Genomic DNA, 288358 nt, shown 5'->3' on the forward strand with positions numbered 1-288358 from the left:
ATTTTTACTGCCCTGAATTAAGTACTTGCAGTACAAATCTTAATTCAGGGGTTTTTGGAAAACTAATTTTTGAAAATACTTTTTGGCAAAATTATTTTTGTAAGAAAAATACTATATTGCTCTATACACATGGCATGATCATTGGTTCAAGAGTTTGGAGCAAGGAGATGAATTATAGGACTTGGAGGACTTATTTGATTTTTAGAGCACTTGCAAACAACAGACAAAATCCAAACAAGGCAAGGTCCAAAACACTCAAAAGTTTTTGTCAAACCACATTTTATCATGATTTATTAGCTTAAGTGTCGTGGCATGAAAATCAGGGTGTGACAGACCTACCCCCCTTACAAGAATCTTGTCCCCGAGATTTCGAGACTAGGCGCGGAAAGGAATACAGAAACTTGGGTTTGGGGTAGTCTTCACGTCCTCATACTGCTTCTGCTTCCGTCTGGTGCTCCATTAAACCTTGAAGTACTCGATGGAATGGCTTCGTGTTTGTCGTCCTGCTTGATCCAGATTGCAATTGGGATCTCTCGCGTAGGTCATATTGGGCTGGAGGTCGATGTCCTTGTAGAGACCGGGCTAGTTAGGAAGTTGGAAACGTTTCCGGAGTTGTGTCATGTGGAAATATTATGCACAGTGGGTAACTCAAGTGGTAACTCTAGCTGGTAGCCCTCTACTTTTTGTCTCGCAGTGATCTCGAAGAGGGCCGATGAATCTTGGTGTGAAAATGCTTGGTCCCATAGAGAGAAGTGGGCACGGCTAAGCATGTCTGGTAGAAGAGTGAGGAGGGAGGTGAGGAAGAGGGGTGCAAGGGCTGTCTAGAGGGGTAAAAGAGGTGGTTTCACCCCTCAATTATTGATCTGAGATGCAACCATTGCTACTGGAGGTAGAAGAGGTCTAGGAGGGGCTGTGGTAAAAAGTGGAGGCCATGGAGAAGAGTGGAATAGGTCAAAATAGGGGTTTCAGTAAAATGGCAGAAGGTGTTTGATGCTGGTTTGGGCAAGAGAATTAATTCCACTTGACATGAGAATTAACAGGATGGAATGGCACATAGAAGTAGGATGTTCCACCATGTTTGAGCTCATTTGGGCAAAGTAGCCAATGTAACTTTGGTAAACCCTAGAAATCAACAGAAATGGCTTTACCAAGATTTAGTCATGCAAATCTATTCTCCTTGATGCACCACTTGGTGTAGTGTCATCATTTGAGGTTATGAACATGTCCACAAAAGTTGAGATCAAAAGGAGAAAGTTGCCAATGTAGAGTTGTTCAAATTTGGTTCTGAATAGGAAGGGTTTTGGGGCACTTTGAGCAAGATAACATTCTCTCCAACTTGTGCCATTTGGTCTAGATGAATAATTAGACCATTTGAGCATGTTCACAAGGTTTGAGAACATTTGGACATGTTTGGCAATGTAAAGTTGCTCAAACTTCAAAATGGACAGAAATGGTTTTGGGGAGATTTCATGGGGTTATACTATTCTCCATGACATGATACTTGGCAAGATCATCAAAAATGTCATATGTGACATGCTAGAATTTTCTTGGAATTTTTGGGGAATATTTCCTTTGTAAATATTTCAAAAGCTTGAAATATCCAAAAAGGGTTTTTGAGGGATTTGACCAATATTTTGAACATGACCATGTGTTGAAACTCTTATATATGGGAAATATATGCCCCCTGAGTTTCCCTAATTTTTCTCAAATATCTTTGAAACAATAAAATAATTTTTCCCTATTAAAGACAATTTCTGGCCTTAAGAAAAAGCTTTTAAATGAAATAGGAAAATAACTTTTAAAATTATATTTTTGTGGTTTCTTGGTATCCTATATCTAATACGAGTCAAACATATTTTTGGAAAGATTTTTACTGCCCTGAATTAAGTACTTGCAGTACAAATCTTAATTCAGGGGTTTTTGGAAAACTAATTTTTGAAAATACTTTTTGGCCAAATTATTTTTGTAAGAAAATACTATATTGCTCTATACACATGGCATGATCATTGGTTCAAGAGTTTGGAGCAAGCAGATGAAGTATAGGTGTTGTAGGATTTATTTGATTTTTAGAGCACTTGCAAACAACAGACAAAATCCAAACAAGGCAAGGTCCAAAACACTCAAAAGTTTTTGTCAAACCACATTTTATCATGATTTATTAGCTTAAGTGTTGTGGCATGAAAATCAGGGTGTGACAGCCACGCGGCGGATGGACCTCGTACTGGGGGAGGAACGATGCCGCGAAGCTGCACTGAGGATGGCAAGGTACCAGCAGGTGCTGCAGCGATACCACTGCCGCAACATCCTCTCCAGGACGCTCGAGGCAGGCGACCTCGTCCTGAGTTGGGTCCTCTCCAAGGAAGGGTTGCACAAGCTCTCACCATGTGGGAGGGCCCGTTCAGGGTTGTCCATATCTCCAGGCCTGGCGCCGCGCGCCTGGAGACGCCGGACGGGGTGCCCATCCAGAACGCCTGGAACATCCAGCACCTTTGGAAGTTCTACCCATGAAGCAAGGCCCAGTGCCTGTGAAGCAAGGCCCGGTGCCTGTGAAGAAAGGCCGAGCGCCTGTGAAACAAGGCCCAGTGCCTGTGAAGAAAGGCCCAGTGCTTGTGAAGAAGGCCCGGTGCCTGTGAAGAATCGTCGCCTGTGACACTCTCACGTAATAATGATTGGGTCTATACACGCCCCAGAGTCTCCGGAGAGCCTCCCTCGGGCCTCGGGGGCTCCCTCCCATGCCTAGTGGCAGCACTTAGCTCCGCGCTGGTGAGAAGACGTCGAAGACTAGACTAGGTGCCGGACGCGGCTTTTCATTTGCTTTCTGTAGTTGGCTCATCTTCTCTCAATCGAAGTTTGCTTCTGGTGTTCCTTGCTGATTTGGTTTCGTGGCCTTTTGCTACCTTTTCCAAATCCAGTTCGCTTGTGTTCTCTCTCTCGCATACCTCGCGAGGGGGCTAGGCAGGTGCCTTCGTGAGGGTTTCTTCCTCCTGCGTTGGTCCTTCTCTCTGCCTTCGGTCAGCTTTTTCGCGAGGCACCCCCGTTCGAGCCCAACTGGCACATCTCTCCTAATCCGTGCCCCTCGGGTACCACGATATGAAGCGCTGGGTCAAGGCTCGGGTGAACAATAAGTCTCCTAGCGAGCTTCCTAACAATTTTTTTGCAGTTCCTGAGTAACCACTAAGCCAAGACGGGCACGAGGAGACAAGTGCGTCATGAAGAAGAGGCTGCCCCGAACGCGCCAGGCTAAGATATCTCCGCACGAAATAACGACAGAACACCGAAATAACAAGCATAGCGTAATGATTGAGGAATCATAGTTTGATACGCGCCCCTCCGGGCCCATACCGGTTTCATTTTGATGCAGGAAACAAAAGGGGAACAAAACAAAACCAACATTGCAGTGAACCACGGGGGTAGGCCTCCAGCGACCTCCCAATCTTAGCCGGATCCCTCCTCGCGCTTCAAGGAGGCACGACAGTGAGACGACCCACTACCACCTTTGAAGCGGGCGCGGCGGTGGGGCGGCTGGTCGTAGCCGCCACTGCTGGAACTTTCGCAAAGAGAAGAGCCACCGTAGCTAGACGAGGCGCGGGCGGTGGGCTCACCCTCGTCGCGGCCATCGCCAAGACTGAGCACCTCCTTGCCGTTGTTCGTCTCGGGGCAGCACCCGGCGCGACGACCATCTTCCCCAAACACCCTCACGTAGAGATTCGCATCACCGTCATACTTGAAGTGGAGTGTGCACCGCCTGCCCAGGCCAGAGCTATGTTGCCCACAGCGGAGACTTCAACCGTGACCCAGCAAGCCCGGCAGCAGCAACCGTCTGCCTGCAGCCAGAGCCCGCTAGGACCAGAGGCCGACAGCTCGTCGACGAAGAAGCGCGGAAGCCGAAGCCAGTTGCCAGCTGGAGCCACCGACCAGACAACAAACTCCGGCAGCACCTCCGCCGAGTGGAAGCGTGGCCGGGGATGCCGCGCAACCACGGCGCGTCTCACCTCATCAATGGGGCTGCCGCGGCCAGAGCGACCTCCACCACGCGGAGCGGCGCCACCCCGGGAGCGGGGGGCCACGGCGGGAGTCGTGGTGTGCTTGCGGGGATGGCCGCGTCCGCACTTGGGCGCCGGGGAGCCGGGCCCCTCACGAGGGGCCTTTCCTTTCTCCGCGGTGGAGAACCTCTTCGACGGCGCCATTGGAGTCGGTGGTGGAGCAGAGGAAGAAGAAGCAGACGGAATGGGAAGAAGTGGGGGACGGGGTTCCGCCCCCTTCCTCATTTATAACAGGAGAAGGCCAACCAACGCCCCCACGATCACAGGTAATGATGGTTTTCCCTTGCATGTCACAGGGACTTGTCAAGTCGTGCAGTTGCCGAGGTAGTGTGGGGAAGCGGAGACGCCCACGTCCAACAAATAGCCACGCGGCAACCGAGGTCGCAGTCTTTTGGGGCCTGCGGTGTTCCGCGCTTCATCTTTTTGGCTTCGCCTCGAAGCCAAGCCCGAGCGCACCTTGGGCCCGGGGGCTACTATCGGTGTTCTGCGAAAGAGGGTCCCCAGACTTGCCTGCCTACGGCCTGCGGCGTGGCTGGGCTGGCAGGTCTGTATGGCCCATCTTCATCGGCAAGGCATTCAAGACCCTCGCAAGGGGCTAAGCCTCACGAGGCGGATGACGCAAGACCTCCTCAGGAACGGCCTCGCCAGGCAGGCTCACGAGGGGCGGAGAGATCAAGGCAGGGCAAACCTCGCGAGGTCCTCGTGACATGAGCCATGACGATCGAGACCAGGTGGGCGCCAGGCGGGCGCTAGCGCGCAGTGTCCTTGCTTCCTCTTTGGTGCCAAGGGGGCAAGCGCATGCGCGGAGTACCGAGGCATCAAGCAAAGGTTTCCATATTGGTGCAACGAGACCAAGACCAGAAGGACGGCAGGACGGAGGTCGCCATGGAGCCCAAGACGGTGTCATCACCAGAACCTTTGGCAGGCGAAGACCACCTTTTGTCACGATAACTTGTACTAGTTGTCCCCTTTCGAATTTTCCGTTGTTGTCTCCCTTCCCGCTCAATATTTGGGGAGAGGACTAGGGCCTATATAAGTAGAACTAGCCACCACGATAGGTGGGTCGGATCGAGATCAGATCGAAAGGCATCCCACCAACACAAGTTCAGCAAGCACAAGAACACCTCAACCTCAGGAGGTTGTTCTTCCCCTTGTACTGCTCATCATCAGCCCAAGAGGCAATCCACCACCACCACACTGGAGTAGGGTATTACACCACAATAGTGGCCTGAACCAGTATAAATCTTGTGTCTTTTTGTGTTGTGAGTTCGTCGAGTTTGTCCATGAGATCTTAGCGAGCTAGGGCGTGGATCGATAGGGAGAAAACCTTCACACGCACCCAAGTGTTCGAACCTCAAGGGTTTTACCGAAACCCGTGATCCGACAGTCTCATTGAAACCGCCCTCAGGAACTGAGTTCTGTGTTTGTGATCCTTGAATAGCTACTACCACACATTGGGATCCTTAATTGACTCTCTCAACTTATTAATTGCCCATGTCTTCTGTCCAGGAGTTGCAAGTAGTTTCTGGTGTTTGTAGTATGCTGGAGGTCGTGCGCAACACTGACCCGAGGGGTGGGCTGTGATGTGGTAGGCACGTGGCACGGTGTACCGGGCTGCCCGTTTGGTGCCTCGGGAACCCTGCACAAAACGTTCGGGGTCATATGTGGAAACTTCCGCCGGACACCTTGCTGATGGAACCTGAATAGGTGATAAACCTGGACTAGGTACTTGTGTGGTTAGTCAGGTCATGGTCTACAGCCATGTCAGCTTTTGCTTGAAGTCTGCCGAGCACATGTCGTGGAAACATGTGTGAAGAAGTACACCCCTACAGGGTTATAAATGATCTATTCGAATAGCCGCGTCCGCGATAAAGGATATCTGGGTTGCCTGTACAGTTCATAGACAAGTGAAAGTGGATACTCTAAAATACGCAAGATAAGCGTGAGTGCTATTGATGGCGTTCTCGTAGGGAGATTGGAGCGGATCCATAGTGGTGTATTGATTGGTGAATATGTGGACTCGTGTGCGCTACCCCAAAAGAGTTATAGCAGTCGTAGCTCAGGATAACCACCCAGTCAAAGCTGGATTGCTGCAGTTAAACTCCACCACCCCTTTGTTGCTACTGATGCATATGTAGCTAGCGTTGGTGTTCTCGGAACGGGGGTCCCCGGACTTGCCTGCCTGCGGCCCACGGCGTGTCGGAGCTAGCGGGCCGTACGGCCCATCTTCACCAACAAAGCATCCAAGACTATTGCGAGGGGCCAAGCCTCACGAGGCGGATGACGCAAGACCTCCTCTGGAGTGGCCTAGCTAGGCATGCTCACGAGGCTCTCGTGACGTGAGCCATGACGATCGACACCAGGTGGGCGCCAAAGCGCGCAGCGTCCTTCTTTCCCCTTTGGTGCAAAAGGGGCAAGCTCGGCCGCGGAGTACCGAGGCATCAGGCAAAGGTTGCCATTATGGTGCAACAAGACCAAGACCATGGACTGCAAGATGGAGGTCATCGTGGAGCCCAAGACGGCATCACCACCAGAGCTTTGTGCAGGCGAAGACCGCTTTTGTCAGGATAGCTTGTACTAGTTGTCCCCCTTCAAATTAGCCCGCCATTGTTGGCTCCCTTCCCGCTCGATATTTTGGAAGAGGACCAGGGCCTCTATAAATAGGACTAGCCACCACCTTAGAGGGGACGGATCATTCATACCACCCCCACACTCCACAAGCTCACACATGCAAGAACACCTCAACCTCAGGAGGCTGTTCTTCCCTTGTATTGTTCATCATCAGCCCGAGAGGCAATCCACCACCACCACACTGGAGTAGGGTATTACACCACAACGGTGGCCCTAACCAGTATAAACCCCATGTCTTTCTAGGTTGTGAGTTCGTCGAGTTCGTCCGCGAGATCTAGTGAGCTAGAGCATTGATCGGTAGGAGGGAAAGACTTGGTGCACACCCTAGTGTTCGAACCTTAAGGGTTAGCCGGAGCCCCACACCCGACACTTGGCGCACCAGGTAGGGGTGTGCCGTAGCTTCCTTTCTGTCGCTCCGTCATCTCCATGGCAGACGGTCGCCGTGCTCGAGCTGAGCATCGGGCTTCCCTCGCCGCCCGCGTCGCTCAGACTGCTCCCGTCGGCGGGCCACCTTGTCGTTCTCCTTCCCCTGCTGCAGGACGGCCGCACCGCTACTCCACCACTCACCCCTACTGGTTCTTCGTCTCACATGCACCACGCTCCAATGGAGGCATGGGCCGCGCTCATCGCGGCGAACGAGCTCCTGCGTTACCGCCCCGTCGACGAGCTCTATGAGGAGTGGCTCGACCGCGTCACCGAGCTCGTCTGTGCCGCAGGGGGCTCTCCGGCGCCGTCCCACTCTCTGCCTCCCCCTCAACCAGCCGCGGGCGACGGGGCTCATGGCGTGCCTCCACCGCCTCCACCCCCAAGACGGTGCCTTGGCACCAAGGCGCGTGCCTCCGCGGCGTGATCCACCGCGCCCGGCGCCCGCGCGTGAAGAAAGGAGCTGCCAAGAAATCCCGCGGCCACGAGAAGCTACACCGGCGCTCCCCACGCCACCTCGTCAAGACCGCATGCCGCCTGCAGTGGCGCAGCATGGACCTCGCCAAGACCAAGCTGCACCTCTGAAGTGGGCCCCAACGACCACGGCGGGCTGCCATGCCTTCACCCCCGAGCTGCGTAGCGTTGCCTGGCCAGGCAAGTTCAAGCCAGATCTGCCTCGTCGATACAACGACACTGCAGACCTCGCAAAGTTCCTACAGCTCTATGAGCTGAGCATCGAAGCGGCCAACTGCGACGAAAAAGTTATGGTGAACAGGTTTCCCATGGCTCACAAGGATGGGCCCTCTCCTGGCTCCTGAACCTGCAACATGGCTCGATCTCCTCTTGGGACGAGATGCGCGACCGCTTCGTCGCCAACTTCCAGGGCACTCGTGACCACCCACCGGCCGCGAGCGATCTACGCCGCACCAAGCAACAGGCAGGAGAGACCCTCCAGAAGTACATCCAGCGCTTCAACAGTACCCGCCTCAAGATTCCCAAGGTCATGGACGAGGCCATCATCTCCGTGTTTTCCAACGGCATTTGCGACGTCAAGATGAAGGAAGAGTTGGCTATCCATGAGGAGCTTTGCACATCTCAAGAGCTGTTAAACCTGGCGACCAAGTGCACAAGAGCTGAGGAGGGGCGCCTCTCTCTCCTTGAGCTGCCAGCTGCAGGAGTGGAGGAGAAGAAGGCCAAGGCCAAGGACGTGAAACACAAAGAGGTAGTGGTGCTCGCAGCGGAGCCCAACACCAAGCGAAGCAGAGATCAGCCTGAGTCGTCCAAGAACGGTGGTCCATTCTGCGCCTTCCACAAACTGAACACCACAACACCAGCGACTGTCAAGAGCTCAGAGCCATACGGGAAGGACACTTCGGTCGACGCCTCGAGCGCAACGACCGGGGCTACAGCCACGGAGGAGGACGCGGAGGCGGACGCTGGGACGACCGTGGCCCGCGCCAGGAGTGGCGCGACTGGCCTTGTGAGGACCGCTGGCAGGACCAACCTCGCGAGGGCGGCTGGAGGGACCCGCCTCGTGAGGATTGCCCCCAGGGCAACGCCGGTCTTCCCCCGTTGCTGGGGGCTTCCAGGAGCCGCGTGCGGTCGATTGCATCTTGGGCAGTGCTCAGGCCCCAGCCTCTCAGCGCATCTTCAAACAGTTCGCTCACGAGGTAAATGCGGCGCTCCCCAAGCTCGAGGCCACGTGCCCGCTCAGGTGGTCCCAGTGTGCCATCACCTTCAACTCGGCCGACCAGCTAAAGTGTGCAGCCACCGCTAGCACACTCCCTATGTTGTGCTCCCGAATCATCAGCAATGTGCAAGTCACGAAGACTCTCATCGACGGTGGCGCAGGGCTCAACGTCCTATCCGTCGACAACCTCCAAGTGCCCTATGAGTAGCTCCACCCAACCAAGCCTTTCTCAGGAGTGACTGACGGTTCCACCACACCGATAGGGCAAGTCCGCCTACCTGTCACCTTCGGGGAGCGCAAGAACTACCGCACCGAGCTCATCGACTTCAACGCCGCGCACATCCGCCTACCGTACAATGCCATCCTCGGGTATCCAGCCCTGGCCAAGTTCATGGCAGTCACTCACCATGGCTACAACGTTCTCAAGATGCCATGAAGCGGGGGAATCATCACGATCCCATGTGAAGAAAGGGATGCGGTGTGCTCCCTTGAGCGCGCCTTCCAAGCCGCAGCAACCAACAACCCTGATAGCAGAAGTGAAGGCCCTCCGGAGACCATCCCCAAGAACAAGCTACCGCGCCGTGCAGGACCCCAAGAAGATGGCGTCGCTCAGGAGCCTCGTCAGGATACGCTCCCACTCCAAGGGCTCCTCCCTCCACCGCATAGGAAAGCGCGCCCGGGCAGGGCTCGGGGGCTCCCTTATGGAGAGCCTCAGACCTTGCCAATCTCACGAGGGAGGCGCTTGGGCACCACTTGGAAGCGTGCTTCACGACACACTTTCCTTAGGAGAGCACAGGGCAAGGAGTGCCCACCACCCAGGAGTTCATCACCAAGACCACCCAAGAGCTACAAGACGCAAGAGCCATGCATGGCGACAGCCGCTCACCGAGCGTGGCTCACCATGCAGGCGAGGGTGCTGAACTGCGAGTCTGCATTGACATCCCAGGGCTCAACAGGGCCGCATCTCAGGAACGCTTCTGGCCATCACGTGCGGGCCGCTATGAGGGTCCACCACACAGCTACGTTCGCATGCCCTTCGGCTTGCCGAGCGTAGCGTCGGCCTATCAGCGCAACGTGCGGTGAGTCCTAGCGGCTCAGGAGGCCAGGTTTCATGCCGTCCTGGAGGAGATGGCGATGGTCTTCAGGGAAACTCCTGAGCTCCCAGAGCCTCCCGAGGCTCAGGGTCCTGGTGGCTCATGAGGAGCCGTTCCTTTAACGCGTGGCTTCAGCTGCACCAACTATACTTCGTCTATAGAACCAGGTGACATCTTCCAAGTTCTTTTAAGTTGGGAGTGCCACTCGGGCTGCACTACCCAGAGGCCAAGTGGGTCCGTCCCTGTGGCATGTATCCCTTCTACTTATGTCTCTAGCTTACCTTGTTGGGGGCACCCCTTGGGCTGCATCATCCCCACGCCGCTCGGGCCAGACCCAGTGGCATTTATCTTCCTGCATTTATCCAAGTCGACCTTCTCTTCATGCTTAACCTGCCAACTGCTATCACCTGCTCGATAACCACCCGCCACGGGTCCGTTCGCCCTATGCAATTTGCTTGCACGTTAAAAGGGGGCTCCTGAGCATCGCGACTCAGGATCTCTTACTAGCTCTCCAGCCCTCACCCCCTGGCCTTGACCATGGCATCATGACCTGGCATCCCAGCGGCGGCTGAGCTCCCTCAAGGGCCGGGACCTGAGGACGTAGAGTGCTTGCATCTAACCGCCATGCAGGGACATACAGTCACCAAGACTCAAGACCAGGCGCAACCCACCTTGAGGTAGGGCCTCATGAGTCCCGCGCTGGCTCACGAGTGCCCAGATACACCTCGCAGCCCTGCCGTGGAAGCCACGTGTCAGTGCGGGGCTGTACATGCCCCGGGGGCTCCTCCCGGAGGGGGCCCCCCGTTCCACGCCCAAGTGGAAGCTCCGTGCTTCGCGCTGGCTGTCGACACTGCCGAGGAGCGGCTATGCCCGTGCACAAGCGGAAGCACTATGCTCCGCGCTGGTGATAAACAACTGAGGGTGACCCCATGGTCGTGTCAACCTCAGGGAGCCCAGAGCTCAGCGCCCAGCCTCACCAGGACGCCTTCCCTCGGGAGAGTCGCACTAGGGGGCTAGGAATGGGGGCTGCGCTCGGGTCACGCCCAAGCGCACGCCACCCAACCAGGCCCCCCGGACCTGGGTGTCACGCGCCCCTCCCGAGGCCTCGGCGAGGGCAGGTATGGAAATTGTTTGAATGTCAAGGGGGACTCCTGAGCATCGCGACTCAGGAGCCTAACTGGTCACGTAGCCCCTCACTCCTTGGTCCGTCCTGGTCTCCGGTCGGCCCAATGGCGGTAGAGGTATGCGCGGGGCCGAGGTCTGCCGACGTAGAACATTAATCTATCCTCACGAACTCTCCCTATATGTTGTTCGCACGTTAAGGGGGACTCCTGAGCATAGCGACTCAGGAGCCTAACTGGTCACGTAGCCCCTCACTCCTTGGACCGTCCTGGTCTCCGGTCGGCCCAATGGCGGTTGAGGTATGCACGGGGCCAGGCTCTGCCGACGCAGAACAAAGCAAATAGGAAGGAAGACGTAAAATCTCGAAGCAAAAATTACAAGCATATTGTTTTCACAATACCAAATGAAAAGTCTAAACACCTCCAGGAGGCCTGATGTATGTCGCAGGAATGAAACAAGAAAAATAGCCGCAGGTCACCCCTGGATGTCGCTGTCGCCTGCGGAATGTGCTCCCCCATGGGCAACGATGTGCTCACCTTCACCACCAGCCGCAGGATTCGCGGCATCGCCAGACAGAGGATCAGAGACAAAGCCACAGAACTTCCCCAGCAAAGCCTCCACTTGACCTTGAACAGCTGCGGTGGCGGCTTCGTAGATATCTTCAGCCACAGGCTCCAGCAGCTCGTCAAGCTGGGCGTTGGGGTCACGGAGGTGCAGATGGCTGAGGACGCGAGTCAGTGCGGCTGAAGACAGAACGTGAGCTTCTGCCTCCGCCATGGGATCGAGGCCCTCAATGACCTCCTCAAGCGCCTTCACCTCCAGAGGAAGCAGCTGGGCGGGGCCGTCCTCATCATTGTCCAGCGGCTTCTCCAGGCCATGCTCGTAGAGCATCCTCAGCGCCTTGCGAGATATCTTCTCAAGATCTGCGAAGGCCACACGGTCTTCGGCCAGGACTCGCGCCTTGGCGGCAGGATCGGCCTCCCTCGCCCCCATCTTCTGCTCTAGCTCTTCCAACCGGTTGCGCTCGACAGCCTGCTCCTTCCCCAGCTCTGCCAGCTCAGCATCATGGTTCTTGACGGCTTCCTCCCGGGCCTTCATCTCCTTCTCCTCTGCTTGGCGGCGGCATACCTCTTCAGCGTGCTTGTCACGCAGGCTCTGAAAGTCGCCCTCCAGCGCTTGGCAATGGTCACGGGCGGCCTTGGCTTCTTTCAGCGCCGCCTCATGATCGGCTGCAGCACTGACGGCTCCTTGCTTTTCCTTCTCGGAAGCCGCAGCAGCCTGGCCCAGCGCCGCGCGTATCGCCAGGTCAGAATGAAGCCAGCTGGAGGCCAACTCCATACGCCCGACCACCAGGCGCGGGTCAGCGCTCAGGACATCCGCCTGAAGTTGGATCATCTCTGAAAAGGCATGCTCCAAGACAGCAGCAGCAGCGGAAGAGCCAAGGAGTGGAGGTGCAGTAGTAGGAGGAAGTGACACCATCACCAGGGCTTGGGAGACAGCGGGCCCCGGAGCAGCTGGGACCTCGTCAGCCGCACCAAGCACCGGCACTTCCGGAGCCAACGGGGATATGGGGGCTAATTCCACGTGGCGATGTTCCTCCTAGCCCCGCAAGGGCGACCGGGCTGGGGAGACACGGACGATGTTGCCTCCTTGCTCTGCGGAGGGAGGCACATCCGCCGTACCCTCCTTCTTCCTCTTCGCCGAAGATGTCGGCCTGGTCAACCAAAGGTGAGCGTCAGGAAATAACAAGTACCAGCAGGGATAAAGCGAAGCTCGAGACACCTACCGGTCCATCGTGAGGTACTCCACCCTCCGCTTGTGAAGCTTGAGGCTTGACAACATTGGGGCCTGAGGGGCAGGCGCTCGGGCTCTGGTGGCGCCCTGCGGTGCGGAGGCAGAACCAGATCCAGGTGTTGGGGTGGAGGCGGCACCACAGTCCACCAGCGACAACCTACCCTTCGTCAGGACGAGGGGTTGCTCCTTCCATCCTTGGTAGGCGTCGGCCTCGGCATCATCAGGAAGGGCGCGGAGAATCTCTGCCTTGCTCGGAGGAGAGGTCTCCCCCACCTCTTCCGGGGTCTCCTCCGAGTCCGCCTCCTCTTCCCCCTCTCCGCGCGACTCGCCAGAAGACACCTCCACCGGTTTCTGTGTCAAAGGAGCTCCCGAGAACACTGGCGGCACCAGCCCGCGTGCATCAAAAGTCGACCTGGAGGCGACGAATTCCTCCTGGTCCCTGCTTTGGAGCAGGGGAATGAAGGCGCTAGGCGGGTAGTCTTGGTTGTCTCCGACTATGAGATGCAGGACGACGTCCAGTTCGTCGTCAGGCAGGTCCCCCGGCCTTAGGCGGGCCTTGTTTTCCCCTCCTTCAAGCTTCCAGTAGGGGCGCGCGCGCGCCTGTAGTAGGGCGACCCGCGGCGTCAAGAACTCCCTCAAGAGCATCGCTCCCATTATTTTGGCCGCCCTCGCATTGCCCGGCTTCAGGTCAGTCATCATCTGCTCCAACACTGATGATGCCCGCTCGTCGACAAGCTCCGCCCTGGGCCACTCCTTGCCTTGCCGGGGCGCCTCCGTCGGCAGCACCAGGCGTGGATGGGTGAGCTTGGCGTCCACCATGACCCATTTGGATCGAATGTTGTCGGCCCTCCTCCCGGTGCTCGAGATCAAGTTGGCCTTGCCGGACGCAATGAAGTTGGCGCATCCAGAGTTGTGACCCTCGCTGACACGGAGGAAGAAGAAATGGCGCAGGAGCGCCACGGACGGCATCATGCCCAAGTACGCCTCACAATAGTAGGCAAAGATGGACAAGGGGAGGACAGAGTTGGGATGGAGATGCAACGCTTGCAGCCCATAGTGGTCAAGGACTTCATAGAAGAAATCAGAGAAGGGAGGAACCAACCCGACGGCAATGTTGCTCGAAAAGAAGGGAAATAAGGTGCTCCCCTCAGGCTCCGGCTCGTCGGAAGCAAGCCGGAGCTCTGTCTTCCCCCACTCGTTGCTCTCCCCCGCCGTTAATAGGCGCACGGAGGCAACACTCTTCTCCGTGACAGTGGGCGCCTCAAGAGCAGGCTCGTACCAAGACGGGGCCGAGGAAGTCTTGACCTTGTGTGGCGCCATGGGCGGCAGATGCAGAGCGATGCTGGAGCAGATCTGTAGGTAGTGGCGGTGAAGAGCTAGAAAGGGGATCTGGAGCGAGGCAAGGAAGAAGCAATGAAGGCAAGTGCCACCTGCGCTAGCCTTTTGTCAGGTCAACCAGTTGCCGAAACAACGTGGGAAAGAATAGATGCCATCGTCCAATCAACCGCCACGCGTCAACCGAGGCTACAGGCTTTTGGGGCCCGCGGTGCTCCGAACTTGACCCTTGACTTCACCGCGAAGCCAAGCCCGCGCGCACCTTGGGCCCGGGGGCTACTGTCAGTGTTCTGGGAATGGGGGTCCCCAGACTTGCCTGCCTGCGGCCCGCGGCATGGCGGAGCCAGCGGGCCGTACGGCCCAAATTCACCAACAAAGCATCGAAGACCCTCGCGAGGGGCCATGCCTCGCGAGGGGCCAAGCCTCGCGATGCGGACGATGCAAGACCTCCTCTGGAGTATCCTAGCAAGGCAGGCTCACGAGGAGCGGAGATATCAAGGCAAGGCAAACCTCACGAGGCTCTCGTGACGTGAGCCATGACGATCGACACCAGGCGGGCGCCAGCGCATGCAGCGTCCTTGTTTCTTCTTTGGTGCAAAGGGGGCAAGCGCAGCCGCAGAGTACCGAGGCATCAAGAAAAGGTTTCCATTCCGGTGCAACAAGACCAAGACCATGGACTGCAAGACGGAGGTCATCATGGAGCCCAAGACGGCGTCACCACTAGAGCTTTGTGCAGGCGAAGACCGCTTTTGTCAGGATAGCTTGTACTAGTTGTCCCCCTTCAAATTAGCCCGCCATTGTTGGCTCCCTTCCCGTTCGATATTTGGGAAGAGGACCAAGGCCTCTATAAATAGGACTAGCCACCACCTTAGTGGGGACGAATCATTCAGACCACCCCCACACACCACAAGCTCACACACGCAAGAACACCTCAACCTCAGGAGGCTGTTCTTCCCTTGTATTGTTCATCATTAGCCCGAGAGGCAATCCACCACCACCAACTGGAGTAGGGTATTACACCACAACGGTGGCCCGAACCAGTATAAACCCCGTGTCTTTCTGTGTTGTGAGTTCGTCAAGTTTGTCTACGAGATCTAGTGAGCTAGAGCGTTGATCGGTAGGAGGGAAAGACTTCGTGCGCACCCAAGTGTTCGAACCTTAAGGGTTAGCCGGAGCCCCACATCCGACAGCTAGTTGTAGGATCTAGAAGTAGATGTGTCTAGAGGGGGGTGATTAGACACTTCATGCAAAAGTTGCAATTTTTAAGCTTTTTCAGTTTAAGTGGAGTTTAGGCACAATTACAATCACACACAATACATATCAAGCAAGTAAATAAAGAGTATATGAGCAGCGAATGTAAAGCATGCAACTTGCAAGAATGTAAAGGGAAGGGTTTGGAGAAATCAAATGCAATTGGAGACACGGATGTTTTTCCCGTGGTTCGGATAGGTGGTGCTATCCTACATCCACGTTGATGGAGACTTCAACCCACAAAGGGTAACGGTTGCGAGAGTCCACACAGGGCTCCACCCACGAAGGATAATGGTTGCGCGAGTCCGCATAGGGCTCCACCCACAAAGGGTCCACGAAGAAGCAACCACCCACAAAGGGTCCACGAAGAAGCAACCTTGTCTATCCACCATGGTCATCGCCCACACAGGACTTGCCTCACTAGCGGTAGATCTTCACGAAGTAGGCGATCTCCTTGCCCTTACAAACTCCTTGGTTCAACTCCACAATCTTGTCGGAGGCTCCCAAGTGACACCTAGCCAATCTAGGAGACACCACTCTCCAAGAAGTAACAAATGGTGTGTAGGTAATGAACTCCTTGCTCTTGTGCTTCAAATGATAGTCTCCCCAACACTCAACTCTCTCTCATAGGATTTGGATTTGGTGGAAAGAAGATTTGAGAGGAAAGCAACTTGGGAAGGCTAGAGATCAAGATTCATATGGTAGGAATGGAATGTCTTGGTCTCAACACATGAGTAGGTGGTTCTCTCTCAGAACATATGAGTTGGAATGGTGTATGTGTTCTGATGGCTCTCTCCTCGAATGAGAAGGAGGTGGAGGGGTATATATAGCCTCCACACAACATCCAACCACACAAAATCAATAAGCTCGGTCGGACCAAAAATGTAAACCTAGTGACTGTTAGAGATTTTTGGTGGGACTGACATGCAACTCGGTAGGACCGATATGGTTAGGGTTTGGGCATAACGTAATCTCGATGAGACCGATTACACAAACTCGGTGAGACCGAATTTGGTAATTAGCTAACCAGAGAGTTGGTCAGGCAAACTCGGTGGGACCGATTTGCTCTTTCGGTGAGACCGAGTGGAACTCGGTGAGACCGAAAAGTTACAAAGGGGAAACACTGAGTTTACATTGCAATCTCAGTGGGACCGATTCGCTCTTTCGGTGAGACCGAAAAGTTACGAAAGGGAAACAGAGAGTTTGCAATCCCATCTCGATGAGACCGAGATCCTTATTGGTAGGACCGAATTGCTAGGGTTTGGTAGTGGCTTAGGACAAATGAAAACTCGGTGGCGCCGGATAGGAAGAATCGGTAGGACCGAGTTTGGCTTAGGGTTTAGGTCATATGTGGAAGTGGGAAAGTAGCTGAGGATTTTGGAGCATATCATTAAGCACATGAAGCAAGAGGCTCATTAAGCAACACCTCATCCCTCCTTGATAGTATTGGCTTTTCCTAAAGACTCAATGTGATCTTGGATCACTAAAATATAAAATGAAGAGTCTTGAACTTGAAGCTTTAGCCAATCCTTTGTCCTTAGCATCTTGAAGGAGTTCCCACAACCTTTAATCCATGCCACTCCATTGTTGAACTTATCTGAAACATGCTAGATCGAAATGTTAGTCCAACAAGAGATATGTTATCATCAATTATCAAAACCACCTAGGGAGCACTTGTGCTTTCAATCTCCCCCTTTTTGGTAATTGATGGCAACATACATCAAAGCTTTAGATAAAGATATAAAGTACAGCAAGTAAAGCTTTGGAAGGACGTGTAACAAGCATAGGCTCCCCCTACATGTATGCACTCATGTAAATATGAAATATAGAGATATGTGAGAGCATAACCATGACAGAGTAGGCAATGTGTTACATGCATCTTGGCCATATGCATCAGAGCAAAAGATTATCAAGGAAAATACCTTCATGCTCATGAGTCCTTCTTGCAAACAGTATGTACATAAGCAGGAACTCCTCATACTCATGATTTTGATGCATATACTTACCTTGTGGTCTTGAGTTGGCTTAGGATGGAATGAACCTGCACAAACAAGGTTAGATAACACAGGTACGTTCACTAGCCAGAGCAAACAAAAGAAACCACAAGAATACCAAGACTGGGATGACATGTAGAGAGTGAGTAGAAGGTACCACATTGAATTCAACATGTCCCCAAGAATAAAGGTATGCAATGAATTTGACTGATTTCTTTTCCTTAGGTGTCTTGCTCCCCCTGAATCGTACATGGGATATTCGGATAAGATAGGAAACAGAAAATCAGAGCTGAAAGATATGAATAGAACTTAATTCAAAGAGTTCATATGAACATGTCTTTCCCCCAAAAAGACATGTGGCATCTCTCCTCTTGAACATCAAGCATCTGGGATCCTTGAGTATTCTCTCCCCCTTGGAGATTTCTATCTCCCCCTTTAATATATGGGATCCTTGAGTATTCTCTCCCCTTAGTACTTTCTCTCCTTTGTAGGTGATAAGCTTTTGATGTGATCTCTCTCTCCCTGATGATAAGCTTTGATGTGATCTCTCTCTCCACCTTTGACATCAATTTCCAAGAAGGTTTTTCTTGGAATCCGTCGAATAGGTTTGTTCCTTGAGATTCAGTACAAAGCAGGGAATAAAACTATGATGCTTGTAGAGGACAAGATTCATTGAGTGGAGCTGGATCAGAAGAAATATAGAATTTGTGGCAAACTGTTTTTCCTGTTGCGAAATCGGTGGCACCGAGTGGCATGTTTCGGTAGTACCGAAGGGATTCGGTTGGACCGAAAATGGCAATTCGGTGAAACCGAGTTCATCACAGAGAAAAACACTTGTCACCTCAGCTCACTAGTCAAGTAAGATCTCACAAGGATTTGCAATGAATTAGCTGAAAGATTTGCAAGGAATTTGATGCAGAAATATGCAGAACAAAAACCAAAAAGAAAAGAGTGAAAGTTTCTAGATGAAGTTTTTTTTGATTGAAAAAGAAAGAAACAAATATGCAAGGGACAAATGCAATAACTCAGAAAAGAACACAAGAGAACTTCATCTAGAATTGGGCGGTGACAGTCACCTATATTAGAGTATATTGACTTAGGAGTCAAGTGAGAACACTTGATCATAGGTCATACTCATCGTTTAAGCTCAAATGGGGTTACCATTTTTCGTTTAAGCATCTTGATGTATTCACATCTTGTTGAGTTGCTTTGACTCATGTCTTGGAGTAAAGCTTCTCTAAGACGGAATAACATACCTTGGGTGGTGGTGTGGTTCTTGCTCATGTAGTTGAACTTGTGTGGGTGCTCAAGGTTGATGTAGCTTATCAAGAGTTGGGAGCACCACTTGGAGTTTGAGTTCATCTACCTACATGGGTTAGTTCTTGCAAGGAAGAGCACTTGTGTATCCAAAAATGACAATCATGAAGCTCAACATAGAATTTGTCAAAGGATATGTCTGAGTGGTTTTGTGCTTCCTTGTCTTCAACCACTATTGTGTAGAGTCTTGGTCTTGTAGAGATTGCTCAAGATGTGAGTGAGTCGCAATCTCATGGAATTAGATTCAACCAAGCACCTACATGGGTTAGGCAACATGCAAGGTGAAAATATATCCAAGACATAAGATAGTTATCATAAGAGATATATCATGGATTAGTCATAAGCTCATGTCTTGCATGTATCCAATGGAGTTTCTACTCCAAGTTTGAAGCATCAATGATGTTCAATTCTCCTCTCAACCTGCAAAACACTTTCTCATCAAGTGGTTTAGTAAATATATCCGCTAATTGCTTGTCGGTGCGAACATGCTTAAGATTGATGTCACCCTTAGCAACATGATCTCGAATGAAATGATGACGAACTTCAATATGCTTAGTTCGAGAATGTTGTACAGGATTATGACCAATTTTCATAGCACTTCCATTGTCACAAAGCAGTGGAACATGTTTCACATAAATCCCATAATCATTAAGAGTTTGGGTCATCCAAAGTAATTGAGCACAACATGAACCAGCGGCAATGTATTCCGCTTCGGCGGTGGATAAGGATACCGAGTTTTGTTTCTTGGAAGACCAAGACACAAGAGATCTACCAAGAAATTGACAAGTACCCGAGGTGGACTTTCTATCAACCTTGTCTCCGGCATAATCCAAGTCAGAATAGCCAACAAGATCAAAAGAAGACCCCTTAGGATACCAAATGCCAAAATTTGGTGTATGGATTAAATATCTCACTATCCTTTTCACAGCCTTAAGATGACAATCTTTAGGAGCAGCTTGATATCGTGCACACATGCACACACTTAGCATAATATCGGGACGTGAAGCACATAGGTATAACAATGAACCAATCATAGAGCAATAAACCTTTTGATCAACCGGTTCACCATCTTTGGTTAAATCATTATGTCCACTAGTAGGCATGGGTGTAGACATACCTTTGCATTCTTGCATATTGAACTTCTTGAATAAGTCCTTGGTGTACTTTGTTTGAGAGACAAATGTACCTTCCTTAGTTTGCTTGATTTGCAATCCGAGAAAGAATTTGAGTTCACTCATCATAGACATCTCAAACTTCTCTGACATTAGCTTTCCAAACTTTTCACTAAAGAGAGGGTTAGTTGAACCAAATATGATATCATCAACATAAATTTGGCATACAAATAGTTCTCCATTAACCCTTTTAGTAAAAAGAGTAGAATCAATTTTACCAATTTCAAAACCACTTGTAGTAAGGAACTTGGTCAAGCATTTATACCATGCTCTAGGAGCTTGTTTAAGACCATAAAGATCTTTGTGAAGTTTGTAAACATGATTTGGTTTCTTAGGATTGATAAAGCCGGGAGGTTGTTTGACATAAACTTCCTCCTCTATTTCACCATTTAGAAAAGCACTTTTAATGTCCATTTGGTACAAGGTGATATTATGGTGATTAGCATAGGCAAGTAAGATACGAATGGACTCAAGTCTAGAAACGGGAGCATACGTCTCACCATAGTCCATACCTTTGACTTGTGTGTACCCTTGGGCGACGAGACGTGCTTTGTTGCGAACCACTTGTCGATCTTCATCTTGCTTGTTGCGAAACACCCATTTGGTACCAATGATGTTGTGGTTGTTGTCCAGCTTCTCAACCAATGTCCAAACTTGGTTTCTCTCAAAATTATGTAGCTCTTCATGCATAGCGTTTATCCAATCCGGATCTTCCAATGCTTCTTCAACCTTCATTGGTTCAATGCTAGAGATGAATGAATAGTTTTCACAAAAGTTAGCTAAACGAGTTTTTGAGCGAGTGATTCTCCCGGTTTGTATATCATTGAGGATTTTCTTGACGGGATGATCTTTGGCAATTCTTGCTCGAACTCGTGAGAGCTTTTGCTTGGGTCTTCGTTGAACATCTTCTTCATCTTGTTCTTCTTCTTGGCCTTCTTCATTGTTGACGTCGTCGTTCTCTTGTCGTGGTGGAGAAGGAGGTTGTTGATGTTCATCTTGACGTACTTCCTCGTTTTCTTCATCTTGGTGTTTCCCACTTGTGGATGCTTCCGTGTCGATTCTTGGTTCACCTTGTCGTGAAGTAGAAGCTTCCACTTGGACGGATGAAGTACTCTCCTTCACCTCCTTTGGATGAATTTTTCCAATGGACAAGTCTTGAATTGCTTCTGAAGGGTCTTTGTCTCCTACATCAATTGGCAATTGCTCTACTTGCGAGCCATTAGATTCATCAAACTTCACATCTACCGTCTCTTCAACCTTTCGGGTGAAATTGTTGTAGACACGGTAAGTGTGAGAGTTTGAGCCATAACCAAGTAGAAAACCTTCATGAGATTTAGGAGCGAACTTTGAACGACGATGCTTATCAAGAATGTAGCACTTTGAGCCGAATACTCGAAAGTATCCAACTTGGGGTTTGTTACCGGTGAGAAGCTCGTATGCCGTCTTGCCGAGTAGCTTGTGAAGGTATAAGCGATTTGTTGCGTGACAAGCTGTCTCAACCGCTTCTGCCCAAAAGTGCTTTGGCGTCTTGTATTCATCAAGCATCATTCTTGCCATTTCGATGAGCGTCCGGTTCTTCCTCTCAACAACTCCATTTTGTTGAGGTGTATACGTAGCCAAGAACTCGTGTGAAATCCCTTCTTCGTCATGAAAGGTGTCCACATTTGCGTTCTTAAACTCCGTTCCGTTGTCACTCCGGACCTTCTTGATCTTCACATCAAACTGATTTTGGGCCTCCCTAGCGAAGTTTCTGAAGATCTTCTGGACCTGCGACTTGTCATTAAGAAAGAACACCCACGTAAATCTTGAAAAATCATCAACTATAACTAGACCAAAAGAATTTCCACCGAGACTCTTGTAGGCGTTGGGACCAAAAAGATCCATGTGAAGTAGCTCGAGTGGCCTCCTTGTGGTCATGATGTTCGTCACGGGATGTCTTCCTCCAACCTGTTTACCTGCTTGACAAGCACTGCAAAGTCTATCCTTATCAAATATGACATCGTTAACTCCAAGGATATGATTTCCTTTAATAAGCTTGTCAAGGTTTCTCATGCCAACGTGACCTAGTCGTCTATGCCACAACCAACCTTTTGAGGATTTAGCAACAAAGCAAGTTTTAGGTTGTGCCTTTTTAGAGAAATCGACAATGTAAAGATCACCTCTACGCATACCCATAAAGACCATTTTATGATTGTCTCGATGAAATACTTGGCAATCTACCTCAGTAAATAGGACATTCAAACCGAAATCAGCAAGTCTAGATACTGAAAGTAAGTTGTAGCCAAGAGATTCAACGAGCATGACATTTTGAATGGAACTATCATGTGAGATGGACACCTTACCAAGGCCAACCACTTTACCCTTTGAATTATCACCAAAGGTGACATATTTTCGAGGGCCGTCATTTTCAGCAAGCTCACGAAACATCTCTTCATCTTCGGTCATATGATCAGTACATCCACTATCAAGAACCCATTCCTTTCCTCCTGATTCATATCCCCGAAGATTTGCCATAAGACCAAAATGTCTCATTGCATCATCAAGATCGAAGTCACTATCATCATCATCATAATATTCATGTTCATCATGATCTTGTGACTCATCATTTCCTAGAGAGGGTAATTCATCAGATAAATGATCATCAAAGTGGTCACTTTTATGAATTCTTATAGCTTTGAGTATGATATCATTAATGATTCCAACATCTCCTTTAGCATGCTTAAGATTGGCAAGTTCAAGAAGACATTTACCAAAACTAGGATCACTAGAGTTCATCTTACTCAAGGCAATAGATTTATGGAGAATTTCATCCAAAGTTTTCAAGGAATGATTGGGAAACCGTTCCTCAAGAAATTTCCATATAGTATAGGCGCAATTTTGAGTAGGCAAACTAGCAATCAAATTTTTGGACAATCCTCTAATGATGAGCTCAATAGTTCTAAGATTGCGAATCATGTCAATATCTTCATCTAGGGTAGGATGCAAGGGATCAATATGTGGTGCACAAGGGCTAGCAATATACTTGTTCAAATGATATTGATTGAAGATTACAAGCATCTCATTTTTCCATTCATGAAAGTACTTTCCATCAAGAATAGGCACTCTATGTCTAAGACTCCCTAGAGTAGACACATCCATCTTCCTCCAATGGTGATTAAACCAAAGCAATGGAGACCAAGGCTCTGATACCACTTGTAGGATCTAGAAGTAGATGTGTCTAGAGGGGGGTGATTAGACACATAATGCTCAAGTTGCAATTTTTAAGCTTTTTCGGTTCAAGTGGAGTTTTAGGCACAATTTCAACACACACGATACATATCAAGCAAGCATGCAAAGAGTATATGAGCAGCGGAATGTAAAGCATGCAACTTGCAAGAATGTAACAGGAAGGGTTTGGAGAGATCAAACGCAATTGGAGACACGGATGTTTTTCCCCTGGTTCGGATAGGTGGTGCTATCCTACGTCCACGTTGATGGAGACTTCAACCCACAAAGGGTAACGGTTGCGAGAGTCCACACAGGGCTCCACCCACGAAGGGTAACGGTTGCGCGAGTCCACACAGGGCTCCACCCACAAAGGGTCCACGAAGAAGCAACCACCCACAAAGGGTCCACGAAGAAGCAACCTTGTCTATCCCACCATGGCCATCGCCCACACAGGACTTGCCTCACTAGCGGTAGATCTTCACGAAGTAGGCGATCTCCTTGCCCTTACAAACTCCTTGGTTCAACTCCACAATCTTGTCGGAGGCTCCCAAGTGACACCTAGCCAATCTAGGAGACACCACTCTCCAAGAAGTAACAAATGGTGTGTAGGTAATGAACTCCTTGCTCTTGTGCTTCAAATGATAGTCTCCCCAACACTCAACTCTCTCTCATAGGATTTGGATTTGGTGGAAAGAAGATTTGAGTGGAAAGCAACTTGGGAAGGCTAGAGATCAAGATTCATATGGTAGGAATGGAATGTCTTGGTCTCAACACATGAGTAGGTGGTTCTCTCTCAGAACATATGAGTTGGAATGGTGTATGTGTTATGAGGGCTCTCTCCTCGAATGAGAAGGAGGTGGAGGGGTATATATAGCCTCCACACAAAATCCAACCGTTACACAGTTTTCCAATCTCGGTGGGACCAAATCAATAAGCTCGGTCGGACCAAAAATGTAAACCTAGTGACCGTTAGAGATTTTCGGTGGGACTGACATGCAACTCGGTAGGACCGATATTGTTAGGGTTTGGGCATAACGTAATCTCGGTGAGACCGATTACACAAACTCGGTGAGACCGAATTTGGTATTTAGCTAACTAGAGAGTTGGTCAAGTCAACTCGGTGGGACCGATTTGCTCTTTCGGTTAGACCGAGTGGAACTCGGTGAGACCGAAAAGTTACAAAGGGGAAACACTGAGTTTACATTGCAATCTCGGTGGGACCGATTCGCTCTTTCGGTGAGACCGAGAAGTTACGAAAGGGAAACAGAGAGTTTGCAATCCCATCTCGGTGAGACCGAGATCCTTATTGGTAGTACCGAATTGCTAGGGTTTGGCAGTGGCTTATGACAAATGAAAACTCGGTGGCGCCGGATAGGAAGAATCGGTAGGACCGAGTTTGGCTTAGGGTTTAGGTCATATGTGGAAGTGGGAAAGTAGCTGAGGATTTTGGAGCATATCATTAAGCACATGAAGCAAGAGGCTCATTAAGCAACCCCTCATCCCTCCTTGATATTATTGGCTTTTCCTAAAGACTCAATGTGATCTTGGATCACTAAAATATAAAATGAAGAGTCTTGAGCTTGAAGCTTTAGCCAATCCTTTGTCCTTAGCATCTTGAAGGAGTTACCACAACCTTTAATCCATGCCACTCCATTGTTGAACTTATCTGAAACATGCTAGATCGAAATGTTAGTCCAACAAGAGATATGTTGTCATCAATTATCAAAACCACCTAGGGAGCACTTGTGCTTTCATTAGTTCTGATGTAAGTCTTGGTGGGTACATTTGTAGTCATGTTTGCTTAATTTATGTTTTTGCAGAGAGACTTCAGTCTCACTAGTAGTTCCGCATGAACCTCAGTTTAGTTTGTAACCTCAGCTACGTTCTTGTAGCCTTTGGAGGATCTTGTAGATAGATAGTCTTACTAGCCTTCTCTCTTTTCAGATGTCTGTATTCAGACATGTTTATGCTTCCACCTGTGCTTGTTGCTTGTATGACTTGAATGCTGGGTCATCAGACCCATGTTTGTAATATCTGGCTCTTCACAGCCTAATGAATTAATACTTTGAGTCATAGAGTTTTGTTGTGATGCCATGTTGTATTTGCACATATCGAGCATATTGTGTGTATGTTATTGAAATGCTTGGTATGTGTGGGATCTGACAACCTAGTTGTTTATTCTTGGTAGCCTCTCTTATGGGGAAATGTCTCCTAGTGCTTCCACTGAGCCATGGTAGCTTGCTACTACTCCGGAACACTTAGGGTGGCCGGCATGTGTCCTTCTTCGTTCCCGTGTCTGTCCCTTCGGGGAAATGTCACACATTGTTCCTTTAAGTCCTTCTAGCTTGATACGACTTGGGTTCATACGTTGATGACCGACACGTTCGTCGCTGGGTCATGTATGCATGTCCCTGTAAGTTAGTGCCACATTGAGTTTATGACTAGTCATGTCGGGCCAGGTTCTCTGTCATATGGATGCTAGCGACACTATCATATACGTGAGCCAAAAGGCACAAATGGTCCCGGGCCAGGTAAGGTGGCACCCGTGGGAATACCGTGCGTGAGGCCGCAAAGTGACATGATGTGTTACATGCTAGATCGGTGTGACTTAGGATCGGGGTCCTGACAGCAGACTCGGAGGCGACCCGGGAGGGGGCGGGGGAGACCTCTCCCCCGCGCCAGACCGACCTCCTCCACACCCTCTCTGACGATGATGATGCCGGCGAGCACCCTGTCAGGGAGTCACCACACTCTGTCGGGGTCTCCACGAGGTCCAAGGGCACCTCGTCGAAGGATCTGATGTAGGGGGTACCAAAGAAGAGTAGGTCGGCGGTGATCCCTCGAGGCGGTGCCCATGCCTCACCGCCCGCCGAGGCCGCCATGGACCTGGTCAACGCGCCCTTATCCGCCGCTGGGGCTTGCACGCCGATGCCATGGTCCACGAAGCCCGTGGGCATGGTGTTTTAGAAGAGGGTGAGGGACTACGCCGCCATGGACCAGTAAGTGCGCGGTCTTGGTCTCGGTTCCTTGTTCTTGCCGTAGTGTCTTGATGCCTCCCTCTTGTACGGCCAGGACAATGCTGGTGACGACGAAGAAGAAGGAGGCGACCGGGACCAACACGGCCCTGGGGCCTATTGTGGTTGCGCCACCTCCACCACAGAAGGACGGGGTCGGCCTGCGTGCCCCTGCGACTGGCTCGTCCTCCCGAGGTCCGGAGGCCCGTCCTCATGAGGAGGTGATCCCCGCGGCCGATCCAGCTCCGGAGGCGCTCTCCCTTACCTCGCCTGCTGAAGTCCCAAAGGCTCCAGAGCCCACGGTCCCTTCTGCTGCGCCTGATGGTCTGGAGGAGGCTCTTTCTGTGTTGAACCAGCTTTGCAGCGATCTTCAAGGCGCCGATCGGCGCCGGGTGTCGGGGCGCCTGGAGCTGATCTCGGGGTGTATCGAGCTGATGCGTCAGTCAGGGCGGCATGGAGCTAGGGCGTGGCGGCCTTAGAGGAGGGGCAAACAGGCTGCTGGTCTAGCCATGGCCGCTTGCGACGCGGCGGTGAAGGGTGCCAAGGCTGCCGAACGGCGGAGGCGGAGCTGAAGACCCTTTGCGACCAACAGGCTGCCGAGCCCATCAGTGCGAGGCGCAGGTGGAGAAGCTGAAGGCTTTGGAAGATGCGGTCGCCGATCATGAAACTGAGCTGGAGGGATCAGCACGGGAGCAGGCCACGGAGCACAGGAGCCTGGAGAAGCTAAAGGACGAGGTGGAGGCGGAGAAGCCCCAGCTAGAGATCAAGGCAAAAGTTCTTGCCAAAGATTGTGCTGCTTTTGATTCTCTCGAGGAGAGGTCCCGCCAGGTGATGCGGGATCTCTACGAGAGGGGGTTGAGGAAGCCACTAATGACTGCTGAGGAGGGCCCCACCGAGCTGCTCCCGCAGCTTGTCGTGGCGCTCGAGGGTGTCGTTCTTGCGCTCGGCCCCATTGTGGAAGGAGAGGCCCGTGCGCTCCCTGCCTCGGTCGCGGCTCGTGACTTCAGCCACCTCCACATTCGTGACCCCAACTTCGACTTCAGGGCTTTGCTTGAGCCTATGGGCCTGGAGCACTGCGCCGCTGCTGCTGAAGCCATCGACCCTGCGCCCACCACCGATGATGCTGCTCAACCTGCGGCCACGGCTGAAGGCACAAGCGACGGTGACGTTGTCGACAACGGGGCACCCCTCATGGGCGACGGCGGTGCTCAAGGTTGAAGAAGAAGCTCGTTGGTGGCGTTCCCCTTCATTTTATCTCCTGCAACATGTATCGTGCCTCGTGGAGGCGTAAGAACTTATGTGCTTGGCGTTTTTAAGAGATAGTACGTATTGTAATAATTTGTTGGGATTTGTGATTTCCTTCCCGCTTGCTTTAATGTTCTGGGTCGGCAGGGCCCAGCCCCGCGCATAACTCCATCACCGTTGGGTCGTCCAGATCACCAGGAGGAGACCAAGGGGTGAGGCCCTACGTGACCAGTTAGGCTCCCGAGTCGCGATGCTCAGGAGTCCCCCTTGACGTACAAACAACCCTCGGGAAGGAGATGCGAGAGTAGGTCTTGGCATTCTGCGTCGGGAGGGCCCGGCCCTGCGCATGCCTCAGCCGCCGTTGGGTCATCCAGATCACCAGGGCGATACCAAGGGGTGAGGTGCTACGTGACCAGTTAGGCTACTGAGTCGTGATGCTGAGGCGTCCCCCTTGATGTACAAACAAGCCTCCATACCTTTCCTCGCCGAGGTCCCTCTCGGGAGGGGCGCGCGACGACCAGGTCCGAGGGACCTGGCAGGATGGCGTACGCTAGGCGAGATCTGAGCGTAGCCCCTCGTGCCTAGCCCCCTCGTGCGACTCTCCCAAAGGGAAAGTGTTGTGATGAGGCTGGCCACTAAGCCTGGCGGCTCCCTGATGTTAATGCGGCCATGGGGCTGCCCCTATTTGTTTATCACCAGCGCGGAGCATGGCGCTTTCTGTAGTTGCACAGGCATAGCTGCTCCTTGACCGTGTCGACTGCCAGCGCGGAGCATGGTGCTTCCACTGGTGTGTGGGTGGGGACTCCCTCTGAGTTGAGCCCCACGGTGTGTACAGCCCCGCCCTGACACGTGGCTTGTACGGCAGGGCTGGAGGAGGTGCGTCTGGGCACTCATGAGCCAGCGTGGGACTCACGAGGCTCTACCTCAAGGCTGGTTGCGCCTGAACTTGATTTGGAATACTTGTGATGGCTCTGCGAGATGGTCAGACAACCTTCTCCGAATGAATCTCCTGAGGCTATCACATCAGAAGGTCGAACACCAACGAACCTATCGGATCCTGGGCTCCGCAGACCCTTGAGAGGTTCAAACACTGGGGTGCATACAAAGAACTCCCTCTCCCCAACATGCTGGCCCAATGATTCCACAACCTAGCTTGATGAACCCAAGGGACAAGTGACACAGCGGTTTATCCTAGTTCGGGCCACCTTGAAGTGTAATACCCTACTCTAGCTTTGTGGTGGATTGCCTCGAGGCGCTGAGGATGAATTAGTACAATGGTTGAACAGCCTCAGGAGGTGATGTGTTCTTGAGCTCGATGAACTAGTGGGTGTCAGGATGGTCTGAATGGTCTGATCCCCCTTCCGGGTGTTGGCTAAGTCCTATTTATAGTGGCCTTGGTCCTCTTACCAAATGTATGCAGGAAGGGATCCCACAATGGCCAAATTTGAAGGGGGACAACTAGTACAAGTTATCCTGATAAAAGTAGTCTTTGCCTGCGAAAGCCTCTGGTGGTGACGCCAAGGTGGGCTCCGCGATGACCTCCGTCCTGCTGTCCTGGCGGTCTTGGTCTTGTTGCACGGATACGGAAACCTTTGCTTCATTCCTCGGGACCCCGTGCCTGTGCTTGCCTCCTTGGCACCAAAGGGGGAACTGGTACACTACGCCCACTGGGCCCGCCTAGCCTTGTCGTCATGGCTCATGTCATGTGAACCTCGCGAGGTGCACCTTGCCTTGATATCTCTGCTCATCGGGAGCTAGCCTGGAGAGGCCGCCCCCAAAGGAGGCCTTGGCGTCGTCCGCCTCGGGAGGCTTGGCCCCTCGCGAGGGTCCTGGGTTGTTGTTGCTGAAGCTGGGCCATACCAGGCCGTCGATGGAGCCACATCGTCGGCCGCAGGCAGGCAAGTCTGGGTAGCCCCATTCCCAGGACGCGACAAATTTCTTCGGTATCGCTAGTGTGAAACTACGAAGGATGTGTGGGACATTGTCGAGAAGATCAATGAAGGAGTTTCAACTCAGAAAGAAGCTCGAATCAATACTCTTCGGTCGAAATTCAATCGCTTTAAGCGCATTGGAAATGAAAGCTGCCAGCAAACCTTTGACCGTCTCAGTGACATTGCAAATGAGCTTCAAGGTATCGGCGCCAAAGACATCACTGGCCATGAAGTTGTTAAGAAACTGCTCCAATCTCTAGACAGCTCATTCGACACTCTTGTCTTGATGATTCGTGAGCGTTTTGATTTCAAATCCCTCAACTCTGCTGATATCATGGATAGACTAAACACTCACGAGGAACAAGAAGACAAAAGAGTTCTCTATGGCTCCAGTCAGTGCAAAAATCATGCTCTCAAGGCTATAGTTGATTCTTCCTCCGATGGAAATGCCGAAGAAGATTTAGGTGACCCAGACAGGCTCAGCAAGGATCTGGCACTAATCACAAAAAGATTCCAGCTTCTCAACAAAATGAGCCAGTTCCATCAGAAAGCTTCAAGCAACTCTGACGATTCAAAGTCTTCATCAAAACCTGCTGGAGAATAATCCCGTTTCAAGTACAAACGGCCTGGACACTTCATTTCGGACTACCGTCTCTATGAAGCTGGAATTCATGCTAGTGGAAGATATGGTTCTGGCAACTATGGAAGCCAAAGAAAGAGAAAGAACTACGACTCCGATGATGAGAAGAAAACAAAGAAATTCTTCAAGAAGAAGGACAGCTCCACCTCAAAGTCTTCGACAAGATCTTCTTCAAGGAATCCTTCCAAGTCCTCCTCCAACCGCAAGAATAACTCTCGCAAGGCCAAGGCGTACATCATCAAGGAAATGGATTCTGAAGAAGAAGAAGAATTGCCAGACTCCGAAGAAGCTATTGATTCCAATGAGGATTCTGACTCTGGCAAGGCGGGCATAGGATATGCTTCGTCTTCTATGACAAACTTCTTCGGGAATCTGTCAAGCAACGATGAATCTCCTGCCTACTACTTCATGGCCAAGGCCTCGAAAGAAAAGGTATCCTCCAAACATCACGAGGTTCACTCCAGCGATCAATATTGTTCTGATGAGGATGACCATGCTAAGTTGATAAAAAATGCCAATATTCAACAAAACTCTCTTGAGAAAATTGAGAAACCCCTCAGGAAATCTGAAGGGTTGTTGGTTGAGGAGATCGAAAGAAATTAGTCGTTGTCCATAGAGTATTCTACTCTATAGTCATGAATGTAGCAACTATCAAATCATCATGATTTTCTCTCGGCCGACCATGAAAGATTGACCTACGATTACCTGAAAAGGAAACAGGAACTCGAGGCACCGAGAGAGACTCATGAGGATTTGATCAGGGAAAATTCTCTTCTCACCCAACAACTTAAAGAGAAACCTAAAGTGTTTGTTTCACCCTGCTTAAAATGCCTTGAACGAACCAATGCTGAATCAAATGTTGAATCATCTATGAATGCTAACCCCTCGATTAAGGAAAATGGTTCTATTTCAGATGAAAATGCTAGGTTGAAGGATCTTCTTCATGCAGGAATGTTCAAATCTCTCAAATGGCACCTAAACCTTTGTGACGTTCTCAAGAAATATATTCTTTACAAAAATCCCAGGAAGGAAGGTATCGGTTTCAAAAGGAAACTAAATGAGAATGGTTCTTACTAGGAACCTCATCAATATCCTTGCATAGTGTGGGTACCTGCTGAGAGAGTCCTGGATTAGGGGGTCCTCAGACAGCCGGACTATATACTTTGGTCAGACTATTGGACTATGAAGATACAAGATTGAAGACTTCGTCCCGTGTCTGGGTGGGACTCTCCTTTGTGTGGAAGGCAAGCTTGGCAATTCGGATATGCAGATTTCCTCCCTTGTAACCGACTCTGTGTAACCCTAGCCCCCCCTGATGTCTATATAAACCGGAGGTTTTAGTCCGTAGGACAACAACAATCAAAATTATAGGATAGCTTCTAGGGTTTAGCCTCTCCGATCTCATGGTAAATCAACTCTTGTAATACTCATATCATGAAGATCAATCAAGCAGGAAGTAGGGTATTACCTCCATCAAGAGGGCCCAAACCTGGGTAAACATTGTGTCCCCCGCCTCCTGTTACCATCAGCCTTAGACGCACAGTTCAGGACCCCCTACCCGAGATCCGCCGGGTTTGACACCGACATTGGTGCTTTCATTGAGATTTCCACTGTGCCGTCACGATAATGGCTTGATGGCTCCTTTGATCATTGGCAACGATGCGATCCAGGGTGAGGTTTTTCTCCCCGGACAGATCTTCGTATTCGGCGGCTTCGTACTGCGGGCCAACTCGCTTGGCCATTTGGAGCAGATCGAGAGCTATGCCCCTGGCCATCAAGTCGGGTTTGGAAGCTTGAACTATACTACCGACATCCGCGGAGACTTGATCTTCGACGGATTCGAGCCCATGTCAGGTGCGCCGCACAGTCACGACGAGCATGACTCAGCTCTGCCGTCGGACGTTATTCGGGAGATCACACCTGTGGCTACTCCGACCCTCAATCCGGAGCAGATCGTGTCGTCCGACGACGGGTGGTTGGACACCGCCACGGAAGCCGCACACTCAGAAGCGATAGAGCCGAATACTGACTTCACCTCCTATGAGACCTGTGTTACCGGACCCTTGGATTCGTCCCCGGCCACAGGCTGCGAACCACCCACGTCCGTGCCTATCCAATCTGATTGGGCACCGATCATGGAGTTTATCTCCGCGGATATTTTTCAGCACTCGCCCTTGGGCGATGTGCTAGATTCATTGAGGTCTCTCTCCTTGTCAAGAGACCCTCGGTCGAACTATGTCCGGCTTGAGTGGGAAGCGGACGACGAAGGAATTCGTTCCCCACCCACCACCCACTTAATAGCCACTGTCGACGACCTAACCGACATGCTTGATTTCGAATCCGAAGACATCGACGGTATGGACGACGATGAAGGAGAGAAACAGGAACCACTGCCCATAGGGCGCTGGATAGCTACTTCATCACACGATATATACATGGTGGATACACCCAAAGAAAACAACGACGAGGAACGGGAGGATACAATGAAGGATAGTCCCCTCGAGAAGCAACCAAAGCACCGACGTAGGCGCCGCTCCAAATCCCGCCTCAGCAAAAACAGCGATAACAATGCAAGAAAGAATAATACCCCGGTCGACTCCAAAGGAAACGACGACAACATGGACGCAGCAATGGAGAAGGATGAGCCAGCGGACGTCGAACATAGTACAGAGCCGCTGTCCGATCACGGCGACGCCGAGGGTAAAGCTCATCAACCTGTCTCCGGAGAGGAGAACAGTCCGGACGACGATGCACACATCATCCCAGAAAGGCACTTGGAACAAGAGAACCTCCATAGAAGGCTTATCGCCACCGCGAGGAGCCTGAAGAAGCAGAAGCAAAGGCTTAAGGCCGCACAGAATACGCTCAACAACAGATGGAACAAAGTGCTTGACACTGAAGCAAAGATCTATCCAAAGCGCAAGCTGCTACCTGAATTCGATGACGAGGCTTTAGAGCCCATTCAGCCAAAAAATACAACGGCCGATCAGCCGGATCGACCACCCCGTGGCCACGACAGGGCAGCTAACGACATCGCACACAAGTCAGCACACGATTTATGTGAGGACCTGAACAAAAAAATCTGATATGGCCAGGTCCATCTACGGATCTAGGAAGCGCGCTCCGACACAGAATCAGGGCCGCCCAAACGACTATACTAACCGAATGGCAGCTCGGAATCAAAACCAAATGCTACAACCGTCCTAAGAATGCCATGACACATCAAAATACAGGGGTGCCGCGCACCCCCTATGCTTCACCGATGAGGTGCTGGACCATGAATTTCCAGAGGGATTCAAACCCGTGAACATAGAGGCATACGACGGAACAACAGACCCTGGGGTCTGGATTGAGGACTTTATCCTTCACATCCACATGGCTCGTGGAGATGATCTCCACGCCATCAAATACCTACCCCTCAAGTTGAAAGGACCAGCTCGGCACTTGCTGAAAAGCCTCCCCAAAAACTCAATTGGATGCTGGGAAGAGCTTGAGGATGCTTTTGGGGCCAATTTTCATGGGACCTATGTTCGACCTCCGGATGCAGATGATTTAAATCACATAATTCAATAGCCCGAAGAATCAAATCGTCGACTGCCCGGATGCCGAAGCCTTAGCGGCCTTCAAGCATAGTGTCCGGGACGAATGGCTCGCCAAACACCTCGGCCAAGAAAAACCGAGGACAATGACATCCCTAACAAGACTTATGACCCTCTTTTGCGAGGGCGAAGACAGTTGGCTGGCTCGTAGCGGCACCAGCAACCTAGGCACATCCAAAGTCAGGGATGGAAACGAAAAACCGCGACACAATAAAAGCAAGCATCTAAACAACGAAGACAGCCCAGACAATATGGCCGTAAACACCGGATTCAGGGGCTCTCGACCCGGTCAATGAAAAAAGCCATTTAAAGGTAGCAGAGATGGACCGTCCAGCCTAAACAAGATTCTAGACAGATTATGTCAGATTCATGGCACCTCTGACAAACTTGTAAATCACACCAACAGAGAATGTTGGGTCTTGAAGCAGGCCGGCAAGCTAAATGTCGAACACAAGGGGGGGGGGAGACACCAAGCGAAGACGAGGATGAGCCTCGCTAGCCGAAGACTGGGGGACAGAAAAAATTCCCACCAGAAGTCAAAACAGTGAACATGATTTACGCAACTCACATACCGAAAAGGAGGCGCCAACATGCACCCTGAGACGTATACGCTATGGAGACCGTCACCCCCAAATTCAACCCTTGTTTGGCCCGCCCGATCACTTTTGATCGCAGTGATCACACGACTAGTATCTGGTACGGAGTATTGGCTGCCTTGGTGCTAGACCCAATAATTGACGGATACCATCTAACCCAAGTCCTTATGGATGGTGGCAGTAGTCTTAATTTGATATATCAGGACACCGTCCGCCAAATGGGGATAGACCCGACAAGAATCAGCCAAAGCAATACTAGCTTTAAAGGAGTAATACTAGGCCCAGAGTCCCATTCCATGGGCTCTCTAGTTTTAGAGGTTGTATTCGGTTCTCTCGACAACTTCCGAAGCGAAGAATTAAACTTCGACATCGCTCCATTCCGAAGAGGCTATCATGCACTACTTGGAAGAACGGCCTTCGCTAGTTTCAACACAGTACCGCATTACGCTTATCTTAAGCTCAAGATGCTCGGTCCGCGCGACATCATCATAGTTAGCAGAAACACAGAGCGTTCCTCACGTATGGAGGAATATGTGGCGGCTCTAGCAGCCAATCACTGAACGGCCTCTCCAACCAGAAGAAATGATCGGTCGTCAAGACCACGAACACAGTTAGACGAGTCTGGTGCAACACTAGCTATAACAGCTCAGATAAACTTGAGATTGGGTCGATAGATATACCCCCATAGGGTGTGCTAGGGGCTTCCCGCACGTAAAACGGGCTACAGTTCGGCCTGACCCTATGTACAATTGCATTTTAATGGTTCATTAAGAATAACCAATTTTTTGCACGAAGACTTTCACCTGGGTTTTTCTCTTTTACAGATGACGATCATGCTACACCCTTCCAGGATACGGCACAACGAAGACACGGGCGCAGACGTGCAGCAGGGCCCCGCTCAAAGGTTTCTTTTTAGATTAAGACCCTGTGTAAACCTTTTTTTTACTGTCTCTTGTTGCTTCACTCCCTCCGGATAATCAACACAACCGAAAGGGATGTTGGCGTTATGGGCATTTCGTCACGTTAGACTAATGGTAGTACCTGGAAATTCAGGGCCCATTATCGAGGGCGTTACTTAGCCCAGTATATGTTGTAAAGTACGAATACCATAGGGAGTATTCGGCGTCGCGAGTTTGGCCTTATATGCATCAGCTCCGAATCATGTCTTTGGTCAATAGTGGGTTTGCCCGGCTCTCGTGGTTTGCTACCTTACGTTCCGCTCTATCGGCTAAGGTGGCACCGGGAGAACTACTGCGATTGTGCCCTGGTTCATCTGGATGAGCACCTCAGTAGAGAAAGCCGAAAACTAACTGTCATGATAAAGCGTGACACTGGTCAACCACTCGATGACTCAGCGGAATCCTCGCGATTCATCCGCATTAACGAAGGGCCGGTTTCCCGGTCATGTATGTACGCGCATCGTGTTCGGATGAGCGCAGAAGTACCAGGGGCTATATCGTAGCCCCACCGTCAAACTCCTATGGCTAAGTGAAAGTGTTAAAGAAATATAGTCTAATTGCCTTGTTCGCCGCGTTGTCACCTCCTTAATGGACTAAGACGTTGGGTCAAGTGTGAATACGGGCTTTTCCAAACACCCCCGCATTATGTGCGTGGGGGCTGAAGCCGACGACTGCAGACTTTCAAGTTATATACATATATAAATAGCCGCACAGGAGGCATCATAATACTTTCAGGCAAAAGTATAAACACAGCCTTTATAATCCAAATAGCATTGCTTTTACAATTGGGATACATGTCACTCGAACATAATACTCTTCGAGCACTGAGCCTCTATTAAACGAGCACCTTCTAGGACTTCTTCAAAATAGTGCTCAGCCGAGGCCTGGCGTACGGCCGGATCCCGGGTTGCAACAGTGGTGGCCTCCATCTCTGCCCAGTATGTCTTAACACGGGCAAGCGCCATCTGCGCACCCTCTATGTACGCTGACCTCTTTACAGCATCGATATGCGGCACAGCACCAAGGAATCGTTGCACTAAACCAAAGTAACTATTCAGCCTTGGTCCCTTTGGCCAAAGATGATCCACGACAGACCTCATGGCAAGTCCGGAGAACCTATAGAGCTCGGCCCACTCGACCATTTGTTCATTCAATAGCAGCAGACGCATTGGAGCGCTGAACGGCGACCAGAACAACCTCTCCACTTCATGATCTTTCTGATCTTTGAAAAACCTCAGTCACATCAGCAGCACTCATTGCCAAGTCCAAATACGTGTTTGCAACACTCCATAATTGATCCAGAGGGGCATATTTCGGATCTCCGAACTTCGACCGCAACAAAAATGGCTTCACAGCCGTGATATCTCCGGCTTGACAGAGCTCCTCCTTCGCCGCTCTAATTTCGGAGTGGCTTTCCTTGGCTGCTTCCATGGCTTTCTTCAGGTCAGCCGCTTTTGCTTGGCTTTCCTTTTCAAGGAGCTCATATCGGCCAGCGGCATCTTTCAGCTCAATAGCCATCTTGGCCATTTTATCTTCGCTCTGGCGATGAGCAGCCTGTTCGGCTCTTAAGTATTTGGCCGCCTTTAGGGTGGCCGCATCACTTCTCCTTTCTTGTTCCTTGGCTCGGGCAAGTTCCGCATGAAGGGTCTCCACGGCCGCAGCTCCATGTGCAGTCACAGTATATTATAGATACTAGCATCATGCTCCTCTTAATATTTGTTGACCACCCGAAAATACATAAGCAGTGCCTTGTCAAGCCATTTGTTCACAAGTGCAATGTCGGCATCTGCCGCGTCAAGTTGCCGCCTCAGTCCGGCAAAATCAGAAGTCCGGCCAGCCACCGGACCCTCAGCCGCCTGCACATGAAAGCAGCGCGATCATTACCTGGGACTATGATCCTCTGTTTGCCGCCTCTGGACAGCAACCAGAGTCTCAGGGGCTACTATCTGTATAGAGCACACCTAGCGTGTGCAGTATCGTCAAAAAATTTATATATTACTTTGCGTACCTCAAAGCCTCTTAGCAGGCTCGTAAAAGCCTCATGCAACCCACTTTTGGTGGATGAAATCCTCTCAGCCACCGTACCCATTGAAGTACAATGCGCCTCTGAGATAGCCGCTTGCTCCAAAAGACCCATCAGTGCATCCGGTTGTGCACCGGACAGTCCTAGACTCTTTCTGTTGCTCCCCTTAGGAGCCGAATACTCCGGACATCGGGTGGCCGAAGGGTCACCTTCTGCCCTTGGCGGATCAGGAGAAATCCTCCGTGATGACACCTCAGGGTCGTCCGCCCCAGGTGGCGGGGAGGCAGGGGGAGGCATTTCGCTCTCCATCATCTCCGGAAGAAGATCCCCCGAAGACGAACTCTGTCGAGAAGGGCTACGAGCCGGACTGCAAGATATATGTCGCGGTTATTGTCGATGGAGATAAAGGAGGATATATTTACCAATAGTACTCTTGTTCGCTTACAGCTCGGTGGGGGGCTAGCCCCCTTACGGGCACTGTGCGGTAAGGACGCCCTCCGGAGTAGGGCCCCCTGGCGAAGGTTTCTTCCCTCGTTTGGAAATCTTCGTTTCCAAGTCTTCAGAGGCGGTTCTTTTCCTTCCTTGGGGAGAGGGGATTCTGGATTCTTCTTCCCGATTATCCTCCTTCACGGAGACACTAATTCCCCCGGTTTGGATGAGTAATGCGTGAAGCCCACTTTCGGCTTCTTTATTCCTCCCTTTATCTTCCCCTAATGGCACTTGATAAGGTGCGCGCTCAAGCATCCTGGCTAGCACGGGATCCGGTGAGCCTTCGGGAAGGGGGCTGAACACCTGATCATCTTCACCTTTCTTATCCAGTCATGGCTGAGAGCGATTTTTTCAGAATGATGTTGTGACAAATAAAAAGACAACATGTTCGGCCGTAGAATTACTTACATGGGTATTTGGACGGTTGCAGTTGAGACCCGCATCATCAGTGGTGTCCGGACACTTTATTCGTGATCCGAAGAACAATCCATACATCTCTTCGAGTGTCATGCCGAGGAATTGCTGAATAGTTCACGGTCCTTCCAGGTTGAACTCCCACATACGGAGAGATCGACGTTGGCATGGCAGGACCCGACGAACTAGCATAACTTGCATTACCTTGACAAGACTGACATCCCTCTTGAGGAGATCTTGGATGCGACTTTGCAATGTTAGTATGTCATTACCTGGCCCCTAGTCCAGCCCCTTGTTGACCCATGACGCTAGTTGTGGCGGGGGCCCCGAGCGGAAGGCAGGGGCAGCGGCCCACTTTTTACTTCGGGGAGCTGTGATGTAAAACCACTCCCGCTGCCATAAATTGGACACCTCCGGGAAGGAGCCCTTAGGCCATGGAGCATCGGCGCCTTTGCTTATTATGGCACCTCCGCATTCCGCGTGTCACCCGTCGATCGTCTTCGGCTTCACATTGAAGGTCTTGAGCCATAAGCCGAAGTGTGGGGTGATGCGGAGGAAGGCCTCGCACACGACGATAAACGACGAGATGTGAAGGATGGAATCTGGAGCTAGATCGTGGAAATCGAGCCCGTAATAGAACATAAGCCCTCTTACGAAGGGATCAAGACTAAAGCCTAGCCCTCGGAGGAAGTGGGAAACAAATACGACACTCTTGTTGGGTTCGGGAGTGGGGATGACCTGCCCTTGAGCAGGCAGCCTGTGCGAGATTTCAGCGGTTAGATACCTGGCTTCCCTTAGCTTCTTAATGTCCTCCTCTGTGATGGAGGAGGCCATCCATCGACCTTGAAGGATGGATCCGAACATGGTTGAAGGTCTGAAGTGCTTAGCCTAAGCTTTGGGTGTTGGAGCTGAAGGTGGGGGAGGGGAAGGATCGGGCGTGAGAAGAAAAGGACATGCCTTGGCCCCTTTATAAAGAGGGTGAATATCAAGCGTCCTCCGTGTGGCTGTTTGGAACTTGCCTAGAATCGAGGAGTCATACTAATAAACACGATTGGGTTACCCACACCCGTATTCATGGGAATCCCGTGATAAGGGGAACACGATCTTTGCTTCGACAAGATGTGCCAATAGAACCGCCTCGCAACACATGCAGTGGCCACGGCAGGACGTGACATTATAAAAAGTTGTCAACAGATTAGATTTGTGGAATAATATACTCTCTACGGTGGTTGTGGAATTTATTTTGCAGAGCTAGACACGATCCTTGTGTTCAAAATGTTCTATGGAGTATTCGGAGAAGGAACCCGCCTTGCAATGTCGAAGACAATCTGCGCGCCGGACTCATCGTCATTGAAGCCTGGTTCAGGGGCTACTGAGGGAGTCCTGGATTAGGGGGTCCTCGGAAAGCCGGGCTATATACTTTGGCTGGATTGTTGGACTATGAAGATACGAGATTGAAGACTTCGTCCCGTGTCCGGGTGGGACTCTCCTTTGCGTGGAAGGCAAGCTTGGCAATTCGGATATGTAGATCTCCTCCCTTGTAACCGACTTTGTGTAACCCTAGCCCCCTCTGGTGTCTATATAAACCGGAGGGTTTAGTCCGTAGGACAACAACAATCAAAATCATAGGCTAGCTCCTAGGGTTTAGACTCTACGATCTCGTGGTAGATCAACTCTTGTAATACTCATATCATCAAGATCAATCAAGCAGGAAGTAGGGTTTTACCTCCATCGAGAGGGCCCGAAGCTGGGTAAACATTGTGTCCCCCGCCTCCTATTGCCATCAGTCTTAGACACACAGTTCGGGACGCCCTACCTGAGATCTGCCGGTTTTTACAACGACACCTCAAAGAGCAAAACGCTCGATCCAGCATTGCTTTCGGGATATAACTCTCCCATACATGAAAATCCCGATGATTATTCTTTGGAAAACTATACGTTGTTCAAAAATTAACATGGTGAGGCTGTTGCTCGCTATGTTGGACCAAATAGTAGAAATGGACCCCCAGAGAAAGCTATTTGGGTGCCTAAGAAAACTATTGATGATTTTCCTATTACTACTCGAGTAACCACGCAGGCAGAAAGAGTTTGACAAAATGAGTATATGCATTCCTCATACAATCACTATGCTCATTCATTTGGAAGGAATTTCAATGCTTATTCTTTCAAGTATGCTCGCACTTCATCGAGCAACAACTATGTTTACCAAAAGAAATCAGATCCCGCTTGTTCATTTGTTTCGAAGCCACCTGCAAAGATGTTAGTTGTTAAGAAAGCCTAATTCTTCTGCAGGACTATGTCTCCAGGTGTATCGAATGGATGATGGATAGTGGATGCACTAGACATATGATCATAGACAAGTCGTTGTTTGTCGACCCCAACTTAACTACTTCTCCTCTGACGTATATCACTTTTGGCGACAACAACAAAGGAAAGGTAATTGGGCTAGGTACAATTTATATACCCAAAGACAAGTCCATTGATGATGTTTTACTTGTTCAATCTCTTCGATTCAATCCCATGTTAGTTGGCAAGCTATATGATTTAGGAATGCTAGTTCTATTCTCTATATCCAAATGCATTGTCTTCATGGCTGTCGGTGTCAAAACCGGCGGATCTCGGGTAGGGGGTCACGAACTGTGCGTCTAGGCGGATGGTAACAGGAGGCAGGGGACACAAAGTTTTACCCACGTTCGGGCCCTCTTGATGGAGGTAAAACCCTACGTCTTGCTTGATTAATATTGATGATATGGGTAGTACAAGAGTAGATCTACCACGAGATCAGAGAGGCTAAACCCTAGAAGCTAGCCTATGGTATGATTGTATGTTGTCCTACGGACTAAAACCCTCCGGTTTATATAGACACCGGAGAGGGCTAGGGTTACACAAGGTCGGTTACAAAGGAGGAGATACGCATATCCGTATTGCCTAGCTTGCCTTCCACGCCAAGTAGAGTCCCATCCAGACACAAGACGAAGTCTTCAATCTTGTATCTTCATAGTCCAACAGTCCGGCCAAAGGATATAGTCCGGCTTTCCGGAGACCCCCTAATCCAGGACTCCCTCAGTAGCCCCTGAACCAGGCTTTCAATGACGATGAGTCCGGCGCGCAGTATTGTCTTCGGCATTGCAAGGCGGGTTCCTCCTTTGAATACATCACGGAAGAATTTGAATACAAGGATAGTGTCCGACCCTACAAAATAAGTTCCACATACCACCGTAGAGAGAATAATACTTCCACAAATCTAATCTGCTGACACGTCTTGGCAACACGACATTATGTCATGGCCCGGTGATTATTCGAACCGTTTCCTTTAACTAGCCCCACACATAACGCGAGGCAGTTTTTTGAGACGTATTGTCAAAGCAGAGATCGTGTCCCCTTATCACGGGATTCACATCAATACGGGCGTGGGTAACCCAACCGCGCCATCGATTATGGTGCTTTGGGGGATAAGCGAGTTTTACCAGGCTAGTGGGTGCGCATAGTTTCGACCGCCCATATAAAGGGACAAGGATTCACCTTTTCATCCATGCCTTCTTCCTCCTTTGCTCATCCATTTTCTCACACTCGAGCTCCAGCGCCCAAGTCCGCACTTCCCACCCCAACCTTCTCCAACCATGTCCGGAGCGGGAGGCAGGTGGATGGTCTCCTCCGTCATGGAGGGACACATCAAGAAGCTGAGGAGAGCCGGATACCTGCCCGGCGACATCGCGCCCCGGCTCCCAGATGAGGGGCAGCTCATCCCCACCCCCAGGCCCCATGAGAGGGTAGTGTTTCTTACCCATTTCCTCCACGGACTGGGATTCCCTCCCCACCCATTCGTCTGGGGGCTCATGTTCTACTACGGCCTGGATTTCCACGATCTGGCCCCGAACTTCATCCTCAACATCTCGGCGTTTATCGTCGTGTGCGAGGCCTTCCTCCGCATCAAGCCCCACTTCGGCTTATGGATGAAGACCTTCAATGTCAAGCCGAAGGTAGTGGGCGGCCGCCAGGCAGAGTGCGGAGGCGCCATGGTGGGCAAGATGCCCAACGTTACATGGCTCGAGGGCTCCTTCGTGGAGACCATAAAGGGTGGCAATCGGGGTAGTTCTACATCACCGAGCCGCGTGACCCTGCATGGGCAGCGACCCCCGAGTTCCGATCTAGCATCCCCGTGCGGGTCACCTCCTGGAAAGAGAAGGGCCTGTCCTAGGGTAGTTCGGGAGAGCTGACCGGACTCCAAACATGTATTCAAAATATGGTGAACAAGAAGCTCAAACTCGTCAACGTACTCCAGGTCATGCTTATCCGCCGGATCCTCCCGTGTCAACAACAGGCCTTCAACTTGTGGGAGTTCGACCCGGCCCAGCACCAAACTCTGAACAAGCTCTTCGATACAACACATGAGGATGCCTGGAAGGTGCTATTGAAGGGCGCCGAGGTTCCTCCTCCTACTACCGAGGATCACGGATTCTACGCGAAGCACCAAGCCAGCGCGGTAAGCTCTTTTACCTCTTACAGGATAGTTGTTTTTCACAGTTTGACTCTATGCGGGATCTAAGCTCCCGTTACTTTGACAGGACTGGCAGGAAACGGCCGGACAGATCGACTGTCCAGCTCCCTTGCCCGAAGGCCCAGCAAACGCTCTCCTGACGGAGATGCTAACTCCGGCTCCTTACAAGGTGCGAGAGAAGACCAAGAAGGCCAGGGGAACCCGAAAGAGTTCCTGACGCCAGGTGTTACCGGACTCATCGTCCGATGACTCTGCAGCACACTCCTCCCCCAAAGACGAGGAGGAAGAAGAAGATGCTCCCCCTTCAGTTGGGGGAGACAAGAAAAGGAAGGCCGACCCAACTGGGGGGGGGGGGGGCGAAGGGTCCAAGAAGGGAAGAACTCTCCTTCCAGACAGCTCCACCGCCGCCGTTGAAGGCGAAGATGAGTGGTCGCCCATGGCCAAGCCCTTGGGGAGGTCGTAAGTATTCGGATACAAGAGTAACTCAAAACATTCCTTTATCGCACTGCTTTCCCTAACGCCGAATATGATTATGCGGGCCGCCATGAGCCCGTATCGATGTATCGTCGGACGGCTCCCTGGGCTCGTCGGATATGGATAGCGATCCACTTCCGACCGCCACCTCCCCTTGCCCTGCAGACGATGTTGAGGTGTTGTCTCAAGAGGCATCGGGTCGAGGGGAGATAGTCCCGGAGGCGCCACAAGGCGACCTTCCAAACTCCGGGAGCCGAGGGGACAAGGCCCCTGAGGGCCCCGAGTTCGGCCCTCAGCCGAACACCGCGCCAAAACCTCTAGCGGTTCTGGACTCGGGCAGGCGGCCTCCTTCTAAGAGGGGCGAGACGCCTGTGCCGGTGACCTGTGTCCATCCAGAGGCGCCGGACAATCAGCTGGAAGCGCTTCGCACTGCTTCCATCGACAAGGAGCACCGTAGTATTATGAGTGCGGTGGTCCAGATGGTTCAGTCCGCCAAGAGCGGATTGACTGAAGCCTGTGCCAGCCTTCTAATAGGCTTTGAGGTAAGTGTTTAGAATATAGGAAAAATATTACCGCATAGACAGTAGCCCCTGATGCTCTGTTCGGTGTTCGGAAAGAAAAGTCGAATAGAGGATCAAATAATACCGCAGGAGTCTAACATAAGTATGTCTATATGCGTATGAAGGCTTCGCTGCTGGCCTCAGCCGCACTAACTGCGGAGGTCGCCACACTGAAGCAAGACCTCGAGGGGTCCAAGCAAGAGCTCGGCCTTGCCAAGAGGCAGCTCGAGAAGAACAAGGGTAAGTAATGCCCTGTCTATAGATATGTATATATAAAAGAAGACGCGATTGCAAAATGACAGGATCATTTTATATTTGCCAGGGGCCACGACCGAGGTGGCGTCCCTGAAGCAAGCACTATCCGAGGCCGAAGGCAAAGCGGCCAAGGAGCACGCCGAGCGGGAAAGGCAAGAGGCACGGGTGGGCGAGGTGCAGCAAGAGCTCCAGGTTCTCGTGACGAAGCACGAGGCGTTGGAGCTTGACTTGAAGACGCGAGAGTCTGAGCTTGCCGCGGCCCTCGAGAGCGCGAAGAGTGCCAAGGCCGAGGCCCAAAAGGCCCTCCAGGAGATTGACGCAATGAATAAAATAGCGGCGGGTAAGGCATTCTATATGCAAAGCAAGCATGTGAAAGTAAATTACCTATTACTTACCCGGATCCGGAGCTCTCCAGGAGCATTCGCAGATTTTCCCCGCAGCGTGTCGGATGCCACACAGTTTTACCAGGCCGAGGAGGGAAGCTCAACGGAGAAGCTGTTCTGGTCTTAGTATACTGGGACCGAACACCCGATGTCTATGAGCGACCAGCTGAAGCAGCTAGTCGAGCTGCACAAGGCGGCCGAACAGGCCATGAAGGGCTTTATAGTCCGGCTGTGGCCTGGCGACACCCTTCCGAACAGCAACTTTGGCTTGGTGAGGCGGCTTGTGGACGCCTGCCCACGACTGGGGGTCGTCAAGCGATCTGTCTGCATCGAAGGTGCACGCCGGGCTTTCGCCCGCGTGAAGGTGCAATGGGCCAAGCTGGACGCCGTGAAGCTGATCAAGGAGGGACCGCCGCAGGGCAAGGAGCATCGCACCCCCGAAATTTATTATGAGGGTGTCCTGAAGGGTGCCCGTGTTGTAGCGGACGAATGTTCAAAGGATGTAATATTTGAGTAAACTTGCTCGTGTGATCCTGTATGATGAAAACTTGTTTCATATGCGCTATGCAACGCTTGTTTGAATTTAAAATATTACCTTCTGTTTGGCTATTTATCCAATCTGAGAGATGGCTAGTCCTCGGCTCCTGCCCCCATGCCGTGAGTGCTAGGGTGTTCGGGATAAACCCGAGAACTCTTGTTCCCATGTTTGGGTCCTTCGAGGGAGGTGCTGAGCACAGCAAACAAGGCAACCGGACTAATAATGCTTTATCACTCTCACTTAGCCATAGAATTCTATAATTTTAAATTTCGGCGAAGCCCCTGGTATTCGGAAGGCCGAATTCGGGGCACGATACACGCCTTTAAGCCGGTTAGGATCGGCTCCTCGCTCTAAGCGGCATAAGTCTTTAGGGACTCGAAACCTCGCCGAACAGCGACCAGTCTCTCGCCTTATCATGACAGTCAGTTTTAGCTTTCTCTACTGAGGAGCTTAGCCCAGAAGAACCGGGGCACAATCGCAGTAGTTCTCCTAGCGCTACCTTAGCCGATAGAGCGGAACATAAGGTACCAAAACATAGGAGCCGGCCAAACCCAACATTTGACCAAAGACATGATTCGGAGCTGATGCATATAATGCTATAAGTTCGAGGTGCCGCACTTGTGAAAGTGTTCGGACTTCTCACACCATATTGTGGGGTACTAAGCCCCTAGTGTGCTGGCCGTACCAAAGTGTACGGTTGCAAGGTGTCATTAATGAACACATATATATAACTAGAATACAATAATAGTCATAATGTTATGCGTTGTTTATTCAAAAAGGTGCATTAAAGCATAATGATACAGATAGTGCGATAAGCAAAAAGTAGGACTATGTCCCTTCCAAGGGCAAGCTGAGGAATAGTATTAAAGCAAATATTTCACTCGTTATCGTAATCCACCTGGGAGTTCCGTGGTGTGACGTAGCTTTCTGCCTCTTTGGTTGCTGCATCATGTGTTCGGCAATGATGCTGCCGAACAGGGTTTCCAGAGATTAAAGTCCTGAAAAAAGAAAAACAACAAAGCGGGAAGCCCCTAGTTCGGTTTAAGGCGCGTATTGGGGCGTGCCGTAGTTGTGCCCCCCTCCCCGCCTGTGCCCATGGTATTTTTAATGCGTAATTATGTACACGTGGCACGAATTTCACCGTTTGGCTGGGACTGGGATGGGGGCCGCATTGCTATGCGAGCTCAGATCGTGCCAAGCGGTCTAGTTGTCGATTACTCCGAGCGCGCTTGAAGGTGTCCGGGTCTTGAAATGCCGAACTGGTGGATTGCCTTGAGAGGCTGCTTTGCGCTTCTGCTGCGAGGGTCGCAGTGTGCTCCTCCGTACGGAGAGAGCGCTCTGTGTTTCCATTGACTGTGATGACCCCCCGAGGTCCTGGCATCTTGAGCTTGAGGTATGCATAATGCGGTACCGCATTGAATCTCGCAAATGCGGTTCGCCCGAGCAGTGCATGATAACCACTGCGGAACGGGACTATATCGAAGATTAATTCTTCGCTTCGGAAGTTATCCGGGGATCTGAAGACCACTTTCAGTGTAACTGAGCCTGTGCAATGGGCCTCTACACCTGGAATGACGCCTTTAAAGGTCGTTTTTGTGGGTTTGATCCTTGAGGGGTCTATACCCATTTTGCGCACTGGGTCCTGATAAAGCAGGTCCAGGCTGCTGCCGCCATCCATAAGGACTCGAGTGAGGTGAAATCCGTCAATGATTGGGTCTAGGACCAGTGCGGCGAATCCGCCACGACGGATACTAGTAAGGTGGTCCCTGCGGTCGAAGGTGATCGGATAGGAGGACCATGGGTTGAACTTTGGGGTGACTGGCTCCAACGCATATATGTCCCAGAGCGCACGCTTCCGCTCCCTCTTGGGGATGTGGGTTGCGTATATCATGTTCACCGTCCGCACTTGTGGGGGGAACCTTTTCTGTCCTCTGGTGTTCGGCTGCCGGGGCTCTTCCTCGTCATCGCTATGTGGCCCCTTATCTTTATCTTCGGCAATTAACTTGCCGGCCTGCTTGAACACCCAAGAATCCCTGTTGGTGTGGTTGGCTGGCTTGTCGGGGGTACCGTGTATTTGACACGAGCGATCGAGTATACGGTCCAAACTGGACGGGCCCAGAGTGCTTCTTTTGAAAGGCTTTTTCCGCTGATCAGGTTTAGAGCCTTTGAATCCGGCATTGACTGCCGTATCCTCACTATTATCTTTGTTAATGCGACGCATATGTTTGTTGCGAAGTGACCTGCTATTGCCGTCTTGGTATCCGAAGTACCATGGTTTTTTGATATGTTGTTACTGCGAGCCAGCCAGCTGTCTTCTCCCGCACAAAAGCGGGTCATGAGTGTCCTGAGGGCTGCCATAGATGTCTGCTTTTCCTGTCCAAGGTGCCGGGCAAGCCACTCATCGCGGATGTAATGCTTGAAGGCTGCTAGGGCCTCTGCATCCGGACAGTCGACGATTTGGTTTTTCTTTGTTAGGAACCATGTCCAGAATTGCCTGGCCGATTCTTTTGGCTGCTGAATTATGTGGCTCAAGTCATCGGCGTCTGGCGGTCGCACATAAGTGCCCTGAAAGTTGTCGAGGAATGTGGCTTCCAGATCTTCCCAATAGCTAATGGACTCTGCTGGCAAGCTGTTAAGCCAATGTCGCGTTGGTCCTTTGAGCTTTAGTGGGAGGTATTTGATGGCGTGTAAGTCATCGTCGCGGGCCATGTGGATGTGGAGGAGGAAATCCTCGATCCATACCGCATGATCTGTTGTGTCGTCGTATGATTCAATATTTATGGGTTTGAAACCCTCTGGGATTTGATGATCCATTACTTCGTCTATGAAGCATAGGGGGTGTGTGACGCCTCTGTATTGGGCTATATCGCGACGTAGCTCGAATGGGTCTTGCCCGCTGTGTTCGGCCCGACCGGATTGACTTTTACTGTATCCGGCGTGACGTTTATCATCTCGCATAGTGGCGCGCCCTCGTGATCCGTAGGTCGATCTTGCATGTTTTGCTTTGTCCTCCGATACGTCTCGCAGGTCTGGCGTGTTTCCCCATGCTTTTTTATTTGAATGGCATCGGGGTGCGGGCTGAGCTTTTGGCTAGAATGCCTCTCTATCACGCCCACGAGGTGGCCGATCAGCCGCGTCATATGCTTCTTCCTCCAGTCGAGGTAGCAACCTGCATTTTAGGTAACTCTTGGAGGGGCGCTCGAGTTTATATTTCTCAGCCACGAGTACTTCAGTCCATCTGTCAGCTAGCAGATCTTGATCACCTTGAAGCTGCTGCTGCTTTTTCTTAAGGCTATTTGTCGTGGCCATAAGCCGGCGCTTGAAGCGCTCTTGTTCAATGGGATCCTCTGGCACGGCGAATTCGTCATCACCGAGGCTTGCCTCGTCTTTGGAGGGGGGGCATGTAATTATCATCCTCCGCTTCTCCATCTGCCGCTCTCTCAAGAGGGCTGGCTCCTCCATCCTCTTGCTCTAAATCTTGCTGGAGGGGATTCTTGTTATCTTCGGCACTATCCGGAGTGTTATTATCTCCTGTGCCGGTATCACCACTTTTGCTTTGGCGGGACTTAGAGCGGCGCCGCTGACGTCGGCGCTTGGGTTGCTTCTTGGAGGGGTCATCCTCCGCTGTCTCGTCGCCATTGCCTTCTTTGGGTGTGTCCACCATGTATATATCGTATGATGAGGTGGCTGTCCAGTGCCCTGTGGGGAGTGGTTCATCTTCATCTGCCGCATCGTCGTCCATACCATCAATGTCTTCGGAGTCAAAATCGAGCATGTCGGTTAAGTCATCGACAGTGGCTACTAAGTGGTTGGTGGGTGGGCCGCGAATTTCTTCATCGTCCGCATCCCTGTCCTGCCGGACATAGTTCGGCTAGGATCCTCCTGACAAGGAGAGAGACCTTAACAAGTTCAGTATGTCGCCAAAGGGCGAGTGCTGAAAAATATCCGCAGAGGTAAACTCCATGATCGGAGCCCAATCGGATTCGCTAGGAACGGGCGCAGGCGGTTCGGAGTCCGTGGCCGGAGAGAGATCCGGCAGTTTGTCAACACGGCTCTTGTGCAGAGTAATGTCGATGTTTGGCTCGATCGCCGATGAGGGTAAGGCCTCCGTGGCGGGGTCCATCCACCCGTCCATGGACGACACAACTGGCTCCAAATTGAGGGTTGGAGCGGCTGCCGGTGCGATCTCCTGAACACTATCGGATGGTAGAGCTAAAGCGTACTCATCATGACCGCGTGACGCACATGGCAGAGGCTGAAATCCATCAAAGATGAAGTCTCCGCGGATATCGGCTGTGTAGTTTAAGCTTCCAAACCTGACCTGATGGCCTGGGGCGTAGCTTTCAATCTGCTCCAGATGGCCAAGCGAATTAGCCCATAGTGCAAAGCCGCCGAATACAGAAATCTGTCCGGAGAGAAAAGCCTCACCCTGGACTTCATCGCTAACGATGATAGAAGGAGCCATCAAGCCTAACGGCGATGACACAGAGGAACTCTCAACGAAAGCACCAATGTCGGTGTCAAAATCGGCGAATCTCGGGTAGGGGGTCCCGAACTACGCGTCTAAGGCGGATGGTAACAGGAGGCAGGGGACACGATGTTTTACCCAGGTTCGGGCCCTCTCGATGGAGGTAAAACCCTACGTCCTGCTTGATTTATTCTTGATGACATGGGTATTACAAGAGTTGATCTACCACGAGATCGTAGAGGCTAAACCCTAGGAGCTAGCCTATGATTTTTATTGTTGTTGTCCTACGGACTAAACCCTCCGATTTATATAGACACCGGAGGGGGCTAGGGTTACACAAAGTCGGTTACAAGGGAGGAGATATACATATCCGAATTGCCAAGCTTGCCTTCGACGCAAAGGAGAGTCCCATCCGGACACGAGACGAAGTCTTCAATCTTGTATCTTCATAGTCCAACAGTCCGGCCAAAGGATATAGTCCGGCTGTCCGGAGACCCCCTAATCCAGGACTCCCTCAATGGCCCCTGACAATTCCTTCATCTTTGAGGGAATTAGAAAAGGTGATCTCTATATTGTGGATTTCTCTAAGGGTCCCTTGGTCCAAACTTGCTTTCTTGCAAAAGCAACCAAAGGTTGGCTGTGGCACCGAAGACTTGGTCATGCAGGTATAAGAAATTTACAGACTCTGGTGAAGAAAAATCATCTTCATGGCATCCCTTATGTAAAATTCAACAAGAATCGTCTCTGTGCTACATGTTAGGCTGGAAAGTTAGGCAATAAGCTTTATACATCACAGACAGATATGCCTACAACTAGACCTCTGGAAATTCTTCATATGGATTTATTCCGTCCTCTAAACTATGCAAGCTACGATGGCAGTCATTATGGCCTGGTTATTGTTGATGATTTCTCTCGATACACTTGGGTATTCTTTCTCGAAGAGAAAACGTGCACCCAAGATATCTTCAGAAGCTTTGCCAAGAAGGCCTAGAATGAATATGATGTGCGAATCAAGCATGTCAGAAGTGACAATGGAACTGAGTTAAAAAATACTCACGTCGATGAATTTCTCGACGAAAATGGTATTACTCATGAGTTCTCTGCTGCATACACTCCGCATCAAAATGGAGTTGTTGAGGGAAAGAATAGAACTCTCATCGAAATGGCAAGAACAATGCTCAGTGGGTACAAAACTCCTATTCGCTTCGGGGTTGATGATATTAACACTGCTTGTCATGTTACCAATAGTGTTTATCTTCACAAGTTCCTTAAAAAAACTTCATATGAGCTTATCACTAGCAAGAAACCGAATGTTTCTTATCTGCTTGTTTTTGGTACACCTTGTTACATTCTTGATATGAATCATTCTTCCAAGTTTGCACCTAAGGCACAGGAAGGTTTTCTTATTGGTTATGGCTCAAACTCGCATACCTAAGTTGTCTACAACTCCCACCACAGGAAAGTTATGGAAATGGTAAATGTGAAGTTTGATGAAACTAACGGCTCCCAAAAGGAGCACCTGCCAAATGTGATAGATGAACCACCAATTTATGATGCTATTCAGAAATGACCATTGGGAGTGTCAAGCCTGTTGAAGGGACTGCCCCTGAATCCTCTGATGGTAATGCCCCCATGACTCGAAGCAGAACTCGTCAAGCCACTTCCGAAGCAAATGCTACTCCGAATGCAAATGGCAATCAAAATCCAAATGGTGGTCAAAGTAGCAAACCCGAAGGGAATGATGATACAAATGCTGATGCTGATGCTGATGAAAATGACAAGGATCATTAGAAAGAAAATGCTCATCCCTGAGTGGCTAATCGAGTTGATCATTCATTAATTCCCGATGAACTTGAGAATCCAGGTTATCGACCCACAACTCGTTCGCGCACTCGTTTTGCTAACTACTGTGGCAGTTTCTCCTTTGTTTCATTGGAAAAACTACCAAATATGAGGAAGCCATGAATGATCTAGATTGGATGAATGCCATGCAAGAGGAGTTAGTGCAAGTCGAACTGAATGATGTTTGGGAACTGGTTGACAAACCGAATCCTAGGAAGCACAATATCATTGGCACAAAATGGATTTTCCGCACTAAGCAAGATGAAAATGGCATTGTGGTGAGAAATGAACCATGTCTTATTGCTCCAGGGTACACACGGGTAGAAGGTACTGATTTCGGTGAAACATATGCTCCTGTTGCACACCTGGAGGCAATTTGTATTCTTCTCGCTTATGCAAAATACAATGATATCTTGTTTTATCAAATGGATGTGAAAAGTGCTTTCCTCAATGGTGAAATTGATGAGGAAGTTTATGTTAGACAGCCACCTGGCTCTGAAAACCCTGAGTTTCCTAAGAAAGTTTTTAGGTTGAAGAAACTTTATATGGGCTGAAGCAACCCCTCCAGCCTCGAGCTTGGTATGACACCTTGAAGAAGTTTTTGCTCGAGAAAGGGTTCAAGTCAGGATCCATTGATCCCACACTTTTCACCCGTGATGTTGATAATGATCTATTCGTATGTCAAATCTATGTGGATGATATTATCTTCGGCTGTACTAACAATGCTTGCAGCTTAGAGTTCGGGAAAATGATGTCCGGTAAATATCAAATGTCTATGATGAGTGAACTCAAGTTCTTTCTCGGACTACAAATTCGTCAACATGAAAATGACATTTTCATTTGATAGGAGAAATATCTGAAAGAATGCCTGAAGAAGTTCAAAATGCAAGATTCCAAAATGTAGGTCTATAAAACTACTATGCCCATGAATGGTAAGCTGGATGCAGATGTGTATGGTAAGGATTACGATCAGAAGGTTTATCGTTCTATGATTGGTTATCTTCTTTATCTATGTGCATCCGGACCTGACATTATGTTGAGTGTTTGCATGTGTGCTTGCTATCAAGCTGCAAAAAAAGAATCGCATCACCAAGCGGTCAAGCGCATTCTGAGATATTTGGCTCACAACCCCACCTTAGGTTTACGGTATCCTATGGGAGCAGAGTTTCATCGCGTTGCATATTGAGACTCGGATTGGGCTAGTGAATTGGCGGACATGAAATCTACTTCGGGGACATGCCAATTCCTCGGTAGATCATTGGTCTGTTGGTCATCAAGGAAGCAGAATTGTGTATCTCTTTCTACGGCTGAGGCCGAATATATAACTGTTCGCGCTTGTTGCACTTAGTTATTGTGGATGAAGCAAACACTAAAGGATGATAGCATCAAGGTCAAGCATATCCCTCTATATTTTGATAATTAGAGTTCCATCAAAATTGCACATAATCCTATGCAACATTCTTGCACGAAGCATATTGCCATCAGACACCATTTCATTCGCCGTCATCATGCTCGAGAGGATATTACCATCTATCAGGTCAAGACCGAAGACAATCTCGCTAATATTTTTGCCAAGCCTCTCGATGAGAAAATATTTTGTGTGTTATGGTGTGAGCTAAATATCTGGACTTCGCAAAAGTGAAGTAAGCTAGACTCGGCACCCGTGCTAACACTTCCACATCTTCGAAGGAATGGGTGCATAACACTTGAAGAGTTTGAAAATTTCTACAAAGTGAAAATTTCTTTCTGAGAGTGAATACATTAACGAAGAACTAGACTAACCGGGTGCCACAATAATTGTGTGATGCTCGGGGTCATACATTTCTTATACGATGGGTTAGGCCACCTGTCGCGGGAAACCACGACCACCTATGGGACCAAGGGTCTATTGCTGGTTCGGCGGGGGGGGGGGGGGGGCGGCACGTTGCACAAAGCGCATAAGAGCGTAAGCCAGCATGGCAGAGTTCACACGGGCAGTTTTTACCCAGGTTTGGGCTGACATGAGGCGTAAAATGCTACTCCTGCTTTGGTGGATTGATGGTGGAAAAATGGTGGTGAGCGCAACACTCTTGCCTGGCAGGGTTGCCTCGGGGCAAAACGGCTATGCGCGTATGAATGTTTGAGGGGGTGGATTCACTAACCCTTTCTACGGTTGCCTTGGGTCTCCTTTTATAGATAAATAGGTCACCATAGTGGAAAATCAGTCATTATCTACAGATTAGATAGCAAACAGTGCTATCGTACCTAACTCTGCAGGCTGACAGAGCGCATTAAATGTGTCGCTCAATGTCACATCATAGCTTGCCCGGCAGGCCCTTCTAGGCTATTTTTGCTAGCTTCATGCCTACTCGCTCGACACGTCGCATGACGAGTGTCGTCTAGAGGTATTTCTTGTAGGAAGTGGCTTCCATGTGGCAAATAGTAGCCACTTAGTCATGTTGGAGCTTGACACCGCACCGATCGACGACGTGCGTTGCAGTGAGGTGGTTTTGCCTCCGCAAGTCCCGGCAGGCCCGTCAGGACAACATGAAAGCTTGATTCCAGGGGTAACCCAATTCTTGCCAGGCTCGCTTGCCTGGCAAGAGAGGGCTCTTACTTAGCAGTATCTTACTGAAGGAAATATGCCCTAGAGGCAATAATAAAGTTATTATTTATTTCCTTATATCATGATAAATGTTTATTATTCATGCTAGAATTGTATTAACCAGAAACATAATACATGTGTGAATACATAGACAAACAAAGTGTCACTAGTATGCCTCTACTTGACTAGCTCGTTAATCAAAGATGGTTATGTTTCCTAACCATGAACAAGGAGTTGTTATTTGATTAACGGGATCACATCATTAGGTAAATGATGCTATTGACATGACCCATTCCATTAGCTTAGCACCCAATCGTTTAGTATGTTGCTATTGCTTTCTTCACAACTTATACATGTTCCTATGACTATGAGATTATGCAACTCCCGTTTGCCGGAGGAACACTTTGTGTGCTACCAAACGTCACAACGTAAATGGGTGATCATAAAGGTGCTCTACAGGTGTCTCCAAAGGTACATGTTGGGTTGGCGTATTTCGAGATTAGGATTTGTCACTCCGATTGTCGGAGAGGTATCTCTGGGCCCCGGTAATGCACATCACATAAGCCTTGCAAGCATTGCAACTAATGAGTTAGTTGCGAGATGATGTATTACGAAACGAGTAAAGAGACTTGCCGGTAACGAGATTGAACTAGGTATTGAGATACCGACGATCGAATCTCGGGCAAGTAACATACCGATGACAAAGGGAATAACGTATGTTGTTATGCGGTCTGACCGATAAAGATCTTCGTAGAATATGTAGGAGCCAATATGAGCATCCAGGTTCCGCTATTGGTTATTGACCGGAGACGTGTCTCGGTCATGTCTACATTGTTCTCGAACCCGTATGGTCCGCACGCTTAAGGTTTTGATGACAGTTATGTTATGAGTTATGAGTTTTGATGTACCGAAGTTAGTTCGGAGTCCCGGATGTGATCACGGACATGACAAGGAGTCTCGAAACGGTCGATACATAAAGATTGATATATTGGACGGCTATATTCGGACACTGGAAGTGTTCCGGGTGATTTCGGAGAAAACCGGAGAGCCGGAGGGTTACCGGAACCCCCCCGGGAGAAATAATGGGCCATATGGGCCTTAGTGGAGAGAGAGAGGGGCAGCCAGGGTGGGCCGCGTGCCTCCTCCCCCCTGGTCCGAATTGGACTAGGAGAGGGGGGGGGGGCGGCGCCCCCCTTTCCCTCTCCCTCCCCACTTCCTTCCCCCTCCTAGTAGGAGTCCTACTCCTACTAGGAGGAGGACTCCTCCTGGCGCGCCTATAGGGGCCGGCCGGCCTCCTCCCCTTGCTCCTTTATATACAGGGGCAGGGGGCACCCCCTAGACACAAGTTGATCCACGTGATCATATTCTTAGCCGTGTGCGGTGCCCCCTTCCACCATAGTCCTCGATAATATTATAGCAGTGCTTAGGCGAAGCCCTGCGACGGTAGTGCATCAAGATCGTCACCACGCCGTCGTGTTGACGGAACTCTTCCCTGACACTTTGCTGGATCGGAGTCCGGGGATCGTCATCGAGCTGAACGTGTGCTAGAACTCGGAGGTGCCGTAGTTTCGGTGCTTGATCGGTCGGGCCGTGGAGACGTACGACTACATCAACCAAACGCTTCCGTTGTCGATCTACAAGGGTACGTAGATCACACTCTCCCCTCTCGTTGCTATGCATCACCATGATCTTGCGTGTGCGTAGGAATTTTTTTGAAATTACTACGAAACCCATCAATAACAACCGGAAGTTCAGTACTACATGGTGTGTATTTCATATAAGAAAAATACAATAAAGTGAAACAGAGTGAAGTTCAAATAGACATGCCCCAAAAGTTCAACTACTTCACGCAGTGCAAAAAACAACACATCAAAAACAGAGTGAGGTTCAAACAAACATGCCCGAGAAGATCAACTACTTCAAACAAACAGAGTGAGGTTCCAACAATACAAACAGAGTGAATTTTTTTGAAATTACTACGAAACCCATCAGTGGCATCCGAGCCTACGTTTTTTATGTTGATGTTATTTGCATGAGTAGAACACAAGTGAGTTGTGGGCGATATAAGTCATACTTCTTACCAGCATGTCATACTTTGGTTCAGCAGTATTGTTGGACGAAGCAGCCCGGACCGACATTACGCGTACGCTTACGCGAGACCGGTTCCACTACTAGGAAAAGGCCTACTAATGGCGCACCTAATTTGGCCATTAATGGCGCATTAGTGGTGCGCCATTAGTGCCACGTCATTAGTATATTTTACTAATGGCGCACCACAGGTGCGCCATTAGTATATACAACAGTGCGCCATTAGCAGCCTCCCAGGGGGCCATGTATACCCAGGTGCTTTGGCATACTAATGGCGCACAACAACAAGATGCGCCATTAGTAACTTCGGCATACTAATGGCGCACTGTTTAATGATGCGCCATTAGTATCCTTTGGCATACTAATGGCGCACTGTGATGTGATGCGCCATTAGTATGAATATTAGGTTTTTTTTTATTTTTTTATTTTCTGTTTTTTGCACAGGTTACAAAATGTATAATTGGACAAAATATAGACAGCACACATCAACAACAGATTCATCGAATACAATAGAAGATTAGTCTCTGAATACAATTCATCATATTAGTCTCCGAATACAATTCATCATATTAATCTCCGAATTGAAAAGACCGAAGAAAGATAGAACATTATATTACAAGTCTCGAGACCGCGAGTAGCGAGTTTGTCTTCACATTACAAGTCGATATCGATCATCTAAACTACCATCACATAGAAGAGAACTGTGGTCATCACGATGAGCATCATCACGATGAAACTCGTCTTCATCCGGTTCCTCCAGCGCTCCCTCCCCTCTCCCGCTAGATAGCGGGCGTATCTAGATTCAGCCTCGACCCTAGTGGTGTACCCTTTGTAACTGTTACCGCTGAATCGGTGAACCTGTCTCCGACACTCCTCCCAGTCGTCGTAGACTCCGGGAACCTTACCCTTGTACACGACATATGACGGCATCGCTATGCAGTAGCCAAACGAAACATTAGTACCAATTCACAGACAATACATAAGCAGTATATAAGTATGCAACAGAACGATCGGAAGAGAAAAGAAAGACATTAATAGCATCGATTACATCTAAGTTGAACGACTCTCGAAACCAAAGAGACATACTACAAGTTCATTAAAGTTTAATTACAACATGAGCCAATCGATGTTTCAGAACTAGACACAGCATCACTGCTTTCGACTCGACTCAAGGGACCGGAGCATGGATGAAGCCACCGTCTATCGTGGGAGTCATGAAATAACGGTCGTTGTCAGCCTGCATTTGTAGCATTGTGTCGATGTCACTGTTGGATGGTTGATTTCTGAGGTAGAATTGCCCCGAGGTACAAAGGACATCTTGATGGATGATTTCCGCAAACTCCGACTGGATGCGAAATAATTCTTGTCCGATGTCCGCGTCCTAGATTGCCGACATGCTCGCGGCCCAATCTTTGAGTTTACTCGGTAGCAGAAGTTGATGATGGTCCCGTACGATCGCCCGCATGTGATGGATGGCGTAGTAGGCACCCTTCTGACCGCCAGGCGGCTGCTTGACGCAGCAGAACGTCGTATTATCGGAGAACACGTGCTTGCCGTACTTACGAATAGGCCTGGTGAAGGTGCCTCCAGATTTGACGTAGCCGGGGAGAACATCATCAAGAACCTTCTTGACATTTGTGTAGTCTACGTTCGACTGATGGTCCGGGTCGAAATACGTGGCCATGGAATATTTGGGGCTTAGGAGGATGAGCGTGCAATGTGTGTCACTGCAGAAAACATGGAATGTTAAAAGAAAAATGATCGAAATCTAAGAATTCATATGTTACGGGGCGGTTGAGGGGAGTACTTACTCGGGAAAGTAAGGCACGAGGAAGTTATCCTTATCTTGGTTTGCCAGAATGACGCCTTCGAGGTAAGAAGTCGTGACTTGCCGGTCCCCAGCGCTGCCCAAGATCTTGGCACGCATGTAGAAGGGGTCGACTATCACGATGTCCGGGGTCTTGTCGCGAATGATCCGCATCTCCATACTCAGCGAAAATAGCCAAACAAAGGTGTAGTGCAGCGGATGAACGTTCAACATAGCGTGGATGTCATCAAACCGCAGGATGATCGTACCCCCGATGGAGTTATCCACAAAGCCCTTGCCCTCTGGCACCTTGGCCGTGAAAACCAGGTATGCCACATCCTTCTCTACGAGACGCCGCTTCTCCAAAGAAAGAACACTGTCATGCAGACTCCGCATAGCACCGGTTGCAGCATCGAGCATATTTCTCGGTAGCATCGGCCTACCCGCCACATGCACCCTCCTCGAGATATCCTTAGGTGAAGGTGGCCCGTCCTGAGCATAGATCGTACTCGGTGCCGGCTGGCCCGCACCCTTGTTAGTCTTTCTTTCATGTGCCTTCTTCTTCTCCTGTAATGGGACCGAGTTCTGCTCACAGACCGCCTTCTTGAGTGTGTTGGGGCTGATAATATTTCGCACCTCGCCTATCTGAGGCTCGGTGAAGTCGGCAGCTGGAGGCGTCTCCTGAGAGCTAAACGGCAGACGATGCCTGTTGCAACTTGGCTTCTTCGCGGTACCAGCTAGATCACGCACGTCTTTTGTTGGGTTGGGTCCTTGAGAAGGAGGCCCCATGAAGTCGCCACCATACCCATGATCGGCAAAGTACTGATCGACGTTGGCAAATGTATCATCGTCGTCGTCGTTCTGATCCTGTGCCATATGCATGTTTGGATCCAGTGGCATAGGGATGTCCGGCACCGTTGCGGCGGTCTTACCATGGGGCTGACTTGGCGCCGGCACGACTGGCGGTGTTGTCTTTGGGGTGGTGTCCCCCGCCCCTAAACGAATCTGGCTCTTCGGCCAAAGCAGGGGCCAGCTCAGGCAGGCGCTGAGGGTCATCACGTCATCATCGCCGGCCCCGACGGGTCGAATCAGAGGTAACAACTCGTCGCAGCCTGGCAGCACCTGAACCAGTTGAACCCTAAACAAGTTGGGTGGCATCTGGGTACCGTGGAACAAGGGGTTGCCCGGTTGAACGATTTTGCCCTTGGCGACATCGACCAACTTGTTGTTCACGAAGTGCAGGAGAGTGCACGGAACGTTGGCGGCGCCCTGCGAAAACATGTAGGGCGTTAGGGATGCCCAGTCAAAGGCAAGGAGATGAAATCCTCGGCCGAGAGAGGCTTAATTAGTTACCGTGATGATGGCATCGAGCTCGGCTAATGTCGAGGCACCGCCAACGGCGGGCGTGCAGTTGACGGAGGGGCTGCTTGCTGCAGAGGTGCCGGCCGGCGTACACCCGAGTGCATTAAGCTCCCGTGCCGGCGTCGGAGACACCAATGCCGCCTCCACCGGAGACACCAATGGCCCCGCCATCGCGTTCTGCGAGTTGCTGGCCATGAAGCTAGGAATCGGGGGCGGCCCCTGTTGGCCGCCCGCAATCCACGCACTAATCCCCTGGATCAAGGTAGGCATAATGGCGGTGATCGTCCCTCCAAGTTGTTGTTGCACTTGCTCTTGGACAATCTCCGGAATCCGCGCCACCTGTGCCCTGAGTTCTTGAACCTCGCGCGCCTGGCTTTCCGAGCTGGTCTTTTTCTCCTTTCGCCCACCAGTGTTATAGTATGACGACCATTTTGTCGACAAGCCTTTGCCGGCCACACGACCAGCTGACGTCGGCTTACTAAGCTTATCCTTGTTCTTCATTACATGCAACGCCCTATTTAGAGTGGTGTCCCAAGGGTTGCTCTTAGTCGACCCCGCGCTACTGCTTTCAGTCGCCTGCGGAAGGAATGTGAACCATTTAGAAAGTTGGCTTCATTAATTAGAATGCAACCATATGGAGCTAATTACGCGGGGGTGTATTCCTTACCAGAACAAGCTCAAGCGCCCTGGTCTTCGGATCCGTGGTAAGCTCCTTTGTTTTTGGGTCCTTCTTGTACCGGGCCCTGACAAAGTTCCTGGTCTGCTTGTCACCGTATTTATCGAAGAGGGGCGGTAGGCCTTGCTCGGCACGGTCCGCCTCCTCCTTGTCCCATATAGGCTCCGCCACTCTGTAACCGCCAGGACCGAGTGTGTGTTCCCCTAAGTTCAGCTCCCGCATTTCTTTCCCCCACTTACTTGATTCGGAGTTTGCGGTGCTCGAGCAATTGATCTTGAAGTCGTTGTAGTCATCTTCGGTGATCGAAGGATTTTTCTCCTTGATCTTATCATAACTCTCACCTTTCTCGATCATTCTCTTCACATTGCTTTTCCAAGTAGACAGGGCCTTGCTCATCTTCGTGAGGGCAGCATTGTTCACTTTATTCCCTTTGAGGCTTGTGTTTTCAAATTCAGCGGGAAACTTGTATTGTTCATGCAGCTTCATGAAGAGGAGGTTGCGCAAATTCCCTCGATCAGGATGCCTCAGGTTCTCGGTGTTGATCGAGACGGTGCCCCGGAGAATGCACCCAAGCTGAAGCGAGTACCCCTTGACTATTCGTTCGGGCGTCGTTGGATTCCCGTCGCAGTCCACTTCAGTAACTTCCTCCTTGAGGGTGCGGAGCACGGTCGGGCGCCGGTCCTTCCGTTGCCTCTTCGGTTGGCTGCCATCTGTGCGTGCGCCGCCATCATCAGTGGTGGCATCCTCGGCGGCACCATTAGTGGTGTCATCAGTGGGGTCATCCTCGGCGGTACCATCAGTGGTCTCAGGATCGGTGGGGAAGGCGGCATCCTCATACAAGTGAGGTTGTTCCTCCATCTCCTGGGATAGCTCCCAGAATGCCTTGCCGCCCGAACCCCCGGCCTCATCGTTGTTGGCCATGTTTCTCTCTAAATAGGAACAAAGTTTGGTCAAAAAGTTGGTTATTGTCAAGGAACAAGATCATGGTCTCATCATTTAGGGTTTGTCGACACCGAGGCATCCTAAAAGCTAAGCTTTTATCATTGAGGGTTTTTCGACGCCGAGGCACCCTAAAAGCCTAAGCTTTCATCATTTCGGTTTTTATCGACACCGAGGCACCCTAAAAGCCATGCATTAGTCACAAGTACGCCGGGGCACTTGATCCTACTTAATTAACTACTAAGATACCCCGGCCCATGCATTAGTCACAAGTACCCCATATGTCCTATTTTTAGCAGTCATGCTAAAATTCACGGAAAATTTCAGCATGACCTTTGCTGAAAATAGGACATATGGAGTACCCGAATTTGCCGGAATGGAAGTTAATCGACATTCTGGCAAACTCAAGGGCCTCTTGGGGTACCTGCAAAATCATTATCCAATGAAGGAATTGTGCTGCACACTGCTGCCAAAATCATTATCGACATGCTGAACTTGTATTTCACTCTGCATAGCTGAACAGTCTAACAACCAGAAATATATAACAAGAACTGCACTGCAACCAGAAAATTTAATCATGGAGATTACACTGAAAATATGGGCTAAATTACACTGTAATTCTAGGGTATATTACACTGACAAATACACTCAAAATATGGGATAAATTGCACTATAATTCTGGGGTATATTACACTGAGAATTCATCAAAAGTTGCTGAGCTTACACTAAAATACATCTGCACTGCAGGGCTTGTACACACAAATTCAGTGAGATGATCTAACACTGACAAAATAAAGGAAACACCTACTGAACCAATACAGGGCTAAAAACACATGGGGACTACACTTAAAAACATCCAGTGAAAGGCACTAGAAAACCATATAGACACAGGAATAAAGTAGAGCTGACTCATTAAATCTGATACGCTGAGAAAACCCTAAACTAGGGAAACTAATCACCTGCATCTAACCTACCAGGAGGTAACTGAACAAATTCAAGAACTACAACAGCAACACGAACCAATACAGAGATATGAAAGCACAAGTTACTAGCATTTGCCTAAAAACTACATAACTAGGATATGAAAGCACAAGTTACTAGCATTTTCCTAAAAACTACATAACTAGTGGACCAACTCTCTGTCTGTAACAAGAACTATAACTAGGAAGCTAGCACCAGATGCACTTGGGGATATACTAGTTATGCACTTCACATCCGGATGGCAATTACCTAGTATTTTAAGCTAAAATTACCTAGTAAGTGCTCAATCAATAAGGTACAAGGTAAACTGAATTGACTTTCCAAATTGACAAGCGCAGACAGAGCATAAGCAAAGAGGTCAACTGCTAATATCTATTCAATGCAAATAGTAGACATCTGAGTTCTGGTGCTCATATTGGAACATCCAGAACACCAAAGGCATTTTCAGAGTGAAAATTCTTACCCCTACACAACTATTCGGCATAATCAGAATTCAAAAGTAACATTCTTCGATATAGATCATGGGTGCTCGGGGGAAAGTAGCACAAACAGACAATGCAAACAACCAATCAACTAGTGAAGCCAATCAAGAACCTAGAGATATAGCTAGCAAACTGAGAAGCACATGCAGAGCAAAAGCGAAAAGGTTACATGTTCACTGCGAAATAATAGATGCGTGAGTTCCAATGCCCATATATGAAAAATCTTGAGCAGCAAAGGGCATCATCATCAAAGTGAAACTCTTAAGCCCTACATAATTATGCAGCCTTGATCACACATGACATTACTGGATTTAGATCTATTGTAGTAAATATAAGTACTTGGATGCTCAGATTTAAAGTAAAGTACATGAGCAGGCAATGCAAACACACAATCAATTGGTGAAAACCATCGACAACCTTGGGACAAATACGGTGCATCAAACCTAGATAATCAGTGGACCAATTCTAAGTATGTATCAAGAACTATAGCTAGGAAGTTAGCAACAGTTGAACTTGGGGATATACTAATCATGAACAATCTCTCCTGGTCGGTCCAACTCAGAAATCATACCATTGTCTAAAACTGCTTAATAGATTCAGATCATCTAATTGTGAATCATGTGATTTGGGGTTTCAATTTCAGATCATCTTTTACTTATCAACAAGATTGCAACAGTTGCAGACACCTCACACTAATAGTTTTAGACTTGAATAGATTCAGATAACTAAGAAGAACATATCCGGAGGAGGGAGAGAGGATGGGGGTGCATTACCCTAATGTGCTAAACGACGTAAGCGCGTGCGCGCGAGGGGGAGAGGGGGAGAGGAGGAGGGGGAGCTCACGGTGGCCGTAGGGATAGGGCAGTGGGGCGCGGGGAGGATGTCGGGGACGACGACGTCGCAGGGGAGGAGGCGACGAGGTCCGGGTGGTGGTGGTGCTCCGGCGACGGTGGTGTGGACGGGGCGGCGTCCGGGCCGCCGGCGACGAGGGCGGCGGGGCGATGGTGTCCAACGAGGTGGGGCGACGGGGAGAGCAGCGCGGACGTCGGGGCCTCGGGCGGCGGTGGTTGGAGACGTCGCGGCGGGGTCGAGGCGGCGTCGGGGCGGCATCGAGGCAGCGGAGGCGGGGCAGCAGCGTCGGGAGAGGAGAGGGGAAGGGGATCGAGGGCGAGGGCGACGGAGAGAGAGGGGATAGGTTTGGGCCGGGGTGGAAATATGGATGGGGGCGGCACAATACTAATGGCGCACCACCCCTCGGTGCGCCATAAGTACATCCATACTAATGGCGCTCCTCACCCTGGTGCACCATTAGTACATCCATACTAATGGCGCACCTCACCCTGGTGCACCATAAGTACATCCATACTAATGGCGCACCTCACCCCGGTGCGCCATTAGTATTTGTGTTTAAATATGTTCAAACTTGTTTTATAAGACAGTAATAATTTTTTTATAAAACAGTAATAATTTTTTATAAGATGGCTACTGCAACAGTAATATTTTTTTATAAGACAGTAATATTTTTTTTTAAAATATCATGAGTAGGGAATCGAGGGTGCGGGGGGTCGGCGGGGGCGGCCGGTGGACCGGGGGGTGCTCGGCGGCGAGGTGGGCCGGATCTGGCGAGGTGGGATAGCGATCGAGATGGAGGGGGATCGAGATCGAGTGTCCATGAAATTTAAAAATATTCATGATAGTTCAAAAAGTGCCCATGAAATACAATCGAGAAATGAAGGCTAAGATTTAAATACAATCGATCTTAGCTAGCTATCTGTTCACAATCTTCTTGCCCTTCTTTTTCGCAAATGGAGTTCTTCTGTGGAACGGACGTCCTTTAGGTAGGGTGGTCCTGCTTCTTCTTGTGGTGTATGCTGCTACTTCATCATCGTCATCATGTTCGATCCTCGGGTCGCCGTACTTGTCGAAGTCTTGCTCATTGGCTACTCCATCCATTCCAATGATCTTCCTTTTCCCTCTCCTCACGACAACACGACTGGGCTTTGACGGGTCGGTAATGAAGAAGCATTGGTCCACTTGGGAAGCCAGTACCCATGGCTCATTTTTCGCGGTGACGTTTGCGCCCGCGGTCTTGGATTTGGCTTCGGGTATAACCATGGTGGTGAAATACCGGTCTTCTTTTAGGACGCTCTTCGCCCATCTGACACGGAACATCGGGACCTTCTCTCCAGCGTAGCTCAGCTCCCAGATCTCCTCGATCCTTCCGTAGTATCTGTCCTTGTCGTTACCGGTGTAGGATTCCATCGTTACCCTGGAGTTTTGATAATCATCGCTCTTCATGTCCTTGACCTTGGTGTAGAATGTGTAGCCGTTGATATCGTACGCCTCATAGGTCATCAGGTTGTGCTCGGCGCCCTGTGACAAGGCGAATATGAGTTGTTCTTCCGCGGAAGAATCCTCATGTAAAGGGTACGACAGAAGCTTCTGCTTGAACCAACGCGTGAAACATGAGTTGTGCTCTTTGAGTATATCTCCGTCTGTCCTCTGTTGGCCTCGGTCATTGTACGTCTTCTTAATAAAGGTTTTGTGCTCTACCACCCAAGGATCGACCACGTCTATGTGTTGTAGTGCGACTAGGTGTGCTCTTTCAAAGTCGGCGAGTCGACCCTCGAAGTCGACATGCATTTCACGGCGACCCTCACGGTGACCCCATCCAGCGAGCCTGCCGAGGTGCCTGTTGACGGGCAGACCAACGGGGTTCTCGATGCCTAGATAATTAGTGCAGTAGGAGATGCACTCTTCGGTCAGGAAGCCCCTGGCTATGCTTCCCTCTGGACGTGACATGTTGCGAACGTATCCTTTAATGACACCATTCATCCTTTCAAACGGCATCATGCTGTGCAGGAACGTCGGCCCGAGTTGGATGATATCGTCCACGATATGGACCAGCAGATGCACCATAACGTCGAAGAATGCGGGCGGGAAGTACATCTCAAGCTCGCATAGTATCACCACGATCTCTTCCTGTAGCCTTCTGAGTTGCCTCACGCCAACAGACTTCCGAGAGATGACGTCGAAAAAGTTGCATAGGCCAAATAGCGTTTCACGGACGTGCGCGTCCATGATCCCACGGATTGCAACTGGAAGTATCTGCGTCATCAGCACGTGACAGTCGTGAGACTTCATCCCGCTGAACTTCTGCTTCGCTGGGTCTAGGTATCTGCTTATCTTCCCCGCGTAACCGTAAGGAAGTTCTACTCCTACGAGGCAGGTGAAAAACTGCTCGATCTCCTCCTGACTTAGAGTGAAGCACGCGGGAGGGTAGTCATTTCCGGTCTTCTTGGCCTTTTTGCCTTTGCGACGACTTCCCGTGTCCTGCTTCGCCTCATCATCATCATCATCATCATCATCATCATCATCATCATCATATATAGCGTGAAGCTCCTTCCTGATGCCCATTGATTTCATGTCTGCCCTTGCTTTCGGCCCATATTTGGTCCTCTCTGGCATGTTGAGCAGGGTACCAAGCAGACTCTCGCACATGTTCTTCGTGATATGCATTACATCTAGGCTGTGAGGCACACGGTGGATCTTCCAGTATGGCAAGTCCCAGAAAACAGACCTCCTTTTCCATACCTTCACTAGCGGCTCTGGCGCCTTTCGCTTCTTTCCCGGCTCTGGCGCCTTTTGCTTCTTTCCCGGTAGTGGGCAATCTTTCCAATTTTTTAACAGCTCGTCTATTTCCTCGCCGCTCCTCGTATGCGGGCGTCCTCGGGGTTCGGTTTCACCATCGAACAGATCCTTGCATTTTCTCCACGGGTCATCGTCGTGAAGCCACCTTCGATGTCCCATGAACACGGTTTTCGAAGACCCGGGATCTCTATCTAGCTGGCGATACGTTGTGTCATCCATGCACCTGACACATCCAGAAAATCCGTGGACCACCTGCCCCGCGACATATCCGTAACCGAGATAGTCGTGCACCGTTGTGAACAGCGCGGCTCTCATAGGGAAATATTCCTTCTCTGCGGCGTCCCACGTATTGGCTGGCGTTTTCCACAGCGTGTCAAGCTCCTCTTTCAGCAGCCCCAGATACAGATTGATGTCGTTCCCTGGTTGTTTCGGTCCTTCAATTAGCATACTCATGTGAATGTACTTCCTCTTCATGCACAACCAGGGGGGAAGGTTGTACATCCACACAAACACAGGCCAGGTGCTATGTGTGCTTCTCTGGCTGCCAAACGGATTGACTCCATCGGTGCTCGCACCCAGCACGATGTTCCTTGGATCGTTCCCAAATTCTAGGTCTTCGAAGTTCAACGCTTGCCACTGGCTCGCATCCTTAGGGTGACTCAGCATCTTGTCTTTTTTATCTATCTCCGGATCATTTGCGTCATCTTCTTGCTTCTTCTCCTCCCTATCCGCGTGCCAACGTAGGAGCTTTGCTACCTTAGGGTCCGCGAAATACCGCTGCAGGCGAGGAGTGATCGGAAAGTACCACACCACTTTTCGAGGAGCTTTCTTCCTCTTCTTGTATCGAGTGACGCCGCACACCGGACATATGGTAGACTCCGCATGCTCGTCCCAATAAATGATGCAATTGTTCATGCACACATGGTATTTCACGTGCGGTAAATCCAGAGGACACACGATTTTCTTCGCCTCCTCCAAACTGGTTGGGCACTTGTTCCCCTTGGGAAGACGTTCGTGCCAGAATGACATGTTCTCGTCGAAGCATGCGTCGGTCATTTTGTGTTTTACCTTCATCTCCAGAGCCATGAGCGTTACTTTCAGGTGGGTATCCTCGGGCCTGCATCCTTCATACAATGGAGTAACCACGTCTAACTCAAGTTGATCCATCTTGGCTTTCTCTTGGGCGGCAGCTCTTGCGTTATCCCTCTGCTTGAGAAGCAGCTCTTGAATATGAGGGTCCTACACCCAGCCCATCGATGGTCCAGCGTCGTCTGCTCCGCCGGCATCATCATCTTCATGATCATGCCCGTCGTCTGCTCCGGCATCTTCCTCATCATGTCCTGCATCTTCTACATGATGACTGTGTACAGCATCACCGTCGTGATCATCTCCTGGGGATTCTTCATCTTCTCGCCCACCCGAGCCACGGTGGTTGTCTTGCTGCCTTTCCTCATTTCTTGCCCGGCCCCCATGGACGACTTCGTAGTCATCTTCATCACCTTGCCACTGATAGCCATCCATGAAACCACGCAAGAGCAGGTGGTCCCGCACCTGCCCGGATTCCGCGTCCGCAATAAGGCTCTTCAGCTTGCATCTTCGACACGGACATCTTATCTCCGTCTCGTTCTTTTGAAGCATCTCGGCCTTCGCGGACCTCAAAAACCTATTCACGATGCCTTCGGTCATCATGCGGACCATGGTCGCCTGCGGGGTAGAGCAAAACGATATTTTAGAACCAAGAAAAAATTTGGCATGACTTTCCCTAAAAATAGGACCAAAAAGAATGCTTAATGCCAAAATTCTCGCCAAAACAGAAATGAATCAACATTCCGGCAAAATATTGGCAACTATCGCATTTCAAATACCGGTACACCTCCAAACACAAACACATATGCAACACCACAAACATATGCAACACCACGAACATACATAGATCTAGATAGGCCATAAAAAGTGCATGTGCACATTGTTGTAGGGAGAACAACATAAATATAGCTTCCCCCCTTACTTACCTATCAAAACAAGGTAATTTAACCACTTAAATTTAATGAATCTATGGTGGAAATGAGGTGAAAAAGAGGAGGCACCCGAGACAAGGAGGAGGTGGAGAGAATGAAGTGGGGAGAAAGTGAGTGTGGGTAGAAGAGGCTGTCCAAAATATCTTGTTGCTGCCCACTTACTAATGGCACACCAACTCTAAATGCGCCATTAGTAATCCAGGTTACTAATGGCGCACCTTCTGGTGGTGCACCATTAGTAGTTTTGCAAAAAAAACATAATAATGGCGCACTATTCCACAGTGCTCCATTACTAGTTTAAACTAGTAATGGCGCACGGTCGAACAGTGTGCCATTAGTAGTTTTTCAAAAAAAGGAATAAAATATAATAAAAAAACAACATTAGTGGTGCACTTTCCGACAGGTGCGCCATTACTAGTTACAACTAGTAATGGCGCACTGTGTCTGGATGCGCCATTAGTATGTTTGGACAGGCGCACTAGTTCAAAAAAAATTGATACTAATGGCGCACCCTGGGCCAGGTGCGCCATTAGTAGTTTCAGCTCTAATGGCGTATCGGAAGGTGGTGCGCCATTAGTATATACTAATGGCGCATCGCTTGTCTGGTGCTCCATTAGTGTCAATCCCATCTATAGCCCTTTTTCTAGTAGTGTTCTCCCGACGTGCTTTGCACATAGGTGGCTTGCGGGTGACAGTTTCTCCAACTTTAGTTGAACCGAGTGTGGCTACGCCCGGTCCTTGCGAAGGCTAAAACAGCACCAACTTGACAAACTATCGTTGTGGTTTCGATGCGTAGGTAAGATTGGTTCTTGCTTAAGCCCTTAGCAGCCATCTAAAACTTGCAACAACAAAGTAGAGGACGTCTAACTTGTTTTTGCAGGGCATGTTGTGATGTGATATGGTCAAGACATGATGCTAAATTTTATTGTATGAGATGATCATGTTTTCTAACCGAGTTATCGGCAACTGGCAGGAGCCATATGGTTGTCGCTTTATTATATGCAATGCAATCGCGCTGTAATGCTTTACTTTATCACTAAGCGGTAGTGATAGTCGTGGAAGCATAAGATTGGCGAGATGACAACGATGCTACGATGGAGATCAAGGTGTCACGCCGGTGACGATGGTGATCACGACGGTGCTTCGAAGATGGAGATCACAAGCACAAGATCATGATGGCCATATCATATCACTTATATTGATTGCATGTGATGTTTATCTTTTATGCATCTTATCTTGCTTTGATTGACGGTAGCATTATAAGATGATCTCTCACTAATTATCAAGCAGTGTTCTCCCTGGGTATGCACCGTTGCGAAAGTTCTTCGTGCTGAGACACCATGTGATGATCGGGTGTGATAGGCTCTACGTGCAAATACAACGGGTGCAAAACAGTTGGACACGCGGAATACTCAGGTTATACTTGACGAGCCAAGCATATACAGATATGGCCTCCGAACACGGAGACCGAAAGGTCGAGCGTGAATCATATAGTAGATATGATCAACATAGTGATGTTCACCAATGAAACTACTCCATCTCACGTGATGATCGGACATGGTTTAGTTGATTTGGATCACGTAATCACTTAGAGGATTTGAGGGATGTCTATCTAAGTGGGAGTTCTTTACGTAAATTAATTGAACCTAAATTTATCATGAAACTTAGTACCTGATAGTATCTTGCTTGTTTATGCTTGATTGTAGATAGATGGCTCGTGTTGTTGTTCCATTCAATTTTAATGTGTTCCTTGAGAAAGCAAAGTTGAAAGATGATGGTAGCAATTACACGGACTGGGTCCATAACTTGAGGATTATCCTCATTGCTGCACAGAAGAATTACGTCCTGGAAGCACCGCTGGGTGCCAGGCCTGCTGCTGGAGCAACACCAGATGTTATGAACGTCTGGCAGAGCAAAGCTGATGACTACTCGATAGTTCAGTGTGCCATGCTTTACGGCTTAGAATCGGGACTTCAACGACGTTTTGAACTTCATGGAGCATATGAGATGTTCCAGGAGTTGAAGTTAATATTTCAAGCAAATGCCCGGATTGAGAGATATGAAGTCTCCAATAAGTTTTATAGCTGCAAGATGGAGGAGAACAGTTCTGTCAGTGAGCATATACTCAAAATGTATGGGTATAATAATCACTTGATTCAATTGGGAGTTAATCTTCCAGATGATTGTGTCATTGACAGAATTCTCCAATCACTGCCACCAAGCTACAAGAGCTTCGTGATGAACTATAATATGCAAGGGATGAATAAGACTATTCCCGAGCTCTTCGCAATGCTGAAAGCTGCGGAGGTAGAAATCAAGAAGGAGCATCAAGTGTTGATGGTCAACAAGACCACTAGTTTCAAGAAAAAGGGCAAAGGGAAGAAGAAGGGGAACTTCAAAAAGAACGGCAAGCAAGTTGCTACTCAAGAGAAGAACCCAAACCTGGACCTAAGCCTGAAACTGAGTGCTTCTACTGCAAGAAGACTGGTCACTGGAAGCGGAACTGCCCCAAGTATTTGGCGGATAAGAAGGATGGCAAGGTGAACAAACGTATATGTGATATACATGTTATTGATGTGTACCTTACTAATGCTCGCAGTAGCACCTGGGTATTTGATACTGGTTCTGTTGCTAATATTTGCAACTCGAAACAGGGACTACGGATTAAGCGAAGATTGGCTAAGGACGAGGTGACGATGCGCGTGGGAAACGGTTCCAAAGTCGATGTGATCGCAGTCGGCACGCTACCTCTACATCTACCTTCGGGATTAATATTAGACCTAAATAATTGTTATTTGGTGCCAGCATTAAGCATGAACATTATATCTGGATCTTGTTTGATGCAAGATGGTTATTCATTTAAATCTGAGAATAATGGTTGTTCTATTTATATGAGTAATATCTTTTATGGTCATGCACCCTTAAAGAGTGGTCTATTTTTATTGAATCTCGATAGTAGTGACACACATATTCATAGTGTTGAAGCCAAAAGATGCAGAGCTGATAATGATAGTGCAACTTATTTGTGGCACTGCCATTTAGGTCATATCAGTGTAAAGCGCATGAAGAAACTCCATACTGATGGACTTTTGGAACCACTTGATTATGAATCACTTGGTACTTGCGAACCGTGCCTCATGGGCAAGATGACTAAAACACCGTTCTCCGGTACTATGGAGAGAGCAACAGATTTATTGGAAATCATACATACAGATGTATGTGGTCCAATGAATATTGAGGCTCGTGGAGGATATCGTTATTTTCTCACCTTCATAGATGACTTAAGCAGATATGGGTATATCTACTTAATGAAACATACGTCTGAAACATTTGAAAAGTTCAAAGAATTTCAGAGTGAAGTTGAAAATCATCGTAACAAGAAAATAAAGTTTCTACGATCTGATCGTGGAGGAGAATATTTGAGTTACGAGTTTGGTGTACATTTGAAAAATTGTGGAATAGTTTCACAACTCACGCCACCCGGAACACCACAGCGTAATGGTGTGTCCAAACGTCGTCATCGTACTTTACTAGATATGGTGCGATCTATGATGTCTCTTACTGATTTACCGCTATCGTTTTGGGGATACGCTCTAGAGACGGCCGCATTCACGTTAAATAGGGCACCATCAAAATCCGTTGAGACGACGCCTTATGAACTGTGGTTTGGCAAGAAACCAAAGTTGTCGTTTCTGAAAGTTTGGGGCTGCGATGCTTATGTGAAAAAGCTTCAACCTGATAAGCTCTAACCCAAATCGGAGAAATGTGTCTTAATAGGATATCCAAAGGAAACTATTGGATACACCTTCTATCACAGATCCGAAGGCAAGACTTTTGTTGCTAAGTTCGGAAACTTTCTGGAGAAGGAGTTTCTCTCGAAAGAAGTGAGTGGGAGGAAAGTAGAACTTGACGAGGTAACTGTACCTGCTCCCTTATTGGAAAGTAGTGCATCACAGAAAACTGTTTTAGTGACACCTACACCAGTTAGTGAGGAAGCTAATGATGATGATCATGAAACTTTAGAACAAGATACTACTGAACCTCGTAGATCAACCAGAGTGAGATCCGCGCCAGAGTGGTACGGTAATCCTGTTCTAGAAGTCGTGCTACTAGATCATGATGAACCTACGAACTATGAAGAAGCGATGGTGAGCCCAGATTCCGCAAAATGGCTTGAAGCCATGAAATCTGAGATGGGATCCATGTATGAGAACAAAGTATGGACTTTGGTTGACTTGCCCGATGATCGGCAAGCAATTGAGAATAAATGGATCTTCAAGAAGAAGACTGACGCTGACGGTAATATTACTGTCTACAAAGCTCGACTTGTCGCAAAAGGTTTTTGGCAAGTTCAAGGGATTGACTACGATGAGACCTTCTCACCCATAGCGATGCTTAAGTCTGTCCGAATCATGTTAGCAATTGCCGCATTTTATGATTATGATATTTGGCAGATGGATGTCAAAACTGCATTCCTGAATGGATTTCTGGAAGAAGAGTTGTATATGATGCAACCATAAGGTTTTGTCGATCCAAAGGGAGCTAACAAAGTGTGCAAGCTCCAGCGATCCATTTATGGACTGGTGCAAGCCTCTCAGAGTTGGAATAAACGCTTTGATAGTGTGATCAAAGCATTTGGTTTTATACAAACTTTTGGAGAAGCCTGTATTTACAAGAAAGTGAGTGGGAGCTCTGTAGCATTTCTGATATTATATGTGGATGACATATTACTAATTGGAAATGATATAGAATTTTTGGATAGCATAAAGGGATACTTGAATAAGAGTTTTTCAATGAAAGACCTCGGTGAAGCTGCTTACATATTAGGCATTAAGATCTATAGAGATAGATCAAGACGCTTAATTGGACTTTCACAAAGCACATACCTTGACAAAGTTTTGAAGAAGTTCAAAATGGATCAAGCAAAGAAAGGGTTCTTGCCTGTGTTACAAGGTGTGAAATTGAGTAAGACTCAATGCCCGACCACTGCAGAAGATAGAGAGAAAATGAAAGATGTTCCCTATGCTTCAGCCATAGGCTCTATCATGTATGCAATGCTGTGTACCAGACCTGATGTGTGCCTTGCCATAAGTCTAGCAGGGAGGTACCAAAGTGATCCAGGAGTGGATCACTGGACAGCGGTCAAGAACATCCTGAAATACTTGAAAAGGACTAAGGGTATCTTTCTCATATATGGAGGTGACAAAGAGCTCATCATAAAAGGTTATGTTGATGCAAGCTTTGACACTGACCCGGACGATTCTAAATCGCAAACCGGACACGTATTTACATTAAACGGTGGAGCTGTCCGTTGGTGCAGTTCTAAACAAAGCGTCGTAGCGGGATCTACATGTGAAGCGGAGTACATAGCTGCTTCGGAAGCAGCAAATGAAGGAGTTCATATCCGATCTAGGTGTCATACCTAGTGCATCGGGTCCAATGAAAATCTTTTGTGACAATACTGGTGCAATTGCCTTGGCAAAGGAATCCAGATTTCACAAGAGAACCAAGCACATCAAGAGACGCTTCAATTCCATCCAGGATCTAGTCTAGGTGGGAGACATAGAGATTTGCAAGATACATACGGATCTGAATGTTGCAGACCCGTTGACTAAGCCTCTTCCACGAGCAAAACATGATCAGCACCAAGGCTCCATGGGTGTTAGAATCATTATTGTGTAATCTAGATTATTGACTCTAGTGCAAGTGGGAGACTGAAGGAAATATGCCCTAGAGGCAATAATAAAGTTATTATTTATTTCCTTATATCATGATAAATGTTTATTATTCATGCTAGAATTGTATTAATTGGAAACATAATACATGTGTGAATACATAGACAAACAAAGTGTCACTAGTATGCCTCTACTTGACTAGCTCGTTAATCAAAGATGGTTATGTTTCCTAACCATGAACAAGGAGTTGTTATTTGATTAACAGGATCACATCATTAGGTAAATGATCTGATTGACATGACCCATTCCATTAGCTTAGCACCCGATCGTTTAGTATGTTGCTATTGCTTTCTTCATGACTTATACATGTTCCTATGACTATGAGATTATGCAACTCCCGTTTTCCGGAGGAACACTTTGTGTGCTACCAAACGTCACAACGTAAATGGGTGATTATAAAGGTGCTCTACAGGTGTCTCCAAAGGTACATGTTGGGTTGGCGTATTTCGAGATTAGGATTTGTCACTCAATTGTCGGAGAGGTATCTCTGGGCCCTCTCGGTAATGCACATCACATAAGCCTTGCAAGCATTGCAACTAATGAGTTAGTTGCGAGATGATGTATTATGAAACGATTAAAGAGACTTGCCGGTAACGAGATTGAACTAGGTATTGAGATACCGACGATCGAATCTCGGGCAAGTAACATACCGATGACAAAGGGAACAACGTATGTTGTTATGCGATCTGACCGATAAAGATCTTCGTAGAATATGTAGGAGCCAATATGAGCATCCAGGTTCCGCTATTGGTTATTGACCGGAGACGTGTCTCGGTCATGTCTACATTGTTCTCGAACCCGTAGGGTCTGCACGCTTAAGGTTTCGATGACAGTTATGTTGTGAGTTTATGAGTTTTGATGTACCGAAGTTAGTTCGGAGTCCCGGATGTGATCATGGACATGACAAGGAGTCTCGAAATGGTCGAGACATAAAGACTGATATATTGGACGGCTATATTCGGACACCGGAAGTGTTCCTGGTGATTTCAGAGAAAACCGGAGAGCTGGAGGGTTACCGGAACCCCCCCGGGAGAAGTAATGGGCCATATGGGACTTAGTGGAGAGAGAGAGGGGCAGCCAGGGTGGGCCGCGCGCCTCCTCCCCCCTGGTCTGAATTGGACTAGGAGAGGGGGGCGGCGCCCCCCTTTCCTTCTCCCTCCCCACTTCCTTCCCCCTCCTAGTAGGAGTCCTACTCCTACTAGGAGGACTCCTCCTGGCGCGCCTATAGGGGCCGGCCGGCCTCCTCCCCTTGGTCCTTTATATACGGGGCAGGGGGCACCCCCTAGACAAATGTTGATCCACGTGATCATATTCTTAGCCGTGTGCGGTGCCCCCTTCCACCATAGTCCTCGATAATATTGTAGCAGTGCTTAGGCGAAGCCCTGCGACGGTAGTGCATCAAGATCGTCACCACGCCGTCGTGCTGACGAAACTCTTCCCTGACACTTTGCTGGATCGGAGTCCGGGGATCGTCATCGAGCTGAACGTGTGCTAGAACTCGGTGGTGCCGTAGTTTCGGTGCTTGATCGGTCGGGCCATGGAGACGTACGACTACATCAACCAAACGCTTCCGTTGTCGATCTACAAGGGTACGTAGATTACACTCTCCCCTCTCGTTGCTATGCATCACCATGATCTTGCATGTGCATAGGAATTTTTTTGAAATTACTACGTTCCCCAACACTTACTTCACTGGTTAGTCTGGTCTTCTTGGGCTGCTTGGTGGTCCTTCGAAGAACTGATCCATTGTGCTCCAATCAGAGCTTGGTGTTGTAATCTTCTTCTCATGCATGTGCATATTCTGGACAACAGACCCAGGGTTTGTTTCACCGACAGAAGCCCCTAGGCCTGCCCCTATCACGCTGTCGAGTGTAGTCAGGGTAGGCCCTAATAAGTGCACAGGCAGGGCATGGAAGAGGCTGGCCCCTGAGATCTTCTTTGCTTCTTCATTAATCTTGAGTCCGGGCCACTTTTCGGTTTTCCCGAGCATCATGTAAAGCCCATCATGGTGGGGCCACTCTTTTAATGGCCTGTGAAGGACTTTAACGCACAGGGGATAAACTGCCAATTCACTCTTCCCAACACGCACTTATCCTCGGCCACGTATGCTGCATGCATCGCGTGGGGTAGATCACTGAGGCACGTGGTGCAGGAGAGCATCAAGGCGGGGGCCCGACCTTCCTGAATTGGTGAAGGAGGGGGGAGGTTACTCATTGAAGGATTAGCTCTCTCCCTCAGCCCGCCTATAAAAGGAGGGACGGAGGAAGAGCAAAGGCATCCGTCCTTGCATCTCTTCTCCTCCATCCTCTGCTTTCTGCTGGTTATGTTGAGAAGGAGAACACGAGGTCAGGCCCCGGGCCCTTTCTTAGAGCTTCGTATGGACTTCACGAGGACGCTTAGATGGCACGGTGATAGCACTGGAGGTGGCGACTCTGGTGCACTCGTCCATAGGTCCAAATCGAGTGAGAGGCGACACGAACGACACCATGCCATGGCCCATAATGTACACGAGGTGTGGTAGTCAGTCGTGGGCCATTCCTCCTTCTCTCGCGGTGTTAGGGAGGCGCAAAATGGGTTCTCCATCAGCAAAGTTGAACCTGACCTCCCCGACGTTGTTCGCTTCATCATGCAGGAGGTCTCTTTGCTCCTATACACGTCTCCCAGATGTGCGGTGATTTATGATGTCAGGGCTGCTGGGGATGACCATGCTCTCTGTGGTATTTCCCAGAGAGCATGGTGTCTGACGTGGCTGTCGTGCGGTGGTCTTCGGATGGCTGTGATATGGAAGGTGGCGGGACGCACCAAGAACGGGGACAGTCATTCCGATGAGTTGTGTTTCTCGGTGACTCCGTTTCTCCCATCTAGGTCACCGGCAGCGTCACCATCTGCACACGCCCTCCGGTTTCTTCCTCCTCGCTGGGAAACGACACCACCCTGATCGCAGGCTGCTGCTCATTAGCAGTAGCGCTTGTTTTGTTCCCGCGCTACTACTAATTAGTAGTAGCGCCTCTTCCTATACCTTGCTGCTGCTAAGATTCTGCGTATAAGGTTTTCACTGGTAGTGTGATCCTGGGAGGTGACGAATCCTAGCCGTGTCTTCCCTTCACCCTCTTCGCATCTTCCTGTAAGAGATGGACAAGGGCAAAAGCATCACAGGGCACTTATATTTTTCCAATCTTAAATCTGTAGGCACTTGACAAATTTTAGTCCAAACAATGTAATCTCTTTAGTCCATGTTTGTGTCCTGTAAGGTCTGTACTTGTTTGATCCGGATATTAATGAAAAAGATGAAAATTGCCGGAGGACTCATGCATGTATATGTCCATGTAGTGTTGGGGTGCCTCTATATTTTAGATAAACGAGTTTCCTCTCGGAAGGCTATCCTCCTGGTACCCTCTTTTTGTTGTTGAGGAACTGAGCCTACCGGGCACAATTGCGAAGGGGGACCAGCCCCCACCAACCTTTTTTCAGCAAAGGGCACTGCGACCTTCCCTAACCGAAGCAACGTTTGAGTCGAGGGGTGGGAGCACCTATGTTTCAAAAAAGTGGCGACATTTTCTTATGCACAAGTTTTTTCTTACGGAACACGTATGGAACAGAGATAGAACTTATCTGTTTGGCTTGCAGGAAAATGCAATGTTGGTTCATCTTTCCATCTTCCCTCAGAGGCCAAGTTCTCGGCAGGAACCTGCAGCTTTATGTAGATGGAAATGATCCAAGATGCGACCTAATCTACCTGAGTATGCAATGCTCATGAAATGCTTATGAAATGCACGTGATATGACCATGCAATGCTCATGATATGCTTATGCATGCATGCAACTTGTCGGGGACCCCAGCGCTTCATTCATTTCTCTGTTGCTCAGGGACTGTGCCCGACTTTGTACAAGGCGTTACATGCAACTGAGGCAAGTCTTGTACAAAAGGGTGGCTACCGGGCAGGGCCCGACAGCCGCAACTTACGGTTAGAACTTGCGGAGATGCTCCATATTCCATGAGTTTGGTAATTGAATGCCATCTCCAGTCTCTGGACGGACTGCGCGAGGTCTGGTGACTCAAACAACCCGGTAAGGGCCTTCCCACTTCGGCGTCAACTTGTTTATATCCTTGGCGAACTGAACACGCATAAGGACAAGGTCACCTTCCTCAGAACATCAGGCACGAACCCTACAGCTATGATAGCGACGCAGGGCTTGGTGATAGCGTGCAGCATGCGTAACAGCCTATAGACGGTTCTCCTCGAGAAGCACAACATCATCACGCCGGTGGTGATCCTGCGCTACTTCATCATAGGCAAGCACTCGAGGCGACCCATATATGAATTCCATGGGGATAACTACTTCTGCCCCGTAAATGAGGGAGAAGGGAGTCTACCCGGTAGCTCGAACTGGTGTCGTTCTGAGGGACCACAGAACTACTGGCAGCTCATTGATCCATCGCTTGTCGCACTTCTGCAGTGTATCAAATGTTCTTGTCTTGAGTCCTCGCAGGACTTCAGCGTTCGCCCTCTCAGCTTGTCGATTGCTTCTGGGATGTGCCACAGAAGCGAATGAGATCTTGCTTCCGAGGGCATGAACATATTGCATGAAGGCACGACTCGTGAACTGGGTGCCGTTCTCAGTGATGATCCATGCAGGGACCCCGAAGCGGCACACCAATCCTTTCAAGAACTTGATAGCTGACTAAGCAGTCACCTTTCTCACGACATATACTTCCGGCCACTTTGTAAACTTGTCAATGGCAACGAAAAAGTATTCAAAGCCCCCGGCAGCTTGGGGGAAAGGACCGAGGATATCAAGCCCCAGACCGAAAACGGACATGAGAAAGGGATTGTCTGAAGCGCTTGTGCGTGCAGGCAGTTGGATGTTCTTGGAATGGAACTGGCAGGCTTCACACTTTGTGACTATCTCAAGCACATCTTGGAGGGCTATGGACCAATAGAATCCTTGCCGGAATGCTTTCCCAACTAATGCCCTTGATCCAATGTGGGAGCCGCACATGCCTTTGTGTATCTCTGCCAGTAGTAACTTTCCTTCTTCCCGGCAGATGCACTTCAATTTCACACCATTGGGCCTTCTTCTGTATAGAGTGTCATCGACAAACTGATACATACTGGCCCTCCAGGCTACTCTTTCAGTGTCTTCTTGCTCATTGGGAAGTTCTCTAGTTTGGAGGAAATGGACTATGTGCCTTGCCCAAGTTGGAGCCTGAGGCTCGGCAACAAGGACTAGTGGCACCTCCTCATGCATGGGAGCATGTTTCTCGACCATGGGACCAGTGACCTATCAGGAGAGCGCAGCCCGATAGTCGATGGGGAGTTGTTTCTGGCAGGTTCCCTACCAGGAGAGGCTTACCGAAGTCCAACTTACTCCTCTTTCTGGCCGTTGTTGTTGGGGATACGGAGGGCTGAGTAAGATTGGGAACAAAAGTTGTTGGTTCCGGAGGAAGTTTTTGCACAGCACACTTTGAAAGATGATCAGCTATGTCGTTTTCCGCACGGGGTACGTGCTCTGTTTGCAATCCATCAAAGTGATCCTCCAATTTGCTCACTTCCTCAAGATATGCCTCCATCAATGGACTTTGGTAATCCTTGTTGACTTGTCTCACCACAAGTTGTGAATCTCCTTGAAAGATCAGCTTCTTAATTCCCAATTCTGTGGCGATCCTGAGCCCGACAAGGAGCCCTTCACACTTCGTTGTATTGTTGGTTGCCTCTTCCGTGGGAAAATGCATCTGGACGACGTACTTCAAATGCTCTGCTGAGGGAGCAACAAGAAGCTCGCCGCCCCCTGCACCTTGCAGGGAGAAGGCACCATCGAAATACATGATCCATTCTTCGGGAGCCTCCTTGCCGGGGGTAACTGTTTCCAGTACTTCCTCATCAGAGGTTGGCATCCATTCTACAATAAACTCTGATAATGCCCTGCCCTGAATCGTTGATGTGCTCTCAAATTTTAGGCCAAAGTTGGACAACTCCAAAGCCCACTCCACTATTCTGCCGGTTGCATCAGGGTTCCAGAGTATCCTTTGCAACGGGAAGCGGGTGACAACCGTGATCTTATTGGCTTGGAAGTAGTGGTGTAGTTTCCTTGAGGCCATGATGAGGCCAAAAATCAACTTTTGCACACTAGAGTACCTCGATCTAGCCCCATGTAACAGGGAACTAATGAAGTACACTGGGCGTTGCACCACTTTATTCCTTGTCGCATCCTTGGGGTTGCCCCTGCTACTATGCTCTTCTCTGTCCTGATCATTATCCGATTTTGCCGGGCCTTGTTGACTCTCTGCTTCCTCTACTTCCTGTTGTGCCACTAGAGCTGCACTAACCACTTGATTAGTTGCCACTAGGTACAACAGCAACGGCTCTTGTGGTATAGGGGCAACCAAAGTGGGCATAGAGGACAAGTAGGCCTTCAAATCTTGTAGAGTTGCGTCTGCTTTCGGGATCCACTTCACAGGTCCTACCTTCTTCTAAATCTTGAAGAACGGCAGGGCACGTTCGACAGACTTGGAGATGAATCTGCTAAGCGCAGCAACGCACCCTGTCAGATGTCTCACATCTTTGACTATCCTTGGTACCTGGATCTGCTCGATCGCCTTGATCTTGTCGGGGTTGGCTTTGATCCCACGATGAGACACAAAGAATCCAAGCAGCTTGCCGGAGGGTACGCAAAACAAACACTTCTCCGGATTTAGCGTCAAGTTGATCTTGCGCAGATTAGCAAATGTCTCCTCCAAATCCTGGAAAATGGTTGATCTGTCCTTGGTCTTGACCACAATATCATCCATATAAGCTTCAATGTTTCTGTGCAACTGTGGTTCAAAACTAATCTGGACTGCTCTTGCAAAAGTGGACCTGGCACTCTTTAACCCGAAAGGCATGTGCACAAAGCAGTACGTACCACAGGGGGTGATGAATGAGGTCTTCTCTTTGTATTCCTTGGATATGAAGATCTGATGATACCCAGAGTATGCATCCAGAAGGGAGAGAAAGTCACAACCTGCAGTGGAGTCCACAATTTGGTCGATGCGCGGCAAGGCAAACAGGTCCTTCGGGCAAGCTTTGTTGAGATTTGTGAAATCAATACAAATCCTTCATTTCCCGTTAGCCTTGCGCACGACCACTGGGTTTGGTAACCATGTCAGATGCAGTACTCCTCTGACCAGACCAGCTGCCTCAAGCTTCCTAATCTCCTCGGCAATGAACTGTTGCCTCTCCAAGGCCTTCTTTCGAACCTTCTGCTTGACGGGTCGGGCATGTGGGCAGAAAGCATGGTGGTGCTCGATTACCTCCCTGGGAACATCGGGGACATCAAATGGTTGCCAGGGAAACACATCGATATTCGCCCGCAGGAAGGTAACGAGCGTGATTTTCTATTTGTCATCAAGGGTGACGCTGATATTGAAGGTACCATTAATGTTAGCCAGCCCTCCCGGGACCTTCGTTACATGTGGTGCAACAACCTTGGATTTCATGTTGTTGGAACTCTCCAGCAAGTCATCAATAGGTGTAGCGCACTCCAGAGAGATATGCTTTCGAGATTCCTTGTTGGTGTCCCTGCTTTCCTTCTTCTTTCCTCTGTTTTCCTTGGTAGGAACCATTGCTACCGTGGCCTCTTCTACGACTGCGGCCCGGTACGTCTTATCCACGCAAATGATTGCATCCTTCTATCAGGACCCCGATCCTAAGTCACACCGATCTAGCATGTAACACATCATATCACTTTGCGGCCTCACGCATGGTATCCCCATGGGTGCCACATTACCTGGCTTGGGACCGTTTGCGCCTTTTGGCTCACGTATATGATAGTGTCGCTATCATCCATATGACAGAGAACCTAGGCCGGCATGACTAGTCGTAAACCCAAGGTGGCGCTACCTTAGAGGGACATGCATACATGACCCAGCAATGCACGTGTCGGTTATCAACGTATGAGCCCAAGTCGTAGCAACATACAATGACTTAAAGGAACAATGTGTGACATTTCCCTGAAGGGACAGACACAGGAGCAAAGAAGGACACATGCCGATCATACCATCTGTTCCGGTGTAGTAGCAAGCTACCATGGCTCAGCGGAAGCACTAGGAGACATTTCTCCATAAGAGAGGCTAATAAGAATAAACACTTAGATTGTCGGATCCCACACATACCAAGCATTTCAAATCATATACACAATATGCTCGATATGTGCAAATAAAACATGGCATCACAACAAAACTCTATGACTCAAAGTTTTTATTTAGAAGGCTCCAGAGAGTCATACATAGTAACAATTACAATCATGGATCACATGACCCAACAGACATAGGATACAAGCAACGGAAGCATAACATGTCTGAGTACAGACAACTACAATGAAAAAAGGCTGAGAAGCCTGACTATCTACAAGACCATCCCAAGGGTACAAGATCATAGCTGAGGTGACAAGCTAAACGTCGAAGTCCACGCGGAACTAGTAGTGAGACTAAAGTCTCTCTGTAAAACATAAATTAAGCAAACGTGAGTACAAATGTACCCAGCAAGACTTACATCAGATCTAGCTACATATGCATCAGTATCTACAAAGGGGGTGGTGGAGTTTAACTGCAGCAAGCCAACTTTGACTGAGTGGCTATCATGTACTATGACTACAAGTAACTCTTTTGAGGTAGCGCACATGAGTCCACATATTCACCATATCAATACACCACTATGGATTTGCTTCCGTCTCCCTACGAGAAGGTCATCCATAGCACTCACGCTTATCTTGCACATTTTAGAGTATCCACTTTCACCTGTCTATGTAAGCAACCCAATAGTCCATCACCGCATACGCAGCTATTCGAATACATCATGTTAACCCTACATGGGTGTAGTTCTTCACACACGCTCTCGCCACTTACCGCCTTGTACACATCATGTATCTCGGCAACCTTCAAGCGGAAGCTTGGCGAGGGTGTCGTCCACGACCTGACTAACCACACAAGTCTCTAGTCCAGGTTTATCGCCTATTCTGGTTCCATTCGCAAGGAAATATAGCCGGGGTTTCCACTACGTCCCCAAACGATGTGTGCAGGGTTCCCGAGTCACCAAACGGGCGACTCGGTGCGCCGGGCCACTTTCCTACTACATCACAGCCCACTCCTAGGGTCAGCGCTGCGCATGGCCTCTAGCATACTACAAACACAAGAAACTACTTGCAACTCTTGGACAGAGATCAAGGTGGTTAATAAGTCGAGAGTGGCACTAAAGCATTCGAATGTGTGGTAGTAACTATCTTCGATCACAAACAGAGAACTCAGTTCCTAAGGATGGCTTTAATGAGACAACCCACCATGTACTCTTACATGGCCTCTCATCACTACCTTTACCAAATCGTGTTCACACACTTAGCTCTCAACAGTAGGGCATGATGACCACATTCCAATTCATCCTCGATGAATCAGACCTAACACAACTCCTGGCAATAGCAGGCATGATGACAAGCATGAATGAATAGGCACATCACGGCTCAAACAACTCCTACTAATGCTAGTGGGTTTCAACTATTTACTGTGGCACGGAAAGGTCATGCAAAGGAATGGGTTCAACTACGCAATATGTAACAGTTGAATCATGGTTGTCCTAATGTAGTTAAAGAGAGCGCTATCGAGAGAGTGTGATTATATCAACATGTTCAATGGGGGTTTTGCTTACCTGACACTTCTAAAGATAGTATAGCTCTTCACCGGTGTCATCGATAACAACGCCGGAATAATGTCCACTGAGAGGGAACAACACCGACAAATAGAGAAGGAACTCAATCAATGCAATGCAACAATAGGATGCATGATGATGACAAGGCAACATGATGTGATTTGGGCTAATGCAACTACCAACAATTTAAATGGAGTTAGTTTGAATACAAGATTCAAATTCAAACTCCATATGTGATTATTCAAATGCCATTTAATTGATTTGACCTGATCAGCAGGCATAAGTATCTCAAACATGCATTGAAATGCCATAAATAGATTCTTTGGATTTCTCTAATCATTTTCCAAATATAAATCTTTTCCATCTGAGTTATGGTTGAATTACTATGATTTTTTGAAGCTTAAGTCATTTTCTGGATTTTCCTAGATATTTAGAATTAAAACAAATCAAGTAAATGAGTTACTACGTCAGCATGACATCATGCTCATGTCAGCAGGTCAACGGAGCGGCCCAAGTCAAACTAACAAGTGGGTCTTGCGTGTCAAACTCTCAATGGCTAAACTAGCTTAATTAACCCAAAACTAAACTAATTAACAGGGGATTGGCCCACATGTCAATGAGTCAGGGAGGTCAAACCTCGGTCAAAAGAGGTTAACCCCGGCAGAGTTGCCCCGCGGCTTGTCGCTGGCGAGGCCAGGACCAAACGGCCGGCGGGGAAGCGCTATGTGCAGCTGGACATGCGCCGCATCCGGTGGTGCAAGTGGCTCGATGCGGGGTGGCCAAAAACGACGCTGGCGAGCATCTAGGCGGCGGCCGGAGCTGTGGGTTTGTCGTGGGCGGCGCTACAGGAATGGGAGGGGGAGGTGTTGGTGTCTACGAGCGCGTGAGGCCATTCTGAGCATGGTGGTGTACTCAGGTGGAAGCTCAAGTGGCTAAAGCTCACAACGGAGCTAGCAGAGGCGACGGCGAGATCAAGGAAGCGTTGAGGCCGACGAATGAAGGATGGTGGTGATGAAGCAGAGGCGGCGATGGACACGATGGGGGTGGTGCTCCGCTACTCCTGGTGTAGCGTTCATCGACAAGGAGAGGAAGCGTGGGATGGTGGGGCGTCTGAACATGCTGGCGTGACGAATGCAGGGTCATTGGCCACACGATTAACAAACAATGATGACGGTAGCCTCTCGGTAGTGCTCAAAATCGAGCTATGGAGGAGGGGAACATGGTGGAGGGAGCTTGGGTAGGAGGGGATAGTGAGGGGGGCTCGGGCGTCTCGAGACATGGATCAGGTTGAGGGAGGGGCAAGCAGGAGGTGGCCAGGGGGAGCGCGCGGTGGCGCGCACCTCCCTGCTTGCCTGGCGGGAGGTAGAAGGTGACTGGCACTGGTCCAGCACAGTTGTCGGATTCGGGGTTTCGCAGACCCTTCAGAGGTTCAAACTCTGGGTTGCGTGGGAAGAACTCGTCCTCCCCAGTATGCGTGCCCACTGATCCCACGGCCTAGCTCGACGAACCTAATGAACAAGAGACACAACAGTTTACCTAGGTTCGGGCCACCTTGCGGTGTAAAATCCTACTCCTGCTTTGTGGTGGATTGGCCTCGAGGGGCTGCGGACGAACTAGTACAAGGGTAGAACAACCTTCCATGAGAGGTGTTCTTGTGCTCGATGAGCTAGTGGGTGAGGGAATGATCTCTCTTATCCATCCCACTATAGTGGTGACTAAGTCCTATTTATAATGGCCTTGGTCCTCTTGCCAAATGCCAGGTGGTAAGGGCTCCCACAACGGCCAAATTTGAAGGGAGACAACTAGTACATGCAATCCTGACAAAAGTAGTCTTCACCTGCAAAAGCTGCTTGTCGTGACATAGCGGTGGGCTCCGCGATGACCTCCATTGTGCCATGCTGGCGGTCTTGGTCTCATTGCACCAGAACGGAAACCTTTAGCTGATTCCTTGGGACTGCGGCCGGCTCTTGCCCCCTAGCACCAAAGAGGAAACTAGTACACTGCGCGCTGACGCCCGCCTGGCCTTGATCATCATGGCTCACGTCATCCGAACCTCTCGAGGTGCACCTTGCATAGATATCTCCACTCCTTGGGAGCCAGCCTGGGGAAGCCGGCCCCCAGGGAGGTCTTGGTGTCGTCCACCTTGCGAGGCTTGGCACCTCGTGAGGGTCTTGAGTTGTCGATGTTGAAGCTGGGCCATACCGGGCAGTCAACAGAGCCATGCCGTGGGCCACAAGCAGGCAAGTATGGGTACCCCCATTCCCAGAACACCGACAGTAGCCCCCGGGCCCAAGGTGCGTTCGAACTTGGCTTCGAGGTGAAGCCAAAGGGCAAGTGCGTTGCATCACGGGCCCTAACCGCCTGCGTCCTAGGTCGGCGCATGGCGATTGATAGGACGTGGGCGCCTCCGCTTCCCCACGCTGCCTCAACAACCATTCGAATTGACGAGACCCTACAGCATGTAGAGAGACCATCATTGCGTGAGATCATGGAGGCCGGTGGTTGGCCCTCATCTGGATATAAATGAGGGGAGGGTCAGAGTCCCCTTTGCTCATCTCCATCTTCTCACCACTCGCTCCTTCTTCTTCCTTATTGCCTCGCCATCTTATCGTAGCACCCATGGCGCCGACGAGGAAGTTCTCCGCTACCGAGAAGGGGAAGGCCCCCAAGGAGGGGCCTGCCTCGCCGCCTCCCAAGAGCGGGTGAGGTCGCCCCCGCAAGCACCCCGCGAGTCCTGCGGTGGATTCTCAGGGGGGGCGCGCCTCGAGTGGCCACAGTGGTGTTTCTTCTCGCAACCGAAATCGTCAGGGATGAGGCAACCCCTGCGATGGAGGGAGGCGCGCCGTGGTCGTCCGGCCTCCTCGACCGCTCTTCCATTTGACAGAGGTGCTTGCGGAGTTTGTTTTGTGGTCGGAGAGGCCAACCAGCACCTGGCTCCCGCTCCCTCGCTTCTTCGTGGGCGAGCTGCCGGTCGCGTGCCTTGACGTCCTATGGCTGGAGGCTGACGGCTGCTGCAGCAAGGCTTCATGGGTCGTGATCAAAGTTTCCGCCGCCGTGAACGTGTCCTTGGCCCGTGGCTGGCAGGAGTTTGCCCACGCACATGGCCTGAGTGGGAGGTGCACCCCCCACTTCAAGTACAACGGCGTCGCGGCCCTCTATGTGAGGACGTTTGGGGAAGTCGGCCGTCACGCAGGGTGCTGCCCCGAAAACGGCGGTGGCGATGATGAGCTTGGCCTTGATGACAGCGGTGACAATGCTGAGGGTGAGCTTGCCCTTGGCGACGGCTGCGGCTCGTTCAGTAGCGATGGGTCCTCCTCCAGCGAGAGCACAAGCAGCGACGGCTCCTCCTCCAGCGAGAGCACAAGCAGCGACGACTATGAACAGCTGCCACGTCACTGGGCTAGCTTCAAAGAAGGTGGCGGATCATCTTGATGCCACACTCTGGTGAAGTGGGAGGAAAGCTCGGGCGGAGCCCGGGGGCCTCCAAAGCCCGGCCTCGGGAGCTGCTGTGGTCGCATGGGCCACTTTTGTTTAGCCTTTCCTTTCCTTTCCTCTCCCCAAATATTGAGTGGGAAGGGATGCCACAACGGCCAATTTGAAAGGGGACAGCTAGTACAAGTTACCCTGACAAAAGCAGTCTTTGCCTGCCAAAGGCTCTGGTGGTGACGCAGCCTTGGGCTCCATGGTGACCTCCGTCTTGCCGTCCTGTTGGTCTTGGTCTCGTTGCACCGATATGGAAACCTTTGCTTGACGCCTCGGTACTCTTCGTCTACGCTTGCCTCCTTAGCACCAAAGAGGAAACAAGGACACTGTGCGCGCTGGCGCCCGCCTGGTCTCGATCGTCATGGCTCACGTCATTGGACCCTCACGAGGTTTGCCTTGCCTTGATCTCTCCGCCACTCGTGAGCCAGCCTAGTGAGGCCGCTCCTGAGGAGGTCCTGTGTCGTCCACCTCGCGAGGCTTGGCCCCTCGCAAGGGTCTTGATTGCTTGTTGGTGAAGATGGGCCGTGCGGGCCCACATGCAGGGCCATGTTGTGGGCCATAGGCAGGCAATTATGGGGACCCCCGTTCCCACAACGCCGATAGTAGCCCCCGGGCCCAAGCCGCGCTCGGCCTTGGCTTCGAGGCGAAGCCAAAGGGCAAGTGCGGAGCACCGCGGGCCCCAATAGCATGCGGCCTTGGTTGACGCGTGGCGGTTGATTGGTCGTGGGCATCTCCGCTTCCCCATGTTGCCTCGGCAACTACACGACTTGACGGGTCCCTGCTGCATGCAAGGAAAAAACCATCATTACCTGTGATCGTGGGGAGCGCTGGTTTGCCTTCTCCTGCTATAAATGGGAAGGGGGGCAGAGCCCCTGTCGCCCATCTCTTCCCATTCCGCTCGCTTCTCCCTCTTTGCTCCATTGCCAGTAGCGACACCAATGGTGCTGCTCTAAAGATTTTCCGCAGCGGAGAAAGAAAAGATTCCCCGCGACGAGCCAGGGCCGCTCCCGCCGAACAAGAGGCCGATCCACCATCGTGACGTGGTGGCGATGCAAGAGGTGACAAGGCCTTGGTACGAGCGGCCTCCTCCTGGGCATATGTTGCCCCTGTACGCCCAAGCCGAGGGCTCAGGAGGAAGTGACGACGAGCGGTGGCGCGTGTCGCTACCCTTGGAGTCCACGCCGTGGACTCCTCGTGCGAACTTGTGCTGTGGACGGCGATGCCTCCGAGCACTTGGATCCGCTTCCCTTCCTTCTTCTCTGCCGAGATGTCGTCGAGGGCCCCCTCGATCTTTGGCTGAAGCACGCCGATTGTGATGCGCCGGCGACCGGAGCGGAAGTCGAGGTTGTCCCCTCAGGCAAGATCTTCACGACCCGAGGCTTGCGTGATGTTGCTCGAGTGTGTCGTGCGGAGGGCGCCCTCGCAATCCACTTCGCGTACGATGACGCCTCCACACTGTCATTCAAGGTTTTGGACGTAGAAGGCCGCCGCCTGGAGTGCTGCTCCGAAAAAGGTCATCAGGATGGTGCCGCAGCAGGGGCAACGCCTGCTGTCCGCGTCGCCAGCGGCTCCTCTGTAAGTAGTAGCGACGCCTGGCAGCTCAGCGATTCTCCCAAGGTCTACAAGACTCGGGAGACGAGCGACGACAGCTATGTGCCCCCAAGCTCTCGCTGAACCCGGAGTAGGGCCGCAGCGCCCGGACGCCGCCGCCGCTGATCTGGGTGAGGTTGGTGCCAGCTTCCCGTGGCCCACTATTGATGATGGCATCGGCCACTGGGCGCGTGTAGATAGGGCTCCCAGAAGTTCCTTCCTTTTGTTCCCTATAAGGAATCGAGAAGTACCCCGTGGGGGCATGTAAAGTGTCCTGCAATGTCCTTTGTTGATATTATCCTTATTATGAAGTTGTGCATGTGCGTGATCCGTTTCGGCTCGGTTTCCCCTTTCTAACCTCGCAACGGCTTGGTGCTCTATGCCGGCAGGTCCCGATCTCCAGGCAGGCTTCAGTCGTCGCTGGTATGCCAGGTCACGACGCCGTGGTCAAGGCCAGGAGGTGAGCGGCCCGAGGTCCAATAAGAGCTCCTGAGACGCGATGCTCAGGAGGTCCCCTTTGGTGCGCAAAAGACCGCCGAGAGGTAAGAAAGGGAGACTACGTTGCTGCAGCGGGGCAACACAAATGAGAACTCTATGCCGTAGCGGTTGGTTGACCTGAGCGTGCAACTTATCTTGGCAATCTAGGATTGGTCCTTCGCGAGACGCCAGGCTTGTGCGTAGGCGATCGTAGCTTAGCCATGGCAGGCCCGTATGAGCCCCCTCCTCTTCCCATGCTCTCCTTCGTGCTCTACGTCCTCAAGTCCCGGCCCTTGAGCGATCTCAGCCGCCACTCGTATGCCAGGTCGTGATGCCGTGGTCAATGTCAGGGGGTGAGGGCTGGAGAGCCAGTAAGAGCTCCTGAGTCGCGATGCTTAGGAGCCCCCCTTTTAACGCGCAAGCAGGTTACATGGGAGAAGAGGGAGCCTGCGTGCCACCTGCGGAGTTCCTGACGAGGTTCCTGCAAGTCAGCATGAGGGAGGGCGCAGGATGCCATTATGATAACCGGGCGGCCACTGATTGCCTCGCCAGAAAATGGAGGCACCGAGGGCCTGGTGAGGTGGCGCGCGCAGCCAGAGCTCGGCTGCTCAGATTTGTCGACGTTGCAGGGACGGACCCAGCCACAAGCGCCGCACCAGCGTGAGCAGCTCCCGTGGTAGGTGACAATCAAGTTGGTGATAGTCATAGATAGATTAAGCATGCAAAGCAAACTGAGTCAAGTAAACGCAGGGGAGATACATACCACTGGGTCAGGCCCGAGCGGCTTGGGGATGATGCAGCCCGAGGGGCGCCCCCAGCAAGGTAAGCTAAAGACATAACAAGAAGGGATACATGCCACAGGGATGGACCCACGCGGCCTGTGAATGATGCAGCCTAGAGGGCGCATCCAACTAAATAGACTTGGAAAATGTTACCTGATTCTGTTGATGAAGGAATGTAGGGGCAGCTGCATGTACGCGGCGAAGGGGTTGCTCCTCATGAGCCACCGGGGCCCTGAGCCTCAGGAGGCTCTAGGGGTCCAGACGGCCTCTAGAGGACCATCTCCATCTCTGCCAGGACTACATGATGCCTGTCCTCCTGACCTGCCATGACGCTCCGCAGTTTGCGCTGGAAGGCAGCAGCCACGCTCGCGGGCCGAATGGCATGCGAACATAGCTGTGCGGTGGGCCCTCGTAGCGTCGCACGCGCGGAGGCCAGAAGAGCTCCTGAGATGCGGCCATGTTCAGCCCTGGGATGTCGATGCAGACGATAGCTCACCACCCTCGCCTGGATGGGGAGCAACGCCAGGTGGGCGGCGGTCGCCGCACTTCGCTCTTACTTCCTGAAGCTCGTGAGTGGTCTTGGTAATGAACACCTGACCGCTGGGCGCTCCTCGCCCTGTGTCCTCCTGAGGGAAACGTGCCCCGAATCACACCTCCAAATGGTGCCCGAGCGCCTCCCTTGTGATGTTTGCAAGGTCTGAGGCCCTCTAGATGAGAGCCCCCGAGCCTTGCCCGAGGAGGGCGCCAGGCGCGCCTTCCTATGCGATAGAGGGAGGCGCCCTAGGTGCAGGCGCTGATCCTGGCGTGGCGCCACTTGCGTTGATGTTCCCCTGAGGCCCAGTACGGAGTAGCTGCTTCTTCTTCTTAGGGATGGCCTCAGGAGCATACTCGCCCTTGCTGTCGGGGTCGTCGATTGCTGCAGCTTGGAAGGCACGCTCGAGAGAGCACACCACGTCTCTTTCTTCGTAGGGGACCATGATGATTCCGCCGCTTCCTGGCATCTTCAGGACGTTGTAGCCATGGTGGGTCACCGCCATGAACTTAGCCAGGTCTGGATACCCGAGGACGGCATTGTATCGAAAACAGATGTGGGCGACATCGAAGTCGATCAGCTCGGTGCGGTAGTTGTCGCGCTGTCCAAAGGTGACTGGGAGGTGGACCTAACCTATCGGGGTGGTGGAGCCATCGGTCACTCCTGAGCAAGGCTTGGTAGGCGGAAGCTGGTCGTAGGGCACTTGAAGGTTGTCGAACATCTCGACAGACAGGACGTTAAGCCCTGCGCCACCGTCGATGAGAATCTTGGTGACTTGCACGTTGCTGATGACGGGTGAAAAGAGCATCGAGAGAGCGCCAGCGATGACCGCGCACTTGAGATGGTCTGCCGAGCTGAAGGTAATAGTGCACTTGGACCACCTGAGCGGGCATGTGGCCTCGAGCTTGGGAAGGACTGCGTTCACCTCGCGAGCAAATTGCTTGAAGATACGTTGTGAGGCTGGGGCTTGAGCTCCGCCCAAGATGCAGGCAATAGCACGCGTCTCCTGGAAGCCCCCCGCCCCCTCATCTTGGTGGTGGTCGTCGTTCGTTCTTGGTGCTGGCTATAGTGGAGGAAGCCCAGAATTGCCCTAAGGACGGTCCTCGCGAGGCTGATCCCTCCAGGAACCTTCGCGAGGCTGATCCTGCCAGCGGTCCTCATGAGGCCGGTCGCACCACTCTTGGCGTGGGCCTCGGTCGTCCTAGCTTCCTCCGCCACGTCCTTCTCCTCGGCCGTAGCCTCGGTCATTGTGCTCGGGGCATTGATTGAAGCGTATTTCGTGAATGGCCCTGAGCTCTTGAAAATCGCTGGTGTTGTGGCTGTGCACATTGTGGAAGGCACAGAACGGTCGGCTGCTCTTGGATGACTCAGGCTGCTCCGTACCGCGCTTTGTGTCCGGCTCTGTCGCGAGTACGGCCGCTCCCTTGCGCTTCATGTCCTTGGCCTTGGCTTTGTTCTCCTCCAGGTCGGCAGCTGGGAGCTCGAGAAGGGAAAGTCGCCCTTCCTCAGCCCTTGCGCACTTGGTCGCCAAGTTGAACAACTCCATGGATGTGCACAGCTCCTTGTGGATGGTGAGCTCCTCCATCTTGATGTCGCGGACGCCATCGGAGAATGCAGAGATGATGGCCTCATCCGTCACCTTGGGGATCTTGAGACGAACGTTGTTGAAGTGTTGGATGTACTTCTGGAGGGTCTCCCCTGGTTGTTGCTTGATGCGGCACAAGTCACCCGTGGCCGGAGGCCGTTCGCGAGTGCCCTGGAAGTTGGCGACGAAACGGTCGTGCATCTCGTGGGTCAGGAGGCAGGTTCAGGAGCCACGAGCCTGCACCATCCTTGAGAGCCATGGGGAACTAGTTCGCCATGACTTTCTCATAGCCGTTGGCAGCCTCGATGCTCAGCTCGTAGAGCTGCAGGAACTCCGCGGGGTCGGGGGTGCCGTCGTAGCGCGGAGGCAGGTCTGGCTTGAATTTGCCTGGCCAGGCGACGCTACCCAACTCGGGGGTGAAAGCGCAGCAGCCCGCGGTGGCCGCCGGAACCCTTTGCTGATGCGGATCCTGGCCTTGACGCCCTCGCACCGCCATCACAGGCGGCGCACGCTCTTGTCGTAGCAGCGTCGGGAGCGCAGGAGCGTTTTCTTGCGGCCGAGGGACTTCTTTGCAGCTTCCATCTTCTCATACAAGCGCCCGACGTGGTGGATCATGCCGAGGGGCCGCACGCCTTGGCGCCAGGGCACCGTCTTGGGGCAGAGGTGGTGGAGGCGCTCCATGAGCCACGTCGCCCGCAGCTGGCGGAGGGCGAGGCAGTGAGAGCGATGGCACAGGGGAGACCCCTGCGGCACTAACAAGCTCGGCGATGCGATCGAGCCAGTCCTCGTAGAGGTCGTCGATGGGGCAGTAGCGCAGGAGCTCGCGCGCCATGCACAGAGCGGCCTGCGCGTTTGTGGGAGCGCGACGGGTGTGAGATAATGAGCCGGCCGGGGTCAGCGATGGAGTGGCGGTGCGGCCGTCCCGCCGCACCGAGGGGTGCAGCGAGGAGGCTTGCTACTCGTTCCCTGCCAGGCCGGTGACGGAGTTGGCAGCAGGCGACGGAGAATGACGGGGTGGCCCGCCGACAGGAGCCGTCTGAACGATGCGGGTGGCGAGGGCGGCCCGGTGCTCAGCGCAAGCTCGGCGAGCATCCGCCATGGAGGTGATGAAGCGACGGGACGCGGAGTGACGGAAGGAAAGGTTCAGCGCATCCCTACCTGGCATGCCAAATGTCAAATCTGTGGTTCCAGCATAACCCTCAAGGTTGGAACACTGGGGTGTGCGCGAAGATCTCCCCCTACCAATTCACGCCCTCAACCTCACCACGATCTCAAAGGGAAGCTCGACAAACTGGCAACGCAAGAGACACAAGATTTATAGTCGTTCGGGATAGCGTAGTGGTGTAATACCCTACTCCAGTATGGTGTGGTGGATTGCCTCTCGGTCTGAGGATGAACAGTACAAGGGGAAGAACTTCCTCCTAAGGTGAGGTGTTCTTGCGCTTGGTGGATGTGGGGATGGGTTGGATCTAGTCCAAGTTGAGATGGCTGAGGTTCTCTCTTGTTGTCCCTTGCCTGCTGTGGTGGCTTATCCTATTTATAGAGGCCCTGGTCCTCTCCCCAAATGTTGAGCGGGAAGGGATGCCACAACAGCCAATTTGAAAGGGGACAACTAGTACAAGTTACCCATACAAAAGAAGTCTTCGCGTGCCAAAGGCTCTGGTGGTGACGCCGCCTTGGGCTCCATGTGGACCTCCGTCTTGCTGTCCTGCCGGTCTTGGTCTCGTTGCACCGATATGGAAACCTTTGCTTGACGCCTCGGTACTCTTCGTCTGCGCTTGCCTCCTTAGCACCAAAGAGGAAACAAGGACACTTTGCGGGCTGGCGCCCGCCTGGCGCCCGCCTGGTCTCGATCATCATGGCTCACGTTATTGGAACCTCGCGAGGTTTGCCTTGCCTTGATCTCTCCACCCCTCGCGAGCCAGCCTCGTGAGGCCGCTCCAGAGGAGGTCTTGTGTCGTCCGCCTCATGAGGCTTGGCGCCTCGCGAGGGTCTTGAATGCTTGTTGGTGAAGATGGGTCGTACGGTCCCGCATGCAGGGCCATGCCATGGGCCGCAAGTAGACAAGTATGGGAACCCCGTTCCCAGAACACACAGGTTGTGACCGCTAGACCGACCTTTGACGGGAGCGGGCTGGTGCCGCCGGCGCCCACTGGGGCCCCCGCGGCGCCGACGCCGGTGGAGCTATCTTCTGGTGAGTCCCGCGGGGGGGGGGGAGAGCAGGAGGACGAGGAGGAAGACTCTGAGGTGACCCCTGAAGGGATGGGGGAGACCTCCCCCTTGAGCAAAGCTTACGTCCTCCGCACCCTTCCTGACGACGACGATGCTGACGCCCGCTAGGAGAAGGGAGAGCCGCCCGTAATCCCAGCGAGGGGCCGATTGGCACTGATCTCCCGGGATGCTGCTTCTGTTCTAGCGCCGCCTAGAGCCGCTTCTAGCTCAGCTACTGGTCCTGCTTCTGCTTCCGGAGCTGGCGCGCCCACGCCTCAGGTCGCGAAGCTCTCCGGCTTCAAGCTCCCAACGCGGAGGGACTACACCGCGGTGGATCAGGAATTCCCTCAGGAGCACCGCGGGCCCTAATAGCCTGCGGCCTTGGTCGACGCATGGTGGTTGATTGGACGTGGGCGTCGCCGCTTCCCCATGTCGCCTCGGCAACTGCCCAATTTGACGAGTCCCTGCTGCATGCAAGGAAAAACCATCATTGCCTGTGATCGTGCGGGGTGCTGGTTGGCTTTCTTCTGCTATAAATGGGGAGGGTGGTAGAGCCCCCGTCACCCATCTCTTTCCATTCCGCTTGCTTCTCCCCCTTTGTTCCATCGCCAGTTGCGATACCAATGGTGCCGTCGAAGAGGTTCTCCACCGCGGAGAAGGGGAAGGCCCCTCGTGAGGGGCCCAGCTCTCCGGTGCCCAAGCGGTGACGTGGCCGTCCTCGCAAGCACACCGCGACCCCTGTCGCGCCCCTCGCAGCCACGGCGCTGCCGCTTCGCGTGGCAGGGGCCGCTCTGGTCGTGGCAGCCTTGTTGATGAAGGGAGACGTGCCATGATCGGTGGAGGTTCTTCCAGAGTTCGTCGTCTGGTTCGAGAAACCAGGCCGGCAACTGGCTCCAGCTCTCGCGCTTCTTCGTCGACGAGCTGCCGGCCTCAAGTCCAGGCGGGCTCTGGCTACAGGCAAACGGCTGCTGTAGTAGGGCTTCCTGGGTAGCGATTGAGGTCTCCGTCACGGGCAACATAGCCCTGGCCCGCGGCTGGCAGATGTTTTCCCGCGCGCGCGGCCTGGGTAGGCGGTGCACCCTCCATTTCAAGTATGACGGTAACGCGACCCTCTACGTGAGGGTGTTTGCGGAAGATGGTCGTCGCGCCGCGTGCTGCCCCAAGGTTAATGACGGCGAGGAGGTGCTCGGCCTTGGCGATGGTCGTGATGAGGATGAGTGCGAACCCTCCCTTGGTGCCGACCACGTCTCGTCCACCTACGGCGGCTCTTCCTCCGGTGACAGCTCCAGCAGCGGTGGTTACGACCAACCGCCACGCTGTCGTGCCCGCTTAGAAGGCGGGAGTGGGTCATCTCATCGCCGCGCCTCCATGAAGCGCGAGGAGGGGTCCGGCTGAGCTCGGGACGGCGCCAAGAGCCCGCCCTCGCGGACCGCTGTAGGGGCACCCGCCGCTTTTATTTATTTATTTATTTATTGAATATTTACTGTGAGGCAAAGCCCCACAGCCCTTTATTAAAATGAAATAACTATACAAAAGTACAAAAGGAATATATACAAGAGCTAAGAAACTAGTCTAGAAAGCTAAAGAACCAGAGTACATCAAGAAAGAAGCCAGTATGGGCACCCGAGGGGCGTGTAGCAAGCTATGATTTCTCAAGTATTATGTTATGTTTATCGTTCCTGTGCTGTGTCGCAACATCGCCGTTTTATGTAGAGATAACTTAGCTTGACTTGCTCGGAGTAGTCTCCTCCTCACCAGGCGCTTGCTTCCTGGTGGCGCTTAGGAACTGCAAAAAATTCGTTAAGAGGCATATCGTTCACCCGAGCCTTGGTCACAGGCACCGCTGGCCTTGACACAGCGCTTCGTATCACGGTACCCGAGGGGCACGGATTAGGAGAGGTGCGCCAGCTTGTGGGCTCGAATGAGGGTGCCTTGCAAAAAGCAGACGAAAGGCAGAAAAGTAAAAACGCTCATGAGGGCGCCCGTCCAGCCCCCTTGCGAGGAATGTGACAGAGAGTATAGGCTAAACTGAAGACGAAAACAGAGGAAGAAGGCGACGGAACCAAATCAGCGAAGAACACCAGAAGCAAACTTCAGTTAAAAGAGAGCGAGCCAACTACGGAAAGCAAATGAAAAGCTGCGTCCGGCACCTAGTCTAGTCTTCATGCCTTCTCACCAGCGCGGAGCTAAGTGTTGCCACTAGGACGTGGGAGGGAGCCCTCGAGGCCCGAGGGAGGCACTCCTGAGACTCCGGGGCGTGTAAAGCCCCACTCATTATTACATGAGAGTGTCACGAGCGGAGACCTTCACAGGCACTGGGCCTTCTTCACAGGCGCTGGGCCTTTCTTCATGGGTAGAACTTCCGGAGGTGCTGGATGTTCTAGACGTTCTGGATGGGTACCCCGTCATGTGTCTCAAGGCGTGCGACGCGAGGCCTAGAGACGTGGACGACCTTGAACGGGCCCTCCCACAGGGGTGCGAGATTATGCAGCCCTTCCCTCGAGAGCACCCGCCTCAAGACGAGGTCACCCAATTTGAGCGTCCTGCAGCGGACGCTGTGACAGTGGTACCGCCGCAGCGCCTGCTTATATCTTGCCGCCCGGAGTGCAGCTTCGTGGCGGCGTTCCTCCCCCAGCACGAGGTCCATCCCCCGCGTGGCGTCCTGCTACATCTCATCAAATGCCAAGACCCGTGCAGAGCGATGGTTGACCTCGTGAGGGAGGACCGCTTCTGCTCCGTAGACGAGGAAGAATGTGGTCTCGCCCGTGGGGTTGGTGGAGGTGGTGCGTATGGACCACAACACGAACTGCAGCTTGTTGTGCCAGCCCCTACCATAGCCTTCGAGCTTCTTCTTGAAGGTCCTGGTCTTGAGGCCTCTCAGGACCTCCGTGTTGGCGCGTTCAGCTTGGCCATTGCTCCGGGGGTGCACCACTGAAGTGTAGAAAATCTGTGCTCCAAGGTTAGTGCAGTACGTTTTGAAGTGATTACTGGTGAACTGTGAGCCATTATCGGTGATGATGTGGTTGGGGACCCCAAAACGGCTCCCAAGGCCCTTGATGAACTTGACCGTAGAGCCAGCTGGGATGGTGCGGATGACTTCTACCTCCGCCCACTTGGTGAACTCGTCGATGGCAAAGTAGAGATATCGGTAGCCCCCAGCTGCTTGAGGGAACGGACCCAGGATGTCTAGTCCCCAGACTGCGAACGGCAACGAGAGTGGAATGGTCTGGATGCCCTGAGGTGGCTGATGGATTTGCTTGCCATGGAATTGGTAGGCCTCGTAGGATCTCACCAGCTCAGCTGCGTCGTTGAGCGTCGTAGGCCAGTAGAATCCGCTGCGGAATGCCTTGCCGGCCGAGTGGTGCCCGCAGTCCCCGCCGTGTACGTTAGCTAGCAGCTCTTTCCCCTATTCCCTGGAGATGCAACACAGTGAAACGTCATTTGGCCGCTTCCTGTATAACTCACCGTCCTGTGTGCAATATGCCGTGGCTTGTCGGGCCACACGCTCCGCGTCCTCCTCCTTCTCCGGCAGCGTCCCTTGCATCACGTATTCCTTGAATTCCTTGGTCCAGCATCCCTCTTGGGGCTCGAGCGCCAAGAGTAGACGCGCTCCCGAAGTCGGGCCACGGGCTGGGGCTCCCATGGCAGGTGGCTGCTGGAGCTCCTCCCGACGCTGCGCTTTCCTTGAAAGCGGTGGTGTCGCCGATGACTTGAAGAGTCGCTCCTCGAAGATGCCAGGCTCTTGGGGCTGTTGCTTGGATGCCCTTCTGGCGATGTCGTCGGCTTCCTTGTTGGTTCCCCGGGGCACGTGCTACAACTCCAAGCCCAGGAACTGCTTCTCTATCTTGCTCACTTCCGCAAGGAATGCCTCCATATGTTCGTCCTTCGGCTCATATACCTTGTTGGAGAAGTTGACGAGGAGCTGCGAGTCACCCCTGATGGTGAGACGCTTCACCCCCAGTGCCGCCGCAGCCTTCAGGCCGGCTATGAGGCCTTCGTACTCTGCAATGTTGTTGGAGACCTTCTCGCCCTGCTGGAAGCACAGCTGCACGGCATAGTAGAGCTTGTCCTGAGTGGGCGAGATGAGCACTACTCCAGCCCCCGCGCCTTTGCGTGCGAAAGTACCATCGAAATACATGACCTAGCCATCGGGTGCCTCATTTCCCGGCGAGAGGGACCGGTCCTCGCCCATTTCGAGTGCCGGGGCGTTCGTCCATTCTGCCATGAACTCGGTGAGCGCGGTTCCCTTGATGGCCCTGGTGGTGCTGAACTCCAACTGGAATGCTTGTAGCTTGATGTTTCACTCGGTGACCCTCCTGGCGGACTTGGGGCTCCTGAGCACCCTCTCTAGTGGGTAGGCCGACACGACCTTGATGGGGTGGCCTTGAAAGTAGTGCCACAGCTTACATTAGGCCACCAGGAGTGCGAGTAGGAGCTTCTGAGGCATGGGGTACCTTGCTCTTGCATCCCGCAACACCGTGTTGACGAAGTATACCGGGTGCTCGACGAGGGCAGGTGTGCTGATGAGGCTTGCACCTTCCGGGAGTTGGGGTGCCTCCTGAGGTGGTGGAACCCCCAACGCTTGATCGCTTGTTGGGGCCTTTGCGGGTTTGGGGGCGTCGTCCTGCTGAGCCTGATCCTCTGTTGTCGCTGCTGCGGCCCTTGCGGCACCCTCCTGGTCTTGTGTCGTCTCTGCTGGGGGCATAACTCGGTGCGATGCGCCCTTGGCTTGGTGTTCTTCAAGAACTGCCACTAGAGCTGCGCTGGCGGAGTGGGGAGTGGCAGCAAGATAAAGCACTAGGGGCTTAAGAGGTCGTGGCGCCACCATCACTGGAGGGCTGGTCAGGTATCTCTTGAGGTCTTGAAATGCTCGGTCGGCCTCCGGAGTGCACACGAATGGGCCCTTCTTCTTTGTCAGCTTGAAGAAGGGTAGGGCATGCTCTCCCAGCTTGGAAATGAAGCGTCCCAACACAGTCACCCGTCCAGCAAGCTTCTGCATTTCCTTGAGGGTCTGCGGTGGACTCATGTCTTCAATGGCCTTGAGCTTCTCTGGGTTGGCCTCGATCCCCCTGTGGGACACAAGGAAGCCCAGCAGCTTACCGGAAGGGACGCCAAACACACACTTCGCCAGGTTGAGTCGCTAGTCCACCTGGTGGAGGCTTTCAAGGGTCTCCTCCAGGTCTTCGATCAAGGTCCTCGCCTCCCGAGACTTCACCACGATGTCGTCGATGTAGGCTTCAGCATTTCTCTCGAGCTGCCGACCCAAGGCAATGTGCATGAGCCGCTGGAAGGTTTCGCCTGCATTGCGCAGCCCGAAAGGCATGCAAGTGTAGCAGTACACCCCACACGTGGTCAGGAAGGATGTCTTCTCCACATCTTCTACCGCCATCTTGATCTGGTGATATCCTGAGAACGCATCCAAGAAGCACAGCAAGTTGCATTCGGCAGTGGAGTCAACGATCTGGTCGATGTGTGGAAGAGGGAACGGATCTTTAGGGCAGGCCTTCTTGAGGTTGGTGAAGTCGACGCAGATTCGCTCCTTCCCGCCTTTGTTGGGCACGACGACGGGGTTTGCTAGCCACTCGGGGTACCGAACCTCGCGAATGACACCCGCAGCCTCCAACTTGCGAGTCTCTTGGATGATGAAAGCTTGCTTCTCCGTGGACTGTCACCTCACCCTCTACTTACGTTGGGGCACACCTTTAGATGGTGCTCTATCACCCCTCTTTGGACCCCTACCAGCTGATCGGGATCCCAAGAGAACACTTCCTTGTTTGCATGCAAGAACTTCACCAGCGCCTCCTCCCGATCAGGCTCGAGATTGGAGCCTATGGTAAAGGTTGCCCCCGAGGTCCCATCCTCCTCGATTGGCACTTGCTTGGTTTCTGCCTTGTCTTGAGTGAAAAACTGGTTCTTCTTCATTGGTGCGGCTCCCTTGGCCTTGGAGGTATCCGCATCGGCGGGCTGCGCTGTCGCGGCGGTCTTGAGGGCGAGCTTGAGAGTCATCAAGGCTTCCTTGGTGTCCCCAACTACTGTTAGGGCACCCTTGCTGCCGGGCATCTTCATGATATTGTAGGCCGGATGGGTCGCCGCCAAGAACTGAGCCAGGGCCGGGTACCCGAGGATGGCGTTGTACGGGAGGCCAATGTGGGCGATGTCGAAGTCGACCAGCTCGGTGCAGTAGTTGTCGCGCGTACCGAAGGTCATGGGGAGGCGGATCTGCCCCAGGAAGCGGGCGGAGCCTCCACCAACCCGTAAGAAAGGCTTGCTAGGGCGGTGCCACTTGAGCGATACATGAAGAATGCTGAGGACCTCCACGGAGAGGACGTTGAGGCCGGCGCCGCCGTTGATGAGCATCTTGGCGACGGACACGTTGCAGATGTTGAGCATGCAAAGCATTGGGAGCACACCTGAGCCGACGGTGGAGATGGGATGATCCCCTTAGTCGAAGGTGAGGTCGGCCTTGGGCGCGGCCCAGCCCGGTGGAGCCCCCGGGTGCTTGGAAGTAGCGCCCGGGGTGGCGTGATGATCCGAGGGTGGTTCTTGTGAGCCGCCGAGGAGGTGCGCCGGTGCGGCTAGTGCCCAGCGAAGAGGCTGCGCAACTCCTCCCAGGATGCCACCATGGATCCGGGAGGTTGAGCAGCCATGCGCGTGGTGTGCCAGTGAGGGCCATGGAAGCTAGTTAGCCATAACCTTGTCGTCGCACCCGGCCTTAAGGATGGCCTCCTCATATGCCAGGAGGAAAGCCGACGGGTCCACCGCGCCGTCGTAGCGCGACAACATCTCCGGCTTGAACTTGGGTGGCCACTGCACCTGCCGCAAGGCGGGAGCAAGGGCTCGGTGCCCCCAAGAGTCACTTTGGACACCCGTAGATCCGGCCGGAAGGGCGGCGCCAGCCATGGAGAATGGGCATGAAGATAGTGGAGCGCGAATCAATGGAAGGAAAACTCTGGCGCACCCCTACCTGGCGCGCCAAATGTCGGATCTCGGGTTCCGGCAAAACCCACAAGGTTCGAACACAGGGGTGCGCACGAATATCTCCCCCTACCGAATCACGCCCCCATCCTCGCCGGGATCTCTAAGCTTAGCTCGACGGACTCGCAACGCAAGAGACACAAGATTTATACTGGTTTCGGCCACCATTGTGGTGTAATACCCTACTCCGGTGTGGTGTGGTGGATTGCCTCTCGGGCTGAGGATGAACAGTACAAGGGGAAGAACAACCTCCTAAGGTGAGGTGTTCTTGTGCTTGGTGGGTGCATGGATGGGTTGGATCTAGTCCAAGATGAGATGGCTGAGGGTCTCTCTTTTCCTACTGTGGTGGCTAATCCTATTTGTAGAGGCCCTGGTCCTCTCCCCAAATATTGAGCGGGAAGGGATGCCACAACGGCCAATTTGTAAGGGGACAGTTAGTGCAAGTTATCCTAACAAAAGCAGTCTTCGTTTGCCAAAGGGTCTAGTGGTGACGCTGCCTTCGACTCCATGGTGACCTCTATCTTGCCGGCCTACTGGTCTTGGTCTCATTGCACTGATATGGAAACCATTGCTTGATGCATCATTACTCTTCGTTTGCGCTTGCCTCCTTAGCACCAAAGAGGAAACAAGGACACTATGCGCGCTGGCGCCCGCCTGGTCTCGATCGTCATGGCTCATGTCATTGGAACCTCACGAGGTGTGCCTTGCCTTGATCTCTCTGTCCCTCGCGAGCCAGCCTGGTGAGGATGCTCCCGAGGAGGTCTTGTGTTGTCCGCCTCGCGAGGCTTGGCCCCTCACGAGGGCCTTGAATGCTTGTTGGTGAAGATGGGCCGTACGGGCCCACTTGCAGAGCCACGCCGTGGGCCGCAGGCAGGCAAGTCTAGGGACCCCCGTTCCCAGAACGCTGACAGTGCCTCGTCAAACGCCAAGACCCATGTGGAGCGATGCTTGACCTCGTGTGGGAGAACCGCTTCGGCTCCGTAGACGAGGAAGAAAGGAGTCTTTCCAGTCGGCTTGGTCGCGGTGGTGCAGATGGACCACAGCAAGGACTGGAGCTCATCCAGCCAGCCCCTGCCACAGGCCTCGAGCTTCTTCTTGAATGTTCTAGCCTTGAGACCTCTCAGAACCTCCGCATAGGCGCGCTTGGCTTGGCCGTTGCTCCTGGGGTGCGCCACCAAAGCATAGCATATCTGCGTTCCAAGGTTTGTACATTATGTTTTGAATAGGTTGCTAGAGAACTGTGAGCCTTTTTTGGTGATGATGTGATTGGGGGCCCCGAACCGGCTCACAAGGCCCTTGATGAACATGACCGCCGAGCCAGCTGGGATGGTGCGGATGGGCTCCACCTCCGCCCAATCGGTGAACTTGTCAATGGTGACGTAAAGGTAACGGTAGTGTGCCCAAATGTCCAGCCCCCAGATCGCAAATGGCCATGAGAGCATGATGGTCTGGTGGCCCTAAGAAGTTTTGTGGATTTGCTTGTCATGGAACTGGCAGGTGTCACAGGTTCTCACCACCTCGGCAGTGTCGCTGAGCACCGTGGGCCAGTAGAATCCGACGCGGAACGCCTTGCCCACCAAGGTGCGTGATGAGGAGTGGTGCCCGCAGTCTCTGCTGTGTATGTCGGATAATAGCTCACACACCTGTTCCCTGGAGATGCATCGAAAGGAAACATCGTTCGGTCGTTTTTGGTAGAGCTCACCGTCCTAAATGCAGTAGGAAGTAGCCTACCGAGCCACATGCGCCATGTCTTCCTCCTTCTCTGGCAGGGTTCCCTAAAGCAGGTACGCTTTGAACTCTTTGGTCCAACACCCCTCCTGAGGCTCGAGCGCTAGGAGCATACGTGCTACCGAGGTCGGGCCGCAAGCGGGGGCTCTTGAGAGGGGCACCGGGGGGAGCTCCTCCTGGGGCGGTGTTGGGCCTGCAATAGGAGGTGCTGCTGAGGGCTTGAAGAGACGCTCCTTGAAGATGCTAGGCTCTTGAGGTAGGCGTCGGGACGCACTCTTGGTGATGTCGTCTGCTTCCTTGTTCGTGCTACGTGCCACATGCTGCAGTTCCAGACCCAAGAATTGCTTCTCGATTTTGCGTACCTTCACGAGGTATCCCTCCATGTGTTCATCCTTAGGCTCGTATACTTTGTTGGAGAAGTTCACGAGGAGCTGGGAGTAGCCCTTGATGGTGAGGCACTTCACGCCCAAGGTAGCCGCAGCCTTCAGACCGGCAATCAAGCCTTCATACTCCGCGATGTTGTTGGAGACCTTTAGTCGTGTAGGAAGCAGAGCTGCACAACGTAGTAGAGCTTGTCCTGAGTGGGCGATATGAGCACGGCTCCAGCCCCCGCGCCCTGACGTGCGAAGGCGCCGTCGAAGTACATGATCCAGCCATCTGGTGCCTCGCTTTCTGGCGAGAGGGATCGGCCGTCGCCTGCTTCGGGCCCTAGAACGTCGGTTCATTCTGCCATGAAATCGGCGAGTGCTGCCCCCTTAATGACCCTGGTGCTGCTGAACTCCAATTAGAAAGCCTGCAATTTGACGTTCCATTCGGGGACTCTCCCCGCGGTGTTAGGGCTCTGGAGCACACTTTCCAGGGGGTAAGCTGAGACGACCTTGATGGGGTGGCCTTGGAAGTAGTGGCGCAGCTTGCGTGAGGCGACGAGGAGTACAAGCAAGAGCTTCTGCGGCCTGGGGTAGCGCATTCGTGCATCACGCAGCACCCTGCTAACAAAGTACAACGGGTGATCGACGAGGGCGGAAGTGTTGATGGAGTCTTGCACCTCTTGAGTCTTGGGGACCTCAGGAGCTTGGTTGCTTGTTGAGGCAGTTGCGGCCTCAGGAGCATCGTCCTATGGGGCCTGGTCGTCTATTGGCGCCATCGAGACTTCAGCGGTGCTATCCTGGTGCCGCGCCGTCTTGGCGGGGCGCGCGGTGTTGCTCGATGGGCACCCGTCCCGGCAACCTTCTCGGACAACCAGTAGTGCCGCGCTGGCTGAGTGAGGCATGGTGGCCAGGTATAGCACCAGGGGCTCCAGAGGATGTGGTGCTACCATCACTGGCGATCTGGTGAGGTATTTCTTGAGATCTTTGAATGCTACGTCAGCCTCCGGGGTCCACTTGAACGGGCCCTTCTTTTTCATCAACTTGAAGAACGGGAGGGCGCGCTCTGCCAGCTTGGAGATGAAGCGTCCCAGCGAGGTTACATAGCCCGCAAATTTTTGCATCTCCTTGAGAGTCTGTGGTGGGCTCATCTCTTCTATCGCCTTGACCTTCTCTGGATTTGCCTCAATTCCCCTGTGCGTCGCGAGAAAACCCAGCAACTTACAGGAGGGGACGCCAAACACACATTTCTCTGGGTTGAACCGCAGGTCCACCTTGTGTAGGCTGGCAAATGATTCTTCTAGGTCCTGGATAAGGGTCCTAGCCTCCTGAGACTTTACCACTATGTCGTCGACATACGCCTCAGCGTTCCTCCCGAGCTGCTGGCCTAGAGCGATGTGCATCAGCCGCTGGAAGGTTGCCCCGACGTTGCACAACCCAAAAGGCATGAAGGTGTAGCAATACACCCCGCATGGGGTCAAGAAAGCTGTCTTCTCGACGTCCTGCACCGCCATCTTGATTTGGTGGTAACCTGAGAAGGCGTCCAGAAAACACAGCAGGTCGCACTCGGCGGTGGAGTCGACATTCTGATCAATGTGCGGGAGCGGGAAAGGATCTTGAGGGCAAGCCTTGTTAAGGTTGGTGAATTCGACGCACATGCATTACATCCCGCCTTTCTTGGGGACAACGACCGGGTTCGCCAGCCATTCCGGGTACCGCACGTCCCGAATGACACTGCCTTCTTGTTGTTTGCGGGACTTCCTGGATGATGAAAGACTGCTTCTTCGTGGACTGTCGCCATGCCTTCTGCTTCATAGGGCGCACATTGGGGCACACCCTCAGGTGGTGCTCGATTATCCCCCTCGGGATCCCGACCAGATCCTTGGGTTCCTAGGCGAGCACCTCCTTGTTCTCGTGCAGGAAGTTCACCAGCGCCTCCTCTTGATCCAGGGGGAGGCCGGGGCCTATGGTGAAGGTGGCGCCCGACGCCCCGCCCTCGTCGACCAGCACCTGCTTTGTCTCAGCGCGATCTTGGGAGGACAACTGCTTCTTCTTTGCTGGCGTAGCCCGTGGAGCCCCTGGGGCTCCTTCCTCCTTTGGCCGCGCGGCAGCCGCAGCCCTAAAGGCGAGCTTGAGGGTCGCCAGTGCCTCCTTGATGTCGCCAGCCACGGTGACGACGCCACTGCTCCCCAGCATCTTCATGAGGTTGTAGGAACGATGAGTTGCCGCCATGAACTTGGCCAAGGCTGGGTACCCGAGGATGGCGTTGTATGGGAGACCGATGCGGGCGATGTCGAAGTCAATGAGCTCAGTGCGGTAGTTGTCGTGGGTGCCGAAGGTGACGGGGAGGCAGATCTGCCCTAGAGGGCAGGTGGAGCCGTCGACAACTCTGGAGAAGGGCTTAGTGGGTGGAGCCGGCCGTGTGGCACGTGAAGCAAGCCGAAAGCTTCCAGACAGAGCATGTTGAAGCCAGCCCCGCCGTCGATGATGATCTTGGTCACCGAAAGGTGGCAGACGGTGGGGGTGCAGAGCATCGAGAGCGCGCTGGTGCCCGCGGTGGTCGTGGAGTGGTCTCTTGAGTCGAAGGTGAGGTGAGCCTTGCATGCCGCCCATCCCGGAGGAGGTCCCTGATGCACGTGAGCGGTGCCCTCCTGGCGGAGGAACTGCTTGACATGGCGGTCCGAGGGCAGCGACTACGAGCCACCCAGAAGTTCTACAACAGCGTGGGGTGCTAGTGCCGCGAAGCGCACGATGAAGAGGACTCATAGTTCCTCCCGGGATGCAAGAGAAGACCCCGGCAAGTTGAGAAGGCAGGCGCGCGGTGGACCCACCGGGGCCATGGGGAGCCAGTTCGCCATGACCTTACCTTCGCCGCCGGCTACCTAGACAGCCTCCTTGTATGCTTGGAGAAATCCTGCTGGGCCGACCGCGCCATCGTATTGGGGCGGCAAGTCCGTCCTGAACTTGGGCAGCCACAGCACTCGCCGGAGCGCGGGGGTGAATGCTCGAAGGCCCTCGGCTCCTCCGAGGGCCCGCGTTGGTCCAGTCGATGGAGAAGTGTCCGCCATGAGAGCCGAATAGTAGAGCATGGAGGATGGAGTGGTGGATCTCCGATGCACCCCTACCTGGTGCGCCAAATGTCGGATTAAGTGTTCCGCAGACCCTTGAGAGGTTCGAACTCCGGGGTGCGTGCGAAGAACTCGTCTTCCCAAGTCTGCCTGCCCACCAATCCCACGTCCTAACTCAAAGAACCTAATGAACAAGAGACACAATAGTTTACCCAGGTTCGGGGCACATTGTGGTGTAAAACCATACTCCTGCTTTGTGGAGGATTGGCCTCGAGGGGCTGCGGACGAACTAGTACAAGGGTAGAACAGCCTCCGGAGGAGAGGTGTTCTTGTGCTTGATGAGCTGGTGTGTGAGGGGATGATCTCTCTGATCCGTCCCCCCTATGGAGGTGGCTATGTCCTATTTATAATGGCCTTGGTCCTCTTCCCAAATGCCAGGCGGGAAGGGATCCCACAACGGCCAAATTTGAAGGGAGATAGCTAGTACATGCTATCCTGACAAAAGTAGTATTCGCCTGCAAAAAGCTGCTTGTCGTGACGCCGCGGTGGGCTCCGCGATGACCTCCATCGTGCCATCCTGGCGGTCTGGGTCTTGTTGTACCGGAACAGAAACCTTTAGCTGATTCCTTGGGACTCCACGCCGGCGCTTGCCTCCTTAGCACCAAAGAGGAAACTGGTAGACTGCTGTAACACCCCGGATGTAACTTGCCATATTTGTAACTCCAACTCTTGCCATTTTTGGCTTTAAGTTATGAGATTCGCTTTGTGGTTGGGTTTTATCTTTGTTTTGCAATTTTTTCATGTCATGCATTTCATATCATGTCAGCATGTGCATCGCTTTTGCATTCGTGTTCGTCTCATGCATCCGAGCATTTTCCCCGTTGTCCATTTCGCAATCCGACACTCCCACGTGCACTGGCGCACCCCTCTTGTGTCTTTTTGTGAGTGGGTGTTAAACGTTCTCGTAATGGACCGAGATTTGCCAAGTGGCCTTGGTACACCACAGGTAGACCTCCTGTCAAATTTTGTTCAATTTAGAGGTCGTTTCATGCTCCAACGGTTAACCGGGTAACCACAAAGGTCTCTTGTGTGTTGCAGCCCAACACCCCTTCAAAACGGCCAAATAACCCATCTAAACCATCTCCTTGTACTCTGTCGTCGGATCACGATCGTGTGGGCGAAAACTACACCTCATTTGGACACTCCAAACTCCCTCTACCTATAAATATGTGCCCCTCCCCGAATTTCGGGTCCAAAACCCTAGCTATCCCCCCTCCGCGCCGCCTGACACGTCCGCCCGGACCGGACGCGTCCGCTCCGCCACCCGTGCCAACCAGGGCGTGCCACGTGTCGATCGGGCCAGCCCCGCCGCCGCGGCCCGGCGAGCCCGAGGCGGGCCCGCCCGGCCCATCGCCGCTCGTTCGCCGCAGCCAACCGCCCGGCTCGCCCGCCGCCCCACTCCGTCTTGTTGTTGCCGCTACTCACGCCGGCCGTGCGCCGCCGCCCGGTACCCCGCGCCGCCCGGCCACCGCCTTCGCGCCGGTCGCCGCCGCCGGAGCTCCTCTGGCCAGATCCGGCCGGATCCGCTACCCTCGAACCTCGCCGGCGTCGTCCTCCTCTACCCCGGCCGCCGCAGCCCACAAGTCCGTCGAGATCTCCGGCCCCTCCTCAGTTTCCACATGTTGACTTTTCCCCTCGAGGTCGAATTTCTCTAAGTCCCAAAACCCCCCTTATGTTTTTATGCCCTGTTCAACATGTCGTATCTCGGTGCTCGATGCTGCAAATCATGCATATGATATGTCAAATTGTTTGTCTCATTGAGCTCTTCATGCCAGTAGCATGTCCATGCATGATACTGCCCATTATGATGCCATTTTCTTTGATGCAAGAGTGCTATAAAATGTTAGTTGCTAGTATTTATCAGATCATGAGGTTTTGTTATTTTTGTTGCATTTGATGTGTGCATCGTATGAGCTTGAGGTCTACATGAGTTTTGAACTACATCATGCCATCTTTAGAGGGTTTCTTGTCTTGTATTTTTGTGATCTATGTGGTGACTAGCACAAACATGCAAACTAGGCTTCACAATGTTGTTGTTTTCAGGGACTTAGGATTTTTCTAAGTCCTTTTCCTGGTGTTATTTTGATGCCATGTAAACTTGACGCTACAGTGAGATCCATGCATACTTTGAGTTATTTCAGTAAGGATATTTTGAACATGTGGTTATTCTCTATCAATCCGTGCCCCTTTTTTCAATTATGTATTGCTCTAACATGTCATTTGCTTGCTCTACTTTTGCTATAAAATGTTCCTGGCAGAATGTTAACATGTTAATCCCATATTGCGATGGTTGTTGCTAGTGATCCATGCATCCTATTAACTTGCTCTTGCCATGGTTAGCTTCATGATCATGTCATATTGCTATTGATATGCTTATATTGTCATGCAATGCTTTGTGGTGAGTGGCATGAGCTCACTGAGTTGCTATCATAATTCTGTCAATAAAACTTGCTATGTTTACATGGGTGCCATCATATTTTCTGTGCCTTTTTGGCTCATGCTCAGTATGGGACTTTTGATCTATGCTTTTAGTTGAATAATGCCATGGATTTGTTTGATATGATATGTTCTTATAGCATGTTGTTTGCTTGCTCTAAACATTTCTTCCTGATGTTGTTTTTGACATGTTAGTATTTTTCACTAAGTCTGTGAAGTTGATATCTTTTGCACTTTTGACACGCTTGTTTGAACCTATTCTGGTGTGATTTAGCCATAACTCAGTGTTGATGTTTTGTAAAGCATCTCTTGTACATCACTGTCATATGCTTTGTTGTTATGTTGGAGTCAAGTAGCTTAGTTTCTTGCTGCATTCTAAGTGGCATCGTGCTGTTAATCGCGGTTTTGCATCATCCTTGTGATGCTTGCCGTTTGCAAACCGTGCATCCGTTTCCGGTGATCTTTATATCGATTTCAACCGAAATCATCTCATCTTTCCAGCGGCATACTTGGTTTTCCAAGTTGATGCCTTGCTCATTCTTTCCCTTCTGGAGCACGCATATGCATTGCATATCATATCTTGCATATCATGCAATTTTTGCATCATGTTGCTTGTGCATTGCACTGTGTTTGATTGTTGTTCCTTTGCTGTGTTCTTGCCTTGGGTAGAGCCGGGAGACGAGTATGTGAACGAGGAACCTATTAAGTACGCTTACGAGGATCAAGCTTTTGACAACTCTGAGAACTTTGCACGCAAGATCACCATACCCTCGAAATCACTTCTATCTTTTATTTGCTAGTTGTTATTTCTATCGCTATGTCGCGCTACCTACCACTTGCTTATCATGCCTCCCATATTGCCATGTCAAGCCACTAACACACCTTCTTATCAAATCGTTGTTTGGCTATGTTACCGCTTTTGCTCAGCCCCTCTTATAGCGTTGCTAGTTGCAGGTGAAGTTGAAGTTTGTTCCATGTTGGAACATTAATATTTGTTGGCATATCATTATTATATCTTATTTACTTTAATGCATCTATATACTTGGTAAATGGTGGAAGGCTCGGCCTTATGCCTGGTGTTTTGTTCCACTCTTGCCGCCTTAGTTTCCGTCATACCAGTATTATGTTCCTTGATTTTGCGTCCCTTACGTGGTTGCCTGTTATGGGAACCCCTTGACAGTTCGCCTTCAATAAAACTCCTCCACCTACCACGCATACCTTTCCCTTGGGTTCTGCAGACTCAAGGGTCATCTTTATTTTAAACCCCCCTGGGCCAGTGCTCCTCTAAGTGTTGGTCCGAACTCGAGTCCTTTGCAGTGCCACCTCGGGGAAATTCGAGGGCTTGTTTTAGTTGTACGGAGTGCTCATCCGGTGTGCCCTGAGAACGAGATACGTGCGAATCCTATCGGGATTTGTTGGCACATCGGGTGGCTCTGATGGTCTTGTTTTACTATTGTCGAAATATCTTGTAACCGGGATTCCGAGACTGATCAGGTCTTCCCAGGAGAAGGAATATCCTTCGTTGACCATGAGAGCTTGTGATGGGCTAAGATGGGACACCCCTGCAGGGTATATACTTTCGAGAGCCGAGTGCGCGGTTAAGTGGCAGATGGAAATTTCTTAATAACCGGTTGTAGAGAACTTGACACAACTTAATTAAAATGAATCAATCGTGTGTGTAACCGTGATGGTCTATTTTCGGCGAAATCCGGGAAGAGAACACGGTCTTGTGTTATGCTTGAACGTAAGTAGTTTTCAGGATCACTTCTTGATCACTTCTAGCTCCTCGACCGTGTGTTGCTTCTCTTCTCGCTCTCATTTGCGTATGTTAGCCACCACACATGCTTAGTGCTTGCTGCAGCTCCACCTCACTACCTTTTCCTACCCATAAGCTTAAATAGTCTTGATCTCGCGGGTGTGAGATTGTTGAGTCCTCATGACTCACGGATACTTCCAAACAGATGCAGGTGCCGATGATGTCACTACAGGGGACGCTTCAGAACTCAAGTGGGAGTTCGCTGAGGATTCTGGCCGTTACTATGTTTCTTTTCCTGATGATCAGTAGTGGAGCCCAGTTGGGATGATCGGTGATCTAGCATTTGGGGTTGTCTTCCTTTATTTTGATTCCGTAGTCGGACCTTTGATTGTATTATGGATGATGTATGAATTATTTATGTATTGTGTGAAGTTGCGATTGTAAGCCAACTCTTTATCCCTTTCTTATTCAGTACATGGGATGTGTGAAGATTACCCCTCTTGCGACAAGCCTACCATGCGGCTATGCCTCTAAGTCGTGCCCTGACATGTGGGAGATATAGCCGCATTGTGGGTGTTACAAGTTGGTAATCAGAGCCATCCCCGACTTAGGAGCCCCCTTCTTGATTGAGTCGCTGACATTGTTGAGTCTAGAACAAAATGTTTTGAGTCTTAGGATTATATATATATATCGGAGAGTAGGATTCTTTTTACTCCCTAGTCCCTTTGTCGCTCTGGTGAGGCCTCCTAACGTAGAAGTTTTGACTCTCCTCTCCTCAAATTTCACGAAATTTTTTTAGGATCATGCGGGTAGCTTGGAATCGTTCCGATAGTCTTGTGACGAGAACATTGTTCTTGGTGCCTCCTGACATTTAGGGGTTGTGGCAGTCTCCCGGGGAGTTGAGCTTCGAGGTGTTGTCGTCACAATTTTATCGTTGCAGTTCTGGAATACTTGAGTTCGCCGGCATAAAAAAGCTCTTTTATGCAGTTGTTGGTGAGATAACCTCGATGCCACCCAGTACTCAGGCGGGAGTTCGGGAGTATCGCCATAACTCATATAACGGATGCTTTTCGAAGGTTGAGGTACATGGTTTCCAAAGATTTCTTGGTTTTCTGTTGAAGGATGGATACAAATGGATGTAGGAATTGTTAGTTTTGGTGAGATATTATGCTTCCCCAGTATCCCCAACACCTGATTGCATAACCAGAAAGTTTCGGGAGTTTTATAGGTGGGAATTCAAGTAGCTCTAGTATTTCTTTCCACAGATATTTGGTTTGTGATTGGGTAATCCTTACCACTAATTTGTTCATATCCGTACCTTGTTGCTTTATTCATCTACCTTTATCTAAGTGGCTTCTTAACTTAATGGAAGTGTGATGATTTACTTTGGAATTCATTCATTCATCCTTGTTCGCATGTTAATACTTTATGTTGCAATTTCGATCCATTGATTCAGCTTGAATATATGTCTTTCAAAATTATAACGGATGTCAACCTCTTTAGGATGGCTCTTCCAACGCGTCAGAATACGGACCACAATGATGGGAATCAGTCAAACCCTCCGCCACCACCTCCACCTCCGGAGGAATGGCAAGCTGTCATGCCAGCCACCAACGCCAACACTCGGATGCTTTTGCAACTCTTGCAAGAGCGCAACCAAGGGGAAGGCAACCAAGGAAATCAAGGCCAAGGCAACAATCAGCCTCAATTTGCTACCCTCAACCCGTTCCTCGCAAACCAGCCGAAGTCCTTCAGCAACTGTGTCAAGGCCACAGACGCCGATGACTGGCTCGTGGATATCTGCAAACATTTTGAATGTAGCAATGTCAGGCCTGAGGACTTTTTCAAGTTTTCTTCGTTTCAACTCAAGGACCAAGCTGTTAAGTGGTTTCAACAATACAGAGATTCCAGAGGAGGTCGTGTGATTACCTGGGATGATTTCCGCCGAGACTTCAAAGCTCATCACATCCCACCAAGTGTTGCTGAGAGTAAGCATGAGAAGTTCCGCAATCTCAAGCAGGGCAGCATGTCCGTGTATCAATACAATATCCAGTTTCAGAAACTTGCTCGCTTCGCTAAACAAGACATTCCTGATGAGAAGAGTATAATCTATCAATTTGGAGGTGGCCTTAGAGAGGATCTGCAGTTAGCTCTCGTGCTTCTTGAGCTGACCAAGTTTGATCAATTCTATAATATGGCACTAAAGCAAGAAGCTACTCAGCTCAAGTGTGAGGCATCTAAGAAGAGAGTCAGGGACGCAATGCAGTCTTCTTCTTTATCACAAGTGGCAGCTAAGCAACAGAAGTTCTTGTTTCCTCCTCCTCCATTTCGCCAGTCCTACCAGCAGAAGAGCAAAGGTGGTGATGGATCTTCCCACCCACCCAACCCAGGCTATCAGAATAAAGCTCAGTCTCAAACTCCAAGGTCAAGTGCTTCTTATCATTGTCTTCTATCAGAGGTTACTTGCAACAAGTGTTAGCAGAAAGGGCACTATGCGAACAAGTGCTTCAACCAAAGGCGCCTTCCACCTCCTCCTCCTGTGAGATCTTCAAGCAATGTGGTGTTCAAGCATACTCCCAAGCATGGTAAGGTGAACATGATGAACGCAGCTCAGGCAGATGATTCTTCTGAAGTGATCATGGGTAATCTTCCAGTTAATGATATTCCTGCAAAAGTTCTATTTGATACTGGTGCATCGCATTGTTTCATTTCAAGACCTGTTGCATCAAAGCACGAGTGGGGTTATCAAGAATTGCCTAGAACGTTATCAGTTGTGTCCCCGGGTAAGCAAATGTCAGCTAATAATTGTGCCCTAGATGTTTCTATCAAGATGGGAAACTATATATTTCTGTCTTCTCCAATTGTTCTTGGTGACTCGGATATTGATCTAATTCTCGGCATGGACTGGATTTCTAAGCACAAGGCTCAGCTTGATTGTGCTGCCAGGGAAATTCAATTGACACACTCTTCAGAGGAGGTGATCATCTATGCCGCTCATGACGAAACCATTCGGCTGTTTTCTCTCAATGAGAAGGGTGAGTTGAATGCCATCTCCTAGATTCCAGTCATTTGTGAATATCAAGACGTCTTTCCAGAAGAGCTTCCGGGAATGCCTCCTCACCGGCCATTTGAATTTTTTATCGATCTTGAGCCTGGCACGGAACCTATTGCAAGCGTCCTTACAAGCTTGGACTAGAGGAGTTGATGGAGTTGAAGAAACAACTCGATGAACAAGAGCGTATGGGTCTGATCATACCGAGTTCATCTCCATGGGGTTGTGGTGTCCTTTTTGTCAAGAAGAAGGATGGAACGGAACGACTCTCTGTCGACTATCGTCCATTGAACAAGAAGACAATAAAGAACAAGTATCCACTTCCCAACATCAATGAGCTACTCGAGCAACTTATAGGTGCCAAAGTATTCTCCAAGCTTGACCTCTGTATGGGTTATCATCAGATTCACATTCGTGAACAAGATATCCCCAAGATAGCATTCAGAGCAAGCTATGGTTCTTATGAATATACTGTCATGTCTTTCGGCCTTGTCAATGCTCCTCCAACATTCTCTCGCATGATGAACTTCATCTTCAACCCTTTCACAAATGATTTCGTCCTGGTATATCTCGATGATATCTTGGTCTTTTCCAAGAATAAGGAGGATCACACCAAGCATTTGAGATTGGGGCTTGACAAACTCAGAGAGCATCAATTCTATGCGAAGTTTTCCCAAGTGTGAGTTCTTGCTTGACGAAGATCTTTACCTTGGTCATATCATCTCCACCAAAGGCATCGCTGTTAATCCCGAGAAGGTGTCTGCAATTCTGAATTGGGAACCTCCTCAGAATGTCAAGCAGCTCCGTAGTTTTCTTGGGCTTGCAAGCTATTGTCGAAGATTTGTTGAGAATTTCTCTAAGATTGCAAATCCTATTTCCAACCTCCTCCAGAAGCATCTCAAGTATGTCTGGACGCCTGAGTGTGACGTTGCTTTCAACACCCTCAAATAGAAGTTAGTCACAGCTCCTGTCTTGACTCCTCCTGATGAATCCAAGCCATTCGAAGTTTTCTGTGATGCTTCCTTGCAAGGTCTCAGTGCCATGTTAATGTAAGATAAGAAAGTTGTGGCCTATACCTCTCGTCAGTTAAAGCCCAACGAAAGGAACTACCCCACTCACGATCTTGAGTTGGCGGCAGTTGTCCATTCATTTTTAACGTGTAGACATCTCTTATTGGGAAGGAAAGTGGACATCTTCACAGATCATAAGAGCGTCAAGTACATCTTCACTCAACCCAACCTCAACCTCAGGCAGACTCATTGGGTTGAAATGATTCAAGAATACAATCCGAGTATCGAATATATTCCAGACAAGGCCAATGTCATTGCAGATGCTTTGAGCTGGAAGGCTTACTGCAACAGCTTAATTCTCAAGCCCTTCCAACCGGACCTTTGTGAAGTTTTCCGCAAACTGAATCTCCAAGTTGTTCCTTAAGGATTTATTGGCAACCTCCAAGTCTCTCCCACTTTGGAAGATCAAATTCATGAGGAACAACTCCTGGATTCCATGGTGAAGAAGGTGAAACATGGGATTGCCAAGAGCCAATCCAAATACAAGTGCTATCGCATTGATGACAAAGACACTCTATTATTCGAGGACCGGATCATGGTTCCTAAAGGTGATCTAAGGAAAGTCATTATGAACGAGGCGCACAATTCCCTTCTATGCATTCATCCTGGAAGTACGAAGATGTACCATGACCTCAAGCAGTCGTATTGGTGGACTCGAATGAAGCGAGAAATTGCTCAATTCGTGAATGAATGTGATGCCTGCAGAAGAGTGAAAGCGGAACACCAACGGCCAGCTGGACTCCTCCATCCTCTTGCTATTCTAGAATGGAAGTTTTCCCATATTGAAATGGACTTCGTGACTCGATTTCCTAAGTCCAAGCGTGGAAATGATGCTATCTTCGTTGTCATCGACAAGCTTACAAAAGTGGCTCATTTCCTTCGAATCAAAGAATCTATCACAACAGATCAGCTGGCAGAGTTATACACCTCCAGGATTGTCTCTGTGCATGACATTCCGCAATTGATATCTTCATATCGTGGAAGCATTTTCACCTCCAAGTTCTGGGAATCCTTCCAGAAGGCCATGGGCACCAACATTCGCTTCAGCACAGCTTTCCATCCTCAAACTAGTGCCCAAGTCGAGCGAGTCAATCAAATCCTTGAAGATATGCTCAGGGCTTGTGTCATTTCCTTAGGTATGAAGTGGGAAGATTGTCTTCCGTATGTCGAGTTCTCCTACAATAACAGCTTCCAAGCGAGTTCGGGCAAGGCCCCATTCGAAATTCTCTATGGCAGGAAGTGTCGTACTCATCTCAATTGGTCAGAGACTGGTGAACGCCAACTTCTTGGCAACAACTTAATCACAGAAGCTGAAGAAATGTGCAAAGTCATCCATGATAATCTCAAAGCCGCGCAATCACCCCAGAAGAGTTACTATGATAGCAAGCACCGTGACTTGGCTTTCGAGATCGGAGACCATGTCTACCTCCACGTCTCTCCAATGAAAGGAACTCGTCGCTTCAGTATCAAAGGGAAGCTTGCCCCTAGATACGTGGGTCCTTTCAAGATCATTGGCAAAGGAGGCGACCTCGCCTATCAACTTGAGCTTTCGCCCAACTTCGCAAATGTGCACGATGTGTTCCACGTGTCACAGCTTCGCAAGTGCTTAAAGACTCCTGAGCGCACCATCAACTTCGAAGAGATTGATCTCCAAGAAGACATGTCTTATCATGAGTATCACATTGCTATTCTTGAAGAAACCGAGCGCAAGACTCGCAACAAGTCAATCAAAATCCTGAAAGTGAAGTGGTCACACCATTCCGACCGAGAAGCCACCTAGGAGCGCGAGGATCACCTCCGTTCCGAATATCCGGAGTTCTTTCAATCCTAGATCTCGGGACGACATCCTCTCGTAGTGGTGGAGTGTTGTAACACCCCAGATGTAACTTGACATATTTGTAACTCCAACTCTTGCCATTTTCGGCTTTAAGTTATGAGATTCCCTTCATGGTTGGTTTTTATATTTGTTTCGAATTTTTTTCATGTCATGATGTGCATCGCATTTGCATTCGTGTTCGTCTCATGCATCCGAGCATTTTCCTCCTTGTCCATTTCGTAATCAGACACTCCCACGTGCACTGGCGCACCCCTGTTGTCTCTTGTCGTGAGTGGGTGTTAAACGTTCTCGGAATGGACCGAGATTTGCGAAGTGGCCTTGGTACACCACCGGTAGACCGCCTGTCAAATTTCGTTCCATTTGGAGGCCGTTTGATGCTCCAACGGTTAACAAGGTAACCGCAAAGGCCTCTTGTGGGTTGCAGCCCAACACCCCTCGAAAACGGCCCAATAACTCATCTAAACCATCTCCATGTCCTCCAATGTCGGATCACGATCGTGTGGGCGAAAACTACACCTCATTTGGACACTCCAAACTCCCTCTACCTATAAATATGTGCCCCTCCCCCGAATTTCGGGTCCAAAACCCTAGCTATCTCCCCTCCGCGCCGGCGGACACGTCCGCCCGGACCGGACGCATCCGCTCCTCCGCCCGCGCCAACTAGGGCATGCCACGTGTCGATCCGGCCAGGCCCGCTGCCACGGCCTAGCGAGCCCGAGGCGGGCCCACCAGGCCCATCGCCGCCCGGTCACCGCCGCCAACCGTCCGGCTCGCCTGCGCAGCCTCGCTCCTCTGCCCACTTCGCCGCCCGTCGCCCCGCTCCGCCTCGTCATCGCCGCTACTCACGCCGGCCGCCAGTCACCTGCACCACCCGGGCACCGCCTCTGCGCCGGTCGCCGCCGTCGGAGCTCCTCCGGTCAGATCCGACGCCGATCCGACCGGATCCGCCGCCCTTGAACCTCGTCGGCGTCGTCCTCCTCTACCGCGGCCGCCGCAGCCCGCAAGTCCGGCGAGATCTCTGGCCCTGCCTTGGTTTCCGTGCATTGACTTTTTCCCTCGAGGTTGAATTTCTCCAAGTCCCAAAACCCCCCTTATGTTTTCATGCCCTGTTCAACATGTCGTATCTCGGTGCTCGATGCTCCAAATCATGCATATGATATGTCAAATTGTTTGTATTATTCAGCTCTTCATGCCACTTGAATTTACATGCATGATACTGCCCATTATGATGCCATTTTCTTTGATGCTAGAGTGCTATAAAATGTTAGTTGCTGGTATTTACGAGATCATGAGGTTTTGTCATTTTTGTTGCATTTGATGTGTGCATCGTATAAGCTTGAGGTCTACATGAGATTTGAACTAAATCATGCCATCTTTACAGGGGTGCTTGTCTTGTATTTTTGTGATCTATGTGGTGACTAGCACAAGCATGCAAACTAGGCTTCACAATGTTGCTGTTTTCAGGGACTTAGGATTTTGCTAAGTCCTTTTCCTGCTATTATATTGATGCCATGTAAACTTGATGCTACAGTGAGATCCAAAGCTTATTTTGAGTTACGTCAGCAAGGATGTTTTGAACATGTGGTTATGCTCTATCCATCCATGCCCCTTTTTTCAATTATGGAGTGCTCTAACATGTTATTTGCTTGCTCTACTTTTGCTATAAAATGTTCCTGGAAGAATGTTAACATGTTGATCCCATATTTCCATGGTTGTTGCTAGTGATCCATGCATTCTATTAACTTGATCTGCCATGGTTAGGTTCATGAACATGTCATATTGCTATTAGTATGCTTATATTGTCATGAAATGCTTTGTGGTGAGTGGCATGAGCTCAAAAATTTGCTGTCATAATTATGTTTATGACATGCTCTATTTTTCTGCTAAGTTCGAAACTGTCAATAAAACTTGCTATGTTTACATGGGTGCCATCATATTTTTTGTGCCTTTTTGGCTCATTCTCAGTAAGGGTCTTTTGATCTATGCTTTTAGAAGAATCGTGCCATGCCTTTTCTTGCTATGGTATTTTCCTGTAGCGTGTTGTTTGCTTGCTCTAAACATTGCTTCCTGATGTTGTTTTTGACATGTTAGTATTTTTCACTAAGTCTGTGAAGCTGATATCTTTTGCACTTTTGCCATGCTTGTTTGAACCAGTTCTGTTGTGATTTAGCCATAGCTCAATGTTCATTTTTTGTCAAGAATCTCTTGTACATCACTTTCGTATGCTTTGTTGTTATGTTGGAGTGAAGTAGCTTAGTTTCTTGTTGCATTCTAAGTGGCATCATGTTGTTAATCGTAGTTTTACGTCATTCTTGTGATGCTTGCCATTTGCAAACCGTGCATCCGTTTGCGGTGATCTTTACATCGATTTCAACCGAAATCATCTCATCTTTCCAGTGGCATACTTGGTTTGCCAAGTTAATGCCTTGATCATTATTTCCCTTCCGGAGCACGCATATACGTTGCATATCATATCTTACATATCATGCCATGTTTTGCATCATGTTGCTTGTGCATTGCACTGTATTTGATTGTTGTTCATTTGTTGTGTTCTTGCGTTGCGTAGAGACAGGAGATGAGTACATGAAAGAGGAACATGTTGAGTACACTTACGACAATCAAGCTTTCGACAACTCTGAGAACTTTGCAGGCAAGATGACCATACCCTCGAAATCACTTCTATCTTTGCTTTGCTAGTTGTTCGTTCTATCACTATGTCGCGCTACCTACCACTTGCTTATTATGCCTCCCATATTGCCATGTCAAGCCTCTAACCCACCTTCCTAGCAAACCGTTCTTTGGCTATGTTACCGCTTTTGCTCAGCCCCTCTTATAGTGTTGCTAGTTGCAGGTGAAGTTGAAGTTTGTTCCATGTTGGAACATGAATATTTGTTGGGATATAATTATTATATCTTATTTACTTTAATGCATCTATATACTTGGTAAAGGGTGGAAGGCTCGGCCTTATGCCTGGTGTTTTGTTCCACTCTTGCCGCCTTGGTTTCCGTCATACCGGTGTTATGTTCCTTGATTTTGCATTCCTTATGCGGTTGGGTGTTATGGGAACCCCTTGACAGTTCGCCTTGAATAAAACTCCTCCAACAAGGCCCAACCTTGGTTTTACCATTTGCCTACCTACCTCCTATACCTTTCCCTTTGGTTTTGCAGACTCAAGGGTCATCTTTATTTTAACCCCCCCCCCCCCCGGGCCAGTGCTCCTCTGAGTGTTGGTCCGAACTAGAGTCCTTTGCAGCGCCACCTCGGGGAAACTCAAGGGATGGTTTTAGTTGTACGAAGTGCTCATCCTGTGTGCCCTGAAAACGAGATACGTGCGACTCCTATTGGGATTTGTCGGCACATCGGGCGGCTTTGCTGGTCTTGTTTTACCATTGTTGAAATGTCTTGTAACCGGAATTCCGAGACTGATCGAGTCTTCCCGGGAGAAGGAATATCCTTCGTTGACCGTGAGAGCTTGTGATGGGCTAAGTTGGGACACCCCTGCAGGGTATAAACTTTCGAGAGCCGAGCCCATGGTTATGTGGCATATGGGAATTTGTTAATATCCGGTTGTAGAGAACTTGACACTTAACTTAATTAGATGAATCAACCGCGTGTGTAACCGTAATGGTCTCTTTTCGGCGGAGTGCGGGAAGAGAACACGGTCTTGTGTTATGCTTGAACGTAAGTAGTTTTCAGGATCACTTCTTGATCACTTCTAGCTTCTCGGCCGTGTGTTGCTTCTCTTCTCGCTCTCATTTGCATATGTTAGCCACCATACATGCTTAGTGCTTGCTGCAGGTCCACCTCACTACCTTTTCCTACCCATAAGCTTAAATAGTCTTGATCTCGTGGGTATGAGATTGCTGAGTCCTCATGACTCACGGATACTTCCAAACAGATGCAGGTTCCGATGATGCGAGTGTAGGGGACGCTACCGAACTAAAGTGGGAGTTCGACGAGGATTCGGGCCGTTACTATGTTTCTTTTCCTGATTATTAGTAGTGGAGCCTAGTTGGGACGATCGGGGATCTAGCATTTGGGGTTGTCTTCCTTTATTTTGATTCCGTAGTCGGACCTTTGATTGTATTTTGGATGATGTATGAATTATTTATGTATTGTGTGAAGTGGAGATTGTAAGCCAACTCTTTATCCCTTTCTTATTCAGTACATGGGATGTGTGAAGATTACACCTCTTGCGACAAGCCTACCATGCGGCTATGCCTCTAAGTCGTGCCCCGACACGTGGGAGATATAGCCGCATTGTGGCCTTGGTCATCATGGCTCACGTCATCCGACCCTCGCGAGGTGCACCTTGCATAGATATATCCGCTCCTCGAGAGCCAGCCTGGGGAAGCCGCCCCCTGGGAGGTCTTGGTGTCGTCTGCCATGCGAGGCTTGGCCCCTCGCGAGGGTCTTGAGTTGTCGATGTTCAAGATGGGTCGTACCGGGCCATTGACAAAGCCACACCGTGGGCCGCAGGCAGGCATTTCTGGGTACCCCCGTTCCCAGATCACCGACAGTTGCCCCCGGGCCCAAGGCATGCTCGAACTTGGCCTCGAGGTGAAGCCAAAGGGCAAGTATGGAGCGTCGCGGGCCCTAACCGCATGCTGCCTTGGTCGGAGCATGGCGATTGATGGGACGTGGGCGCCTCCGCTTCCCCACGCTGCCTCGGCAACCGTTCGACTTGACGAGACCCTGCTGCATGCAGAGAGACCATCATTGCGTGAGATCGTGGACGCCGGCTGTTGGCCTTCCTCTGGATATAAATGAGAGGAGGGGCAGAGCCCCCTTTGCTCATCTCCGTCTTCTCACCACTCGCTCTTTCTTCTTCCTTCTTGCCTCGCCATCTTGTCGCAGCACCCATGGCGCCGACGAGGAAGTTCTCTGCTGCCGAGAAGGGGAGGTCCCCCAAGGAGGGGCCTGGCTCGCCGCCACCCTAGAGGGGGTGAGGCCGCCCCCGCAAGCACCCCACGACTCATGTGGTGGATTCTCGGGGGCGCGCGCGTGCCTCGAGTGTCCATAGCAGTGCTTCTTCTCGCGAAGGGAGCCGCCAGGGGTGAGGCAACCCCTGCTATGGAGGGAGGCACGACGTGGTCGTCTGGCCTCCTCGGTCGCTCTTCCATTCGTCAGAGGTGCTTCCGAAGTTTGTTGTGTGGTCGAAGAGGCCAACCAGCTCCTGGCTACTGCTCCATCGGTTCTTCACGAGCGAGCTGGCGGTCGCGGGCCTTGACGGCCTTTGGCGGCAGGCTGACGGCTACTGCTGCAAGGCTTCGTTGGTCGGGGTCAAAGTTTCTGCTGCCGTGAATGTGTCCTTGGCCCGCGGCTGGCAGGAGTTTGCCCACGCGCGTGGCCTGAGCGGGAGGTGCACCCTTCACTTCAAGTACGACGGTGTCGCGACCCTCTACATGAGGGTCTTTGGGGAAGACGGCCGTCACGCAGGGTGCTGCCCCGAAGACGGCGGTGCCGATGATGAGCTTGGCCTTGACGACAACTGTGAGGACGCTGAGGGTGAGCTTGCCCTTGGCGATGGTCGTGGCTTGTTCAGCAGCGGCGGCTACGACCCGCCGCCACGTCGCTAGGCTCGCTTCGAAGAAGGTGGCGGATCGTCTCGTCACCATGCTCCGGCGAAGTGGGAGGAAGGCTCGGGCTGAGCCCGGGGGCCTCCGAAGCCCGTCCTCAGGAGCTGCTGTGGTCGCATGGGCCACTTTTGTTTAGCCTTTCCTTTCTCCTGCATTTTGAAAAAAAGTAGAAGGCCCTGCTGGGGCATGTAATGAACAATGGCACTTGTGCCACTATGCTATGCTTATTATTTTGGTGTTACACAGCGATACCCTATGTTTCGAGTGAGTGAGGTAGGATGACTTAGCTTGATATGCTCGTGGTAGTTTCCTGTCTCACGAGGGCGCACCTCTTGGCATCTGGTGAAGCCCCCTTGCTGCTGACTTTAGGAGTCGTTATCCTCTGGAGGCATCGTAAAGCTGTAGAGTTCTTAGAAAGCTTGGCGGGGCACCTTGCTCTTCCTTGCGCGAGCCCTCATGCATGAGCTAGCTGCGGCCTAGTGCATCATGTCGCGCTCCCCGGGGGCAAAGACTAAAGGGGAGGCACATGTCCACAAGCTCATTCGAGAGTGTCTCGCGAGGATAGAAAAAGCCAAGGCCTTGGGAGGACAGGGCTATGGCAAAGTGTGTTTGCGGCGCAGGGCGGGCCCGACACACATGCACACACTTCCCCAGCCCCCGCGCGCGAGACGCGCGAGGAAGAGAGCCGGGAAACTGCCGCTCCTCCTGGGCCAAGATTGAAGGGCAAGAGAGATGATGAAGGGGAAATTCAACTTGGCAATCGAAAACGAGAGAACTCCAAATTCCATTAAAAGGGGTGCAGATCAACTACAGAAAGCAAGAAAATGAACAACTGCGTCTGGCACCTAGACTAGTCTTCTCACTAGCGCGGAGCTAAATGATGCCACTAGGACATGGGATGGAGCCCCCGAGGCCCGAGGGCGGCACTTCGGAGACTCCGGGGCGTGTACAACCCCGCTCATTATTATGTCAGAGTGTCATGAGTGGAGACCTTCACAGGCACTGGGCCTTGCTTCATGGTAGAACTTCCTGAGGTGCTGGATGTTCCAGGCATTCTGGATGGGGATCCCGTCATGCGTATCCAGGCGCGTGACACCAGGCCTGGAGACACGGGCGACCCTAAACTGGCCCTCCCACATGGGTGAGAGCTTTTGCAACCCTTCCCTGGAGAGCACCTGCCTTAGGACGAGATCACCCACCTCGAGGGTCCTGGAGCGAACGCTGCGGCAGTGGTACGCCGCAGCGCCTCCGGGTACCATGCAGCCCGGAGCGAGGCTTGGCAGCGGCGTTCCTCCCCCAGCATGACGTCCATCCCCGGTGACGCGTCCCGGCGTGCCTCGTCAAACACCAAGACCCGCGCGGAGCGATGCTTGACCTCATGTGGGAGAACCGCTTCGGCTCCATAGACGAGTAAGGCAGGAGTCTCGCCAGTCGGCTTGGTCGTGGTGGTGCGGATGGACCATATGGACTGGAGATCGTCCAGCCAGCCCCTGATATAGGCCTCGAGCTTCTTCTTGAATGTTCTTGCCTTGAGACCCCTCAGAACCTCCGCGTTGGAGCACTCGGCTTGGCTGTTGCTCCTGGGGTGCGCCACCGAAGTGTAGCATATCTGCGTTCCAAGGTTAGTACATTATGTTTTGAAGAGGTTACTATTGAACTATGAACCATTGTCGGTGATGATGCGATTGGCGACCCTGAACCGGCTCACGAGGCCCTTGATGAACTTGACAGCCGAGCCAGCTGGGATGGTGCGGATGGGCTCCACCTCCGCCCACTTGGTGAACTTGTCGATGGTGATGTAAAGGTAGCGGTAGCCTTCGGGTGCTTGGGGAATGGTCCCAAATGTCCAGCCCCAGAACGCAAATGGCCATGAGAGTAGGATGGTCTGGAGGCCCTGAGCAGGTTGGTGGATTTTCTTGGCATGGAACTGGCAGGCCTCACATGTTCTCACCAGCTCGGCAGCGTCGCTGAGCACCGTGGGCTAGTAGAATCCGCTGCAGAACGCCTTGCCCACCAAGGTACATGATGATGAGTGGTGCCCGCAGTGTCTACTATGTATGTCGGTTAACAGCTCACACCCCTATTCCCTGGAGATCCATCGGAAGGAAACATCGTTTGGTCATTTTCGGTAGAGCTCACTATCCTGAATGCAGTAGGTAGTAGCCTACCGAGCCACACACTCCACGTCTCCCTCCTTCTCTGGCAGGGTTCCCTGAAACAGGCACACTTTGAACTCTTTGGTCCAGCACCCTTCCTGAGGCTCGAGCGCAAGGAGCAGATGTGCTCCCGATGTCGGGCCGCAAGCGGGGGCTCTTCAGAGGGGCGCTTGGGGGAGCTCCTCCTGGGGCGGTGTTGGACCCATAGCAGGAGGTGCTGTTGAGGGCTTGAAGAGCCGCTCCTCGAAGACTCTAGGCTCTTGAGGCAGGCGTCGGGACTCCCTCTTGGCGATGTCGTCTGCTTCCTTGTTCGTGCCGCGTGGCACGTGCTGCAGTTCCATACCCAAGAATTGCTTCTCGATTTTGTGTACCTCCGCGAGGTATCCCTCCATGTGTTCATCCTTCGGCTCGTATACTTTGTTGGAGAAGTTGACGAGGAGATGGGAGTCACCCTTGATGGTGAGGCGCTTCACGCCCAAGGCGGCCGCAGCCTTGGGACCGGCAATCAAGCCTTCGTACTCCGGGATGTTGTTGGAGACCTTTTAGTCGTGTTGGAAGCAAAGCTGCACAGTGTAGTAGAGCTTGTCCTGAGTGGGCGAGATGAGCACGGCTCCAGTCCCTGCACCCTGACATGTGAAGGCACCCTCGAAGTACATGATCCAGCCGTCTGGTGCCTCACTTCCTGGCGAGAGGGATCGACCCTCGCCTGCTTCGGGACCTGGAATGTCAGTCCATTCCGTCATGAAATCGGTGAGTGCCGCCCCCTTGATGACCCTGGTGGTGCTGAACTCCAATTGAAATGCAAGCAATGCGATGTTCCATTCGGCGACTCTCCTCGTAGCGTTAGGGGTCTGGAGCACCCTTTCTAGGGGTTAAGCTGAGACGACCTTGATGGGGTGGCCTTGGAAGTAGTGGCGCAGCTTGCGTGAGGCGACGACGAGCGCAAGCAAGAGCTTCTATGCCATGTGGTAGCACATCCATGCGTCACACAGCACCGTGCTGACAACATACACCGGGTGCTCGACGAGGGCGGAAGTGTTGGTGGATGTCAGATTTCGGGTTCCAGCAAAACCTCAAGGTTCGAACACTAGGGTGCGTGTGGAGATCTCTCCCTCACCGATCACGCTGTCTAGCACTTCACGATCTCCAAGGCTAGCTCGACGAACTCGCAACACAAGAGACATAAGATTTATACTGGTTCGGGCCACCGTTGTGGTGTAATACCCTACTCCAGTGTGGTGTGGTGGATTACCTCTCGGACTGAGGATGAATAATACAAGGGGAAGAACAGCCTCCTAAGGAGAGGTGTTCTTGTGCTTGGTGGATGTGAGGCTAAGGATGGAATGGACCCGATCCAAGATGAGGTCGATCCCCTAGCTATGGTGGTGGCTAGTCCTATTTATAGAGGCCCTGGTCCTCTCTCTAAATATTGAGCGGGAAGGGAGCCAGCAACGGCCAATTTGAAAGGGGACAGCTAGTACAGCTTATCCTGACAAAAGTAGTCTTCGCCAGCCAAAGGCTCTGGTGGTGACGCCGCCTTGGACTCCACGATGACCTCCGTCTTGTCTTCCTGTTGGCCTTGGTCTTGTTGCACCGATATGGAAAACTTTGCTTGACGCCTCAGTACTCTTCGTCTGAGCTTGCCTCCTTAGCACCAAAGAGGAAACAACGACACTGTGCACACTGGCGCCCGCCTGGTCTCGATCGCCATGGCTCACGTCATAGGAACCTCGCGAGATTTGCCTGGCCTTGATCTCTCCGCCCCTCGCGAGCCAGCCTGGTGAGGCCGCTCCTGAGGAGGTCTTGTGTCGTCCGCCTCGCGAGGCTTGGCCCCTCGCAAGGGTCTTGAATGCTTGTTGGTGAAGATGGGCCATATGGGCCCGCTTGCAGAGCCATGCCGTGGGCTGCAGGCAGGCAAGTCTGGGGACCCCCATTCCTAGAATGCCGACAGTAGCCCCCGGGCCCAAGGCGCACTCGGGCTTGGCTTCGAGGCGAAGCCAAGGGGCAAGTGTGAAGCGCCGCGGGCCCCAATAGCCTGCGGACTTGGTCGACGCATGGCGGTTGATTGGACGTGGGCGTCTCCGCTTCCCCACACAGCCTCGGCAACTGCCCAACTTGACGAGTCCCTGCTGCATGCAAGGAAAAAACCATCATTATTACCTTAGATCGTGGAGGCCGGCGGTTGGCTCCTCTTGTATATAAATGGGAAGTGGGGGCGGAGCCCCATCACACGTCTCTCCTCTGCCTCTCCCGCTTCTGCTCCTTCCTTACTCCACTCCTTGTTGGTGTAGTCCTGGTGCCAATTCGGAGGTTCTCGGCCGCGGAGAAGGGCAAGGCTCCCCTCAATGAGCCCAAGCTGCTCCCGCCGAAGAAGAGGAGGCCCCATCATTGCGAGATGGTAGTGAGGCCGGTGGTGTCACGGGCGTGGTACGAAAGGCCGCCTCCTGGGTACACATTGCCCTTGTATGCTCACGCCGATGATTCTGGAGGGAGGAGCGATGAGCGTCGCCGCCCGCGCCAGGGTCGTGGCCACCGTGCCGCGGAGGCGCACGCCGTCGCCCCAGGGGTCCACGCGGCAGACTCCTCGTGCGAGTGGGTGCTGTGGGCGGTCCTGCCCCTGAGCAATTGCATTCGTCTTCCATGTTTCTTCACCGCCGAGATGCGGCCGATGGGCCCTCTCGAGCTTTGTCTGCAGCACGCCGACTGCGACGTCCCGACGACTAGAGCGGAAATTGAAGTTGTCGCCTCTGGGAGGATCTTCATGAACCGAGGCTGGGGCGAGATTGCCCGAGTCTACCGCGCGGACGGCGCCCTCGCCATCCACTACGAGTATGACAGAGCCTCCACGCTTTTCTTCAAGGTCTTCGACGAGGAAGGCCGCCGCTTGGAGTGCTGCCCTGAAGGGAGTCGCCAGGACGGTGCAGCGACGGGCGCTGGGCCTGCCACGGGCCTCGCTTGCAGCTCCTCCAGCTACAGCGGTGACTCCTGGTGGTCCAGCAACTCTCCCGAGCTCGTGGAGTCTCCGAAGATGAGCGACGATAGCCACGTGCCCCCGAGCTCCCATCGGGCCCGGAGCAAGGTCGCCGCGTCTGGCCACCATCGTCGTTGATTTGGATGGGGTTGGCACCGGCCCTTCGTGGCCCACTGTTGATGATGGCATCGGCGACATTCGGCGCGTGTAGATAGAGCTCCTAGGGATTCCTCTCCTTTTGTTCCCTGGGAGGAATCAAAACGGACCCCATGGGGGCGTGTAAAGCGTCTGTAATGCCCTTTGTTAATATTATCCTTATTGTGAAAACTTGCGAGCACATGTCCTACTGAGGCTCGATCTCCCCCGTTCCAATCCCGCAACAGCTTGGTGCTCTACGCCGATAGGTCCCGGTCCCCAGGCAGGCTTCAGCCGTCGCTGGTATGCCAGGTCGCGATGCCGTGGTCAAGGCCAGGAGGTGAGCGTCCTGAGGTCCAGTAAGAGCTCCTGAGGCGCGATGCTCAGGAGGTCCCCTTTAGCGTGCAAGCAGCTACCTGAGGATGGGAAAGGGAGGCGACGTTGCCGCAGCAAGGCAGCGAAAAGCTAAAAATCTTATGTCGTAGCGCTGGGTTGGTCTAGGTACGAGACTTTTCTTGGCATTCCGGAGCCGGCTTCAGGTGCCACACCAGACTTGAGTGTTGGCCGCTGCTGGGCAGCTAGGTTAGGCCCGTGCGGGCCTCCCCCTCTTATCCATGTTCTTCCTGGTGCTCTACGTCCTCAGGTCCCGGCCCTTGAGTGAGCTCAGCCGCCACTGGTATGCCAGGTCACGATGCCGTGGTCAAGGCCAGGGGGTGAGGGCTGGAGAGCCAGTAAGAGCTCCTGAGTCGCGATGCTCAGGAGCCCCCCTTTTATCGCACAAGCGAATTGCATGGGAGAAGAGAGAGTTTGCGGTACCACCCGCTGTAGTCCTCAGGAAATTCCTGCAAGTTAGCACGAGGAAGGGCCCAAATCGACATGGTGATCGCCGGTCCGTCACTGGCTTGTGGGAGGGGACTCCCTACTTTGAAGAGCCCCCGGGGCCTGTACAGCGCCGCCCTGACAGGTGGCTTGCACGGCAGGGCTGGACGAGTTGTGTCCGGGCACTCGTGAGCCAGCGCGGGACTCACTAGGCCCTACCTCAAGACGGGTGGTGCCTGGTCTTGATTCTTGTTCGCTGTGGTAGTCTTGCGAGGTGGTTAGACAACCTGCGCCAAACGAATCTCCTGAGGTTATCGCGTGAGAAAACCAAGCACCAACGGCCCCAGGAAGTGACGTGTACGGGGCCGGCCCACCAAAGAGAGCTCAGCCGTTGGATTTATCGATGCTGCAATGACGGGCCTGAGTTGGAGGACATGGAGAAGGTTTAGATGGGTTATTGGGCTATTATGGAGGGGAGTTGGGTTGCAACACACAAGAGGCCTTGGCATTTACCCGGTTAACCGTTGGAGCACCAAACGGCCTCCAAATGAAACGAAATTTGACAAGCGGTCTACCAGTGGTGTACCAAGGCCACTTGGCAAATCTCGGTCCATTCTGAGAACGTTTAACACCCGCTCACGAAAAGAGACAAGAGGGGTGCGCGCGGTGCATGTGGGAGTGTCGGATTGCGAAACATACAACGGGGAAAATGCTTGGATGCATGAGACAAACATGAATGCAAATGCGATGCACATGATGACATGACATGAACAAAAAGCAAAACGAAGACAAAACCCAACAACGAAGGGAATCTCATAACTTAAAGCCGAAAATGGCAAGACTCGGAGTTACAAATATGGCAAGTTACATCCGGAGTGTTACTACACTCCACCACTGCAAGAGGATCTTGTCCCGAGATCTAGGACAGAAAGAACTCTGGATATTCGGAACGGAGGTGATCCTCGTGCTCCCAGGTGGATTCTCGGTTGGAATGGTGTGACCACTTCACTTTCAGGAATTTGATTGACTTGTGTTGCAAGTCTTGCGCTCGATTTCCTCAAGAATAGCAACGGGATGCTCATGATAAGAAATGTCTTCTTGGAGATCAATCTCTTCGAAGTTGATAGTGCGCTCAGGAGTCTTGAAGCACTTGCGAAGCTATGACACGTGAAACACATCGTGCACGTTTGCAATGTTGGACGAAACCTCAAGTTGATAGGCGAGATCGCCTCTTTTGCCAACGATCTTGAAAGTACCCATGTAGCTAGGGGCAAGCTTCCCTTTGATACCGAAGCGACGAGTACCTTTCATTGGAGAGATGCGGAGGTAGACATGGTCTCTGATCTCGAAAGCCAAGTCACGGTGCTTGCTATCATAGTAACTCTTCTGGCGCGATTGCGCGGCTTTGAGATTTTCACGGATCACTTTACACATTTCTTCAGCTTCTATGATTAAGTCATTGCCGAGAAGTTGGCGTTCACCATTCTCTAACCAATTGAGAGGAGTATGACACTTTCTGCCATAGAGAATCTCGAATGGGGCCTTGCCCGAACTCGCTTGGAAGTTGTTGTTGTAGGAGAACTCGGCATATGGAAGACAATATTCCCACTTCATACCGAAGGAAATGACACAAGCCCTGAGCATATCTTCAAGGATTTGATTGACTTGCTTGACTTGGCCTCTCGTTTGAGGATGGAAAGCTGTGCTGGAGCGAACTTGGAGGTGAAAATGCTTCCACGATCTGAAGATATCAATTTGCGGAATGCCGTGCAAAGAGACAATCCTCGAGGTGTATAGCTCTGCCAACTGAGCTGCTATGATAGATTCTTTGATTGGAAGGAAATGAGCCACTTTAGTAAGCTTGTCGATGACAACGAAATAGCATCATTTCCATGCTTGGACTTGGGAAATCCAGTCATGAAGTCCATCTCGATATGCTCAAACTTCCATTCTAGAATAGCAAGAGGTTCCAGGAGACCAGCTGGTCGTTGGTGTTCTGCTTTCACCCTTCGGCAGACATCACATTCATTCACGAATTGAGAAATTTCTTGCTTCATTCGAGTCCACCAATACGACTGCTTGAGGTCATGGTACATCTTTGTACTTCCAAGATGAATGGATAGAACAGAATTATGCACCTCGTTCATAATGACTTTCCTTAGATCACCTTTAGGAACCACAATTCGATCCTCGAAGAATAGAGTGTCTTTGTCATCAATGCGATAGCACTTGTACTTGGGTTGGCTCTTGGCAATCCCATTTTTCACCTTCTTCACCATGGAATCAATAAGTTGTGCCTCACGAATTTGATCTTCCAAAGTAGGAGAGACTTGGAAGTTGGCAAGAAAGCCTTGAGGAACAACTTGGAGATTCAGTTTGCGGAAAGCTTCACAAAGGTCCGGTTCGAAGGGCTTGAGAATTAAACTATTGTAGTAAGCCTTCCTGCTCAAAGCATCTGCAATAAGATTGGCCTTTCCTGGAGTATATTCAATACTCGGATTGTATTCTTGAATCATTTCGACCCATCGAGTCTGTCAGAGGTTGAGGTTGGGTTGACTGAATATGTACTTGAGGCTCTTATGGTCTATGAAGATGTCCACTTTCCTTCCCAACAAGAGATGTCTCCATGTTAATAATGCATGGTCAATTGCCGCCAACTCAAGATCGTGAGTGGGGTAGTTCCTTTGGGCTTCAACTGACGAGCGGTATAAGCCACAACTTTCTTCTCTTGCATTACCACAGTACCGAGACCTTGTAAGGAGGCATACAGAAAACTTCAACTGGCTTGGACTCGTCAGGAGGAGTCAAGACAGGAGTTGTGGCCAGCTTCTCTTTGAGGGTGTTGAAAGCAACGTCACACTCAAGCGTCCAGACATACTTGACATGCTTCTGGAGGAGGTTGGAAAGAGGCTTTGCAATCTTAGAGAAATTCTCAACGAATCTTCGACAATAACTTGCAAGCCCAAGAAAACTGCGGAGCTGCTCGACATTCTGAGGAGGTTCCCAATTCACAATTGCAGACACCTTCTCAGGATTAATAGCGATGCCTTTGGCGGAGATGATATGACCAAGGTAAAGAACTTCATCAAGCCAGAACTCACACTTGGAAAACTTCGCATAGAATTGATGCTCTCTGAGCTTGTCGAGCACCAATCTCAAATGCTTGGCATGATCCTCCTTATTCTTGGAAAAGACCAAGATATCATCGAGATACACCAGGACAAAATCATTGGTGTAATGGTTGAAGATGAAGTTCATCATGCGAGAGAATGTTGGAGGAGCATTGACAAGGCCGAAAGACATCACAGTATATTCATAAGAACCACAGCTTGTTCTGAATGCTGTCTTGGGGATATCTTGTTCACGAATGTGAATCTGATGATAACCAATACGGAGGTCAAAATTGGAGAATACTTTAGCACCTTTAAGTTGCTCGAATAGCTCATTGATGTTGGGAAGTGGATACTTGTTCTTTATTGTCTTCTTGTTCAATGGACTGTAGTCGATGCAGAGTCGTTCCGTTCCATCCTTCTTCTTGACAAAAAGAACACCACAACCCCATGGAGATTAACTCGGTCTGATCAGACCCATACGCTCTTGTTCATTGAGTGTCAACTCCTCCGGTCCAAGCTTATAAGGACGCTTGCAAATAGGTTCTGTACCAGGCTCAAGATCGATAACAAATTCAATTGGCCGGTGAGGAGGCATTCTCGGAAGCTCTTCTGGAAAGACGTCTTGATATTCACAAACGACTGGAATCTGAGAGATGGCATTCAACTCTCCCCTCTCATTGAGAGAAAACAGTCGAATGGTTTCATCCCGAGCGGCATAGATTATCACATCCTCAAAAGAGCGTGTCAATTGAATCTACCTGGCAGCACAATCAAGCTGAACCTTGTGCTTAGAAAGACAGTCCATCCCGAGAATTAGATCAATATCCAAGTAACCAAGAACAATTGGAGAAGACAGAAATTTATAGTCTCCTAACTGGACAGAGACATCGGGAGCAACCAAACTAGAAGTCATAAGCTTTCTCGGAGAAACAACTTGCATAAGTTTGGACAAAACCTGTGTGTCAACATTGTGCTCCGATGCAAATGGGTATGACATCAAAGAATGCGATGCACCAGTATCAAATAAGACTTTAGCAGGAATGGAGTTAACTGGAAGGTTACCCATGATCACATATGAAGAAATCCTCTACCTAAGCTACATTCATCATGTTCACCTTAGCATGCTTGGGATTATGCTTGACCACTGCATTACTGGAAGATCTCACAGGAGGAGGTGGTGGAAGGCGCCTTTGGTTGAAGCACTTGTTTGCATAGTGCCCTTTCTGCTGACACTTGTTGCAAGTAACCTCTGAGAGCGGCCGATGATAAGAAGCACGTGACCTTGGAGTTTGAGACTGAGCTTTGTTCTATTAGCCTGGGTTTGGTGGGTGGGAAGATCCATTGCCACCTTTTCTCTTTTGCTGGAAGGGCTGACGAAACGGAGGTGGATGCAACCAGAACTTTTGTTGCTTAGCTGCCACTTGTGATGAAGAAGAAGATTGAACTGCGTCCCTGACTCTCTTCTTAGATGCCTCACACTTGAGCTGAGCAACTTCTTGCTTTAGTGCCATGTTATAGAATTGGTCAAACTTGGTCGGCTCAAGAAGCACGAGAGCTAACTACAGATCCTCTCTGAGGCCACCTCTGAATTGATAGATCATACTCTTTTCATCAGGAACGTCTTGTTTAGCGAAGCAAGCAAGTTTCTGAAACTGGATATTGTATTGATACACAGACATGCTGCCTTGCTTGAGATTGTGGAACTCCTCACGCTTGCTCTCAGCAACACTTGGTGGGATATGATGAGCTTTGAAGTCTCGGCAGAAATCATCCCAGGTAATCACACGACCTCCTCTGGAATATTTGTATTGTTGATACCACTCAGCAACTTGGTCCATGAGTTGAAACGAAGCAAACTTGACCTTGTCCTCAGGCCTGACATTGCTACATTCAAAATGTTTGCAGATGTCCACAAGCTAGTCGTCGGCGTCTGTGGCCTCGACACAGTTGCTGAAGGACTTCGAATGGTTTGCGAGGAACTGGTTGAGGGTAGCAAACTAAGGTTGATCCAACGACGGAGGACATGGAGAAGGTTTAGATGGGTTATTGGGCTGTTTTGGAGGGGTGCTGGGATGCAACACACAAGAGGCCTTTGCGGTTACCAGGTTAACCGTTGGAGCACCAAACGGCCTCCAAATGAAACGAAATTTGACAGGCGGTCTACCGGTGGTGTACCAAGGCCACTTGGCAAATCTCGGTCCATTCCGAGAACGTTTAACACTCGCTCACGAAAAGAGAAAAGAGGGGTGCGTCGGTGCATGTGGGAGTTAGGTGATATGCTTCAGATGTGATGGAGATAAAGCAGTGTCCATCAATAAGTTCTTGTCGCCAGTCATGAGATTTGTACATCCACTCTCGAGGACCCACTCAGTAGTTTTGGGTTGATCATCCTGTAGAAGAATTAGTGCATCTTAAAAACTCATATACTTCATTAATGAAGAATATGACATCAAATTCATCAGTTTGAATTTCATCAAGCAATACAACGGATATATCAGTATGAGGACGTGATAAATGAGTATTCATTTCTTCATGATTAGCTTGCGTCCTTTCAAGCATATTCAGTCTCCAGCAAATTCTTCAGACATTTAAGTTCGTCTGGAGACCTGACCCTGCATAAGAGATTAGTTCTTTTTCTTCACCACCCACATCTGGAGGGGTGGCAAAGAGTTCATCATTCCGCGAGCTCCATAAGAAAAAGGTGGCATAGAAGCCAGTCCACTTTGTTTCAAAGAAGAGGGGTTAGAGTAAGCATATGAATAAGCAGAGAAATTCTTCGATGACTTATGAACATAATGATTTGAAGAATAATGCACATATTCATAGCCCTTAGGCTTTCCCTGTGAAACACAAGTGTTAGCACATTGATGTTCATATGAGGATCTGGATCCATATGAGGAATTTGATCCACGTGAGGAATTTGGTCCATATGAGGACTTGGATCCATATGAAGACTTTGGTCCATATGAAGAATTTGATCATGGGTTCCTATTCTTCACAGGTGGGATCATGATGACATTCACCTGAAGACTTTCAAGGCACCTTTTGGGAACCCAGATTTTCTTCATAGGGGGGTCGTTCCTGCAACGTATCTAGCAAATACTTCACCATTCTGATTTTTGAACAGTTTATAGTTGGAGTCAAATGACTCATCAGAAGAATATGAAGATTCACATGTAAAGCCAGATAAAGTGGATGGATCTATGGGTGGTCGTTTTGCAGCAACCCATGAGGTTTTGGGACATTGCTCAGGTTTCTAGTAGGTCCCATCAGCATTGAGTTTCCTCTCAAAGGCAATACCCTCTTTCCTAGGGTTCCTATTGAGGATCTGCTTTTTAAGCACATCACAAAGACCCTAATGCCCTTTGAGGCTTTTGTACATGCTTGTCACATACAATTCCTTCAACCTTGCATTGTTAGTGATACTAGTTGTATCCTCGAATGAGGAATTTGTGACAATAGAGACAGTTGAAGAATTTGCAGCAATAGAAGCGTTTGAACTTTCAGGTGAAGAATTAGCAGATTCACGTTCAATGCATTTCAAACATGGTCGAATGAATTCAACCTGAGCGGAACTGGTCTGTTGAGCAAGCAATGAAGCACGTTACTTCTGAAGATCTTCATAACTCACCCTTAGCTTCTCAAGATCTTGCTTTCTTTGAAGAAATTTATAAGAAAGCTTCTCATGATCAGCTAAGAGAGTGTTATGATGACTCTGAAGGTTATCAAACTTAGACTGAAGTCTCTGAAGATTTTCAGTCAGAGTTTGAGTTTGATCCATTTCTTCACCCAATAGGTCATCGCTTTTGTCTAGCATATTTTGAACCTTTTCAAAAGCCTTTTGTTGTTTCATAGCAATCTTAGCAAGTTTAGAATAACTAGGCTTAAGGTTTTCATCAGATTCATCTGCACTTAATCCAGAGCAGGGATATTTGAGTACCTTGGCACCTTTTGCCATGAAGCAATAGGTGGGAGCGTAGTCATCATCGCCGTCATCAGCAGTGTTGGGGAAGTCATTTTCCTCAGAGTTGAAGATGGACTTGATGACGAAAGTAGGTGCGAGAGCTAGGCTCGCCACACTAGAGTCTGACTCCTTAGTGATGTCTACTATGCAACTTTATTCTTGTAGACACGTGTTGGGCTTCCAAGTGCAGAGTTTTGTAGGACGGTAGCAATTTTCCCTCAAGTGGATGACCTAAGGTTTATCAATCCGTGGCAGGTGTAGGATGAAGATGGTATCTCTCAAACGACCCTGCAACCAAATACAAGAAATCTCTTGTGTCCCCAACACACCCAATACAATGGCAAATTGTATAGGTGCACTAGTTCGGCGAAGAGATGGTGATAAAAGTGTAATATTGATGGTAGAAATATATTTTTATAATCTGAATAAATAAAAACACGAAGGTAGAAAATAGTAAACAAGCACAAAAACGGTATTGCAATGCTTGAAAATGAGGCCTAGGGTTCGTACTTTCGCTAGTGCAATCTCTCAACGGTCCTAATATAACTGGGTCATATAACCACCCCTCAAAGTGCGATGAAGAATCACTCCAAAGCTCCTATCTAGCGGAGAACATAAGAATAAATTGTTTGTAGGGTACGAAACCACCTCAAAGCTATTCTTTCGGTTCGATCTATTCAAGAGTTCGTACTAAAATAACACAAAGCTATTCTTTCTGTTCGATCTATCCTAGAGTTCGTACTAAAATAAGACCAAAGCAAATTCATATTCATAATACATAATCCAACACAAAGAACTTCAAAGAGTGCACCAAGATTTCTACCGGAGAAACAAAGACAAGAACTTGCATCAACCCCTATGCATAGATTACCCCAATGACACCTCGGGAATCCGTGAGTTGACTGCCAAAACATATAGCAAGTGAATCAATACGATACCCCATTGTCACCATGAGTATTCATATGCAAGACATATATCAAGTGCTCTCGAATCCATAAAAGGTTTCAATCTGATAACAAAGAAATCTCAAAGGGAAAAACTCAATTCATCACAACAATATAGAAAGGGGAAAACACCATATGATCCGACTATATTAACAAAGCCCGCAATATATCAAGATCGTGACATCTCAAGAACATGAGAGAGAGAGAGAGAGATTAAACACATAGCTACTGGTACAAACCCTCACCCCCGAGGGAGGACTACTCCATCCTCATCGAGGTGGCCGCCGGGATGATGAAGATGGCCAGCAGAGATGATTCCCCCTCCGGCAGGGTGCCGGAACGGTGTCTAGATTGGTTTTCGGTGGCTACAGAGCCTTGCGGCGGCGGAACTTCTGATCTAGGTTAACCCCAAGGGTTTTCGGAATATTTGTGAATTTATAGGGTAAAGAGGGGGTGTGGGAGGCCACCGAGGTGGGCACAACCCACCTGGGCGCGCCTGGGCCCCCAGGAGTGCCCTGGGGGGTTATACCCCCCTCGGGGCACCCCCAGGTGTTGCTCTGGCCCATCCTAGGTGTTCTGGTCCATAAAAAATCTCCAAAAAAATTCACGGTGTTTGGACTCCGTTTGATATTGATTTCCTGCGATGTAAAACACAAGCAAAAAACAGCAACTGGCACTGGGCACTGGGTCAATAGGTTAGTCCCAAAAAATGATATACAGTTGCTATAAAATGATTGGAAACACCCAAGAATGATAATTAATAGCGTGAATACTTCATAAATTATAGATACGTTGGAGACGTATCAGCATCCCCAAGCTTAATTCCTACTCGTCCTCGAGTAGGTAAATGATAAAAGAAATAATTTATGAAGTGTGAATGCTAGCAAACTGCACAAGTTTGATCAATGATAGTTTCAATCACTTTTCCTGGCATCATAAGAGCAATTCTTTCTTATAAAACTTCTCATGTTGTAGTAGCAACCAATTCACATGTTAAGGTTCAAACAACGAATTCTCTTGAAACCCAACAACCTATGTTCTGAGTCACCAAGCAATTGCAATTCAACTTATTCAAAAGAGTTTAAGTAAGAGCTCCACATACTCAACCATCATATAGTCTTCTATGATTGCTAACACTCACTGTGTACACATGAGCAAAATGTTTCAACCGGACACTTAGAAAGATATGGGCTTATAATTTTGCCTCCTAGCGTATTCACCTCAAGGGTAATGTCAACAATAATAACTCATGCTACCCATATCCAACTGGATATATGTGCCTAGATCTTTCCTCACCACATGATGCTTGCCAAAAGAGAAAAATAAAAAGGAGTAGAGAGAAAAACTTTGACTCTTTGCATGAAAGTAAATACATAAAAGTAAAAGATAGGCCCTTCGCAGAGGGAAGCAGAGGTTGCCATGCGCTTATTTGTTTGTATGCTCAACCCCTTAGTGCAAAAGAACGTCACGTTGTATTGCCCCTTGTGATGGCAACCTTCATTATGCAGTCTGTCACTTTTATTCTTCACCATCACAAGTTCGTACAACGCTAAATTTTCTCTTACACTAAATGATCTCACACTTCTAGAAGCAATTTTTATTGCCATATTGCACTGATGACAACTTACTTGAAGGATCTTGCTCAATCCTAAGGTAGGTATGGTGGACTATTGAAATAAGATTTGGGTTTAAGGGTTTTTGGATGCACAAGTAGTATCTCCACATGGTGCGGAATTTTTGGCTAGCAAGGATGGGGGGCAAGCACCACATGTTGAAGGATCGATGACAATATAACTTCTTTGTGAATATGAACAAACATAAACCATTATGTTGTCTTCCTTGTCCAACATCAACAATTTTGGCATATAATTTTTTATGGGGGCTCACAATCACAAAAGATTTCCATGATAGTGTATTTGCGTGTGAAAGTTATCTTCCTTATTCCAATTATTCATGAATTGCTTGTATGACCAATATTGTGATTGTCAAGCCTCAAAAGATTTCACTTTCTAAACCCAATGTGAAGCTACCACCAGGCATGATATGATTTCAACTTCATGACATTCAATTTATTCAACAATTTACTCATAGGATATAAGTGAAGCACAAGAGTAAATGACAAGATACTCCAAATTATATAAGTGAAGATCATGAGCATAATATTTATTTATCTCAAATTAATTTAATTGAAGCAAGAGATAATTTCTTCAAAAATACTAAAGCACACCATGCTCAAAAAGATATAAGTGAATGCTGCTTACCTAGCCTCCTTGGCAACTATTTGAGGACTCTATTTTATTTAAAAACTTTAAGATCTAATTATTTTGTTAAAACAGCAAGCAAAAGTAAAATAAAATGACATTCTAAGAATAGCACACATCATGTGAAGAAGCAAAAACTTAGGCTCAACCGATACTAACCGATAATTGTTGAAGAAGAAAGGTGGGATGCCTACCGGGGCATCCCCAAGCTTAGATGCTTGAGACTTCTTGAAATATTATCTTGGGATGCCTTGGGAATCCCCAAGCTTGAGCTTTTGTCTCTCCTTAATTCTTCTCATATCATGGTTTTCCTAAATCTCAAAAGCTTCATCCACACAAAACTCAACAAGAACTCGTGAGATAAGTTAGTATAAACCAATGCAAAAACCTTATCATTCTCTGCTGTAGCAAATCACTAAAATTATTATTCAACATTGCACACTAAATGCATCTGCATATCTAATACTCCTATCCTCAAATAGAATCATTAAACAAGCAAACATATGCAAACAATGCAAACATAAGAGCAATCTGCCAAAACAGTATAGTTTGTAAAGAATGCAAGAACAATCATACTTCTGTAACTCCAAAAATTCTAAAAATTTACCACACTGTAGAAAATTTATCAGAGCTTATTTTGCAAAACGTTTCAACATTTTATCACATTTTGACTTTTCTAGGGAATTTTTGCAACAGCGGTAAACTTTCTGTTTTCAAACAGCAACATGTATACTTGCAAAATAAGCATGGCAAAGGCTATCATTGCCACTTTTATTGAAATAAAAGATGCAAAAAATTATTATAAATAACAGCAAGCAAATCCTAACAAAATAAAATGATGCTCCAAGCAAAACACATATCATGTGATGAATGAAAACATAGCTCCAAGTGAGGTTACCGATAATGTTGGAGACGAAAGAGGGGATGCCTTCCGGGACATCCCCAAGCTTAGTTGCTTGGATCTTCCTTGAATATTACCTTGGGGTGCCTTGGGAATCCCCAAGCTTAGGGTATTGTCACTCCTTATTCTCCTCATATCATCATCTCACCCAAAACTTGAAAACTTCAATCACACAAAACTTAACGGGACTTTGTGAGATAGGTTAGTATGATAAAGAGCAAACTGTTTCACTTTGGTACTGTCAAAGACAAGATTCATAATTGTTTCCACGCAATGCCTACTATATCATATCATTTCCGCAATTTAAATTGAGAAATATAAGCCATGTAAACTAGAAAACAAGCAAACTATGCATTGAAAACAGAATCTGTCAAAAACAGAACAGTCTGTAATAATCTGTACTCCAGCCATACTTATGCTACTCCAAAAATTCTGCTAAATTAGGAAAACCTGGGAAATTTTTCTATTAATCTTCTGCAAAACGAATCAGCATTTTATCACGCTTCTGTCAAAAATGAGAATTGTTTTCCTGAGCGTAAAAGTTTCTATTTTTCAGCAAGATCAAATCAACTATCACCGTAAGCCATCCCAAAGGTCTTACTTAGCACTTTATTGAAACGAAAGAAATAAAACATGATTACTACAGTAGCCTAATCATGTGAGCACACAAAAAACTAGGTAAAAGTGTTGGGTTGTCTCCCAACATGCACTTTTCTTTAATGCCTTTTTGCTAGCCATGATGATTTCAATGATGCTCGCATAAAAGATAAGAATTGAAACCTAACAAGAGCATCATGAAACACATGGCAAGCACATTTAAGCCTAACCCACTTCCTATTCATCGGGATTTTGTGAGCAAAAAACTTATGGGAACAAGAATCAACTAGCATAGGAAGGCAAAACAAGCAAAACTTCAAAATTTTCAACACGTGGAAATGAAACTTGATATTATTGCAATACATACAAGCATATGTTCCTCCCTCATAATAATGTTCAGTAGCATCATGAATCAATTCAACAATATATATCACATAAAAGCATTCTTTTCATGATGCATAAGCATAGAAATTTTGTCACTCTCCACATAAGCAAATTTATTCTCATCAATAGTAGTGGGAGCAAACTCAACAAAATAACTCTCATGGGATTGGAAATTAAAATCATGATGGCAAGTTTCATGTTTATAACTATTCAATATAGCATACATTTCATCACCATAATAAACATATATAGGAGGCATGCAATCATTATAAAAAATTTGCACATCAAATCTTGGGGGACTAAAAATATCATCTAAAGATATACCTTCAAGCACTCACCTCCCCTGCAACGGCGCTAGAAAAGAGCTCGATGTCTACTATGCAACTTTATTCTTGTAGATACGTGTTGGGCCTCTAAGCGCGGAGTTTCGTAGGACAGTAGCAATTTTCCCTCAAGTGGATTACCTAAGGTTTATCAATCCATGGGAGGTGTAGGATGAAGATGGTCTCTCTCAAATGACCCTGCAACCAAATACAAGAAATCTCTTGTGTCCCCAACACACCCAACACAATGGCAAATTGTATAGGTGCACTAGTTCGGCGAAGAGATGGTGATAAAAGTGATAATCTGGATAAATAAAAATAGCAAGGTAGAAAATAGTAAACGGGCACAAAAACGGTATTGTAATGCTTGAAAATGAGGCCTAGGGTCCGTACATTCACTAGTACAATCTCTCAACAGCGCTGATATAATTGGATCATATAACCACCCCTCAAAGTGCGATGAAGAATCACTCCAAGGTCCTATCTAGCGGAGAACATAAGAATAAATTGTTTGTAGGGTACGAAACCACCTCAAAGCTATTCTTTCCTTTCGATCTATTCAAGAGTTCGTACTAAAATAACACAAAGCTATTCTTTCCTTTCGATCTATCCTAGACTTCGTACTAATATAACACCAAAGCAAATTCATATTCATAATACTCAATCCAACACTAAGAACTTCAAAGAGTGGCCCAAGATTTCTACCGGAGAAACAAAGACAAGAACGTGCATCAACCCCTATGCATAGATTACCCCAATGTCACCTCAGGAATCCGCGAGTTGAGTGCCAAAAGATATATCAAGTGAATCAATGTGATACCCCATTGTTAGCACGAGTATACATATGCAAGACATATATCAAGTGCTCTCAAATCCATAAAAGGTTTCAATCCAATAACAACGAAATCTCAAAGGGAAAAACTCAATTGATCACAACAAGATAGAGAGGGCAAAACACCATATGATCTGACTATATTAACAAAGCTCGCGATACATCAAGATCGTGACATCTCAAGAACAAGAGAGAGAGAGAGAGATTACATAGCTACTAGTACAAACCCTCAGCCCCGAGGGTGGACTACTCCCTCCTCATCGAGGTGGCCGCCAGAATAATGAAGATGGCCATCGGAGATGATTATCCCCTCAGGCAGGGTGCCGAAACAGGGTCTAGATTGGTTTTCGGTGGCTACAGAGCCTTGCAGCGGCAAAACTTCTAATCTAGGTTAACCCCGACGGCTTTCGGAATATTTGTGAATTTATAGGGTAAAGAGGGGGTGCGGGAGGCCACCGAGGTGGGCACAACCCACCTGGGCGCGGCTGGGCCCCCAGGCACGCCCTGGTGGGTTGTGTCCCCCTTGGGGCACCCCCCCAGGTGCTACTCTGGCTCATCCTGGGTGTTCTGGTCCATAAAAAATCTCCAAAAAGTTTCGCGGTGCTTGGACTCCATTTGATATTGATTTTCTGCAATGTAAAAACAAGCAAAAACAGCAACTGGCTCTGGGCACTGGGTCAATAGGTTAGTCCCAAAAAATGATATAAAATTGCTATAAAATGATTGTAGAACACCCAAGAATGATAATATAACACCATGAATACTTCATAAATTATAGATACGTTGGAGACGTATCACTAAGATGCCTCCTCTTCCACATTTTCCTCAGATTCAGCTTAGAGTCCATTTCCTTGCCAATGAATGCCCGAGCCTTTTTGGAGCTGCTCATCTTGTGAGATGAAGACTTCGAAGATTTTGACGATTAGGACTTTGAAGATTTCTTCTTCTTCTTTGAGTCATCAGAACTGTAATCCTTGTATTTCTTATTCTTTGATTCCTTCTCCCACTAAGGACAATCAGGAATGTAATGACCAGGTTTCTTGCATTTGTGGTAAGTTCTCTTCTTGTAGTCATGGGATGAGGAATCTGATCTCATGTCATTACCTCTTGAGGATTTACCAAAGCGACCACGCCTTGAGAACTTCTGGAATTTCCTCACGAACATTGTTAGCTCCTGACTCAGTTATTCAGGATCACCAAGGCAGCTACCAGAATCCTCTCCTTCAGATTCAGAGACTACCTTGGCCTTCAGTGTGCGCGATCTGCCATAGCTCAGTCCATAGAGATCTCTCTTCTCAGCAAGTTGAAACTCATGAGTATTTAGCCTCTCGAGGATATCAGCAGGATCAAGTGACTTGTAGTCTACACGTTCTTGAATCATTAGTGCAAGAGTGTCAAATGAGGAATCAAGCAATCTCAGCAATTTCTTCACCACCTCATGGTCGGTGATGTCTGTGGCACCAAGTGCTTGAAGCTCATTTGAGATGTCAGTGAGGTGATCGAAGGTTAGCTGAACATTTTCATTGTCGAGTATTTTGAACGGTTGAAGAGATTGCGAAGAACGTCAACTCAAGAGTCATGTTGTGTTGAGACTCCTTCGTTGACCTTGGACAACCTATCCCAGATAAGCTTAGTTGTCTCCAAAGTACTCACTCTGACATACTGCCCTTTGCTCAGATGGCCACATATGATATTCTTCGCTTGAGAGTCGAGTTGCTTGAATGTCTTCACATCAGTAGCGTTAATTGTAGGAGTGACAGAGGTAAAACCATTTTCCACAACGTACCAGATATCGTTGTCAATTGCCTCAAGATGCATTCACATCTTATTCTTCTAGTAGGAGTAGTTCGCCCCATCGAAGGTAGGACACCCAACCGAGACCTTGATCATGCCTGCAATCGACGTAACTAAAACTCCAAGTGGTTAAACCAAAATCACACAGAACAAGGGAGTACCTTTTCTGATACCAATTGGAAGTGCGTTATATCGACTAGAGGTGGGAGAATAGGAGGTTTTTACAAATTCATCACTGAGGAAATTCAAGGTGAGGAATTTCCTAAGTTACAAAAAATAGGTAGCGGAATAAGTACTCAGATGCAAGCGTAACAGAGTAGGAATAGGTTCATCATGGTGAAATGAAAACAAGCACAGAGTACTAGAAGCGTATAAACAGGATAGGCAGGCTGAAGACAAAGTGACTGAAGAATATGGATTGAGGAAATTGAGAAAGTCTTCAGTGAAAGTCTTCAAACAGTAACGATCAAGTTCATTAACACATGAATGAGGAAATGAAAGGGTTGAGGAAATAGAACCAGTAGCTTGGTGAATATGATGATTTGGTAGACCAGTTCCAACTGCTGTGACAGTCGTACGTCTGGTTGGAGCGGCTAGGTATTTAAACCTGAGGACACACAGTCCTCACCATATTCTCCTTGAGCTAAGATCACACAGAACTCGCCAAATCACTCATGGTAAGTCTTTAGGCGACTTTCAAACCTTCACAGACTCGGTCACTCGGCGATCCACAATTTCCTCTTGGATGCTTTAGACCATGACGCCTAACCGTCTGGAGGATGCACAGTCCTCAAAGGTAACAAGCATCGGTTCCGCATAGGAACAATCTCTTCATTGATGCTCAATCACTTTGGGTTTGAAGGTGTTTGGGTTTGGGTTTTTCCTCACTTGATGATTTTCGCTCAAAGTCCTCGAAGGATGGGATGCTCTCAATGACAAGTGTCAGTTTCTCTCAAAGCGGCCAACCAACTAGTGGTTGAAGGGACTGGCTATTTATAGCCTAGGGAGAAGCCTGCCACGAAATGCTCTTCAATGATATGTGATACGTCTCCAACGTATCTATAATTTATGAAGTATTCGCGATGTTATTTTATCATTCATGGGTGTTTTACAATCATTCTATAGCAACTTTATATCATTTTTTGGGACTAACCTATTTACCCAGTGCCCAGTGCCAGTGTAGCGACCTTACCCGAATGGATCACGTCTACTGTGCTATGGTGTCATCCCTGGATCAGTAATGCTGACACCACACAGTACATCGAGGATTTATAGCAGAGTTGCAATCACACACTTAATACATCGATGGCTCAAAAAGAACTTATTACAATAAATATGTCTTAAGACCATATATTATCGATAACAGCAGAAGACTCGGAAGATAAATGGGTCCATCAACTCCAACGGCATCACTGAGTATTGAACCACGACCTAAAACACCTCAATCGTCGTCTGAAAAGTCTGCAACATTAACGTTGCAGCCCGAAAACGGGTCAGCACATGGAATATGCTGGCAAAGTAACACATAGAGAGTAATGGAATGAAACAGCTATACTATATGCATGTTTGGCTGGTGGAAAGCTCTATGGTTACAGTTTTGCGTAAAGCCAATTTTTCCCTACTACAAAGGAATAAATTTATTTAACTATCATGGTGGTTTTGAAACATTGAGAATGGTTGATAGCATTCTCAATCCCAATTAAAAATAATTAAAACCCAACAACATTAATTAGAAGTAACATGTTGAGATTCACAATGATATTCAAGTACTAGATACTCAAGTTGTCCATAACCGGGGACACGGCTAATCATGATTAGTTTGTACACTCTGCAGAGGTTTGCGCACTTTTCCCCACATGACTCGATCGCCTCCGTTTGGTTTCTCGCACTACAGGGTGTTTGAGAAGACGGATGACCGAGACATAGTCTTTCAGAAGCACTAGCACCTTACATGTGGGGTAGACCGGTACACCTACATCCCCTACATCTGCTAGTCCACCCCATAAGAGTTCGCACAACTTAGTTAACTATGCCAGAGCCCATAGTAGCATGTGGCTGCACACGGGAGTATTTAGCATGAATTATCTTATGATCCCTTTGAGCCTGGGTGGCGGTCCAAAAAAAACAGGCAAGTCCTGATAGACATCAGGTGCCTCAATCCACCCAGATGTGTGTTAGGTTGCCACCTTAGATAAACCATTAAAATTATCAATCTCACATCTGTCATGGATATCACTCACCCAATCCACGTCTACTAGCATAGCATGGCATAATAAGCAAACGTAGAAGTAACTCCCAAGGTTTCATAATAATATAGGTAATAGGTACTACCTCATCTACTTCCCATCCCACAATTTAATTAGATCCTAATCATGCAATGTGAGAGGATTGATCTAATGCAATAAAACATCGGTTGTAGAAAAAGTATGATCAAAGTGTTACTTGCCTGCAATGTTGATGAAGATGATTCGCACTCAAAACTCTTGATAGATCTACTCGTCACACTCCGGTCAATCTATCGTAAGCAAACAATAGTAACCACACAATAAGTACTCATCTAATGCACAAGTAAAACTCGAACAAGAGAACGAACCAGATAGTTCAACTTAAGAACTCCGATTGCAAAGAAAGAACGAACCGAACAAACGACGGAAAACAAACGGCGGAAGAAAACAACTCGGTTCTAGCAAGTTGAAACTAGGTCAAAATTGTACAGTAGCAAAAACTTGTTTAAGTTGATTAGACGGAACGGCGGTTTCGAGACGAAACTCCAGGCGCTTGAATCACCTGATTCCGATAAACGGGCGAGAAGATAAACTAGAACGAAGATCGGATCCGAGATCGCTATCGCGGAATAAATACGACGAAAAGAAAAAGAAGAACGGTTAAACGAACGGACGTCGTTAACCTAGAAGAATCCGGTGATCACGTTCGTTAGGACGAACGGTCTGGCGAACGGTCCAAAAGAAACTAAATCGGAAAAGAAAACGAATCTGATCTAGGGTTTCGGAGAAGAAAACCGAAAAAGAAATGGAAAACCGATCTAGAAAACGAATCGGAAGAGAAGAAAAGAATCGGAACGATTAGAAGAAAACGATCCGAGGAAAAAAGATGCGGGGCAACCTCCGGCGAGGGGCTCCGGCGGCGTGGCGTAGGGCAGCGGCGTGGGCAAGGTGCGGCGGCGGCGCTAGGTGCGGCGGCGGCGCTAGGTGCGGCGCGGGCGGCGGTGGCAAGGCGCGGGTGAGGGGCGCGGTGGTGTAGGCAAGGCGCGGCGGCAGCGGGTGACGCAGGGCGCGGCGCGGGTGAGAGGCGCGGGGTGAGGCGCGACTTGGGTGGTGGAGACAGGGGTTTTGATTTGATGTTTAGAGGGGAGGGGTGCTTGGGTATTTATATTGGGGAGGGGAGGGGGTTTACTTGGGGTAGAGGGCAAGGAATTAGACTAGGAATAGGAATCCTAGATGAAAAAGAAAAACGGAAAGAGGAAAAAGCTAGCCTAGAGTCCATTTAGGACTCGGCTAAGAAGCAAGAGGCGAGGCGGCGGCCTCCTGCCTTGCCTGGCGCACGCACGCGCGCAGAGGCTGGGGTGGCCGGCCGGCTGGCTTGGGCCTTGGCCCGGCTGGCCTGGCTCCTGTTTTTTTTTGTTTTTTTTTATAAATAGTTTCCGCGCGCAGAGAAAAAAAACAAAAGAGATCTAAACGAACTCCGAAAAATCTAAAGTAAATTTTTTTCCAACTCCTAAAAATGAGCCGAACAAAATGAACTTTTCTCCGGACCTAAAATGCAATTTTTGAAAACGCGCATTTTTCCCTATCCAAATAAAATGCAAATAAACTCCGGCAAACAAAATGTGATCTATTTATTATATCTTCATGTTTCCTTTATTTTGGGAAAGTCATATTATTCCCTCTCTCATATTTTGGTATCGGAAAAATTATTGAAGACAAAATAAATAAATCAAATGATCCTCTTTTCAAAATTCGAGAAAACTCTCAAATATGAAAATAACGAAATCTCCAACTCTCTCCGAGGGTCCTTGAGTTGCGTGAAATTTCTAGGATCAACCAAAATGCAAGTAAATATGATATGCATGATGATCTAGTGTATAACATTCCAAATTGAAAATTTGGGATGTTACAGCCAGTTGCTATTTTGCTTGTTTTTTACATCGCAGAAACTCAATATTAAACGGAGTCCAAACACCGCAAAACTTTTTGTGGATTTATTATGGACCGAAAGGAACCCAATGAGCCAGAGCTGCACCTGGGGGGTACCCCAAGGGGGGCACAACCCACCAGGGCGCGCCAGGGCCCCCTGGCATGCCCAGGTGGGTAGTGCCCACCTCGGTGGCCTCCCGTACCCCTTCTTTGCACTATAAATTCCCAAATATTCCGAAACCCCTTGTGGTTAACCTAGATCAGAAGTTCCACCGCCGCAAGGCCCCGTAGCCACCGAAAACCAATCTAGACCCGTCTCGGCACCCTGCCGGAGGGGGGAATCATCTCCGGTGGCCATATTCATCACCCTGGCGACCACCATGATGAGGAGGGAGTAGTCCACCCTCTGGGCTGAGGGTTTGTACCAGTAGCTATGTGTTTAATCTCTCTCTCTCTCGTGTTCTTGAGATGTCAAGATCTTGATGTATCACAGGATTTGTCAATATAGTCGGATCATATGCTGTTTTCCCCTCTCTATCTTGTGATGAATTGAGTTTTTCCCTTTGAGATTTCGTTGTTATCGGACTGAATACTTTTATGGATTTGAGAACACTTGATATATGTCTTGCAATTGAATACTTGTGGTGACAATGGGGTATTGTATTGATTCACTAATATATGTTTTGGCACTCAACTCGCGGAATCCCGAGGTGACATTAGGGTAATCTATGCATAGGGGTTGATGCACGTTCTTGTCCTTCTTTCTCCGGTAGAAATCTTTTAGTTCTTTGTGTGGATTGAGTATTATAAATATGAATATGCTTTGGTTTTATTCTAGTACGAACTCTAGGATAGACCGAATGGAAAAAATAGCTTTGCGTTATTTTAGTACGAACTCTTCAATAGATCGAACAGAAAGAATGGCTTTGAAGTTGTTTAGTACCCTACAAACAATTCCTATCTTTTGTTCTCCACTAATAGGAACTCGGGGTGATTCCTCGTTACACTCTGAGGGATAATCATATGATCCAACTATGTTAGCATTGTTGAGAGATTGCACTAGTGAAAGTACGGACCGTAGGCCTTGATTTTTAAGCATTGCAATACCGTTTTTATGACCGTTTACTATTCACTACATTTCTGTTTTTATTTATTCAGATTATAAAAATATATTTCTACCATCCATATTACACTTTTATCACCATCTCTTCGCCGAACTAGTGCACCTATACTATTTTACATTGTATTGGTTGTGTTGGGGACACAAGAGATTTCTTGTATTTGGTTGTAGGGTCGTTTGAGAGAGACCATATTCAGCCTACACCTCTCACGGATTGATAAACCTTAGGTCATCCACTTGAGGGAAAATTGCTACTGTCCTACAAAAATCTGCGCTTGGAGGCCCAACACGTGTCTACAAGAATAAAGTTGCATAGTAGACATCAAGCTCTTTTCTGGCGCCGTTGCCGGGGAGGTGAGTGCTTGAAGGTATATCTTTAGATCTTGCAATTGAATCTTTTAGTTTCTTGTTTTATCACTAGTTTGGTTTATAAAAGAAAACTACAAAAAATGGAATTGAGGTTACATGATATTTTTCATCTTTATAATGTCTTTCGTGAAAATGATGGAAAGGAAAATTGTGCTCACTTGATAGAAGAAGAATTCAATACAATGTTTGGTAGACATGATGAGCATGATTGCAATGTTTTTAGTATGAATTCTTTGAATATCCATGATTCTAATGATATGCAAAGCCATAATCTTGGCCGTGCTATGTTTGATAAAGATGATATTTTTAGAGCCCCAAGTTTTGATGTGCAAATTTCTTATAATGATTGCATTCCTCCTATTTATGATGATTATAATGATGAATGTGGATTTGGAGAGGTCTTGACTTTATTTAATGATGAATCCACTATTTTGGAGGAGGTTGCAATTGATTGTGACAACAAAGTTCATATATATGATGATTATGGTGATGAAATGTATGCTATATTGAATAATGATAACCATGAAACTTGTCATCATGATTTTAATTTTCAATCCCATGATAGTTATTTTGTTGAGTTTGCTCCCACTACTATTCATGAGAATAAATTTGCTTATGTGGAGAGTGAGAAAATTTCTATGCTTATGTATCATGAAAACAATGCTTTATGTGATAGATATTTTGTTGAATTCATTCATGATGCTACTGAAAATTATTATGAGGGAGGAACTTATACTTGTAGGAATTGCAATAATATCAACTTTCCTCTCTACGTGTTGAAAATTTTGAAGTTATGTTTGTTTTGCCTTCCTATGCTAGTTGGTTCTTGTTCCCATGAGTTGTTTGATCACAAAATCTCTATGCATAGGAAGTGGGTTAGACTTAAATGTGCTAGTCTTATGATTCATGATGCTCTTGTTATGTTTCAATTCTTATCTTTTATGTGAGCTTCATTGAAATCATCATGCCTAGCTAAAAGGCATTAAAGAAAAGCGCTTGTTGGGAGACAACCCAACAATTTTACCTACTGTTTTTGTGTGTTAACATGATTAGGCTACTGTACTAATCATTTTTATTGCTTTTGTTTCAACAAAGTGCCAAGTAAAGCCTTTAGGATATTGTTGGGTGATAGTTGATTTGATCTTGCTGAAAAACAGAAACTTTTGCGCTCAGGAAAACAATTCTCATTTTTAACAGAAGCGTGATAAAATTCTGATTCATTTTGAAGAAGATAAATTGTCAAATTTCTCAGGTTGTCCTAATTTTTCAGAATTTTTGGAGTAGCAGAAGTATGGTTGGAGTACAGATTACTACAGACTATTCTGTTTTTGACAGATTCTATTTTCAATGCATAGTTTGCTTGTTTTCTAGTTTATATGGCTTATATTGCTCAATATAAATTGTGGAAATGATATGCTACAGTAGGCATTGTGTGGAAACAATTAGGAATCTTGTCTTTGACGGTACCAAAAGTGAAATGGTTTGCTCTTTATCATACTAACCTATGTCACAAAGTTTCGTTAAGTTTTGTGTGATTGAAGTTTTCAAGTTTTGGGTGAGATATCGATATGAGGAGAATAAGGAGTGACAAGAAACTAATCTTGGGAATTCCCAAGGCACCCCCAAGGTAATATTCAAGGAATATCCAACCAACTAAGCTTGGGGATGCCCTGGAAGGCATCCCCTCTTTTGTCTCCAATATTATCGGTAACCTCACTTGGAGCTATGTTTTCATTCATCACATGATATGTGTTTTGCTTGGAGCGTCAATTTATTTTGTTAGTATTTGCTTGTTGTTATTTAGAATAATTTTTTGCATATTTTATTTCAATAAAAGTGGCAATGATAGCCTTTGCCATGCTTATTTTGCAAGTATACATGTTGCTGTTTGAAAACAGAAAGTTTACCGCTGTTGCAAAAATTCCCTAGAAAATTCAGAATGTGATAAAATGTTGAAACTTTTTGCATAATGAAATCTAATAAATTTTCTTCAGTTTGGTAAATTTTCATAATGTTTGGAGTTAGGGAAGTATTGATACTCTTGCATTCTTTACAGACTGTACTGTTTTGGCAGATTGCTGTTATGTTTGCATTGTTTGCATAAGTTTGCTTCTTTAATGATCCTATTTGAGGATAGGAATATTAAATATGTGGAGGCATTTAGTATGAAATGTTGAATAATAATTTTATTTATTTTCTACTATAGAGAATGATAAGGATTTTGCATTGGTTTATACTAACTTATCTCACGAGTTCCTATTGAGTTTTGTGTGGATGAAGTTTTTGAGATTTAGGAAAACCGCGATATGAGCGGAATTAAGGAGACACAAAAGCTCAAGCTTGGGGATGCCCAAGGCACCCCAATATAATATTTCAAGAAGTCTCAAGCATCAGCTTGGGGATGCCCCGGTAGGCATCCCACCTTTCTTTTTCAACAATTATCGGTTAGTATCGGTTGAGCCTAAGTTTTTGTTTCTTCACATGAGTGGTGCTATTGTTGGAATGTCATTTTATTTTGTTTTGCTTTCTGTTTTAATAAAATACTTAGATCTGAAAGTTTTTAAATAAAATAGAGTCCTCAAATAGTTGCCAGTGAGTCTAAGTAAGCGACATTCACATCCCGTCAATGAAGCTCTTTTCTATGTCATTTACTCTTGTGCTTCACTTACATCCTATGAGTAAATTGTTGAATAAATTGAATGTCATGAAGTTGAAATCATATCATGCCTAGTGGTAGCTTCACATTGGGTTTATAAAGTGAATTCTTTTGAGGCTTGACAATCACAACATTGGTCATACAAGCAATTCACGAATAATTAGTATAAGGAAGAGAACTTTCACATGTAAATACACTATCATGGAAATCTTTTGTGATTGTGAGCCCCCATCAAAATATTATATGCCAAAATTGTTGACATTGGACAAGGAAGACAATGTAATGATTTATGTTTGCTCATATTCATATAGAAGTTATATTGTCATAGTTCCTTCAACATGTGGTGCTTGCCCCCCATCTTTGTTCATATTCATATAGAAGTTATATTATCATAGAGATACTACTTGTGCATCCAAAAATCCTTAAACCCAAATCTTATTTCCAAGAGTCCACTTTATCTACCTATATGCGGTATTATTTTGCCGTTCTAAGCAAACTTGCATGTGCCATCTCTAATTTTAGAAATAAACTTCTATTTTGTGTGTTTGTTTCGCTCGCGGAGTGGTGAGGGGTGGATAATATTTTCCATGCTAGATGTGTTATTCTCAAGATGAGTGGTTATTCACTTGTCATTGCACGAGAGTAAGGCAAATGTATTAGGGATGCCCAGTCCCGACATGCAAAAATGAATTTACTTTATGTTGTCAAATAATAAATTCCTTGGAATGTGTTGGTATGGAGGGCACCCGTGGATACGGTTAGTCATGGAAAGTGAAAGTATGGTGGAAAAAGGAATAAACTTTATTTTCTATTTGGGAACCGCCTATGATATATCTATGCATGGAAAGTATTGGGAACTCTAAGTCATTTTCGTTGGTGGGATGGATACACCTCCCAAATTTTTTTTTTCTCTAAGTTTTTCGCTTTGAGATCTGGCACCTCTACAAATCCCTACTTCCCACTGTGAAGGTCCTATCTTTTACTTTTATGTAAAGAGTCAGAGTTTCTCTCTCTATTCCCCTTTTATTTTTTATCTTTTGGCAAGCATCATGTGGTGAGGAAAGATCTAGCTACATATATCCAGTTGAATATGGGAAGCATGAGTTATTATTGTTGACATCACCCTTGAGGTAAATACGTTGGGAGGCAAAACAATAAGCCCCTATCTTTCTATGTGTCCGATTGAAACGTTTTGCTCATGTGTACGCGGTGAGTGTTAGCAATCATAGAAGACTATATGATGGTTGAGTATGTGGAGCTCTTACTTAAACTTTGTTGAATAAGTTGAATTGCAATTTCTTGGTGACTAAGAACATAGGTTGTTGAGTTTCAAGAGAATTCTTTGTTTGAACCTTAACATGTGAATCGGTTGCTACTATAACATGAGAAGTTTCATAAGAAAGAATTGATGTTATGATGCTAGGAAAGGTGATTGAAATTATCATTGATCAAACATGTGCACTTTGCTAGCATTCACTCTTCATAAATTATTTCTTTTATCATTTACCTACTCGAGGACGAGTAGGAATTAAGCTTGGGGATGCTGATACATCTCCAACGTATCTATAATTTATGAAGTATTCATGCTGTTATTTTATCATTCTTGGGTGTTTTACAATCATTTTATAGCAACTTTATATCATTTTTTGGGACTAACCTATTGACCCAGTGCCCAGTGCCAGTTGCTGGTTTTTGCTTATTTTTTACATCGTAGAAAATCAATATTAAATGGAGTCCAAACATCGTGAAACTTTTTGTGGATTTTTTATTGACCGGAAGGAACACAATGGGCCAGAGCTGCACCTAGGGGGTGCCCCGAGGGGGGCACAACCCACCAGGGCACGCCAGGGGGCCCTAGTGCGCCCAGGTGGGTTGTGCCCACCTCGGTGGCCTCCCGCACCGCTTCTTTGCACTATAAATTCCCAAATATTCCGGAACCCCTCGGGGTTAACCCAGATCAGAAGTTCCGCCGCCGTAGGGCCCTGTAGCCACCGAAAACCAATCTAGACCCATTCTGGCACCCTGCCGGAGGGGGGAATCATCTCCGGTGGCCATCTTCATCATCCTGGCAGCCACCACGATGAGGAGGAAGTAGTCCACCCTCGGGGATGAGGGTTTGTACTAGTAGCTATGTGTTTAATCTCTCTCTATCTCATGTTCTTGAGATGTCACGATCTTGATGTATCACGGGCTTTGTTAATATAGTCGGACCATATGGTGTTTTCCCCTCTCTATTTTGTTGTGATGAATTGAGTTTTTCCTTTTGAGATTTCGTTGTTATCGGATTGAATACTTTTATGGATTTGAGAACACTTGATATATGTCTTGCAATTGAATACTCTTGGTGACAATGGGGTATCGTATTGATTCACTTGATATATGTTTTGGCACTCAACTCGCGGATTCCCGAGATGACATTGGAGTAATCTATGCATAGGGGTTGACGCATGTTCTTGTCCTTGTTTCTCCGGTAGAAATCTTGGGGCACTCTTTTAGTTCTTTGTGTGGATTGAGTATTATGAATATGAATATGCTTTGGTGTTATTCTAGTACGAACTCTAGGATAGATCAAACAGAAAAAATAGCTTTGCGTTATTTTAGTACGAACTCTTGAATAGATCAAATGGAAAGAATAGCTTTGAGGTTATTTAGTAGCCTACAAACAATTCCTATCTTTTGTTCTTTGCTAATAGGAACTCGGGAGTGATTCTTCGTTACACTTTGAGGGATAATCATATGATCCAACTATGTTAGCATTGTTGAGAGATTGCACTAGCAAAAGTATGGTCCCTAGGACTTGGTTTTTAAACATTGCAATACCGTTTTTATGCCCGTTTACTATTCACTACCTTTCTGTTTTTATTTATTCAAATTAAAAATATATTTCTACCATCCATATTACACTTTTATCACCATCTCTTCACCGAACTAGTTCACCTATACAATTTTCCATTGTATTGGGTGTGTTGGGGACACAAGAAATTTCTTGTATTTGGTTGCAGGGTCGTTTGAGAGAGACCATATTCATCCTACACCTCTCACGGATTGATAAACCTTAGGTCATCCACTTGAGGGAAAATTGCTATGGTCCTACAGAACTCTGCGCTTGGAGGCCCAACACGTGTCTACAAGAATAAAGTTGCATAGTAGACGTCAATATGACTGTTAGGTGGGAAGATATTTTGGGACAGCTGGTGCATAGCACAGGAACGGTCGGAAATTTGACTATCAAATTTCTCAGGGTTATCATGTTCCTCACTTGTAGGCAATCCGCACTGGCGAATTCCTAACTCCTCAGTCAGAACAAATTCCTCAAAGACCAGAAGTTCTTCGTCCCTGTCACTGAAGAAATTGACTGAACTGTATGAGATTTCCAATGGCTTCACTCGAAAGGATTGGGTAGTTGTAGGATTTTGAGATGAGCATCACTTGGAAACTTTTCCTTAGTTTTACCTCGACCCCCTTCAATAGTACAGTGTTTCCTATGACTCAAGAAAGAGAAAATGAAACTACGAAAACAAAAGTCTTCATGCTTCCTAATCCTCGCATGAATTTCAAGTCTTCACGGTCACACCAAATTCTTCACTTGCAAAGTCTTCAAGAAAACCAAAGTCTTCATCTTAAGACATTCCTTTTTAGGGGTTGACTTTCATCGTATATATCAAACTCCTCATAGACTTATAGACCTATGTACACTCACAAACTCATTAGTCCCTTAACCTATAAGTCTTCAATACACCAAAATCACGAAGGGGCACTAAAGGCACTTACACATACGTTAATGACCGACACGTTCATTGTTGGGTTACATATGCCTATCCCTGTAAGTTTGTGCCCCTTGGGTTTACGACTAGTAATGTCAGCCCGGGTTCTCTGCCATATGGATGCTAGCGACACAAGCATATACGTGAGCCAAAAGGCGCCAACGGTCCAGGGCAAGGTAAGGCTGCATCCGTGGGAATACCGTGTGTGAGGCCGCAAAGTGATATGATGTGTTACATGCCAGATCGGTGTGACTTAGGATCGGGGTCCCGACACTCACGATCTCTTCATATATTCTGAATGTTACCTTACCATCAATGTCAATATCAAAACCGGCCGATCTTGGGTAGGGGGTCCTGAACTGTGTGTCTGGGGATTGAAGGTAACACGGGACATAGGGAACACGATGTCTACCCAGGTTCGGGCCCTCTTAATAGAGGTAAAACCCTACGTCTTGCTTGATTGTATTTGATGAGTATAGGAGTTACAAGAGTCGATATACCTCGAGATCATAATGGCTAGAACCCTAGATGTCTGGCTTATATGAATTCTGATGATCTCTACGGACTATACCCTCCGATTTATATAGATACCGGAGGGGACTAGGGTTGTACAGAGTCGGCTTGCAGAAGAAGGAAATTATACATCCGGACACCAATCCTACCATCCACGCATAGGTGAGTCCTATCCGGGCATGGGGGAAGGCCTTCTACCTTACATCTTCACGGCCCGTATTACACAGCCCCGACACCCGAGGACCCCCTGATCCAAGACTCCCTCAGTAGCCCCTGAACCAGTCTTCAATGACAATATGTTCGGTACACAACATGTCTTCGGCATTGCAAGGCGGGTTCCTCCTCCCGAATACATCAAAGCAATCTTTTGAATAAAAGATCCGTATTCGGCTCTGCATGACAGTCACAACCCTCAACCATGAAGGCAAAATTATTTAATCAAAATAATGTCTGTCAACTGACAATTTTTTGGCGAAACGCCACATCTGACCTCTTTAACATTTCGAACCATTTTTCACCTCCCGCTTCGTGTTACGAGGCGTGGCCTCTATTGACACGTCTTGTCAAAACGAAGATCGTGTCCGCTTATCGCGGGATCCTCATCAATACGGATGTGGCTAATCCAACCGTGCCATTTGCACGACCCCTTGGGAACATGCGAGTTTTAAGGCTCGAGGTGGGTAATGCTTGATATTCACTGCGTATTAAAGTGGATAAAGATAACTTTTTTTCTCCCCATGCCTTCTTCCTTGTCCTGCTTCCCATCCTCAAGCTCCAGCGCCCAAGCTTCAATCTTTCCCACCGCCACCAACCTCTCTAGCCATGTCTAGTTTTGGCTCGAAGGGCAAGTGGGAGACCTCCTCCGTCATGGAGAAGGACGTAAAGGAGCTCCAGGAGGCGGGGTACCTATCAACGGACATCGCACACAGGCTCCCCGCCAACAAGCAGGTTGTACCGACCTCGGAGACCGGCGAAAGGGTTGTGTTCATCCCCCACTTCCTCCGCGGACTAGGGTTTCCCCTCCACCCCTTTGTCCGCGGCCTCATATTCTACTACGGTCTAGATTTCCATGATCTAGCCCCAAATTCTATCCTCAACATCTCGGCGTTCATCGTCATGTGCGAGGCGCTACTCCGCACCCCCCCACACTTCGGCCTACGGCTAAAAGTCTTCAATGTGAAGCTGAAGGTGGTCGACGGGCAGCATGTGGACTGCGGCGGCGCCATGGTGAGCAAGCTCCCCAACACCACGTGGCCTCAAGGGGCCTTCATGGAGACCGTCAAGGTGAGGCAGCATGAGTGGTTCTACATCACCAAACCCCGCGGCGCTAGATGGGCGGCCACTCCTGAGTTTAGATCCAGACATCCTATGCGGCTTGCGTCGTGGACCAACAAGGGTCTGGACTAGGGATTGACCGCGGAAGTGCTGACGCTGCAAAAGTACATCAAAAACATGATAAGCAAGAACACCAATCTCACTGACGTGATTCAGGTGATGCTCTTCCACCGGATCCTCCCCTCCCAGCTCTGGCCTCTCCATATGTGGGAGTTCAATCCAGAAGGTCCCCGGACCCTGTAGTGCTTCTTCGGCACAACGCACGAAGAGATCTGGAAGCTGCTGTTCAATGCCCAGAAGACGTGGTCGTAGAAGATCGATGACATCGGCCTTCACAGCGAGAATCCGGCCACTCTGGTAAGTGTATTATTCCCAAACATACCTCTAGTCCATAAATCCTTAGGCGTAATGAGTTTTCCGTCCCATTTACAGGGTTGGATAGTGAAGGCGGAGCGGATCAAGTGTCCGGCTCCGCTGCCTGAAGATCCGCCCACTCCCCAGCTAACGAAGATGCTGGTCTCGGTGCCCTATCAGGCACCAGAGAAGAAGGCCAAGAAGAAGAGCAAGGAGGCCAAGGGAGTCCCCCACCGTAAGGGTACTTCAGACGAGGTGTCCGGAGAAACTGAAATCCCCTCCTCCCACAAGGGAGATGAAGCCGAAGAGGAGGAGGAGGAGGCGGAAAGTGACTCTCCCCTCAATGGGAGGATAAAGAAAACGACATCCTCCATAGACCCAGAGGGGGGTGTCCAATAGGGGGAAGATAGCCCTCTCGGATGGTTCGGATTCAGATACTGAACTCATCCCCAAGAGGTGCACCAGGGAGAAGCCCCTAGCCGAATCGTAAGTACCAAAGGGTTCATTACAAGTATTCGGCCTTCTATGCTTTTAATATAACATGTTATGTTGTGTGTATTTCGGCCCTGCTCGCGACCTCCCTAGCCCTTCATTATCCGAGGGGAGTTCTCTTCCACCCGAGATGGCAGAGAGCTAGATGCCCCCGCGAGCTTCTCCACCTACCGCCGCGGATGACACCGAGGTGTTGTCCCGAAGGACCTCTCCAGGCCGTGGAGGGGTGCGCGAGGTTGCCATGACGGTACACGAGGGTGAGGCCTTGACTACCAAGAACATGGGGGGTGCAACCCCCATGGAGACTTACGGCAGGGGCCCTGACCAGTCCGCCCCCAACCTAACACTATTCTAGGACCCATGCGGCTCCGAAATCGAGCGAGCAACCCCCTTCGAATGAGGGGGGCATCGGCTCCAACGGCGACCTCCACCAATCCGGAGGCGCCGAATACTCTGGTGGAGGCACTGCAATGTGCCACCATCATGGAGGAGCACCACACCCTGATGGGTGTGGTGGTTGAGAAGGTTCAGTCCACAAAGAGTGGGCTGAATGAAGCCTTCACCAGCCTGCTAACAGGCTTCGAGGTATGTGATGTAATATTCTTAGACGCTTTTCATATGAAGGAAATATGCCTGTATATAGATAGTAGCCCCTGAGACTCTGTTCGGTTTTTAAAAAGGCCGAACAGAAGATCGAGTAGTGATCGCAGGAGGCGACGTACTTGTCTATTCAATGACAGGCTTCCCTATTTGCGGTGACCACCCAGGCCGCTGAAGTTTCCGAACTCAATTGAAAGCTGGAGCAAGCTGATGATGAGATCGACCGCATTAACAAGCGTTTTGATGAGGCACAAGGTATGTTTAAAAGAGCTCTTGAATGCCTGAAGTGATATGCAAATTCAGAGTTAAACTCATGCACTGCTATGATTATGATTTCAGGTAGCGCGGCCCAGGTCGATATCCTCAGGAGCACCCTTTCCCAAGCCAAGGAAGAGGCGAAAGTGAGCAAAGCAGCCGCTGATAAAGCGGCTATGGATTTCAAGACTGAATAGGTCGCCCACCGCCAGCACGAAGAGAGGGTGGCAAAAGTGGAGCAGGAGCTGAAAGACGCCATCAGCAAATGCGAGACTTTGGGGGAGAAGACTTCGGCCCAAGCGTCCGAACTTGTCAAACCCCTCAATGAGACCAAGGAGGCACGGACCGAGTCTCGGGCGGCTTGGGAGGAGATTCGGCAGGCCGGACAGATAGCGGCTGGTAAGCCATTTCTTTTGTAGAGTGTATTTGGTGGTCAGAGGTATGCCTTGCTCACTCGATGGTGGAGTTCTCCAAATGCCTTCGCGGATCTTCCGAAGAGCACTGCCGACGCCGCGCAGATCTTCCTGGCCCAGGAGGGGAACACAACAGAGAAGCTCTTCTGGTCATAGTACCTGGCGCTGGAGCGTCCGACGCTATTGAAAAACCATATGATGCAGCCGGCAGAGCTGCATAGGATGTCCGGCTTGGCCATGAAGGACGTTATAGTCTGGCTATGGCTAACCAAACCCATTCCTAGCAGCTACTTCGGCCTGGTGAAGCGTCTCACCAACGCACTGCCCCGAGTCGAAGCTGTAAAGCACTCGGCATGCATAGAGGGTGTGCGGATGGCCTTTGCCCATGTCAAGATGCACTGGGCGAAGATGAAGGCCACCGTCATGGCGATCGAGGGCCAACCCGAAGGCAAGGACCACCGCAAGCTGGAGCGATATTTTTATGATGTCCTGGAGGGTGCCCGGATAGTAGAGGGCCAATGCTCAAAGGATATCATGTTCGAGTGAATTTATCCAGATTGTCCAAACTTTGTTTTATGATCCAAGGCTTTGTAATATATTTATACCTATATCTGAAATTATTTTCCTCCTGTGCGGCCGTTTTTAATCCTGAAAGTTTGCTAGTCGTCGGCTTCAGCCCCCACGTAGATATTACAGGGGTGTTCGGGGTAGCGCATGAGCACACTTGACCCAACGTCTTGGTCCATAAAGGAGGTGTCTGCGCGGCGAACCAGGCAATCAAACTATGCAACTTTATTACTTTCACTTAGCCATAGGAGTTTGACTGTGGGTCTAAGTACTAGCCCCTGGTGCCTATGCGGCCATCTGAACTGGGATGCCTTAGGTGCGCGACTAGACAAAGGCTAGTCCTTCGTATAATACGGAAGAAATCGCAAGAGAATTGTAGCAAGTCGACGAATCGCCGACTAGCTCTCGCCGTCTCATGACAAACAGTTTTGGGCTTTCTCTACTAAGGTGTTTGACAGGACGAACCAGAAACACAATCGCAGTAGTTCTCCCTTTACTACCCTAGCCGAACAAGCGGAACGTAAGGTAGTAATCACAGGAGCCGGGCAACCCAACTATTGACCAAAGACATGACTCGAAGCTGATGCATATAATGCAGTATTCGGGACACCGAAGTATACTTTAGAAGTGTTCGGACTTTTTGGAAATTTCTATGGCCGAATGGAGCCCCTGGCATTTAGGCCATACCAAAGTATATATGGCACTCTGACGACAAGGAAGGAATACAGATGTTATGAAATAAACCAATACCGAACATGGGTTGGTAAAAACTGTTTCCATTATAATCTGATTGATACGTCAAAACGTGCTTATTATAGATAATGCCATAAATATCAAGGCTATTTTACATGCCGAGAGTTTGCACACAAGGGGAAGCTGTATACGGGGCCGAAGAAAAGAAAAGGTATTCTTGAAGATTCCCTTGACGCCCTGCGGCACGTCTGCGCCGCTATCACCTTGGTGCTGAATCCTTTGAGAGGAAAAATCGACAATCATATGTATAGAAGGGGCCAGTGAAGGAATCGTTATGTGGCCGTTAGGTGATAAGGTTTTGACGAACCTGTGATAGGAGGAGAGAGAAAAAAGAGAAGAAATAGGAAGGGGTTGTGGTCAAAATAGGGTTAAACCACGCTATAGACCCTGCCCATATTGTGCCTGTAAGTGCATCTAGTGCCACCCCTAGTTGGTTTTGGAGTATTGACGACAAACCTAGTTGAGGGACTAATGTGTTTGTGAGAATTGCAGGATAACACAGGTAGAAGTCCCTCATTGATTCGGTTTTCCTACCAGAGATGACCCCTAAAAATGTATGAAGACATTGAAGTCAAAGGTGGTATATGAAGATATTCACATTTGAAGACTATGACAAGAGAAGACACCACATGAAGCCTATGGAGCTCGAAGACTTAGATCTTTCGTAGTTCTTTTTCTTTTGGGTTGAGTCATAGGAACCACCATACTGTTAAGTGGGGTCCAAGAGAACCAGTCAGACTGACTGAAGTGATGCCTAACCAAAAACCTATGTCTTCGAGTGAAGACTATGAGAGCGAATCTTGTCCAAAGTCGGACAAGTCAGCTTTGCTTGTAGCCCAAGTAAAGTTGCCGTGTGAGTTTGAAATCTGACCGTTGGAACATGTGTCAATTCCTTAGTGACCCAGGGTCATTTCGGACAAATCAGGTCGGGTTGCCAAGTGGCTATAAATAGCCCACCCCCCACAACCATAAACGGTTGGCTGCTCAGATTGAGAGTACGGCTTTTGTCGTTTGAGAGCAATCCACCTCGAAGCCTTTGAGAGAGAATTCCTTGCGAGGATAAAGCCCTAACCACCCAGAGCCAGAGAGAATTGGGCATCACTTAAGTCTTCTTGTCTGTGTGATCTGAAGACTTATTACACTTGACGACTATGCATCCTCCAGCCGGTTAGGCGTCGCGTTCTAAGCATCCAAGAGACATTGTGGATTGCCGGTGAACGAAGTCTGTGAAGGTTTGGGAGTCTACCTTGAAGACTTACCAGAGTGATTGGGCGAGGTCTGTGTGACCTTAGCTCAAGGGGAATATGTTGAGGACTGGGTGTCCTGAGCTGCCTGTTCAGGACTGGGTGTCCGGGACTGTGTGTCCTAAGGTTTAAATACCTAGCCGCCCCAACCAGACGTACAGTTGTCACAGCAACTGGAACTGGTCCAACAAATCATTATCTTCAACGAGTCACTGGTTTCATCTTCCCTTCCCTTTACTTACTGTTACTCCTTGTGAATTCATTGTATGTTTGCACTATCTTTTGTCTTCACTGAGTGACTGCATGCTCTGTATGGCTTCATGATATCTTCCTACCTGATCCTTACTACATTGCTGCTATTAAGTCATTGTGCTTTCACTTCATTGAATACTTGACTATGGCTTGTCTAGTGTAGTCTACCTTCTGCTGCATGGTAATAGGTTTATTTCTATCGTTTGTCTTCATAACTTCCACGTTTTGAAGACTTTCATAAAAATCGCCTATTCAACCCCCCTCTAGTCGATATAACGCACTTTCAATTGGTATCAGAGCAAGGTGCTCCCTTGTATTGTGTGATTCGGTTTAACCACCTGGAGTTTTAGCTATGTTGACTACAGGGATAATTAAAGTCTCCGCTGCGTGCCCCGTCTTCGATGGAACTGAATATCCCTACTGGAAGAATAAGATGTGCATGCATCTTGAAGCCATTGATGTCGACCTATGGTATGTCATCGAAAACGGCGTTCCCAAGGCTGGAGAAGGTGTCACTGCTGCTGACGTCAAGAAATTTGTTCAACTGGACTCTACTGCCAAGAATATCATCTGTGGTCACCTGACCAAAGGACAGTATGGCTGTGTGAGTGCTTTGAAGATATCTAAGCTGGTCTGGGACTGGCTCTAAAAGGTCAATGAAGGCATCTCAACCCAGAGAGATCAGAGAATCAGTGTCCTTCGCAACCTCTTCAACCGCTTCAAGCGAAATGACAATGAGAATGTCCAACACACTTTTGACCGACTCACTGACATCACAAATGAGCTTCAAGCCCTCGGCGCTACTGAGATCACCAAACATGAAGTCGTCAAGACACTACTGAGATCACTTGATAGTTCGTTTGACATCCTAGCCCTGATGATTCAAGAACGTCCTGATTTCAAGACACTCAATCCATCTGACATACTTGAGAGGCTCAACACACATGAGTTTCAGCTTTCTGAAAAAAGAGATATCTACAGTCCAAACTATGGGCGAACTCGTGCCTTGAAGGCAAAAGTTGTCGCCTCATCTGAAGAAGAATCTGACAGCAGTTCTGATGATCCTGAAGACATTGGAAGAGAATTTCCTATGCTTGTGAAGAAGTTCCAAAAATTCACCAAGAAGAAAGGCTTCAGAAAGTCTTCCCGATCAAGCTCAAGGAATGATGAAGCTTCTGCTCATGACTACAAGAAGAAAACATGTCACAAGTGCAAGAAACCTGGCCACTTCATCTCTGAGTGTCCACAGTGGGACAATGAGAACAAAAATAAGAAGAAGAGCAAGGAATATGACTCTGATGACAAGAATAAGAAGAAATACTCAAAGTCTTCATCCAAGTCTTCCTCAAAGTCTTCATCACACAAGAAGAGCTCATCTGGCAAGGCACATGCGTTTGTTGGCAAGGAAATGGACTCGGAGGAGGAGTCCGCTTTTGAGGAGGCGGAGGTGGAGTCTGAGGAGGAGTCCGATTCAGGCGTCGCAAGTCTGGCTACAGCATACGTTGCCAAGTCCATCTTCAATATTGAAGACAATGACCTCGTCACCGACACCGATGCAAATGACAAGGACTACTCCGCTTCTACCTATTGCTTCATGGCTCGCGGTGCCAAGGTAAACACACGCACTACTCACTATCAAACATCTAGTGACGATGACTCTGATTGTGATTCAAAACCCAGCTACAAAACACTTGCTAAAATTGCAACTGAACAGCAGAAAGCTATTGAACATATTCAAAAACTGTTAGACAGAAGCGATGATCTGTTAGGTGCTGAAATGACTCGATCTGAATCCTTAATTGAAGACATAAAAAAATCTTCACGTTAAGTATCAGGAACTTGAAAGTCATCATGAAACTCTCTCAACAACTCATGAAAAGCTTTCCTATGATTATCTTCAAAGTAAGCAAGATCTTGAGAAATTGAGAGCGGTTCATGAAGATCTTCAAAAGGAAAACGAGTCACTTCACTCCAAACAGATCAGTCCCGCTCAGGAAGGATTTGAACCACCATGTCTTAAATGCATTGAGCGTGATAATGCTACTTCTGTTGCTGAATGTTCTACTGCTACTACTGTTGCAATATCTTCAACTGTTGATGTGGTAACTAACCCCTCTGCTGAGGATAGCACTGCTATTGCTGATGAGAATGCTAGGTTGAAGACATTGCTTGAAACAGGGATGTACAAAAGTCTTAAAGGGCATCAGACACTATGTGATGTCCTCAAAAAGCAGATTCTGAACCGAAACCCGAGGAAAGAGGGTGTTGGGTTCGTAAGGAAAATGAATGCTGATGGCTCTTACTGGAAACCTGAGCAGTACCCCAAAACCATGTGGGTTGCTGCAAAGGAACCTTCAGCAGACCCATCCAATCTATCTGGCTTCACCTGTGATAACCCCATTATCATTGATGAATCCTTTGATGCAAACTATATACTGTTTAAGAATCAGAATGGTGAAGTGTTTGCCAGGTACATTGGTACTAACTGCAGGAATGGACCGCCTATGAAGAAGATCTGGGTTCCGAAAAGGTGTCTGGAGAATCTTCCTGTGAATGTCATCATGACACCTCACGTGAAGAAGACAAACCTCAGACCAAAGGCTTCATACGGTCCAAAGGCTTCATACAGACAGAGGACTCACCTGAGTCGCACTAACACAAATGTTTTGCAGGGAAACCATACTCAAGCATATGAATATGAGAGCGGTTCATCAAACTGCCATGTTCATAAGACCAAGAACTATTCTGCTTATTCTTATGAGTACTATTGTCCGCCTGCAAGACTGTTTGCTAGGGCTCCAAAGCCAAAATTCTCAGATGCTGCACTTAGACTTATTGCTTCTCAGCCACCCTTGAAGATGTGGGTGGCTAAGAAAGCTTAACTCTCTTTTGCAAGGAAAGGTCTCCAGCAGAAAACCAAAATCGTCTGACGCCATTGCTAGGGACCTTAAACATCTTGTAGGGTGCAAGATCAAATGCCCGAATGGTCTTACTATGTACTTCGTTCCTGAATCGCTTGCTACTCTCCCTATTAGTCCTAATCTGGATCTAAGCTTTCATAACCCATTGGTTTGTCAAATGTTTTTGCTTCACAATGCTCTTGGTGAAGCCTATCCCCCTAACTGCACTGTAGGGTACGACACCAGCGTCTTCAGAATGGATTATTGATAGTGGGTGTAAAAATCACATGACTGGCAAAAGAAGTCTTCTTATGGACTCAACCTTACGTCCATCCGACAAGAGCCACATCACATTTGCTGACACTGGTAAAAGTAAGGTATTGGGTCTAGGTAGAGTTGCAATCTCAAGGGATCAACACATGGACAAAGCCATGTTTGTTGAATCCCTTGGCTTCAACTTAATGTCTGTCTCAATGCTTTGCGATTTGAACATGATCGTAATATTTGGAAAATATCTTTGCCTTGTACTAATGGAATCTGACAAGTCTCTAGTGTTTGAAGGGTATCGAAAAGATGATCTGTACGTAGTAGATTTCTCAGCAGGACCACAGCTTGCCGTATGTCTTCTAGCAAAAGCTTCAGAATGATGGCTCTGGCATCGGAGGCTTGGGCATGCTGGCATGAGGAACCTCCACACCCTTGCGAAGAAGAAGCATGTCATAGGCATCGAGGGCGTCAAGTTCAAGAAAGACCACTTATGCGGTGCCTGTGAAGCAGGGAAGATGACGAGGGCAAAACATCCTTCGAAGACAATCATGACCACTACTCGACCCTTCGAACTGCTTCACATGGATATTTTCGGTCCCACTCATTACTCAACTCTTACTACTACTGCATGCCTCTATGGCTTCGTTATTGTTGATGATTACTCTAGATACACTTGGGTGCACATAATCCTTTACAAGACTGAAGTGCAGGATGTCTTCAGACGCTTCGCTAATCGAGCTATGAACAATTATGGCGCCAAGATAAAGCACATCAGAAGTGACAATGGCACTAAATTCAAGAACACTGGCCTTGATACATATCTTGATACCTTGGGCATCACACATGAATTCTCAGCCCCGTACACGCCACAGCACACTCATTGAGATGGCCAGAACAATGCTAGATGAATACAAGACCCCAAGAAAATTCTGGCCTGAAGCCATTGATACTGCATGCCATACAATCAATCATGTTTATCTTCACAAGCTTCTGAACAAGACATCTTATGAGCTCCTTACTGGCAAGAAGCCAAATGTCAGTTACTTCAGAGTATTTGGCGCAAGGTGCTGGATCAAGGACCCACATCACACCTCAAAGTTTGCACCAAAAGCACATGAGGGTTTTATGCTTGGATATGGAAAGGATTCGCACTCCTACAGAGTCTTCAATCTCTTTCATTACAAAGTGGTTGAAACAGTGGATGTGCGGTTCGATGAGACCAATGGTTCACAAAGAGAGCAACTGCCAAATGTGCTAGATGAAGTTCCATCCAGTGAATCAATCAAGCTAATGGGAACTAGAGAAATTATACCTTCTGAAGCTCATCCTGAAGAAGAACTTATCATCTCAGCACCTGATCAACATGAAGACAATGCTCAGCCTGAAGACATTCCTTCTAACAACGACAATGATCAGCAAGAGCAAAGTCTTCGCCCTGTACATCCTCGCGTTGCCAATGAAATGTAGATTGAAAGAATAATTGATAGCATCAATGCACCCGGTCCACTCACTCGTTCAAGGGCAACTCAACTAGCAAATTTCTATGGGCATTTCTTATTCGTCTCAATAACACAACCCAAGAAAGTTGAAGAAGCCTTCATGGAACCTGAACGGATTCAAGCTATGCAAGAAGAGCTTCAACAGTTTGAGCTGAATAATGTATGGGAACTAGTTAAGCGTCCTGATCAATAGAAGCACAATATAATAGGCACCAAATGGATATACCGCAACAAGCAAGATGAGCATGGTCAAGTTGTCAGAAACAAAGCTCGCCTCGTTGCTCAAGGATATACTCAAGTGGAAGGCATTAACTTCGATGAAACATTTGCTCCTGTGGCTAGACTTGAAGCCATACGCATACTGTCGGCCTATGCAAATCATCACAACATACTTCTATATCAAATGGATGTGAAGAGTGCTTTTCTCAATGGAAAGATTGAAGAAGAAGTGTATGTTGCACAACCGCCTGGCTTTGAAGATCCAAAACATCCTGACATGGTATACAAGCTCAACAAGGCACTGTATGGCCTCAAACAAGCCCCTCGGGCCTGGTATGACACACTCAAATACTTCCTGAAGAGCAAAGGCTTCATACCTGGTTCCCTAGACCCCACTCTCTTCACGAAGACATATGATGGTGAACTGTTTGTGTGCCAAATATATGTGGATGGCATTATCTTCGGCTGCACCAATCAGAAGTACAGTGAAGAGTTTGGATATATGATGCAAGAGCGATATCAGATGTCCATGATGGGAGAGCTGAAGTTCTTCCGCGGTCTTCAAATACGACAACAATGCAACGGCATCTTCATATCTCAAGAGAAGTATCTCAGAGATTGCCTGAAGAAGTTCGGTATGCAAGACTGCAAAGGCTTCACAACACCAATGCCAGCCAGACATCATCTGGGTCCCGACGACAATGGTAAAGAGTTCGATCAAAAGGTATACCGCTCCATAATTGGTTCTTTACTTTATCTATGTGCATTTAGGCCAGATATTATGCTTAGTGTTTGCATGTGTGCTCGATTTCAAGCGGCACCAAAGGAGTCGCATCACTTAGCTGTGAAGCGAATTCTTCGATATTTGGCTCACACCCCAACTCTAGGATTATGGTATCCAAAGGGCTCAGAGTTTGATCTGGTTGGATTCTTGGATGCTGATTATGCTGGTGACAAAGTTGATCAAAAGTATACATCAGGCACATGTCACTTTCTGGGACGATCACTTGTATGTTGGTCTTCAAAGAAGCAGAACTATGTATCTCTCTCCACTGCTGAATCTGAATACATTGCTGCTGGATCTTGCTGCGCTCGGCTTCTGTGGATGAAGCAAACACTCAAGAACTATGGCATTCATCTGAAGCAAGTGCCACTTTACTGCGACAATGAAAGCGCCATCAAGATCGCCAACGACCCAGTTCAGCACTCGAAGACAAAGCACATTGAAATTCGTCATCACTTTATCAGAGATCATGTTGTGAAGGAAGATATTGATATCATACACGTCAACACTGAAGAGCAATTGGCAAATATCTTCACCAAGCCCTTGGATGATAAGAGATTTTGCAAGTTACGGTGTGAGCTAAATATCTTGGAATCCTCAAATGTCCTGTGATCAGGCACACATCCTAACCCTTATGCATATTGATGACTTAGATGTGCAACACACGAAGTAAAGTATATCTTCAATCAATGAAGACATACATTCTAAGTGTGAGTACATTAATGTTTAATTTGACTTCGGAGCGCCACGATAATTGTGCGCCGTGTCTGGGTCTAATACTTCCTATACGGTGGGTAACGCCACCACCAAATGTTCTATTTTGAAGTGTTTCACTCATGGCGTTACCTTGCAATGTCTTCACATTTGGTTTGGATTCGATCTCAACATATCTTCATGATTATCTTCACTATGTTGATTATATATATATATATATATATATATTAGTGTTCTGTCCTCTACAACATTCACTTATAGCTATGTCTTCATTGTTGAATCTTTTGAACTAAGTGAATGTGATCGGACCCTAACCTCTCTATGCTTTCTATCTCAAATTCTATCTCTCCAGATCATATGCATTCTATTTAAACTGTCGAATGTCTTCTCTGCGTCCTTGTCAGCAGAAGATACAGAGACAACCATTAAGTCCGTTTTCAATACTCATTCCTCCACATGAAACCCGGAGAAGTAGGAACGACCACCCAACAATCAAGGCGTGCGTGGGACGTGGAACAAACCCCAAAATTCTGCATAATGGCCACGTGTTCCTCAGATGCGAATCGCCAGGGGCACCTGTGTAATAGCGCAGTGCCGCCCATGTACCTATAAATACACACTTCACAGCGATCATTATCTCTTCTTCCACTCTCTCACGAACCCTAGCGCCACCGCTAGCCCTCGACGACACCGGCGGCGAAGCGCTTCACTGTCGCGACCTCTCCGACGTCGTCTTCACGCCGACCGCGGACATCGTCCTCTCCGCCGTCGCCGTAGGTGTCCTCCGTCGCCAAGTTAGGGCACGGAAGATCGAACTGCTCGGCCTCATCTTCCACTTTGTCTAGCAGTTCTAAGTGTGGTAAATAAAACTTCCTTTTTACAGCACCATTGATCCTATGGATTTGTCACTTTCTACCACAAGCAGTTTCTATTCACACAAGTTAGATCTCTCTCATACTGCATCTCATAACATGCCTAGTATATTCACTTATGCTTCACAAAGTAGTTAGATTCCTCACTTGTACTGATCTGTGGATTCGTACAAATCTGGAACCAACTCCTTATCTATGAGTGAATGTCTTCGCAAAATGAGGTCAATGTCTTCTAAACTGATTTATCTTCAAAATCTTCTAAGAATGCATATGACCTCTTCCCCTTCCCTCGCACCTTAATGCTGTCACAGGTACATGTCCGTGGGAGAATCCTTTGGTTCTCATAGTCTGCATTCATTTGCAGAATTCTTACAGCATCACATTAATTCTCCCAAAGCCAGTTCCTGTTGGTCCAGCAAGCGAAAACCTTTGAAGCCCTTGAACGTGTTGAAGCCTTTCAAGTTAAAGTTTATGGCTTCAGAGAAAGCAGCAAGGAAGGGTGGCAGAAAGCGTCGTGGAGAAACATCCAGAGATCTGCCAGATGAACTCTCAGAACTGTACAAGACAGATCTTGAAGAGGATTACAATCAGCGCAAGACCCGAATCCAATGGATTCGAAGATATTGGGCAGAACAATGGTTCAAATACCGATTTGTAACCCAAGAATATGCTAAGAAAAATGTCATCAAGAGACCGTGGGGAGACATCCAATACAAGAATCTTCTACCCAGGTCCAGAGATGAAGCCATTGCTCAAGGCTTCTATCCCTGCATGGTCCGTGGGCCACAACCAGCTGATGCACACCCATCGTCACTACTATGGTGTCGTGACGACAATCTGTTCAAGCGCAACTTCCAGTTTACCCAGAACTCAGCGAAGCAGAACAAGAAGACTTTGGGGTTAGACTTCAACCCTGGTCCCTCAGCACCAAGGGCAGATGGCACACGAGATGCAGAACCCAATGTCATCGGTCCTTTCCACAACCTTGAAGGCCTCATCACCCGCATCTTAGTTCAAGGGATTGCAGTGAATGAGCCTGCAACTGACGCTGAATCAGAAGAAGCTCCTGCAGCGCCGAAGACAAAGAAGATGAAGAAGCCTAAAGCTTCAAAGCCTGCCCCCTCACCAAAAATCTCAAGGGTGAAGCCACTGGCAACTTCACCTCCTGAAGACAGTGTGTAGTCCGAAGACTTATCTCGCATCTCCAAGCCCCAGAAAGTCAAGATGCCTCTGCCTCACACCGGACAAGAGCTAACTGTTGCTGCCATTCTGCGCAATGACGACATTGATCTGTCAAGTGATGAAGATCTAGCAGATGACGCTCTTGAGCAACTCATCAAGAGCAAAAAAGAAGCAGAAATCTTCAATGATCTGCCTCTCTTTGATGTGACCATCATCCACAACTTCATTGACGAGTGGTTTGACACGCCAAACATCAGCTTTGAAGATCTGCAGCTACCAATTGGCCTCAGTGTCGCCTTCCAGGGCGCCATTGCTTCAGAACTTGCTATTGCCCAGCGCATTGTTGAACTGAAGCAAAAGATTGACTATGAAAAGGCTCAGTTCAAGAAGCATATGGCCAAGCTCAGCGTGCAGGAAGTGAAGAACTTCAAGAGTATGATGCACGAGCTCAAGGAAGCCTTTGTAAAAAACATGCAGAAGCTCAGGGTTCGCGTGAGTACATGAAGACTCTGGCTAACAGATGTGTGCAAGCCTATAATGAGGCTGAGAAGCGCAAGGCCCTTGGGCGTCCTGGCATCGACCCCAGGATGGCCGCAAAGAAGAAGAAGAAGCCTGCTACGGCTGAACCTGACGCACCAAGGCAGGAACCAGTTCCTATTGTCTTCACAACTAAAATGACTGGCTTGAAGCCAAAAAGCCGGTCAACAGCTTCAGAGCTCAAGAAGACAAGGACTACTGAGGCTGAAGCCAGGAAGAGGAAACATTCTGAAGCCTCTCCAACTGCCCCCTCCAAGAAGAAGAGGAAGACCAAGAAAGATCGGGCAGCTCCCACAGAGCCCTTGATAATTGAACCCATTTCTATGGTCTATCCTGAAGCTGAACACCATGAATGCCAACTGACTATCCATGAGCCTGCTTCCACAGAGGCTCATGAAGCTGAAGACTTTCCAGCAGTTGATCCCATCGCTGCTGAAGACATTGGTCAGCATGACAATGTAGAAGATGGTGCAGTCCTTCCTCAGAACAGCGAACTCATCAGCATTGGTCGTCCACTGACGCCAATTGCACAGGATGCTTCATGGGCAGATCGCCCACAAGAGGAAGAAGACTATGAGGCCCAACCCACTCCAACTCCACAGGCGTCGCCCGCATTGCGCAGGCTTCGCAAAGGTCCAAGGCCTCAAGTCTCTGCTGAAGACAATCCGGCTGCATCAGCCGCGGAAGATGAAGTCCCACAAGTTGCCACTCCACTGTCCCACCAAGAAGCAGTTCTCAAGGAGAACGTGCTTGAAAATCTTGCGGCTGCCACAACCACCAATGAAGCTAATGTGGAGCCCTCCCCAATGGAAAAAGAAGACAGCGAAGCCACTGATCCCGTCACTTCTGTTCCTGAGTCTGCTGCCGGTCCACAGTTCGACTATCATGTTGAGCACAGGCCTCAGGTACAGAAGCCAATCCCAAGATTGCCAAGGTTCCCAGGTCCTACATCAGCACGTGGCTCCTTCAATATCAATGGCTTCAGGGCAGACAACACATTCTTCGATAGCTCCAGGAACCCCTACTCAAGGGAAAGGATATCATCTGATCGGTTCTGGAGCTATCCTCAGCGAAGCTATTAATCATGCATTCTTTATAACCAAGGTCGCATCTTCCCACACAAGCGCCTTAACATTGAAGCCATAGCTAGTCTGCCTTGTCTGGAAGAAGCTTTGGATTGCTTCAAGGAAGTTGGACTGCTGCCATTCGTTACTAACCAAGAGCATTGGAATGAAGAGCTACTGCTCCAATTCTATGCCACACTTCACATCCGCGGGTACAGCAGAGATCCAAAGACTTGGGTCCTGGAGTGGATGACCGGAAATGTTCATCACGAAGCCAATGCATTTGACATCATTGAGCTCACTGGTTTGCCCACTCCTGGCGATCTCTACGAGCATGGCTGTCAGCTGCATAGTGAAGCTATTGAGAGCATCTTTAAGAGGCTGGAACCTGATATGAGTTAGATGCTTAGCATGATGAAGCCATTGCCCCAAGATGTTGCTTATCCAACAGAGTTCTTCGATGAAGACCTTGAGTATCTGCCACGAACCATCTATCACATCATCAGGCGAACTCTCTGGCCCATCAAAGGGCACTCTCCAAATGCCAAGCTTGAGGGTGCAATGAAGACTTTGGTCTTCTATATTCTTCATGGAAAATGCTTCAATGCACAGGACTTATTCATCCGCCAACTTGCTACATCGGGCTCTGATCTGTTTGGCTTGAAGTTCTATGCCCCATGGGTAATGCGGCTAATTAAACTTCACTCCGATATCTCATATCAGCCATCTGCTTGCAATCATAGGATTTTTCTGCCTGATGTGGATATCTCTACTGAAGCCATCTATCCTGAGCCTGCAAAGGAACCTCTAAGTCTCCAGAATGCAGAGCATCAGAGTTTCTCACAGAACATTGAAGGAGTTGAAGCAGTCACTCGGGTGTATCCTTTGGCTGGCACTACACGTGCACCACACCCTGCGTCTACTGAAGCCACTGATAGTACAACTGCTCCAAGACCCAAGAAGCGCACTCGTGTTCTCAACGACCGAGAGCTTCTTGTGGCTCTTCATCAGAAACAGGATAGGCATCATGACTGGCTAAAGCGTCAGATGAAAAGCCTCTTGGTGGAAGTTAATCGCATTCGCAATCTTGCCACCAAGAATGCTTTTGTTGCCCATGAAACATGTTGCCGTACATGGAAAGGGCTAACGATGATGTGTTCTGAAGATGATCTCCAAGAGGATGGCTTCACTGAGCGATTCAAGTTTGACTCCACACCTCCTCGAAGAGCTGTGCTGCTAGGAACTCCACCCCTTAAAGACTTTGAGTTCTCTTCATCTACTGCAACAGTGACTTCCAGAGTTATCGAGGATGAAGATGATGCTACTTCACCACCACCTCCTTCAGCACGCGTCAACTCTGCTCCAAGCTCTTCAGCACCGCCAAACACCACCAACAACCCTGCTACTTCACCTACTCCGCATGGGAACAAGTAGATTCTCTATGTCTTCAAACCTTTTTGATCCTTACTGACAAAAGGGGGAGAAGCATATGAGGTTGATAGTCTTCAAGCGGGTTCATATGGGTGGGTGCTTTATATTTTGCTTCATGCTTACAACTCTCGTTTTGCTACATTTGGTTCTTTGAGTTGTAACACTTAAACTCGATGGTCGTCTGCTACTTATCTGCCACTTTGTTTTGTGATGATAAATTCCGCATGTGCGATGATAAATTCCGCACTTAGATCATTCTGCAGACGTCCATTTTCCATTATGCATGTCATTATCTTCATATACTTTCACATGCATAGTGGATTGTCATCATAAGTTGAACTGGATCTCCACAAGTACAACCTGCCATGTGCATTTGCATTCCAAAAGCAAATTACCTATATGCACATCTTCAGGGAGAGCCCTTGCAACTTATGAAGACAATTCCTTATCCTTTACAATTTCACAGATTATATTCCCCGTTGAAAACTTCAACTAGTTTGTCATCAATCACCAAAAAGGGGGAGATTGTAAGTGCATCAAGTGCCACCCCTAGTTGGTTTTGGAGTATTGACGACAAACCTAGTTGAGGGACTAATGTGTTTGTGAGAATTGCAGGATAACACAGGTAGAAGTCCCTCATTGATTCGGTTTTCCTACCAGAGATGACCCCTAAAAATGTATGAAGACATTGAAGTCAAAGGTGGTATATGAAGATATTCACATTTGAAGACTATGACAAGAGAAGACACCACATGAAGCCTATGGAGCTCGAAGACTTAGATCTTTCGTAGTTCTTTTTCTTTTGTGTTGAGTCATAGGAACCACCATACTGTTAAGTGGGGTCCAAGAGAACCAGTCAGACTGACTGAAGTGATGCCTAACCAAAAACCTATGTCTTCGAGTGAAGACTATGAGAGCGAATCTTTTCCAGAGTCAGACAAGTCAGCTTTGCTTGTAGCCCAAGTAAAGTTGGCGTGTGAGTTTGAAATCTGACCGTTGGAACACGTGTCAATTCCTTAGTGACCCAGGGTCATTTCGGACAAATCAGGTCGGGTTGCCAAGTGGCTATAAATAGCCCACCCCCCACAACCATAAACGGTTGGCTGCTCAGATTGAGAGTACAGCTTTTGTCGTTTGAGAGCAACCCACCTCGAAGCCTTTGAGAGAGAATTCCTTGCGAGGATAAAGCCCTAACCACCCAGAGCCAGAGAGAATTGGGCATCACTTAAGTCTTCTTGTCTGTGTGATCTGAAGACTTATTACACTTGAGGACTGTGCATCCTCCAGCCGGTTAGGCGTCGCGTTCTGAGCATCCAAGAGACATTGTGGATTGCCGGTGAACGAAGTCTTTGAAGGTTTGGGAGTCTACCTTGAAGACTTACCAGAGTGATTGGGCGAGGTCTGTGTGACCTTAGCTCAAGGGGAATATGGTGAGGACTAGTGTCCTGAGCTGCGTGTTCAGGACTGGGTGTCCGGGACTATGTGTCCTAAGGTTTAAATACCTAGCCGCCCCAGCCAGACGTACAGTTGTCACAGCAACTGGAACTGGTCCAACAAATCATTGTCTTCAACGAGTCACTGGTTTCATCTTCCCTTCCCTTTACTTACTGTTGCTCCTTGTGAAGTCAATGTATGTTTGCACTATCTTTTGTCTTCACTTAGTGACTGCATGCTCTGTATGGCTTCATAATATCTTCCTACCTGATCCTTACTACATTGCTGCTATTAAGTCATTGTCCTTTCACTTCATTGAATACTTGACTATGGCTTGTCTAGTGTAGTCTACCTTCCGCTGCATGGTAATAGGTTTATTTCTATCGTTTGTCTTCATAACTTCCACGTTTTGAAGACTTTCATAAAAATCGCCTATTCACCCCCCCTCTAGTCGATATAACGCACTTTCAGTGCCTCCATCATTGCCTAAGGTATTTTAAGTGCATAATTATGCACATGCGGTATGAATACATCGGTTAAATGGGGTGATCGACGGAGGCAGAGATGCTAGTCTAGATCTGGATGCACTGAGCTATCGTTCTGCAGAGTAGACCGGACTTGTTTAACAGTGTTCGGGGGCTTGATGGCCGATGAAATGTTCAACTTGATGAAGCCGCTTTGTACCTGGGTTGTAAGGGCCGCGGTGTGCTCCTTAGTACAGAGGGAGCACTCCATGTTTCCATTAACTGTTATGATGCCACGCGGTCCGGGCATCTTGAGTTTTAAATAAGCATAATGCGGGACTGCATTAAAGCGTTCGAAGGTGGTTCGTCCGAGCAGTGCGTGATAACCACTGTGAAAGGGGACAATGTTGAAGATCAAGTCTTCGTTTCGGAAGTTACCCGGTGAACCGAAGACCACTTCCAATGTTAATGAACCCGTGCAGCGGGCCTCTACGCCGTGTATCACTCCTTTAAAGGTGGTGTTACTAGGCTTGATTCTTGACGTGTCAATACCCATTTTGCAAACAGTGTCTTTATAAATCAAGTTAAGATTGCTGCTGCCATACATGAGGACTCGAGTGAGATGGGCTCCATCGATGATTGGATCGGGGACTAGGGCTGCCGAACCTCCATGACGAATACTAGTTGGGTGGTCCCTACGATCGAAGGTGATCGGACAAGCCGACCAAGGGTTGAATTTTGGGACGACCGGCTCTACGGCATAGACATCCCTTAGTGCGCTTGCGCTCCCTCTTGGGGATATGAGTGACGTATATCATATTCACTGTTTTTACCTCAGGGGGAAATTTCTTCTGTCCCCCTGTGTTCAGTGGGCAGGGCTCATCGTCGTCTTTGCTTGGCAGTCCTTTCCCCTTATGTTCGGTATTTAACTTACCGGCCTGTTTGAAGACCCAACAATTTCTGTTGGAATGATTTGCAGGCTTATCAGGGGTACCATGAATCTGGCAAGGCCGATCGAGGATTTAGTCTAAATTTGATGGGCCATCCCTATTCCCTTTGAATGGCTTCTTCCACTGACCGGGTTTAGAGCCGTTGAATCCGGTGTTGACCATTGTGTCTTTGGTTTCTTCATTGTTGTTCTGACGCTTGTGCTTGTTGCGTCACGGCCATCCATTGCTATCCCTGGCTTCGGAGGTGCCGGGGTCGCTGGTGCTGTTGCTTCTATGAGCTAACTAGTTGTGTTCTCCCATGCAGAAGCGGGTCATGAGTGCGGTAAGAGCTGCCATGGACTTCAGATTTTCTTGGCCGAGGTGTCGGGCAAGACATTCATCACGGACGCTATGTTCAAAGGCTGCTAGGGCTTCAGCGTCCGGACAGTCGACGATCTGGTTCTTCTTAATTAAGAACCGAGTCCAGAGTTTCTGGGCTGACTCTCCAGGTTGCTGGACTATGTGACTAAGGTCATCGGTATCCGGTGGCCGGACATAAGTACCTTGGAAGTTGTCTCGGAATGCGTCCTCCAAATCTTCCTAGCTGCCAATAGAGTTCTCTGTGAGGTTGGTTAGCCAGTGTTGTGCTGGTCTGTTTAGCTTTAGGGGAGATATTTAATGGCATGGAGATCGTCACCACGAGCCAAGTGAATATGGAGAAGAAAATCATCAATCCATACTGTGGGATCTGTCGTTCCATCATATGCTTCAATATTTACAGGTTTAAACCCTTCTAGAAACTAGTGCTGCATTACCTCATCGGTAAAGCATAAGGGGTGTGTGGCGCCTCTGTATCGGGCGATGTCACTACGGAGTTCGGACGACATCCGTGTTCAGTTTTCAGCCCAGGTGAGGTTATGCTTATCACACCAGGCTTGATGACTGTCGTCTCGTGTTGGAGCATGCCCCCTTGAGCCATAGATTGATCTGGCCTGACCGGCTCTATTGTCTAGGTCTCAGTGTAAGTCGTAGGTGTTGCCCGAAGCCGCTACCTCCTTGCCTCGACGGCGAGGTGGTGCGGGCTGGTGTTCGGCATGCGCAGCCGCTTTGTCTCGCCCACGTGGTGGTCGGTCTAGTTCATCAGCATAACTATATCTTGACGGTATTGGCTCAAGGGCCTCGTCATCGAATTATGGCAGTAGCCGACGCTTCGGATAGCTCTTTCTTGGGCTCTCGATGCCATATTCTTCGGCAGCTAGGACCTGGGTCCATCTGTCGTTGAGTGTGTCCTGTTCGGCCTGAAGCTGTTGTTGTTTCTTTTTTAGGATCCTCGCAGTTGCGATTAGCTGTCGCTAAATGCGTTCTTGTTCGAGGGGCTCCTTTGGCACGATGAAGTCTTCGTTGCCGAGGCTGACGTCCTCCTCGGAGACCGGTAGATAGTTACTATCCTCCGAATCCTCATTCCCGATGGGCTCGTCGGGGTTGACTTGTCCCTCCTCCCACTCATCCTGCTCAGAAGCAGGCTCGGCAGGGTCTTCGGGATCTTCGGCATCATCCAGAGTGTTATTGTCTTCGGTGCCAATATTGTTGTCCTTTTCGTGACGTGACTTTGAGCGCCGCCGCTGACGTCGACATTTTGGTAGTGCCTCAACGGGCTTGTCCTCGCTCGGATCCCTCCTGTCGCCGTCGTCGTCCTTTTTAGGTCTATCCACCATATACACATCATATGTGGAGGTGGCCGTCCAGCGCCCGGTAAATGGTGAGACTTCGCCTAGTTTGTCCCCGACATCGTCATCCATACCGTCGATGTCTTCGGAGGCGTAATCTAGCATGTCAGTTAAGTCTTCGACAATGACAACTAAGTGGGTGGTGGGTGGGACGTAAAATTCCCCGCTCTCGGCCCCTAATCTGGGCTGGGCGTAGTTCAGAGGTGACACTTCCGTAATGGCGAGAGATCACATTAAGTCCAGGGCCTTGTTTAGAAGCGAAGGCTGGATGAGGAACTGAGGTTCTGCGGAGTTGGGCATGGTACATGACACCTGGTCGTGCTCAATGGGCGCAGTCCTTGACAGTTTGGAACTAGCCTCCAGGGGCGAGTTCGACTCTCCGATGTTAGAGAGAGTCCTGCTTGATTCCAGTCTTGCCGATGATATGGTCGCCTTTGGGTCTTCGGCAAAGAGCTCCATAGTTGAAGAGAGTCCAGTGGGTTTGAAATTCCCATCTTCAGATGAGGTGGCCTGCCCTGGATCTACGGCCAGGGAAGGGATGATAGTTGGTCTTTGAATGGTGCCTAATTATGGATCCGATGGGTTTCCTTCTTGGAGATGGGAAGTAGCGGCTGAGATTGTGAACCCTTCGAAGATCAAGTCTCCTCGAATATCAGCGACGTAATTCAAGTTCCCGAATCTAATCTAATGACCAGGGGCGTAGCTATAAATCTGTTCGAGGTGACCAATCGAATTGGCCCGCAGAGTGAAACCGCCAAACACGAAAAGCTGACCAGGGAGAAAAGTTTCCCCGGAGACAGCATCGTTGTTGTCGATCGAATGAGCCATCAAACCTTCTACCGACGACACAGTGGAACTCTCAATGAAAGCACCAATGTCGGTGTCAAAACATGCCGATCTCGGGAAGTGTCGGGGAAAATATATGGGGGCTGATATTTTCCCCTGATTCATGCACGGTGTCGGTGTCAAAACTAGCGGATCTCGGGTAGGGAGTCCCGAACTATGCGTCTAAGGTTGATGGTAACAGGAGATAGGGGACATGAAGTTTTACCCAGGTTCAGGCCCTCTTGATGGAGGTAATACCCTATCTCCTGCTTGATTGATATCGATGAGTATGAGGGTTACAAGAGTTGATCTACCACGAGATCGTAATGGCTAAAACCCTAGAAGTCTAGCCCGTCAGATTATGATAGCCTCTATAGACTAAACCCTCCAGTTTATATAGACACCGAAGGGGACTAGGGTTGTACAAAGTCGGTTACAGAGAAAGGAATCTTCATATCGAACGCTAGGCTTGCCATCCACGCCAAGGAGAGTCCCATCCGGACACGGGAGAGAGTCTTCTGTCTTGTATCTTCATAGCCCATTAGTCTGGCCCATGTCTAACAGGTTGGACGCCCAAGGACCCCTTAATCCGGGATTCCCTCAGTAGCTCCTGAACCAGTCTTCAATGACGAGGTGTCCGGCGCACAGATTGTCTTTGGCATTGCAAGGCGGGTTCCTCCTCTGATCACTTCAAAACACCCTCTGAACACAAAAACCATGTCCAGCTCTACAAAACAAGTACCACACATAGCCGCAGAGAGTATAGTATTTTACAAGTCTGACCCACTAACAACTTCCGTAACGTGGCATCATGTCCCTACCCGGTCATTATTTCAAACCATTTTTTAGCCTCCCGCTCCACGTTTTAAGATGTGGTTTTATTGGCACGTCTTGTCGAAGCAGAGATCGTGTCCCCTTAGTACGGATTCTCATCAATAATGCCTATGAGGAGGCGTTTGATATTCATCGCCTTTATAAAGGGGCACATGCCTGTCTTTCTCCTCTATGCCTACCTCTTCTTCAACCTTCGCAACCTCGAGTCCCAGCACCCAGGTCTCAACTTAATTGCTCCAGGCCTCCCAGTCATGTCCGGACCCAGCCTTCAAGGCCGGTGGGTGGCCTCCTCTGTCACAGAGGAGGATATCGCGAAGCTCCGGGCAGCAAGATACCTGAACGCGGAAATCCCCCATAGGCTACCTGCTAAAGGACAGATTATTCCTACTCCTAGACCCGGCGAGAGGGTCGTATTCATCTCTCACTTTCTTCGGGGGCTAGGGTTCGCTCTCCATCCCCTCATTCGCGGCCTCATGTTCTATTACGGGCTAGATTTTCATGATCTAGCTCCGGACTCCGTTCTTCACATCTCGGTGTTTATTGTGATGTGCGAGGCCTTTCTCCGTATTACCCCTCACTTTAGTTTATGGCTCAAGACCTTTAATGTGAAGCCGAAGGTAATGGAGGGGAGGCAAATAAAGTGTGGTGGTGCTACGATGAACAAGCTCACCAATGCTTTTTGGCCCAAAGGCTCTTTCACAGAAGCTTCCAACCTATGGTAGCGGGAGTGGTTTTACATCACCGAACCCCATGGTATCAAGTGGGCAGCTACACCTGCGTTCCGATCTGGCCCTCCATTACATCTCGCATCATGGATTAATAAGGGGCTGGACAGGGGATGTAACACACCGGATGTAATTTGCCATATTTGTATTCCAACTCTTGCCATTTTCGGCTCTAAATTAGGATATTCCCTCGTGGTTGGGTTTTGTCTTCGTTGTGCATTTTGTTCATGTCATGCATTTCATATCATGTCATCATGTGCATCGCATTTGCATACGTGTTCGTCTCATGCATCCAAGCATTTTCCCCGTTGTCCATTTTGCGATCCGACACTCCTATGTCCTCCCGCGTCCCCTTTTGTCTCTTTTCGTGTGCGAGTGTTAAACTTTCTCGGAATGGACCGAGATTTGCCAAGCAGCCTTGGTACACTACCGGTACACCACCTGTCATGTTTCGTGCCATTTGTAGTTTGTTTGATACTCCAACAGTTAACCGTAAAGGCCTCGTGTGTGTTGCAGCCCAACACCCTTGCAAAGTGGCCCAAACCCCATCCAAACACCCTCCATCCTCTCGGTCGTTCGATCACGATCGCATGGCCGAAAACCACACCTCATTTGGACTCTCCTAGCTCCCTCTACCTATAAATATGTGCATCTCCCCAAAAATCCTGGGTCAGAACCCTAGCCCCGCTCCTCCCGCGCCACCGGACACGTCCGCGTCCGCCACCGCGCCCGCACCAATCGGGGCCTGACACGTGTCGCCGCCACCGCCGCCGGCCCGCGAGCCTGAGGCGGGCCCGCCGAGCCCATCCGCTTCGCCGCCCGCGCCTGCTTCTTCCCCGCCATGGATCGCCACGCAGCCGCACCTCCTCCTCGCCGGCCGCCGCCACCGAGCTCCGCCGAGCTACCGCGTCCTGCGCCGCCCTCCGCGCGCTACAGGAGCTCCGGCGACGCCCACCTCGCCGGTCCGATCCGAACACCAGCGACCTTCTCCATTCAACCTCGAAGACCGTGCCCGAGTCCCCAGATCCAGATCCAAACCTAGGGTTGACTTCGAATATCTCTAAGTCTTTTTATTTTACATTCTGAGCCCCTGTTCATCATGCCATATCTCTGTCACCGTAGCTCCGTTTTGAGCATGCCATATATCAAAATGTTCATTAGGATGTCCTCTTCATTTTGTTCCATTGAACCATGCTTGTTTGAGTCCATCTTGATGCCTAAATTGTTGTTGCAAGAGTGCTATAAAATGTTAGTTCCTGTTTCTTAACAGATCTTGAGCATTTGTCATTTTTGCCATGATTATTGTGTGCTGCATATGAGCTTGAGCTCTACACGTGTTTTGGGCTATGCCATGCCATCTTTACAGGGGTGTATGCCATGTATTTTTTTGATCAATGTGGTGATTATCACATGCATGCAAAGTAGCTCTCGTGATGTTGCTGATTTCAGGGACTCAGATTTTCACTAAGTCATTTCCCTGATGTTATTTTTATGCCATGTATTCTTGTTGATACAGGGTGATCCATGCCTCTTTTGGGTATGTTCAGTAAGGATGATTTTGGCATATGGCTATGCTCTATCCATCCATGTCCTTGTTTGCATTTATGGAGTAACCTAGCATGACTCAATCTTGCTCTACTTTTGCTATAAAATGTTCCTGGCAGATTGTTTACGTGTTAATCAATTTTGCCAAGGTTTTTGTAGTGGATTCATGCATGCTATGAGGTTGTTCTTGCCATGGTTAGCTTCTTCAACATGTCTTATTGCTGGGTGTATGCTTAGTTTGTCATGAAATGCCTTTTGTTGAGCGCATCGAGCTCGCAAACATGCCTACGTAACTTTGTTTTTGCCATGTCCAGTTTTCTGCTAAATCTAAATCTGTTAACGAAACTTGATATGTTTACATGGGTGCCATCATGTTTTCTGTGCCCTTCTGTCTTATGGTTAGTAAGGGATTTTTGTTATATGCCTTGACTAGTTTTATGCCATGCCTTGTGTTGCTATGATATGATCCTGTAGCATGTTGTTATCTTGCTCTTAACATTGCTTCCTGATGTTAATTCCTGACATGTTCGTATTTTCACTAAGTCTGTGATGCTGATATATTTTGCCCGTTTGCCATGCTTGTTTGAGCCTGCTATTGTGTGATTTAGCCGTAGCTCAGTGTTCATCTTTTGTCAAGCATCTTGAGTGGATCACTGCCATGTGCTTTGTTCCTATGTTGGAGTGCAGTAGCTTAGTTTCTTGTTGCATTCTAGATGGCATCGTGCTGTTAATCACAGAATTGTGCCATTACTGTTTTGCTTGCCATTTGCAAACCGTGCATCCGATTCCGGCCATCTTTATATTGATTTTGGCCGAAATCAACTCATCTTTCCAGCGGCAAACTTGGTTTGCCAAGTAGAGGCCTGGTTCAATCTTTTCCTTCCGGAGCACGCATATGCATTGCATAGCACATCCCGCATATCATGCCATGTTTTGCATAATATTGCTTGCGCATTGCACCGTGGTTGATTGTGGTTTCTTTTGCTTGTGTTCTTGCCTTGGGTAGAGCCGGGAGACGAGTACGTGATCAAGGAACCCGTTGACTACGCTTACGAGGATCAATCTTACGTCAACTCGGAGAACTTTGCAGGCAAGATGACCGTACCCTCGAAATCACTTCTATCTTTGCTTGCTATTTGCTCACACTATTGCTATGCTGCGATACCTACCACTTGCTTTATCATGCCTCCCATATTTCCATGTCAAACCTCTAACCCACCTTGTCCTAGCAAACTGTCGTTTGGCTATGTTACCGCTTTGCTCAGACCATCTTATAGCGTTGCTAGTTGCAGGTGAAGATGGAGTTGGTTCCTTGTTGGAACATGTTTATTGTTTGGTATAGCATTATTATATCTTGTTTACTTCAATGCATCTATATACTTGGTAAAGGGTGGAAGGCTCGGCCTTATGCCTAGTGTTTTGTTCCACTCTTGCCGCCCTAGTTTCCGTCATACCGGTGTTATGTTCCTTGATTTTGTATTCCTTACGCGTTTGGGTTATAATGGGAACCCCTTGACAGTTCGCCTTGAATAAAACTCCTCAAGCAAGGCCCAACCTTGGTTTTACCATTTTCCACCTAAGCCTTTTTCCCTTGGGTTCCGCGGACTCAAGGGTCATCTTTATTTTAACCCCCGGGCCAGTGCTCCTCTGAGTGTCGGCCCAAGTTGTCAGCCACCGGTGGCCACCAGGGGCAACTCTGGGTTGTCCTACTAGAAGTTTGGACAATCCGGTGTGCCCTGAGAACGAGATATGTGCAGCTCCTATCGGGATTTGTCGACACATTCGGGTGGCTTTGCTGGTCTTGATTTACCATTGTCAAAATGTCTTGTAACCGGGATTCCGAGTCTGACAGGGTCTTCCTGGGACAAGGAATATCCTTCGTTGACCGTGAGAGCTTGTGATGGGCTAAGTTGGGACACCCCTGAAGGGTTTTGAACTTTTGAAAGTCGTGCCCGTGGTTATGGGCAGATCGGAATTTGTTAATATCTGGTTGTAGAAAACCTGACACTTAACTTAATTAAAATGAATCAACATCGTGTGTAATCATGATGGTCTCTTTTCAGCGGAGTCCGGGAAGAGAACACGGTCTCGTGTTATGCTTGAACGTAAGTAGTTCTAGGATCACTTATTGATCATAGTTTATCGACTGTGCTTTGCTCCTCTTATCGCTCTCATTTGCGTATGTTATCCACCATATATGCTAGTGCTTGCTGCAGCTCCACCTCACTACCTTTTCCTACCCATGAGCTTAAATAGTCTTGATCACGAGGGTGTGAGATTGCTGAGTCCCCGTGACTCACCGATTACTTCCAAAACCAGATACAGGTGCCGATGATGCCATTCCAGGGGATGCGACTCAACTCAAGTGGGAGTTCGACGAGGATTCAGGACATTACTATGTTTCCTTTCCAGACGATCAGTAGTGGAGCCCAGTTGGGGCGATCGGGGATCTTATGCATTTGGGGTTGTCTTTATTTTGGTTCCGTAGTCGGACCTTGATTGTATTCTGGATGATGTAATGCTATATTTATGTATTGTGTGAAGTGGCGATTGTAAGACAACTATGTATCTCTTTCTTATTCAGTACATGGGATGTGTAAAGATTACCCCTCTTGCGACATGCCTACAGTGCGGTTATGCCTCTAAGTCATGCTCCGACATGCGGGAGATATAGCCGCATCGTGGGTATTACAAGTTGGTAATCAGAGCCTTCCCCGACTTAGGAGCCCCCTGCTTGATCGAATCGCTGGCGTTGTTGAGTCTAGAAAAAATGTTTTGAGTCTTTTAGGATTATATATATCGGAGAGTAGGATTCTTATTACTCCTTAGTCCCTTCGTCGCTCTGGTGAGGCCTCTTGACGTAGAGTTTTGACTCTTCTCTCCTCAAATTTCATGAAAAAATTAGGATCACGCGGGTATCTTGGAATCGTTCCGATGGTTTTGTGATGGGAACATTGTTCTTGGTGCCTCCTGACATTTAGGGGTTGTGGCAGTGTCCCGGGGAGTTGAGCTCCGAGGTGTTGTCATCACAATTTTATCTTTCCAGTTCTGGAATATCTGAGTTTCGCCAACATCGAAAATCTCCTTTATGCAGTTGTTGGTGAGATAACCTCGACGCCACCCAGTACTGGGGCGGGAGTTAGGGAGTATTTCCATAACTCGTATAACGGATGCTTTTCGAAGGTTGAGGTAAATGATTTCCGAAGGTTTCTTGGTTATGTGTTGAAGGATGGATACAGCTGGATGTAGGACTTGCTAGTTTTGGGTGAGATATTATGCTTCCCCTATATCCCCAACACCTGATTGCATAACCAGAAAGTTTCGGGAGTTTCATAGGTGGGAATTCATGTAGCTCTAGTATTTCTTCCCGCAGATATTTGGTTTGTGATTGGGTAATCCTTACCAATTATTTGTTCATGTCCGTACCTTGTTGTTTTATTCATCTATCTTTATCTAAGTGGCTTCTCAACTTTATGGAAGTGTGATCATTTACTTTGGAATTCATTCATTCATTTTTGTTCGAATGTTAAGGCTATATGTTGCAATTTCGATCCATTGATTCAGCTTGAATATTTGTCTTTCAAGATGCTAACGGATGTCACCCTCTTCAGGATGGCTCCTCCAACGTGTCATAATCCGGAACCTCCACCTCCGGAGGCATGGCAAGCTGTCATGGCCGCCACCAACGCCAACACGCAGATGATTTTGCAAATCTTGCAAGAGCGCAACGAAGGAAATCTAGGCCATGGCAACAATCAAACTCAGTTTTCTACCCTCAACCAGTTCCTCGCAAACCAGCCGAAGTCCTTCAGTAACTGTGTCGAGGCCACGGACGCTGATGATTGGCTCGTGGATATCTGCAAACATTTTGAGTGTAGCAACGTCAGGCCTAATGACTTTGTCAAGTTTTCTTCATTCCAACTCAAAGACCAAGCTGCTGAGTGGTATCAACAATACAAAGATTCTAGAGGAGGTCGTGTGATTACTTGGGATGATTTCCGTCGAGACTTCAAAGCTCACCACATTCCTCAAAGTGTTGTTGAGAGTAAGGGTGAGGAGTTCTGCAATCTTAAGCAAGGCAGTATGTCTGTTTACCAATACAACATCATGTTCCAGAGGCTCGCTCGCTTCGCCAAACAAGACGTCCCTGATGAGAAGAGCATGATTTATCAATTTAGAGGTGGCCTCAGAGAAGATCTGCAACTAGCTCTCGTGCTTTTTGAGCTGAAATAGTATGATGAGTTCTACAACATGGCACTAAAGCAAGAGGCTGCTCAGCTAAAGTGCGATGCTTCTAAGAAGAGAGTCAGGGATGCAACTCCTTCATCTTCTTCAACTCAAGTGGCAGCTAAGCAGCAAAAGTTCTGGTTGCCTCCTCCTCCTCCGTTCCGTCGGCCTTATCAGCAGAAGAGCAAAGGTGGCAATGGATCTTCCCACCCACCCAACCCAGGCTTTCAAAACAAAGCTTCGTCTCATGCTCCAAGGTCAAGTGCTCCGTATCACCGGCCGCTCTCAGAGGTTACGTGCAACGAGTGTCACCAGAAGGGGCACTATGCGAAGAAATGCTTCAACCAGAGGCGTCTTCCACCTCCTCCTCCTCCTGTGAGATCTGCTAGCAATGCAGTGGTCAAGCATAATCCCAAGTTTGCAAAGGTCAACATGATGAACGCAGCTCAGGCAGAGGACTCTTCAGAAGTGATCATGGGTAACCTTCCTGTTAATGATATTCCTGCAAAAGTTCTTGTTGATACTGGTGCATCACATTGTTTCATCTCAAGACCATTTGCATCTAAGCATGAGTGGGTTTTCCAAGATTTGCCTAGTCCGTTAGCAGTTGTCTCACCGGGTAAATGCTTGCATGCAAGCTACATGGTTCCGGATGTTTCTATTAAGATGGGTTACTATAAGTTTCTATCTTCTCCAATGGTCCTTGGTGATTCAGATATTGATCTTATTCTCGAAATGGACTGGCTTTCTAAGCACAAGGCTCAACCTGATTGTGCTGCCAGGCAGATTCAATTGGCACGCTTGTCTGAGGATGTGATCGTCTTTGCCGCTCGTGATGATACCATTCGATTATTTTCTCTCAATGAGAAGGGCGAGTTGAATGCCATCTCTCAGATTCCAGTCGTTTGTGAATGTCAAGACGTCTTTCCAGAAGAGCTTCCGGGAATGCCTCCTCACCGGCCAGTTGAATTCGTCATTGATTTTGAGCCTGGCACGGAACCTGTTTGCAAACGTCCTTACAAGCTTGGACCAGAAGAGTTGAAGGAGCTGAAGAAACAACTCGATATACAAGAGCATATGGGTCTGATCCGACTGAGTTCTTCTCCATGGGGTTGTGGTGTTCTTTTTGTCAAGAAGAAAGATGGCACGGACCGACTTTGTGTCGACTACCGTCCATTGAACAAGAAGACCATAAAGAACAAGTAACCACTTCCCAACATCAATGAGCTTTTCGAACAACTCAAAGGTGCTCAAGTATTCTCCAAGCTTGACCTCTGTATGGGCTATCATCAGATTCGCATTCGGGAACAAGATATCCCCAAGACATCATTCAGAAGAAGCTATGGTTCCTATGAATACACTGTCATGTCTTTCGGCCTTGTCAACGCTCCTCCAACATTCTCTCGCATGATGAACTTCATCTTCAACCCTTACACAAATGACTTCGTCTTGGTGTATCTCGATGATATTTTGGTCTTTTCCAAGAACAAGGAGGATCATGCCAAGCATTTGAGATTGGTGTTGGACAAACTCAGAGAACATCAGTTCTATGCGAAGTTTTCAAAGTGCGAGTTTTGGCTCGATGAGGTTCTCTACCTTGGCCATATCATCTCCGCCAAGGGCATAGCTGTTAATGCTAAGAAGGTGTCTGCAATTGTGAATTGGGAACCGCCTCAGAATGTGAAGCAGCTCCGCAGTTTCCTTGGGCTCGCAAGCTATTGTCGAAGATTCATTGAGAATTTCTCTAAGATCATGAAGCCTCTTTCCAACCTCCTCCAGAAGCATGTGAAGTATGTCTGGACGCCTGAATCTGACATCACTTTCAACACCCTCAAAGAGAAGTTAGTCACAGCTCCAGTTCTGACTCCTCCTGATGAATTCAAACCATTCGAAGTTTTCTGTGATGCTTCCCTGCAAGGTCTCGGTGCTGTGTTAATGCAAGAGAAGAAAGTTGTGGCCTATACATCTCACCATTTGAAGCCCAACGAAAAGAACTACCCCACTCATGACCTCGAGTTAGTGGCAGTTGTTCATGCTCTTTCAACATGGAGACATCTCTTGTTGGAAAGGAAAGCGGACATCTTCATTGATCATAAGAGTCTTAAGTACATCTTCACACAACCCAATCTCAACCTCAGGCAGACTCGTTGGGTCGAAATGATTCAAGAGTATAATCCGAGTATTGAATATACTGCAGGCAAGGCCAATGTCATTGATGACGCTTTGAGCAGGAAGGCTTACTGCAATAGTTTGATTCTCAAGCCCTTCCAACTAGTTCTTTGTGAAGCTTTCCGCAAACTTAATCTCCAAGTTGTTCCTCAAGGATTCCTTGCCAACCTCCAAGTCTCTCCTACTCCAGAAGATCAGATTTGTGAGGCTCAACTTCTTGATGCAATGGTGAAGAAGGTGAAGAATGGGATTGCCAAGAGCCAACCCAAGTACAAGTGATATCGCCTTGATGAAAGATACTCTATTCTTCAAGGATCGAATTGTGGTTCCTAAAGGTGACCTTTGTAAAGTCATTATGAACGAGGCTCACAATTCACTCCTATCTATTCATCCTGGAAGTACAAAGATGTACCATGACCTCAAGCAGTCGTATTGATGGACTCGAATGAAGCGCGAGATTGCTCAGTTCGTGAATGAATGTGATGTCTGCAGAAGAGTGAAAGAAGAACACCAATGGCCAGCTGGTCTCCTCCAACCTCTTGCCATTCTAGAATGGAAGTTTGATCATATTGAGATGGACTTCGTGACTGGATTTCCCAAGTCCAAGCGTGGCAATGACGCTATCTTCGTCGTCATTGACAAGCTCACTAAAGTGGCTCATTTTGTTCCTATCAAAGAATCTATTACAGCAGCTCAGTTGGCACAGCTATATACCTCTAGGATTGTCTCCTTGCACGGCATTCTGCAGTTGATATCTTCAGATCGTGGAAGCATCTTTACCTCTAAGTTCTGGGATTCCTTTTAGAAGTCCATGGGCACCAACATTCGCTTCAGCACAGCTTTTCATCCTCAAACCAGTGGACAAGTCGAGCGAGTAAGTCAAATTCTTGAAGATATGCTCAGGGCTTGTGTAATTTCTTTCGGTATGAAGTGGGAAGATTGTCTTCCATACGCCGAGTTCTCCTACAACAACAGCTTCCAAGCGAGTTCGGGCAAGGCCCCATTCGAGATTCTATATGGCAGAAAGTGCCGTACTCCTCTTAACTGGTCAGAGACTGGTGAACGCCAACTTCTTGACAATGACTTGATCACAGAGGCTGAAGAAATGTGCAAAATCATTCGTGAAAATCTCAAAGCCGCGCAATCGCGCCAGAAGAGTTACTATGATAGCAAGCATCGTGACTTGGCTTTCGAGATCGGAGACCATGTCTACCTCCACGTCTCTCCAATGAAAGGTACTCGTCGCTTCAGTATCAAAGGGAAGCTTGCCCCTAGATACATGGGTCCTTTCAAGATCATTGGCAAAAGAGGCGATCTCGCCTATCAACTTGAGCTTCCGTACAATTTTGCAAATGTGCACGATGTGTTTCACGTGTCACAGCTTCGCAAGTGTTTCAAGACTCCTGACCGCACCATCAACTTTGAAGAGATTGATCTTGAAGAAGACATGTCTTATCATGAGCATCCCGTTGCTATTCTTGAAGAAACCGAGCGCAAGACTCGCAACAACTCTATCAAATTACAGAAAGTGAAGTGGTCACACCATTCCGACCGAGAGGCCACCTGGGAACGCGAGGACCACCTCCGTTCCGAATATCTGGAGTTTTTTCCAGTCCTAGATCTCGGGACGAGATCCATTCGTAGTGATGGAGTGTTGTAACACCCCAGATGTAATTTGCCATATTTGTATTCCAACTCTTGCCATTTTCGGCTCTAAGTTATGATATTCCCTCGTGGTTGGGTTTTGTCTTTGTTGTGCATTTTGTTCATGTCATGCTTTTCATATCATGTCATCATGTGCATCGCATTTGCATACGTGTTCGTCTCATGCATCCAAGCATTTTCCCCATTGTCCGTTTTGTGATCCGACACTCCTATGTCCTCCGGTGCCCCCTTTTCTCTCTTTTCGTGTGCGGGTGTTAAACTTTCTTGAAATGGACCGAGATTTGCCAAGCGGCCTTGGTACACTACCAGTAGACCGCCTGTCAAGTTTCGTGCCATTTGGAGTTCGTTTGATACTCCAACGGTTAACCGGGTAACCGTAAAGGACTCGTGTGTGTTGCAGCCCAACACCCTTCCAAAGTGGCCCAAAACCCATCCAAATCCCCTCCATCCTCTCGTCCATTCGATCACGATCGTGTGGCCGAAAACCGCACCTCATTTGGACTCTCCTAGCTCCCTCTACCTATAAATATGTGCATCTCCCCAAAAATCCTGGGTCCAAACCCTAGCCCCGCTCCTCCCGCGCCGCCGGACACGTCCGCGTCCGGCAGACGCGTCCGCCACCGCGCCCACAGCAATCGGGGCCTGGCACGTGTCGTCGCCGGCCCGCGAGCCCGAGGTGGGCCCGCCGAGCCCATCCGCTTCGCCGCCTGCGCCTGCTTCTTCCCCGCCGCCCGCGCCTTCGCCTCGCCACCGTGGAACGCCGCGCCACCGCACCTCCTCCTTGCCGGCCGCCGCGCCACCCCGCAACCAGCAAGCGCACCCGCCGCTGCCGAGCTACCGCGTCCGGCGCCGCCCTCCGCACGCTACAGGAGCTCCGGCGACGCCCACCGTGCCGCCTGGCTCCTCCTCACCACCTCGTCGGCCGGATCCGAACACCGGCAACCTTATCCATTCAACCTTGAAGACCGTGCCCGAGTCCCCAGATCCAGATCCAAACCTAGGGTTGACTTCGAATATCTCTAAGTCTTTTTATTTTACATTCTGAGCCCCTGTTCAGCATGCCATATCTCTATCACCGTAGCTCCGCTTTGAGCGTGCCATATATCAAAATGTTCGTTAGGATGTCCTCTTCATTTTGTTCCATTGAACCATGATTGTTTGAGTCCATCTTGATGCCTAAATTGTTGCTGCAAGAGTGCTATAAAATGTTAGTTCCTGTTTCTTAACAGATCTTGAGCATTTGTCATTTTTGCCATGATTATTGTGTGCTGCATATGAGCTTGAGCTCTACACGTGTTTTGGGCTATGCCATGCCATCTTTACAGGGGTGTATGCCATGTATTTTTGTGATCAATGTGGTGATTATCACATGCATGCAAAGTAGCTCTCGTGATGTTGTTGATTTTAGGGACTCAGATTTTCACTAAGTCATTTCCCTGATGTTATTTTTATGCCATGTATTCTTGTTGCTACAGGGTGATCCATGCCTCTTTTGGGTATGTTCAGTAAGGATGATTTGGGCATATGGTTATGCTCTATCCATCCATGTCCTTGTTTGCATTTATGGAGTATCCTAGCATGACTCAATCTTGCTCTACTTTTGCTATAAAATGTTCCTGGCAGATTGTTTACGTGTTAATCAATTTTGCCAAGGTTGTTGTAGTTTATCCATGCATGCTATGAGGTTGTTCTTGCCATGGTTATCTTCTTGAACATGTCTTCTTGCTGATTGTATTCTTAGTTTGTCATGCAATGCCTTGTGTTGAGTGCATTGAGCTCGCAAACATGTCTACGTAACTCTATTTTTGCCATGTCCAGTTTTCTGCTAAGTCTGAATCTGTTAACGAAACTTGATATGTTTACATGGGTGCCATCATGTTTTCTGTGCCCTTTTGGCTTATGGATATAAAGGACTTTTGTTATATTCTTTGAGTAGTTTCATGCCATGCCTTGTGTTGCTATGATCGGATCCTGTAGCATGTTGTTATCTTGCTCTAAACATTGCTTCCTGATGTTAATTCCTGACATGTTAGTATTTTCACTAAGTGTGTGATGCTGATATATTTTGCCCGTTTGCCATGCTTGTTTGAGCCTTCTATTGTGTGATTTAGCCGTAGTTCAGTGTTCATCTTTTGTCAAGCATATTGAGTAGATCACTGCCATGTGCTTTGTTGCTATGTTGGAGTGCAGTAGCTTAGTTTCTTGTTGCATTCTAGATGGCATCGTGCTGTTAATCGCAGAATTGTGCCATTATTGTTTTGCTTGCCATTTGCAAACCGTGCATCCGATTCTGGCCATCTTTGTATCAATTTCGACCGAAATCAACTCATCTTTCCAGCGGTGCACTTGGTTTGCCAAGTTGAGGCTTGGTTCAATCTTTTCCTTCCGGAGCACGCATATGCATTGCATAGCACATCCCGCATATCATGCCATGTTTTGCATCATGTTGTTTGCGCATTGCACCGTGGTTGATTGTGGTTTATTTTGCTTGTGTTCTTGCCTTGGGTAGAGCCAGGAGACGAGTACGTGATCGAGGAACCCATTGAGTACGCTTACGAGGATCAAGCTTACGTCAACACGGAGAACTTTGCAGGCAAGATGACCATACCCTCAAAATCACTTCTATCCTTGCTTGCTAGTTGCTCGCTCTATTGCTATGCCGCGATACCTACCACTTGCTTTATCATGCCTCCCATATTGCCATGTCAAACCTCTAACCCACCTTGTCCTAGAAAACCGTTGTTTGGCTATGTTACCGCTTTGCTCAGCCCCTCTTATAGCGTTGCTAGTTGCAGGTGAAGGTGGAGTTTCTTCCTTGTTGGAACATGTTTATTGTTTGGGATATCATTATTATATCTTGTTTACTTCAATGCATCTATATACTTGGTAAAGGGTGGAAGGCTCGGCCTTACGCCTGGTGTTTTGTTCCACTCTTGCTGCCCTAGTTTCCGTCATACCGGTGTTATGTTCCTTGATTTTGCGTTCCTTACGCGGTTGGGTTATAATGGCAACCCCTTGACAGTTCGCCTTGAATAAAACTCCTCCAGCAAGTCCAACCTTGGTTTTACCATTTGCCACCTAAGCCTTTTTCCCTTGGGTTTTGCGGACTCGAGGGTCATCTTTATTTTAACCCCCGGGCCAGTGCTCCTGTGAGTGTTGGCCCAACTTGTCAGCCGCCGGTGGCCACCAGGGGCAACTCTGGGTTGGCCTGCCTGAAGTTTGGACAATCCGATGTGCCCTGAGAATGAGATATGTGCAGCTCCTATCAGGATTTGTCGGCACATTCGGGTGGCTTTGCTGGTCTTGTTTTACCATTGTCGAAATGTCTTGTAACCGGGATTCCGAGTCTGATCGGGTCTTCCTGGGAGAAGGAATATCCTTCGTGGACTGTGAGAGCTTGTGATGGGCTAAGTTGGGACACCCCTGCAGGGTTTTGAACTTTCGAAAGCCGTGCCCGCGGTTTTGGGCAGATGGGAATTTGTTAATATCCGGTTGTAGAAAACCTGAAACTTAACTTAATTAAAATGAATCAACAGCGTGTGTAATCGTGATGGTCTCTTTTCGGCGGAGTCCAGGAAGAGAACACAGTCTCGTGTTATGCTTGAACGTAAGTAGTTCTAGGATCACTTCTTGATCATAGTTTATCGATCGTGCTTTTCTCCTCTTCTCGCTCTCATTTGCGTATGTTAGCCACCATATATGCTAGTGCTTGTTGCAGCTCCACTTCAGTACCTTTTCCTACCCATGAGCTTAAATAGTCTCGATCGTGAGGGTGTGAGATTGCTGAGTCCCCGTGACTCACAGATAACTTCCAAAACCAGATGCAGGTGCCGATGATGCCATTCCAGGGGATGCGACTCAACTCAAGTGGGAGTTCGACGAGGATTCAAGATGTTACTATGTTTCCTTTCCAGACAATCAGTAGTGGAGCCCAGTTGGGGCGATCGGGGATCTTATGCATTTGGGGTTGTCTTTATTTTGGTTTCATAGTCGGACCTTGATTGTATTCTGGATGATGTAATGCTATATTTATGTATTGTGTGAAGTGGCGATTGTAAGCCAACTCTGTATCTCTTTCTTATTCAGTACATGGGATGTGTAAAGATTACCCCTCTAAGTCGTGCTCCGACACGGGGGACATATAGCCGCATCATGGGTGTTACAGGGGAGCAAATGACAAGTGCAGATGCTAAAAAGCCCCATCTGGAGCCTCCTCGAAAAGGACACCAGCCTCATCAATGTAATCTAGGTAAAGCTAGTCCGCCGGGTCCTGTCGTGCCAGTGACGGCCCCTCCACATGTGGGAGTTCAATCCGGAAGGACCACAGACACTTCAGCACTTCTTCGGCATGACGCATAAAGGAATATGGAAGTTATTCTTTGGGACACGAAAGCAGTGGTCGAAAACCACCGAAGACATCGGCCTCGACTGCAACCATCTGGATACCTCGGTAAGCACTCGACTCCCAAACACACCTTAGTTGAATATCCCGTAGCACTGAGAAAACCATCTTCGAACAGGGCTGGGTAAAGAAGGCGGAACTGAAAGTGTTAGTGATCGACTAGAGGGGGGTGAATAAGCGATTTTTATGGAAGTCTTCAAAACATGGAGGTTTCAAAGACAAACGATAGAAGTAAACCTATTATCATGCAGAGGAAGGTAGGCTACACTAGACAAGCCATAGTCAAGTATTCAATGAAGTGAAAGCACAAAGACTAATAGCAGCTAGGTAGTATGGATCGGGATGGAAGATAGTATGAAGCCAATCAGAACAAGCAGTCACTCAGTGAAGACAAAAGATAATGCAGACAAGCAATGACTTCACAAGGACCAACAGCAAATAAAGAGATGGGAAGGATAGAACCAGTAGCTCGTTGAAGACAATGATTTCTTGGACCAGTTCCAATTGCTGTGACAACTGTACATATGGTTAGGGAGGCTGAGATTTAACTTAGAAGACCGCGTCTTCACCTTATTCCCCTTGAGCTAAGGACACCCAGTCCTCGCCCAATCACTCTGGTAAGTCTTCAAGGTAGACTTCCAAACCTTCACAGACTTCGTTCACCGGCGATCCACAATGACTCGTGGATGCTCAGAACGCGATGCCTAACCAGATGGAGGATCCACAGTCCTCAAGTGTAATAAGTCTTCAGATCACACAGACAGGAAGACTTCAGTGATGCCTAACACTCTTTGGCTCTGGGTGTTTAGGGCTTTGTCCTCGCAAGGATTTCTCTCTCAAAGGCTTCGAGGTGGGTTTCTCTCAAACGACAAAAGTAGTGCACTAACTCTGAGCAGCCAACCAATTTATGGTGTAGGGTGTGGGCTATTTATAGCCACTAGGCAACCCGACCTGATTTGTCCGAAATGACCCTGGGTCACTAAGGAACTGACACGTGTTCCAACGGTCATATTTCAAACACACACGACAACTTTACTTGGGCTACAAGCAAAGCTGACTCATCCAGCTCTGGATAAGATTTGCTCTCATTGTCTTCACTTGAAGACATAGGATTTTGGTTAAGCATCACTTCAGTCATTCTGACTGGTTCACTTGGACCCCACTTAACAGTACGGTGGTTCCTATGACTCAACAAAGAAGAAAAGGAAATGTCAAAACAACTGAGTCCTCGCGCTCCATAGTCTTCACGCGATGTCTTCTCTTGTCATAGTCTTCAATGTGAGTGTCTTCACATACCACCTTTGTCTTCAATGTCTTCATACATTTGTAGGGGTCATCTCCGGTAGGAAAACCGAATCAATGAGGGACTTCTACGTGTGTTATCCTGCAATTCTCACAAACACATTAGTCCCTCAACCAGGTTTGTCATCAATACTCCAAAACCAACTAGGGGTGGCACCAGATGCACTTACAATCCCCCCTTTTTGGTGATTGATGACAAACTGGTTGAGGTTTTCAATGGGGATAGATGCATGTGAAATTGTAAAGGATTTAAGTATTGTCTTCGTAAGTAGCAGAAAGGCTCCCCCTGAAGATGTGCATATAAATATTTTCTTTTGAATGCAAATGCACATGGCAGGTTGTACTTGCGGAGCTCCTCTTCTACTTATGAAGGCAATTCATCATGCATGAAAGGATATATCGAAGATAATGACATGCATAATGAGAAATGGACGTTTGCAAAATGACTTCGTGCGGAATTTATTGTCGCACATGCGGAATTTATCATCGCATCACATAGTGTCGAAAAGGTAGCAGAAGACCATCAAGTTTAAGTGTTACAACTCAAAAAACGAACCAAATGTATCAAAAGAGAGAGTTGTAAGCACTTGGCAAAAGTAGTAAAAGTAATGCAACCACCCATATGGACCCGCTTGAAGACTATCAACTCATATGCTTCTCCCCCTTTTGTTAGTAACGACCAAAAAGGTTTGAAGACATAGAGGAGTAGGCGAAGCAGCAGGGTCGTCGTTGAGGTCTGGTGGTGTAGAAGAACTTGGTCCAGTGTCGACACGCGCTGAAGGTGGAGGTGGTGAAGTGGCATCATCTTGATCATCTATGACTATGGAATTCACCGTTGCAACTAAGGAAGAATAGTCAGAGTCTTCAAGTGAGGTAGTCCGACGCAAGTGAGCATTCCTTGGAGGAGTGGAGTCAAACTTGAATCTTTCTGTGAAGCCATTGTCTTGAAGAGCTTCTTCAGCAGTGAGCAATGTTAAACTCTTCCAGGACCTCCGACAGGTTTCATGTGTAACAAAGGCATTCTTGGTGGCAAGATTGCGAATGCGATTGACGTCCACCAAGAGGCTTTGCATCTGACGCTTAAGCTAGTCATGATGCTTATCCTGTTTCTGATGTAGAGCGACGAGAAGCTCTCGGTCATTGAGAACACGAGATCACTTCCGAGGCGTTTGGGCAATGGTGCTTCTAGTGGCTTCAGTTTGGGTGCGAGGGGCACGTGTGTTGCCAGCCAAGGGATAAACACGAGAGATGGCCTAAACTCCTTCAATGGGCTGGATGAAGCTTTGACGATCAACATTGTGAAGATAAATTGGATCCTTTGCAGGCTCTAGGTAAATAGCTTCAACAGATAGATCAACCTCTGGCAAGAATACTAGATGATTGCGTGCAGACGGTTGATAGTTGAAGGCGGAGTGAAGCTTGATAAGACGCATTACCCATGGAGCATAGAGCTTCAGACCAAAGATATCAGAGCCAGATGCAGCCAACTGCCTGATGAAGAAGTCTTGAGAATTGAAGCTGATGCCATTGAAGATATAGAAAACCAAAGTCTTCATTGCTCCTTCAAGCTTCGCTGCAGATGAATGTCCCACTACTACAAAAACTGGCATTAACGACAATCTCCCAAAAACCCTTGGTCGTTAAACAGCAAAGCGAAGTCCCCACACATTGAAATCGAGCCTACGTAATAGCTTCAACAACTAGCGGTCTGCCCATCGCTAGTTGAGTGGTCGATAATGCTGTGATATGGGTTTTGCAAGTAACAGCGGACATCTATTCTTTTAACACAGCGAATATCTATTTTTTTAGGGTAGCCAATATCTATTTTAATCTGTCAGGATCCCATCTCCCTGCGCCTCTTTCTCCTCTCATCCCGCGAGACCTCCATGGTCCATAGATCGCATCTACCTTCTCCTCTACACCTATCCGCGTTGCAGCCCTCACCTCACCGGTCTCCTGGACCATGGCTTGTCCGCGATGCTTCCTGCAAGTCGTCGATAGCCTCGACCCCGGTGCGGCTGCACTGCCGCCAGTAGCCCCGACCCTGGGGCGCGCGTGCTGTCGCCTGCACGTCGCCGGTCGCCTTGACGCCGGTGCGGCCACGCAGCCGCCTGCACGTTGCTGGTAGCCCCACCCCCGGTGTGCTCGTGTTGTCGCCTGCATTTCGTCGGTCACCTCGACCCTGGTGCGGCCGCGCTGCCGCCTGCACGTCGCCCGTAGCTTCGACCCCGATGTGCCGGTGCTACCGCATTCTCATCTCCATTTGCTCCGCTGCTGCAGGTTCGTTGGTGTTCCTCCCTTTGTTTTTTTCTGTTCCAGGACCTTCATGCACTGTTCCTGATTCTAATTACTAAATATGTAGATAGAATTTGGTACTTATGTTTTCAGAAATTTTGATGAAGTTCAAACCATATATTAGGTATTGATTGGGCGATTAACTTATTGGTTACATAGTCAACTAATTTTTGCATGCCCATATCAATTAAGCTTTGTATTACTATAGTGAGTACTCCAGTAGTCAAGATGGCTGTTCACCGCAGCCATTTACCACCATGTGGAACCAAAAGTTCAGTCAGTGGTTCAAAGAGAAGGTAAGACAAAGGATTCCAGAATAAAGTGTGTATGTAGATGCATATGCATGCACATTTCAGTATCTTTGTGTGAAGATGTTAACATAGCTACATAACCAAATAATTTTTGCTTGCAGGAACATGATATGAGTGAGCTTAACAAAGGCTTTTTGGCACTATCACATGGTCCATTGGAAAACGTAACATGTGTTAATGGCTATGACAGAAATAGATTCAAATGTCGTGTTCAAATTCAAGATAGACTCCTATGCACACAGACTAGTGGGGTGGCTGTCCTTTCAGAAGAAGGGGATAATAATTGGTAATGCAGTAGAATATTATGGGATATTGACAGAGATAGTCGAGCCGCAATATTTAGATGGAAGGCGTGTGACATTATTCCATTGCAACTAGTTCACGTATTTAACAAAGAGCATGGAATGAAGTAAGACAACAAGAATGGAATCGTTCGGCTTAACCTGCAGCGTTTGCTTCAAACAAATGAGCCTTTCATTCTGGATAGCCAAGTTTTTGTAAGAAAATTGTATTTTATTTGATTTAGCATTCACTTATTTAACTTAAATTGTACTTTGTATAGCCTTTGTGCACACTTCAACCAAACGCTATATATATACAGGTTATCACAGTGAGTCATCATAGGTATGGAAACTTGACAACATTAGCTTGGGAAAGATGCTATCACAGATGAATAAGTCTGGACTGGTACACAAAGGTATTGCTAGGCAGACCTTCACAGAGAAATCAAGTCAATTACCAGATTTCAGCAGAAAAGGGTTACCGACAGGCTCAAATGCAAGATGCAGAACTGTGAAAAAAGTACAAGTTAGCTACAAAAGGTACTATGCCAACATAAAAATATTATTCAAGCTATCTTATAATCAATCATATAATGTGGTTACTTGTTTTCATAGATGGAAATGATGCCCAAACAAATACACCAATCTTGTTTAGTATAAATTGGGATGAAGGTGGTTCCAAAAGTGAGTTTGTAAGTATCACGTAATGTACCAAGAATTGTTTCTATGCTTTATTGTCTTCAAGTAAATCATAATATATTGCAGCTATGAATGATCAAGTTGATGCCAGCAATGATAATGACATGGGAAATTAAATGGATGAATTTTATGGTATGTAAAATGTATTTATTTCATCTTTAATTCATCTACTATGCTCACTGATTGGTTGTATATTTTCAAACACTGCAAATGGTGTTGATGAATTAATAGGTAATAAAAATCTGGAAAGTGAAGAAGTGTAGGGCAACCATGGCCTTGCAAGGAGTTTTTGGTGAGTTCTCATGTTGCCTCTTTATTTGATCTAGTAGTAAACCTTCTAGATAGATAATTTGGGAATTGGTACACAATTTAACTTCTGTTGTTTTTATTCTAACAATATAAGATCAGTATTGTTAGTCTATTTTCTAAGACACACAAGAAGGGTACAACCTTTGCTGATTCCACAACCTCCGCCAAACACGTAAGACTTAATTTAACTGTAATAACTTCAATAATGAACAACAAGTGTACAATTCCTACTTAGAGTTAGAAGTAACTTACTGTTGGCGCTCCAGGCACAAACTAAGACCATAGTTTAACTCGAAGAAAAGTTCAATGGCATGGTGTAAGAAGTTTCCGAAATTAAGCGACTTGTGTCTGGTAGACTCTAAGTGATAGTTCTCATGAAAGCCAACATGATCAAGTAAGTTGTTATTATACATTGATTTTATATGTGATTACACTTTGTGCCAATTATTTACATGGGCTGACTTCCATAAACTACTCAACATTTTGTAGGATTGATGGTCCACCGTGATATATAGAAGTATCAATTATCAGGAGGCGTTGTAAGAGCTGATGAAGAATGATATGCATTCAAACAATGATGGTGTTCCTCGATTGAACATAAATAAATATTATATTCTCTAATTGTCTCGTTTTCCAGATAGATATGATCAAGTCCATTGGTCCTATAAGGATTGCTTTTGACTCAAATTTCTCAAATGATATTTTTTCAGAATTGTATGTCGGAATATTGGTATTTCCATATATTAATGAAAGAGGCTATGACCCTTACAATTCAGATTCTTTTGTGTCTATATTAATATGGATCTTAATATTGAAATGTTGGGTGATGTATAAAGTGATCGTTGAACAGAAAGTTATACTAAATATAAATGATTCTGAAGGGAATAGAGTGGCCGGTAATCGTACTTTGGTCAACATGATAACATTATTAGCAACGACAAAAGTGGTTGTTAATACTGCAATTGTGGTCGTTATAGCATTGGGATTGACGACGACACATCATCCCATCGTTACAAGAATAACGACTACAAAAGATACGTGGTCGTTATACTTTTAACGATGGAGCCTACTACGAACACCAGATTGCGGTCGTTAATGACCTTTAACGAGCACAATACGACCTTTAACAACCACATATACCGTCGTTAGAAACCGTTCTCCTAGTAGTGTCCTTTGACAGGCCATAGAGTCTTCCTGATGATATGGTAAATGGTGCGGGGCAGATACTCTAGGTCTTCGACAAAGAATTATGTTGGATATTCAGCGTCGCGTGGCAGAGGCTTCATCATGCTCAGCATTTGGCTCATGTTAGGCTCAGGCTTCTAGAAAATGCTCTCTAAAGCATTCTGGTGTTGTTGACAACCTGGTTCATAATATTCGCCAGGAGTGGGCAGGGTTGTAAGCTCAATGATGTCTTGGGCTATAGCTTCATGATGGACATCGCCCGTCATCCACTCAAGGATCCAAGTCTTCAGATCCCTGTTGTACCCATGAATGTGGAGGGTAGCATAGAATTGAAGCTGAAGTTCTTCATTCCAGTGTTCCTTGGGAGTCACAAAGTTGAGCAGACCCGCATCACGAAAGCAGTCAAGGGCTTCTTCAAGGCATGGCAGTCCAGCAATGGCTTCACAATCCAGACGCATATGTGGGAAGATGCGCCCCCGATTGCACAAGATGCAAGAATAGTAGCTTCGCTGCTGATAACTCCAGAATCGATCTGAGGAGATTCTTGGCCTTGTGTAGGGACTCTTGTCACTGTCAAAGAATGTGTTGTGTGCCTTGAATCCATTCAGATTAAACGATCCTGGTGACATTGCAGTACCTGGGAACCATGGTAGCCTTGGCTTTGGCTTCTGGACCTAAGGCCTGTGCTCCACATGATAGGAAAATTGAGGGCCGGGAGCAGGCGGAGAAACCAGAATTGGCCAGCAGACTGTAACAAGCTGACCACGATCATACGCTTGCTCGATGGTGTGTGTCCTGGGAGGTGGTACAGGAGCAGAGGCATTGGCTTCAAGCTGCAGATTTGCATCAGGTGCAACATAAGCTTCAGGTGTAGCGACATCTGGCACCACATTAGCTTCAGCCATGACAACTTCATTGGCTTCATTGTTGGTGGCAGCCTCAGTATTGGTAACCTCCACTTCAGGAGCTGGAGGGTCAGACACGTTCTCCTCGAGAACAACTTCAGGGTTGGACAGAGGTGTAGCAACTCTTTCCTCATCTCTTGGTTCTTCTTATTGATCATCGGCTGATGCAGCCGGAATATCTTCATCCGTTTTGGCTTCAGATTCAGGGATGTTCGCAGTAGAAGAGACTTCAGGAAAGACTTCGCGTGAAACAGATTGGCGCTCTTCTCCTTCTGGAACACTTGCCAATGTGACATGTGTCCTTGGTCCTTTGCAAGCCTACGAAATGCTGGCAACGCCTGTGGAGATGGAGTTGGTTGGGCCTCAAAGTCTTCATTGTCAATCGCCGGAGTGGTGACATGTGGTGGGGGAGTAACTGGTGTTTCTTCATCACGAGGGGATTCTTGGGGGTGATCAGCCCATGAGTCATCTTGAGCAATTGGTGTCAATGGACGACCAATGCTGATGAGTTCACTGTTGGTGAGAACAGGCGATGATACCAAATTGAGCTCGATCTGAGGAAGGACTTCATCATCTTCAACATTGTCATGATGACCAATGTCTTCAGCTGCGGTGGGGTCAACAGCTGGATTCTCTTCAGCTTCAGGAGCCTCTGTGGAAGCAGGCTGATGAACTACCAGACGATGTTCTTGATGTGCAGAGGAAGGACGAGCAACAGAAATTGGCTCGACAACAAGGGGCTCTGTGGAAGCAGCCCGGTCTCTCTTCTTTGTTTTTCTTTTCTTGGTAGGCGGAGCATCATCAGTGATGGCTTTGGTCTTGAGCTTTCTAGCTTCGGCTTCAGCTGCTCTCGTTTTCTTGAACTCCGAAGCCACTGTGGGGACCTTAGGCTTCGAGCCTGTCATAGTGGCTGGGAAGACAATGCAAGGTTATTCCTGCCTTGATGCTTCTGGTTCGGCCATAGCTAGCCTCTTCTTCTTCTTGGCAGCCATTCTAGGGTCGATGCTTAGTCTCCCCAAAGCCTTGCGCTTTTCAGCTTCACTGTAACCTTGAACACATTTGGTAGCAAGATTCTTCATGCGCTCATGAGAACCTTTCGCTTCTTCTCGTTTCTTGTGGAATGCCTCCTTGAGCTCATGCATCATGACCTTGAAGTTTTGAATGTTTTCAACATTGAGCTTGGCCATGTGCTTATTGAACTGAGCCTTTTCATAGTCAATCTTGTGCTTCAGCTCAACAATCTTCTGGGCAAGAGCCAGCTCAGGAGCAATGGCTCCATGGAAGGAGACGCTAAGGCCAATCGGGAGCTGAAGATCATCAAAACTAAGGTCTGGGCTGTCAAAGCACTCATCAATAAACTTGTATAGAATCTCCACATCAAAGAGGGGAAGATCATTGAAGATTTCCGCCTCTTGCTTGCTCTTTATCAGTTGCTCAAGAGCATCATCGCCAGGATCGTCGTCGCTCGACAGATCAATGGCGTCATTTTCATTTCTCAAAACAGCAACAGGAGTCAATGCTTGTCCAGCTGGTTGCATGGGCTTTTTCAACTTGTCAGACTTGGAGATGCGAGAGAGATCTTCAGACTGCACACTGGCTTCAGGAGGTGCAGTGGCCAGAGGCTTCGCCCGTGAGACCTTTGGTGCAGAGGAGGGCTTTGAAGCCTTTGGTTTCTTTTGCTTCACAGGCTTCGGTGGTGTAGGCACTTCGTTAGAATCAACATCATATGCAGAGTGGTCCACGGCTGCCCCTTGAACCTGAATGTGAGCGATGAGACCTTCTAAGTTGTAGAAGGGCCCAACAAGATCGGGTTCAGCTTCGTGTGTGCCGTCAGCACGTGGTGCAGATGGGCCTGGGTTGAAGTCTAAACCCAAATACTTCTTGTTTTCCTTGGCCGAGTTCTTTGCAGCCTGATAGTTGCGCTTGAACAGATTGTCATCTCGACACCATAGCAATGACGATGGGTCGGCATCAGTAGGTTGTGGCCCTCTGACCATGCAAGGGTGTAATCCTTGAGCAATGACTTCACTTCTAGTCTTCGGTTGAAGATTTTTATAGAGAATATCTCCCCAAGGTCGCGAGAGAGCATTCTTTTCAGCATACTCCTTGGTGACGAATCTGTACTTGAACCATTGCTCGGCCCAGTATCTTCGAATCCATTGGATTCGTGTCTTGCGCTGACCATAGCTTTCTTCAGGGTCAGTTTTGTATAGTTCATAGAGATCTTCGGGCAGGTCCATTGATGTACCCCCACGGCACTGTCTACCACCCTTCCTTGCTGATTTCTCTTTAGCCATGAAGTTTAGACTGAAAGGCTTCAACACTGTCAAAGTCTTCTGTCTACTGGTCAGACAGGAACTGGCTTCAGGAGAATTTATGTGATGCTATAAGAACTCTACAAATGAATGCAGACTATGAGAACCAAGGGATTCTCCCACGGACATGTACCTGTGACAGCATTAGAGATGCGAGGGAAGGGGAAGAGGTCATATGCATTCTTAGAAGATTTTGAAGATAAATCAGTTTAGAAGACATTGACCTCATAGTGCGAAGACATTCACTCATATGTACAGAGTTGGTTCCAGATTTGTACGAATCCACGAATAAGTACAAGTGAGGAATCTAACTACTTTGTGAAGCATAAGTGAACATACTAGGCATGCTATGAGATGCAGAATAGGATAGATCCAACTTTGTAGCAACAGAAACCACTTGTGGTTGAAAAGGATGAATCTATCGGATCAAAAAGACTGTAAAAAGAGTTTTTATTTACCACACGAGGAACTGCTAGACGAAGTGGGAGAGGAGGCTGAGCAATTCGATCTTCCGTGCCCTAACTTGGTGACGGAGGAAACCTACAGCGATGGCGGAGAATACGATGTCCGCGGCCGGCGTGAGGACGGCATCGGTGAGGTCGCGACAGCTAAGCGCTTCTTCACCGGTGTCGTTGAGGGCTAGCGGTGGCGCTAGGGTTTGTGCGAGAGAGAGAAGTGGAGGAAGAGATAATGACTGGGGTGAGGCATGTATTTATAGGGACAGGGACGGCACAATGTTATTATGCAGGTGCCCCTGGCGGTTCACATCTAAAGGACACGTGGCGATCATGCAACACATCGGAGGTTGTTCCATGTTCCCACATACGCCTGGATTGTCGGGTGGTCGTTCCCACTTCTCCGGGTTTCAGGTAAAAAGGATTGAGCATTGAAAACAGATTAATGTTTGTCTCTGTATCTTCTGCTGACAAGGACGCAGAGAAGACATTCGACAGTTTCAATAGAATGCATATGATTTGGATAGATAGATTTGAGACGGGATCATAGAAAGGTTAGGGTCCGATCACATTCACTTAGTTCAAAAGATTCAACTAGAAGACATAGCTATAAGTGAATGTTGTAGAGGACATCAACCAAATCAATATAGTGAAGATAAACATGAAGCCATGTTAACATTGAAGACAAACAAAATGTGAAGACTTTGCAAATGTAACGCCAACAGAAAGTATTCCAAACAAAAGTTTGGTGGTGGCGTTACCCACCGTATAGGAAGTATTAGACCCAAACACGGCGCACAATTATCGTGGCGCTCCGTAGTCAAATTCCACGTTAATGTATTCACACTTAGAGTGTAAGTCTTCATTAGTTGAAGATATACGTTACTTCGTGTGTTTGCACATCTAAGTCATCAACATGCATAAGTGTGTGTGCATGATCACAGGAAATTTGAGGATTCCAAGATATTTAGCTCACACCACAACTTGCAAAACCTTTTCTCATCCAAGGGCTTTGTGAAGATATCTTCCAGTTGCTCTTCAGTGCTGACGTGAATGATATCAATATCTTCCTTCATGACATGATCTATGAGAAAGTGATGACGGATCTGAATGTGCTTTGTCTTCGAGTGCTAAACTGGGTTGTTGGCGATCTTGATGGCGCTTTCATTGTCGCAGTAGAGTGGCACTTGCTTCAGATGAATGCCATAGTCTATGAGTGTTTGCTTCATCCATAGAAGCTGAGCGCAGCAAGATCCAGCAGCAATGTATTCAGATTCAGGAGTGGATGGAGATACAAAGTCCTACTTCTTTGAAGACCAACACACAAGTGATCGTCCCAGAAAGTGACATGTGCCTGACGTAGACTTGCGATCCACCTTGTCACCAGCATAATCAGCATCCGAGAATCCAACTAGATCAAACTCTAAGCCCTTTGGATACCATAATCCTAGTGTTGGGGTGTGAGCCAAATATCGAAGAATTCGCTTCACAGCTAAGTGATGCGATTCCTTTGGTGCCGCTTGGAATCGGGCACACATGCAAAGACTAAGCATGATATCTGGCCTAGATGAACATAAATAAAGCAAAGAACCAATCATGGAGCGGTATACCTTTTGATCGAACTCTTAACCATTGCGTCAGAATCCAGATGACTCTTGGTAGGCATTGGCATCGTATAACCCTTGTAGTCTTGCATTCCAAACTTCTTCAGGCAATCTTTGAGGTATTTCTCTTAAGATATGAAGATGTCGTTGCGTTGATGCCGTATTTGAAGACCAAGGAAGAACTTCAGCTCACCCATCATGGACATCTGATATTGCTCTTGCATCATGTATCCAAACTCATCACTGTATTTCTGATTGGTGCAGCCAAAGATAATGTCATCCACATATATTTGGCACACAAACAGTTTACCATCATATGTCTTCGTGAAGAGAGTGGGATCCAGGGAACCCGGTTTGAAGCCTAGGCTTGTTTGAGGCCATACAGTGCCTTATTGAGCTTATAAACCATGTCAGGATGTTTTGGATCTTCAAAGCCAGGCGGTTGTGCAACATACACTTCTTCTTCAATCTTGCCATTGAGAAAAGCACTCTTCACATCCATTTGATATAGAAGGATGTTATGATGATTTGCATAGGCTAGCAGTATGCGTATAGCTTCGAGCCTAGCCACAGGAGCAAATGTTTCATCGAAGTCAATTCCTTCAACTTGAGTGTAACCTTGAGCAACAAGACGAGCCTTGTTTCTGAAAACTTGACCATGCTCATCTTGCTTGTTGTGATATATCCATTTAGTGCCTATGATATTGTGTTTACGAGGATCAGGATGCTTGACCAGTTCCCATACATTATTCAGCTCAAACTGTTGAAGCTCTTCTTGCATAGCTTGAATCCATTCAGATTCCATGAAGGCTTCATGAACTTTCTTGGGTTCTGATATTGAGACGAATGCAAAGTGTCCACAGAAATTTGGTAGTTGTGTTTCCCTCGATCGAGTGAGTGGACCAGGTGCATTGATGCTATCAATTATCTTCTCAATCTGTACTTCATTTGCAACACGAGGATGAACTGGACGAAGATTTTGCTCTTGTTGATCATTGTCATCGTTTGAAGGATTGTCTTCAGGCTGAGCATTGTCTTCATGTTGATCAGGTGCAGAGATGATAAGTTCCTCTTCAGGATGTACTTCAGACAGTATGATTTCTCCAGTTCCCATAAGCTTGATGGATTCACTGGGTGGAATTTCATCTACCACATTTGGCAGGTGCTCTCTTTGCGAGCCGTTAGTCTCATTGAACCGCACATCCACAGTTTCAACCACTTTATAGTGAAAGAGGTTGAAGACTCTGTAGGAGTGCGAATCCTTTCTGTAACCAAGCATAAAACCTTCATGTGCTTTCGGTGCAAATTTTGAAGTGTGATGAGGATCCTTGATCCAGCACCTGGCACCAAATACTCTGAAGTAACTGACATTTGGCTTCTTACCAGTATGGAGTTCATAGGATTTTTTGTTCAGAAGCTTGTGAAGATAAACACGGTTGATGACATGGCATGCAGTATCAATAACTTCAGGCTAGAATTTTCTTGGTGTCTTGTATTCATCGAGCATCGTCCGAGCCATCTCAATGAGTGTTCTGTTCTTGCGTTCCACGATGCCATTCTGCTGCGGCGTGTACGGGGCTGAGAACTCATGAGTGATGTCTAATGTATCAAGATAAGTGTCGAGGCCGATGTTCTTGAATTTAGTGCTGTTGTCACTTTGGATGTGCTTGATCTTGACACCATAGTTGTTCATGGCTCGATTGGCAAAGCGTCTCAAGACATCCTACACTTCAGTCTTGTAGAGGATTATATGCACCCATGTATATCTTGAATAATCATCAACAATGATGAAACCATAGAGACAAGCAGTAGTAGTAAGGGTTGAGTAGTTAGTAGGGACAAAGAGGTCCATGTCTAGCAGTTCGAAGGATTGAGTCGTTGTCATGATTGTCTTTGAGGGATGCTTGGCCCTCGTCATCTCTCTAGCTTCGCAGGCACCGCATAAGTGATCCTTCTTGAACTTGACGCCCTTGATGCCTATGATATGCTTCTTCTTTGCAAGAGTGTGCAAATTCCTCATGCCAGCATGCCCTAGCCTGCGATGCCAGAGCCAGCATTCTGAAGCTTTTGCAAGAAGACATACGGCGAGCTGTGGTCCTGCTGAGAAATCTACCATGTACAAATCATCTTTCCGATACCCTTCAAAGACTAGAGACTTGTCACATTCCATTAGAACTAGGCAACGATATTTTCCAAATATCACAATCATGTTCAAATCGCAAAGCATTGAGACAGACATTAAGTTGAAACCAAGGGATTCAACAAGCATCACTTTATCCATGTGCTGATCCTTTGAGATTGCAACTCTACCTAGACCCAATACCTTGCTTTTACCAGTATCAGCAAATGTGATGTGACTTTTGTCAGATGGACTTAGATTGAGTCCATGAGAAGACTTCGCTTGCCAGTCATGTGATTAGTACGTCCACTATCTATAATCCATTCTGAAGCATCTGGTGTCATACCCTACAGTGCAGTTAGGGTGTTAGGCTTCACGAAGAGAATTGTGAAGCATAAACATTTGACAAGCAAGTGGATTATGAAAGCTTAGATCGAGGTTAGGACTGATAGGGCAAGTAGCAAGCGACTCAGGAACAAAATACATAATAAGACCGTTTGGGCATTTGATCTTGCGCCCTACAAGATGTTTAAGGTCCCCAGCAATAGCTTCAGGCGCATTTGATTTTCGGCTGGAGACCTTTCCCTGCAAAATAGAGTTAAGCTTTCTTAGCCACCCACATCTTCAAGGGTGGCTTCGAAGCAATGAGTCTAAGTGCAGCATCTGAGAACTTTGGCTTTGGAGCCCTAGCAAATAGTCTTGCAGGTGGACAATAGTACTCATAAGAATAAGTAGAGTATTTCTGGGTCTTATGAACATGGCGGTTTGATGAAACGCACTCATATTCATAGGCCTGAGTATGGTTTCCCTGCAAAACATTTGCGTTAGTGCGACTCAGGTGAGTCCTCTGTCTGTATGAAGCCTTTGGACCATATGAAGCCTGTGGTCTGGGGTTTGTCATCTTCACTTGTGGTGTCCTGAAGACATTCACAGGAACATTCTCTAGACACTTTTTTGGCACCCAGACTTTCTTCATAGGTGGCCCATTCCTGCAGTTAGTACCAATATACCTGGCAAACACTTCACCATTCTGATTCTTAAACAGTTTATAGTTTGCATCAAAGGATTCATCAATGGCAATGGGATTACAACAAGTGAAGCCAGATAGGGTGGATTGAACCACTGAAGGTCCCTTTGCAGCAACCCATGTGGTTTTGGGGTACTGTTCAGGTTTCCAGTAAGAGCCATCAGCATTAATTTTCCTTTCAAACCCAACACCCTCTTTCCTAGGGTTTCAGTTCAGGATCTGCCTTTTGAGGACATCACATAGTGTCTGATGCCCTTTGAGACTTTTGTACATCCCTGTTTCAAGCAATGTCTTCAACCTAGCATTTTCATCAGCAATAGCAGTGGCATCCTCAGCAGAGGGGTTAGTTACCACATCAACAGTTGAAGATATTGCAACGGTAGCAGCAGTAGAACATCCAGCAACAGAAGTAGCGTTGTCACGCTCAATGCATTTAAGACATGGTGGTTCAAATCCTTCTTGAGCGGGACTGATCTGTTTGGCGCGAAGTGACTCGTTTTCGTTTTGAAGATCTTCATGAGCCGCTCTCAATTTCTCAAGATCTTGCTTCCTTTGAAGATAATCATAGGAAAGCTTTGCATGAGCTGTTGAGAGCGTTTCATGACGACTTTCAAGTTCCTCATACTTAACATGAAGATTTTTTATGTCTTCAATTAAGGACTGAGATCGAGTCATTTCAGCATCTAACAGGTCATCGCTTTTGTCTAACAATTTTTGAATATGTTCCGTAGCTTTCTGTTGTTAAGTTGCAATTTTAGCAAGTGTTTTGTAGCTGGGTTTGGAACCACAATCAGAGTCATCTTCACTGGAAGTTTGATAGTGAGTAGTGCATGAGTTTACCTTGGCACTGCGTGCCATGAAGTAGTAGGTGGGAGCGGAGTTGTCCTTGTCATCAACATCGGCATCGGTGATGAAGTCATTGTCTTCAGTGTTGAAGATGGACTTGGCAACGTAGGCTGTAGCCAGACTTGCAACGCCAGAATCGGACTCCTCCTCAGATTCCACCTCCGCCTCCTCAGAAGCAGACTCCTCCTCTGAATCCATTTCCTTGCCAACAAACGCATGAGCCTTGCCAGATGATCTCTTCTTGTGTGATGAAGACTTTGAGGAAGACTTGGAAGAAGACTTTGAGTATTTCTTCTTCTTCTTGTCATCAGAATCATATTCCTTGCTCTTCTTCTTCTTGTTCTCATTGTCCCACTGCGGACACTCAGAGATGTAGTGACCAGGTTTCTTGCACTTGTGGCATGTTCTCTTCTTGTAGTCATGAGCAGAAGCTTCATCATTCCTTGAGTTTGATCGTGAAGACTTTCTGAAGCCTTTCTTCTTGGTGAATTTTTGGAACTTCTTCACAAGCATAGCAAGCTCCTTTCCAATGTCTTCAGGATCATCAGAACTACAGTCAGATTCTTCTTCAGATGAGGACACAACTTTTTCCTTCAAGGCACGAGTTCGGCCATAGTTGGGACCGTAGATATCTCTTTTCTCAGAAAGTTGAAACTCATGTGTGTTGAGCCTTTCAAGTATGTCAGACGTATCGAGTGTCTTGAAGTCAGGGCATTCTTAAATCATCAGGGCTAGGCTGTCAAATGAGCTGTCCAGTGATCTCAGGAGTGTCTTGACGATTTCATGCTTGGTGATCTCAGTAGCGCCGAGAGCTTGAAGCTCATTTGTGATGTCAGTAAGGCGATCAAACATGAGTGAAACATTCTCATTGTCGTTTCTCTTGAAGCGGTTGAAGAGGTTGCGAAGGACACTGATCCTTTGATCTCTTTGGGTTGAGACGCCTTCGTTGACCTTGGAGAGCCAGTCCCAGACTAGCTTAGATGTTTTCAGAGCTCTCACACGGCCATACTGCCCTTTGGTCAGATGACCACAGATGATGTTCTTGGCAGTAGAGTCAAGTTGAACGAACTTCTTGACATCAGTAGCGGTGACACCTTCACCAGCCTTGGGGACGCCATTCTTGACGACATACCAGAGGTCGACATCAATGGCTTTAAGATGCATGCACATCTTATTCTTCCAATAGGGATATTCAGTTCCATCGAAGACGGGGCACGCAGCGGAGACTTTGTTTATCCCTGCAGTTGACATTGCTAAAACTCCAGGTGGTTAAACCGAATCACACAGAACAAGGGAGTACCTTGCTCTGATACCAATTGAAAGTGCTAGTGATCGACTAGAGGGGGTGAATAGGCGATTTTTATGAAAGTCTTCAAAACATGGAAGTTTCGAAGAGAAACGATAGAAATAAACCTATTATCATGCAGCAGAAGGTAGACTACACTAGACAAGCCATAATCAAGTATTCAATGAAGTGAAAGCACAAAGACTAATAGCAGCTAGGCAGTATGGATCAGGATGGAAGATAGTATGAATCCAATCAGAACAAGCAGTCACTCAGTGAAGAAAAAAGATAATGCAGACATGCAATGACTTCACATGGACCAATAGCAAATAAAGAGATGGGAAGGATAGAACCAGTAGCTCATTGAAGACAATGATTTGTTGGACTAGTTCCAGTTGTTGTGCCAACTGTACGTCTGGTTAGGGAGGCTGAGATTTAACTCAGAAGACCGCGTCTTCACCTTATTCCCCTTGAGCTAAGGACACCCAGTCCTTGCCTAATCACTCCGGTTAAGTCTTCAATGTAGACTTCCAAACCTTCACAGACTTCGTTCATCGGCGATCCACAATGACTCTTGGATGCTCAGAACCCAACGCCTAACTAGCTGGAGGATTCACGGTCCTCAAGTGTAATAAGTCTTCAGATCACACAGATAGGAAGACTTCAGTGATGCCTAATACTCTTTGGCTCTGGGTGTTTTGGGCTTTGTCCTCGCAAGGATTTCTCTCTCAAAGGCTTCGAGGTGGGTTGCTCTCAAACGACAAAAGCCGTGCACTAACTCTGAGCAGCCAACCAATTTATGGTGTAGGGGGTGGGCTATTTATAGCCACTAGGCAACCCGACCTGATTTTTCCGAAATGACCCTGGGTCACTAAGGAATTGACACGTGTTCCAACAGTTAGATTTCAAACACACACGACAAATTTACTTGGACTACAAGCAAAGCTAACTCATCCAACTCTGGATAAGATTTGCTCTCATTGTCTTCGCTCGAAGACATATGATTTTGGTTAAGCATCACTTCAGTCATTCTGACGGGTTCACTTGGACCCCACTTAACAGGACGGTGGTTCCTATGACTCAACAAAGAAGAAAAGGAAACGTCGAAACAACTGAGTCTTCGCGCTCCATAGTCTTCACGCGATGTCTGCTCTTGTCATAGTCTTCAATGTGAGTGTCTTCACATACCACCTTTGTCTTCAATGTCTTCATATATTTTTAGGGGTCATCTCCGGTAGGTAAACCGAATTAATGAGGGACTTCTACCTGTGTTATCCTGCAATTCTCACAAACACATTAGTCCCTCAACCAGGTTTGTCATCAATACTCCAAAACCAACTAGGGGTGGCACTAGATGCACTTACAGGAACGAATTAGGTGTTCGGCCCCTCTTCCCGAAGACTCAGCCGATCCTGTGTTAACAAGGATGCTGGCTCCGGCGCCATATCAAGTGCTGGCGAAGGAGGACAAGGAGGAGAGCAAGAAGGCCAAAGGTGGCCTCCATTCTAAAGGTACACCAGACGCTATGTCCGGGGAGATTGGGACTCCCTCTTCTGAAGACAAAAGAGAAGGGAAGGCTGACATCCCTTCCCCGCATGGGAAGAAGAGGAACACCTCCAAAGTTTCGGAGGTAGAGGCTCCTATGCGAAGGAAGATGTCCTTGCCAGGCGGTTCGGATTCAGAAGACGACGTTGATGCGCAATTCCTCCATAAGGACAAGCCTTTAGCCGAATCATAAGTGAACAAGGGTGTCCTAAACATATCTCGTTCCTTTCTGCTTACAAGGGTAACATCTGAAATATATGTTCGCAGTCCGGCACGCAGTCTTCCTCAACAGTCCTCCTCCTCGAGGGATCTTCTTCCGGAGATGATAGAAAGCGAGACACCTCCACAGACCCTCTCGCCCAATAGGGAAGACGACTTTGAGGTGTCGTCCTGGAGGATTTCTCCTGATCAACAAGTGGTGCGAGGGACAATGAAGACCATGCCCGAAGGTGATACTTCGGTAGTCCAGGGTCCGGGGCATGCAGCCCCTTCGGGTACCAACAATAAAGGCTCCGAACTATCCGGTTTATGGCCCGAGATGACTCTAGGGTCGATTAAACACATCCCTTTGAAGGGAGTCAGTACTCTGTAACACCCCGGATGTAAATTTCCCAATTTGTACTCCAACTCTTGCCGTTTCCGGCGTTAAGTTAATTTATTTCCTCGGGTTCGGGTCCTTGTCTCCGTGTGTTGTTATCGTTGTCATGCATCTCATATCATGTCATCATGTGCATTGCATTTGCATACGTGTTCGTCTCATGCATCCAAGCCTTTTCCCCATTGTCCGTTTTGCATTCCGGCGCTTCGTTCTCCTCCGGTGGCCATTTCTACCTTTCTTTTGTGTGTGGGGATTAAACATTCCCGGATTGGACCGAGACTTGCCAAGCAGCCTTGGTTTACTACCGGTAGACCGCCTGTCAAGTTTCGTATCATTTGGACTTCGTTTGATACTCCAACGGTTAACCGAGGGACCGAAAAGGCCTCGTGTGTGTTGCAGCCCAACACCCTTCCAATTTGGCCCAAAACCCACCTAAGCCTTCTCCATCTTCTAGATCGTTCGATCATGATCGCGTGGCCGAAAACCGCACCTCATTTGGACTCTCCTAGCTCCCTCTATGCCTATTTAAAGACCCCTCCGAATCCGGATCTTCTTCTCCCCCCGAAAACCCTAAAAAATCCACCTCGCGCGCACCGGACATGTCCGCCGCGCCGTACATTTCGTCCGCCGCCGCCTGCGGCCTCTAGCCACCTGCCATGTGGCAAGCCGCCACCGCCCGAGGCCCGCGCGGCCCAGCCGGGGCCCCCGCGGCCCGCAGACGCCGCGCCGCCCGCGCCCTTCTCCTCCCCGACGCCGCTCGCCCGCGCCGCCTTCGCCGCCTCGGACGCCGCCGCCTGCGCGCCGCCTCGTCGCCGGCCGCCGCCACCGGAACCTCGCCGCCGCCGCGGGAGCCTCGCCCAGCCGCCTCCCCGCGCCGCCTCGCCTCCCCGCCGCCGGATCCGGCCGGGAGAGGTCGGGGCGACCTCCCACTCGCCTCCCCGCCCCTCCGTCAAGCTCGCCGGAGCCGAGGGAGCTCGCCGGACTTGCCTCGGGCCGCGTGCCCGTCGAAACCCTAGATCTGTCCCGGAGAGGTTTTTTTTCCTTCTAAGTCCCAAAAATTCCAGATCCAAGTGCTCATGTTCATAGCCTCGTAACTTTGCATCCGTAGCTCCGATTCATGCATACAGCATATCAAAATGTTCATCTCAGAGAGTACATCATTTCATTCCATTGCATCGTTTTCATTTGAGTTCATCTTGATGCCCGAAATGCTGTTAGAAGAGGGCTACTTGAGATAATTGTCAGATCTGCTACTCCATTTAGGTTTTTGTCATTTTTGGCCATGATTAATGTGTGCATGATATGCCCTGATGCTCTACATATGTTTTGTTAAGGGTTTTGTCATCTTTCCAGAGGTGCAACCCATGTATTTTTGTGATGTGTGTGGTGACTAGCACAATCTTGCAAAGTGGTGCACTTGTTAATTCTGTTTTCAGGGACGTAGCAATTCCACTAAGTCCTTGATCTGTTTATCTCATGATACCATATGTTCATGTTGTTTCCTAGTGATCCATGCCTCTTTTGAGGATGATCAGTAAGGATGTTTTGTTAATCTTGTAGTGCTCTATCCATCCATGTCTTTGTTTGCATTTATGAAGCACCCTAGCTTGAGTCAATCGAGATCTACTTTTGCTACTTTCTGAATCTGGGCAGATTGTCAACTTGTTTGCAATTTTGCCGATGATGTTGTAGTTGATCTGTGCATGCTATGCTTTTGTTCTTGCCATGTCTAGCTTGCATTTTGTGTGTTCTTGATGGGTGTATGCTTAGTTTTTCATGACTTGCTCCGTATTGAGTGCATCGATCTCGTAAACATGCCTACTTGATATCTGTTTTCAGCATGCTCCAGTTTTCACTAAGTCTAAGAACTGATTATGTTTTTGCCATGTTCACATGCTTGCAATTGTATTTTATGGTCCTTTTTGGCTCAATGTCACTAAGGGGCTTTTGTTAAGCTCTTTGAGTATCTCCATGCCATGCTTTACTTTGCCATGTTCAGGTCCTGTAGCATGTAGTTTTGTTTGCTCCGAAGAGTGCTACCTGATCTGAATTTCCAGACAAGTGTTAATTTCACTATGTCTGAAACCTGTTTGCCATATGCATTTTGCCATGCTTGTTTGAACCTGTTAATGGATGAATTGGCCATAGCTCAGTGCTAGACTTTTGTTAAGCATCATGAATGCATCCCTGCCATGTATTTTTTGTCATGTTTGAGTGTTGTAGCATGTTCATCTCGTTGCATTTAGATGGCTACTTGCTGTAAATCGCAGACCGGTGTCATATTTGAATCGCTTGCCATTTCCAAACCGTAACTCCGAATTCGGTGTTCTTTATATCGTTTTCAAGCGATTTCATCTCTTCTTTCCAGTGGCACACTTGGATTTCCAAGTTGAGGCCAGCTTCTTGCATTTCCTGTCATATCTTGCATTTTGCATCCCGCATCGCATCCCGCATAGCATATCATCATTGCATCATATTGTTTGATCCTTGCACATGGTTGATTGTGTCCTTGTTGCTTGTTTGTCTTGTTCGGGTAGAGCCGGGAGACGAGTTCGCTAACGAGGATCCCGTTGAGTTTGCTTTTGAGGATCCAGTCAACTCTGACAACTTCGCAGGCAAGATGATCATACCCTCGAAATCACTACTATCTTTGCTATGCTAGTTTGCTCGCTCTTTTTCTATGCCATTGCTACGATGCCTACCACTTGCTTTCAAGCCTCCCAAATTGCCATGTCAAACCTCTAACCCACCTTGTCGTAGCAAACCGTTGATTGGCTATGTTACCGCTTTGCTCAGCCCCTCTTATAGCATTGCTAGTTGCAGGTGAAGATTGGAGGCCGTTCCTTGTTGGAACATTTATTTACTTGTTGGGATATCATTATATTGCCATGTTATCTTAATGCATCTATATACTTGGTAAAGGGTGGAAGGCTCGGCCTCTCGCCTAGTGTTTTGTTCCACTCTTGCCGCCCTAGTTTCCGTCATATCGGTGTTATGTTCCCGGATTTTGCGTTCCTTACGCGGTTGGGTTATAATGGGAACCCCTTGATAGTTCGCCTTGATTAAAGCTTTTTCAGCAATGCCCAACCTTGGTTTTACCATTTGCCACCTAGCCTCTTTTTCCCATGGGTTTCCGGAGCCCGAGGGTCATCTTATTTAACCCCCCCGGGCCAGTGCTCCTCTGATTGTTGGTCCGAACTGAGCTGCCTGCGGGGCCACCTCTGGGAAACTTGAGGGTTGGTTTTTACTCGTAGCTAGTCTCATCTGAGTGTGCTCTGAGAACGAGATATGTGCAGCTCCTATCGGGATTTGTCGGCACATTCGGGCGGTGTTGCTGGTCTTGTTTTAACCTGTCGAAGTGTCTTGAAGAACCGAGATACCGAGTCTGATCGGAACGTCTTGGGAGGAGGTCTATTCGTTCGTTGACCGTGAGAGCTTGTCATGGGCTAAGTTGGGACTCCCCTACAGGGATTTGAACTTTCGAAAGCCGTGCCCGCGGTTATGGGCAGATGGGAATTTGTTAATGTCCGGTTGTAGATAACTTGAACCTTAACTTAATTAAAATGAATCAACTGAGTGTGTTACCGTGATGGCCTCTTCTTGGCGGAGTTCGGGAAGTGGACACGGTGTTGGAGTAATGTTTGCGCAGGTTGCTCTCTAGTTTCTCTCTCGTGCTTTGCCTCCTCTTCTCGCTCTCTTTTGCGAATAAGTTAGCCACCATACTTGCTAGTCGCTTGCTGCAGCTCCACATATTTTACCTTGCCTTACCTATAAGCTTAAATAGTCTTGATCGCGAGGGTGCGAGATTGCTGAGTCCCTGTGGCTCACAGATTACTATTACACCAGATGCAGGGCCTGATGATTCCGCTCCAGGAGACGCCCTCGAGCTCAAGTGGGAGTTCGACGAAGACCCTCAACGTTACTATGTTTCCTTTCCTGATGATCAGTAGTGGTGCCCAGTTGGGGGTGATCGGGACCGTGTCGCATGTTGGGTTATCTTTTATTTTGGCGCCGTAGTCGGGCCATGAGTGTTTGGATGATGTAATGTTATTTATGTACTTGATTGACGTGGCGAGTGTAAGCCAACTATGTTATCTCCCCTTTATTATTCATATTACATGGGATGTTGTGAAGATTGCCTAACTTGCGACATATGCCTTCAATGCGATTATGTCTCTAAGTCGTGCCTCGACACGTGGGAGCTATAGTCGCATCGAGGGTGTTACAAGTTGGTAATCAGAGCCTTCCCCGACCTTAGGAGCCCCATTGCTTGATCTTTTTAGCGGCCGAGTTGTGTCTAGAAAAAATGTTTTGAGTCATTTAGGAATTATATATCGGAGAGTTTAGGAATTCTTTTTACTTCCCAGTCTCCTCATCGCTCTGGTAAGGCATCCAGACGTAGAGTTTTGACTCTTCTCTTCTCAAATTTCACTAAAAAAAATTTAGGATCACGCGGGTATCTTGGAATCGTTCCGATGGTTTTATGATGAGAACATTGTATTGGTGCCTCCTGTCAGGGGTTTAGTGGAAGTGTCCCGGGGAGTTGAGCTCTGAGGTGTTGTCATCATAATTTTATCGTTGCAGTTCTGGAATACCTGAGTTTAGTACGCCAACATCGAAAAACTCGTTTATGCAGTTCGTTGGTGAGATAACCTCGACGCCACCTAGTACTAGGGCGGGAGTTCGGGAGTATCGCCATAACTTGTATAACGGATGCTTTTCAAAGGTTGAGGTCGATGGTTTTCCGAAGGTTTCTTGGTTATGTGTTGAAGGATGGATACAGCTGGATGTAGGATTTGCTAGTTTGGGTGAGATATTATGCTTCCCCTGTATCCCCAACACCTGATTGCATAACCGAAAAATTTCGGGAGTTTCATAGGTGGGAATTCAAGTAGCTCTTAGGATATCTTTCCGACGGATATATGATATTAAATTGGGGTTCGACGTCTAGTGGTCCGCCTATTCACGGTCGATTTTACAGTGGTCTCATTGTGTCTTAAAGAGTCCTTGGCTATGCCGACTCGGGGACGCTTCGTATGTCATGTGCACTGCCTTGTATATGATGGTGTTGTACGATCGAGCCCGTGTAGGCCCCACCACGAAAACTTCAGATGAAATCTCTATCATTTGTTTGTTCCGGCTTATTCTGCAAGCCAAACTTTTGTTTTTGTTTTGGGTTGTGGTATTCGAGTTGCTTCAAAGTCAAATGTTGATTCCATACCTTTCCTAAGCGGTGTTCTCATATTCCTATGTGAATACTAATCCTTCATGATAATCGAGATTGGCATGTCATTTCTTTCCAACCGGCGTGTTTCTCTTCAAGTGGATCTGATCATTTCAACATCCGCAAGATCAAGTATCAGTTCTTCTCAACGCTGTTTGTTTCATCCATCTCCAAGTTGCCTTTGTTTTTTCCCGCCCACCCACCCTTTTTCTTCAAGGAATCCGATGTGTTAATCAAGTATCCTTTTATTCTTGTGAAGTCTCTCCATCCTTTCCTTCAATGTTCTTATCCGGCGATTCTCATGAAGATACTAACGGAGCTTCTAGTTCATCATTCTTCTTTCTTTTATCTTCTCCGGTGGTTTCAAGTCAAGCTTTGTTGATCTTACCCTTTTCCTCATTTCAATACCTTCTCATGCCGGTGCACCTCATATTCATTCACTTCTCGTTATTCATTTGTTCCGGAGTGCTCAAGATATCTCGAAGATTCATGTTACCACTCTGCTTTCGTTCAAACTCTTCTGAGGATGTTATATCATTTAAGTCATTTAATTCAACCGGTGTAATCTCTCCTTCAAATTGTTCTACGGTGTTTCTTTTGAGTGGGCCCTAACCCACAGGTCTTTTCCCAGGATCTTACCTGACTCTTCATATTTTCCCGGAGGTATTCTCAAATTCCTTTTGAAGTTTGACATAAGGATGAATTATCATCAGTCAAATGTATTTCTCCAAGATCTTTCAAATTCTTTTCATTGTTGGCTCAATCTTTCCATTCGTCATTTCAGAGTGTCTAAGTAATTCATGGTGGTGTTTTCGTCATCATTCTCAACATTTAAAGACCAAGGAATAATTTTCTCTTCAATCATATCCGTTCTCGTGAAGATTCGTGATTCTAGCTTGTTGCCTTCCTCTCATATTTGCTTTTGATTGTGAGAATTCTTTTCACCCAGCCGGAGTAATTCAGGAGTCTTTCTAGTTTGTTTCTCCGGAGCCCATCATTTCAGAAGATTTATTAATTCTCAGCTTTCAGTTATCATTCTCCAATCCTACCGGTGCATCGTTCAAGTGTTCTCTAATCAGCTCGTCATCTCTTCGTTCTCATATATCTAAATTCTCTCAAGCATCTTCATTCATTTGCTAATTCTTCCCGGTGTTTTCTTTATCTTCTCTTCGTTCATTTTTAAGTCTTACGGTGTTTCATTCAAGATTCCTCTTCTTACGTTATCATACTCCCGTTCTTTCAAATTCTACCGGTAGTTCATTGAAGACCTTCTCAAGATGACGCCATATATATCCTAATCGTTTCTTCGAGAATAAGTAGTATGCCAAATCCATTGTTGGTCATCAATTTAATTGGTGAAGGATACGCATAACATAATTCTTACTCTTGTTTCACACAAGTGATTAATTCCTTATTCCGAAGGCTCATCAAATTCTTGTTTCCATTTGTTCATCTTTCTTTTCCGGAGTGCCAAGTTTTCTCCTTATCTCGTTGCTAAGCTTCATCTAATCATTGCAAGCTTTTAACCTTATTTTTCGCATCTTTCTTTCCGTCCGATCATTCTTTTGTGTACCGGAGTTCTTCATGAAGGTTCTACATGATGGTTCATCTATGATTTAATTCATTCTCGAAGTGTTCATCGGGATTCTTTTCCAAGAAACTCAAGCTTTCTTCATATTGTAATCCAGAGTGCAATTCTTTCTTCCGTATCTTTGGAGGTGGTATTATATCATTCTTAATCCTTCTCTATCTTGTTTTAACCGGAGTGGTTTCAATATACATCTTGCCCTTCAACCTCAAGGTTTTTCGCAATGTTCTTTGTCCCTCTTTTCTAACGGAGTGTTTTCAAATTTGTCATCTCCGTTATTCTTTCTCGAAATGGCTTAACCTTTTCAAGGTTCTGTGGTCTTACTCGTTTGTCAAAGAAGCAACTTAGTTTTACCTCTTCTCTTTCTCTTCCGTTTTTCCCTCCGGTGCCATTCTAGATCTCGGGACGAGATCCTTTCGTAGTGGTGGAGTGTTGTAACACCCCAGATGTAACTTTCCCAATTTGTACTCCAACTCTTGCCGTTTCCGGCGTTAAGTTAATTTATTTCCTCGGGTTCGGGTCCTTGTCTCCGTGTGTTGTTATCGTTGTCATGCATCTCATATCATGTCATCATGTGCATTGCATTTGCATACGTGTTCGTCTCATGCATCCGAGCCTTTTCCTTGTTGTCCATTTTGCATTCCGGCGCTTCGTTCTCCTCCGGTGGCCATTTCTACCTTTCTTTTGTGTGTGGGGATTAAACATTCCCGGATTGGACCGAGACTTGCCAAGCGGCCTTGGTTTACTACCGGTAGACTACCTGTCAAGTTTCGTATCATTTGGACTTCGTTTGATACTCCAACGGTTAACCGAGGGACCGAAAAGGCCTCGTGTGTGTTGCAGCCCAACACCCTTCCAATTTGGCCCAAAACCCACCTAAGCCTTCTCCATCTTCTAGATCGTTCGATCATGATCGCGTGGCCGAAAACCGCACCTCATTTGGACACTCCTAGCTCCCTCTATGCCTATTTAATGACCCCTCCGAATCCGGATCTTCTTCTCCCCCCGAAAACCCTAAAAAAATCCACCTCGCGCGCACCAGACATGTCCGCCGCGCCGTACATTTCGTCCTCCGCCGCCCGCGGCCTCTAGCCACCTGCCACATGGCAAGCCGCCACCGCCCGAGGCCCACGCGGCCCAGCCGGGCCCCCCGCGGCCCGCAGACGCCGCGCCGCCCGCGCCCTTCTCCTCCCCGATGCCGCTCGCCCGCGCCGCCTTCGCCGCCTCGGACGCCGCCGCCTGCGCGCCGCCTCGTCACCGGCCACCGCCGTGGGAGCCTCGCCCAGCCGCCTCCCCATGCCGCCTCGCCTCCCCGCCGCCGGATCCGGCCGGGAGAGGCCGGGGCGACCTCCCACTCGCCTCCCCGCCCCTCCGTCAAGCTCGCCGGAGCCGAGGGAGATCGCCGAACTTGCCTCGGGCCGCGTGCCCACCGAAACCCTAGATCTGTCCCGGAGAGGTTTTTTTTCCTTCTAAGTCCCAAAAATTCCAGATCCAAGTGCTCATGTTCATAGCCTCGTAACTTTGCATCCGTACCTCCGATTCATGCATATAGCATATCAAAATGTTCATCTCAGAGAGTACATCATTTCATTCCATTGCATCATTTTCATTTCAGTTCATCTTGATGCCCTAAATGCTGTTAGAAGAGGGCTACTTGAGATAATTGTCGGATCTGCTACTCCATTTAGGTTTTTGTCATTTTTGGCCATGATTAATGTGTGCATGATATGCCCTGATGCTCTACATATGTTTTGTTAAGGGTTTTGTCATCTTTCCAGAGGTGCATCCCGTGTATTTTTGTGATGTGTGTGGTGACTAGCACAAGCTTGCAAAGTGGTGCACTTGTTAATTCTGTTTTCAGGGACTTAGCAATTCCACTAAGTCCTTGATCTGTTATCTCATGATGCCATATGTTCATGTTGTTTCCTAGTGATACGTGCCTATTTTGAGGATGATCAGTAAGGATGTTTTGTTAATCTTGTAGTGCTCTATCCATCCATGTCTTTGTTTGCATTTTATGGAGCATCTTAGCTTGAGTCAATCGAGATCTACTTTTGCTACTTTGTGAATCTGGGTAGATTGTCAACTTGTTTGCAATTTTGCCGATGATGTTATAGTTGATCCGTGCATGCTATGCTTTTGCTCTTGCCATGTCTAGCTTGCATTTTGTGTGTTCTTGATGGGTGTATGCTTAGTTTTTCATGACTTGCTCCGTATTGAGTGCATCGAGCTCGTAAACATGCCTACTTGATATCTGTTTTCAGCATGCTCCAGTTTTCACTAAGTCTGAGAACTGATTATGTTTTTGCCATGTTCACATGCTTGCAATTGTATTTTATGGTCCTTTTTGGCTCAAGGTCACTAAGGGGATTTTGTTAAGCTCTTTGAGTATCTCCATGCCATGCTTTACTTTTCCATGTTCAGGTCCTGTAGCATGTAGTTTTGTTTTCTCCGAAGAGTGCTACCTGATCTGAATTTCCAAACAAGTGTTAATTTCACTAAGTCTGAAACCTGTTTGCCATATGCATTTGGCCATGCTTGTTTGAACCTGTTAATGGATGAATTGGCCATAGCTCAGTGCTAGACTTTTGTTAAGCATCATGAATGCATCCCTGCCATGTATTTTGTTGTCATGTTTGAGTGCTGTAGCATGTTCATCTCGTTGCATTTAGATGGCTACTTGCTGTAAATCGCAGACCGGTGTCATATTTGAATCGCTTGCCATTTCCAAACCGTAACTCCGAATCTGGTGTTTTTTATATCGTTTTCAAGCGATTTCATCTCTTCTTTCCAGTGGCACACTTGGATTTCCAAGTTGAGGCCAGGTTCTTGCATTTCCTGTCATATCTTGCATTTTGCATCCCGCATCGCATCCCGCATAGCATATCATCATTGCATCATATTGTTTGATCCTTGCACGTGGTTGATTGTGTCCTTGTTGCTTGTTTGTCTTGTTCGGGTAGAGCCGGGAGACGAGTTCGCTAACGAGGATCCCGTTGAGTTTGCTTTTGAGGATCCAGTCAACTCTGACAACTTTGCAGGCAAGATGATCATACCCTCGAAATCACTACTATCTTTGCTATGCTAGTTTGCTCGCTCTTTTTCTATGCCATTGCTACGATGCCTACCACTTGCTTTCAAGCCTCCCAAATTGCCATGTCAAACCTCTAACCCACCTTGTCGTAGCAAACCGTTGATTGGCTATGTTACCGCTTTGCTCAGCCCCTCTTATAGCATTGCTAGTTGCAGGTGAAGATTGGAGGCCGTTCCTTGTTGGAACATTTATTTACTTGTTGGGATATCATTATATTGCCATGTTATCTTAATGCATCTATATACTTGGTAAAGGGTGGAAGGCTCGGCCTCTCGCCTAGTGTTTTGTTCCACTCTTGCCGCCCTAGTTTCCGTCATATCGGTGTTATGTTCCCGGATTTTGCGTTCCTTACGCGGTTGGGTTATAATGGGAACCCCTTGATAGTTCGCCTTGATTAAAGCTTTTTCATCAATGCCCAACCTTGGTTTTACCATTTGCCACCTAGCCTCTTTTTCCCATGGGTTTCCGGAGCCCGAGGGTCATCTTATTTAACCCCCCCGGGCCAGTGCTCCTCTGATTGTTGGTCCGAACTGAGCTGCCTGCGGGGCCACCTCTGGGAAACTTGAGGGTTGGTTTTTACTCGTAGCTAGTCTCATCTGAGTGTGCTCTGAGAACGAGATATGTGCAGCTCCTATCGGGATTTGTCGGCACATTCGGGCGGTGTTGCTGGTCTTGTTTTAACCTGTCGAAGTGTCTTGAAGAACCGAGATACCGAGTCTGATCGAAACGTCTTGGGAGGAGGTCTATTCCTTCGTTGACCGTGAGAGCTTGTCATGGGCTAAGTTGGGACTCCCCTGCAGGGATTTGAACTTTCGAAAGCCGTGCCCGCGGTTATGGGCAGATGGGAATTTGTTAATGTCCGGTTGTAGATAACTTGAACCTTAACTTAATTAAAATGAATCAACTGAGTGTGTTACCGTGATGGCCTCTTCTCGGCGGAGTCCGGGAAGTGGACACGGTGTTGGAGTAATGTTTGCGCAGGTTGCTCTCTAGTTTCTCGCTCGTGCGTTGCCTCCTCTTCTCGCTCTCTTTTGCGAATAAGTTAGCCACCATACTTGCTAGTGTCTTGCTGCAGCTCCACATATTTTACCTTGCCTTACCTATAAGCTTAAATAGTCTTGATCCCGAGGGTGCGAGATTGCTGAGTCCCTGTGGCTCACAGATTACTATTACACCAGATGCAGGGCCTGATGATTCCACTCCAGGAGACGCACTCGAGCTCAAGTGGGAGTTTGACGAAGACCCTCAACGTTACTATGTTTCCTTTCCTGATGATTAGTAGTGGTGCCCAGTTGGGGGTGATCGGTACCGTGTCGCATGTTGGGTTATCTTTTATTTTGGCGCCGTAGTCGGGCCATGAGTGTTTGGATGATGTAATGTTATTTATGTACTTGATTGACGTGGCAAGTGTAAGCCAACTATGTTATCTCCCCTTTATTATTCATATTACATGGGATGTTGTGAAGATTGCCTAACTTGCGACATATGCCTTCAATGCGATTATGTCTCTAAGTCGTGCCTCGACACGTGGGAGCTATAGTCGCATCGAGGGTGTTACAAGTCAGTACTCCCACCGCCACTTCCAAGAATCAGGAGGCGCCAGATACATCGATGGACGTGTTGCGACATGCGTCCATTTCAGAGGAACATCGTACCTTGATGGGTACGGTAGTTGAGAGGATTTTGTCCGCGAGTAGTGGATTGAATGAAGCCTTCACGGGCCTGCTAAGAAGCTTCGAGGTATGCAATGTAATATCTTCAATTGCACTCTTCATGCAAAAATGAACATGTGTATAGATAGTAGCCCCTGAGATACTGGTTGGCGTCCAAAAGGAGGCGATCAGAGGATCAAAAAGATATGCCTAGGAAATAATCTAACTAATTGGAACACCGGCTGTTTCATCCATGGCGACTGCCCGTGCTATAGAGGTTGCAGATCTGAAGCAGCAACTTAATGTAGTGGATGACGACATCACCCTTATTAACAGGCGGCTCGACGAGGCGCAAGGTATGTTTTCAGGCAGTCAGTATATGTATGTATAAGAATATGAGCATAAAGCTGAGAATAATATACTGAGATATGCATAACTCACTATTGGAATCAACTTCTTTGCCGTCCGCCATGTCTTTGTCGTCCGCCAGCTGACGGCAAAGAGCCTCTTTGCCATCCCCTTCCACAAAGCGGATGGCAAAGAAAGGGCATATGGCAAAAATGCTATTTGCCATCAGCTGCTTCTTTGCCGTCGGCCAGCTGACGGCAAAGAGCTATAAGGAAGATGACAAAGAGCCAGGTGGGCCCCACAGGGCACGGCGTGGCTAGGTCAGATTCTTTGACGTCCGCTAGCGGACGGCAAAAGAGGTGATTACTTTGCCATCTGCTGGCGGACGACAATGTTAGTCCTTTGTCGTCTGCTTGCGGACGGCAAAGAGGAGACGTGGGGCAGCCCTAACGGTGGCCCTCGTTGCCGTCTGCTAACGGATGGCAAAGAAGGCCCACTTAACGGGCCGAGCCGTCTCCCCCCCTCTCTCTCTCTTTCTCTCTCTCCCTCTCTCCCGCACGCCCGCCTCTCTCATCTGTCGCCACCGCCGGCCATCCCCGCCCCGTCGCCCGGTCGCGCCCCACCGCCCCACCGCGCCCCGTCGCCGGAGTGGCCTGCGTCGGGCCGCCCTGGTGCCGGACCCCACCCTGAGGTCCATATGCCGCCCCGCCCCGCTGGCGTCCTCCTCCCCGCGGCCACTGCGCCGCCCCGCCCAACCGGCCGACCTCGCCGGAGCAAGAGGTAACTTTTTTCTGTTTTTTTCCTGTTTTTTGTTCTCTATTTTCTTGATTTGTTTTAGGTTAGTTCTAGGTTTAATTAGGTGTAGTTTTGAGTTTTTAGGTTTAGGTTAGTGCTAGGTTTAGGTGTAGTTTTGAGTTTTTAGGTTTAGGTTAGTGCTAGGTTTAAGAAGAGGAAAAACGAGAAGGAGAAGAAGGAGAAGAAAAAGAAGAAGAAGAAGAAGAAGAAGAAGAAAAGGAAAAAAGAGAAAGAAGAAAAAGAAGAAGAAGAAGAAGAAAAAGAGGGTTCATCGGTGTCGATGGTACCCTAAATAGCAAGTATCGTCAGTGCGAGGTACATGTGGCCGTCGGTGTCGAATACTACATCCACGTCCCACAAGTGACACAGGGGTCCTGCGTGCAGCAGCAACAGTTCTCGGCGTCGATGGCGGTCGAACACCATTGCAAATTTGTCTGGCAGCCTCAGAGATGACGATTGAAAGTTAAGTGTTGAAACTTGAAACACCCAAACTAACTCAAGTCGGTTTGGTTGTTTGAAATTTCAAAACTTGGCTTTAATCCTCATCGTAGAGGCTGCCAGACAAATTAGCCAAGGTGTTCGATCGTCATCGGCCACCAGAACTATTGTTGAGGGAAACCGGGCGCCAGCTTCACTTGTGGGATGTGGATCTAGTGTTCAACGCCGACCATCTCATGTACCTTGCATAGATGGTAGTTGCTATTGAGTTTACCCCGGGACGAGCGGGTTAGAGGGTTCCTCAGTGTCGATGGTACCTTAAATAGCAAGTATCATCAGTGCGAGGTACATGTGGCCGTCGGTGTCGAATACTTACTATGTTACTCATCTTTCGATTTAAATATGCAGGTATTTCATCGCTGCGAGGGTCTAGTGTTTGACAAGCTCCGCCCCTGCGTTCATTGGTGAGCACAAATGACATCTCCTCCTCCCCCCCTCAATCATCAGTATGCGTAACCACTATGCGTCTCCCGTTCGAAAGGGTTACATCTATAAATATGCATGCATTTGCATATTTATAATTGTGATTCTTTCGAATTGTCCAACGTTATCCATGGATAGCCCGAGTATGTGTAGATTGGGTTCGTTTTCCCATATGCTCAGCTCCGGATCCGATGCAGAATTTCGTCAGTGCCTCCCTGTTGTTCTCCGGGTACACATTCTCTCAGCTTATTGCCGAGACGTGTATCAGGAGAACAGCAGGGAGGTGCTGCCAAAATTTTGCGTTGGATCTGGAGCAGAGCATGGGAAAACGAACCCGATCTACACATACTCGGGTGGGATTAGGACCTATCTTTACCTATTAGCGTGTAGGTTGCATGGATGTAATAAAACTAACAAACTCCATTAACTGATGGATATGGTTTGCTTAATTATGTATATATTTCTTGTGTGTCCAGTAGGAAGTCAATATGAGTGATCGTGCATGGATGTACACCAATTACACTAGTCAGAAAGTTTGGACCAAGGAATGGTTAACAAAAACCAAGGGGTTTGTTAGAGCCACATTTGCAAATGGCCAGGAATTTAGCTGGTGCCCCTGTGCCCGTTGCGACAACTATAAAAACAGGGACGAGCTTGAAATGAGTAAAGACCGGCAGAAGTTTGGTTTTAGGCCTGGTTACACGGTCTAGACATTACATGGTGAGTCTGCCCATCGTGCCAGAGCCGTGGTTCGTCGTTGCACTGACGAGCATGGTACCGGGACCGCAGACATGGTGCAAGACTTTGACGATGCTCGGGACTCGGACGAGGAGATGGAGGAATCTGCAAAGGCCTTCACTGAAATGTTGGAGTCCTCAAAATGTCCTCTCCCCGAGCACACTGAGCTTTGTCAGCTGGATGCCATCTCACAAAAAATGGCTTTGAAGGCTCAATTCAACTTGGGCAGAGAATGCTACGACGCGATGATGACAGTATTCGGCCGATTTCTACCAAAAGGCCATGTGCTACCTCCAAACCTGTACCAGTAAGACAAAATCCTCCGTGCTCTTAAGATGCCTATGAGAAGATACATGCCTATGAGAAAGGATGTGTCTTATTTAGGCTTCAGTATGAGGACTTGAACTATTGTCCCATTTGCAATTCTTTCAGGTATGTTGTGGTAGACAACGGTATGGGTGAGAAGACGAAGACCATAATACCCGTTAATGTTCTTCGTGAAGGAAATATGCCCTAGAGGCAATAATAAAGTTATTATTTATTTCCTTATATCATGATAAATGTTTAGTATTCATGCTAGAATTGTATTAACCGGAAACATAATACTTGTGTGAATACATAGACAAACAAAGTGTCACTAGTATGCCTCTACTTGACTAGCTCGTTAATCAAAGATGGTTATGTTTCCTAACCATGAACAATGAGTTGTTATTTGATTAACGGGATCACATCATTAAGTGAATGATCTGATTGACATGACCCATTCCATTAGCTTAGCACCCGATCGTTTAGTATGTTGCTATTGCTTTCTTCATGACTTATACATGTTCCTATGACTATGAGATTATGCAACTCCCGTTTGCTGGAGGAACACTTTGTGTGCTACCAAACGTCACAACGTAACTGGGTGATTATAAAGGAGCTCTACAGGTGTCTCCAAAGGTACATGTTGGGTTGGCGTATTTCGAGATTAGGATTTGTCACTCCGATTGTCGGAGAGGTATCTATGGGCCCTCTCGGTAATGCACATCACTTAAGCCTTGCAATCATTGCAACTAATGAGTTAGTTGCGGGCTGATGTATTACAGAACGAGTAAAGAGACTTGCCGGTAACGAGATTGAACTAGGTATTGAGATACCGACGATCGAATCTCGGGTAAGTAATATACCGATGACAAAGGGAACAACGTATGTTGTTATGCGGTCTGACCGATAAAGATCTTCATAGAATACCTAGGAGCCAATATGGGCATCCTGGTCCCGCTATTGGTTATTGACCGGAGACCTGTCTCGGTCATGTCTACATGGTTCTCGAACCCATAGGGCCCGCGCGCTTAAGGTTACGATGACAGTTATATTATGAGTTTATGCATTTTGATGTACCGAAGTTTGTTCGGAGTCCCGGATGTGATCACGGACATGACGAGGAGTCTCGAAATGGTCGAGACATAAAGATTGATATATTGGAAGCCTATGTTTGGATATCGGAAGTGTTCCGGGTGAAATCGGGATTTTACGGGAGAACCGGGAGGTTACCGGAACCCCCCGGGAGCTATATGGGCCATCGTGGGCCTTAGTGGAAAAGAGAAGGGGCTGCCCAAAGTGGGCCGCGCGCCCCTCCCCTCCCTTGGTCCGAATAGGACAAGGAGAGGGGGCCGGCCACCCTCTCTCTTTTCCCCCCTCCGCGAATCCTATTCCAACTAGGATTGGGGGGGGGGAATCCTACTCCCAGAGGGAGTAGGACTCTCCTGGCGCGCCTCTCCTAGGCCGGCCGCACCCACCCCCTTTAGTCCTTTATATATGGAGGCAGGGGCACCCCAGAAAGACACAAGTTGATCCACGTGATCATATTCTTAGCCGTGTGCGGTGCCCCCTTCCACCATAGTCCTCGATAATATTGTAGCGGAGTTTAGGCGAAGCCCTGCTGCAGTAGTACATAAAGATCGTCACCATGCCGTCGTGGTGATGGAACTCTTCCCCGACACTTTGCTGGATCGGAGTCCGGGGATCGTCATCAAGCTGAACGTGTGCTAGAACTCGGAGGTGCCGTAGTTTCGGTGCTTGATCGGTCGGGCCGTGAAGACGTACGACTACATCAACCTAATGCTTCCGTTGTCGATCTACAAGGGTACGTAGATCATACTCTCCCCTCTCGTTGCTATGCATCACCATGATCTTGCGTGTGCGTAGGAAATTTTTTTGAAATTACTACATTCCCCAACAGTGGCATCCGAGCCTAGGTTTTATGTGTTGATGTTATATGCACGAGTAGAACACAAGTGAGTTGTGGGCGATATAAGTCATACTGCTTACCAGCATGTCATACTTTGGTTCGGCGGTATTGTTCGACGAAGCGGCCCAGACCGACATTACGCGTACGCTTACGCGAGCCCGGTTCTCCCGACGTGCTTTGCACATAGGTGGCTTGCGGGTGACAGTTTCTCCAACTTTAGTTGAACCGAGTGTGGCTACGCCCGGTCCTTGCGAAGGTTAAAACAGCACCAACTTGACAAACTATCGTTGTGGTTTTGATGCGTAGGTAAGATTGGTTCTTGCTTAAGCCCGTAGCAGCCACGTAAAACTTGCAACAACAAAGTAGAGGACGTCTAACTTGTTTTTGCAGGGCATGTTGTGATGTGATATGGTCAAGACATGATGCTAAATTTTATTGTATGAGATGATCATGTTTTGTAATCGAGTTATCGGCAACTGGCAGGAGCCATATGGTTGTCGCTTTATTGTATGCAATGCAATCGCGCTGTAATGCTTTACTTTATCACTAAGCGGTAGCGATAGTCATGGAAGCATAAGATTGGCGAGACGACAACGATGCTACGATGGAGATCAAGGTGTCGCGCCGGTGACGATGGTGATCACGACGGTGCTTCGGAGATGGAGATCACAAGCACAAGATGATGGCCATATCATATCACTTATATTGATTGCATGTGATGTTTATCTTTTATGCATCTTATCTTGCTTTGATTGACGGTAGCATTATAAGATGATCTCTCACTAATTATCAAGAAGTGTTCTCCCTGAGTATGCACCGTTGCGAAAGTTCTTCGTGCTGAGACACCACGTGATGATCGGGTGTGATAGGCTCTACGTTCAAATACAACGGGTGCAAAACAGTTGCACACGCGGAATACTCAGGTTATACTTGACGAGCCAAGCATATACAGATATGGCCTCGGAACACGGAGACCGAAAGGTCGAGCGTGAATCATATAGTAGATATGATCAACATAGTGATGTTCACCAATGAAACTACTCCATCTCACGTGATGATCGGACATGGTTTAGTTGATTTGGATCACGTAATCACTTAGAGGATTAGAGGGATGTCTATCTAAGTGGGAGTTCTTAAGTAATATGATTAATTGAACTTAAATTTATCCTGAACTTAGTCCTGGTAGTATTTTGCAAATTATGTTGTAGATCAATAGCTCGCGTTGTTGCTTCCCTGTGTTTATTTTGATATGTTCCTAGAGAAAATTGTGTTGAAAGATGTTAGTAGCAATGACGCGGATTGGATCCGTGATCTGAGATTTATCCTCATTGCTGCACAGAAGAATTATGTCCTTGATGCACCGCTAGGTGACGGACCTATTGCAGGAGCAGATGCAAACGTTATGAACGTTTGGCTAGCTCAATATGATGACTACTTGATAGTTTAGTGCACCATGCTTAATGGCTTAGAATCGGGACTTCAAAGACGTTTTGAACGTCATGGAGCATATGAGATGTTCCAGGAGTTGAAGTTAATATTTCAAGCAAATACCCGAGTTGAGAGATATGAAGTCTCCTACAAGTTCTATAGCTAAAAGATGGAGGAGAATCGCTCAACTAGTGAGCATGTGCCCAGATTGTCTGAGTACTACAATCGCTTGAATCAAGTGGGAGTTAATCTTCCAGATAAGATAGTGATTAACAGAATTCTCTAGTCACCATCACCAAGTTAGTAGAACTTCATGATGAACTATGATATGCAAGGGATAACGGAAACGATTCCCAAGCTCTTCGTAATGCGGAAATTAACGAAGGTAGAAATCGAGAAAAACATCAAGTGTTGATGGTAGACAAGACCACTAGTTTCAAGAAAAGGGTAGAGGGAAGAAGGGGAACTTCAAGAAGAACAGCAAGGAAGTTGCTGCTCAAGTGAAGAAGCCCAAGTCTGGTCCTAAGCCTGAGACTAAGTGTTTCTACTGCAAAGGGACTGGTCACTGGAAGCGGAACTACCCCAAGTGATTGGCAGATAAGAAGGATGGCAAAGTGAACATAAGTATATTTGATATACATGTTATTGATGTGTACTTTACTAGTGTTTATAGCAACCCCTCAGTATTTGATACTAGTTCAGTTGCTAAGATTAGTAACTCGAAACGGGAGTTGCAGAATAAACAGAGACTAGTTAAGGGTGAAGTGACGATGTGTGTTGGAAGTGGTTCCAAGATTGATATGATCATCATCGCACACTCCCTATACTTTCGGGATTAGTGTTGAACCTGAATAAGTGTTATTTGGTGTTTGCGTTGAGCATGAATATGATTTGATCATGTTTATTGTAATACGGTTATTCATTTAAGTAAGAGAATAAATTGTTGTTCTGTTTACATGAATAAAACCTTATATGGTTACACACCCAATGAAAATAGTTCGTTGGATCTTGATCGTAGTGATACACATAATCATAATATTGAAACCAAAAGATCCAAGTTAATAATGATAGTGCAACTTATTTGTGGCACTGCCGTTTAGGTCATATTGGTGTAAAGCGCAAAGAAACTCCATGCTAATGGGTTTTTGGAATCACTTGATTATGAATCAGTTGATGCTTGTGAACCATGCCTCATGGGCAAGATGACTAAAACACCGTTCTCCGGAACTATGGAGCGAGCAACTGACTTATTGGAAATAATACATACTAATGTATGAGATCCGATGAGTGTTAAGTCTCGCGGTGGGTATCATTATTTTCTGACCTCCACAGATGATTTGAGCAGATATGGGTATATATACTTAATGAAACACAAGTCTGAAATATTTGAAAAGTTCAAAGAATTTCAGAGTGAAGTGGAGAATCATCGTAACAAGAAAATAAAAGTTTCTACGATATGATCGCAGAGGTAAAATATTTGAGTTACGAGTTTGGCCTTCAGTTAAAACAATGTGAAATAGTTTTACTACTCACGCCACCTGGAACACCACAACATAATGGTGTGTCCGAACATTATAACCGTACTTTATTAGATAAGGTGCGATCTATGATGTCTCTTTTCGATCTACCACTATCGTTTTGGGGTTATGCATTAAAGACAGCTGCATTCACATTTAAAAGGGCACCATCTAAGTCTGTTGAGACGACACAATCTGAACTGTGGTTTGGCAAGAAACCAAAGTTGTCGTTTCTTAAAGTTTGGGATTGTGATGCTTATATGAAAAAGTTTCATCCTGATAAGCTCAAACCCAAATCGGAGAAATATGTCTTCATAGGATACCCAAAGGAGACTGTTGGGTACACCTTCTATCACAAATCCGAAGGCAAGACTTTTGTTGCTAAATTCCGAGTTTTTCTAGAGAAGGAGTTTCTCTCGAAAGAAGTGAGTGGGAGGAAAGTAGAACTTGATGAGGTAACTGTACCTGCTCCCTTATTGGAAAGTAGTTCATCACAGAAATCTGTTCCTGTGACTACTACACCAATTAGTGAGGAAGCTAATGATGATGATCATGTAACTTCAGATCAAGTTACTACCGAATCTCGTTGGTAAACCAGAGTGAGATCCGCACCAGAGTGGTACAGTAATCCTGTTCTGGAAGTCATGTTACTAGACCATGACAAACTTACGAACTATGAGGAAGCGATGATGAGCCCAGATTCCGCGAAATGGTTTGAGGCCATAAAATCTGAGATATGATCCATGTATGAGAACAAAGTATGGACTTTGATGGATTTGCCTGATGATCGGCAAGCCATAGAAAATAAATGGATCTTCAAGAGGAAGACGGACGCTGATAGTAGTGTTACTATCTACAAAGCTAGAATTGTCGCAAAAGGTTTTCGACAAGTTCAAGGTGTTGACTACGATGAGATTTTCTCACTCGTATATATGCTTAAGTCTGTCCGAATCATGTTAGCAATTGCCGCATTTTATGAAATCTGGCAAATGGATAAACAAAAACTGCATTCCTTAATGGATTTCTTAAAGAAGAGTTGTATATGATGCAACCAGAAGGTTTTGTCAATCCTAAAGGTGTTAACAAAATATGCAAGCTCCAACGATCCATCTATGGACTGGTGCAAGCATCTCGGAGTTGGAATATACGCTTTGATAAGTTGATCAAAGCATATAGTTTTATACAGACTTACGGTGAAGCCTGTATTTACAAGAAAGTGAGTGGGAGCACTACAACATTTCTGATAAGTATATGTGAACAACATGTTGTTGATCGGAAATAATGTATAATTTTTTGGAAAGCATAAAGGAATATTTGAAAGGAGTTTTTCAAAGAAAGACCTCGGTAAAGCTGCTTACATATTGAGCATCAAGATCTATAGAGATAGATCAAGACGCTTGATAAGTTTTTCAATGAGTACATACCTTGACAAGATTTTGAAGTAGTTCAAAATGGAACAGTCAAAGAAAGAGTTCTTTCCTGTGTTGCAAGGTGTGAAATTGAGTAAGACTCAAAGCCCGACCACAGCAGAAGATAGAAATAGAATGAAAGTCATTCCCTATGCCTCAGCCATAGGTTCTATAAAGTATGCCATGCTGTGTACCAGATCTATTGTATACCCTACACTGTGTTAAGCAATGGAGTACAATAGTGATCTAAGAGTAGATCACTGGACATCGGTCAAAATTATCCTTAGTGGAATAAGGAAATATTTCTCAATTATGGAGGTGACAAAAAGGTTCGTCGTAAAAAGTTACGTTGATGCAAGTTTTGACACAGATCTGGATGACTCTAAGTCTCGATCTAGATACATATTGAAAGTGGGATCAATAAGCTAGAGTAGCTCCGTGCAGAGCATTGTTGACATAGAAATTCGCAAAATACTTACGGATCTGAATGTGACAGACCCGTTGACTAAAATTATCTCACACGCAAAACATGATCACACCTTAGTACTCTTTCGGTGTTAATCACATAGCGATGTGAACTAGATTACTGACTCTAGTAAACCCTTTGGGTGTTGATCACATATCGATGTGAACCATGGGTGTTAATCACATGGTGATGTGAACTATTGCTGTTAAATCACATGGCGATGTGAACTAGATTATTGACTTTAGTGCAAGTGGGAGACTGAAGGAAATATGCCCTAGAGGCAATAATAAAGTTATTATTTATTTCCTTATATCATGATAAATGTTTATTATTCATGCTAGAATTGTATTAACCGGAAACATAATACTTGTGTGAATACATAGACAAACAAAGTGTCACTAGTATGCCTCTACTTGACTAGCTCGTTAATCAAAGATGGTTATGTTTCCTAACCATGAACAATGAGTTGTTATTTGATTAACGGGATCACATCATTAAGTGAATGATCTGATTGACATGACCCATTCCATTAGCTTAGCACCCGATCGTTTAGTATGTTGCTATTGCTTTCTTCATGACTTATACATGTTCCTATGACTATGAGATTATGCAACTCCCGTTTGCCGGAGGAACACTTTGTGTGCTACCAAACGTCACAACGTAACTGGGTGATTATAAAGGAGCTCTACAGGTGTCTCCAAAGGTACATGTTGGGTTGGCGTATTTCAAGATTAGGATTTGTCACTCCGATTGTCGGAGAGGTATCTCTGGGCCCTCTCGGTAATGCACATCACTTAAGCCTTGCAAGCATTGCAACTAATGAGTTAGTTGCGGGATAACGTATTATAGAATGAGTAAAGAGACTTGCCGGTAACGAGATTGAACTAGGTATTGAGATACTGATGATCGAATCTCGGGTAAGTAACATACCGATGACAAAGGGAACAACGTATGTTGTTATGCGGTCTGACCGATAAAGATCTTCGTCGAATATATAGGAGCCAATATGGGCATCCAGGTCCCGCTATTGGTTATTGAACGAAGACGTGTCTCGGTCATGTCTACATGGTTCTCGAACCCGTAGGGTCCGCACGCTTAAGGTTACGATGACAGTTATATTATGAGTTTATGCATTTTGATGTACCGAAGTTTGTTCGGAGTCCCGGATGTGATCACGGACATGACGAGGAGTCTCGAAATGGTCGAGACATAAAGATTGATATATTGGAAGCCTATGTTTGGATATCGGAAGTGTTCCGGGTGAAATCGGGATTTTACCGGAGAACCGGGAGGTTACCGGAACCCCCCGGGAGCTATATGGGCCATAGTGGGCCTTAGTGGAAAAGAGAAGGGGCTGCCCAAAGTGGGCCGCGCGCCCCTACCCTCCCTTGGTCCGAATAGGACAAGGAGAGGGGGCCGGCCACCCTCTCTCTTTTCCCCCCTCCGCGAATCCTATTCCAACTAGGATTGGGGGGGGGGGAATCCTACTCCCAGAGGGAGTAGGACTCTCCTGGCGCGCCTCTCCTAGGCCGGCCGCACCCCCCCCTTTAGTCCTTTATATATGGAGGCAGGGGCACCCCAGAAAGACACAAGTTGATCCACGTGATCATATTCTTAGCCGTGTGTGGTGCCCCCTTCCACCATAGTCCTCGATAATATTGTAGCGGAGTTTAGGCGAAGCCCTGCTGCAGTAGTACATCAAGATCGTCACCACGCCATCGTGCTGACGGAACTCTTCCCCGACACTTTGCTGGATCGGAGTCCGGGGATCGTCATCAAGCTGAACGTGTGCTAGGACTCGGAGGTGCCGTAGTTTCGGTGCTTGATCGGTCGGGCCGTGAAGACATACAACTACATCAACCTAATGCTTCCGTTGTCGATCTACAAGGGTACGTAGATCATAGTCTCCCCTCTCGTTGCTATGCATCACCATGATCTTGCGTGTGCATAGGAATTTTTTTTGAAATTACTACGTTCCCCAACACTTCGGTATATGCCAATCGTACCAAAGAGGACACGTGGCAGTCACCTGTGCAAACTGGGAACACTGGCTTCCTATTTGGTCATTTTGCCGTCTGCTGGCGGACAGCAAAGTGACCAGCTATGCCGTCCGCCAGCAGACGGCAATGATCCAAACCTCTTTGCCGTCTACTGGCGGACGACATATCTGGACACGTGGCAGCTTCCTAGTGATGCCTAGCTGGGCTCTTTGTCGTCTGCCAGCGACGGCAAAGATCTTTGACACTTTGTCGTCCGCTGGCAGATGGCAAAGAGCTCCGTTAACCCCCTAACGGCTCTCACGCCACCGCACTGTCGTCAGCTGTCTTTGCCATCTGTTAGCCTCGGATGGCGGACAGCGTAATCCTTTGCCATACGTGTCTAAGAAGCGGACGAAAAAGAAGGCCTTTGCTGGCAGGCGTTCATCCGGACAGTTTGCCGTCCGCCAGCAGACGGCAAAGAAGTTTGCCGTCCGTGATCTATGCCTTTGTCGTCCGCCATGGCGGATGGCAAAGAAGCTGATTCTAGTAGTGACTGCAGATGGTGCTGCCGCGGTTGAGACCCTGTGGGCTAAGCTCGTCCAGGCCAAGGAGCAAGCCAGGATGAGTAATGCGGTTGCCAAGAAGGCAGCTGCTGAGTTAAAAGCCGAACAGGCTGCTCGACGCTAGTGCAAGGAGAGAATATCTACCATGGCGCGCGATCTACAGGATGCTACTGTCCGATGTGAATTTGTCGAAAAGGATAACAAAGTCAAAACGACCGATCTCGACAAGGCCTTGCAAGAGGCGAGAGAAGCACGGACCGAGTCTAGAGCGGCTCGGGAGGAGATCCGGCAAGCTGGGGAGGTAGTGGCCGGTAAGCCCTTCTCATTACAGACTAGATTCAGTGATCCGAAGTATGCCCCGCTTAGTCAAATGTGGAGTTCTCCAGACGCATTCTTGGACTTGCCGAAGAGTGTCTCTGATGCGACGCAGTTTTACCCAGCGCGAGAAGGACATGCGACGGAGAAGCTTTTCTGGTCGCAATTCAGCATGCCAAAGCGTTCGCTGTTGCTGAACAAACAGATGGCCCAGTGGGATGAACTCGACAAACTATCTGGATCTGCCATGAAGGACGTCGTGGTCCGGCTGTGGCCGACTGAGCCTGTTCCGAATAGTTATTTCGGTTTGGTACAGTGACTTGTTGATGCGGTGCCGTGTATCGACCCCGTTAAGCGGCCAACGTGCATTGAAGGTGCATGGATGGCCCTTGCCCATATCAAGACGTACTAGGAGAAGATGAAGGCCACCGATATTGCAGCAAAGAGTCACTACAAAAAAAGACACATCCGTGACATTTTGGGCCGAACGGAAATTTTTTCTGTCATACATATGACATTTCTATGACAAAAAATCATGACAGAAAATGGGCTTTTTGTCCTGGGCGGGCCGGAGACGTAGCTGCATGACATTCTTTGGGCCGTCCATGATGGAAAAAACCATGGTAGAAGCGAGGGCGAGGAAAATTTTGGGGAGTTCCCGGTTACGGTGGGAGGTCGGGAGCCGAGCGATGCGTGTTTCTCTCGTACACGTATGTGCGTGTGTGCGAGGCGTTGGCTCTAACTGAACCCGAGCAAGGCGTTGGGCTCTAACTGAACACGAGCGATTACACTGCAGGCTACGCGTTACTGAACCCGAGCGATCGATCGATGGCTGTTAACTGAACCCGATCGAGCGATTCCTATGCTACTGCTGCTATTTGTAGCCGATCGATTGGATGAACAGTGAGCGTTGCGGGGGGGGGGGGGGTTGGATGAATAGTGAGCGGTGGCGTTGCCTCTAGATGAACAGGACCCTGTGGTGTGGTGGAGGGCTGGATGAATAGTAGACGGTGAAGGGGTGCCCGTGGAGGGGTGGTTGAATAGGACCCTGTCGCGTGGAGGGCTGGATGAACAATAGACGGTGGAGGGATGGTTGAACAGTAGCCGGTGGAGTAGCGTGCGGTGGAGGCTGTATGAACAGCAGCCCGTGGAGGCTGGAGGAGGTCGACGGTAGCCCGTGCAGGCTGGAGGAGGTCGACGGTGGAGATGAACAGCATCCCGTGGAGTCCTGTTTTGTGGTACGCCACACCCCTCCTGATGAATAGGACCCCCGTTTCGACCGTAGGAGGTCCGTTTCGTCCGTTTTGCGGTACGCCACACCCCTCCCGATCAACAGGACCCCCGTTTCGACCGTAGGAGGTCCGTTTCGTCCGTTTTGCGGTACGCCACACCCCTCCCGAACAACAGGACCCTCGTTTCGACCATAGGAGGTCCGTTTCATCATTTTGCGGTACGCCAGACCCCTCGCGATGAATAGGATCCCGTTTCGAACGTGGCCGGTCGAACACAAGGCCAATTCCTCCGTTCTGCGGTACGCTAGGCCTTGTTTCCATCGCCTGTTCCGTCCAAGCCCTCCCGATGAACATGACCACGCATTCCGTTCCGACCCAGTCGGTTGGCTCCCACGCGTTTCGTTGCCTCCCGATGAACACGACGCATTCCATTGCCTCCCCATGAACATGACGCATTCTTTTGCCTCTCCATGAACACGACGACGACGATGTTTCTCCGTTCCGACCCAGCCATGTCAACGAGCCCTCGCCATACGTATGTGCGAGTAAGCGTTCGAGACCCCGCCCGTATGTACACAAACGTGGCCGTATTTTCTTTCTTGCACCCTGGTCGCTGTACGTACGTGTACATGCTACGTGCGCGCCTCTACTACGACACGTGCGCGCCTCTACATCCACCAGTATATATGTACGTACACGTTCACGAGCAGAATGACAACGCTACGTACACTTTGACCAGGTGGGTCCCGACTGTCAGGCACTTCCTTGCGTGCGAAGATGTAGCTGGTGGGCCCAGTAGTTAGGGGGGGCGAATTGTTTTGTTTTTTTGGCCCAGACGCACTTCCTAGCATGCGAAGGTGTAGCTGGTGGGTCCCAGCAGTCAGGGGGGAAACGTTTTTTTGCAAAATACGGTGGCCCGTCCGGTGGGTCCCCGCTGTCAGGTGGAGGAATAATTATTTTGCGCGTAATAAGGAGGCACTTCCTTGCTGCGGCCGTGGACCCAACTGTCAGCGTCTCCACGCACAGTACTCTTCGATGTAAGTCGGTCATTGACCACATTGACCACGCCGCACGGAGAGCACCACGGCGGTGGAAGACGACGAGGCCTAGGAAGGGGACGACACGGAGGCAGGGAAGACTCGGCAGTTGTTTCCCACGCGGAGGGGAGTATGACTCTACGAGGGTTTACTGGTTCGTCTGCCGTCGCCGGAGAATAACAGCAGGTGTGGGTGAGTAGAGAGATGGCTAGGCCGGCGATGGGAGTACGGTGGGGCGGTGAGGCCTACGCGGCAGCACAGCCGGCCTCGGGGAGGAGGGAGCAGGCAGTCCCGCCGGCGCTTGTTTGAGCGGCTGGAGTAGGAAGAGCAGAGATTGAAGAAGCGTGACGGCCGTTGGATGGACATCCAATAGTCAGTGCTTGTGCGTCAACCTTTTTTTAGGAAAGCCTCAAATATGTGGAAAACATCATACATCCCATCTGCCATTATTTCTAATAATTACAGCCCATTTGCAAATTCTTAAGGTTTTTTTGGAGCCCATATTCTTTTTGTTAGCATTTCAACCCATATTGTGGCCACGGTTAAAAAATTATACAAATTTTTGCATATTCCGGTGCGGCCCGAACTGTTTTTAATCCTGAAATTTCGAATCACATTCAAACTGATTTTAAAAATAAATGTATATAAATATAAAATCCAACAAATTCTCCATGCATAAAAATTAATGTAATTTAAAATCTTGAAATGAAAAAAATATTTGAAACTAATTGCCGGTTTGATGTGTTTTAAAAATGTACAGCCCATTTCTCATTACTGATGGGCCATTTTCTCGGCCAGCCGAATGAAAGCTCTCCTCGTCTTGAAAGATTTGCAGCCCAACAGGCCCGACAAAGCGACTTACTGGGCAAATCACAAAAAAACTGGGCTGTGGCCATGGACCCAGCTGTCAGCCTCTCCACGTACAGTACTCTTCCGATGGAAGTCGATCCTTGACCATGTTGACCACGCCGCGCGGAGAGCACCACGGCGGAGGACGACAGCGAGGCCTAGGAAGGGGACGACACGGAGCCGGGGAAGACGCGACAGAGGAAGCCCGTGCGGAGAGGAGTACGAGGGTTCACTGGTTCGGCTACGGTGTGAGGTTGCTGTCGCCGCAGGGCCTGACCAGCGGTGGGAATAGTAGGGGCGGTGAGGCCTCTGCGTCAGCACAGCCGGCCACGGGAGGCAGGAGCATGCGGCACGACCAGCGCTGCTTTGGGCGGCTGGAGGAAGAAGACCAGAGGTTGAAGAAGCACTACGGCCGTTGGATGGACATCGTACGGTCACTGGAGCTAGAATCGTTCATATTGACTAAGTTGACAAAGCCCTTCGTCCCCGTCAACTTAGTAGGCCCATAAGTCAGCCTCCAACCAAGGTGGGTCCCAGCTAGCTGGGGGATTATTCATTTTTTGTGAGTAATAAGGAGGCACTTTCGGTGGGTCCGAGCTGATAGCGGGGGGAACATTTTTTTCGCGAAATACGGTGGCCCGTCCGGTGGGTCCCAGCAGTCAGGGGAAACAATTTTTTGGCAAAATACTAGTGGCCCATCCGGTGGGTCCCCGCTGTCGGGTGGAGGAATAATTATTTTCCACGTAATAAGGGGGCACTTCCTTGTGGCTGCCATGGACCCACCTGTCAGCCTCTCCACGTACAGTACTCTTCCGATGGAAGTCGGTCGTTGACCACATTGACCACGCCGCATCGAGAGCACCACGGCGGTGGACGTCAACGAGGCCTAGGAAGGGGACGACGCGGAGCCGGGCAAGACGCGGCAGTGGATGCCCACGCGGAGAGGACTACAAGCATTCACTAGTTCGGCTGCAGTGTGAGGCTGCCATCGCCGCAGAATAACAGGGGGTGTGGGTGAGTGGAGGGATGGCCTGGCCAGTGTTGGGAGTAGTATGGGGGCGGTGAGGCCTGCGCGGTAGCACAGCCGGCCACAGGAGGCAGGAACAGGCGGTACGACCGGCGCTGCTTTGGGCGGCTGGAGCAAGAGGACCAGAGGTTGAAGAAGCACTATGGCCATCGGATGGACATCATACGGTCACTGGAGTATTGACTAAGTTGACAAAGCCCTCTGTCCCTGTCAACTTAGTAGGCCCACAAGTCAGCCCAATAATATGGTGGGTCCCAAGTAGCAGGGGGGTATTCATTTTTTTGGGCATAATAAGGAGGCACTTCCTTGCGTGCGAAGATATAGCTGGTGAGTCCGACCTGTCAGCGGGGGGAACATTTTTTCGCGAAATACAGAGGCCCTTCCTGTGGGTCCTAGATGTCAGGTGGAGGAATCATTATTTTGCGCATAATAAGGAGGCATTTCCTTGCGTGCGGCCGTGGACCCAGCTGTAAGCCTCTCCACGTACAGTCCACTTCCGATGGATGTCGTTCATTGACCATGTTGACCAGGCCGTGCCGAGAGCACCAGGGCGGTGGACGGCGTCGAGGCCTAGGAAGGGAACGACACGGAGCCAGGGAATACTCGGCAGTTGTTTCCCACGCGGAGGAGTACAAGGGTTTACTGGTTCGTCTGCCGTCGCCGGAGAATAACAGCATGTGTGGGTGAGTAGAGGGATGGCTAGGCCAGCGATGGGAGTACGATGGGGCCGTGAGGCCTGCACGGCAGCATCGCCGGCCATGGGAGGAGGGAGCAGGCAGTCCCGCTGGCGCTTGTTTGAGCAGCTGGAGCATGAAGAGTAGAGATTGAAGAAGCACAACAGCCGTTGGATGGACATCCAACAGTCACTGCTCTCGTGTGTTGACTAAGTTGACAAGGCGTTGCGTGTGCGTCAACCTTTTTATGAAAGCATACGCGTCAACCTGTAGTAGGCGCACAAGTCAGCCTCAAATTTGTTGAAAACAGCATACATCCCATCTGCCATTATTTCTATTACTGTACAACCCATTTGCTAATTCTTAAGAATTTTTTTGGAGCCCATCTTCTTTTTGTTAGCATTACACCCCCTATTGTGGCCAAGGTTAAAAAGTATACGAAATTTTGCATATTTCGGTGCGGTCAACTATTTTTAATCCAGAAATATCGATTCACATTCAAACTATTTTGAAAAATAATTTACATAAATATAAAATCCAAATAATTGTCCACGCATAAAAATCAATGGAATTTAAGATCTTGTAATAAAAAAATGAAACTAATTCCCGGTTTGATGTGTTTTAAAAATGTACAGCCCATTTCTAGGCAAACCGAATGAAAGTCTCCTCGTCTTGAAAGATTTGTAGCCCGGCACGGCCGATAAAGCAAGTAGGCCTTGTTTGGGTATTTCTTTTAAAAAAATAGAACTGGGCTAGCCATTTTTAGCAAGAAAAAACACAACTGGGCTCATGATGTGGTAAACATAAATAAAACCCTGGCTAGATGGGCCACAGCCCCCGCACAGCCCCGTTGTTACCCTGATCCGTCGCTAAAACTAGTATAAATAACAACTGCTTGTTCCTAAAAAAACTATGCGACTTGCTGGGTCCATGGTGTCAGCCGCTCGTAGTGTAATTCTCTCGTTTATTGAGTACGTTCACAATGGCGTGAGCCCCAGATGTCCAACTATTAGGAGGAACCATATTTTTGGGCTTGTACTATAGAGGCACTTGCTTCCGTACTACCATAACGCTGGTGGGTCCCTACTGTCATCCTCTCCACATACAGTCATCTCCTTGTTCCTCTCGGTTGTTAACGACGTTGACAACGCAATAGGGCGGCGCACCGCGCACGGCGAGCGAACCAAGGCCACAAGGCGGAGGACGACGGGAGGCCTCAGACGGAACAAACAGGAGTCGTTGAAGATGCGCCGGTCCAGACGCAGGCTGAGGGGAGTATGAGGGTTGACTGGTTCGGGCGCGGGTGCGTGTTGGGGCTGACGTCGCCGGAGAATAACAGGATGTGTGGGGGAATAGAGGGAGGGACTGGGCAACGTTGGAGGGTACGTACGGTAGGGCGGCGGAGGCGCAGCCAGCCATGGGACGCGGGAGCAGGCGGAGCCGACGGGGTGGTTTAGTTTGGGCGGCTGGAGGAAGAAGACAAGAGATAGAAGATACACGACAGATGTTGGATGTCAATCCAACGGCTGGTAGGCAGAATCGTTCATTCACTGGCTAGTAAGTCGACACCACCTTGGATAGGCTATTTCCTCGTGGGTCCCAAATGTCAGAATCCAAATCTGTCATGGTCATGCAACCTTTCCTATGAAAATTTACAGCCCATTTGATGTGCTAGTTCAAAATAAGTTTGTGGGTGCTAGTGGGGGCTAATCACTTGGCTTCTGTAATGCACAGTGAGCTCAAGCAGCCGGCGAGAGTGATGTTATTTCCCTTGGTTGGGATTTGTTACAATATTTCACTCTAAATTAGACGAATGGCAAGCCATTTGCCTTGTTTCAAAGAAAATATGACAGTCACAGCCGAGTTGAAAAGGTCAAGAACATCTAACTCCAGCTTACAAACTGTACAAAAGCACGAGGGTTAATTGTTCATCAGGTTTACAAAAAAACCAGATTGAAAAGGGCAACAACATCTAACTCCAGCACTATTTTCGGCAGTCACAGTCAAATGGATCGGTCGGGTCCATAGAATGAACATCCCGGGTCGTAAAATTTACTAGATTAGGACCACAATATGTTGTAAATAGAAGCTCGGCATGTTCAGAAGCTCTTTTGCCCACCTGAAACTCCTTTTTTTGCTCTTCGACATACCCATCCGTCAATTCAGTAAATATATGGGCTTTTGAATTGATTTTACTATTTACTAGTGTGGATGGGCTGTTTTGTCTTGGGCCCAGAGAAACAATTACTACTAATACAGTGGAGACACTCTACAGCTACCCAGAAAAACAATTACAACTAGTACAGTGGAGACACTCTACAGCTACCCAGAAAAACAATTACTACTAGTATAGTGGAGACACTCTACCGCTTCTAGCTCCTCCTAGGTCACTGAAACGTCTCCCTCTACTGAATGTCGTTATACTTTTGTTCACCGACATGCGGGACATGCAGCGCGCGGGCCCAAATGCCATCCACCAAATTAGAAGGCAGTATGCAGGAGGAGATCCTGGTCGTAGCGCAACAGTAACGAGCCGTCATATCACAAAACCCCACTTCCCTGCAGTCTAAGTTTGACGGACGAAGCAACCATCATTTCACTCTTCGCTGAATCCCCTTCTCCCTCACCGTCTTCAAGAAAGGCAACACTCGCATTTGCTACTGTTCTTCTCTCCGAACGAAGGGAAGGTAAGCGGATCCGTGATGTTGGTATATTTTCGTTCAGAGAAAAAAAAAGAACTTTTGCAAAGCAGTAACCGATCCTCACTCTCTTTTTGTTTCATTGTCATTGTGATTGTGTTTTCCTTTCAGTGGTCTCCTAGTATTCGTCAGTTTCATGATGGACCAAGGAGAACCAGGCAAAGATCTGCCGATATTGGACCAGGCACGGGAGGCTGATCCCCACGAGCCAGAGAGCTCCAAGAAGATAGAAGCAACCACCGAGCCGACCCCAGATACGCTCACGGCCACTACTGAGATGGTCAATGCCCCGTTTGAGGTTACATCCCCCGTGGCACTGTAGGAGCAGTTTTCCCCCTTCGAGGATGTGTCCCCCCCTGCTAAGCTGCCCAAGGTGATTTCCTTCTTTGCCGATCTCAATTGTGGTTTTTCATCTAAGTATGTGGTGATTTTTTTAGAAAAGGAAGTATGTGGTGATTAATAATGCAAAATTTTATTAGCTTCGATGCCATGCTATACATAGTGGTTTAAATAACTTGTGTTTCTTATACTGAAAAGTAATTCAGAATTTGTTTCTGTTTCAATTAGAGCCCTGATGCAGACAAGGATTGTGTGGTTGTACATGTCACTCGCTATGAGGCGGACGACCTGAATATACGCACTGGGAAAACAGAGTTCTTAGGCTATTGGATGCTGGAAGCCATTTGCGGTTATACCAATGAAGAGCTGTATTCCAGCCTCACTGTTGTCAGACCTATTGTCCAAGGTGTACTGAAGCACAAGAAGTTCAAAGCTACTCCTTCGTTTGTGAGGCATACTTTTCTTGTCAGTCTTACGCAGGAAGATGACGTGGCATGCCTCCACAAACAAGTTTATCAGTGGCAAGGCCACAAGGTTGTCTTCATGAAGGTTCAGAGGATTGAGCTACTGCGGGACGTCCTCGATGATGTTCATGACAAGGTCGGTCTTGTGTCCAGCCCAAATTTGATCGAGGCATGAAATAGTTGCCCTAGCTAGTGTTTAATAGTAGTTTGGATTGTGTCTAATTATCCGAACCTTGCCTGTTATCGACCCCTCTAGGGCTAGTACTCTGTTTGAATCCGTCTATGGGAACTGCTGCTAATTTTGTGTGCCCGTGAATCATGTGAGAAACATCGTAATTGTTGCCGAAATAGATGCATCCTCACTAGTTTTTTCATGAATATGGCATGGTAAGACATAAGTTGTCACGGTTTATCATACGAGCATTGTGTGTTTTGATGAAATAGAGCACTCGTTCGAGAATCGTGCGCCGACATATACATAAGTACTTGTAAACACTGTTGGTGCTACCCCACTTGTAAGCAGTTGTGCAAAACACGGCACATTGGCTCAGCTCGCTTCAACACTAGGCTATCGACCAGCTAACAATCAACAATCTGCTGTCTGACATATAAGCAACTATGTATCTTGTTACAGTGGTTCATGCAGTTAATTGAGGCCACAATGTAATAAATTCCAAAGGTTCACACGCTAGTCCAGCGCTCATGTGGAACACTCACATTAAACTCATCTTCATAAAAAACGTGAAAAGCATAAGTTAAGCAATTTTATACATCTCAATGATTCATAGAACATAACAAACATATACTAGTTCACAGCAAAAGACAGTTGTGAGAAGGTTTACAAATCAGGAAAAAACAAGCAAGGCTTCTCTGAGCAAAGGGCCTCCCGGCAGGCTTAAATTTCCTGGAGTTCACTCTGGTTTTTTCTTGTTGCCACCATCCAGGGTTAGGTTCTCTCATTCTAGAATAACCAATTATAATTGTGGTCTCAGCTGGAATGCTGAACTGAACCATGCAGTGTACTGACCAGCTGAAATGCTTGTGCATTCCACTAAATTTAAGCACCACTATTTGCAGAAATAAGCAGACCATAATGCCTCTTGTCCACGCACCTGTCCAAAAAACCACTGTGTAGCCGTGCCAGCTAGTCCTCGGTCCATGGATGAACTGGTAGAAAGTGCATTCCGGACTAGGATGCAGTTGTTTTCACTCGTCCCTGCACTGCAATCAGGAAGTAAAACATACAAATCGGCTTCTTTTAGATTGCGTTGGTCATTCTACCTTAGTTACTACCAATGTAGGGATACCTTGAAGACGGGAGGTTAGACGACAGCAACAAGGGATAGCCATCTCATTTTGCGCAGTTGTACTAAAACTGAGGTGTGTGCTTTTGATTGCGCGGATAGAAACGATACGAAGACAGACATCCCGAAACGATATGGAGACAGACATCCCTGTTTGCGCAAATACGAAATACGGTTATTTAAGCAGTGACAGATATTACTACTTTCCCCTGTTTCCTCTTAGAACCAAGTCCTAGATTCATGCTACAGCTTTCCCACTTTCTTCCCTGTTTGAACCAACGCTTTGAGTCGACTATATGAACTAGCTTTACTTCTAATAATAGTAGAAGTCTAGCTGGCTTTGGAACAGCGAACGGAAGTAGAAAAGGATCCACACCAAGGGAGCCGGGGCAGTAGAGCAAGGCAGGTTTCGAAGGAATATATACCTGAGGGTTGTCGGCATGTGGCAAAGACGGCGTCGGGAGGCTGCATCTTGGCCACAATACCGTAGGGAGGAAGACGGGGTCGGAGGCCCTCCCAAGCCGGCGCTCTCTCGGAGAGAACGACATGGCCGCCGATCGGGACGCGCGGGCAGCCGTTGGTCTCCTCCCTCGCTGCCGACGATAGCATGAACTATGCACCTACACCCCTGCCCCGGTCGAGGTTGTCAGGCCGGATTTGTGACCAGCCGTGAGCTGAGAGAGAGTGTGGCCACCTATGTGTTGCTTAGATCTGGAGAGCATGAGAGAGTGAACGAGAGGAACCGTGGTAAAGCAAGGGCTAAGGCTCCTGCTTTTATATACAGTGGAGTGATTTTTTTGTACCAGCTTCAAAAAAATGCAGTCCTACATGTACCCGCGAGTGGGTGTGAGAGAACTAGTGCGTGTGTGCACCGCTTCTCTTCGTGAGAGTACAATATACTATGCCCAAAGAACGTTCGCTGCAAGAGTAATAGTATAAGTGTGTGACGTGTGAGCTAAAATAAAATGTGTGCGCCGTCTTTTGTTTTTTAGAAGTTCTGAGGGTAGGATGTGAAGAGCACATATGTGCGTGACATCTACCTGCAGATAGATGGTGGGTGCGACGTGCGAGTCTGCGAGAGGACTCGGGAGAGTCGTGACTCGTGAGGGTGCGTGTGCGTGAGAGAGAGGGGGCACGTATCAATGCAATGCATGCGTTCGTAAATCATTATCCGATAAACATTCGCCACAAGCCTTTTCCTGATGAACGTCGTAAGAACCGTTAGATCGGCATCCAACAGTGTCAGTTTTGCCATGTCATTTAACAGAACAGCCACTCCTCCTACACACAAATCTTCCACGTGAGTGTTAGCAACTGCCGTATGCTCCCTCAGCTCCGAAATGCAGTGCATATAGCTTTATTCAAAATTCGAACCTCGCAAACTTTTACTGAGTTTCCGTGTACCAAATTGTACATGTAGAATACCATGTATATATCATTTCATTCATCTTCGAGAGGTAACCATAAAGATGGGTGAGGAGTCAACAAAGAAAGACCATCGTATCACCCGCAGCAATTTCAAGCATCCTTTAGTGTCGAGGAATATCATAGGAACTCTATATGATATGATTTTTATAGGATTTTTTCCTTTAGAGCCAATTGGTTCATAGGAATAGATTCATATACTCCACATTTCAAAGGAAATAAACATGATATCATTTCTATAGCTTTAGAGCCACTTGGTTCATATGAATGGATTCCTATACTCCCTTAATTTCAAAGGAAAATAAACAATAGCGTATATTCAATAGAAAAGTTCCTATGATATGAACCAAATTACATCTCTTTTCTAATCCCTCCTCATAGGAATTGAGATACATGTCATCTCTAGCTTCAATAGAAAAGTTCCTATGATGTGAACCAAATAACATCTCTTTTCCAATCCCTACTCATAGGAAGTGAGATGCTCCATGCATCTCTTTCCCTACAACTTCCATGTATACATCTTCTATTCCTAAATAGATAGTACAACCCACTAGTAGCTTTTTTTCCAAAACATGCAACTATGGCACAAGAACTATATAGTGTGCCAATAACTTTGAAAGATGGTCGCTGGATGAAGCTAACCCGACAGTGCAGAGATAGGCAAATCCGAGCAATACTGGCCATTGGATATCATCAACATTCCACCAGATCTGCCACATGTACAATTTAGAAGACTCCATGGTTGAACTTAAGCATAATGCACAAACCTCAAAACACAAGCACTTCTCCATTGTTCTAGAATCTTCTGTATCATAATTGATTTTTTTTTCTAAATGAATTGCCATTATTTGTTTTTTACTTTATGATTTACAATGCACAAACCCATGAATCTTAACATTTTTATAGAACTAATTGATTTTGAATGAGATGAACTATAAGAACTAAACAAACATCTACATCATGCATATATGACTCAAAGCTTTACATGCTATAGTGTGTATTTATTCATAATTTGGTTTCAAAATCTCATGCGCTCAATACATGTGTACCTTACTAGTTTTGAGTAGAGTAGAAAATTTCATGCGGCCCCGGGTATATCAAAATGCAGGGCCCATGCATCATTGCCTTTCGGTCGAACCTACGTCCACAATTTTTGTACGTACTATATCTCCACTGGTCCCCGAACCCAAAATGATGCCTTGTTCCCGTAAAACCAAGCGGCCCACACATATTTAAGGCGTCGACCCGAACCCGTTTACTACGACGTGGCCCCGCACGCCGTAGTACTCCTACAAACCCTACCGCTGCACTCATCATCAGTTTTCTTCAAGAGGACAAGGGAGAAGCCGATTTGTAGTGGAGGCGCTTTCAAAAAAAGGATCTGTAGTGGAGACCCCCACCCTAGGGTGCCCTAGGTAGCTGCCGCACGCATCATTGTTTTCTATTTTCTTTATGCTCTTGCACCCTAGAGTGAAATGATGGTTGCTTCGTCTATCCAGCTTAATGCGGGAAAGGTGGGGCTTTGTGATTTGACCCCTCATCGCTCATTTTCTACTACTGCGGCGCTACGACCGGGGTGCCTCCAATTCCAACCGCTGCTCCGAACTGTAATTTGGTGCATCGCACGTGGAACAAGACAGTGGATGAGCCACATGTTAGCCAAAGGGGTCCTGTTAAGTGTGTCGCCATTTCGTGTGCGGACTGACCCTGCTTGAGTTGCTACGGCAACACGACAGGAGCAGCCTACCACTTGGTTTTGCTCCTTGGTGAATCCCGACTATATTGATCTAAAAAGATACATGCTAAACTACCCTCTCCATCTCAGTTTTTTTATTTTTAGACGTCTCGGTTTATAGGGCCTGCACGTAGTTCTAGGTCATCCATTTGACTAACTAAATATGAGTTACTATGTCACAAAAAGTATATCATTGGATTCTTAAGCGGATTTAGTTGTATTTAAAAGTCGAGGGCGGGGCTTTTCCTATGCGGTAGGCGGGGCAGTTCCGCCTAGTCGGCTCGACAGAGATGCGAGAAGACGAGGGAGTAGGCTACTGCAAACGTAGGGCTGTGTGATATGACAGCGAGTTACTGCTGGACAGGTGGGGCCCCGTGATTTGACTTGCCATTATCATTTTAACTGCAGCGCTACGACCGGCGTGAGTCTCCCGATTCTTGACCACCTCCATACAGGTGCCTCTCCCAATGCTCCACCATGTAGTAGAGGCTGGCTCTTGCATGAGAGCCCACTTCTCCACTTTTTCCTTGCCTCTCTTTCCTCCACATATGCAAAAATGCCATGTAAAGCGCACTATTGTACTTACTTTTACTTGCTCCTATGGGTGCTTAAGCTTGCCACATAGGCATAAAGTCTGATGTGGCAAGTTAATCAAGAAGAGAGAGACTAGTTTGGTGACCTAAGGAAGAAACGGGTGCTAAGGGCGTGTACCTAGGTGAAAAGACAATTTTGAGTCTATAGCTAATTAAATGAAGCAAACTTAGCAACACCATTTCATTGGAAGAGGTCACTCCTTGGCAAATGCAATAAATACTAGTACTCCCTGTGTCCCATAATATAAGAACGTTTTTGGCACTACACTAGTGTCAAAAACGTTCTTATATTATGGGACGGAGGGAGTACGAAGAAAGAGATAGAGATGAGTAAAAAAATACACTTATAGCCAACCTTGTTGTAGTATGAGTGACTAAGTGATGACTGTGTATGACATGCCAACATCAGATAGCCTAACGCACCGTGTTAAATCTCCAAGGGCGCGACCACGCGAGCGACGCGACGGTCGTGGTAGGAGCGACCATGATACGGGCTGCTGGCAGACCTTGGATCTGAGATCAAACGGTCGCATGCTATGTTACTGAAAATTTGCAGAATAACCCTCCAGGATAGGATATTCACCCATAGGTCTAGAATCACGCCATGCAACCATTCGATCTCAGATCCAAGGGCTCTCGGAAGCCCATATCATGGGAGAACGGAAAGCCACAACCCCGCCGTTCGCAAGCTGGCAGTTCGCTCCTACTCGTCCCCGCACGTCCTTCAATACTATGGCGGTTCGCTCCTAGTCGTCTCGTCCATTCACATTACGGCAGTTCCAGTAATCCTAACCCTCCTCCCAAATCCATGGCATCCCAAATCTCCATGATTGACGGTGAGTACAAGGTTAGAACCATCACCGGCAATGAGTTCAACGTCATCTACACCCGTTCTTCCGCGATGGTGAAAGGATGCCTTTCTCGCTTCAGACGCATGTTCGAAAACTCAGATGATGAGTGGGTCGCTGGGCTAGATGTTGACTACACCACAGTCCTGAGACCAGAGAAGGATCTAAAGGACGAAGAGAGGAAGAAGCCCGCCGTGATCCAGGTTTGTGTACATAATGTTTGCTTGGTCTACCACATATGCCATGCCGACATTGAGTGCCAGGATTTTAAGAACTTCCTCAAGGACAAAACTGTAAAATTCGTTACTGTAGACTTTAAGAACGATAAAGAAGTCCTGGGTCGGATAGGCCTCGTTGTAGGCAACCCCTTCCACCTCCAGAATAATCGGTGGTGCCCTCTCATCAGCCTTCAATACTGACCCTGGTAGGAGCCATGGTTCATCCTTCGTACCGTAAACTGGAGAAACCTCATTACACGTTTCATCGTCATGCATAGCAGCGGAATGTACTAGATATAGACCACATCCACTAAGCTACAATGGATGGCTACCTTTGTTTCAATATCTACAAGGGTTGTATGAAGAGCAACAGCCAAGTGTGCGGTTCAAGCAAAGAAGTCTCGGCCAAGAGGGAGCGGGACAAGGATGAAGTCGAGGACGTGGACGAGGACTCCGAGTAAGGTGGCAGTGTCGTTGCTCATGGTGGTTCTAAACTTCTAATGCAGTGTCTACCGGATTAGTTGCATAGTTTAATTTCAGGTGTGCTTAGTTTAATTTGAGGGGTGTGTTGTGCTGAGCCCCCAGCAGAACTATGTTATGTTTCTTCTCGTTACTTTAACTCTTCAGTATGTACATACTACTAGTATTTCTTTAATAGAATTTAGCACCCCAATTAAGCATGTACTAGCTTTTTTAATAGTACTATATGCATAATTTGGCGACGAGCGCTCTCTATATGTACCACCTTTTTTTAATTTCAATTTTTGCTCCATGGCGCAATCCATCGATAGTACTACTATACAAAAGTATACATTTTTTAAAAGGCTAGAGTATTGTTCCTCACATATATAGCCAGTTAAATTCTCAACCTAAAACGACATGCATGCCATGTAGTAAACCGATACGGAGGAAGTATAGTAAAAATGAGGTGATTTTACCGAGCGATCAGTGGGGGAGAATGGCCTGTCATGCGGTCCCACGTGTCATGATGTACCAAGGCGATGCGCGTGTCCCTCTTGAGGCAGAAGCAATACTACGTGGTTTGAGATGATGGCGAACCGAAGTGTGAAATAATGGTTGCTTCGTCCGTCTGGGAAGGTGCGGCACTGTGATTTGACGTCTCATGGCTCATTACTACTACTGGGCCGGTACGAGTGGGTGCGTCCCCCCTGCTATTCTGCACTATTATTTGGTGCTTGACACATCGACCCGGTTGCTATATGTCCCACATGTCGGCGACAGGAAGTACAGAATTCATGAAAGGGAGTGTCGACAGAGGAGTATACAAAGGGAGCGACTTAGTTTTGGAAAAATCTATTTTTACGGAGTATGTACCCACTAGGGTTTATAGGGCTCATCTAAAAAACATTCGTTTTTCCGTTTGATAAGTCTCAGTTCTACTATACTACTAGTAGTACCATTACATGTTGGATTTCGAGGTGCATTAGATCACCCGACGCAAGCAGTGTCAAGAGGAAACTAACCAATGCATGTACAAGTTCATGGAAATTTAGTGGTCATTCATGCATTCGTTCTAATTAATGCCTCGGTAAACATAACTTCTTGAGAAAAACGAGCATACTAAGTACTTGTGCAAACTACGAAATTAATTCAACCACTCACCGTCTACCTTTGTTGGACAGATTTTTGAAATTGAACCACAAACTGGAAAGGAGGGAGTAGTAACTTTTGTCTCGGTTACTATTTGTGGCCTTGTATAGATGCAAAATGTATTTTTTATAGTGGCCTTGTATAAGTAAATGGAGGGGAGTACTAACCAAAGTACGTAGTAGGGACGAGGAGTAAATGGAGGGAGTAGTAAAATTTTCTCCTCGTGCTGCGAGCCACCGCGGGCATGGGCGAGGGAGCGGGCGTAAAGGCGTACAGTACTACTACTACTACTACTACTACTACTACTACTACTACTACTACTACTATTACTACTACTACTCCTAAGCAAGCTTCACCTCATCCTACGAGCCACCGCGCCCGTGGGCGGGGGAGATGGCATACTAAGCAAGCTTCTCCTCGTTCTGCGAGTTGACGGGACACATCAAAAGTACTCCAGTGTATAGAGCCTTGCCTCTAAGGTAGGCCCCACATGGTTTGCCTCTTTTTTTAATTTAACATAACGCGTCAAGTCACAATTTGTTTGTTCACCCGTGGTAGACGATCCTCCCTCCACCAAGTGGACAACCAGTACATGTGCCAAATTACCACGTGGGCTGCCTTTTTCGTACAGAAATGAGCTCCACCATGTACCCGCACGGGTGTGGTTGGGAAAGAGACAGGAGTACGTGCGCCGTGCGTGCACCTCTTCTCTTCGTGCACGTCCCCCACCTACGTGGGTGTGTGTGAGAGAGATACAAACCTAGACATAATGCGCCATCCATCCCCATGCCTCCGCCCAGTCCGACCACCAGTCACCACCACGCCCCACTCCTCCTCACCTTATCTCTCATCTTTCTCCCTCCATTTTTATATACAATGGGCCACTATCAAAATTACAATTTGCAGATATACAAGGCCACTAACACTAATCGATGCAATATTAATGGTGTTTGCCTCATGGTACTAGCAAAGGAGGACATTAATTATCCATTGCATGCATGCGGGAGTATGTAAAGAAATGCATCTTGATGTTCCGTGCAATGCACGGGCATCTTGCTAGTCCATGAAAACAACACATGGCAAAATTCCACGGCGAACGAGGGATTTGAATCTGTTGGGAGGGGCTATTTGGATCTTGCCCGGGGTAGCCAAAATATTGGCGACCCTTTTGTCCTCCGGTGCCTTTGCCACCGATGAACGAGGAATGGCTCGGGTGCTCATGTTGTCATGCATCCTCCAGCGCGCACGTTGGAGATGAGCTCGCACGAGCTGTGTTTCTTTGTCCCACAACGCCACCCGAGCCGCCCGCAGACCGACCGGCGACCCGCAAATTACGCCATCCAACCGTAGCCGCACACATTATGACAGCAACTCAACCAACCAGACGAAATTCACGCAAACACGTAGACAAACTGATATTTCATATAAACAACGACGGAAATCATATAAAATACCGGATTTTCATACAAACATGACGGATTTCATTACATTCAAATGAACTACACGGTGCTAGTTCTGGAAAACAGAGGTATATAATACCTGGCCTAAATGGTCGCCCGCCGATCAATTTTTGTTCCTCTTGTTCGGCAGCATGATCACCGAACTGCCGGGAGCCCCGGAGGTATATGCTTCAGCGCAAAGGACGGCTCGCTTCCCGATTGCCCAACTGATATCATTGGCTGGTGCCGAAGATGATGGTGGTCGGCACCGGTTCGAGTTCATCACCGGCCACTACTTCGCCATGGCCGGCACCGGCTCGAGTTCATCCTAACATTCCCCTCTTCCGTGGAGCCCATGTGGGGTCGACGAAGGTCCTCGCAACAAAAGGATCCAGCAAGATACCTGCTGTGTACGCCGGCGTCGCCTCCGTGGTGGCCTTCATGGGACCCAAGCGGCGGCGGCCTCCCATGTTCTACTTCTCCTCGATGATGGCGGCGGACGCGGAGGCGCTGGCCACCGACTTGTCGCTCTCCGTGCACCCGGCTTCTGTCGTTGCTTGCATGGCACGGCCGCCGGCATGGGAGTCTCGGCCACAGAAACGGGAGACGTGGTACGAGGTGGCGGCGTGGACGGAAGCAACAACGCCCGTGCGCCGCTCCTCGTCGAGCTGGCCTGGAGCTGCGAGTTGCTGAACCGCGCGCCGGCTTGGGGCAGCAATTGGCTCCATCGGGTGAGGGGAGGGAGGTGGAACAGCGAGTTGCATAGCTCGTATCCGGTGGGCTACCCAGCCAGCTTGGATGCAGAATAGCTACTCTTCGTAAGCCATTGTAAGAGTGGACAAAATGGTGGAGGAGATAGGAGAGCGGCAGAGGTGTGCGATTCTTGGCCGGCGTTTGGCCTCGTTTAAATAGGAGATTAAATAGACGGCGGACGGGAGGAGCTCGGCCGGTGTTGCGTTTAACACTGGCCCGGTCATGAATGAACGTGTGTCCAGAGTGGGTTTCTCGGCTTCCACACGGGAGGGTTTCATGGTGGCGTTTGAATGCGGCATGGAGGCGTGTTCAGCTGGGTGTGCCGCGAGTGGCGCCCTCGACTCTGACCTAGCACACCGCGCCGTTCTTCCACTGACGTGTGGGATCTTTGGGTGCATGGCCAGCATGTCAATGACCCAACGCAGGCAGCGCACAGCAGAGGAACCTTTGGTGGGCCAGGGCGGTTAGAAGCGGGCATTTCATAAACCGATGATTATTCATTGAGTGTGACATCATCTTTTTCATGTAGATAAGCCTACTATGTTGATAGCCCGTTCGATACGTTGTGATTCATAAAGACCGCTGCAAACATCAATGTTCTTCTTATCAGAGACAAGATTGATTAATACCCGTAACAATCCATGTCCTTAACAAAGGGTGCATGCTCGTATAGGTTGAGCGTGTGTCTTGCATCGTGTGTTGTGTGCATGCAGGCGTGCGAGTGTTGCGTGCGTGCAAGGGTACGTTTCAGTGTTGCATGAACGGGTGCGTATGTGCGTGTGTTCGTGAGTGCATGTGTACGTGTCAGTGTTGCACGCCAGCATGCATGCGTGTGTACGTGTCAGTGTTGCACGCCTACATGCGTGCGTGTCTTGCGTGCGTGCATGTGTACGTGCGGGGTGAGGCTACACGTCAGTCGACTGACTTTTTCATCTCTGGTCATTAGATTTTCCAGCCGTTGGATACGAAATCAAGGGCCTCCAGTTTATCATCAAACTCCACCCCCTGAGCCGCCAACCACCACCGGCCGAACAGCCAGCCCCCGCCGCCCTCGGCCGGCCCGCCCTCCCCGAAACCACTCCCCACCGCCGGTCCGCCGCCGCACCGGCCATCCCTCTAGCCCCCCCCCCCCCCCCCGCCGCCGAGCTTTTTCTCCGAGGATCCCCACCCCACCGCCCAATGAATTCCCCTCAACCGCCGGTGACTGCCAACCAGAGGTCTCACGACTTCGAATACCCACCGACCACTAATTTATTACCATTTCTGTCCTTGATATACGCGCTGACGGGTGGGCCCTATGGTAATGTGCGCTGCTGAATGTGGATCGTTTGACTGGTCAATTGATCGTGTTATCAACAAATTACGGAGCTGTATGGTGAGCCAGTGACCGTAAGATCACCCTAAAATGTACTCCTATTTTATTAACACAGTACAGACTCAAACTACTGTTTCTTTCTTTCATATACGGGCTGACAGGTGGGCCCCACGGTTACGCGCCCCGATGGTGCAACACTAGTTGCGCCGCGTGGAACGTTTGACTGGTCAATTGATTGTGTCATCAACAAAATACGGAGTTGTACGGGTGAGCCAGTGACCGTATAATCATGATATGTATTTGTTTAACACGGTACAGACGCAAGGGCTCATATATACGCGCAAGCACTCACCGCTATAAGCGCACACACACGAACCCTACCCCTATGAGCACCTTCGAGAGAGTGGGCCAGCATATATGATCTTGAGATTTTACAAAGTCACCATAGGTGCCTCGTAGTCGAGCGGAATGTCTCCTCCCACTGAACGTACATCGCCGGAAAATACTGAAATTAACACAAGATAAATGCGAGCACCGGGACTTTAACCTTGGTGGGCTCGAGAAACCACTATCCTCTAACCATCCAACCACATGTTGGTTAGCACGACAAAATGTATGTGGTGACCGTGATGACCTTATTCTAAAGTCTAGTGACCATATCGTGCTTTCGCTTCAAATACAATGACCGTAAGTGTCGTCAACAAAATACGGAGCACGCATCAAATGCAAAGTCCGTTAGTGTCATCAACAAAATATGGAGCCATATCATGAGCTACATACCGTCGTACTATTGTATATGCTTATTTTCTTAGTGGCCGATTGCGTGTGTGGTGTGGTGGGCACATCATTTCTAGTTGTGGTGGGCCAACGTGAAGACTCATGGGTCGGTTCCATCCTGCGCCACATATAGGTTGGACCGAGACATGTTATACGAAGACCCATGTGGAGGACTCAGCGTACAACACGAAGCTACCAGAGTCACGGAGGACTCTATCCCCACTGGTGATAAGCCGAATATATATGATTTGTAACCCTAGGCCCTTAGTATGTTATACAAGATTGGGGGATAGTTCGTCGATAGTATACACACAGGCACAATGCCTGGTATTCACATGTACTTTGTACACACCCCTATCACTAATATACAGTACCAGGAGTAGGCTCTTGCTTCAACTGCAAGGGTCCGATACGAACTAGGGTAAAACTTTGCCTCGTATTACCATCCAGCCTAATAGCCAGGGATATCCTACTGAATGATATGATGAAATCATATCTGCCAACTACTAAGAGAGGTGTGTCGGGGGGGGGCAATGTGTGCGAGAGAGGCCTAAAGATAATGTGTGTGTGGGAGACACGTAGGCACATATATGTGCGTATAGAGGGCTAGTAGAGACCGTGCATGTGTATATATGCATGTGAGAGAGATAGTGTTTTCCAACTGAGATTAGTGAAAAGAGTGGTACATAGTAGTCAGAAAGAGAGAGGGAGAAACAGAGAGAGCATGTGCGTGAGACACCCCGAGACCCTGAGAGAGATTGTGAGCATGTGTGAAAGAGAAATGTCGATGCATATAAAGTGTGTGCACTTATGCGTTAGATAGAGAGATATATAACACGTTTGTGAGAACGGGGCGAGGCATAGTTCATCTACGTGTAAAAGGCGGTTCTATGCATTAAATTAAAATATAAAGCCATTATTATTTATGGATGAGATCATGAATTTTGCAAATTGCGTATGGATGAAAATCGGTCTATCAAACACCCATACTCTATTGAATTCTAGCATGTGCATGTGTTTATTTCATATTATCGATCCATAGAGTGAGAGCGGTTTGAAATACAGGCAATGGATGCTTTTGCAATTCATATATAAACATTAATTAGTGCACTCCATGTTGTTAGTGTGAAGCACTTTATACATTTATCACTTGCATGGATACATTCCAAATTGCTAGCTACGAAATAGAATACATGTCGAATTCAACATAAAGGGGGTTTCGAAGATTCGAATTCATAGGAAGTGCATTCATCTATTTGAACCTGACATAATGGCATCTGTAAATCAGATGTAAAAGGGGGCATCAATCTTTGTTGTGAGTTTGAACATGCTATATATATTCATACGCATATCTAACTTTTTTTTGCAACCAAGGAGATTATAGCTGGAACCATGCATGAACTGAGTTAAGTTGCATATTTTTTAATATATACTCATGTACAATGTATATTCAAATGTACCCCCTCCATTCCAAAATAATGGTACCTTTAGGATTTTCAAGAGTAAAGATTTGTGAAGTTTGACAAATCCTGAAAGTTCAATTCAAGAGAACCGAAAACGTTAATGCTTCTGCTCCCAAATATTGAACGAAGCGCCAAATAGGCCTCTGGTCACCCGAAACCGCGCGAGACTAATGTTTTGGTGGTAGGAAATTACTGTCCTAACTCTGGCCTGTGTAGCCTATCGGCTCGATGTCCAAAGGTCTAAACCGGGGTAGGTTTGTAACTTCACCAAGACGCCAGTCTCAACCGCCTCCGAGAAGCATTCATACGCCGTGGGCGCCTACCCATGCGCTCGGCCGAAATCTATCCTGCCCACATTTGGGACACCTGACATGACTTTCCTACCCCAACCCGCAATATGGCCGAAATTTAAGATGGGGGAAAAGTTTGTAACTTTCCCCAAATTTCAAACAAGCGCGTCTCAAACCGAAACATTGTTCCCCCTTAGTTCCCCGCCTCCCTCCATTTCCCCATTCATACTCCATGGGCGCGAAAACGCCCTCTCCAACAGCCATGAAACCCCAGCCTCCTCCGTCCTCCACCCCATAGAGGACAATCCACCGCCGCCCTCCTCCATCACGCCGGAGCCGGTACCCCGATGTCGTCGTCCAACGCAACCGCAACCACAACGCCCTCAAGGACTTAGCAGCTGAAGTCGAGGCAGAGCTGCCTCCACGACACCGACGCCGACGTGCGCCGTACCAGAACCACTCCGACCACGCCGTCCTACGCCTCACTGATGCGGCTCCACTGTTGCAAACGTCCACCGCACCGGAGCTATTCCTGCTACGTCGTCGTTCGCCGGCTCGAATCCGCTTCCCCGCCTCCGACAGATGGCCACCGCACCACACTTAACAACTTGGCCATGGGTTCGTCCAAGGCTGCACCGTCCACCACAACTTATGGTTTCCGGTGAACAACAAGAAGATCGTCGGAAAAACAGAAGGAGGACACAGCACTGCCAGCAGAAAGAGGTACTCCTCTTCCCTTATTCGTGCAAATCTTACGTCTCTGCTCACACCGTATTCATCCCATGAAAGAAACTAGTTGAGCGCTTCTTACTTCATCTTCTTCGTGATACTAAATGCACAAGGTTTCCTCGCTTTTACTATTTCACCTTTGCTAGAGGTTAGTAGCCCGCCTGGATTTCAATTTAGGGTCAGTCGAACCGCAATTAAAAGAAGCAGCACCCGCTTAGGCGCGTGGAGCACCTAGTCCTCCTGTTCCCCGGGGAAGCGGCACATCGGTGTCTATCATAGGGGTGTGGGGCGCAGGAGCTGCTTGCGCCCAATCTGGAGGTCGGCGGGGCTTGAATGGATGGACGGGGGGGCAGTGCCAAGCACGGCGGTGCAGTGAGGTAGAGGGGAGGGCGCAGGCAGGGGAGGAATACTGGGCCGGTGGTCGCTGGCGTTTCGAGGAAGATCGTCAACACTGACTGGCTGGAGGTAGATGAAGGCGATCTGCCCGTTCTTTGTACATCGGACGGTGCAGAAAAAATGGACTGACCTATTTGCTTTCAGTCGACTGTTATTTTCATAGAATCATGTAGTAATTTAGTGTGCCATGCATGTTGTAGAGCTATCATATGTCTCCCATCATTTATTTCTCACCGACCTGCTATCTGCTACCTTTACACTATACTAATTGTGCACACACTTCACCCATACACGCACTATTGTTTTTTTATGCATGGGTATTTCAGACTCTGACGCAGTGTTGATGAATGCAGAAAAGAAAAGACAGAAGTCGCTCCAGTGTAATTCGAAGATAAGCACTAAGCGTTTCAGCGCTCTAATGGGTGCAGTGTCAGCAGTTGGAGACAGTAAATGTAGCTCTGCAGTTGATGATCTCAATTGCCACACACAACCATCCCAGGTGCTTGCTTTAACTTCGCGCTGTCAAATGTGGTTGCATGTTGCATATGGTGTCTAGCTTGTATTGCTTCCAATTTGGTTAAATTGCATCTGCTTACTTTACACATTATACCTTTGATAATGACATGCCTTCCTATTTTTGATACATACTACATATGTCTATTAACCATGTTCGTACATCAAACTAATGCTCTTTTGTATCCCTCGTCAATCACTTATGATGAGACAGTCACCCGAGTGGGTTACTGTGAGACGCCCTACTCGTTTATAGAGTGCAGTGTCATCCTCCCCACATGATTCTCAAGAAACAGCAAGGGTAAATGAAGATAGTCAACATAGCTCTATAGCTGATCACCGCAATTCCCCCACACCACCATCGCAGGTGCTTGCTCTTACTTGGAGGTGTGATATGTGGTTTCATGTTGCATATAGTGTCTACCTTGTAATGCTTCTAATTAGGGTAAATTGCATATGGATAGTTAACACATTATACCTGTGAATATGACATGCCTTCCTATTTTTGGTACATACTACGTCTTTCTATTAACCATGTTCTTACATCAAACTAGTTTTCTTGTGTATGCCTCATCAATTCTCCTAATTTGTTAAATTGCATCTACTTAGCTTACACATTATACATGTGAATATGACACGCCTTCCTGTTTTTGGTACATACTACATCTGCCTATCACACCATGTTCTTACATCAAACTACTGCTCTTGTGTATCCTGCGTCTATCGCTTATGATGAGACAGTCGCACGTGTGGGTTAATATGAGACGCAATACTCTTATAAAGAATGCAATTTCATCCTCTCCACATGATTCTCAAGAAACAGCAAGCCTAAATGAAGATATTGAACGTAGCTCTGTACCTGAAGACCGCACTTCCCCTACACCACCATCACAGGTGCTTGCTCTAACTTCGCAGTGTGATATGTGGTTGCATGTTGCATATGGTGTCTAGCTTGTAATGCTTCTAATTAGGGTAAATTGCATCTGCTTAGTTTACACACTATACCTGTGAATATGACATGCCTTCCTATTTTTGGTACACACTACATCTATGTGTTAATCTTGTTCTTGCATGAAACTACCTCTCTTTTGTATCATGCATCAATCACTTACGATGAGTCACCTTTATTCGTTGCATATTGCATATTATTTCTAGCATGTTGCCATGTATTGCTTCTAATTTGGTCCAATACATTTGTTAGGGCACCCTTTTAATTTGGCAGAGTGATATTGGTTTCATCTTTCATATGGTTTCTAGCTTGCATCGATTCTAACAAGTTCGAGCACCTTGTGCTTACTTTACACTTTATACATCATACATGTCAATATGTCACACCATCCTGTTTTTCATACATATTCCATCCTCCTATCATGCGGCTGCCTTACATGAAAGTAGTGCTCGTCAGTATCATGCATCAATGAGTTCTGAAGAGCAAATTTTATTCATTTTTATTGTGGGTTTGACTTGACAAGGAAAAATCAATAAAGAGGAAGGAAAAGAGTAAGGAAGGCGATGATGGTGGTCCTCTGCAGCAACGTAAACGGAGCATCTGTACCGATTCTCCTTGTACTGATAGTGCATTACAAGGTCCAAGTCTCCACTCCCCTACTCCACCATCCAAGGTGCTTTCTCTAACTTGGCAGTGTGATATCTGGTTGCATGTTGCATATGGTGTGTAGCTCGTATTGCTCCTAATTAGTGTAAACTACATTTGCTTAGCTTACACATGATACATGTGAATATGACACGCTTTCCTATTTTTGGTACATACTATACCTGTCTATCACACCATGTTCTTACATGAAACTACTCTTCTTGTGTATCCTGCATCAGTCACTTATGATGGGACACCTTTAAGTTGGCAGTGTGATATTGGTTTGCGTCTTGAATATGATTTCTATCATGTATTGCTTCTAGTTTGATGAACGCCACCTATGACGAGACAGTTTTAACTTGGCAGAGTGATATTGATTGCACCTTCCATATGGTGTCTTGTAGTGTTTCTAATTTGTTGTAGTGTCTTCTGCTTAGTTACCACATCATAGGTGTGAATATGTCAAGCCATCCATTTTTTCGTACATATTCCATCCTCGTATCATGACTTTGCCTTTCATCAGAGTAGTGTTCATTAGTATCATGCATGAATGAGTTCTAAAGAGCAAATGATATTCCTTTTTCTTGTCGGTATGACCTGACAATGCAAAATCAATAAAGCTGAAGGAAATTGGCAAGGCATTGGATGATGGTGGTCCTTCCGAGCAACTGAAACGGAGGTTCTCTACAGATTCTACTCCGCCATCCTCCCAACAAGATTCGCAAGACATTGCAAGGCTAGACAGTCAATGTATATGTGTAGATGATGAGCACATCTCCCCTACTCCACCATCACATGTGCTTGCTCTAACTTGGCACTATTATATGTGGTTGCATGTTGTGTATGATGTCTAGCTTGTATTGCTTCTAACTTTGTTGAATTGCATCTACTTACTTTACACATAATGCCTGTGAATATGACATGTGTTCCTGTTTCTACATCAGACTACTATTCTTGCATATCCCGCATCAGTCACATATGATAAGGCACCTTTAAGTCGCCACTGTGATATTGGTTGTGTCTTGCATATGATTTCTAGCATGTACTGCTTCTAATTTGTTGAAACGCCATATAGTTTGAACTTGGCGGAGTGATATTGGTTGCATCTTTCATATGGTGTCTAGCTTGCGGTGCTTCTAACTTTTTGAAATGCCTTCTGCTTTGTTACCACATCATAGGTGTGAATATGTCACACCATCCAGTTTTCATACATATTCCATCCTCGCATCATGTGTTTGCCTTTCATCCGTGTAGTGTTCGTCAGTATCATGCATGAATGAGTTCTGAAGAGCGAATTTTATTCCTTTTTCTTATCGGTTTGACTTCACAATGAAAAATCATTACAGCTGAAGGAAATTAGTCCAGCAGTGGATGATGGTGGTCCTTCGGAGCAACTCAAACAAGGGGTCTCTACAGATTCTACTCCGCCATCCTCCCAACAAGATTCCCAAGACAACACAAGGCTGGACAGTCAACGTAGCTATGTAGATGATGAGCACATCTCCCCTACTCCACCATCACATGTGCTTGCTCTAACTTGACACTATTATATGTGGTTGCATGTCACGTATGATGTCTAGCTTGTATTGCTTCTAACTTGAATTGCATCTGCTTACTTTACACATAATGCCTGTGAATATGACACGTGTTCCTGTTTCTAGAACATACGTGTACATGATGAGCACATCTCACCTACTCCACCATCACAGGTGCTTGCTCTTACTTGGAACTGTTATACGTGGTTGCGTTTTCCGTATGATGTCTAGTTTGTATTGCTTCTGATTATGTTGAATTGCATCTGCGTAGCTTACAACTTATACCTGCAACGATCACTTACCCATAAGGCACATTTAACTTGGGACTGTGATGTAGGTTGCATCTTTCATTGTCTTCTAGCTTGTACTGCTTCTAATTTCTTGAAAAGGCACTTACAACGAGACACTTTTTACCTGATAGAGTGATATTGGTTGCATGTTCATATGGTGTCTAGCTTTCATTTCTTCTAATTTTGTTGAAATGCCTTCCGCTTACTGTTTTTTCATACATATTCCATCCTCCTATCGTACATGTGAATATGAAACGCTGCCTTTTTTTGTATATATTCCATCCTCCTATCCTGCACTTGCCTTACATCAAAGTAGTGTTCGTCTGTATCATGCATCAACCAGTTATGTAGAGCTAATTTTATTCATCTTCTTGTGGTTTTGACTTCATAAGGCAATATCAGAAAATAGGAAGGAAAAGAGTAAGTTAGGGGATGTTGGTGGTCCTCCGCACTAACGCAAACAGACTCTCTAGATTTTCCACTGCTACTGCTAATGAAGTTGAAGTCCCAAGTCTACATGATGAGTTCATCTCCCATGCTCCACCATCGCAGGTGCTTGCTCTAAGTTGACAGTGTGATAATTGGTTTCATGTTGCATATGTTGTCTAGCCTGTATTTCTTCTATTTTGATTAAATTGCACCTGCTGAGTTTGTACGTTATACATGTGCATATGACATGGCTTTCTATGTCTAGAATACACTGCATCTATCTATCATACCATGTTCTTACATCAAAGTACTGCTGTTATGTATCCCGCATTAGTCACTCATGATTGGACGCTTTTAACATGGCAGATTGATAGTGGTTGCATCTTGCATTGATTTCTACGTTGTACTGCTTCTAATTTTTCGAATTGCCACTTATGACAAGACACTTTTAACTTGGCAGAGTAATATTGGTTGCATCTTTCATATGGTGTCTAGCTTGCATTACTTCTATTTTCTTGAAAATCCTTCTGCTTAGTTTGCACATCATAGTTGTGAATATGTCATGTCATCCTATTTTTCTTACATATTCCATCCTCATACGGTTGTCTTACATCAAAGTATTGCTTGTCTGTATTGTGCATCAATGAGTTCTGAAGAGTGATTTTATTCTTTTGTGTTGTGGGTACAGCTTGACATGGCAAAGTCAAAAAATAGCAAGGAAAATAATATAGTAGGGAGTGCTGTTACTTGTCGGGTGAAACGGAAAAGGTTCTGCCATCGAGATTCTGCTGGTACTTATAGTGCAGTAGATGGTCCAAGTCCACCGGCTAAATCTACAAACACAGTATCACTTGCTCCACCAGCTGCAGCATCCGCTTCAACTGTACCAGCATCTCAACCAGTTACTCGTTCGTTTGCTTCGGAACTGGCCAGTTCCCAAGATGCCTTCACACCTAACACTACTTCCGAAGCACTGCTGACACAACAGGACTTGGCAAGATCAGATGAACCTCATGAGCATCAACACCAAGATGGTACCTGACCGAGTCAAGTTGCAGTTGCATGCTCCTTTATATGTACTCTCACAATTTGATGTACACTAACACTTTCCATATTCGTTGTTGAACTAGCACCACGGCGCAAGCAGAAACAAACATCAGGGATTATGCTTGACAGATTAACAAAATCTAAAGGAGGAAGAATGGAGATCCATTTTGAGGCAGGTTTAAAAAGGCCACGTGATGCTTCAGAGTCAGCCAAGTTAGTATCAGAGGCAGCCGTTGCCGTTAGGTGTCATGCACGTATCCTCCCAACGTGGATCCAGTACAGGAATGAGAAAGACAATACCCAGTTTAACACCTTCCTTGACCATTTATCCGTAAGTAATGTTATTGATCACAATTAGTAATATTGTCTTGCTCTGTCCCATACTTTCTAGCTTCCTCCTAATAAGACTCACATTCTTTTTTCAACAGATGAGGTTCAAGTTGGATCTGAAAGATGATGCAACTAAACAAGCATGCACTCATGTTTTTCAGTCTGCTCTACGACAGTATCGGTACCACCATAGAAAATCTCACTTTGAAGGCAAGGCTAACAATGAAATCGCCCAAACATCTCTAGTGGAATATATTACAGATGAATACTGGACAGCCCTCGTTAAACACTGGTCTGATCCAAAGTATCAGGTAGGCTATATGTATTTGATCAGACCACATATTGAACTTGTATTTATGTATGTGCCTTACAAGTGTATCTTCTTCTAGGCTAACTGTTTGAAGAACCAAACCAACCGTTCTAAAGTGAAGTTCCAACAGACAACGGGATCTCGTAGCTATATTGCACACTGCGAGGCTCTTGTAAATAGCTGCTACTTCCTTCTTTTTTTGTGCCATATTAATGTATCTATATTGACTTGTTCCAAATACAGAGGAAAGCCTATGCGCACCAAAAGAACCTGAACCAAATGCAGTGCAAATCTTCAAGGATTGCCACACCAGCAAGATGAAGGGCATGGGCACACCAGTTCAAGCCGTTGTTGTAAGTCCTTACTCATCCTGCCTTGAACTGATTGGTACTGTGATGTGTTCATTTAACTACTTGGTTTGCAGCCAATGTCAGTTACTCTGTTCACTTTTATTCACAGTTGTCTTAACATATCATTTCACCTTACATGGTTTAAAAGAGATGAAGGATATTCTTTTGGTCTTGATCTATAATCTAGTTGTTATGTTCACGTGCGCACACAATGATAAAATAGCATGTTTGTTTTATATCTGTTTGCCCATGATATGAATGATGTCATACGATGTTCATCCTACTTTAAACCAGTCTCTTTATCCTTAGATGTCAACGAATGTGAGGAAATAGACAATACAGTAGGCATGCTACATGGACATATGTTCCGAAAGTGATTTTATTATGTAGTTGGCACTACAATACATGCTAATGTATTACAGTAGTTCACCAAAATAAGTTATGTATAAATGTTTAACCTACTTTGTTTGTTTTTGTCTCATTAGTAACTTATCTGGTACACTAATCTACAAGTTCAAACTTTCAGGAAGCTATAGAACAAATGATTGAACAGCCACAACTAATAGTGCAAAAAGCACCTTCCTACGTAATTTTGGGTTGGTTGTCAAGAAACCTCGTCCAAATCACCTACTGAACAAAATCTTCCTGCTAGACAGAGTGATATATCTGTGCTCCAGACACAAGTCCAATCCCTAATGGATGTTGTTTCGGAAACAAGAATAGTGGTTGGGAAATGTCGCCAAGATATGAATGGTTTTGAAACCAGACTATCAGACATTCACTTCATTGTTCAAGAGCAATGGTGGAAAAAAGGTGGAGATCGTGCTTCTCCATCAGATTCTACAGCCTGAAACATTAGCACTCAGGTCAAATGATCTGTGCTTCTATACATTTGATGGTTCTTTTATCTGGAAGGACTGTAAACTTTATGCCAACAGGCCTTTTGTTGTATGGTTGGAATTTATTTTGTTGTGATACAACATTTATGATGCTACCTCAGGCTGCAGTAATTACGACGATATTTTTATATAGTGTAGGTTTATCTTAGTAATGTATTCGGCTGAAAGCTTCATAGGAGCCCAACATGCCAACATTCGTTGGGCCCATTCCAATTGGGATAAAAATGATTATGGGCCGAAATTGGCATGTATCCCACTAAAAATATCTAGGCCTAAATCAGCATAAGCTTTCATATTTTTCTGGTAGGCCTATGCCCATAGTGGGCCTTTAACAGGCCTAAACATAATTTGGGCCCTCAGTAAAAATAGGCCGTTTATAGGTGTAAATATCTCGAGCCCATAAAAAACATGGTCCTTTAATAGACCGAAAGTGAGATTGGGCCCTGATTGTGCCAAATAACCCACTGGACTTAGCAGGCCGAAATGGTGGCCCATTTACGATGCGGATCTTTGACAGGCCGAAATTCGGACAGGCCGTAAATGCGCCGACCTAATACACGGGCCTTTAACAGGCCGGAACTTCGGTTGGGCTAGATTATCGTCATTTTTATATGGGCTGTTAATGGGCCCGATATGACGTTGGGCCACATATGGCCCATGGTTTACGCCCGGCGTTAACAGGCCGAAAATGACAACAGGCCGAAAGTGGCCCAAAGCTATAGTGGGCCTCTAACAGGCTGAATGTCAGACATGGCCGAATATGACCCAAATCCTTCACGGTTGTTTCTGGGCCGAAAGTTTTGATGGCCTGTAAATGGGCCCAAATGAAGCCGGACCTTTAACAGGCTGAAAATACACCTGGCCGTAATTCGGCCCAATTACTTATCGGACTATTAACTGGCCAGAAGTTACCATGGGCCGCGTTGATGACATGTTTAGGATAGGTCGTTGACGGGCCGATTTGAAAGAGAATGTTGGGCCTTTAGCTGGGCCGGCCCATTATGGTCTGTAGAATCTTGTGGGCCTTTAGCTGGGCCGGCCCATTGTGGTCCGTAAAATCTTGTGGGCCTTTAGCTGGGCCGGCCCATTATGGTCTGCAAAATCATGTGGGCCTTTAGCTGGGCCGGCCCATTATGGTCCACTAAATTTTGTGGGCCTTTAGATGGGCCGGCCCATTATGGTCTGCTAAATCTTATGGGCCTTCGGTTGGGCCGAATCATTTAAACTTTGTGGGCCACTTTTGGGCCGGTCCACGTGTCAACATATCATAGGCCCATCTCGACCGTTGGATGAGTGACACCTGTGCCAACGCGGAGCTGACGCGTGGATCCGTCAGCCAATGAGAATTTTACACGTGGAAAATCGGCATTGGTCGTGGCTGTTAACGGGTTATCGGATCCAAAATCCGACCCGATAGCTTAACGATGTTCCGTTACGGTGGATGCCACGTGTCGGTCACCCTTGACGAAAGCACTTTTGTGACGCGCGATTTATCATCATGGAAATGGACACTTCCGTGATGATAATTTTGGCAATGTCATGGAACACTTCTACGACAGCACAGGTATGACTATCTTGATTCTGTCATAAATTTGTCATGGATGTACATGCATGACAGAAAACGCGACCTACTGTGACATACACGTATCATCACGGAAGTGTATTTTTTGGTAGTGAGTCCACCCGGGGGCAAGGACCATCACACGCTGGAGCATTATTTTGAGGATGTCCTTGAGGGCGCCCGCTTGATAGTGGGTCAGTGCTCGAAGGATATGATATTCGAGTGATTGTACCGAAATTGTAAAAACAATATTATGATATTTTACAGGCTATGCTTTTTGCCTGAAGGTTTTGGTTCCTCCTGTGCAGCCGTTTTTTAATCTGAAAGTTTTCCAGTCGTCGGCTTCAGCCCCCTCGCATATAATACGGGGGTGTTCATAAAAGCACTTGATCACTCTTGACCCAACGTCTTGGTCCATGAAGGAGGTGCCAGTGCAACGAACTAGGCAATCAGACTATAGGGCTTTAACACTTTCACTTAGCCATAGGAGTTTGACGGTGGGTCTACAATATAGCCCCTGGTATGTACGCGGTTATCCAAATATAGTGTGTTACATAGGTGACCAGAAGAGTGGTCCTTCGTGTAATATGGAAGGAATCACGAAAGATTCTGATAAGTCATCGAGTGGTTGATCAGCTCTCGCCGCATCATGACAGTCAGTTTTCGGCTTTCTCTACTGGGGTGCTTGACCAGATGAACCGGAAACACAATCGCAGTAGTTCTCCCTTTACTACCTTAGCCGATAGGGCAGAACGTAAGGTAGTAAGCACAGGAGCCGGGCAACCCAACTATTGACCAGAGACATGATTCGGAGCTGATGCATATAAGGCCAAACTCGTGATGCCGAAGTATGCATAAAGCTATTCGGACTTGTCGGCAACTCATATGTTGCCATATCGAGCCCCTGGCAATTAGTGCCGAGGTGCGTGTGTGAACCAATCGAGGAAGCAAAATTTAGTTCTTAGAAAAAGCAAATACTGAATACGGACTGTGTTCACTGGAATCTGATTGACACGTCAAACGCAATCTTTCAGATTATAACGCCACTACCCGGACTATTTAACATGCCGGGGGTCAAAGGCTGAGGAAAAAGGCACTTTACAGGTTTGAAATAAAGAGTGTGGTCTACAAAAAACTATTTGGACCTCCTATCGCACGTCTGCGTTGCCTTGCCTCGGCAAAAGAACTCCTTGGCAGGAATAGCCTTTGGTTATCTATACGAAGCCGAACTCAGAAAGAGTCCGTAAGATGACCAGGCTTTGAGTCACCTATGGTAAAAGATAGATGATAGTTAGAAAAAAGGGGAAAAGGCTATGGGAGTGCGAACCGCATTGTAGGCCTGTCCGTATTGTGCCTCCGCCGGTGACTAGGGTATTTTAAGTGCATAATTATGTATGCGCGGTACAAACTTCGCAGCTATATGAGGCAAACGATGGAGGCCGAACTGCTAATCCAGCTCTGAGATTGATCGGTCCTGTTTAATAGAGACCGACGGCTTGATGGCCGATGAGATATGCGGCTTGATGGGGCCGCTTTGTACTTCGACTGCAGTAGCCGTAGTATGCTCCTTTGTACGGAGGGAGCATTCCGTGTTTCCGTTTATCGTGATGACGCCACGTGGACCGAGCATCTTAAGCTTTAGATAAGCATAGTGTGGGACCCCATTGAAACGAGAAAAAGCGGTACGCCCAACCAGTGCATGGTAGCTACTGCGGAACGGGGCAATATCAAAGGTCAAGCCTTCGCTTCGAAAGTTGTTTGGTGAGCCGAAAACGACTTCCAATGTAATTGAACCCGTGCAGTTGTTGGAAATATGCCCTAGAGGCAATAATAAAAGCATTATTATTATATTTCTTTGTTCATGATAATTGTCTTTATTCATGCTATAACTGTATTATCCGGAAATCGTAATACACGTGTGAATACATAGACCATAATATGTCCCTAGTAAGCCTCTAGTTGACTAGCTCTTTGATCAACAGATAGTCATGATTTCCTGGCTATGGACATTGGATGTCATTGATAACGGGATCACATCATTAGGAGAATGATGTGATGGACAAGACCCAATCCTAAGCATAGCACAAAGATCGTGTAGTTCGTTTGCTAGAGCTTTTCCAATGTCAAGTATCTTTTCCTTTGACCATGAGATCGTGTAACTCCCGGATACCGTAGGAGTGCTTTGGGTGTATCAAACGTCACAACGTAACTGGGTGACTATAAAGGTGCATTACAGGTATCTCCGAAAGTGTCTGTTGGGTTGGCACGGATCGAGACTGGGATTTGTCACTCCATATAACGGAGAGGTATCACTGGGCCCACTCGGTAATGCATCATCATTATGAGCTCAAGGTGACCAAGTGGTTGATCACGGGATCATGCATTACGGTACGAGTAAAGTGACTTGCCGGTAACGAGATTGAACAAGGTATTGGGATACCGACGATCGAGTCTCGGGCAAGTAACATACCGATTGACAAAGGGAATTGTATACGGGGTTGATTAATCCTCGACATCGTGGTTCATCCGATGAGATCATCGTGGAGCATGTGGGAGCCATCATGGGTATCCAGATCCCACTGTTGGTTATTGACTGGAGAGTCGTCTCGGTCATGTCTGCTTGTCTCCCGAACCCGTAGGGTCTACACACTTAAGGTTCGGTGACGCTAGGGTTGTGAAGATATGTATATGCAGTAACCCGAATGTTGTTCGGAGTCCCGGATAAGATCCCGGACGTCAGAGGAGTTCCGGAATGGTCCGGAGGTAAAGAATTATATATAGGAAGTGCTGTTTCAGCCATCGGGACAAGTTTCGGGGTTATCGGTATTGTACCGGGACCACCGGAGGGGTCCCGGGGGCCCACCGGGTGGGGCCACCTATCCCGGGGGGCCACATGGGCTGTAGGGGGTGCGCCTTGGCCTGTATGGGCCAAGGGCACCAGCCCCTATAGGCCCATGCGCCTAGGGTTTCCATATGGGAGGAGTCCCACTAGTGGAAGGCACCCCTGAGTGCCTTGGGGGGAGGGAAACCTCCCCTGGCCGCCGCACCTAGGAGATTGGATCTCCTAGGCTGCGCACCACCCCCCCTTGGCCCTCCTATATATAGTTGAGGAGAGGGAGGACTTCATACCTCAGCCTTTGGTGCTCCCTCTCTCCCCGTTACGTCTCTCTCTCGTAGTATAGGCGAAGCCCTGCTACTGTGACGCCCTGCATCCACCACCACGCCGTCGTGCTGCTGGATCTTCATCAACCTCTCTTCCCCCCTTGCTGGATCAAGAAAGGAGGAGACGTCATCCGTTCCGTACGTGTGTTGAACGCGGAGGCATCGTCCGTTCGGTGCTAAGATCATCGGTGATTTGGATCACGTCGTGTTCGACTACATCATCCCCGTTCTTTGAACGCTTCCGCTCGCGATCTACAAGGTACGTAGATGCATCTAATCACTCGTTGCTAGATGAACTCCTAGATGGATCTTGGTGAAACCGTAGGAAAATTTTTGTTTTCTGCAACGTTCCCCAACAGTGGTATCAGAGCTAGGTCTATGCGTAGTTCTCTTGCACGAGTAGAACACAAAGTAGTTGTGGGCGTTGATTTTGTTCAATATGCTTGCCGTTACTAGTCTTATCTTGATTCGGCGGCATCGTGGGATGAAGCGGCCCGGACCGACCTTACACATACTCTTACGTGAGACAGGTTCCACCGACTGACATGCACTAGTTGCATAAGGTGGCTAGCGGGTGTCTGTCTCTCCTACTTTAGTCGGATCGGATTCGATGAAAAGGGTCCTTATGAAGGGTAAATAGCAATTGGCATATCACGTTGTGGTCTTTGCGTAGGTAAGAAACATTCTTGCTAGAAACCCATAGCAGCCACGTAAAACATGCAAACAACAATTAGAGAACGTCTAACTTGTTTTTGCAGGGTATGCTATGTGATGTGATATGGCCAAAGTTGTGATGAATGATGAATTATCTATATGTGATGTATGAGATGTTCATGCTATTGTAATAGGAATCACAACTTACATGTCGATGAGTATGACGGTGACAGGATGATCACGGAGCCCCAAGATGGAGATCAAAGGAGCTATGTGATATTGGCCATATCATGTCACTATTATTATTTGATTGCATGTGATGTTTATCATGTTTTGCATCTTGTTTGCTTAGAACGACGGTAGTAAATAAGATGATCCCTCATAATAATTTCAAGAAAGTGTTCCCCCTAACTGTGCACCGTTGCTATAGTTCGTCGTTTCGAAGCACCACGTGATGATCGGGTGTGATAGATCCTTACGTTCACATACAACGGGTGTAAGACAGATTTACACACGCAATACACTTAGGTTGACTTGACGAGCCTAGCATGTGCATAGACATGGCCTCGGAACACAGAAGACCGAAAGGTCGAGCATGAGTCGTATAGAAGATACGATCAACATGAAGATGTTCACCGATGTTGACTAGTCCGTGTCACGTGATGATCGGACACGGCCTAGCCAACTCGGATCATGTTATACTTAGATGACTAGAAGAGGGATGTCTATCTAAGTGGGAGTTCATTAATAATTTGATTAGATGAACTTAATTATCATGAACTTAGTCTAAAATCTTTACAATATGTCTTGTAGATCAAATGGCCAACGTTGTATTCAATTTCAACGCGTTCCTAGAGAAAACCAAGTTGAAAGACGATGGCAGCAACTATACGGACTGGGTCCGGAACCTGAGGATCATCCTCATAGCTGCCAAGAAAGATTATGTCCTACAAGCACCGCTAGGTGATCCACCCGTCCCACAGAACCAAGACGTTATGAACGCTTGGCAGACACGTGCCGATGACTACTCCCTCGTTCAGTGCGGCATGCTTTACAGCCTAGAGCCGGGGCTCCAAAAGCGTTTTGAGAGACATGGAGCATATGAGATGTTCGAAGAGCTGAAAATGGTTTTCCAAGCTCATGCCCGGGTCGAGAGATATGAAGTCTCCGACAAATTCTTCAGCTGTAAGATGGAGGAAAATAGTTCTGTCAGTGAGCACATACTCACTATGTCTGGGTTATGTAACCGCTTGACTCAGCTGGGAGTTAATCTCCCGGATGATGCGGTCATTGACAGAATCCTCCAGTCGCTTCCACCAAGCTACAAGAGCTTTGTGATGAACTTCAATATGCAGGGGATGGAAAAGACCATTCCTGAAGTATTTGCAATGCTGAAATCAGCAGAGGTAGAAGTCAAGAAGGAACATCAAGTGTTGATGGTCAATAAAACCACTAAGTTCAAGAAGGGCAAGGGTAAAAAGAACTTTGAGAAGGACGGCAAGGAAGTTGCCGCGCCCGGCAAGCAAGCTGCTGGGAAGAAGTCAAAGTATGGACCCAAGCCTGAGACAGAGTGCTTTTATTGCAAAGGGAAGGGTCACTAGAAGCGGAACTGCCCCAAATACTTAGCGGATAAGAAGGCTGGCAACACCGAAGGTATATTTGATATACATGTGATTGATGTGTACCTTACCAGTACTCGTAGTAACTCCTGGGTATTTGATACCGGTGCTGTTGCTCATATTTGTAACTCACCGCAGGAGTTGCGGAATAAACGAAAACTGGAGAAGGACGAGGTGACGATGTGCGTCGGGAATGGTTCCAAGGTCGATGTGATCGCCGTCGGCACGCTACCTCTACATTTACCTACGGGATTAGTGATAAACCTCAATAATTGTTATTTAGTGCCATGTTTGAGCATGAACATTGTATTAGGATCTCGTTTAATATGAGATGGCTACTCATTTAAATTCGAGAATAATGGTTGTTCTATTTATATGAGAGATATGTTTTATGGTCATGCTCCGATGGTCAATGGTTTATTCTTAATGAATCTCGAACGTAATATTACACATATTCATAGTGTGGATACCAAAAGATGTAAGGTTGATAATGATAGTCCCACATACTTGTGGCACTGCCGCCTTGGTCACATAGGTGTCAAACGCATGAAGAAGCTCCATGCAGATGGACTTTTGGAGTCTCTTGATTATGAATCATTTGACACGTGCGAACCATGCCTCATGGGTAAAATGACCAAGACTCCGTTCTCAGGAACAATGGAGCGAGCAACCAACTTATTGGAAATCATACATACTGATGTGTGCGGTCCAATGAGTGTTGAGGCTCGCGGTGGCTATCGTTATGTTCTCACCCTCACTGATGACTTAAGTAGATATGGGTATGTCTACTTAATGAAACACAAGTCTGAAACCTTTGAAAAGTTCAAAGAATTTCAGAGTGAAGTTGAGAATCAACGTGACAGGAAAATCAAGTTTCTACGATCAGATCGTGGAGGAGAATACTTGAGTCACGAATTTGGCACACACTTAAGAAAATGTGGAATAGTTTCACAACTCACGCCGCCTGGAACACCTCAGCGTAATGGTGTGTCCGAACGTCGTAATCGCACTCTATTAGATATGGTGCGATCTATGATGTCTCTTACCGATTTACCGTTATCTTTTTGGGGCTATGCTTTAGAGACTGCCGCATTCACTTTAAATAGGGCTCCGTCGAAATCCGTTGAGACGACACCGTTTGAATTATGGTTTGGGAAGAAACCTAAGCTGTCGTTTCTAAAAGTTTGGGGATGCGATGCTTATGTCAGGAAACTTCAACCTGAGAAGCTCGAACCCAAATCGGAAAAATGCGTCTTCATAGGATACCCTAAAGAAACCATTGGGTATATCTTCTACCTCAGATCCGAAGGCAAGATCTTTTGTTGCTAAGAATGGATCCTTTCTGGAGAAAGAGTTTCTCTCGAAAGAAGTAAGTGGGAGGAAGGTAGAACTTGATGAAGTATTACCTCTTGAACCGGAAAATGGCACAACTCAAGAAAATGTTCCTGAGGCGCCTGCACCGACTAGAGAGGAAGTTATTGATGATGATCAAGATACTTCTGATCAAGCTCCTACTGAAATTCGAAGGTCCACAAGGACACGTTCCGCACCAGAGTGGTACGGCAACCCTGTCTTGGAAATCATGTTGTTAGACAACAGTGAACCTTCGAACTATGAAGAAGCGATGGCAGGCCCGGATTCCGACAAATGGCTAGAAGCCATGAAATCCGAGATAAGATCCATGTATGAAAACGAAGTATGGACTTTGACTGACTTGCCCGTTGAAGGGCGAGCCATAGAAAATAAATGGATCTTCAAGAAGAAGACAGACGCGGATGGTCATGTGACCATCTATAAAGCTCGGCTTGTCGCTAAGGGTTATCGACAAGTTCAAGGAATTGACTACGATGAGACTTTCTCACCGGTAGCGAAGCTAAAGTCCGTCCGAATCATGTTAGCGATTGCCGCATTCTACGATTATGAGATATGGCAAATGGACGTCAAAACGGCATTCCTTAATGGTTTCCTTAAGGAAGAGTTGTATATGATGCAGCCGGAAGGTTTTGTCGATCCTAAGAATGCTGACAAGGTGTGCAAGCTCCAACGCTCGATTTATGGGCTGGTGCAAGCATCTCGGAGTTGGAACATTCGCTTTGATGAGATGATCAAAGAGTTTGGGTTTACGCAGACTTATGGAGAAGCCTGCGTTTACAAGAAAGTGAGTGGGAGCTCTGTAGCATTTCTCATATTATATGTAGATGACATACTTTTGATGGGAAATGATATAGAACTCTTGGACAGCATCAAGGCCTACTTGAATAAGAGTTTTTCAATGAAGGACCTTGGAGAAGCTGCTTATATATTAGGCATCAAGATCTATAGGGATAGATCAAGACGCCTCATAGGTCTTTCACAAAGCACATACCTTGATAAGATTTTGAAGAAGTTCAAAATGGATCAGTCCAAGAAAGGGTTCTTGCCTGTTTTGCAAGGTGTGAGATTGAGCTCAGCTCAATGCCCGACCACGGCAGAAGAGATAGAATAGATGAGTATCATCCCCTATGCCTCAGCCATAGGTTCTATTATGTATGCCATGCTGTGTACCAGACCTGATGTAAACCTTGCCGTAAGTTTGGTAGGAAGGTACCAAAGTAATCCCGGCAAGGAACACTGGACAGCGGTCAAGAATATCCTGAAGTACCTGAAAAGGACTAAGGAAATGTTTCTCGTTTATGGAGGTGACGAAGAGCTCGTCGTAAAGGGTTACGTCGACGCTAGCTTCGACACAGATCTGGATGACTCTAAGTCACAAACCGGATACGTGTATATGTTGAATGGTGGAGCAGTGAGCTGGTGCAGCTGCAAACAGAGCGTCGTGGCGGGATCTACATGTGAAGCGGAGTACATGGCAGCCTCGGAGGCAGCACATGAAGCAATATGGGTGAAGGAGTTCATCACCGACCTAGGAGTCATACCCAATGCGTCGGGGCCAATCAAACTCTTTTGTGACAACACTGGAGCTATTGCACTTGCCAAGGAGCCCAGGTTTCACAAGAAGACAAGGCACATCAAGCGTCGCTTCAACTCCATTCATGAAAATGTTCAAAATGGAGACATAGAGATTTGTAAAGTACATACGGACCTGAATGTAGCAGATCCGTTGACTAAACCTCTCCCTAGGGCAAAATATGATCAACACCAGAATTCCATGGGTGTTCGATTCATCACAATGTAACTAGATTATTGACTCTAGTGCAAGTGGGAGACTGTTGGAAATATGCCCTAGAGGCAATAATAAAAGCATTATTATTATATTTCTTTGTTCATGATAATTGTCTTTATTCATGCTATAACTGTATTATCCGGAAATCGTAATACACGTGTGAATACATAGACCATAATATGTCCCTAGTAAGCCTCTAGTTGACTAGCTCGTTGATCAACAGATAGTCATGATTTCCTGGCTATGGACATTGGATGTCATTGATAACGGGATCACATCATTAGGAGAATGATGTGATGGACAAGACCCAATCCTAAGCATAGCACAAAGATCGTGTAGTTCGTTTGCTAGAGCTTTTCCAATGTCAAGTATCTTTTCCTTTGACCATGAGATCGTGTAACTCCCGGATACCGTAGGAGTGCTTTGGGTGTATCAAACGTCACAACGTAACTGGGTGACTATAAAGGTGCATTACAGGTATCTCCGAAAGTGTCTGTTGGGTTGACACGGATCGAGACTGGGATTTGTCACTCCATATAACGGAGAGGTATCACTGGGCCCACTCGGTAATGCATCATCATTATGAGCTCAAGGTGACCAAGTGGTTGATCACGGGATCATGCATTACGGTACGAGTAAAGTGACTTGCCGGTAACGAGATTGAACAAGGTATTGGGATACCGACGATCGAGTCTCGGGCAAGTAACATACCGATTGACAAAGGGAATTGTATACGGGGTTGATTAATCCTCGACATCGTGGTTCATCCGATGAGGTCATCGTGGAGCATGTGGGAGCCATCATGGGTATCCAGATCCCGCTGTTGGTTATTGACTGGAGAGTCGTCTCGGTCATGTCTGCTTGTCTCCCGAACCCGTAGGGTCTACACACTTAAGGTTCGGTGACGCTAGGGTTGTGAAGATATGTATATGCAGTAACCCGAATGTTGTTCGGAGTCCCGGATGAGATCCCGGACGTCACGAGGAGTTCCGGAATGGTCCGGAGGTAAAGAATTATATATAGGAAGTGCTGTTTCAGCCATCGGGACAAGTTTCGGGGTTATCGGTATTGTACCGGGACCACCGGAGGGGCCACCTATCCCGGGGGGCCACATGGGCTGTAGGGGGTGCGCCTTGGCCTGTATGGGCCAAGGGCACCAGCCCCTATAGGCCCATGCGCCTAGGGTTTGCATATGGGAGGAGTCCCACTAGTTGAAGGCACCCCTGAGTGCCTTGGGGGGGAGGGAAACCTCCCCTGGCCGCCGCACCTAGGAGATTGGATCTCCTAGGCTGCGCACCACCCCCCCTTGGCCCTCCTATATATAGTTGAGGAGAGGGAGGACTTCATACCTCAGCCTTTGGTGCTCCCTCTCTCCCCGTTACGTCTCTCTCTCGTAGTATAGGCGAAGCCCTGCTACTGTGACGCCCTGCATCCACCACCACGCCGTCGTGCTGCTGGATCTTCATCAACCTCTCTTCCCCCCTTGCTGGATCAAGAAAGGAGGAGACGTCATCCGTTCCGTACGTGTGTTGAACGCGGAGGCATCGTCCGTTCGGTGCTAAGATCATCGGTGATTTGGATCACGTCGTGTTCGACTACATCATCCCCGTTCTTTGAACGCTTCCGCTCGCGATCTACAAGGTACGTAGATGCATCTAATCACTCGTTGCTAGATGAACTCCTAGATGGATCTTGGTGAAACCGTAGGAAAATTTTTGTTTTCTGCAACGTTCCCCAACAGCAGTGACCTTCTATGACGGGTACTGCTCCCTTGAAGGAAGTTGTGGTGGGATTGATTCTTGAAGGATCAATGCCCATTTTGCGGACAATGTCCTGGTAGAGTAGATTAAGGCTACTGCCGCCGTCCATAAGGACTTTCGTGGAACCCGTCAATAATCGGGTCGAGGACCAGAGTTGCCGAACCTTCGTGACAGATACTGGCTGGGTGGTCTTTGCGATCAAAAGTGATCAGGCAAGCCTCCCATTGGCTACATTTTGAGGCGACCGGCTCTATGGCGAAGGCGTCCATAGTGCGCATTAGCGCTTCCCCGTAGGGATGTGTGTCACGTATACCATGTTTACTGTTTTTACTTCGGGGGGAAATTCCTTCTGACCCCCGGTGTTCGGTTGGCGAGTCTCTTCGTCATCGCTGTCACTGGGCGGCCCCTTCCCCTTGTGTTCGGCATTAAGCTTGCCGGCTTTTTTGAACACCCAATAGCTTCTGTTGGTATGATTGGCTGGTTTATCAGGGGTGCCATGAATTTGGCAGGGTCGATCTAGTATCTTGTCTAGATTGGATGGTCCGTCTCTGTTTGCCTTGAATTGTTTTTTCCGTTGACCGGGTTTGGAGCCACTGGATCCAGCATTTACCGCCATGTCTTGCGTTCCTTCATTACTATTTCGACGCTTGTGTTTATTGCGCCGTGGCTTGTCGTTGCTGTCTCGAACTTCGGAAGTGCCTAGATCACTGGTGTTGTTGCTTCTACGAGCGAGCTAGTTGTCCTCTCCCGCGCAAAAGCGGGTCATCGGAGCGGTAAGGGCTGCCATGGATTTTGGTTTTTCTTGTCCGAGGTGGCGGGCGAGCCATTCGTCTCGGATGCTATGTTTAAAGGCCGCAAGGGCTTCGGCATCCAGACAATCGACAATTTAGTTCTTTTTAATTAAGAACCTAGTCCAAAGCTTCCTGGCTGACTCCCTGGGCTGCTGGATAATGTGACTTAGGTCATCGGCATCCGGAGGCCGGACATATGTACCTTGGAAGTTATTGTGGAAGGCGTCTTCCAAGTCTTCCCAGCTGCCAATGGAATTTTCAGGCAGGCTGTTCAACCAGTGCCGAGCTGGCCCCTTGAGTTTTAGTGGGAGGTATTTGATGGCATGAAGATCATCACCGTGGGCCATATGAATGTGGAGAAGAAAGTCTTCAATCCATACTGCGGGGTCTGTGGTTCCATCATATGATTCGATTTTCACGGGTTTGAACCCTTCTGGGAATTCATGTTCCATTACTTCATCAATGAAGCACAGGGGGTGTGCGGCGCCACTATATCGGGCCAGATCGTGTCCTAGTTCGGATGGACTCCGTCTACGGTTTTTGGCCCGGACGTGATTGTGCTTGCCGTGTTCGGCTTGATAGTCGTCGCCGCGCGTCAGGGCATGCCCTCGCGATCCGTAGATCGATCTGGCCTGACCTGCTTTATTCTTTAGTTCCTGCCGCATGTCATATGTGTATCCCCGAGCTGTTTTATCTCTACCTTTACGGTGAGTTAGGACGGGATGGTGTTCGGACTGAGTTGTCGTTTTGTCCCGGCCACGTGGTGGTCGATCAGCCGCATTACGCGCTGATGGTATGGGCTCAAGTGCCTCGTCATCGAATTGAGGTAGCAGTTTACGCTTCGGGTAACTTTTGGTTGGGGGCTTCAAGCCGTATTCCTCTACTACCAGGACATTAGTCCATCTATCGTTGAGCAGATCTTGATCAGCTAGAAGCTGTTGCTGCTTCTTTTTTAGGCTCCTTGTAGTGGCTATTAGCTGTTGCTTAAAGCGCTCCTGCTCGAGAGGTTCCTCAATCACGATAAAGGCTTCGTTGCCGAGGCTCACCTCATCCTCGGAGGGTGGAAGGTAATTACTGTCCTCCGAGTCTTTGTTTGCAGCCTATTCATTAGGGCTATCTTGCCCATCCTCCCGATCGTCTTGTTCAGAGTTTTGCTCGACGGGGTTTTCTTGGTCTTCGGCATCATCCAAAGTGTTGTTGTCTCTCGTGCCGGTATTATTGTCTTTGTTGCGGCGTGATTTAGGGCGGCGCCGTAGGTGCTTTGGTTGTATCTCGGGAGGTTTATCCTCGACTGGGTCTTCTTTGTCATCGCCGTTAGCTTCTTTGGGTGTATCCACCTTGTATACGTCATACGGGGAGGTGGCCGTCCAGCGTCCGGTAAACGGCAGGTTTTGGGCCTCCTCTTCTCCAGCATCGTCGTCCATATCGTCGATGTTTTCAGAGTCATAATCAAGCATGTCTGCTAAGTTCTTGATAGTGGCTATAAAGTGGGTGGTGAGTGGGACGTAAAATTCCCTGCTCTCAGCCCGTAGTCCGGGCTGGGCACAGTTCGGACGTTGCTCCTTTGTAATGACAAGGGATCGCGTTAGGTCTAGGGCCTCGCTTAAAAGCGAGGTTTGTCCCAAGAGAAGAGAGTCCGTGGAGTGCGGCGAGAGGGAGACTCCTTGGATGAACTCATGCGATGCTGACTCCGAGGATTCGGAGCCCGCGTTCGGAGAAGGGTATGGCTCCATGATGGTTGCCAGCGACCCAACCTCCCCTGGCTCTCCCACAATGGGCTCAGTGGCCGTAGACAGTCTGGCGAGCTCAGGGAGCCCGTCTTTGGACCTGGCGATACACTCTGGATCTAAGGCCAGAGCGGAGATTGAGGGCGCGAATCCTTGGAAGATCAAGTCTCCTCAGATATCAGCGACATAATCCAAGTTTCCAAAACTAATATGGTGACCTGGGGCGTAGCTGTCGATCTGCTCTAGATGGCCAAGAGATTTGGCCTGCAGTGTGAGGCCGCCAAATACGAAGATCTGGCCGGGGAGAAAAGACTCCCCTAGGGCAGCATCGTTGCAGATGCTGGATGGAGCCATCGAAACCGGCGAATCTCGGGTAGGGGGTCCCGAACTGTGCATCTAAGGTTGATGGTAACAGGAGACAATGGACACGAAGTTTTACCCAGGTTCAGGCCCTCTTGATGGAGGTAATACCCTACGTCCTGCTTGATTGATATTGATGAGTATGAGGGTTACAAGAATTGATCTACCACGAGATCGTAATGGCTAAAACCCTAGAAGTATAGCCTGTCAGATTATGATTGCCTCTACGGACTAAACCCTCCGGTTTATATAGACACCGGAGGGGACTAGGGTTGTACAAAGTGGGTTACAGAGAATGGAATCTTCATATCCGAACACTAGCCTTGCCATCCACGCCAAGGAGAGTCCCATCCGGACACGGGAGAGAGTCTTTTGTCTTGTATCTATGTAGCCCATTAGTCTGGCCCATGTCTAACAGTTCGGACACCCGAGGACCCCTTAATTCGGGACTCCCTCACACAGACAATCCAAGATTAAAACAGAGATTGGAGAACCAAGAGATTTGAAGGACCAACATGCATCTCAGATGGCCAAGGATTGAGCCTGAGGAGCAAGGTGTCGACAAGTGAAGGCCTCCCTTGCCGGGCAGGCAAGCCCAGCAAGGGGCGAGGCCACCACCCAAAGCAAGCAACAAAGCCCCCCTCCCCCCCCCCCCGGGCAGAGCCTGCCAGGGTCCGCGGGGGCAGAACTTCCCAACCTACCACTCAAAGCACGACCCACGTCGTCAATTAGTGCGGTGTCAAGTCGCAAGGTGATTAAGTGGCGGCCATTCACCACATGGCAGCCATTTCCTATAGAGAAGCCTACAGATGAAACTCTTCCTGCGACGTGTCAAAAGAGCAGGAGCGGAGCTGGCAAGATAGCCCGGCAGGCCTTGTCAGGCGCCCAATGATGTGACACTAAGCGGTGCATTTAATGCACCCTGTCAGCCCGCAGAGTTAGTTTTGATAGCACTGTTTGCTATCATATCAGTGGATAATGACCACTTTGCCACTGTGGTGACCCCTTAATCTATAAAGGGAGGCCCATGGCACTCGTAGGAAGGATTAGAAGGTTGGAAAATTGACAACCCCAAGCCACCACATACACGTAGTCGCCTCGGTCAAACCTTGCCGGGCAAGTGTACTACCACGTCCATTCTTCCATCAATCCACTAAAGCAGGAGTAGAGTCTTACGCCTCACGGCGGCCTGAACCTGGGTAAATCGATTGTGTGCTCTTTGTTGCGCGGTCGTACGCTGGTCTACTCTTTGTGCAATGCGTCGTCCCCCCGCCGAACCAACAAGGGGCCACCCGGTCCCATAGGTGGCCGCGGAAATCCCGCGACATCTTTGGCGTGCCAGGTAGGGGGAGCGCTTGTGTGACCCTGAAAGGGTACACCACAGCTCATCTTCATTGACACCTCCGTCCTCGGCAATGCCACCTACCGTGGCGCCCGCGGAGGTGCAAAAATGGAACGGGGGGAGATCCACCCTCGCGCCGCATTGCTGCTCTTCAAGATTTACCATGGCAACGGTCACGAACGAGACCGTGACTGATGGCAATGGGTTTACCCCGACGGCTCGTATGGCATTATCGCCATCCAAACATTGTCCGAAGAAAAGGGCACGAGACGCGTGGGCCTGAGCTCCCTCCTTCCTATCCCTCCGCCCCATCGGCAGTCGAGTTGCTTTGACCTTGGCGTCATCGATGATTACCACGCGAAGCTCGGTCCAGCATCTTCCCCACCGTGGGTGATCCTGAGTAGAATGCTGGTATGAGTCTGTCGATTGATGCCTCGGCAAGGCTACTTCGACGAGGTTGCCTGCACTGACACAGCCCATGCGACGGCAGCCGTTGTACTGACTCCAAAAGGGGGAGGGGAGCAAAAGGAAGGTGGACCAGCGAAGCCCAACATTGTGCCCCTATGCCCTCCAGCTATGAGAGAAATATGACGATCCTTGCCGGGAACGAGGACACCTTCGGATCGCCTACTGTTTCTCCCGGCGCCGCGGACGCGTCGAACGCGCGCGGCCCGGCAGACCGAAAAGGAAGCTCGAGACGAAAGCTAAGTCCATGTTATCGCTTCTATTTGATGCATTTCAGATTCCTACAGTCATTTATCCCTTAACTCCAGTAAGTGTTTGTATCATGAAATCCCTCGTGTGATGGAACCTTGGATAGTTTCTTCGATTGCTCCATCGTCCTGTCCAGAGCCACGCTCGCAGGACGAGAGGCTGCGTTGAGAGCTACTTGGGAAAAACCTGCCGAGACACATCCACGCCAAGATGACTGTTAAGGGCCGGACCCTTACGACAATCATGGCAATATGATATCGGCAGGCATCCAGAGCATGCATAGGAATTAATCATACGAACACCAGCATATACAGTTTAGAGGGATAAACGCGCACTTAAAGATCTAGCTAGGAGTATTAGCTTCACACAAACACTAGAGATAAAACGACTAAACACAAAATATACGTCATGTTCTATTATAGGACCAGAAGGAATAACTTAAACGCGGAGAACCCTGTCGGCAAGGGGGCGGCCTTCATCTCAGCAGAGGCAACGTCAGCACCCGTTGGCGGCTTCTTGAAGCCGTCGCCAAGATCAAGCTCTGGGTGGCGGTAGGCGATGTTGCTCAGGACCATGAAAAGGGTGTCGCAGGCGAGCCTCCATGACTCGGTCGTGAAGCGTTCGGCCCTCTCCTCTTCATGCGCCTTCAAATTATCAACCAGCTCGTCAAAGAAGATCCCCAGCTTGATGCTCAGGACCTCCTACGTGCTGGCTGAGTAGACTGGGCCGTCCACGCCCATCGTCGTAGCCTGGGCGCCAAGACGCTCTGCAACATCAACCATGCTCTTGATCCAGAGGTTGTTCATGTTGACCAAGTTCTTCAGCCTGTCCTCTGCATCTTGCCGGAGGCGCTTGGCAGTCTCCAAGTCCTTGGACAGCAGCTTCTGTTGAGATTCGAGGGACTCCGTCGACTGCTCCAGCGAGTCGATCCTTGCCTTCATGTCAGAGATATTGTTGTTGGCGGCCTCGAGGCTTTGGGCCTTGGAGGAGAGCTACGACTGCATGTCCGCTAAGCGAAGCTCTGCTTGCCGTGCCTCTTCTTTGAGTACCTCCACCTCCTTGGCGCTTCCGGCAAGGTCTCCCTTCGGTTTGGCTACCTGCCAATCATGCTCGGCCTTGGCGGAAGACGTGGCATCCAGATCTTCAACAAGCTTCTTTAGCTGGGCAGCGTGTTCAGTATCAAGAGTATCCAGAGCAACCCCATGCTCGTCCTTCAGTTCTTTGGTGTGTTGCTGCACCAAGGCCTCCAAACTATCATCTTTGGCGTGGAGGGTAGCTTCAAGATTTTCCTCTCGAAGGGAGATCTCCCACTCCCTAGCACCCAAGGATGCTTTGTGGTCCGCTAGGCGCCCCTCCCGATCCATGATATCCTCATTCGTCGTATGGAGGGTCTCTTGCTGCCTCATGAGTGCCTTGAACTACTTGTCATGCCATTCACGCAGCAATCGGCACTTGTCCTTCAACCTCTCGTCCACTATGTCGGCAGATTCACGCTGTTCCTTGAGCTTCTTCCACTTCTAGGGCCTGCATATCCTTCACACCAGCCGCCATGGACTCCATGAAGGACAAATCCACGGTGATGGCAGCTAAGTCACCGACTTCCACGCCTCCTACATGTAGAGGGGCCAGAAGGCGCTAGAGCTCTTCATCAAGCTCTGCATCTTTCAAGGATGGGCCGGGGGCTCCGATGTCGGGCAGCAATAGCCCCACGGCCAGTGTGTTCGAATAAAAAGACAGGGCATTAGCAATAGAAGGAAGTGGACCCATGGTTTGAAGAGGAATCTTCGCCTCGATGACCACTTCCTCCGCTAAGGTGCTGTCCATGGGATGCTCCGCCAAGGAACCTTGTGCTCCCCTGGCAGCCAGATCCTACCCCTCAGTAGCCGCGACCTTCACCGCTTCATCTGCGGCAGACCTCCCTATGTCCGCCACCACCACCAACAAGTCTGGTTGTTCGGCCTGGGGGGTGCAGATGAAAAGGGCTAGTGAACAAACAAGGGAATGGAAATCTCGATGCAAATGAAGAAACCAATGCAGGCAGCCAGAATATGAAAAGGAAGAAGGGTTAAGCTGGATACCTGGAGAAGTTTGCCGGGCAGGGGTCTCTGTTTCCCCGGCAACAGTCGTTGCCGGGTCACAAACCTCGCCCTCTGCTGGGGAAGACCTGGAAGTCTTCTATGTTGTCTCTGCCGCGGGGGATTCCATGATGACATCTTTGGCTTGAGCGGCGGGGGACTTGTTCTCCTACAGAGGGGGCTCGTCCTGAATTACCTCGCCCCCTCCTCCGCACGAAGGGGCAGAAGGATTGTCTCCTCCGGTGGGTGGGGCCAAGTCTTTGCTCTTGTGCTGGGGGCTGGGCTGGGGGCTCAACACGGGGTCTTCTGCATCCTTCCCCACCGAAGCCGAGCCCTTGTTACCCTCCAGTAACCCGAGGCGCCGGAGTTTCCTCCTGGAGTGATGGATGAGAGTCTCTGTCTCCTCTTCTATTTCCCTGCCGGCGACAACAAGAACAAGAGGTCAGTCAGCAAAAGAATTCAAATCCGCCAAAGAACAAATTTATCACAAAGAGAAATCCGCCTTACTCTTCCGCAATGAGCATGGAGTTCAAATTGAACTCCGTGGGAGGACGAGACTCTCGTCCTCTCTTTAGAGATGGAATGGTGGAGCTTCCTGACAGCTTGGACACTCACTGTGGCACCAAGGGCTCCGGGGGAGATGAGCTCTACGAGGAACTCGAGAAAGAACAAGAGATGGACTCCGCCTCCATGACCACCGACCGTTTGGCAGAAGGTGCCTTAGCCTGAGCAAGGTGAGGGGATTGACGGCACGCCAACTCAGCCTTGGAAGACTTGGTGGAGATCTTCTTCAACTTCTTGGTGGGAGGGACCAGGTTGGAGGACGCCACTCCTCGACCGGCGGCGCGCCTACGGGTGCGCTGGTCTAGGTCTGGCGTGGGGGCTTGCAGCCCCACCGCAAGCCAATCCTCTTCGGGGGCCGCTGCCATGCCCTCCTCCCGCTTGTCCTCCTCTCCCTCCTGGAGCTATGTTTCTGCCATGGCTAGAGCATCTAGCCCGGAAAAGTTATCCCCGACAAGCTCTCTCCCGGCAGCATCCTTTGTGGCTTGTGTCTCACTGCCGCCCTAGGAAGAGATTTCGTTGCCAGCCTTCCATTTGCTCTTTCCGGCCTTTGCGGCCTTTTCCATCTCTGCGCGGCGGGCATCCTTGTCTTTCGTGACCCTCTTTAGAATGTACGCTGCCTATGCAGCTGAGGTGCGTTTATACATCTCCCCTTCATCCCTGGTGGCCTTCTCCACCAAGGTTCAGCCACTGGAGCTCTTCATCAAGGGAAGTGAGCTGCCAAGTGCCCGACACTCCCTCAGCATTGCACTCCGGCATCCAATTCAGTATCTGATCATGGGAAGAGTTGATGTTCAGGGGGATGATGAATGTTGGGAGCTTGAACATCTCAAAGAGACAAAATAGTTGGTCGCACAACCAACCATGGCCGACAAGTTATTGGTCAGCCCCGGCAACAGTCTCATCCTATCCGCCACGTCGCCATATAGCCATGCAGGCCTATCCCTTTCCTCCAGCGGTGAGATGCG

At 48.2% G+C, this 288358-nt stretch overlaps 1 protein-coding gene across 1 annotated transcript; it reads right to left on the reverse strand.

Moving 5' to 3' along the window:
- Window positions 1-76410: 76410 nt before the first annotated feature.
- On the reverse strand, window positions 76411-79423 carry LOC147984697 (uncharacterized). Its single transcript, XM_087541216.1, has 2 exons — window positions 78932-79423; window positions 76411-76446 (listed from the first exon to the last, which is right to left on the reverse strand). The coding sequence occupies exons 1-2, from the start codon at window positions 79421-79423 to the stop codon at window positions 76411-76413; spliced, it is 528 nt and encodes a 175-aa protein (XP_087397342.1).
- Between the last annotated feature and the right edge of the window lie 208935 nt (window positions 79424-288358).

This window comes from Triticum urartu, chromosome 2A (genome assembly GCF_056163025.1).
Source record: "Triticum urartu cultivar PI428250 chromosome 2A, HENAU_Tu73, whole genome shotgun sequence".
Classification (NCBI taxonomy): Eukaryota; Viridiplantae; Streptophyta; class Magnoliopsida; order Poales; family Poaceae; genus Triticum; species Triticum urartu.

Coding starts and splice junctions, on each gene's coding strand:
- LOC147984697 (XM_087541216.1), bottom strand. CDS start 79,423: ATGGCCTCAAGGAAACTACACCACTACTTCCAAGCCAATAAGATCACG. Junction 76,447..78,931: donor AAGGAGATTCACAACTTGTG/GTGAGACAAGTC, acceptor CATCTCTTACAG/GAAGATGCGAAGAGGGTGAA.